This window comes from Lissotriton helveticus, chromosome 1_1, assembly GCF_964261635.1.
Source record: "Lissotriton helveticus chromosome 1_1, aLisHel1.1, whole genome shotgun sequence".
In the NCBI taxonomy this organism is placed as follows: domain Eukaryota; kingdom Metazoa; phylum Chordata; class Amphibia; order Caudata; family Salamandridae; genus Lissotriton; species Lissotriton helveticus.
Genome location: NC_136057.1, coordinates 1,685,598,895 through 1,685,887,252, shown reverse-complemented (window position 1 = coordinate 1,685,887,252; position 288,358 = coordinate 1,685,598,895). Strand labels below are relative to the sequence as shown.

Genomic DNA, 288,358 nt, shown 5'->3' with positions numbered 1-288,358 from the left:
CAATATTAAATCGAAAGCCATCCTGAAGGACTATTTGTGACCATCCAAGTGGTGATTATGCAGATATGTCACAGATAACAGTAGCCCTAGTCATCTCTGCAGCATTCAAACATCATTAACCATCAAGTTCTGCTTGACACATCTAGCGTCAGAGTTGCTTCCCAAAGCTTATTCTACAGTGGGTCATGTCATACCTGAAGAAAAAGAAAAAAAAACAGGCCCAGAGTTTGATTCCATCCCAGCAATCTGTGGTGACCCTCAAGGATCTATCTCCAGGTTAATGGATAGCTAGAAAACCTGGAGGCCTAGTGACTGACAAAGACATCAACACTCATCAATATGAAGAAGAGACCCAGTTCTACCTAAAGCCAGAACACTACCTGGTTCACCAATTATGGATGTCCAACACCTACCTCAACCCAACAGAGTCCAATTTGTTCTCATTGAAACATCAGCAAACAATACATACTAGGTGTAGAACCAGACCCACAAAATGAATATGGGTGGCTTCCTCCCACAACTGCCAACAGCAACCAAGTCCCTGTGCACCACTTGAATTCTAACTAGCACTTCCAGAGACATTACAAGTGCATAACTAAAATTGCCTCTCACTATACAGTGAGATATGTAGAGGGGGTAAGAGAGCTCAGAGGAATTTAGGCACAGGAGAAGAGCTAAGTCTTAAGGTCTTGGTGGAAAATCGATTCTGAATTAGACAGTCGCAATGGCAGAGGCAAACTGTTCCAAGTTTTAGCACAATTACCGCAAATGCTCTACCGCCCATTCTGGCGAGATGAAAGCGGGGGGATGCGAGGAGGGGTGGTTGGATCTAAGATTGCGGCTAGACTGGACAAGTTTGAGCCGGGCTCTCAGGTAGGTTGGGCCCGTATTCCATAGTGATCTGAAGAACAAAACCATTGATTTGAACTTGATGCGTTTGGTCACTGGAAGTCAATGAAGCTTCATAAGGTAGGGGGAGATTGCGTGGCGGTAAGGGATGTTGTATATCAGCCTAGCCGTCACATTCTGGACCCTCTGTAGACGTATTATTGGGTATGCGGGAGCCCCTGCGTACAGATTATTAGCGTAGTCTAGGTGAGAGGTGCTGAGTGCGTGGACAACAGTCCGGCAAGAGTCTTGAGGGAGGAAGGGGAACATTTTTCGGATCATGTGGAGTTTCCAAAAGCAGGCTGCAGAACCTTGGTCGATTTGACTCTTGCAAGAGAGATCGCTATTGAAACGGACACCTAGGTTCCTGGCTGATGACACGGGCTCGGGGGGGGGGGGGGGGGGGGGAGGGAGTTCTGATGGCCACCAGAGGGAAGATGGGGGGGGCTGGGTTGATTGTAGAACATGACTTCCGTTTTATCCTAATTTAGTTTGAGGGTGTTTAGGGCCATCCAGGAGGAGTTGTTAAGTAAACAGTGCCTAAAGTTGGAGTAGGTAGCTTCGGAGTGGTCTCGGAATGAGAACACCAGTTAGGTGTCGTCAGCATAGGAGATTACTCGAACTCCACAAGATTCAACTACTTTAGCCAGGGGGGATAGCTAAACATTAAAAAGTAAAGGGCTAAGTGCAGAGCCCGGGGGGACGCCGCAGTTAAGGGGTTTCTCGCTGGAGACAAAAGGCTGCAGGAAAACCATTTAAGAGTGGTTGGTTAAAAAGATCTAATCCACGATAAGGGGGGGGGGCTTGTATTCCGAGGCTGAGGAGTCTCTCTACCAAGATGTCATGGGAGACCATATCGAACGCCGCGGACAAGTCGAGGAGCACTAACATGGATTTGCGGATATTTTCCGACACCTCCAGCAGAGCGGTCTCGGTGCTGAAACCGGGTCTGAAGCCGGATAGAGAGTCGTGAATAAGGTGCCGGATTCAAGATAGGAGGCTAGTTGCTCTTGGACAATTTTTTCGAGGACCATGGCCGGTTTGGGAAGAAGGGAGATGGGGCGGTAGTTTGAGACCGCAGGGTCGGCATCCGGTTTTTTCAGAATAGAAATTAGCATGGCCTATTTCCATGCAGAGGGCAAGACACCAGCCTGTAGAGAGGAATTCCAAATGGTGTTAAGGGGGGAGATGATTAGGGTGGCAATGGAACTGAAAAGGGAGGCTGGGCAAAGATCTTGCGGAGAGCCTGATTTACAGTTCAGCCATTTTTGGAGAGAAACTTCCAGGGGGATGGGGCGAAGGAGGTGAGTGATAGGGCTTTACCCATGGTCTGTGTCAAGGGTAGCTGTGAAGGGTTAAAGGTAGAATAGATATTCTCAATTTCATCATAGAAAAAATTAGAGAGGTCATGGCAGAGTTCCTGGGTAGGGGGAATCCTGCTAGACAGGGCAGCCAGCTTAGTGAAACCTTTAACGATTTAAAGAGAGATTTAGAAGAGTTACTGGCGGAGTTAATTTTATTAGCAAAATAAACTTTAATTTCAGCACGCTTTTGTCTATGAAAGTTCTTGTTAGCTGCTCTATATGAAGCTTTAGCCTCGTTGTTATACGAGAGTCTCCAGCGACGTTCTAGTTTTTGGCACAGACTTTAAGCAGTGTGTAGTGTGGGAGTGAACCACGGGGAGGAAGGTTTTAGTCTAGAGGATACAAGGAGAAGGATAGGGGCAACCTTATCAAGTGCGGAGGAGAGCCAGTTGTTGAAGCTGGTTACATCACGATCCAGATCACTAACCCGTGGCAAGAGATAATTCTTTTAAAAACATCAATTCTAAATTAAATCTCATAGTCCATCTGACGCCCCAGAGAAGCAATCGCCATGCTGTAGCACAACAGTCCAAAGGCCTTCGGAAGTCTGAAGAGATTAAGTCTAATCATCAGATCTCCAAACTTTACGTCTGCCCACCTTCATTATGGTTCCACGCCAATAGCATCACCTGCAAGACAGTCAACAACAGCACCCAATCGGCCGTACCATACTTGAAACCAAGATCAAGAATTCCAAGGGACTTCATGAGAGTTTTATCAGCAGCCAACCAGGGATTAAGAAAGTCGTTTCAGAAAATTAACTCAAGACTTTAGCAACAACTTGTTACTGGATAAACTGTTAGCTAGCAATTCATCTGAAAGAAAACCCTGAATACCTCCTACTTAAATCTCCAGATCAACTTCCGCATTGCCCAAAAGTGTCCTATACATGCACACCCATATACTAATCTTACGCCCTAGCCACCAGCCTACCCCCTACCTGTTGCTCATAATTCAGTGTCCTACCCACTAAGTCTCCCTTCTGTACATGTTCCCTACTTACTGTATCCTGCCTCCTACCAGACAACCTCTCCTTACCCAAAGCAAGCCCTCCATATCTGCCTGCAGCCGTTCAATAATATTGCCTGATTCAAGTCACCCCATGCCCTCACCCCTGCCCCCTTTCTCAAACACCCACCAGTATTCCCTCCCTCTCATCACTCCATTTGTGCAAGGCACTCCATTGCTTGGTAGCTCGGTTTGCCCTTTACAAGTCCATATAGGTATAAACATACTCCAATACTGCTGCTCAGCTTCGTAGGAGCATTTATCTTTACCTTACAGTATGGCATGGTTGAAGTGTGCCATCTTCTCTCCAATAAGGATTAAAGATCAAGATTGTTCCCCGTCAAAGAAATGTACATGGGACTACTTGGGGGCAGGGGGGGAGACTGGAAATAACTTAGTGAGTGGTGAGAATGAAAAGGGATGAGGGACGGCTTGAGAGACGTGCAGGAGCATAGAAAAAGGATCAGATCCCAGGCCATATGCATTACCAATGATTTACCCGCAGCTAAACAGAAAAACCAAAATACGAAAATTCCGCCCTCTAATTCTTGAAGGAAAGGTACCAAAAAATATATTACATAAAAAAAAAATGTATTCCGTGCATGGCGTACCACTGGCAAGTAATACATTAAAACAAATTAACACCAGTCCATAAAAAGACAAGTCAAAACACTGGTTCTCTATGCCAGGAGCAGCTATTTGAGGAAACATGAAATAATGATACAAAAATTCATGGCAATGTGCACATCTTTTCAATTGGCTCCCGTTACTGTCCTTTGTAAATGGTGGCTTTTGATTTGGCAATAGCCTTAGTAGTCCTTCCTTAGTACCTCCTTTTCTCCTGTTGCAACCTCCCAGGAGGACTGCCCCTGTTACATGTGTTGCTACTCGGTATGTTTTATTTACAATCCGTGAGCATTATTTTCTTAAAGGACTTTTCCTACCTGCTGTTGCAGGCAGGACACACTCTCTTGCAACAGCTTGTTTTACAGTTGTAGCGGGAACCCTAATAGAAGGTGTTGGAGTGCTTCACCACCATCAGTTCTTCAGTTCCAAAGCTCGCCGTATTAGCATTTTCCAGCAAGAACATCACTTCGGCTTACTTGGTAAAAACCATGACTTCTACAAACGGCTCTTACCCTCCCTTTCCTCAATTTGTTCTTCTGTGAAATGGATCCAAAAAAAGAAAAACACTCAAATGCCGTGTTCTTCTGACATTTTTCTATTCCAAAGTGCACCCTTTAAACAGACAAAAAAATGTTCAAAATATGAAAAGTGCCCAGATTGGTTTTATTCACAAAAAAAATTTTTTTAGCGCCACTTTGCCAGTGAAGCGCTGCTTTAGTTTTAACACCTTTCTTTCAACAACAGAGTTCCCTTCTCCTGATCTGCCGCTGCCCCTCTCTTAGTCTCAGTCTCGCTCCTCCTCACTTGCTGAAAACCATTTCTTCAACCAACTGCACTTACCCCGATTTCCTCTCCTTGATTTGTTCCCCTGTGAAATGGAGCCACAAAACTACACTTGGCCTTGCCTGCTGCTCCATGTGTCGGGCCGGGGCAGAAGGGAGCTTTCAGCGCTCTCCTACAAGTATATTTACATATTCAGTAGCCGGTTACGTAGCCTCAGGCGTGAATCTCTCGTAAGTCACAATTATTGTGAACGTCATCTGTCCAACACCAGGAGCCTTGGGGAATAAAGAAGCAGTGAGCGTGGTAAATGCATTTTTGTTCACACCACACTGACCAAGCGCACAACAGTGCTTCAGTGAGTACACAGGCCTAGAAGGCGACAGGGTCCCTGGTTTGCATTACTGAGGTGACTGCTGTTTCACGTTTATTTTGTTATGTGGCATCTATTTGCCCCCTCAGAGTTGTGTCAACTGCTCAGGGGTATGAGGGCGCTGATATCTTGCAGCCCCCAGTTTCTAAAAGGATAGTAAGCGTAAAACCAGGACCTACCCAGTACCACAACATGTGTACACATGTTCCAAATAACCAATATCATTGGGCCACATTTATTTTCATCAACATTGCCTAAACCTACTCAGTTTAGGTACAGCCTGCCATGAAATGCAGAGTACAATAGATATCTCTGAAGATATATCTCTTCAATCCTGCAAAGAGTATGTCGTTTTTAATATACCGAATTGAGGATGCAACAAAGATGCTGCTATAAGCCTGAAAGCAGACATTTTGGCATTTAGCAGGTTTGCTTTTATTGCCTATGTGAGAACAGTGGAGAATATTGGCGTGCCTGTATATAAGCAATGCGCTCTGGAATGCACAGTAAATATTTTAATGTGTCCATTGTAAAGTCACTGGTGTTAATGTACACTGCATTGGTGATATTTCGTGTTCGGTTTTCTGCTCTTTTTGGGAATAAGCAAGAGATTTATCAGCAGTTTTCCTTATTTTACTTTATAAGATGTGTACTGCGGCTCTCTGTTCAGGGATGTGTTTTTTTTAAACCATACTGCTTACGTTTTGTAAGGATATAAGCAATGGACATTGAATAGATCCCTTCCATAACTGTAGTCCTATTCTGAACTTTTCAAGCAAAAACACTCAATCATTTCTCAATAATAAGTGTAAAAGCTTTAACATAACTATGTTGTTTCTGCTTACATTTCACATGCTTTACTTAATCTTCCATTCCCTGGGAGCGTTTGCTATTTCCAGGATGTTGTTACTTTTTTTCCTGCCAGCTTATTACTCTTATCTCCCCTCCTTCATAACCTATTTCCCATTTTGTGGTTCTCCAGCGCCGCAAGGTCATAGGAATGGCAATAGGGCTATGCAAATATCATCGCTCCACTGTGTACAAAAAAAACAAAAGTAAAAAGCAGTCATTTTCAACACCATGAGCTCTAGCTTTTACAAACGCAAAACACTATTGCATTGCAAATGCTTGTTTTACTTTGTGCACAAGGTGAAATGTAACCAAGCATAAAGCTCTTTTTAGACTCTGCCACATGTATTTTGTCTAAAAATTCAAAACTTGAGATTTTGGCAACACGACAAGCAGGTTTTAACCGGCATCACTCCCTCTCCTCGGCCATACCCTAACTATTGGCAATAAAGCACACCGTTATATTATTTAAAGTCAAGGGTACACAATGAGATTGGTCAGGGACCATGGGTATCAGTTTGCTATGAACACAACTGACCCGCACAGAAACAATGAGAAAGAAATAATAAATATAGAAATACAATTAGATCTATATAGGGCTTTCCAGCCGGACAGGAATCCTTTAATGTAACAAAAAAAAAATGTAGGGTCAAACAATAAAGTGGGAACAAAGTATTGCGTAGAGTGAGACACGCACAAAACAAACAAGCATTTGCAATGCAATAGGTCTCGCATTTGCGAAATGTTAAGCTAATGGCACTGTAAATGACAATGCCTTTTATTTATCTGTTTTTAAAATCAACACATAGATAAAAGGTTGGTCATTTACAATGCCAGTAGCTCAAAGTCTCGCAAATGAGAGACCTATTGCATTGCAAATATTTGTTTGAGCAGCTAGGTTGGTTCATAAGTTTCACCCCAGAGCTGCCGTCCCTTGTTGCTGCAGACACGCTCTCTGCAGTGCACACTGATACAGCATGCCCTAATCCTGCAGGTCCGACAGCACTCCGCCCCTTCTGTTTCCGCCTTCCTGCCTAGCCCGATCTCCTGTGACCCGGAGTGGGAGCTCGAACGGATGATCTTCATTGTTTTGAGAATCTGAGAGGTCTTTGTGGAGTGGGGGTGAGGGGGTCGGTGGAGAACTAGAATAGATTGCGACGTTTCTGCGGATCCCAGAAATGTTACTCAGAAATCCCATAACCATTGTAATGAGGCCCTCAGCATCCGTACCCCCTAATTACAGTTCTCCAATGCACTCCAACCGGATGCCAATATGTTATTTTCCCTTTGCAGTGCCAAAGCTCCATTTCAGCAAAACCTAAGCAAAACTTGTTAGCAAAGTCTCTGAAATAGAGTGCAAAAAATTGCTTTTACAACTGCAAAAAAAAAAAAAGTTGTTACCACCAAAAAGCCTGTTAAATGTACATAAAGACGAAGCTGTTTCTCGTTTACTTATAGAACAACTCTTTTAACAAGACATAATTATGGTAAAGGAAGACACACTTGGGATGTCGGCTGGGGGGAAACAGTTTGGAACTTCCACTTCAGACATCACTGAAACCCGCGACTTGAAGAAATGGTTCACAACCTCTTTCATTTAGCTGCTTCCCTGTGAAATAGATAAAAAAAAAAAAAACGAACAAGCCCGCGAGTGGTGCGTGTGCACGCGCCACAGCGAGGCGTGGTTTCAATTACCGCGCCCGTGTCTGGGCACAATAACTGAAACCACATGGCAGCCGTGCGGGTACCCGACACCAATAGGCCATGGGCAGAGCAATGCGCTGGCCTTTGGCCAGTTGCGTGCTGTCTTTGTTAAAAAGACGCACGCAAAGGCCAATTGCCTGGGGCTAAAGTAAAAGCAGACACGCAGCGTGTGCGAGTATCTGAAGCGATTTATGAAAGCCCCTACATGAAATCTTCGCCAGAACAGCGCATGCGCGCTGTTACAGGTGGACCTAAAAAGGCTCAGGCAAAGCTTGGTGTCTGCAATAATTTCAACAATTCAAATAGCACAAATGAAGAAAGACACCATTACACATTGGTTCCCCAGCGGTATACAGCGCCAGGACACCACGTAACGAGGTAACAGTGCGCTTTACAAGTATACATACATTACATTACACATTGGGAAATAATAAACATCGTGTTAGGGTGTCAAGGAGTCAACGACGTTTCGGGCCATACATAGAATTGGGTGATCATCATTAGGACATTAAGTTACATGCCTGAGTGATTGCCCACTGCAAGGTAGGGATGTTTTGTAGTGCGGTGAAATTGGATGTCCAATTGTGTAAATATACTTGTACGCCAGATTTAAATGGGAGATCTGCATCGTTATGCAGGGATCCAGGAGGAGTGGTGGAATCTGGTCACTCGTGCAGGCCTTCGAGGGAATGGCAGGGCTCTCATTGTGCATGCTTCTATGGTAGCCGCTCAATGGTGGCGTATTAGTGTGTATTTTTTTTTACATTAAAGGATTCCTGCCTGGCTGGACAGCACAATATAGATCTAATTGTATTTCAGGGACAGTTGTATTATTAGCAATATGACACCGTCAGACACATTCCTCCCACAAACAAGGGGAACAGTAATTCTGAATGCATGTGTTAAGGCAGGGTGGCCACTTTAGTTGTACTGCCACCAAAACTCTGGTTACAGGGCTGCACTCTGGCATATCGAGTGCAATAATATCACGGCATACTAATATTGTTGACAAAATATGGAAGGACAAAAAAATTGAAAGGTAAGTGTTTCTGCTTCCCAACGGCATATCATGTACTTATTGTTGTATTCACTGTGTAAAAGGTATTGTTGTTTTTATATGCATCTTTTATGGCCAGAATGCGCCGAAATAAAAGATAAAATGATGATGAAAGGTAAGTGCATATAAACAAACATCTATGTACCTTGACGATTTACATATCAAGGTACATAGATGTGAAGTTATGTATAGAAAATCCATACATACCTAACTTTCCATATGTGGTCTCTCAATATTCTTTCTACAGTATTAGTGTTCTGTGATATTCTGTAGTCCAAATTCAGGCTCCACACCTGGTTTCGGCCCTCCGTACCAGAGAACTGTTTTTTGTTTTCCTTTTTCAGATTAACGGGATTTTCTTTTAAAACGCTTTATTTCACAGCACACTCGAACGTTTCAGGTTTGCCTTAGACTCCTCTTTGCTTTTGCAACACTACCTACGTTAACGTTTCACGCAAATGTTAATACTTTTAACAAATTGCACACCTTACGGAGCAGGCAGGCATTTGGAACAGATGGTCAACCCATCTTGGTCTCGGGGTCGGCTTTCTGTCGGCAGCACGACCGTGGGAGGCTGACATCTAAGTTATGGCTCTTTACAACAAACGGTCTGGACTTTAAACACCTGTGCAGTTAAACAGCTGTGCCTGCAGAAATCTGCCTTCCCTTTTGCACTTCTCTTTATACCTTGCACATCGTTGAATGTGAAAATTTTTAACGATCCAAGGGTTACTACAGTTCGCGGGAGCCTCTGCAAACCTTGCCCTGGCGAGCAGCACCAAGGGTTTACAAAAGGCAACGTGTTATGTTTGCCAAACCAACCAGGCGCGAGGAGTATCCCAGGCATGACGACACCAGGTCAGGCAGGTTGCATCATCGATGTGAGAGACAGGACCAGGCACTGTCAGGGCACTTTCACACGAGATGTTTGGTTGCATTGTGTTTGGATAGGCGTTGTTCACGGGCACGCTACCATTCTACACGTAATTGTGCCGTGAAACACCCACAACAGCGTGTTTTACAAGTGCAGCTCGGATTTTAATGCAGATTTTAACTTTCGTAATTAAATAAATTATGACAGAAAAAAAGAGGGGAATTTAACCGGGAAAAATGCAAACTGAGGTCTAGTAATTTTCCCCAGAGCAAACTGCGCCTGGTAAAAGACACCCACTTAGCCTTAATACTCATTTCGAGTTTCTCCGTAAATATGGGATCGGGGAGAATTCTCCGCAAAGAGCTCCGAATTGGCCCACTGGGTTATGCACCCCCCACCCAACGAGGAGCAAGACCGAGCATGCCACTTCAGTGAATAAGAGTCCCTGTATCCTACTAAGCAATGCCCTAAAGCGAGGGCCATTGGAATTATGCAGCAACGGAGGGGCCAAATTATGCGGCTAGTTTGGGTGAATTATTATGTGGCAAGAAATGCCAAATTGTTCTTAATAAAATCTGCAGATTATGCAGCTTATGATTGAATATGTGGCAAATCCATAATTATGTGGAAACCGCTCAGGCCGCACAATCGCATAATTCCAGTGGCCCTGCATAAAGTCTGGGATTATACCCTAAATAGCCTCTTTAGGTCAGTTTATAACAAAGTTCTTGATGAATAACATTGCAGAACATCATGCTTTTGTTTTAAGATTTGAGGCTGTATGACGGACGCCAAACCCCTGCCCCACCTATACAGAAAGAAAGCTGATTGGGACTAGTCTGAATACTTTTTAGGTCTTGCCTAGGCAGCGCTTACACGGTCTCTTCGAGACATTCCATATTCAGGAGATGGACAACAAGCTCCGCCCACCTTTTTAATTGGCTCCTGCTCCTGTCAATAGGATTATTAGTCCCTCCTTAGTACCGCCTTTTCTCTTCTTGTAACCTCCCATGAGGACTGCCCCGTCTTGAATGTGTTGTTGCTCTGTATGTTTTTATTACAGCCTCCAAGCACCATTTTCTTAAACTGCTTTCTCCCGCCTGCTGTTGCAGGCAGGACACTTCTCCCTTAAGCTTTTATTTTTTTTTTCATGCACGGCACACTCAGCTGAAATAATGGCGGCAGCGCCTTCGGGTTTTTTTATTGGTGACTCGCTGAAATCAGCCACATGTCTTTATTTTTTCATATGTCTTTACTTTCAGCAGTAACAATGGTGGCTGCGCAGCGTGCCAAACTCTTTGTCGCTCCCTCACGTGAAGCCTGCTTTAAGCATGTAGCGATACAACTTTTTAATATGCTCAGTTCCTTCCTATCACCCCTCCCCCATCGTCCACGCTTCATAGTTCGTGAAGCACGGCCAAGCAGCCCGGCACCCCACTTTTCAGCAGTGGTGACCGCACACATCACTCATGGGACCATGCCATTGTTTTTATTCTCAGTGCGCCATTCACGCTTTCACTTTCATTTTTCATTTTCTGGTATTCATACGGTTTACGAATCAGCGCATTGTTCGTTCTTTCCTACAATTAAAAGGAAATGGACCGTTCTTGTCCTTTGGTCACGCTCTGCCCAATGCCCCGGCTTCGCTTTAGCTCCATTGTATTCTTCCGCACTTTCGTCGCCTTAGCCCGAGAGATGTCCTGAAAAGTTTGTACTGTTCACTTTCCCAGCTTTTTTTCTCCATTAACCACATCTTTGCTTCATACCTCCGCTTTCTTTTTTCTTCCACGCCCTTTCTACCTTACAAGTCTCTCTCCTCGCTTTACAGTGCCTTATTCCAATTAGGCTAGTCACATTTCATAGATCCCGCCTCTCCCTACTCCCTCTCCCTAGCCTTATATTTGGCCTCCCCTTTTTGGTTAGCTCCACCTAACAACCCTCTGCTTCTTTCCTTCTGTAGCTCTGCCCACAGCCCTTAAACTACCTCTCTGTAGTACTTCAAGTACTTAACCTCTTTTCCTCCTTTCACCTCCTGTTTGCCTTAATCCTTCCTGGTTCCTCCCTCCTCTCCCACCCTTACCGCCTCATCAGCTGCTGCAGCGCACTGTGTCAGAGGACAACATGGGGGACGCATTTTCCTGGCACTGTATGTGTGCAGCAAGGACCCTGGGAGTTTGGGAATTGCAACCCAACTGTAAAGGCCAGCGTCGGAGTTGACAGGCATGCTGCAGGTTGTGGCAGCAGAAAACGGCGGAGAGCATTCCTGAGCGGTAAGAAACGGAAAACCAGATCCAAATTTTATTGCAGGGTGGCGGGGTGGAGAGCAACGGGGTGGGCGGAGCCCATTTTTCAGCCCGGGCATTACACCGAGTGAGAAAGAGAGGTCAGTAAGCATGGGAGTTGAGTACATGTTGACAATTTTTTTTGCAAGTTACTTTTGACACGTCATTGCAAAGTAAGGGACCTACATATGTCACAAAGAGTACTTATTATTGCAACTGCTGTCAGCCCTTGCACTACTCACCCGGGTGAGTTTTCTCATTTACCATCGACATGCCCATAATAGGACTTTATAGCATGCACATCACCTGGCTCACATTGTATTCATGTCAGTCATCTAAACTCATAAGTATCCTCATAAAGATACCCCGAACCCCCATTTGCCACATACACATTGGCTTGCATGAGTAGCAGACTCTGGTGGCGTAAGATGATCACTACTTGACCTAAAGTCTGTAAGGTGTTCTTTAAGGAGGTTTTTGTATAGGTGGTGGGAATCTGAGGGTCGTCATCCAATGTTGTATTGAGGCCCTCATGCTCTTAGTCACACTGGTGACTTTCCCCATTCGACTTCCCAAGTATGTTTGTTCCCTGGAAGTGAGCAGACAGCAGCAGAACCATTCGTACAAACTGAACTTTGTTTGCATAAGAGTCTTAAGCTATTGTTTTCAATGAATTTCTTTAAAATTTAAAAACACAGCACGTTACACTACCTATTGCCATTGTAAATAACAATGCCTTTTATTTATGTTTTTTAAAAAACCTGCAAGCGGTGCGTAAACACGCACTTTGTACTTATAGTCATTGCTTATGAGAAGCAAGGCTGGCAGTAACTGCGCTTATTTCTCTGGCAGCCTCGCTTCTCATAAACAAGGAATATAAGTACAATGTGTATGTTTACACACTGCTTGCAGGTTTACAAAACACATAAATAAAAGGCATTGCCAGTTACAATGCCATTACTTCTAACTCTTGCAAATGCAAGCCCTGTTGCATTTCAAATGTTTGTTGTTTGTTTTTTCTTTGAGGATGCTGAATACCAGCAGGACATAGCTACTGAAAGCACTGGGGTTAAGGTTCCTGCTGCAGGGATCTAGCTTTTTATTTTGTAGTTTCAGGCAGCGGCAAGTTAATGGAGGGTTATTGACAGAGGTCGAAGTGGGCGGGATTGAAGGGTTACAACTTGCCTATACTCTTAATTGAGGAAATTTTTTTCTATGTTTTGTGAAGGAAGACCGCCCCAGGATGGTTAATTCTGATACTTCCGCTGAATTCAGGGAGTCTCTTCTGCTGTGAAATGAACGTCGGTCAGACAGCTACACAATAAACAAACATTGGCATAGCCAATAGGTCTCGCCTTTGGGACCTTATAAGTGTTTAGCCATGCAACAGTTGATGCTGTTGCACCAAGGATAGTGTACTGCATAACTAAATACTTATAAGGTTCCAAAGGCGAGACCTATTGGCTAGGTCAATGCTTGTTTTTGCACTTCTGGGTATCATTGGTATTTCAGAAGGAGTCACAGATGCATGTGTGACCTCACCCCTCTTTTTCTAATGCGCATTGTGTGGGTGCAAAGCTAGTACCCGCACAATGAAAAGGGGTTTCTCCCTCATTCAATGGGTGTTGTAGAGTACTGCAAGTGGGTAACTCCCATGGCCATGTATCTACACTATATAATAGGCACAGGTGCACATGTGAAAAACTCTTGATTTAGGATGTAACTGTGCACAGTCCAAGAGTTGGTGCGCTGTTTGAGTGCCCCCTACGACGAGGACACTCTGGCAGCAGGCAACCCCATACAGCAGTATAGTCGATGATCTTCCTTGCTCCGTATCCAGTCCAGCAAAGCACCGGCCAAGACATGGACAGTATGGCAGGAGCCTCGCTGTCCCTACATGTGCACCATCCAAAACTCAGCTTCCTCTCCTATCACTTATTGACTTTAAGCTGGTCTTTGACCATGTGCAGTGCTCTGTCGCTTTTTGACTAGCTTTGTGCTATGGAAATACCACATACATACATATGTACATAAATTGCACCTGCCCCATGGGTGCCTAATGGCTCCACTCAATGACCCGCAGCGGCTTCACAGATAAGCATGTTTTGGGGGGCCTCTCTGTGCTGTCCGGCTGTGAACTCTCGCACTGGACCTCAAGAGTTAGCACATGTGCTAAAGAGAGCCCTCTTTCTTGGTAATGGGGGGTACACTGCCCCGTCCGAGTCCCACAGGTAATTCAGCAACTATTCTTTTCATTCAAACATTGCCACCTTGCTAGGTTTGCTTCCAAGAGCAGAGTTCCGGTTCTCTAAATATAGGTCGGGGACTCGTATGGATGCATGCTTCACATGGATTGAAGCACTAGGAAAATGTACAGAATCTGAAAACCTCCCCTTGACAACGTTTGTCACCATTCTGCCACTCTGCCTGGTTGGCATCTGTGGCAGCATGTTGGCAGAATGTACACATGGCCTTTTGCCTTTTAAAAATGCCCATATCTTTAGGTTCAGAAATTTATGCAAATATTATTCTACCCCCACAGAGCTGTGCACTCTAAAAAAATTGCAAAAGCTAGGCAGATCGGAACACTGGTACTACAATATTCTCATGAGGAGAAACCAATTTAGTAGCATCCGGGTAGGAGGTAATTTATCCTAGATAACTGGTGGCTGCAAGCTAATCGTGGTCAAAATAGCCGCGAGGACGTCATCATCCGGAAGCACGTGCCTCACTGCTGCTTCCAAGGGTTCTCTGGACTTCCATGCCTGTGGATGCAATCAAGGCCCACGTGTGATGTTAACAGCTGCACAACAAACAGAATGAAGGTACGCAGACCTGATACCACCAGACTACCCACCCCGACTCCCAGCAGGCTCTGGACATGACATCTGTCAGGTATGTGTGAAGCTGCCTCCCTGGCACTCAGCTACACAAAGGGAGGCTGTCCGTTTGTACACATTATGCGAAGTGGTGCCTCCCGCTGATGGGCCATTAACACAGATTCATGGCAGCAGCTGGGGGGGGGAAGCAAGTGGGTGAACGGAGACACCAACGGGATGTGCAGAAGTGTGGCACTAAAACACATTTTTACATTCAAACTTTTCTTTATCTCTTCCCAAATGTAGAAACAACTCCACCTAAACCCACCGATTTTTTTTGTAGGTGCTTCCTATGCACTTCCACCCTCAAAATATGTTTGCTCCTGCCAATACCAGGAGTAAATGTGCAAGCTTTCCCAGGATGCGAAACTGCAAGAAAATGGTTGGTGAATACACACACAAACACAAGCGCTGAAAGACAAGCGCAGCCCCACAGCCGCAAAAGTTAAAGTCCATCTACAGCTTTATCCTTACAGGAGCGGTCAGCGGCAGGCGTGATAATTGCAAACAGATTGCACCACTGCTCGCTCCCACAAGGTAAATGCCGTACATGCACAAGGGCCCATTAGAAACAGTGCAATACATGCACGAGTTTCCAAAAAAGTGCGGAGTGATTCCAAAAGGTCACTCCAAAGCAACACCTGAGCGCTGAGTAGGTGAGACTTAAAAAGTCTTCTTTCCAGGCTGTGTGCTTGCCTGAAAGAAATGCAAATGTGCGCAACTGGTTTATTTGCAAATGTAAAGGGTGCTTGGGAGCTGATACTTGTTTAATTGATCAAATCACTTGGAGCTTGGTGATGATAAAATGTATCCTTTTTGAGTGGTAGTGCAAGTGAGTTACTAGGTGAGCTGTGAAGTATGTGCTTTTAAGGGACAGTTACATAAAAAAAAATACTCTTTATGTACAGTCTGGATATTAGTAAAATCTATGTTTTGGAAGCACCATTTTATCAAACTTTTCTGCACATTTTATAGCAGTCTACTTTATACTGTGTGTAATGAAAGTTTAAAATAATGACTTACATATTCACAGTGCTGTCATAGGTTGGCCTTGTAGCACTACACAAGTAACTATTCTCCACTGCACCAGGCAAGAGTTAATTCAGTGGCTCTCTGGTTACCCACAGACCTCTGCGTTGCATTAATAGTTTCATAATTTACTATAGCACATTTCCCACTGATTAACATAACCTTTTTTTTATATGCAGTATACAATCACAAGTACTGTTACAGGGTTAGCCACGAATGGCAGAAGTCGTTCATACAATTATGCAAATGTAGCTACCCCTTACTGCTTACATTCTGACAGTGAGAGATGTAAGGAGGAAAGGACAGAAAGGTAAGAGGTGAAACAAAGAGGGATAGGACAGGCTTATAGAAAGGTACAGTTGCTTGGCATTACATTGACAACAGCTGTACAAACTGCATTACGTCTTTCAGGCATTCAGGGTGCCTGAGATCTCCTGCGAGCCCACCCGGGCTCTGTTGTGCACAGTACTTTTGGTTCGGGGTCGGTGTACTAACTGTGCGTGCTAATTGTTTATGGAGGTTCATAAGGGTCTAGGTATATGTCCAGCGCTTCCCACAGCCCCAAATAAGAACAGCCTTATCAAAGAGGAAACTAACTAGCGCCCAACCCTCAATCTTCCGATATGCATCAAACATTACCAAACCAGGACACCAAGTCTCACAGCTCTACCAGCTATTACGCCCCAAAGCCAGCAAACTTAATGCAAAAACAATAGCATACTGGGACTCAGGGAACAAGAATGGGCAACTCTGTAAGCCTAGCGTAATAAGATTACCCCAGCTCTAGCACAAACTAAACTCTGGCTGCTCCATAAAGCATTCTGGACCCCAGCCCGACTTCATACACTAGCGGCCACATGCATCATTGTTGCCGTTTGCGATTTTTTAATTGCCAAAATTAAGGAATCGCAAAAGGCTATGCATCAAGAAATCGCAATTTCTTTTGCGATTTCTTAAAATTCCTTAATTGCGATTCACAATTTGCGAATCGCAATTAAGGAATCCCTTCCCATTGATTCCTATGGGCCTAGAGGCCCATAGGAATGAATGGGAAGTCATTCTCAATTTGAGATTAGCAATTTGCGAATAGCAAATTGAGAATGCAATTTCAAGGGTGCAGGGGGGTCCAAAGGACCCCCTGCACCCCTGAAATATAACTTTAAGTGCATTTTTCACACACACATGCCCCAAGGGCATGTGTGTGTGTAAAATGAAACTTTCAAAAATTCACTTTTATGCATTTTTAAAAGTTTTCGCAAATTACCATGAAGGTCAACTTCATGGTAATTTACCTATCCCTATTTGCGAATTAGCAAATTTAAAATGTTCATGCATTGCATTTAAGAAATCTCAAATTGCGATTTCTTAAATGCAATCGCAATTTTAGAAATCGCAACATGATTGTTTAACTGCAAACTAGAGATGGAATTCTTCACCCTCACTACATCATTTATGCGCACAAACTTGAGCTCTGAGAAGGATAAAGCCCTAATAGACCTTTTACTGACAGAAGCTATTAAATTGGTACTAACCAACTGGAAAGACACAAGCAAAACTAGCTACAAAGGATGGAGCAACTGGGTCACACATCTGAGAGGAGCGGACAGCATTGCGCTACAGCACTCACCCTGGAAAGATTAACATAACCTTTTACATGTATTTTTAATTTAAGCGGAGCATCATTTTATATATAGCTACCTGAAGGTGAAAGACCCAAAAAAATATATATATATTTTTGGGGATTTTGGCCAAAACTTTGACCCTGCCCCCTCCCCATTGCATGCAGCATCACAGTTCACATTCTGTTTTTAATGCACTTCGACCGCTGATTAATGCAAATGCTTGAGAGACAGGCATGCAATTTCTAGTCAGTTTAAAAGCAACATAAAATAAGGCAGATAGTTAAGGTGTCACTTTCAAAGCATAACATGTAGGCCACAGATTTCTATTTTATGTATTCTTGCGCAGTGGTTCCATGCTTTGGGACATAGATCTTTTAGTTACATGCATAGTATGAGGTGTGGTAAATCCTGTTACTGTTGTTCAGTGAGATGTGCTCCCGCAAAGAGTGGTGTGAAGCTTGTAATGTAAAAAGTTAGAACTTTGCAGGTTTTCTACTCAATCTGCAGTTATTGTTAGATGTTAAAGTGATTTCATGAAGATACTTATAAACACTACAAGACGCTAAATAATTGAATATTAATTTAATTACAGAGACAGCTACATCTTACATTCATACTTACATGGAATGCAAATACCACCACCTCTTAAAGACTTAAAGAGCTTGTTATAAATATTTTAATACCTTAGTTTGTCTCTGAGTAACTTGTGAGCTGACATGCCATGTGTCTGTCTGCTCTGGCTATCATGGGCGTCTTTTTAGCCTCAAGGTTTTAGGTTGTAGCTGTGATCCCGTGACATACTACTTCTCCCATCCTCGTCAGACAAAGGAAACTGGTGATTTCCTTTTCAGTATCCCTGATCTAGCTGTAAAGGATATTTGGGAGAGTTTTCTCTGAGCCATGCAAGTACCACAGCAGGCGTCTCGATGCATGTACGCTGCATTGAAGCATAGTAAACACTCGGAGCATAGTAAGACCCGCTGGGGACCAGTCCCAGATACGGCTCAGTAATAGCTGCAGGATCAAATATCTTGCTAGACCCCCCACCTAAATTTCAGCACTGGCTTGCACACTGAAAAAAGTCTACAGGTACTTCAACAAATGCATATCAATCTTAACAAGCAGAAAAACTCTCCTCTTGGATGTAATATAAACAGCAGGGGGAAGAAAATGTATGCCACTTCCCCAAATAAAGCTCTTCCAAGTAGCTCCTGCTCCCCTACCATAAACTCAACCTCTAAACAGCGGGCGAGCCTTGGGCTACCTGTGGCCCGAGATAAACGAGCAGTAGCACTAGTGCAACTGATACAGGTCTGCATCACCGGGTCCAAAGTGCACAGCTCCAGGACACCCAATAACAGACTCCTGTGACATCGATCTCTGTCCCCTAAGTGACGTAGAACTTTAGAGTGCCCATATGGTCCTTTTAGGAAAGTAGGATCTGCTTTTATGGTTACCACCACTTTTTGCCTGGTGTTATGCCGTTTCTGACTAGTCTGACTGGGATCCTGCTAATCAGGACCCCAGTCTCAGGGTGCTCGTTCCAAGTGTGAGGATGCCCCTCCATGAGCAGGACAACCTACAACCTTCGAGTCCATTCTCTTGGGTTGTAAGTGCATCGACCATTAGGATACATAGACTGGCCATGCATCATTACATGATGACCATCTCTAAACTGGCTCTAAGGAACAATGTCATGTTTGGTATCAAACATGCTGGAATCATATTACGGTGTGGAAGGTATGATTCCATGCACTGTAAAGCTCCTCCAAGAGGCCCTCAATGCTCCCGGTACCTATCTTCTAGACCTGGACAGCACAACATGGCTGCTGCCTACCAGAGACACGATTCTGCCCTCCTGCTGCTGAGCCAAGCTCGAGCAGGGGAAGGCAGAACAATAGGTATTCTGTCACAGGGAGGTATGACCACCTCCCAGACAGGGTTTAGTGTATTGGGGCAGACTAGGAGAGCTTGCCAGTGCCACTCAGTCTGCTTGAAATGACATTTGCTTCAGTAAGAACCATAGCACTGAAACCACCCTTCAACGCGACATACAACATCCTCTCCCTCCTCGACAGAGGAGAGACTTTGGCCCTCATCCTCCTGGACCTCTTTGCGACCTTCGATACAGTCACTCATAGCACCCTAGCTCGTAGACTTCACGATGCGGGAATCCGGAACAAGGCCCTCGACTAGATCAGCTCTTTCCTCTATGACAGAACGCAATGGGACAAATTCCCTTCTTTCCTCTTGGAACCCACACCAACCACCTGCTGAGTCCCTCGCGGTTCCTCCATCAGCCCGACCCTGTTCAACGTCTACATGGCCCGCTCGCATCCATCGTCGGATCGCACGGACTCAACATTGTATCGTACGCAGACGACACCCAACTCATCTGCTCCCTGTCCAACAAACCAAATCTCTCCAACCATAACTTTCAAGACGGAATAGAAGCGGTCACCAGGAGGACGAAGAACAGCTGCCTAAAACTCAACACGGACAAAACCGAGGTGCTCATCATGGGCCCACTCCATGACACCTGGTGGCCCCCCGCCCTCGGCAACCCTCCCTCCCCACAGACCACGCACAGAACCTCTGACTCATCCTGGACTCCCAACTCAAAATGGACCGCCAGATCAACGCCGCCACCTCTTCCTGCCATCACACCCTCCGCCTACTACGAAAGACCTTCAACTGGATTCCCCTCGAACACAGGAAAAACGTTACCCACGCCTTTAACAGCAGCAGACTAGACTACGGCAACGCACTCTATGCCGGTATCAACAAGAACCTCACCCACAAACTCCAGAACGTCCAAAATGCTGCTGCCAGACTAGCCTTCAACCTACTGCGCCACTGCCACATCAGCCAACTCCTACTGACACTACACTTGCTCCACGTCAAGAAGAGAATCACCTTCAAGCTTCTCACCCACGCCCACAAAGCTCTCCACAACACTGGACCCGCTTACATGAACCACCACTTCTCGCTCCATGCACCCCAAAGATCTCTCCGCTCGGCACAGCTCTCCCTTGTGAGGTGCCACGCATCAAGAAGACCAGATCAGGAGGATGCACCTTCCCCCTCCTCACAGCCAAGGAATGGAACTCCCTCCCTCTCCAACTCCGACAGACACTATCACACCCAAGTTCTTAAAGGACCTCAAGACCTGGCTCTTCGATGGAGCTCCGTGATCTCCCGGGAGATGGCGCCCCATCCCCCCCATAGCACCTTGAGACCCCGTTGGGCGAGTAGCTGCGCTTTACAAACCCTGATTGATTTGGTGCCTCCTTGCATAGTCCAGTTCAAACCAGCTCAGGAAGCAGTTGTCTCCAGCTCTGGTGCAAATTTGGACAAAGGACATGGGAGTATCCTCCCCACTGTCCAACCCATCCCCTGAAAGAAACCCTGAATCGTCCCAACCCTTTCCTTAGGGTACATAATGGCCTACCTGTAGGTGTGTCCCTAGATTCGTCGTGGGATAAGATACATCTCAAGACACCACTTCTTCTTCGATCGTCTGGGCATACTGGACTTCACTCTGGGTACCAAGACTGCAACTGGGAAGACTCCTGCTGCTCCTGGTCTCGTCGACCTGCTATTCTGATGCAACGTCCATGTTTGTGCTCTATACAGGAACCTTCCAAGCCTGTGGACATCCTAGACACCTGACAGAATCTCCCTTGAAGTGAAGGAGCCACTTCCCTGCATCTGCAGGGGACTCAACAAAGCTGACCTGCCTGCTGATCCTGAGCTCCCACGGACTCAGGGAGGCTCAGCAGCACAGGTGGTGGTTCTTCACATCCCTCGAGGCCTCCCATGTCCTCTTCCCAAGTTTGAGGCCAGTATCCCTCATCGGAGCAGCAAGAACTGAACCCCTGTGCAGCGCGCCGACTTGCCGTTGCAAAGGCTTATTAGCTTCCTTCCACCAAGATCTTCAGGCTTCATGTCTCACAACATCCTTCTCAGCCGCTTGCAGGGAGTGGGAATTGGAGGCTTAGCTCTATCTTGGCTGGAGAGCTTTCTCTCAGGGAGATCACAATCTGTCAGCCTGGGCCCCTATCGTTCCACCTCGAAGGCGCTCACGAAGGGGGTGCCACAAGGCTCATGCCTTAGTCCTACATTATTTAATGTATATGTGGCCCCCCTTGCTGAGATTGTGCGGAAGTATGGGTTCATACCAGTCTCCTACGCTGATGACACCCAGCTCCTCTACCCTTTCAGCTCCCTTGGCCCTACAGTCAAGGAAAATTTTGCTGAGGGTATGAGGGCAGTGTCACATTGGATGGCCGCCAACTGCCTCCAATGTAACGTTGCAAAAACCGAGGTTATGCTCTTTGGCAGGGCGAGTCTTCTATGGTCTCCTGAATGGTGGCCGCTGGACCTTGGCCCAGTTCCCACTTCAAAGCCCCATGTAAAAAATCTAGGGGTCAAGATTGACCAAAAGCTGACCCTCAAGGAGCATGTCAATCATATTGCAGGAATGTGCTTCTTTACCATTGGTCTTCTACGGCGAGTGTTTCCGTATCTTCCTGACACCTATAGGAAGACACTCGTGCAGACTTTGGTTACTAGCCGCCTAGACTACTGCAACGGCCTGCTGACGCTAGCAAACGCTGATGCAGTAGGTCGTTTGCAGGTGGTCCAGAATACGGCGGCTAGATTGGTCATGGGTGTGCAGGCCAGGACCCCCTCTAAGCCTTTGTTGATGGAGTTACACTGGCTCCCGATACGACAGCGTATCAATTTTAAAATATGCTGCACGGTTCACAAATGTTTATATGGGAACAGCCCCAAATATCTGTCCCAATCTGTTGAACTGTACCAACCAAGCCGCTCGCTTCGATCAAGCAACCAAGCTCTTTTGAAACCTCCTGCAACAAAAAGAGCTAGGCAGGGAGACCGAGCTTTTTCATCAGTTGGTCCTGCCATGTGGAATAAACTCCCCACTGAACTGAGGATGAACACCAATTATCTGGCCTTCAGAAAGGCGCTGAAAACACTCCTCTTTCAGGAAGCATTTCAGTCCCTTTAAAGCATCTCAGTCCCCCTAACACATGCTGGCAGACAAAGCGCGGAGATACCCCATGGGATTGATTCCAGCGCGATATAAGAAATTAAAATAAATAAATAAATAAATGTAGCCCCAACCTCAAGCATATCCTCTGACCAAGATCTACATCCTCACCACATCATTTGCATCATGGGCCTGCATCTTTGGTGCGCTGCTCGAGGTCCTCTTGTGACTCCAGTGCCTCCGCCCTGTGGGTCCTCGTGAGGGTCTTCCTTGATTTCAGCGGGCTCCCCTGATTGCTCTGGGCCTGCTCTGACTCCCCTGCTTGTGGTGAGTCACCTGGACATTGCAGGTCCCGACACTATACCTTTTTCGCGTTCCACATTGGTTGCAGTTACCAAGGCTTGTTGGTGCTCTCAACGGACACTGACCCCTCAAATCCCAACATTCGACATGGGACAGCTCTTGAACAGCTCCTGGTTTTCCACAGCATTGCCTGGTCTGCATAGCTGCAGCTCCAAGGTCACCGTCAGGTCTCCTGCAACACCCAACATCGGTTTGCATACGTCTTCCATGCCTCCTGGTCACTCGAGTGGCAAAGACTCTGTCCCCTCTGCTTACAGGTGCTTCACATCTTGAATCCACCTTTGGGTTCCACAGTACACTTTCACCTTCTCCAGCATCTGCACCTTCCAGAAGTCCACCATTGAGCTCGACAGTGGTTTCTAATGCCACTTCACACCTATGCACCCGGCTTCCCTGGTGTAGGTATCCTGGTTACCAGGGTATCGACGGGTGGGGTGGCTCTCCAACCTTCTGTCTTCCATGAGGTTTCTTCAGGGACCACTGGGAAGGATCCTGCTTTAAAATGTCAACCCAGACTTACCCACTGACTTGTATTGGCCCTGCTGTTGTGTTCCCAATCTGCACACGGCCTCCGTGGGGTCCCTGGATACTTACCCTCAGGTGGTTCCTTCTGCCCCGGGCACTTCTACGTCTTCTGGGTATAGTCTTGACTTGAGTTGTGGTTTGCATACCACTGTTTTAGTATATGGTTTGGTCTCCCCCTGGCGACCACTGTGTAATTGTGCTTCTTACCTGTTTTTATTGCAAAGTATTGTGTGCATTGTGTATATCTCCGGGTAGGGGATACCTGTATTTGTTAGTGAGTGTCTTATAATGAAAACATATTTTTATAAATACACTGGGTTGTTCTTTTTCACTTAATATTTACCAATAAGATTATGCTCTGGTAAAACAAGCTGCTTTACACTCATTCTGGACTAAGCCTGAAAACTGCTCTCCACATCTACCATTAATTACACATTAACACTTTGGACAGTGGACCTGTCCGCGAAAGAGAAGGCACCAACCCTATATTTTTACCAACCAAAGTATTCCCAACATTGAGCGTGATATTTCCAAATGCCCTCTGTCCTAAGGGCACCACCCCAAATCTAGGGTGAAATGTCAATTTTTTGTGTCCAGATTGAAAAAGCACCTCTTAGTAAGTCAATCCAATCAAATGAGAGCGATGAATAACTCTAGTGTCTTTGTATATAGACGCTGAGTCTTCATGTATTTTTTCAATGCTTGTTTAATATTCCATTTAGACAAAAGCCAGCCAACGCGTTTCGTTCTGAAAGCAGAACTTCTTCAGGGCGAAAGAACTGTTCCAAAGCGCAGTGTTATCTGACAAAAGAAGATGAAAATCCTTTAAATCCAACTCCCCAAGGCAAACTCCATGTTAAAAGTAATATATATATTTGTCGTGAAGTTGTCCCTCATTAAATCCAATGTGGGCTTCGTCAATGTTAACTCGAAAGCAATTACTTCTATTAAGTTAGAGGTCTTAAGTTACGAGTTTCGAATATTTGAAAAGTATAGGTGTATCATATTCCACAATCCCAAGCAACGAATATTTCACCAGTAATCACCTCATTTGTTGATCACGATGAACCAACAACGCGACGTTCTACTAGTTCGAAAACCCGCCGCCTCTCCACATCTACCACTTAGCTTTCTAAGGTGGTCTAAGACCACTAAACTCACCATAAGGGTTGTCTGGATTGGTGCAGGGTTCCCACTTACATAATTGTGAGCCGTGTACCAAGCCAGCTTCTCACAGTCCTGCACATAAACAACATTTTTCAGACTCCCTTCATTGGCATACTCATACTTTATTTAGTTTTTTCCCAAGCTTGTTGTCAATCAACAAAATGTTCTTTTTATGGCATTTGCTGAATAAAAGTTTTGACCGACTGAATGCATACTCATCTTGTGTGCTCCCACTATCCCTCCTCCACATTTCTCCTGCTCGCTCCAATTTCTCTGATGTTGGCTTTCTTTTAATCTCAACAATTCCTCAATACAACTCTTTCTTACCTGCCTCCTAACACTGCCTTTAGATCTAGTCTCTTTCTTTTTTAGGTTTCTGTTCTCTCTTCAGCTTTCTCATTCTAGCCCCCTCCTGCCATTTGGATTATTTCATTTTAGTCTCCTCAATCATTCTACTATACATTTGTCGTCTTTTGTCTTCCCTTCTAATCAGCAAGTTTGTTTCTGCCCAATCTTCTTTCCCTGTCTTTCATTCCTTATCATCCCATTTTGGTTACTCACACAAACTATTTCCTCACATGCATTCCCTCTTCTTCTTTTAAACACTATTCCCTCACATTAGGTAAATCCTTCTCCCTTCCAGTGTGGATCATATTCCCTGTTACCGAATGTATCAAAGTTTTCCCTCCCTGCAGTTTAATCTCTCCCCCTCCCCCCTCCCCCAGTTTCACCTAGAATGTTTCTTCGGCACCTCCTCTAATTTGTATTGCTCTTCCACTCATTCTCTTAATTATCTCCTATTTGCCTTGTTTCTATTTCCATTAAGTTGTTTTTTTCCTGAGTTTTCAGGGCTGGACCTTCCCTTCCTATAGTATTTCATTCTTCACCTCTCCAACCAGTTTATTTCCTCATTGTTGACATTCCTTACCACTCCACCAGTTTATCTTTCCCCTTACTCTGGTCTCAGGTTTGTTCTGTCCACCGCTTTATACTTTCTCACATCCTCCCCTTCTTATACTGAAGTTTAACACATTGTCTCCCATCTTCATTCTCCCATTTCATTTGTTATTCGCTCCTCTTTCACCGTTGATCTCACCCCACCTCAGAATCCTTCTTCTACCCTTTCTCGTTCTACTCCCTTTCATAGTTGATCGTATTTCTCTGCCTCTTTCTTCACTTTCTCATTCCTTTTTGCCCCTCTCTGCAGAGGACCATTACTTCTACCCTCATTTCCCCAATTTATCATTCATTCTCCCCAGTATCTCATGTATTTCATTATTTTCCAGTTTATCATCTCGCCCCTCATTAAATTCTTCCTTTACTACCACCATTTGCCACTCTTCCTTCAATTTCATTTCAGCTCCTCTTTCCTCGCATCCTGTCCCTCCATCTCTCAGTGTTCTGCCCTCTCTCTGCTGTGTTTCCTCGGATGCTGCAGTGTCCTCTACAGTCGCAGCTGTTGGAAAAGCTGCAGATGAAGCCCCATAAAGTTCAGTAGAGCGTGGCAAGCTCCTGCATCCTGAGCCCCCACCCCCTCCAGCCTGGCAGTGGCACTGCAGCAGACTGCAGGCTTCTATCAGGAAGCAGGGGCATCGGTCAAGCTGGAGGGCATTTAGCAAGCTGTAGCAGCAAGCTGGAGGGCATTTAGCAAGCTGTAGCAGCCAGGCGGGCGAAAGTAAAAGCACGGTGTGTGTGTGTGGGGGGGGGGGGGTCATTATGGCTAGAGCAGAGTCAGCCAGACAGCTCACAGAGGGGCAACCAGGAATAGCGTCTGTGAGCAAGATCAAAACAGAAGATCTAACACAGGCCACCTCAGTGGGCATCAAGTTAATGAAGGGGCGCAAGCTACCCCCGCTCACCTTATTTACATGTAAACTCAGAAAACCGGCCTAAAAGGGACATAAGCTCCCACTGCTCTTGCAGTTGCAGCAGAATCCGCCGTTCATGCTGAGGAGGCCGTGACAGGTCGCAGACAAAGATTTTTACCTCAACAGCAATCTGACACGTCACTAGACTGGGGGTAGCTCATGGATAGACTTCCCCGAAGTTAATGTGGTGAACTCCATCACTACAACAGGACGTGTATGCCTTTGCAGGTGTGATTTGCTAGCAGAGGTTGGACAACACAATGTATGAACATCAACCTCAAGAAGGTACAAGGTCTGCAATGCACTACCCCGCAACAAGACAACACTAATAAAAGGGCTGGCCCAAAACAGCATTATGGACAGTTTTTGTGCCAATATGGTGGTTGTGCGCCCAAGGTGAGCTGCTTTCTTAACGGATGGGTACATTGCCCAAGGCGAGCTGCTTTCTTAATGGATTGTACATTTGTACAGTACAGGCAAAACCAAAAGTACAAAGCAGAACCCAAGGCAAAAATGCAAAATAGCCTTCATCTAGGCTAGCAGGTTGGTGGGAAGCGAGATGCACATTTTGTGATGGGCAAGTTTTTTGCTCTTCCTGAAAATGCCCCATGTGCCACTGGTTTACCCCCAAATGCTTATTAGTTGACAATCACACAAACGTTTTTTTAAAACCCTTCAAAGTTCTGCATAACGTTGTTGGCCCAATGTGCGTTTAAGCGCACAACTTTATACACATTTTCTCAAACCTGAACCAACCACGGAAGCACTACACAACACAGACCGACAAAAAGTACTAAACTGAAATCTGTGAACGTGGGAAGGTTCTCTTCTGCCCAAGTACGTTTATGTCCCAGTTCGATACAGTTGGGCATGTGCTTGGCAGAGCTGGAGAGGGAACAACAGCCCCCAGGCTGTCTTGAGACTGCACGAACTGTGACTCCAGTGAGAAGAGGTCGGGATGCCCCGGCATAAAATGCTCATGCCCAGCTGACTTCGAAGCCACGGGAGTGAGGACACATGCCTCGCTCACTTCCCGTGCACTCTCAAGACACGTGTACATCCCTACCCCCATAACCTCTCCACTTGTCCAAGAACCTTTATAAACAACACTGCAAATACCATTACTCCCTACGGCCCCTCACCACACCACCTCCAACTTAAATGCCAACTTACTATTACGTAATTTGTTCTCGTGTATCATTACTGTTCCTAATGTGAAGCGCTCTGACACCTTCGGGTAAAGTCCGCGCTATACAAAAACGCATAAAATAAAAATAAAATAAACATTTCATTTTTATGTTTAACTGTGACAACAAATGCGTTACTCACATTTACTACCCATCAATGTATTAAAACCCATGCCACCCTCTCACATACCATGCGGACTTCCCCTAGCTCCCAGGTGGCACACAATAGTTTTTTGATCGCCTGCGAGGTGCATTAAGAGACTTGCAATAACGCTTAGAACATTCTACGTTTACTCGAACACGTCAGCATGCAAAGCAGCGGTAACTAAAGTTTCCAGCCATGACGTTTGTGCCACTTGACAACCTTAGTGCCGAGCCCACTTACTCTTTACCTCTGACCTCTTCGTCACTACCTTGGGCGCTCTTTACTGCACGTGCCTAGCATCTTCTCGTTGCACGCGCTTTGCAAACTCACCCTGCCAAGCCTCCTGAGGACGCACACGGACAACTGCATGGCTCTCCGGTGTATTGGGTGCTGCGCCGCGTTCCAGAAGTACGGTCAAGCCTGTGTACACTACTGTACTGCCAACATGAACCTTTTCATAACCTGCCAGTGTGGAAAAGGGCTCTGCGCAGGCGCGTCGTGTCCTGCCACGCTGCTGTCTGAAGCCAGCATCTGTGCGCCTGCGTGCTGAAGCACGGCACGCCGGGAGATGTAGTTTTTCGATCGGATTGCAACATTCTATTAGTTCATTTGTTTTAGAGTCAGCTAGTTCCATAGATACATGCTTCTCCCGAAACTCTGTTAGGCCTCTCGCCACTCACACAATTCACACGTAGGTTGGACAACCGTCCTGCATGTCACAGATTACATTTCGAAAGAGGCAAGACAAATAGTGAAAATGAAAACTGGAGGAATTTATTTTCCCTGTTGACTAACATTGAAACGGGCAATGCTAGGCGGAAGGCAGCACAAATAAAGGCATTTTTGGCTTTAAAAATCAGGGGTCTCGCATCTAAATCGGATCAATTAGCAAGTACGGGTTTGTCCTGCCACCAGGGCTCCTGTCTGGCTACCTCCTGGCACTGAGGGACGCCCAGTACGCCTATTGTCCTCATTTCGGCAGTGAAAGACAATCAGCTCTCATTCTTTAGGCCCTAAGAAGCTGTAAAACAGGTAGTGGTACTTGTAGTATGCATGCTCCATCATAGGTTAGGCCATGAGGGAGTGGGAAGGGGGTCAGCTGGGACCGCTTAGATCATGGTATGTTGATTTTTTCCCAATAAGGTGGGCGAGTCAATAAATATGACCCATGCCCTGCGAACGGGGTTCAGTCCTGGCAAGTTGGATTCCGTGTTTGGTGTCCCATTAATTGCTGCATGGTTTCTGTGACACAACAAATTAACGACAGGAGGGCAACCCACAACCCCATCGCAGCTGCAACAATCCATAGGTATCAGAGCACTGCCGCCCCACTGCAGTTGCTGCATGTGCCTGTCAGGGCCATTGGTGAACACGTGCAGGAGACACTGGGCAAATGCAGGAGTTGCTTCCGTGTGACCTCAGAGGAGGTGGGGCAGAGCGAGACAGGCCGCAGTTGAATGGACATGTTAAGCTGAGCGGCACCATCCCATCAGGAGGCAGTTTGGGTCCTGGAGGCAGACGAACCGCCACCTTATTCCTCAGGTGGGTGCTCCATGGTGGATCTACAAAACACAGATCCTCAGTGAGAGGAGGCCTGAGAGCGGTGGCCAACCACATGCAATGTCAGCAGCATCTACCCGCTCGAGGAGTACTGTCAATCCGGGGTAGAAGCCAGTGTGGAGATAAAATTGCACCAGTCCTCTAGCAATGCAGAGCATGAAAGGCTCATCAGTGACCAGAAGACTTACCTCACTCCGATACTTGGAAGGGATTACATGTGGCGTGGTGCCACGAGCAGTCACACAGCCTGAAGAGTGGGATGCTGATATGGCCCGACTAGAATGTGAGTTTCAATGAGGTCCACAACAGCATCAGGCAGCAACCATATCACTTTACAGACAGTCATCAACAGACACCACCAAAATGAATACCGTCCCGCCATTGAACCCTTCGCCATCTCGGGATGCCATTGGCGCAGGTCCCCACATGGAAGTTGTGGGTTGAGCGGCTGGACATATACTATGCCACTGCACCTGTAGAGGATAACCGGAAGCATCTTTTGCTACTGCACCTTGCAAGGGAAGACATTTACAAGTTATCACACAACCTTTTTGAGGCTGGTCCTTCGTTTATCTATGCCACCATTGTTGCAGTGCTCAAAGTCTATTTTGAAGCCCTGGTGAGCTCCAAATTTTAGGGGTTCCTGCTGCAACAAGTTCAACAGGGCCTGGAGCAGCCGGCTGATGATTTTTACTCCTGGCTCAAGCCAGTACATGCACCTTCCTGGGTGAAACAGAAGAGATCATTGCACAATTCAACCAGGAGTGTGCCTTTACAAAGTTGAGAGAGTAGATGCTGCAGGAGCCGGGCACGTCCTTACAAGAAGTTCTCACACTGGGGTGCTCCAAGGAACTGTCGAAAGCAAGAGCCTCACACATGGAGGCTGCCCTTCACAAACCGATCGAAAGGGAGCCAATACACTAGCTCAATAAGCGAGAACCTCAAGAGCAGAAAACTAAACGGTGTGCAAAGTAGTACCGCTCCTTTGGAGTTTGTGAAGATCCATTTACCCACCAGAGTTGACTGCTCAACAAGGGCAAACAGTGGTGTATATGCAGCAAGTTGAACCATTTCGCAAAGGTCCGACAATCCACCCGTCTACAAAAGGAAGTTACCAAGAAGGCAGTGTGTACTGTCACGCTTCTTACAATCATCACATGGATGGAGACAAAGGGAAAGAGACAGTGCACATCATATATGCCATAAACCAATGCCCCACAAGGTCACTCTGCCCCCCCATAATTGCCAGATACTGATTGACAGCTGGCCTCTGACGGCTCTCATCGACACGGGTGCCTCCATCAATGTGATGGCAAAGTAGTTACACAGCACTCTGAAGAATCAATCACTATTGAGGCCCATGAAAGAGAGGGTGTGTGCCTGTGGACACACCATGCCATTACACCTAGCAAGCATGTTTACTACTGCCATTGCTTATTATACCACCATCACCCAGACCAAAGTGTATGTCACACAAGAAACTACAGACATGCTGCTAAGATGTGACACTGCAGAGGCGCTTCAACTCAGTTAGCTTGCATTCTGAGTGTACTTCACTGAACTAGATCAGGGGTCTCCAACATTTCCTAAAATTATATACATTTCTGATCAATGAAAATTGTTGTGAGAAACTGCCCAATAAAGGATTCGATAAATGTATACAAAGGTCAATTAATTTAAACATTGCCCCTACAGAGAACATACAGCATTAATGGCACAAGATCTGTACCGCAAAAGGTGTACAATCGGGGTCTCTATGTATCCGTTTTCTACCTTTGCTCTCGAGGCAGCAGAATGGAAAAGAGAGAGAATGTGAAAGAAAGAAGAGAGGAACAGAGAGGAAGAAGCGAGAAAGAGAAAACTAAGAATAACAGAATGAGAGAAAAAGGCAAGAGAGAAAGACAGGAAAATAAAGAAAGAAGTAGAGAAGGACTGGAAAAGACAGAACAAAAGAAAGAAGAGAAAGAATGAGGAAAAACAAAGAGATAAGGGAGTAACATAAAGGAATATAAAAGAAGAGCGAAATTAAAAAGAAGACGAAAGGAAGAATAAAAGAAAGTGAGGGGGGCTGAATGAAAAGAGAGGAAGAAAACAAGAATGACAAATGAAGAAGTAGAAAAAAGAAAGAAGAGCACAACAGAGAAAGAGAAAAGAAAGAGAGCAAAAAAAAGCAAAAGAGAACAAGAAAATGATGGCGAGTAGAGACAGGAAAGAATGAGAGAAACCAAGAGAAAGAAGGAGTAGAAGAGAAAAGAAAAAAACCCAGAAAGAAGCCGAAACATTGGGAAAAGGACAGCAGTGGAGGAAGAAAGGATAGAAAGTGCAATAAGTAAATTCAACATGAAAAAGATAGAAATAATAGCAGAGAGGAGGAAAGATGGAGACAGAGAAAGAAGATAAGTCTGAAAGAAAGGAGGGAAAGACAAAGAGAAAAAAGCAGAGAAAAAAGAAATAGAGAAAGAATGATAAGACAAAAGAAAGGAAGTAGAGAAAGCAAGAAATCAAGAAATACCGGAGGAAAGAAAAATAAATGGAGTAAGAAGAGACAGAAACAGAAGAGCAATTAAAAGAAAGAAAGAATGAAAGGACAAAGGAGTTATTGAGAAAAAAGAAAGGCAAAGAAGAAAGACTTACAGAGAAAAAAAGAATCAGATGAAAATGGATGAAATAAAGATAATGAAGGATGAGTAGAACCCAAAATGTAAGAAACAATAAAAAGGGGAGCATGGAGGGAAATGAGAAAAGTAGAGGTAGAAATGAGAAAAATATGAAAAAAGTAGGTACAAGAAATGACCATCTTTTGCATGGTATTCCCCTAGATTGTTGCCCTCTTTTAATTAACCTCTATTTGTTGGCCATTAGGACTCTGCACACTTTACCCCTTCTAACCAGTAGTAAAGTTCCTGTGCTCTCCCTTTCAAACATTGTAAAATTGGCATACACCTCATTGGCACATTTAATCTACTCGAAGTTCCTAGCATATCGTACTATATGTACCTGGGGCCTGTAAATTAAATGCTGCTAGTGAGCTGCTTCAGAATAGGGGGTGGTGATGAACAGAGTGTCTGAATTAAGCAGACCACTCTTACCCAGTCCAAAGATCAGGGCTTGATCCATCACCGTTTTTTAGCTCACTGCACCATCCCAGCTCAGAACCTGGCTACATGCAAATTAGTCTGTTCCTGTCCCAGTGCATGATGGGAACAGGGCAAACCAAACTACCAAGCCAATTCTTATACTGGGAAGGAAACAAGCTTCCGGGGACCGGTTTCTGGCATTTCAGCCGTCGACGGCCCGGCTTGCTTGAATCCTGATGGTGCAATGAGCAAGGGACTCACATCTGAGTATACCCTTCCACGCTTATGGTGGACAAAATGATTCAGAAAAGGGGGTGGTGATGAACAGAGTGTCTGAATTAAGCAGACCACTCTTACCCAGTCCAAAGATCAGGGCTTGATCCATCACCGTTTTTTAGCTCACTGCACCATCCCAGCTCAGAACCTGGCTACATGAAAATTAGTCTGTTCCTGTCCCAGTGCATGATGGGAACAGGGCAAACCAAACTACCAAGCCAATTCTTATACTGGGAAGGAAACAAGCTTCCGGGGACCGGTTTCTGGCATTTCAGCCGTCGACGGCCCGGCTTGCTTGAATCCTGATGGTGCAATGAGCAAGGGACTCACATCTGAGTATACCCTTCCACGCTTATGGTGGACAAAATGATTCAGAAAAGGGGGTGGTGATGAACAGAGTGTCTGAATTAAGCAGACCACTCTTACCCAGTCCAAAGATCAGGGCTTGATCCATCACCGTTTTTTAGCTCACTGCACCATCCCAGCTCAGAACCTGGCTACATGCAAATTAGTCTGTTCCTGTCCCAGTGCATGATGGGAACAGGGCAAACCAAACTTCCAAGCCAATTCTTATACTGGGAAGGAAACAAGCTTCCGGGGACCGGTTTCTGGCATTTCAGCCGTCGACGGCCCGGCTTGCTTGAATCCTGATGGTGCAATGAGCAAGGGACTCACATCTGAGTATACCCTTCCACGCTTATGGTGGACAAAATGATTCAGATTAAGACTAATTTGCATATAGCCAGGTTCTGAGCTGGGATGGGGCAGTGAGCTAAATAATGGTGATGGATCAAGCCCTGATCTTTGGACTGGGTAAGAGTGGTCTGCTTAATTCAGACACTCTGTTCATCACCACCCCCTTTTCTGAATCGCTAGTGAGCTGCAACACTAATTGTGCCTTCCACTAAAGTAGCACTGTACAACATGTCTCCAGGCCTGCCACTACAACCTGGGTTTGAAGTTTTAAACTGACATTTTGATCCAGCAAAATAAATATTTTGCTGGGCCTAAACATTCCTTTTTAATACCTATAAGTGAAGGGAAAGAGGGGTACTGTGGAACAGTTTACAGTAAAACACACAAGAAGTGCTGAAAAAAATGTGTAAGATCAAGCCAGGGTTTTTTAGGCCAATTGGTTAGGGAGTGGCCAGGAGTCTCTCCTACAAATAGACTGGCACTTGTCATAAATGTGGCATCCCCAGTATCTCCTCAGAACAGTCATGGACTTGTGAAGAATCAGAAGAACGACTGCCCTGCTGTCTGAATCCAGAAGGAAGACGAGTCCGGCTTGCTCTGAACCCAGGTCCTCAGAAGTGGCTCAAGGGTCAGTTTACTGATCTCCTGTGTAAGCTCTAAGGAAACACAAACTTCCAAAGGCCTTTTTGCTTGCAACTGCCCAGCTGACCAGTTCAAACTGAACCTGTCCTGAAACCAGCTACTGACCTCTGTTGGAAAGAGTCCTAACCCCCAAGTGGTGCCCCACAGGTCCTGGACCCTTGGCTGGTGCTAGAGTGTACTCCTCCAGTTCCCCAAACTACAAGAAGTAGAACTTAGAAACGTTTTGCCAACTTTCTGCCTGGAGGACCAACGGAGACCAAGGTCACAATAGAAGCTGCAGCTAACGCTATAACCATCTAATCTCCTGTTTGCCTCAACTTGTCAGCTTGCCCTGCAGAATGAAATCTGACTTCCAGAAAAGTACAGATTTTTTAAATGGCTACCATTTCAGGTGGACAGTTGTATTGTTTCAAGCCTGCTCACAGGCAATTATCATGTGCAGGCTACTCAGTGACAGCCTGCAAACATTGGTAGCTTGCGATTGACCTGTTGGAAACCCCTGGACTAGAAGAACTCCTAGATAAATTCCAGGGGGTTGTACCTGAGCATTGGGTGTCCAGAAAAAAAAGGTATGACTGCACATCAATCCTGCTGTGTAACCTGTGGCCTTGCGACATTTAAAGGCGGGGGTCTCATCTTCAGCCCAAAGTCGAAAACTAGAAGAGGAGGGCATAATTGAGACAGGGGAAGGACACACTCCACTAACAGTCGTGACTCAAAATCCAAGTAATTGGAGGAGGTTAGGATACGTGTGGACATGCACCTCCAAATCTTGCCACTAAGCAGGAGAGACACCATTCCCCATTGTGAGTGTTAAGTGGGGCCAGCTGGTTTTCAAAGATGGACTTGAGAGCTGGTTACCATCGGACGCTGCTAGCTCTGGAATCCCAGTAAATCACCACTTTTCCCACACACTTGGATCCTGATGCCAAAAAAGACTGAATTTTGGGATCTCAAGTGCGGTAGATGTGGTCCAGGTGTTGGCTGGGATTAGTGGCGCCAAAAACCTGAGTGGTGACATTTTTGTGTATGCGTTGACATTAAAGGAAGTGTCTCCGTAAAGTGTTACAAAGGCTCCAAGAGAGCAGCATGATGCCACTCAACAAAAAGTAGTAAATGTTGCTGTCGACGATCAGCTTCTTTGGGTATCACTTTCCAGCAGAAGGGTTGGTAACTGACCTCGCTAAAGTGTGAAATATTAAGGGTCTAACTCCTCCCTCTGCAGTGACTGAGGAGGGAAGCTTTCGAGGGAGGGTAAATTACTGTGGGCGTTTTGTTAAGAATTTGACTTTCCTCCCAGCTCCCCTCCAACACATCAAGAAGGCAACAACTCTGTGGTCCTGGGATGAGGTTCATGAGGCAGCATTCCAGTGCGTCCAGGAAGCGCTATCTGCTGACACCCCGCTGATGTATTTTGACCCAACTAAAGTGACTGAGCTGTATGTTGATGCTAACCCCATTGGTTTGAGGGCTGTCCTGTCCCAATGATGAGAATGCAGGGAATGGGCCCCAGTGGCATATGCCAACCATGCAGTCACCCCCATCAGAACAACAATATTCCCAAATAGAAAGCAAGGCTATCACCATCCATTGGAGATGCCAATATTTCCTTTAAGAGTTATATGGCCATGCTTTCATCATCCGTACAGACCACAAACCTCTCACCCTGCTATTCAGTGGATTAGCTTCAAAACCCCTCACCTCCACCCCAAGGATCGAAACATGGGTCCCATAGTTACAAGGCTACTCTTTTGTGGGGGAGTAGAACCTGACAGACTTCCTGTCCCGCCACCCTCACTCTGCCATGCCTGAAGGAGACAACATGGCTTACGGGGTGAGAGTGTATGTGAGGTTCATGGTGGAGCTGTTTCAATGGTTTCCCATGGCAATTGTTACTTCCACAGAACAGGATGGGAGCCTACAGCTGGCCCTGGAGTCTGTGAAGACAGGCAATTAGGCAAAACTCAAACACAATTTACCACTTCAGACCTCTGAGGGACAACAAGCCTTAACTTTTCTCCACCATGTGCGTTCAGACCTAGCCACAGAACCCAGGGTGCTGATCTACTCCATCATCTCCGCCACTGATGACATCAGTTTCATCATGGATCAAAGCTGGCAGTGCGGACATCATCATCCTCAACCTCGCCACAGTGTTGGATACTGTATCCCACCAGATCCTCATCCAATACCTCAACAAGTCACGACCTCCCAGAACAGCTCTTAAATGGAACATCTCTTTCCTCACTGGCTGCCTGCAGAAGGTCGGTCTAACCCCTAACACCTCCAGATCCTCCAGCCTTATCTGAGGCGTACCACAAGGATCTTTTCTCAGCCCAACGCTCTTCAGCAAATACATGCTCCACGCTGCCAACATGGTCCCAACATCAACTCATTCCCTGACGACACACAGCTCATCCTCTCCCTCTCCAGGGAAACTCCAGCACCCAAACAATGTTCATGAACTGTATGTCATAAGTCACCCTCTGGGTGAAATCAAACTGCCTGAAGCTGAACTCGGACAAATCAAAATTGATACTCTTTGGAAGAGACCCCAGTCTCTGATCCTCATCTTGGTGGCCCTCTAAAGTAGCATCTACATTCACCCCATCCAGCCAAGCTAATAACCTAGGGGTCATGATTGACAACCATGCATCTGTGCAAACAGGTTAACTAGATCGCCTCCTCCTGCTTTGACACCTTCAGGATCCTCAGGAGAGTCTTCAGGTAGCTATCTCTTCACACTTGTGGAACCATCACCCAAGCACAAATCAACAGCAAGCTAGACTACGGGAATGCATCCTAAATATAAATATCTGCCTATTTCACTAAAAGACTCCAGGTCATACAGAACACAGTATCCAGCCCAGGCCAGTACTTAATTTGTAAAATATTAAGTGCTAGGGCTCTGACCAGGAGGCCACTGCAGCTTGCACCACCCATCGCCCTTGTCATCGCTGCCAAAACACCTACTAACCATCTCTCTCGCACGTAAATGCAACAATTCAGATTATTCCAGGTCCCCAAAGATAAAGGAATGGCTGGGGAGGTAGGTCTTAGCAATTCTTTAATGTATATTGTATTCCTAAACAACCTTTGTTCTGTTCATCTCTAAATTAGATGAGCAACGCCACCATGTGTTAGACTGTTCTAAGTATGGTGTTGACAATTAGGTGCCTTTGCGGGGCACTAGAAACCAATTAAGTGCCGGGGCGGAGTACCGGAAAGCACCGGCTCAAATTAGGCATTGATCCAGGCTCACACTCAACCTCACACTCCACACCCACACATCCACTCACCTTTAAAACCTCCACTGGCTCCCCAGCCACAAGTTCACCCTTCTCAGACTACACTCACACACACAAAGCACTGCACAACCATGCACCACTTATCCAAGCAACCGCTTCAGCTTTGGCACTGTTAACAGACACCTGTGCTCCATCAGCCTATTGCTCACCTCCATTCTTGGCATCTCAAGCGTCCAAACCACTGGCTGCGCCTTCTCATATCTGGCTTCTAAAGCCTGGAACAAACCCGCCTTTCACATTAGCACTGCCAGCCCACTCCTAGAACTCTGGAGAAAGCTGAAAGTGGGGCTTTTCCAATAGGCCTCAGTGAAGGCGCCACCTCTTTCTCAAAATCGTCTGCATACCCACTCTGTTGAGTTGCACGCTCTACAAATATACGTAACAAAACATAAGATAACATAACACATGTCGCATGAACTGGTTGTCACAGAGAAAGGGTGACTAGAGGACATCGATCAGTAATTCCTCAAAGTATGATGCTGAGAATGATCCAGTTAGCCCATGTCAGTCATGAGGGGATAATGAAGACTAAAAGCTGGCTACGTAGCAAGGTCTGGTTTCCACAATTGGATGACGGGGGTTAAGAAAAACATCAAATCATCTCCACTGTACCAAGCTGTGGAAGCCCCTGATTCCCCAGCCCCTGTTATCACTGAAGACATTCCTCAGAGGCCGTGGATTCGAGCAGGCCCGGACTGGCCGTTGCGGGCACCGGGCAATCCCCCGGTGCACCGCAAGGGTGGGGGCCGGTTTTGGGCCCTGGGGGCGGTTTTTGTTACAGGGCCGTTTTTGTAGCATAGCTGCAAAATCGGCCCTGTAACAAAATCAGGCGAAAACCGGCCCCGGCAAAGAGCTCGGTCGCACCCCCAGGGGGACGGCCGAGCACTTTGCCAGGGCCGGTTTTGGCTCTCAGTCCGGCCCTAGATTCGAGCTATTGCTGATTTTGGTAGCCTCCTATGGATGATATATGCTTGGGGCCATCAATTAGTATTTCAAGAATCCAGAGGTAAATGTGATAAACAGGACTGCTGTGTGGGAGGTGATTCCAAAGCTCAATAAAACAAGGGAGGCAGGAGATGTGCACAGCGCATCATGTGGTGAATGCGCTGGGCCCCAGTCCAGCCTGCAGCATGCGCATGCCCATCTCCTGTCTCCTTGAAAGCAGACTCTACGACTATAGGTCTCGCGGCGACATCGCTTCACGATGCGTCGCAGGTGCAAGACCTAAAAATGGCCATCCATATTTTACTACAGGACTTGAGAAGAGACAATGGGCCTCTGTTTCAGGGGCAGGATATAATTGACTATCTCCATTCTTTGTACGTCAGATACATGAAGATTACTCCCCATGGCCAAATTCCAACAAGGAGGTTGTACATTTTATGCGCACAAGGTGATCCGAATCGGTTATGCCAGTCATCTTCATTTGGAACGGACATTTCATTCTTTTGTTCGAGAGCATCGACAGATGCCTCACGTAAATATGGGGCAGTGCCCTAGTCATCCTTGTATGGGTGTCCCTGTTCAGGATGCCACCCTTCACCGCCCGAGTTGGGCAGCGGTGGGCCTGGATACTGAGCTAGAGCTCGAGAGATGAAGAAAACAGAATGTTGATGCTTGTCACTATCACTGAGCGAAGGGCGGTCCACTTGAATGTGGGGGAGTTGGTATTGGCCTAGGATCGTTATCCTTGCTGCAAGTTCTCCTTGCTTTTGAACCGCTCTCTTGCAGGATTGTGCAAGTTCAAGGCACAATGGTGACAGCATGCCGAGGTGAAGGGAAATACACACAAAACAGATCAACTTCAATAGCTTCATGGAGACAGATGGTAGTGCACGAATGTCTGAATATTCTTGGACAGGTTACTAAATCACACCTGGCTAGTGCACCCAGCATCCTGTGATTTGGGGCAAATCACTTATTCGCACTCCTACTTTGACTCCTCCTGTGGGAGAAAATATGGCAAGTTCCCAAGTGACGCTTGAGCCTGTGCAAGACCTAGAGAGGAGTCTGAGGTATTGTGAGCCTCCCAAGCCCTTGGTGGGGAGAGAGCATCCTAAGTATCATCTCCAAACTCACACTGCTCTTTGCACCAGATACCGTGACTATGAACAATAGGAATAATGTAGGAACGTGTTTAGTTTGTTGTGAATTCTGCAGGAAAGTAGCATGCCTGGTCAGGGTTTGAGGCCATGAGGGAGTGGGGAGAGGTTAGTTGGGACCCTAGTTGAGCATATATTGGTTTAGTCCCAATGACAAAGGGCTGTGAATAAATGGGACTTGCATCCCGTGCACAGGTTCAGTCTTGGCCGGACCTGCCTACCTCAACCACCGCCTCTCCTTCTACAATCCCACCAGACATATCCGCTCTGCCCAACCGGCCCTGGCCACCATCCCATGGATCCGCACCACGGTTGGAGGAAGATGCTTATCCTACTTTGCCGCGAAGACCAAGAACCCCCTGCCTCAGCGCCACAGGCAAGAACCATTGCTGCCGCGATTCAGGAAGGACCTCAAGACATGGCTCTTTGACTGAACCGCAGATTCCCCCCTCCCTCAGCGCCTTGACACTCTCACGGGTGAGTAGTCGTGCTATGCAAGAAACCTCATTAATTGATTGATTGATTGATCTTGGCAAGTTGCTCTGTGTCTGGTGTACCGTTTATTGCTGTGTTGTGCCCACGGCATTCCATTGGGCAGTTCCCAGGTGGGCTGATATTATTTGAGGCTGGTTTTGAAGGCAGAGGGCCATTGCTGGTGCCTCTGTCACTTTCCCCAGCTCCCTGGAGTTATTTGCACCAGGCACAGAGAGGCTCGAGGGAGAGAGAGAAGAGGGACGTATAGCAAGAGAGAGACAGATCAGAGAGGGAGAAGACCAGAAGAAGAAAAGGATAGAAAGAGAATGAATGGAAAGAGAGGTACAGCCAGAGAAGAAAGGGAATGGGGTTTGGCACACACTTTTTCCAAAGCTGTTTTTGATTCCCCAGTCCTTCCCCGGTTATACCTATCCATGACTGGTAGGGAGAAACTATAGCATAGGAGAGGTTCTGCACAATGCAGCTTCAGGAGTACATCCTCATGTTGCGATGCAAATCCAGCCACATGCTGACAAACGTTTTGGTGACCTATCCTGGGAGTAGGCCTGTTTCAGATTGCTGACTTTTTGTCAGATCAGTGGAGAGAGGCAAAGAGGGGGTCTGAGTCGCCCAAATTCAAACAGTTTGTTTAAGTAGTAGACCAGAGATTGCAGCACACTGCTACATCTTTCACAATTATTTCAAATACTCTCAGGCTTGTCAAAATAGGAGCAGACAAATAAGTCCAAAATGTGATTGATTGGCCAAAAACCCACAATTTGGCCAAATGGGAGGCCGGGAATAGAAACCGTGTCTCCTAGTTCCAGTTTCTAACTTGTCCACTAGACCACAACTGGGGTGACAGTGATTGTGTTGGTAAGGCCTAGGGGCTTCCCTTTCTTCTGGGAAATGTCATAATGTTGTGAGTTCCGCCTAGCTTTAGAACATAGGGCCTGGCTCACATACTGCACTTTGAAGTATGTTTGAAGTACTACAGTAGCGCTACTACAAATCTTACTACAAAGTGTTATTCACAAACTTCACTTTTGTAGTAACATACACTTTTGTAGTAAGTCTCTACCTCCATTATTGTCTATGGAAAAGTAGTGGAGTACAGAGGTTGGCCACATGTATGGTTGGACTTACCTCAAATTGTAAGAACTACAAAAGTGCAAGTTACAACAACGATCATTTTGTGAAGACCGAAAAGTAGTAAACTTACCTACAAGTATAAACCTACTCAAAAGTGTTTTACCTTTGTGAAATGGGCCCACTGTGTTTATTTTCAGCATATTTAGCTGAAGTCGTAAAGCTGAGATTAGATGGCTAAAACGTACCCACTCAACCAGATCCTGTGGCAGTAGGTGGTTATTGGGCTTTATTTGCTTTCGGTTTTTCACAGTTTAAGACTATTTTATTCCATTTCGATATACAGTCCTTCATTTTCTAATCTTGTCTCTTAAAACTTGGAGTAGCGAGCAGTCAATCTTACTCCAGAAGACGATTAAGAGATTAGCACTCAAAGACAGTTTGAGTAGTAATCATGTTCAATAAATTCAATCTCCGGCTGAGTTACGTCTTTAAAAATTATACGATTTAGAGGAAGGGATTTAAAATAAAACCCGAAAATGTGTTAAATGACTGATAGTACTCGGGCCTCTCAGCAAATGTTTTCTGATGTTGCCGCACGTGCAAAGTGTCGCCATACACAAGCAGAGCATCCTGCAAAGCGATGATGGAAAGCTGGCCACCCTATCCACTCAACACACTTGCATTTTGACGACAATGACCAATGACAAAACCAACCGGTTTACTATAATACTAATAGAAAAGAACATATTAGAAACAAAATGATACTGCGCCATCTTGTGTAACTGTTACTCCATTAGGCGAGCATCTATATTGCCCTTTGGTTTCCCTCTGTCAGTCTTCTTCACCTTCCTCCCCTCAGCTATTCTCCCTCTCCAATTTCAATGCTGGACGTTGCTCTGAGCAGGCCTGCTACAGTGTGGCAGATTTTATGGCAGCCATGCTGTATCAGGGCAGAGCCTACAGGAAAACGTTACATTTGTTAAGTTCTCTGTGGACAAACACAGTAAGAATCAGCGTTTGACCCTTAGGAGGTAGGCTTCTGTTACATTGTTCACATGTGTTTATTTTCAATCTTGTTTGATTCCATGGTTACTGTACTAATTGTGGAATGTGGCTGTTAAGGACAAGAGTTTCTGCAGCACTGGCATTGAGCAGTTGATATGTACTGTGCTGCTGACTATAAACCTATTTTGATAATAAACTCTGCATTTGGATTTCTACAATGGAGATGAGCTATGAAGATGTACCAGCTACTCTATTTCAGGCAGCACAGGTGCAGTATCGTCTTCAGTGAACCCAGATGTTTTTTCCCTGCATCTCAAGCAGACTACGTTTCATAATTTAAAACCTCTGTGTACTGGTGGTATCACCGTGAAATTCCGGTGGATCACTGACTTATGGGAATTTTTCTACAGCTTTTTGAGTTTTTTAGTGGATTTTTGGGATTCAACTGCTGATAATTGCTCAAGAGCTTCATTGCCATTTTGTGCATTCTTTCCGCTGCTGGGCTGCAGCCGGGTAACATTATTTTTCAGTGTCAACGGATTCTTTTCTGCTGATTGGTGCTACATATTCCAAGTGGATTGGTTCTGTGAACGGCAGTGCATCCCACAAGCTCTCGACGGAGAACCGTTATATGGATACAGAGAAGCATTACCAGGCTACAGCTGTATTGACGTGGCCGGGCCTCCCAGTTGCACGTCTCCACGTTGCTCACTGATCTTAGAGTTGTTTTTTTTCCAATTGTTTGCCTTCGCATTTGGCTTTATCGGAGTTGCAACAAAGTTCTCCTTGTAATCTTTGGATGGTTGTGTGAATAATGCTCCATATATGAGTATGACTTTAACTATACCTGTGGCTGCCATTTTTTTAAGCGCTCCTTATAATACGGATGTTATTTTGGTACTCTCCAGTCTACCATCTAATGGCCCCATCATATATCTGGGGCCATTAGAAAACTTTATTGATCTGAATTCAAGGTGCTTTGATTGGTTCATAAAACCTTACATGGTGGAGGACCAACAAAATATCTCAAATTATTCCAATGGTACACTCTGGGTCGCTCCCCGAGGTCAGCAAACCAAGCATTGGTTAAGGTACCAAGAAGACAAAATGGGGTGGCAGAAGTCTCTCTCATTTAGGTCCCAAACTATGGAACAAGTTGTCATCTAACATCAGATCTCTATCGATCCACACACACTTTCAAGCCTGTCTTTCCTATATCTTTGCTATCTTAGCGCCAGGACTCCTCGGCAATCGAGTGCTTTAAAAACTTGTACTTACTTACTTACTTACTTACCATTAGCTATTCTCCATGCTGTCAACATTCCTTTAATTTACTCAGCCATCAAGTATGCTACATAGTAATTATTTTGGAGGATTACTGTTATTCTTTGCAGATTATTGACACTACTGTGTTTGTATTGCATAGTTGCCAAAATGCTATTTGATCCACCAACTAAATTTCTACAAAATAAAGGGGAAGCACCCATTCCATGGATTAGATGGAAAGAGGAATTCATTACATACTTAAAGGCTATTGATGTGGAAAGGATGTCATCAGAGAGGAAGAAGAACATTAGTTTACATTGTTTAGGTTCTGAAGGGCAAAAGGTTTTTAGAATACTACAGCAAGTTGAAGGTGGTGGTGATCGTAATGTATATGATGAAGCGATGCTACGGATGGAAAATCGCTTCAAACCTACAACAACGGTTGCCCCCAACAGATTTAAATTCTGTACCTGAGCACAAGAAGAAAGTGAAACTTTTGAATTATTTTTTCACTGGGTTGTGAGCTTTATCCACAAACAGCTACTTTGGACCGATCACTGATGAGATGATTAGGGACCAGATTATTGTATATGTCAAGAGCAAGAAGGTTCAAGAACAATTGTGGATAATGGGTGATCCAAATATGCTGGTGGTTATTAGTACTACCAACGCATTAGAAAAGTCTGAAAGGTGAATTAAATCTTTGTGTAAGGACAGTAAGATGTCTGAAGGTGTGTGCAGTGTGATGCATAGTCATTTGCGGGAAACTCAAAATTATAAGAATGGTGACAAAGTGTTTCATTGTTGCAGGCGTGGAAGCACCGTTCACATTGCCTCTTTGTCCTTCTGTCCTGCCGTGGGGAAAGAATGTAGTAAATGTGGTCATATTTGGCATTTCTCGTGGGTATATAGAGGTTTAAAAAAAATAACTTTAACAATGCTAAAGGGAAAGTCTTGTGTGTGAATGAGGATACCAACCATGGCACAGAGAGTGAAGGAGAAGCCAATGCCATGAATCTACTGCCCAAGTTGTAAGTATTGGGGATACTGTATACAACGTGAGTACTAAATGCGCTGTTATGTCACAGCTTGTTCACACCAGAAACCTTAGAGTGCATCATTACGGAAAAAGGGCAAAGCTGGGTGGGGGAGGGGGTTCTGAGACCCTCCAAATACATGCAATCATGGCTTGTTATTTGAGTCTGGGGGCACTGGGTCAGATCTCCTACTTCTGTGTCTGTTTTTTCTCGTCCTAAACCAAGAATGAAAAATAAAACAGTAATCTTTGATGTAAAAATAGAGAAACCAAATAATCTGAAGTTAGTACCAGCATTCCTGCTTGTACAAACTGTGTAAACGTAGGCAACTATTTTCAGTGGCAGCCGGCATGGATCTGGGGTGGGGGGGGGGGGCAGGGAGGTGTAAAAAAAGAAAAATACACCTACCTTATCGCCACATCTCTCCCACGCCATCTCTCCTTCGTGTCAGGGTGAACAGGAAGCACACATGCTCCCATAAGCCGATCACAATGCTGCAACGCAGCATTGTGATTGGTCCGAGCACCGTGGCTTGTCACTCAGACGAGTATAAGGAGCCTGAGCACGTTCTCCCCCCAGATTGTAATGCAGCCTGGGTGTAGAACATGCACAGTGCGCATGACTGTTTGGCCGTCCGAGACAGCTGACCGAACATTCATGCACACTTGCAAAGTGCACACCACTCCTTCTTCTCCAGCCCTATGAGCAGAGCAGCCCACCCTGCCAAGCTGCAGCAGCAGGGAAAAATATAATGATAACAACAATGAGTAATTATCATTTTATTTTTCCTTTATTCACATGCTGAAAAGAAGTGGGGCAACTCTCCTCCGCCTTAGCGGAGGAGCCGTCACTAACTATAATATTTCACAGAGCCCCCTTTTACTCACATGATCACATGTGAGCACACTTGTAATACTTGTGTTCAGGATGTGTACTGTGCAAGCACCTCTTATGCTTGATTTGATAGTCTATAATGTTGTACCATCTGTAATAAGCATCTAGGTCATGCTTAGGGTTTACACGACCCCTGACTTGCCTCTTAGTTCATTAATGGCATTGTTCTTCAGTGGTTGAGTCATGAATGTTTTTTTAAATTATTGCTTTTAATAAATGTCTGTCTAACTTTCTGTCTATGCAATTATATAATCTGATGTACTAAAGTGAGGTGCTTCTGCATGTTAAATAAATATGCTTTTTTTATTTTGAATTATATTGTTGCATGATATACATGCCAAAAGATTTCATGGCTCGGCTCCTGCATGGGCTCTCGGAGACAAACCAGGCCCATGGCTTGTCTTTGGCTTGTCTTTGGCTCGGCTCGTCCTCTTAATTTGCCTGTGTGTCCTCCTCTATTTCCGACTCAGTCTTAGTGCATTGGTCACATTTGCCCACTGTGCCACTCTAGGCAGAGGTCCTCCTAATGCAAATCAGTACACCCTCCGAATCACACTGGCTAAGCTTCCCCGCTGATGGAACTAATTCGAAGATGGATGGGATGTTTGGTTTCATCTTGACTACTGGACAGTGGGGAAGCCTGGGCAGGGCCAGCTTTAGGGTGGTGCGACCAGTGCAGTTGCACCTTGCACTGACCACGGGAGGTGCTCGTGTGTTTAGTGTTTAGAAATAACCTATGGGTTTAAACACATCTGCTGCAGGGTTCCTTTTATGTCCAGCAGTTTTTAGGCAACAAGAAAAATTTCGAGATAACTCTAGGGATTAAAATTCCTGCTGGAGAGAGACTGAAGTTTTGTCCAGTGGCAGTTTTGCCATCATAAAGTAGAGCAGAAAGTTAATACGCATGCTGCAAACAATGTAACATGCAGATCACAGAAGTGTATTTTATGTGGATAGCTCAGTTGGTTACTGATTTTGTCACAGAGATCCTTTTGTTTCTGTGCAGTTCATAAATTACAGTCTTAATACTGCGCAGTGACCTGTGAACAGTCATCAAACCAGGGCGGGTTTCAACTTGTAGAGACCTGCTGTATGGGTGTTGTGCAAGGTATGGGAGACTACATGCATTTCATCTTCCTGCTGGCAATGTTTCAGTTAACCCCTTGTATGCTGCATCACGATGGGCGTGTGCGGAGGATGGCCGGGGGCCGTCCACACCCCGCCCACTCTTCATTTCGCCAGCACAGCGTGAAAATTCGCGCAGCATGCAAGGGGTTAATATCTGAGACATCAACAGTAAAAAAAAACAGCCAGCCTGCCCATAAAATAGGCCCACAAAAAGCCAAAATAGCGGCTTACACACTGACCTGTCAAATTGGGTATTCAGGCACTGCCTGATTAGGTTATAGGCTAGTCCGATCTAGGGCATAGCAAGGAAACCAGGAGCCCTAATGCAAGCAGGGTTTTTGGCCCTCCATCTCCTGGTTTGGTAGTAACTGGACTGAAATGGACCCCTCAGACACCTGGGCTGATTGCCCCTGCATCTGCTGCACTATTGATTACTAGGCCCCAGCTAACAGGCACATGCTCCAGACACAAGGTCTGTCTGGCCTGTAGTTGGCCTGTAAGGCACTCTGGCAGTGTTCGAAAAGCTGGTATGACAGGTCAGAATGTGAGCCGTTTTTATGGCTGTTTGAAGGCCTTTTTTATGGTTTGGCATGTTGTTTTTGTTTTTACTGGTAATTTATCTGATATTAGGACAAACATTGCCTCCAGCATGCACAAATACATGCAATCTCCCTTTCTTTGTAAAATACCTATACACTTGTCTTTGACAAGTTTGAAACTGCCCCGATTTGTCAATGTGGACAACCTTTTTAGCTATTTAATTCGCTAACTGGGGCCACGTTAGAGTTGGTGCATAGGCCAATTTTCTGTCCTAGTCCTGTACTGTTCATGCAAAATTCCTTCATTTATTCCCACTGTTTCATAACAGAATGGGACCGACCATAGAAAACACAAGGAGATGATGGACGGAGTGCTGAAACTTTTCAGATGTTAAAGAAAGAAAACACTGCAACTAATATGTGTTAACTTATACATACGAAAAACCCATTGGTAACGTATTATCTGTAGGATAAAAAAGAAGAACAGTGTTATGGTAACAGCAGCCCCCCAGTGGAGGTTGGTAAGTATATTCAATATGAACGTCGGTTTCTCACACATAATGCTCTTCTATGGTGTGTGAAACTAGCAGTAATCCCGTGTTTCGTCGTGCGAGGTAGAAGGAAAAAACAGACATTGCTGCTTGCTCGAGTGGCGATAGTGAGTGATATTATTAAAACATAAACCATGTGATTAAAACATTGTGGTTGTGTGAATTCTGAACCCGTTTTATAAATAGCATGGTTTCGTTACGAATTTGATAGTAGCAAACCATAACTAGTGAGTTCGGCAAGTACGAGTGATCTTGTCATGCTAGACCTACAGAATCATCCTGTATGTGGAGATTTCGTTCTGAACCCTGGGTTCCATTTTGTACGTGGCAGCCATTTTCTGGTTGCCCTCACATAGGCCGACGACTGTGGCCGAGCGAGTCCTTGGTACACGTACACATTGGCTCGAGGTCACGCTGACTTTTGGATGAACCAAGCGAACTGACCTCGTTGCCTGAAGCTGACCTGGTTGAACTAGTTCCTTGCCCTAGAGCTGATCAAGATTAAGGATCAGAGCACAGGACATTGTAAAGTTTGATATGCACACACACCTTACTTATCCTGCTCTATATCTGTTCTTCCTTTATGGCATCTTTTATGACATGGGTTGTGGTCCTTTTATCATGGGTGTCGTTTGACTTATGTAAGAAGGAATGTTGGGCTTTCCTGTATAATTAATGGTGGGCCGGGCAACTGAAAAGTGGGTTTGCCGTTTTGTGATATCTTCTGTAGTGATGCTTACGATTGGACAAAATGTAAATAATGGGTGTTTGTTCGGAATGTGGTTTTTGGCATAAAAGAGATGACTGGTTTTTACAAATTTGAGCAGTCTCCTACGAATATACGCTGTGTTGTACTTCGTGGAGCTCTGTTTCTGGTTGCAGCCAATAAATTCGATCTTTGACGCCACCAAGAAGTTTCCCGTGTCTCTGTATACTAAGACAGGTGAACCCGAAGACTTTGGGCGTGCCCCTGGCGCCGCTGGGTATTAAATAACCCGGTTCTTCAGTTGGCGCCCAACTTGGGGCGACTTCAGCGGTACCGGTCCAAGCCTAAGGTTCGTGAGGAGCCACGTGAGAAAATTCTGGAGGAAGGCCGCCACTTCATCGACCACTGTATGTCGACATGGACTGAAGGTGTTTTCTGCGAAGCTTCCCGCTTCCCAACGGCTACGAAGGACTGCTGCCCTGACTGTCGCCCTGCCTTGGACCCTCGATAGATGATTTGTAGAGTGAGACGATAGACGGTCTTCTGGTGGCATGACAGATATTTGGTAAAGTATAAGTGGGTCGCTCCCACGAATTTCTTTGGTTCTTGGTTTGGTTCTTTGTTTGGTTCTTGGTCTCGATTTAATTCAGCTGCTGCAGCAATCGAAGCCGAGGGGCTCGTATATTTGTGAGTATATCGATAGTCGATAACCCCTTGAAGTTTGAAGCTAGATTAGTGAGCTATAAGATGCCTGGTTTTAGCAAAATTAGGAAATGGTTTAGTTGTAACAGGGATTCCCGATTGGAGGACTCGTGTCCGATACCTCCGGTTGGAACTCCGACTTATGAGCTCTATTCAAAACATGGAGTGGGTCCTATTACTTATAACGAAGTCTGGATCCACTATACTCGGAAGGACGGTGTCTTACGATGGCCCTAATACGGTAGTTTCGAATTAAATATTCTAGATAATCTGGAAGTAGCGCTATTTAAGAAGAAAGCCCGGCCGGCAATGTTTGACTCTTTCCGCCTTTGGCGAAAGGAATCAGAAAAGGGGGTGGTGATGAACAGAGTGCCTGAATTAAGCAGACCACTCTTACCCAGTCCAAAGATCAGGGATTGATCCATCACCGTTTTTTAGCTCACTGCACCATCCCAGCTCAGAACTTGGCTATATGCAAATTAGTCTGTTCCTGTCCCAGTGCATGATGGGAACAGGGCAAACCAAACTACCAAGCCAATTCTTATACTGGGAAGGAAACAAGCTTCCGGGGACCGGTTTCTGCCATTCCAGGCGTCGTCGGCCCGGCTTGCTTGAATCCTGATGGTGCAATGAGCAAGGGACTCACATCTGAGTATACCCTTCCACGCTTATGGTGGACAAAATGATTCAGAAAAGGGGGTGGTGATGAACAGAGTGTCTTAATTAAGCAGACCACTCTTACCCAGTCCAAAGATCAGGGCTTGATCCATCACCGTTTTTTAGCTCACTGCACCATCCCAGCTCAGAACCTGGCTACATGCAAATTAGTCTGTTCCTGTCCCAGTGCATGATGGGAACAGGGCAAACCAAACTACCAAGCCAATTCTTATACTGGGAAGGAAACAAGCTTCTGAGCTGGGATGGGGCAGTGAGCTAAATAACGGTGATGGATCAAGCCCTGATCTTTGGACTGAGTAAGAGTGGTCTGCTTAATTCAGACACTCTGTTCATCACCACCCCCTTTTCTGAATCGTTTTTGGCCACTATAGGTGTGGCAGGGTATACTCAGACATGAGTCCCTTGCTCACTGCTCCATCAGGATTCAAGCAAGCCGGGCCGACGAGGCTGAAATACCAGAAACCGGTAGCTTGTATCCTTTCTGGTGAAGAATTGGCTTGGTAGTTTGGTCTGCCCTGTTCCCATGATGCACTGGGCCAGGGACAGACTAATTTGCATATAGCCAGGTTCTGAGCTGGGATGGGGCAGTGAGCTAAAATAACGGTGATGGATCAAGCCCTGATCTTTGGACTGGGTAAGAGTGGTCTGCTTAATTCAGACACTCTGTTCATCACCACCCCCTTTTCTGAATCGTTTTTGGCCACTATAGGTGTGGCAGGGTATACTCAGACATGAGTCCCTTGCTCACTGCTCCATCAGTATTCAAGCAAGCCGGGCCGACAAGGATGAAATGCCAGAAACCGGTCCCCGTTAGCTTGTATCCTTTCTGGTGAAGAATTGGCTTGGTAGTTTGGTCTGCCCTGTTCCCATGATGCACTGGGCCAGGGACAGACTAATTTGCATATAGCCAGGTTCTGAGCTGGGATGGGGCAGTGAGCTAAATAACGGTGATGGATCAAGCCCTGATCTTTGGACTGGGTAAGAGTGGTCTGCTTAATTCAGACACTCTGTTCATCACCACCCCCTTTTCTGAATCGTTTTTGGCCACTATAGGTGTGGCAGGGTATACTCAGACATGAGTCCCTTGCTCACTGCTCCATCAGGATTCAAGCAAGCCGGGCCAATGAGGCTGAAATGCCAGAAACCGGTCCCCGGTACCTTGTATCCTTTCTGGTGAAGAATTGGCTTGGTAGTTTGGTCTGCCCTGTTCCCATGATGCACTGGGCCAGGGACAGACTAATTTGCATATAGCCAGGTTCTGAGCTGGGATGGGGCAGTGAGCTAAATAACGGTGATGGATCAAGCCCTGATCTTTGGACTGGGTAAGAGTGGTCTGCTTAATTTAGACACTCTGTTCATCACCACCCCCTTTTCTGAATCGTTTTTGGCGAAAGGAAGCCAAACAGAGAGAAATTAAGCAAGCGAAAAGAGATAGGAAAGAGAAGAATATGTCAGTATTACAAGCTGCTAGACAGTATAGGGATGATGGGGAGGAGCGAGCTAACGAAGTTCTAGATAGACAGCGTTGCATGGCAATAGATAAATGTTTCCGGCCTTGCCGTCTTCTCCTCCGAAAGTGATTGAAGATCTTGAGAAAGATTCTTTGATCTCTCATTTACTGAGATTGCCACCTCCTTATGTGCAGGGTGGTACTGCACCTCCATTACCACCGGTTGTTCCACCCTTTGTTGTTCAATCTCCTGCTGTTGTTCAGCCACCCGGTACTCCACAGATGGTTTTGCCTCCTCCTGTGCAACCCGCTCTAGGGTCGCCATCTTTGCTACTCGCTTTGCCTCAAACTCCTTTGCCTTCTACTTCTGCTTCTTAGACTCCGACTGTTCTTATGCCTACACCTTCTTATGTCTACTTCTTCTCCTTCTGCTCTAAAACGAATGACCGAGACTGTTGTTAATCTGTTGTCTCCATTGTTTGGGTCCCTGAATATGACCCATGTTTCGGAACGTAAGCAGAGTCGGAGTCAGCTTCCTAGTTCCGAGGAACGGACAATGTTGGATTTGTTGGATCGTAGGTGGATTTTGAATGCCTCAAGGTATAATTTTCCAGCAGTTATGGATGTTTTCTTTCAGTGGGAACCGCCTAAACAAAGGTATGTTTTCGATGTGATGTGTACTTTCCTGCGTCAGGAATGGGAAGATAATTAGTTGGGTCCGATTCCGCAGGATGTGTTTGATGTTCAGTCACATTTTGCTAAAGGGATGATAGTGGACACTGATGTTACAGATGCCGTAGAGACGATACTGGCTTTGAGATCTAGACTTCCGCCTCGGACGTTGTACGAATCCGATTCCTCTGTTAGGAGGAAAGTGAGACAGTATCCAATGAGAGAGGTTCCTCCACTTTGGAAAGAAGGAAACGCAAATGCTAATCCGCCTGTTCTGCCACATTTTCAGCGAATATGGGTACATGTCCCTTGGAAGAGAGCAGAGGTCTTGGCTCTAAAGCAGACCTTACCTGATCCTCGTAAGAATCCTGCTGGTTACTACAAAGAGTTGTCTCAGACAGTAGATGCGTGTATAATTAATTTAGCCGACGTTGACATGTTGATGGGTAATGTCGTTCCGCAACCTTTGTGGGCGAAGATTCGTCATGAGAATCATGCAGCGGAGTTAGGAGATAATTGGGCGAATATTGTTGCTGCAGATGGTCGACAAGTAGGAGGTGCTAAACCTGAACCCTTAGTTGCAGAATTACCTGGTAGAATTATTACTCTGATGAAGACTATGATGCCTGCTTTACGAGTGAATTGGGATAAGTTAGCAGCATGCAAGCAGAAGAAAGACGAGAGTGTGTCTGACTTCTTCAATATCAATCACAGTGGTCAGGATATGAGTACAGAAGGTGGTCAAAGGTTGTTCGTGGATAAATTTGTTTTTAATTTGCTTCCCGAACTTTCTAACAAGTTGAAGGACTCTGAGAGTTCATGGGCTGTTTCTTCGTCGGCCCAGATATTGGCTACTGCCCAATATTACGAGAATAGGGATAAAGATGAGAAGGATAAAGTAGAGAAGAAAACGAAAGATTTAAAGATGAAAGTTCTTTTGCAGCAAGCTTATCCGCCTCGTCAGATTCAGCCTCAGTTTCAGCAACCTCCGCAATTTCAGAGATTGTTACAGAAGCCTGAGCCATATGTTCAGCGATTCTTTCCTGGCCCTAATCAGTGTGCTTATTGTAGAGAGGAAGGTCATTTCAAGAATAATTGTCCGACTTTGTTACTGCGTGCGAATGGTGCACCTGGTCAGAGAGGTCGTGGTGGTTTTCAGCAAGTGCCTAGAGGTAGAGGTCGTGGTGTGATCCCTCAGAACGAGCATTCCTCTTCCCTACAGAATTCTGCAAATTATTTTGACAGGCAGAATGTTCCGAGTGGTCAGTCTCCTCAGTATTATGTTGAGGATTACTATGTTGAAGGTGAGAGTGTTGGTTATAATGATAACTAGGACAGCCATGGACAAAGTAAGGGAGTGGTGTCAGTTCCAGTAGATCAGAGTGGACGGTATATTGAAGTGATTACATCAGGTGTAGTAGAACCTTTTCTTTTGGATACTGGTGCGACAAAGAGTTCTATTATGCATTCTAAACTCCCTGGCGCACCTTTGTCTGGCTTGACCAATGTTTCTGTAGGATTTTCAGGCGCCCCAGTTCGTAATCCGGTTTCTAGTCCTTTGTCCCTTTCTATTGTCCCTTGTGAATTGGAAGCTCCACTTATTCTAACGACTGGTTGTGGTGAGAATCTGTTGGGTTTGGATTTGCTGAAAAGATTATATGCAACATTACATTGTTCTCCTTCGGGAGTACAACTTACTCTTGGTAAGAAAGTGATTTCTCCAATGTATTTGTCTAAAGATTGTTTGCCACTGGAATTGAGTTCGCTTCCTGAAATGCTTTGGGCTACAGCTCCAAATGATGTTGGTCTTTTGCAGATTCCACCGTATGTCGTTACGCTAAAATCGAATGCTAAGTTGCCTCATATTCCACAATACAAGATCTCGAGTGATGGTGAGAGAGCTCTTTTAACGATTGTTTATGATCTGGTTGAGAAGAGTGTGGTTGAGGAAACGAGAGGTAACGTGTGCAATAGTCCGGTTTTGCCTGTTCTTAAACGTACTGATGTTTCTCAGCCACCTGTGTACCGGTTTGTGATCGACCTTTGAGAGATCAACAAGATTGTCGTGCCACAGTTTCCTGTGGTCCCGGATATCACTGCATTGTTGACTTTGGTTCCTGCTTCGGCAGCCTGGTTTTCTGTTATCGATTTGAAGAATGCTTTCTTCAGTATTCCTATTGCTGAGGAGAGTAGGGATATTTTTGGCTTCTAATTAGGAGGACGAAGCTTCCGCTTTAAGAGAGCTCCCCAAGGTTATTGTGAAAGTCCTTCAATTTATAGTCAAGCATTGAAAACTCAGCTTGACGGGTTTGTGTTACCAGTTGGTTCTACTCTTATTCAGTATGTTGATGATTTGTTGATTACTGCTGATGACGAAAAGATTTGTAAAGAGGCTACTCTTTCGGTGTTGCGGTATTTGTCTGACCTTCATCATAAAGTGTCGCCTTCGAAGTTGCAATATTGCCGCCAAGAGATAACCTACTTAGGTCATCTCTTGTCGAAGGAGGGAAGGAAATTGACCCCAGAAAGAATTCAAGCGATTGCGCAAATGAGTGTGCCATCGACACAGAGAGAAGTTCGTGCTTTTTTGGATATTATGTCGTATTGTAGACAATGGATCCCCAATTTTTCATTGTTAGCGAAACCTCTGTTAGCATTGACTCTGAAAGATACTCCGTATCCTCTTCCTTGGTCTGATGAATGCCAGAAACGTTTTTCTGAATTACGTGATGCATTGTGTTCGGCTCCTGTGTTGGGTACTCCAGACTATAGCAAGCCTTTTACGTTGTATGTGCACCTGAGAGAAGAGAACCAACTGCCGCGAACAGCACGGTTAGAGGATGGAGTTTTTTGATGCTGCCCAGAGTGTTAGGAAAGTGGACTCCAAAGTCCGAATATGTATATTGGTCCGTAGCAAATGTTTTTTAATAATGTGTTCTCTAATGCTTTTAAATATTGTGTTAGCTTGTGTGGGTTTGGTTTTCTATGCCACACAACAGCCGTTTGCACTTACCTCCCAACCTATGTCTTTTCCTACTACTATTTCTTTACATTCGTTTCAGACTTTACCTGAACATGAATTGATTAGAAGGTCAGAGTTCATTAATAATTCCTTTGTGCAACTTCTCTATCAACACCAGTTAGTAGTGAACACCACTAATTGTTGGGTGTGTGGTCTTATGCCACAAACTACGGATAGAGGTATTCCTTATCTGGTTCTGCCATTAAGTTACAATGGGTCTGTATGGGCATATCAGACGATGTTTATTTATGCCAACGAAGTCTATCCCCTGCGTTCCATGAGAGACAACTCGAGTAATAGTGCCTTAGTGAGGGGAATAACAGATATGATCAGAGATATCGATACATATGAGACCATTCCCAAGGATGAGGCATTAGCTTATATCGGATGGAACGTGACTGGATATAGTGGTAGTCTGAATGAAAAACAGAGACGAAAAAGCTCACCTCCGATTTGGATTGTACCCCATCGTGGTCATTTTTGTCTACAAGGTAAAGGCAAGAATCCGAGAGCTCAGTTAAGGAAGAGTGTTTGTACTCAGACGTATGTTTTTGCGTCCCAAACTTCCCCACCGTTTTTAGCAGCTAAGGGCACGTATTTTGTCTGCTATGATAGAGCATATACATGGTTGCCCCCTGATTTTTCGGGAACATGTTATGTTGCATATTTGTTGCCTCCTACGTACACTGCTGCTGTAGATTACCACAGAACGAGAGTTGTTAGGGGTGTCTTCAGTAAGGAAGATACCACGGGACAAGAAGTGGGAGACTTTTTCAAGGGTTTCCTACCGTTTTGGGGACCTATGGCAAACAGTAGAAACCTACAGCAATTAACGAGAGTGGTTGAATCCACCATAAATGAAACTGCTGGTGCTCTTAGTAATCTGACCGCTGAGCTTCAAGCGGATCGCCTTATGACATTACAGAATCAAATGGTTTTGGACGTCATACTTGCAGATCGAGGTGGGGTATGTAAAGTGATCCAATCGAGTTGCTGCGTTTTCATACCAGATAATGCTCCTACAGTATACCAGGCCATTTCTAAGTTACACAAGATCTCTGAGTCTATATATATGGATAAAGGAGATTGGTCGTTGATTGGATGGTTGTGGGGACTGTTATCGACCTGGGGATGGACGACTCTCATGATAATCGGGATGGTTTTAGCGATTCCCTTCTCATGTTGTCTTTGCGTACAGTGTGGTCCTGCCATATGTGGCCTTTGTGCTACCACGTGTGTGAGAGGATCTGTCTCGAGAGAAGTCCTGAGTAATAGGATGATGCTCCAGCAGCATCTTGATGATCTGATGAATATTGACATCGACTCAGACACAGACTGAGTGATTGCCTATGTAAGGGCAAAAGGAGGGTTTGTGGTTCTGTGAATTCTGAACCAGTTTTATAAATAGCATGGTTTCGTTACGAATTTGATAGTAGCAAACCGTAACTAGTGAGTTCGGCAAGTACAAGTGATCTTGTCATGCTAGACCTATAGAATCATCCTGTATGTGGAGATTTCGTTCTGAACCCTGGGTTCCATTTTGTACATGGCAGCCATTTTCTGGTTGCCCTCACATAGGCCGACGACTGTGGCCGAGCGAGTCCTTGGTACACGTACACATTGGCTCGAGGTCATGCTGACTTTTGGATGAACCGAGCAAACTGACCGCGTTGCCTGAAGCTGACCTGGTTGAACTAGTTCCTTGCCCTAGAGCTGATCAAGATTGGGGATCAGAGCACAGGACATTGTAAAGTTTGATATGCACACACACCTTCCTTATCCTGCTCTATATCTGTTTCTGTTCTTCCTTTATGGCCTCTTTTATGACATGGGTTGTGGTCCTTTTGTTATGGGTGTCGTTTGACTTATGTAAGAAGGAATGTTGGGCTTTCCTGTATATAATTAATGGTGGGCCGGGCAACTGAAAAGTGGGTTTGCCGTTATGTGATACCTTCTGTAGTGATGCCTACAATTGGACAAAATGTAAATAATGGGTGTTTGTTCGGAATGTGGTTTTTGGCATAAAAGAGATGACTGGTTTTTACAAATTTGAGCAGTCTCCTACGAATGTACGCTGTGTTGTACTTCGTGGACCTCTGTTTCTGGTTGCAGCCAATAAATTCGATCTTTGACGCCACCAAGAAGTTTCTCATGTCTCTGTATACTAAAACAGGTGAACCTGAAGACTTTGGGCGTGCCCCTGGCGCCGCTGGGTATTAAATAACCCGGTACTTCAACATGACACACAAACATCAAGTATGCACAAAAACACTTAATTACATATTTATTAAGAGGCAACATTGTGCCCCATGAGCTTGAGGGGATGAGGGGGCTCTTTTTCGAATTCTGTAAGTAAGGACAAAGCGTAATTAATGTACTCTCTCTAGAAAAACACAGTGAAAAAATGTGGCGACTGCCGTGGTGGATTCCGCAGTTGCCCGGTTTTCTTTTTCGCCTGCAAAGGAAAGGACTTACTTAATCTGAGCTCTCCTCTTATTCGCACTAATGAATATTTAGAACTGATTGGTGCTACCTGCATAGCACACTTGACATCCGTTTCATCAGTTTCATTTATTGTTACCGACCAGTGTATTCAATAGCACCTGGGCATTTATATTTTACACCAACAGTTTGATGCCGGCCTGTATGTATACAGGTGTTTAAAAACAACCAAGTTAATTTGGGCACCACCACCATATCCACTGGGATTATGAAACTGTTCCCTCCTTTAATTATGAACTTCGTGCACCCACATAAAAGTGATGAAAACCATTAATCACACTTAACATCAGGTCCCCACAACTATGATGGCCCCCAGGGGCATGGCCTGACAACGTAGCCGGCTGTACGTGTCTCCGCGCTGCTCCTGCCCCAACGGACGAAATCCTGTGTAATCCTTGCGTGATGGTGACCTTTAATACCATAGATTGATAACGGAACACCCACTGAGTCCATGGATCCTGGTGGTGCTTTGGGACATCGGCCTGCAACATCGCGCCGGGAGGCCGGAGACCCGCTGGAATCTTGCTCCCAGTGCATCGCGGCTGCCATGCTGCTGTAAAAGTGGGGGGCTGCCGTGGATGGCCACCGCGCTTGCTGACGGGCGGTGGAGGTCCCCGTGGATCCAGGCAAGTCCTTTCAGCATTATTTGACTGATGTGAAGCACCAGACGGGGTGAAGACGAAGAGGGAGGCCGTGTATGGACGCTAGATGGGTCGCGGGCTGCCGAGAACAAGGACAAGGCGAGATCGGTGCGGTGGGGCCTGATTGCCTCTGCCCAGAAGTGGCGGAATTCTGGACACTTCTGGGCAGAGGCAAGCAGGCCCCACTGCACCGGTCTCGCCTTAAAGCTGATGGAAGTATACCATATCCTCAGCCATTTTCACTTCTTGGACCCTTTACCGCCCAATTAAGTGTACAGATTTATCTCACCCTGAAGAAGTCCTTTTGTAAGGACGAAACGCGTTGGCTGTTTTTTGATAGTCCTGATCGTGTTTTAAACCTGTATTAAAATAAAGGAAGAATTTGGAATAATATATTTGTGGACACAGATTTAAAGATTCATTTTTCCATGTCTGGGTTTCTTGGTGGTGCACCCTTGCTTTTGTTTAAACTGTGATATTCCTGTATTGGAATTACATTGTGACAGTGGGTGTTTTACGGTGTGCAAACGGATTTCTGGGTAGTTCCAGATTATACACATATGACATAGGGATAGCGGGTCAGGTGCTGTGGCCTATAGGGTTCCACTGTCCAGCTTCATTGTACTTATAAAGCCTCTATCAATTCCGCAAAAAAGAATTGGGATGATAAAGTCTGGAATTACATGTTGTCTGCTGTCCAGAACAGACAAAGTGGAAAGTGATCATCAATATATTTCTGCTTATGAATGGGTGTCTCATTTTTCTGATCTCTATGAGGCAAAAGCCCATAATAACATGTGGTCGTGTAGTGATCAGATGACCACCTTAGAAGTATCCCGTCCAAATGCTAAAGGAGCAGTCGATCCAGCTGTTGTTTTTAGCCTTGCAGACACAGCCACAGCTATTGCCTGGTTAAAATCTGCCATGGCGCGGGGACAGGATAAAATCCCTGGAGACTTATATAAATCAGAGCCCCAGATTTGGACTGTTTACTTAAATGTACTTTTTAATGATATAGCACAAGGGGGTAAGATACCAGACTCCTGGAGAGGAGCAGAGATTATTAGAATATACAAAAACGGTGACGCATGTGCCCCCTCAAACTATAGACCAAACTGTCTGATCGACAATGCACAAAAGATCTTTCAAAATTGTTAAACTTGGTGGATTCTAATAATCTCGCATCTCCCCTTTGAGTTGGGTTTCGATCAAAAATATGTACCACTGACCAAATTTTTAGATTCACCACACTTTATTGGAAATAGGTTTTACTGCAGCATCAAAAGCTTTACGTGGCGTTTATAGACCTCAGAGGCGCTTTCGATCTCATTCCATTTACCAATCTGTGGCAGGCTTTAAACAATATTGGGGTTCCTGGGAATTTGATTCACATTATGTCTCAACTATATAGTAACAACTTTGCCCAGGTTTGTTGTGGACATATGGGAGAATTAACTGAATGCATTCCTATTCAGCATGATGTGCGTCAATGGTGCGTTCTTGCACCCACGCTTTTCTCCCTTTATATGAATGATGTAGTAGACACCCCAATGAACTGACTCCCCTGCTCAGAGTAACAATAAGGTTCAGATTCTTTTATTTGCAGATGATTCCCTCCTTATCTCCAAGACACCTATGGGGCTCCAGCTCTTGGTTGACAAATGTTTAGGTTTTTGTGGGTCAAGGGGCTTGGAGCTAAATGTAAACAAGTCTAAATACATGGTACTCTGGATGGAGTGGTTAAAACCTCAAGTATTAAAGTATGGGCAGAACCCCTAGATTGAGTGAGGAGTTCGACTATTTGGGGGTAAAAGTAATGGAGAGTTTTAACTGGAAAGGTCAACTTAGCAAAAAGCTCACTATTAATTTAGCACAGATCAAATGCTATCATTCGATTGTACAGGCAAACGAGCACACATGCGGGCTCACCTGCCCTTGAAGGATATCGTGCTAAGGCACAAGGAGCCACTCTTTATGGGGCTGATATCTGGGGCTGTACTGATTTTTCCACACTCTCTATCAGAGAAAATAAATTTGTGAGACAGTTGGTCTCTGTTCCAATTAGTTCACCGTTAACTCCTTTATATATCGACCTAGGACTAAAAAGAATTGCATATCTGGCCTCACTCAGACCCCTCGTCTATTGGGTCCACTTATGGATTACACCTGAGTTAGGTGTGTTTAGAGATTCCCTTGTAGACTTACTGAATGTAGGAGGTGCCAAATCAGTTCCTTGGGTTAAGTTTGTTTCAGACTGGTTGAGGAGGTTGGGTTTGCAGAGGCTATGGGCTGATCTGATAAACATACATAAAGGTGACGTTAATGTCTTGAAATTCTGCTTTTGGTCTTATATCCAGGAGGGTTATATTGACAATCAGTCAAATGGTTCACTGACAACGAAATTTTTAGATGTTAAACTATTCTCTTGTTTTGAGGAATTTTTTGACCTTGTTTGTTCTCCCTTAGCAAAAAGTCTTTAGATCTGTTTTGGATTCAGCATTTTGCCCTTGAGATCTCTCACTACTAAATGGAATAAGGGTTTAGCCCCTAGCATTTGCCTGGCTTGTGGTCTGGAAAATGAAGAAGAGATGAATATATTGGTTTTCTGTCCTGGGTATCTTCGGCCGCGCCAGAAATGGGTCGCCCCAATATGTTGTAATCTGGGTGTGACTAGATACTTTGTGGTTTACAGAACTTTAAAAAGTGACACCTCCCCTGCAGTTGTTATTGCTATCAGGGCCGGACTGGGAACCGAAACCGGCCCTGGCAAAGTGCACGGGGGTCCCCCCCTCTCCCCGGGGGGGGGGTTGGGGGGTGCGACCGCGCTCTTTGCTAGGGCCGGTTTTCGGCCGATTTTGTTACAGTGCCGTGTTTGCAGCTATGCTGCAAAAAACGACCCTGTAACAAAACCGGCCCCCACCCTCGCGGCCGACCGGGGGATTGCCCGGTGCCTGCAACGGCCAGTCCGGGCCTGATTGCTATTAGTAAATTCCTACAGGTGGTTTGGTTCAAACATGGTAGATTGCAGTCAGGGAATGCTAGGGAACACAATGCACTGCGAATATTATTGATTTTAACTTATATATATTTTTTTTCTTTGCTATAAGTTTTAAATGCGATTTGTGGAGAAAAAAAACCTTTGTACCTTTTCTATAGCTTTTTTGCACACTGTCCTAGCCCATTATTGCACTATTTTGTATATATGAAAGAATTTGCAGGAAGGAATTTAAAGTAGGATTCATTCTTATTACAAGTCTGAATTACGTGTTGTTGTAATCTGAATTTTAATGTTATTGTTGTATCACACTGTGAATGTATACTTTGCTGGTGCATGGAAGCCGAATAAAGTATTCTTACTACTATAGGAACCACTTTATATGACAGCAATATAAATGTTACATATATATTTATATATATATATGTATACATATATATATATATATATATATATATATATATATATATACAAACACACACACACTAAAAAAACAAAGGTTACAGAGACTTTACAGTTAGGTTCAGATTTAACACATGCAAAACCATAGACATTCAGCTTTTATAGTTAGAATTAGGTCAAGTAACTATAACTCGTGCCCTAAGGTATCTATAACTCGCACCCACGCCTTGCACATTTTTCTCATCAATTTTACTGCGAATGTTACAGAGATATTATCAATGATGTTATAGCAGATGTAAGGAATGATGTAATATCCTGGGTAATTAGCAGTGCAATCTACACTGTTGATGGTTGTGGGTTCTTTACTACCTGCTTTGTTTTCTATAATGATCTAGGGTTATTTGGGTAATTTAAGGTGCAGGAGCTTGGATGATGTCATCAGTGAAGTCATCCATGATGACATCAATGATGTCACTTGAGATATCATCAGCGATGAAATTAATGATGTCATTTAACAAAGCATGATAGATGTAATAAGTGAGATCCTAAGGAGTGCATGGCAGGGGTACAATTTATAGTTAGTTGACTGAACTATAACTGAAACATTTTAGTGTTTTTGTGGATTTGCAAACATTATTTTTTAACCCATTTCAACACCTAACTACATCATCACTTTAACATTTGTGTTTTTCAGTGAATATATATATTCATATATCTTTTTTGGGAGACTTGATTGCATGTTTGCAGGTCAAAGGTCGTAAATAACACTGGGGAGGTGGGCGTGGCTAAGATGGCAGCCGCATCAGACGCTTATTAAGGAGCTCCGTGTACAGGCCAATATATTTCCTGATTAATCCTGCCCATTCGGTCATACCTGTGCCCTGCGATCACAGGATTTGGGCTGCAAAATTGGTGTCAGATGGTTGAGCGACACCAGGTTCCACCTGTATGCGGATCTTACTGAGTTGGCTGACAGTGGTGCCTACCACAAGGCTTCTTGGGATCTGACTGGTGCCACACATGGAAAGTGTTGAGTTCCTCAAACAGCTGGAGGTGGGGAGACGCCCCCTGTGCTGCCACGGTTTGTGCCCCCCTCGGAGTCAGCATATGCCTTTTGCTGATGTTTAAGGCAGCCGGGACCTTGAAGGGCATTGCTCTGCCGTGAGGAACTGTTGTAGTTCTATCTAGGACCCTAAATTCGATAGTCCTGATTTATGCCCTTATGTGGTTATAATAAATAATATCCCTATAAAGGCATAAGAATCATATCCATATTTAGTCATAGTCCATGCTGTCCAAATTAAGCAAGGCTACTTCCCCAGGCTCCTAGAAAGTACAACGAGTTCTGTAAACAAACCAAACCTCCAGCAACCTGGGATTTCCCCATTGCTTTTGTTTTGATTTCGTCTTAGAACTCCTGTGAGCACTCTAAGAACGGCCAGTTCTTAGTGACATCTTTATTGATGTCTTATGTCCAACCTTACGTCAAAACCCGGCACCTTTCAGGTATAAATATACCAACGTTGCCTTAAGCAAACACACGGTGGTGGTTTTGGAGCAGAGCGGCTATCTACTTGCCCGAGAGCCCAGCTGATGCGAGAGCCTAAGGACGCCGCCCCTCCTCTTTGACGCACTGAGAGAGACGCTGTCTTTTCTCCTGCCGAGAAATCCAGCTCCGGTGTTTCCAGATACCCTCGAGGGTTACTGGGATATCGAGTCCTGAGAGAGAGATACCAGACCTCCTGCTTTCTAACACCCAGGTACGAAGCTGACTAAACCCTTGAGAGAATTCTTGATTCAGATTCCTTGGCAAAACCAACTTAACCTAAACTGCTACTTACTTACTCCTTCCCACGTATTAGGCTTAGGTCAGGTACACCGGGGTAGGCGTATTTAGAAGCACCAGTTGAGTACGTTAGTCAATGTATATTTGTATGTATATATTTTATCTATTTTAAAGTATCATATGGCTAAGAAACCATATCAATGCTTTTACAGTATAATTTTATAATCCTCCTTTTACTGTACGCACTTTACTTTACTATGAGTATTGCAATTGTGGCAATTCATTTCTCTTGTATGAGAAAGAAGACTGCTCAATAAATAACATCTTTTATTGAAAACGCCCGTCTCTCTTTTCTCTGCACTCTGGTGAAACTAAGTATGCACACTTGACTGAGTGAAATAGCAGTCTATTGTTTTCACACGACTCTAGAGATACACTCTTATTCTGAGGGAGCAAAGTTGTCATGTTATATGGTTGTCAGAAGCAAATCCCTTCTTGTCTATCCAGGGAGGTTGAACTCCTCCTCGTTTATTCGAGAAAGTTTCTAGTGACCTCTGAGCTAGCTGGCAAAACTTAAGTCTAATATAATCAGTAGAGACCTAGTCGACTTCAGTCCTACGTCTACACTGCTGAATATATTATTCCAATGCGCAGAGCCTATTGGGAATATAGGAACTACACTACAGAACTGTGTGGTCATCTGGCAGTGCGGGTATGGGTATTGTTCCACGTGCTACTCCGAGGCCCCCTGCAAGTCTCCCACCCCCCCTGGCTGCTGCCTCCTACATTGCCTCGAACTGTGGCTAACTCATCGGCGGGTGGGAGTGCCCCGGCTGCTCGCGGCCCAACGCCTGCTGTGCACCGTCCTGGCCTTTGCGCTGCAGGACTTGGAGGCCTTGTTAATCTGCCCCTGCTTCCGGCGTGACACCTTTTGAAGACTGCCATTCACTCAGCACTGTCGGTGTGGGGCACTTACAGTGGCCATACCACAGGGGCCATTTTCATCGTATCTGCCGTCTCACTTCATCCCTACTGCCTTACGGCTGGGCAAGCACTGTGGGGACTCGCCCTGAACGCTCCTTGTTCTGCCACTGGTAAGCCTTTGCTTTGCCCTCTGCCGCCTTGGCAGTCATCTCTAGACATCACTACAGCAGTTCTCCAGGATCAGTGTGGGTGTCCGCGGGACCATTGTCATGTGGCCCTCTCATTGTGTTAGCATACGAGGCCACGCATCAGTCGGTGGCCCTACAAGATCGAGGGGTCTCTCTTCCTGCCCATTGTGTCTCCGCTGTCGCGGATGGTTTTGGGGCGCCTGGATAGACCCTAACACTGAGCATCCTGCTTTTAGCTTGTGCTCTGCATTTCCTGCCCGCAACTACAAGAGCCCTCCTGCAAGAGCACACAAACTCACCTGATTTGACCCTGTTCTCCTCTGGGGGCATATGCCGAATCTGGAAACAGGGAGGGAGCACTCTGGTAAATGCAGTTCACATGATTCAGGACAAAGTTCGTAAGTATTACACCAAGGTTGGTGCAAGCAGGTGCTTTGTAAAAGGTGTCTCTAGACACGAGACATGGCTCGCGTTTCTGGATAGTATCCTTCATCAGTAGAGATCAGTTTGGGGTGGCTGAGAGGCTGCCAAACAATCCAGGCTTCGTTGCCTCTCGGGCACGGAGGTGCTTCGCCTATAGCTCGTCAGCTATGGAGGCTCACGGGAGCCCTAAACAGGAAACAGGGAGGGAGCACACTCCTGACCTCTCAGCCGGGTCGCCCCTTCGCATTCTGGTAAATGCAGTTCACACGATTCAGGACAAAGTTTGTAAGTATTACACCAAGGTTGGTGCAAGCAGGTGCTTAGTAAAAGGTGTCTCGAGACACAAGACATGGCTCGTGTTTCTGGATAGTATCCTTCATACGCCGGATCTGCCCTGTGGTGCGCCAGTACCTCTGCCCTGCACAGTGAGTGGGCTAGAGGCTGTATATACTTGGTGCGACCATGGGATGTTTGCTGCACTTGTTGCCCGTCAGCCGCCTCCAGGATCACCCGGATTAGCTTACAATGACGGGGAAGCCCAAGACCGCTGAATCACTGCCCACTGCTCCTGGGGAGGCGACAACAGTCTTCATACCTGCTGACAGGACCCTTGACAGCCTCCAACACCTCATAGCGACCCTTCAAACTCACCCTACTCAGTTTGCTGAACACTAAAACCTGCCTGGAGTCCCAAATTGACACTTTCTCACTGGATGTGAATTTGTTACGGGTGACTCTCTGCAAGTTAGCGAACAGAGTGAAAGATGCAGAGACAACCCGAGCTACAGCGAGGCTGACGGTGCAGAACCTGTTGGAACACATGGAGGAGGAGGTTGCCGACCTACATCGCAGAGCAGAAGATGTTCAGGGGCAGCCTAGATGTAATAACATCTGCCTTCTGCGCTTCCCCAAATGTTCAGACGGTCCTACACTGAAATTATTCCTTGAAGAATGGCTGGTGAAGACAGTTCTAAAAGATATAATACCAAAATTAATTTCCATTGAATGAGCACATCAGGCACCAGGCCGCCCCACCCTCCCAGGCACCCTCCGTGTCCCATCATGGCTTGTTTCCTCAACTACCAAGACCACAACCTGCTGCAACAGTTTCACACCAATGGCTCCTAGCAATATGAAAACGCAACTATCACAGCATATCCTAACTTCACGATGGAGGTGCAGCGCTGCCAGAGTTCTTATTCCAAAATCAAGCAGCATCTCCAGGAGTTGGAATTGAAGTATGCACTTTTGTTTCCAGCAAAATTCAGAGTAGTCAATAGCAACACGACCCACATATTCTTCCTACTGGAAGATGTATGGCCCTGCCTCCGTGCTAAGGATCTGGTACATAATCCACCCAAGGACTTGAGCAGTGAAGACTGGCTGGTGCCTAAATCTTGACAGCGCAAATGCAGATCCATCAATGAGAAACCAACCAAGGATCAAGTAGAGGCAGAGCAGGCCCGGGCGATGTCTGAGGCCTCACTGCACAGCATGAACTCTTTCGCCCGTCTACGCTCTGAACACCTATCGGACTCAGGGTTGGACTCGGATTGCTCCCTCTCATCGACTGCTGGGGTCCTTCGGGATCTGAAGGTTGCTCCACGATCAGTGGATGACTTGTAAGGTAGATCCTCCTGCATGCGGGGTGGATGAGCTGGAGAGGTTGGATTACTAGTGGGTTTGATACCCCCTGAAGGTAAGCCGCATTGACTGGGGGGGGGGCTGGATGCTATACCATCTGACATGGGCCTACCATGTGGAACAATAGAACATTGACACTTCCGTGCTCCACATAGTTACACTTGGAACTCCCCTGACAGACTCTACCGCATGGGCATGATTGTGTTTCAGGCATATGTTACGTGCAAGTTGAACTGTTTGGGAGGTTGTGGCATGGGGCCAAAAGGCTCTCAGGCCAGAGGTAGAGCAGTTGTTTATCCGAATTTTTGTCTTGTTCTTTATTTTCTGGCTGGTTGGATGGGTGACCGGACCAATTGGTGGCTTGCAAGAGGACAGCGGGATGGCATGGGTTCCGAGGGTCTCAGGACACATAATTTGCAATCATGGCTACTACCTGTAATGCCAGGAGACATAGGATATATGCCTAACTTCGGCAAAGGCACATCCATTTTGCTTGTCCTCAAGAGACACACCTTACCACGGGGGAGCTTGACAAAGTTAATAGGTGATGGAGTGGGTAGGTATATGGTACCTGATATTCAGCTTATGCCCAGGGGCTCCTTATTTGGGTTGCACCAGAGGTTACTTTCATGAAGACTAAAGTCCTTGCTGACAGGAAGAAACGTTATGTGAGCTAGGAGGGATTCCTGGATGGGCACCCTTTCTCCATGGTATCCCTTTATGCACCCTACACCTCTCATGGTGTATTTTTGGACACTCTTCCCCCAACCATGTTTCTGGATCCCCAGGCCCCGGGATTATGGGGAGGAAAATGTAATTGCATACATGACACAGATGTGTACTGCTCGATACCCCCACTCGAAGGCACGCCGTGTACATTGGCAACGAAGCACTCCCAGAACTGGTCTAGGTTGTCCAATTTTCATGATGTCTGGCACTTGGGGCACCCTGGGGAGGCGGAGTACTCTTACTATGCAACAAGATATCAGATCCACACTAGGCTAGATCACCTCTTCTGTAATATAGACTGCTGGGCCCTCATACATAGTTCTGATTACTTGGGCAGGAACCTCTCAGATCATAATCAGCTTCGAGTCATCTTCCAGTGGGGGAAAGCGGGGGCAAGGGCTCCTATCCCAACATGGTGGCTTTGGACGGAAGCCTTGCAGGACACAGTATACAAAGACACTATAGCTGCATATCTTTCAGGGTACTTTGAGGAGAGCATAGAGTCAGTGGGTTCCTGTGGGTTGGCGTGGGACACCATGAAGGTGGTCATGAGGGGGCACTGCATCAACACAATATGGGGAGTTAAGCCATCTCTCACTCGTATTGTGATGACTTTAAAGACAGACCTGCGGACCACGGAGTTCAGGGCAGTGTCGACCCAGTATGCACGCCCCCATCTGGCGACCGTGCATTGCCAATACCAGGAGGAGATGAAGCGACTCTGCAATCTTGAATATAAATCATTCCTAGCCCGCCAGAACACTGATGGCGATAAGCTGGGGTAAACATTGGCATAGATGCTGCGAACAGGAACCCCCGGGACCCTGATGGGCATAATACGTGATAGCGCAGGCCGCTTGAAAATCACTCAGGCTGAGATTAATGAAGTGTTCGCTCAGTACTACAAGCAGCTCTATTCTTTCCCCCAGGAACCGTTCTCAGTGAAAGTGCAGGACAACTTCCTAATGGTGGTACTTCCCAGCTTGATCCCACTATAGCTGCTAGAGTTGGAGCAACTTCTCCAGATAGAGGAGACCAACCGGGCACCAGATGGTGCGTGGCAGGACGAGTTCCTTGTGGAGCATTATGCAGCTTTTGAAGCCACCTTTGCTCCTCACTTGGTGGAGGTCTACCAAGAAGCGCATCACCAGGATGTTCTACCAAGGTCTTTCTGTGTGGCCCTCATAGTGGTGCTTCCGAAGCAGGGTAGAGACCCCCTAGATGTGAGCTCTTACTGCCCGTTGTCAATGTTGAACATTGACTACAAAATCTTGAGTAACGTCCTTGCCAATAAGCTGCTTCCGATGCTTAGCTCCTTTGTTCATTTGAACCAATGTGGGTTTGTGCCTCAAAGGGCCACACACTCCAACATTCAGCGCTTGTGCCACATCATGGATACAATGTTCGGGGGGGCTGACCTTCCGGTGGCGGTCCTCATGGATTTCGAAAAAGCATTGATACTTTGAATTGGTCCTATTTGCTACAGGTGCTGGAGGTGATTGGGATGGGCCCTAACTTTCTTGGTTGGGTCAACCTCATATTTTGCCCCACAGCCGAGGGTCCACACTGACCGTCATGTCTCGCGATCTTTTCCCATAGGTAGAGAGACCTGCAGAGGGTGCTCTTTCTCTCCAGTAATTTGAACACTAGCTATGGAGCTGCTTGCGGCCATGCTGCATGCTAGCGGCCCTGTCTGGGGTATGAAGGTGGGGCCAGACTGGCAAACCGTGTCCTTATATGCAGATAATGTGTTAGTATACATAAGAGACTATACCTGCACACTGCTGGCCTTCTATGTACTGCTTGATCTCTTCGGAGAGATGGCAAGCCTCAAGGTGAACTGGGGTATGTCCTGTGTCTTCCCTTTGCACTGGATTGATTGAGCTGGAAGTTGGGCGCCTCTCTTGGCATTTTGAAACCTTTCGTTACCTCAGTGTTAACATTTAGCACAGAGACAGGGACTTGCTAGATGGTAAGCGTGGTAAGGCACTGACCTCGATTTACCAATCCATGCACTTCTGGACTCAACTACCCCTCTCGCCTAAGGGCAGGGTATCAGTAGCAAAGATGCTGTTTGTTTGGAGGCTCTTATATTTCTTTGTAGAACTGCCACTGATACCCACAAGATCCTTTTTTAGGACCCTGAGGAGTCTAGAGTCTAAGCTCATTTGGGGACCTGCTTGGAAACGGGTTTCAATTCCCATGCTTCAGCACCCCATTCTCAAAGGGAGGACTGGGGGTCCCAGGAGCTGTATTTTGCAGCGGTTCAACTGCAGTGGCCTATGCACTGGTTAGCTTGAGATGAAACAGCGGAGGGTGGCCTGGTTCGAGCAGAGCTGAGGGGCATGGACGTGCTGAAATGGCTGGTCTCAACCGAAGGACTGGCTAGAGGTCTGGGCAGGCTCACGCGCGTTGGAAATCTCATCTGGACTAGGAATATACATCCCAGACACACACCAACCCCTTATGCATCACAGCTGCTCCTTTGGAGCACCGGCCATGAAAATTTTGCTGGGGGCCCATGATCCTTCTCCACAGCAAGAAGCTGGGATCGTCCAACTGGTGACCTAAACAGCTACAGTGCACCACTCTCCCTCCAGAGCCTGCTAGAACTCTATGAGGTGGGGGCTGGTCTTTTTCTTGCATACAATGTATATATGGCAACAGTTGGGGAAACATGGGCACCAGGGTAGGCTGAGCCGCCACTGATAATAATGATAATAAATGTTTATTGTTTAGTTAATTAAAACCTTAACAATATTTCGCATAGATAAAACAGTAAATGTCTACAGATTGTGAAAACAATGTGGGCTTCACATTTTCCATTGTTATGAGTAATGATGACACAATGCCTCCAATGAAATTCATTACCTGTACAATAAAATACTTACTAAATCATAACATTTCCACATTCTATAGTACAGTTGAGAGGTCAGTTTCCAGGCCTGATCATAAGGTTGAGAGATTTAAACCACTTACATATCCTGTACAATAAAATGTATTGATAATTCAACGTTTTCACATTCTACTTTAGAGTTAGAGTTTCAGTTTTCAAAGCCTGGCCCTGAAGGTTGAGAAATGTAATCAATTTACAGTTCATTTGAGGATCTGACGGATCTAGTCCTGTTATTATGGCAGCTCTGCATGTCCTTATTTATTTGATGTTTAGAGCTTTCCTTAATAAAGTGACTCGTGCTGTGTAAAGTTTGGGGCATGTGCCGATTAGATGGATAAAATCCTCTTTATTGCTACTGCAGAGTCGGCATGTTGTAGGCCCTTTGTGGACCCAGTTTGGCTGGTCTACAATAAACAGTAATTTTCCAAAGCGTAGGACCATCAGTTGTCATTTTTAGGTAGATCAAAAATGTAATACTTAAATAAGGTGCCAGTTCAAGGGCCTTGTTGTTTTTTTTTTATTTCAAATGCTTTTATTAGGTTTCCAAAATAAACAAAATCAGATATACTTTGTAAACATTCACAAAACTACACTCTTGACACGATGCTATAACTGGGCATGGCATAGGACTTAGCAATAATACACAAAAATATTAACTCAATCAAAATATAAACAAAAAACCATTTGAACATTGAGTACCAATAAAAAATTGAAACTTTTGCACATACAGATGTACATAGTACATAATGATAATAAGAAAAAGAAGGAAAGAAAGAGAAACAAAAGAAAGAGAAGAAAGAGAGAAAGAAAAATAGACATCAGGGTTTATAGAAAAGCAATAGGGAAGTCTACTGTTTCAGCTGGCTCTTATGACCAAATCCATATATAAGAAAAAAGATTTCTACAACAACAACATATAATGAGCGTAACATGATTTTGAGCCAAATAAAATTATGCATCAATAAGAAAGACTTATACTGTGGATGAAAGAATAACTTCAATAAAACCTTATAGAGAAGTTACCCCCAAACGATCACGGTGGTTTATGTGTGGCGAAGTAAAGATCTAACGAATTCCACATGACTCTAGTCGAGGGTTTCCATGGATAATTCTGCAGAGCAATATTATCTGCGCCCCTGATATGAATATAATCCAGTTCAACCACCCTTTATATAAGGTCGTATGCGTATCCTTCCAATTATTTAATACCATTTTTATTGCTGACGTGAATAAAAGGTCTAATAGGGCTTTATCTGTGTCATTGAATGTACCAACCATTAGAAATCCAGTTGTTAAAGTGGAGAATTCTCTTTTGAACTCACAGTTGAATAACTTTGAAAGAAAATCAAAGACTTTGTCCCAAAAGGTCAACACAGCCTTACAATGTAATATAAGATGGGCTAAATCACCAGTTTCTTGATTACAATTCCAGCAAAGCGGATCATCGCGAAAATGCTGTGTGTACAACCGAGCTGGCGTCCAAAATGCCTTATACAGAAGCCAGAGTTTTGTATGAGACAGTACTGGGGATATCTTGTTACGGGTTGTGGAACTCCACACTTAAGGCCAAATAGATTCGGGCAATGGGCTAGAGTGCAACTTCCAGAAAGTTACAAGGTTTTTGTTGAGATTCGAATTTTTGGGGCAAAGGAGTTTGTAAATGTGTGATACTTGGTGACCCAGTTTATTAATCTGTGACACAGAAATTGGTAGAGAAGGTGGCAAGTCATGAAGTTTGGCTTTGGTTAGCACCATTCTAATTTTTAAAAAAGTTGTAAAATTCAATGTTGTCTACATTGTATCTGGATTGAAGTTCCGCAAACGTAATGGGATATGATGAGTGTTCTAGCTGATATTGGAAGAATATGCCCTCATTGATCCAATTATCAATGTTTAAACATTTTCCTTTATATAAAATATTTTGATTATGCCATATAGATTCCATCTTGGATCGGTTAATACTTGATTCAAGTTTCTTATCTACCTTAAGTGGGCCATTTTCGTATTTTTGAAAATAAATGTGGAACTTATTGGATACAATAGATTAGAAGTGAGCAGGACAAGGGGATTAAGATTCTCAAGAATAGATATTTCAACTACTAACCACACTGGGGTATAGTTATCAGGAGGTGAAATCCAATGGGAACCCTACTTGGCCAAAAATGCAGATTGATACATTTTAAAATCGGCTAGGTTAACTCTACCTAAGGATTTATCTAACCTCAGTTTCTTAAGACCAATACGAGCTTTCTTGCCTTGCCATAGAAATTTTGAAAGGAGGAAACCTAGTTTATGCTGAAAGTCTGCTGTCAGGGTAAGTGGGAGCATGTTGATAAGAAAATTAATTAATTAGGGGCGTAATCATCATCTTTATCGTTTCCATTCCCCCCACCAAGTGATGAATTTTGAGGACCATGAATCAAGTAGTTTCATAACATTTTCCAATGTTATTTTTTCATTGTGATGGAGTGTATCAATTAAATTACTACCAAATTCAATACCTAAATATTTTATATAACCGGATTGCCACGCCCCCGCAAGTACAAATAACACAAACAAATAAAAAGGAAAAATGCCAAACTGAAACTTACAATTCCCAGGAATACCCCCACAACACACCTGACAGCACAATCCCATGTGGACACACCCACACAGCTGTGTATAAAACCAGCCCCTTCACTGACCACAATCCTTTGCAACACTCCAGAAGAGAAGGGCATACACCAGATCTGATAGGAGAGGGGAGAGAACACAGCACACCCACCACCACCATCACACCAGCACCAACAATCCCCCAGCACATAACACACCTCACACAAAAACACCACACCCACCCCCCACACCCCTGCACCCACAAACACTTCAAACACCACACACCATGGCATCACAGAAAATACCTACATTCACAGAGAGTGAGTTGACAGTCATGGTAAATGAGATAGTCAGAGTGGAACCACAACTGTTTGGTAGCCTGGTCCAACAGACACCTTTAGCCACAAGGACACAAATGTGGGAAAGGATAGTGCAAAGGGTCAAAGCAGTAGGGTCCAACCCGCGATCCAAGAAGGAGATCATGAAGCGGTGGCATGATCTCAAGAGGGTTGTCAAAGAGAGGAGGAGCAAGAACTGGGAGCTGGCTAACCGAACTGGCAGTGCCCCCCCCCCCCATCCCACAGAAAACATTCACACCATGGGAGGAGAAGGTGCTTGCTATACTGCAACCTGAGAGTCTCACAGGAGTATCCAGGGGAGTGGGGGGCTGGTAAGTACAAACAAATGTCAACCAATACACTGATATGTACTGTTTTGTACATCCAAAAACACACACCACACCAGACAAAATCACATCCATCTTCACCACACACCCACAAAAACCTGTCTCACAAATCCAACAGACACCCGCTCCCATGTACCCTAAATGTTGCTAGCAATATTACCATGGGAGCATGGGCACAGTCAGCCTGCACTACTACTCCCACCATGCCCCCTGTCCCACACCTCAGCGAAATGGAGCCCTCCCCCATACCACCCAGGAGCACATGGAAGCCATTGCATTCTATACCAAGCAAACTTACAGGTAGGTAGTCATCTTGCTTGTGAGGCCTGTATGTGGGAGGGAGGCCTGCACTACTACTCCCACCATGCCATTTGTCTCACACCCCAGCAAGATGGAGCCTTCCCCCCATACCACCCAGGAGCACATGGAAGCCATTGCATTCTACACCAAACAAACTTACAGGTAGGTAGCCATCTTGCTTGTGAGGCCTGTATGTGGGAGGGAGGCATGTACTACTACTCCCACCATGCCCCCTGTCCTACACCCCAGCAAGATGGAGCTCTCCCGCATACCACCCAGGAGCACATGGAATCCATTGTATTCTACACCAAACAAACCTACAGGTAGGTAGCCATCTTGCTTTTGAGGCCTGTATGAGGGAGGGAGGTCTGTAATACTACTCCCACCATGCCCCCTATCCCACACCCCAGCAAGATGGAGCCCTCCCCCCACACCACCCAGGAGCACATGGAAACCATTGCATTCTAAACCAAACAAATTACAGGTAGGTAGCCATCTTCTCTGGAAGGCCTGTATGTGGGAGGTAGGCCTGCATCACTACACACATCACCAATTGCATTCAATGCATCGATACCTGAGATGTACGAGTAATTTATGTACCTCTGCATCATGTAATGAGGCACAGTATTGCACTTACTAAAAATTGTGATGAACTGTCAATTGTGTAGTGTACAGACAGTGGATGACACACAGCTAACAGATTTCTTGCACAGTGCACAACACTGACCATTCCCCATCTAATCCACAGGTGACCAAGAACTCACTGCTGAGGACGACAACAACGACCAGCAGAGCCAGTCTCCACCACCGGTACATGGACTCTCGGATGTTGACTCCCAGGATTCTCTGGACGAAGAACTCCAGGCCGGCCCATCTGGTGTGCCAGGGAGCACCAGGTCCCAGGCCCCCATCCTCCCCACCACCACGTCTGCTGCAACAACAACTGTACAGCAGACCCTTGCAGTTACAGCCTGTGCCTCCACTGCCGCCACCACCACCACCACCACCGCCACCACCACCAGTGCCACCCGCAGCACCCTCCCTGTCCCAGTGGCTGACCAGCCCACACCAACAACTGTGGACAACAGGGAGAGTGTGCGTGGACACACAGTGGTGAGGCAACAGGTCCGTGGCAGCAGGGCAGGTGGGAGGGCCAGGGTCACCCCCAGACCTCAGCAGGTTGGTACACCATCCCTGGACCACTTCACCAGAGTCATTGGTGCCTACGAACAGGTCCAGGGACAAAGTGACCGGTCTGAAGAACTATTACGAGAGCTCATCCTGCTGATGAGGTCCATCGACACACGCATGGGACAAATGGTGGACCTCATGGGCCAACAAGTAGTGTTACTGAGGGACAGGCCTGCGTCCCAAACAACACATCCGCCCCCTCTGTAATGCTGCAGGATGACAGTGCACCAACCTTCCCTGTGGCCACAGAGAGGGGTGAGTCCTCAGACGCCGCTGGCCATGCAGCAGGGCCCCCCCGCCCAAGCGATCAAAGGGGCGTCCAAAGAAGAGCCTGGGAGTCTCTGGTGGCAAAGCACCAGCTAAACGCCAGTCACGGAGCCAGCCCTGATGGCAACCCTCTTCCCCACTGCATTGACTGTTTGGACTGTCCTTCCCCACACTACCTTGTGAATGGCACCTGTCTGTTGGACTGGGTCACAACATCGATCTGGTGTCTACTCTCTTACATCTCATTTACCATGACTGTCAACTCACTACTACATCACCACCTTCATGTAAATCTGCCCGCACCCCTCATATGTCAATTATGTAAATAAAATACCTTACACACTTAAATTGGTTCAGCTTCGTCTTTAGTTCAATATTTACAGTGTTCAAAATGTCCATAATGTATCCAAAAGATGTACAGTATGTAGGCATGGATAATTTCAAGGCAGTACAGACAGTACACTACACCAACCATCTACATGAGTCAACCGGCAGACAACACAATGTGCAACAAGTGTCAACAAACTGAGTTCCGTATATGGTCACAGATGACATGTCACTGCCATATTTCCACACACAGGTGACTTTACATGTGCCTGTCTGTACCATCCGCACATAGCCCTTCACAACCACAGCAATCACACCATACATAGTACAAGTTGTACCTTGTCACCCACCTTCAAGTGAAGTAGCGGGTGATGAGCTGTTGACGCATGTCAACTCCTTCCTCCTCTCCACTGTCCTCATCACTGGACACAGGTCCTTGGGCAGGCGGGGGCCTTGGGTCCTCATCATTATCCAGGAGCAGGGGAATCCCCTTGTGAATGACCATGTTTTGGAGAATACAACATGCCACAACGATCTTACAGACCTTCCCGGGCGAGTATGACAGTGCACCTCCAGCCCTGTCAAGGCAGCGGAATCTTGACTTTAGCAGGCCAAAAGTCCGCTCAATGACACAACAGGTTCTGCCATGGGCCTCATTGTACCTCATATCAGCCGGGGTCCTGGGATTACGTAGTGGACTCAGCAGCCATGGACAGCTGGGATATGCAGAGTCACCTAGGAATGATAAACACACATTGCAATGTTGCACAGGCAGAGGGCAGCAGGTTACACACACAGCACACCATATAATTAGGCATACTCACCAACAATCCAAGCACGCTTTGGAAGCAGATTTGCCATCATCTGGGGCACAATGCTGTTCCTCAGGATGTACGAGTCATGGGCCGAGCCGGGGAATCTGGCACACACATGCGAGATGGTCATGTCTGCCAGGCACACCACCTGCACATTGATCGAGTGATAATGTTTTCGATTGCGGAAAATGTGCTTACTCGCCTGTGGTGGCACTAGACCGACATGTGTGCAATCAGTGGCACCAACAACATGGGGGATATTTCCAAGCGGATAGAAGTCTCCCTTCACAATGGCCAATTCTGCTCCCCTGGGGAAATGTATGTATCTGTCCTTATAGATCATCATGGCTGCAAGTTCATCCCTCAGCACCAGGCTGAACATGGGTTGAGACATCCCTGCAGCGCTGGCCACGGTCTCCTGGAAGGAACCAGTTGCAAAAAAATGGAGGGCTGCCATCACTTTGTACGTTGGTGTAAAAGCTGTTGGGTAGTGGCGACGAGGCTGCAGGTGGGGCTCCAACAGATCACAAAGGGTCTTCAGGGTGGGTCTGTTGAGGTAGAATTTGCGAATTATTGCAACATCCTCCATGTCCTCCAGCAGTGTCAAGTGACATAGGAGATTAGGCATCCTCCTTGTTGAGATGAAAATGGACCCATGTCAATGACAACTATCATGAGATGGCCATAGCACATCCCGTTAAGGATGTCACAGAAAACTAACACTGCCCTGAGAAATGCGTGACACACCAGGTTACATAGGTGGACGTTTGAGCCACACAGAGGGCACACCTCTCCATTTACCATACACAAGTGACTCAAACAACACATAGGTCAATGTGAATGCACACATACTAAACACCACATTTCACATATGCACGCCTTGCAGCGTACCATCCAGCCAATGTCTGTAAAATGAACATGACTGTCTCATACTCATCTGCTGTACCTGTCACACCTCAATGCATCATGTAAACCTGGCACACATCCACAACACAATGAACGCAGTAGTCCGCAAACTATCAATTGTGTGTATGAGCAGATATAAAATCACAAGTAAGTAACAACATCATACAGTGAGACAAGCCTTGTCACGGTCATCACTGACCCACAACACATTGATTGGTGCACACATTGTTGAGATCACTTCAACACTGTCACGCACCATCAACCATCAAATGCACAATTGACATGGCAGGGACTACAGACCAATGTACGTCACACATGCCCACCCATGGCACGTGCGGGCACCTATGGAATCAATGGAATAATGGCATTGTGTGGATGATGATATGCCCTTCACCATGTTGCCACTGTGTAGGTTTTCAACAGTTCCTGATGGACATTACCATTGCATACCACCCTATTCTCGATACCTACCGCCTGGCCCGGCGGTGCGTCACCAGCACAACCCCATACACAACTGCGGTGGTCATTGGCATGGAGACATGGGAAGATGGCGGTGGGCATGCTCTGCCACCCTACTCGCGGTAGCTACCGCCTGGCCCCGGTGTTGTGTCCCTAGCACCACCCCTTACACAAGTGCGGTAGTCATTTGCATGGAGACATGCCCAAATGGCGGTGGACATGCTCTGCCACCCTACTCGCGGTAGCTACCTCCTGGCCCCGGCGAAGTGTCACCAGCACCACCCCTTACACAAGTACGGTAGTCATTGGCATGGAGACATGGGAAGATGGCAGTGGGCATGCTCCACCACCCTACTCTCGGTAGCTACCGCCTGGCCCCGGCGGTGCATCACCACCATGAAGCATTGTCCACAGCCAATGGGAGCGATGATTGCGGTGGCATGATGCATTTTTGAAAATCGCAGAAGGTGTGCTTTGCCACCACGGAGGCGGTCATTGAATGCTTTTGAACGATGCACCATCTCCGTAGCGCACCCTGGGCCCCTGCGGTGCATCACCGCCATGGAACATTGCCTACAGCCAATGGGAGCGGTGATTGCGGTGGCATGATGCACTTTTTAAAATCGCGGAAGGCATGCTCCGCCACCGCGGAGGCGGTCATTGGATGCTTTTGAACGATGCACCATCGCGGTAGCTCACCCTTGGCCCCTGCGGTGCATCACCGCCATGGAACATTGCCTACAGCCAATGGGAGCGATGATTGCGGTGGCATGATGCAGTTTTGAAAATTGCAGAAGGCATGCTCCGCCACCGCGGAGGCGGTCATTGGATGTTTTTGAACGATGCCTCATCGCGGTAGGGCACCCCAGGCCCCTGCGGTGCATCACCACCAAGGAACATTGCCTACAGCCAATGGGAGCGATGATTTCGGTGGCATGATGCAGTTTTGAAAATCGCGGAAGGCGTGCTCCACCAACGCGGAGGCGGTCATTGGATGATTTTGAAAGAGGCAGACCTGGACAACCAATTGTTGCAGCTTGGCACCTACGAAACGACTCCAGGGGGCTATAAATCTGTGGGAGTGAGCCTAACATTTCCACTGCTCACAGAGCCTGCTGCCTGGGACTCTCTCCTGCTGCTGCCTACAGAGCCTGCTGCCTGGTACCCTCTCCTGCTGCTGCCTACAGAACCTGCTGCCTGGGACCCCTCACCACCCACTTCCACCACAGGTGTTCCATGTCCTCAGGGATGGCAAGGACAGAGAAGATCCGTGCCAGTCCATTCACAAGCAAGGAGTTGGAGGTCCTGGTGGACGAGGTCTCGCACAATACCCAAGGCTGTATGGTGCCCCCAATGTTGTGGTATGTCATCGTAAAGGGAGGTGTAGGGCAGGGGGGTCAGACATGTAGTTGTACTGATGCAGTATATGCCTGAGGGTGTGGTGTTGTATCATACACTGACAAATATGCTGTCTCCAGGGCGTAGGAGTGTGTGTCACAATGTCACGGTTTTCCCTGCCTGCCTTTGTATGTCTGAGTGGAGTGTGTTACATTGTCAGCCATACCGAGCCACAGGCTGTTGAACATGCAGGCGCCAGGACAATAATTGCTCGGCTGATTGTGTCTGTGTGTCCCTGTTGTCTGACTCAGTGTGAACGCAGAAGCTATGCCCAGTGCCCGCACACCAAGACGAGATCACATCACTGCACTTACTATGCCCTTACTCTTGTTCATTCACACTGAAATAGCAATATGCACCATCTCAGCCCTGTATGATTGCACACGACCACACTTGTGTAGATGGATATTTTGTTGGTGAGTCTATGTACCCCAATGCCACACACATGACATACACATATGTACACAGGACAGGCTCATTGAATGCTGCCCAGTCATGCAAACAGTCATTCTACGCACAGACACAGCTCGAAATGTGATGTATGTTGTGGCCAGACATGCATAGGACTGGAGATGTGTGCAAGCCACAGAGGGGGTTCAGTACAGTCATCTTGCATGTGTGTGAGATTATCAGGGATCCTGTACGCCCTCATAAATGCATGCAATTACATATGCTTGGCCCATGCAGAGTGCCTTTGTGAAGTGTACCCCAGTTTGGGATGGAGGGAGATTACATTTGGTAATTAACCTGTGTCTTGCAACTGTACTGATAGATGTTGGTACATGACACTGTGTCACTGATCATTTCCCCTTCTCTTCTCCCATGCCTGCAGCTCAAGGTACACCAGCGTAAGGCCGTATGGAGGGCCATTGCAGCCAAGGTGCGAGCCCTGGGGGTATCTAACCGACAACGCACCCACTGCCACAAGAGGTGGGACGACATCAGCTGGCTAGCAAAGTACGTGGCAGAGATGACCTTGGGGCTGCTACCACACACTAAGCGTTTGGCACATGACACCACTGATGGGCCGCATCTTGGCTGTGACTCATCCTGAGCTGGATGCACGTCTGAAGGAGCATTGGCAGCAAGGCAGGGGTGAGTATTTGGGGAGGGTGACTTTGGCTGGGAGCAGATGCATGTGTATAGGGCCTGCGGCTGTGGTGGCCTATCTGATGTTCGTGGGGTGGAGCAGTGCTGTGTCATGTGAGTGGCTGCTGGGATGGGTGCCAGTGTAATGCATTGGGCCAAACTGGCCTTACAAAGCTGATCCTACCGGCTGTGCATTCCCATAGCCAGATGTGTTAGTATCTACATGGTCATTCAGCATTGGGATAGTGTGGGCAATACATTAGGGGGTGAACAGCAGTATCCACTATCTGAGTGTGACTTCATGTATGCCTACTTTGCATGCACCATGATCGTTGAGGCCCACACATCTGACAACAATGTGCCCCAGAGTACCACATGGTGTTTATTAGGGCTACTTGCCATTGTGGACTGTCAGGTCCTAATAGGTGTGTGTGTTGTCCCCTCCTGTTCCCTCAAGGTCTGTCAGTGGTAATAAGTGGTGTCCCCACATCATGTCCCTAGGCGTGGGCATAGCAAGTTGTGTGTCTGGTAGACTTCATCCACAGGCAGGGTGTTGTGCGGCCTTAACATGGCTCAGTCATGGCAGGTATTCAGGGTTACAGGCACTGTTGTGGTCTATGTAGTATGTTGCTGCAATGTGAATACAGGGTGTGGTGGTCACCATGTTGATTTGGGCATCTCCTGTACTGCATTGATTGAATTGCTTTGTCCTGCTGATGACACTAACACAACCCTGTATCTCTCTCTCTCATGCAGAATCGCCAGTGGACACGGAGGAGCAGGAATCAGAAACCAGTGGTGGCGAGAGTAGCACTACAGCTGCACCAGAGCCCAGTGACATAGAGCTCACCAGTGCATCTGAGGGGGATCGTATTATGCAGGAGGAATCCCTACCTGAGACACAGAGTACAACATCATCTAATTCCAGCGGGGATGCATCCATGTTGGAAGGCACAGGGAATGGGGACTCTGCATCATCTACTACCACACAACGACCAGTGCCCTCCCTCCCATCCACTTCCTCTGGTGCTGCCTGTGTCCGTGTCAGTAAGAGGGGACAAATTAGATTCACACCTGGCACCGTTGAGCTTGCACCTGTACCCCCTGCTGCCCTCAGTGCTGAGTCTGTAGAGCTCCTGCACCATCTTTGTGTGGGCCAGACAGCCCTGCTTAAAACCTTCAGTGACCATGGCAAAAAATTAGGCCAGGTGGTTGCCTACATGGAGGGCATACACTCTGACGTTGGTGGGCTGCACCGTACATTCCAGGCTTTGTCGTCCACAGTGACATCTGCCCTTCAACGGGCACATACTTCCATTCCTGCTCCAGTGCCTTTGTCCACCACCCAGTCAGTGGCCACATCGGACGATAGTGACCATGGTTCCCATGCGTCACAGTCACGATACAGCACAAGAAGCACCCATCAGAAACAACCCAAGCGGGCCCGCTCACAGACACCATCCCCACAGAAGAGCAGAGCCACCCCAGAATGCAAAGACAAGAGCCCGTGAGGGAAGATCAAGGCCGAAAAAGCAATGTAGCATACATCAGGCTCACGTGCCTCAGAGGCATTACCAGCGCAGGACACTCCTGTCCCTGAGACTTCACGCAGAGCTAGGCGTGCAGTGTCTATGCCCACTGAGGAGGTGTTGTATGGCAAGGGTCACCTAGGAAGGGCTCAGAGCCACATTCCCCCGCCACATCAACTCCAATTCCAAGCCAGGTGAAGCAGGTGAAGGAGTGCACTGTAGGGGCAACCCCTGGTAAACAAGAAAAGGAGGGCACTGTAGGGGGTACACCTGGCAAACCGGGGAAGGATGGCACTGTAGGGGGTACACCTGGAAAACAGGGGAAGGTGGTGCAGAGGCTTAGCCATATAAAGCGTTCCGCAGGATCCAGCACATCACCAGAGGGAGTGCCAGTGTCTGAAGCGGCTCTGTTGGTGTGTGTGCCTGTTATGTCCACACCAGTTCCCATTAACCCCAGTACAGGAAAGCCATTTCGAATTCCCAAGAAGTAGAAAGGCTCCCCTCAAACCTCTCCCACCCACACTGTCACAGGTCTGCATGACTCCGCCTCCACTTGCCACTACACCACCTGGTCCAAACAGCCCTCCAGCTTGCCAAGCCACTGATAGCCCTACATCACCTGTGCCTCTGTCTCCCCAGTCAAGTGGTCCTGCTGTCCCCGACACACAGCCAGCTCCAAGTCTGCCTGACAGCCAAGAGTGAGTTGTAGTCCCCCTTATACATCTGTCTCTCATACAGGTGTGCTAGCCCTGCGCATTGTTTACCACCTGGGTGTATTGCTGGCCATGGTAGGATACAGTCAAACACACTCACTGTGCAGCTTCTCAAGTCCTGACTCTGCAATTTGCCATGCCCACTGGCCTTGTCATTCACTGCTGTTGTGGCCTTGCCTGTGCAGCTTCTCATGTCTTGACTCTGCACTTTGCCATGCCGACTGGCCCTGTTGCTTTGCTGTGTTGTACTCCCACCTGTGCCATGGACGTTGGCCCTGTTGTTCTGCTGTGTTGGAGTCTCCCCTGTGCAACCTCTCATGTACTTGCTGGGCCACCTCGCATGGACACTGGCCCTGTTGCTCTGCTGTGTTGTACTCTCACCTGTGCCATGGACACTGGCCTTCCTGTTTGGAGTTTGCCTGTGCAGATTATCATGCATATGATCAGCATTTTGTGCCTTGCTCTTGTCTACCGTTGTTCTACTGTCACATCTATGCAATAAGTGAATAAAGACAGATACTCCTGTTGTCAGTTTTGTCAGTGTCCTTGCTGATTAAAGTTCTTTTGGTGTGTCCATTTGGTTGCCTGTGCCCCATGCTCTATGTGTCACGTAGACATTGCCAAGCTCTTTGGCAGCATCACATTTTTAAACAGGGGGACAGGGTCTTCAGTCCATTCAGACACTGATACTAGTGTTATCTGTGATGGCTATTTTACCTGTCATGCACTTCTCTTTTTAGTGGTTTGCTATTGTTGGCTACATTGCTCACACATCAGGTTGTGGGACACTGCCAGCACAGGGTGTGATGCTGTGCACAGGTTTGCATGCAGGCTGAGCAATGTCATGATGTATGTGTGTTGTTCCTTTATGTGTTCCCAGCTATGTATGTGTATGGTCATCTTGTGTTGGCCCTTAGTCCTGGTCCCATGGCCTACATGAGATGTGTGCTCTTGGGTAGTCAAGAGTTGTGCAGTGTGAAGGGGTGACTTTGTAGAGGATGTGGATGTGTGTGTCCCTGGATTGTGTAAGACACACATGTGTGACCCAGGAGTTGTGTGCCTGTTGTTTGGATTGTTCAGCCCTGTGGATGTGGTTGTATGCACATGTGTGAGTTGTAGTCACTTATGTGTGTGCAAGGTGTGTGACTTGCACATCAGTGTTGTGTTTGTTTGATCATACATGTGTCTTGAGTGTGTTTGTGTAGACTGGTAGACTGTGTAGCCCTGCTGCTCTACACTGCCATTGTGGTTGTGTTTCTAATGCATTGCAGGCACATATGCCTTTATCCTCCTGTATGGCATGGTGTGTGTGGTGTAATGCCATCCCCTATGTGTGCCACTTATGCCTACCCATTGTGGGTCTGCACTCCCTCTATTTGTGTATGGTACACCCCTTCCATGTCTACTACTGACATGCAAATCAGTTAACTTTGATGTCAGCTGTCCCCTGGGTTTACATGTGTGTGTGCCTTCCCATCACTTCATTTGTGACACTGTGCATTGTGGTGCTTGTTGCTGTGCATGGGGTGCACAGGATGGGCACCTGGCCTGTGACTTGATGGGGTGTGTTGATGTGTGGTTGGGGGAGGTGTGTCCCTGTGATCTTTGTGCCCTGCCCATGCCTTGGACGGGCCCTGCCTTCTGCATTGTGCACATGTGTTGACCGCTGCGGTGATGTGACCGGGACGTTGCTGCAAGTTCATGGTCGATGTGTGTCCAGAATGCAGTGGGGTGACATGGTGGCAGGTGGGTCATGCGTGAGTGCCCTTGTGGATGTGTTGTTGCCCCCAACAGGGTCTCTGTTGTGGAATTGTACCCTGTGTCAGCCCATGTGTTGTGTGTTGTATTTATGTAGTTGCGTACCTGTGGCGGCGTGACCGGATGGTGTGGTCCGGCTCTCTGCTTTCCTGCTCCGCTGTCGGGTTTCTGCCGTCTCTGGTTGGGCGGTGTCTCCGCTGAGGTGCGTCTGCTTGTTTGGGCCATCCTAATTTGTGGAGCGGGGCGGACGTCATTCTGCACGGCGGTGAGTCTCCATTGGCTCCCACCGCCGCAGTGGTGGGCGCACTTTGATGGAGGTGCGCATCGCTCCGCGGCGGACGGTATTAGACCTATGTTTTACTATACTAATATGGCGGCCGTGTTTCCGGCAGCTCGCGGGCGTAAAAAGGCATTTTTCCGCCCCTCCAGCACCGCGGTGGTGCCACCGCCCAACATCCTAATGGACCCCTTAATTTCATGTTCTAGCCTAACTAATTCAAAATTTAGTTTTTTAATTGATTTTTGTTTTGATTTCAATAATTGTCCCCCTGTCCCAAAGGGTGTGAACTTTGGTTTCCGGGAGATCATTATATTTAAGATAGTCTGTAATTGCCTCTTCAATTTTCTGTTTGTCTTCAGGGTCTGATAGAACATCCTTATTAATACACCATCATTTGGGTGAGGGTTCATTATGACTGCCAGCCAATTTAACGCTGATGCATGAATGATCAGACATGAACTTGGGCGATATATCTGAGTGTTCAATTAAATGTGTAAAAGGACCGGATACAAGAATGTAATCTATTCTAGTATATCAGTTATGAGGGGCAGAATAGAAAGTATAGTCTCTGGAGTCAGGGTGTGGAAGGCGCCAGCTATCTGTGAGGTTCAATTTAGAACATAGTTTATGAACTATACTGTGCGATCTTGTGGCGTGATATTTACATGAAGATTGTCTATCAATTATCGAATCTAATGGGATATTGAAGTCGCCCCCAACTATGATGAGATCGTTCTGGGGGAGGCCCTCTACAGTGTTCGAAATTCCCTCTCAAAAGTTTGGGTCATCTGTGTTAGGACCGTATATGTTTACGACATGTATAAGATCCTCTCCTTTCTTTAGATGATTGACCAATAATCTACCATCACTATCACGTGTTTGTGATTTCTGTGAAACATTGGCTTTCCTCGCTATTAAAGTAATCACACCCTTTTTTTAATCATTCGCTGGTGAACATGCAACTTGTGAAATCCAATTATGCTTAATAAAAGCAACATCTTCCTCAGATAGCTTTGTTACTTGCAATAATATTATGTCCCCTTTAGTTTTGGCTAAATAATCAAATATTTCCGGCGTTTAATTGGATAATTAAGTCCCTTGACATTTAGAGAGACAATGTGAAAATCCTCTGCAATAATCTGTGACCTAGTGTGAGCCATCACATTTACAGTTGAGTGCAAAATGTACTAAACACATGTGTTGTATATAGTATGTTGAAATCAGCATATCAAATAAACTGTTTACCAAATACCCATTAGATGCATACAGATACATTGTGTTGTATCCCAACATTATAAAGACACCAACAGTATACATGAAGTAAGCAGCACCTATGCGCTCTTGTTTAAACACATTGAAATATGTCCAAAACAATAATGAGAAAAAAATAGAAGTCAGAAATAAAGAAAAAAGAAAGAAATTAAAGATAAAAAGATAATAACTAAGAATGCCCAAGGAACAAATCACAGCACCCCCAATAATATCCCACACTCCCTGGGAATCCCCAATCACTCACCCCACTGAGCCATCCCTCCCCACCCTTCCTTGCATACCTCGAATGAAGGAGGTGCGACGGCAGGAGAAGCAAACTGTCGAACGGAGAATTACATATCCTAAAATGATTAAACCGTATATCATACGAGAAAACAGATTATATGTTAAAGGCATACTAAAACTTGAGGATGATTAGATCCAAGGGAAAACTATAATCCCAACCTTTTAAACACATTAGAAAGAAATGTATATATCAGCAACAGGCAATCTCTATAGTAAAGAAACCAATCAGTGTTTTAAATGCAGACCTTCTTAGCACCTTCTAATCCCTGCTTAAGTTTATGATTACTCACAGAGTAGTACCCCCACAGGCTAAAGAAAAAAAAGAATCATCAGATACAACAGAATTTGGTATAGCACCCTGTGCACAAATATCATAAAACACAAGTCCTATGAACAGAGGTAGGTAGTGACATGTGCATAATATATGATCCAGCATTCTTGACATAAAAAGGTCTAAACAGAATGTGGGAGTGACTTCCTTTTATTGGAAGAGGACTTAGGGCCATATGTATCATACTACCGTTTTGCGAATTCCAAATAGCGAATTTTAAGGAATCGCTATTTGGAATTCGCAAAACGGTATGTATGTACAAAATTGCTATTAAATAGCGATTCTTTACCATTCCTAATTTGCGATTAGCAAATTGCTAATCGCAAATTACCCATTCATTTCTATGGGCCAGGAGGCCCATAGGAATGAAGGTGCAATTTGCGATTAGCAATTAGCTAATCTCAAATTAGGAATTTCTTCAAGGGTGCAGGGGTGTCTCAAGAACACCCTGCTGCACCCCTGAAAAAGACATTTGGGGGCATATGGCGCACATACATGCCTTAAGGGCATGTATGGGCGTCATATGGCACCTTTTGTTTTTTGGAAAAAAGCTTTTTGAAAAGAATTCGCAAATTACCACCAACTAGAAGTTGGTGGTAATTTGCGAATCCTTAATGGCATTTTTTGAATATTTTTTGTTTGATACATTGCATTTAAGGAATCGCAAAATTTGCGATTCCTTAAGTGCAATCGCAAAATAAGGAATTGCAAATTTTGCTGTTCCTTATTTTGCATCAAACATGTTTGATACATACCATTTGTCAGAATTTCGGCCTTTGTGAATGCTAATTAGCTTGATACATATGGCCCTTAGTGAATTCCATGTCCCAAGTGGGTGGGTCTTCTACAAAATTCAATAAGTCTTTAGGGTCTGTAAAATAATGATGTCTACCATTGTCATTGATTCTGAATTTGGCCGGACCAACAAAGGAAAAGTTAATGTTTTTGTCTCTAAGCTTGTCCCATAAGATGAGGAATCCCTTCCTAGTGTCAACTGTAGGTTTAGAGTAGTCCTGTGTTAAAATTATTTTGTGGCCGTTCCAAATAAGCTGAAGAGTTTTACAGGCAAAGCTGAGGATGGCTTCAGAGTGTTGAAATCTCAGCGGTCTACAAATGATAGGCCGGTTTGTTTGCCTTGAAGAAGAATTAAAAGTGGAATTCTATGTGCCCGGTCCAACTCCAGTGGATTTAAGAATTTTATACCAGTGAACTGGGGAATCCATTCCTCCAGAAAGACAATGCATGAACCCACAGAGTCCTCTGAACCTTCCGGAACACCTAGAATTCTAATGTTGCCTCTCCTATTTCTATCTTTAAATTCAGCTGTTTGCTTTTTTAGATTGGCTGTCAAATCCCTAAGAGACTTCAACTCTTTGCTAAACTGAAAAGAAACGTCTTCAACATCACTGATTCTTTGTTCTGCGGGTGCTATCTTAGAATTGATTGTATTCATGTCTGCTCGAATGGCCGTTAGTTCTAGTTGCATAGCTTCCGTATTTTGTATGGTGGATTTTGCTTCATCATGAACATCCGCTAATTTTTTGAGAATCATGTCCATTGTACTGTTAATGTCCGCTTAGGCCTTGATGGGAGAATTAGACGGTGAGGGATGACCTTTGTATCTTTTGAACTGGGTTTGGAGTCCTTTTCTGCCATTGTAACGGACTTGTAAGGAAAGGATGTAGACCTACATGTGCTTACACGACCAACAATAATGATGGAGTAGGCGTTATCCTTTAATGAAGCACCAACTTTTTTATTAAAACCAGTACACTTGGACCAAATCAAGAAGTGAATGGCGAAAAATGGGCTGGAGAAATTACCCGCACTGATAAAATTATATGATACTGAAAGTGCACTTTCAGAACACAGAACCTTGAGTGCGTAATTTGGCTCCAGCTAATGAACAAAGGGAAATGACCAGTTCTGCACCAACTGGTAGAACCAGCAAATTTGGCTGATGAAATGCTTACTGACAGAGTAATGGTGAAATATACAGAATTATCCAAGTTCCTTGCAATATAATGAAGACCCACACACTAATGGCCGACCAGTATAAGTGAACTGATGTCTCAATGACCGGAAATTACATCTCCAAACAACTGTACACTACACTGGTATTAGATGACTCCTCCATATTGCAGGATGAAAGATGGAAGTTTGGTAAAGGAAAGAAACAAGGCACCCCACAGCTTGAGTTGACAAAGGGAAAGAAAATCTATCACATCCAAACTGCAGGGCTACACTAGGACAATAATCTTCCCAGGTGCTGAACATCAAATGTTACTGGTTCTCACTTAGACACACAGGGCCCAATTCACAGAACTAACTTAAGACAAAATCCTAAACTTACTATCATGTTGGTATTCACAGAAGGCACTAAGGGGCAGATGTATCAACATCCTAAATGCCTTCTGTGAATACCGAAAGTCTTACAATTAGGATTTTTCTCAGTTTAGGAGTCCTAAAATTAGGAGACCTAACTTTACTACTACTAAACTGAGAAAAATCCTAATTTTAAGACTTTTGGAATTTACAGAAGGCATTTAGGAGTCCTAAAGTTAGGAGTCCTAATTTTACTACTACTAAACTGAGAAAAATCCTAATTTTAAATCTTTCGATATTCACAAAAGGCATTTAGGAGTCCTAAAGTTAGAAGTCCTAACTTCTGTGAATACCGAAATAAGTAAGTGCCTTCTGTGAATACCAAAATTAGTAAGTGCCTTCTGTGAATACCAAAATGGAAGTAAGTTTAGGATTTTGTCTTAAATAAATTCTGTGAATCGGGCCCAGAGTACTTTGGCAAAAGCTATACTTGCTCACGAGATCAACGTGCTGTAAAGCACTAGTTAGAAAGAGCAGGACCGGGAGTCCAAGCACTGATCACATGCCGGAGAAACAGTGCTCAAATCAACCTCTCCTGGCAGCCATAACAAGGTCAGGCAACGATCAGCTGAAGGGCAACATAGAGCTAGGAGTGGTCCCGCTCCATATTGCTTCACACATTCGCCCGCACTGCTTCCATAACAATTGAATTATTTCCTCGCCTGCACGCACCGCACAGCTCAACTCCCTCGACATTGGCACAATGGTCTCAGCATTTATTAATTTGTAGCCCCCATTTTAGGGTCAGGCCGCAGCAATATAATGTTCGCCAAACATAGGAGATCTTGGCTAATTTGGTAAAAATACCTCAGCGAGGATGTGATCGGTTAGCAGTTGCATAAATCCAATGCTTGGTACAGAACCCGGTACTTAGATGGGCTTTTAATGATCTCCGAGTGCATGACGCACAAGATCCACCATTTTGAGCCCATGGGACTCTGATCTTTCTTCAAAGTTTCTGACGGTGATTTCTTTATGATCTGCAGACCATTCTCAACGAAGACGACATCCACAGGAGCAGTGCTCCACCAGGAATCGAAGCCGGGTACACTAAAGCACCGCCGCTTCCATTAACTCCGGAATACGCTTCCTCCCCGCAAGCAACAGAGTGACGAGATCAGGCAGCCATTGGCTCTGCCATCCAAGCCACGTCCCCAGATCTTGTTGTTTTTAATCACCCTACTGGCATGCAATCTCAAGCTGAAGGTATTTTTACCAAGTAGCAGGGAATGGAATTTTACTGTTTTGTTTATTGCTTGCTTAAAGGACGAATAAGGCAGATTATTGTTCCATAGCTCGCCCGTACACTTAGTTGTTAAAGATTTATGAAGGTATTGATTGTATGGCGATTTGTGTCCTTTTCAAGTTCTGTCCAGATGGCCTTATTGAGTTAGGGAGCTAGCTGTATTCTGTTTCAGTCGATTCAAAAGCTTTATTGTGGTATAAATTCTCCCTATTGTGTCATTGATAAGACTGAATTCAAGTTTCACTTGTGCTGGTGAAGCTGACTGATGTATCTGAAAAATGTTTTTATGAGTTGAGACTAGAAGTTTGTTCCGAAGTTCACAGTCTTTGCCAAGCATTTTAGCCGATATCACTGCAAGCAAAGGTTTATATGACGGCCCCTTCATTTTTTTTGCCAGAGTTCTAAAAGTGGATGTTAATGCACTAGTTCTCTGTGACATACGTTTTCTGCTCTTGATGGTTTGGTCAATTTTCCATATAAAAACCCCAGGTATATGTAACTAGTCACTTCCTCTAACGGATTATGATCGAGCAATATGTTATGCTTGGTGGTTGGCTGATTACTGGTGAGCATTGTTTTGCTTTTTAATGTGTTCATTTTTAGTTTGTTGGTTGATATATATTCCATCATTTCCTTACGAGACCATCGGAGACCGATCTCGATTAGGCTCATTAAAAACCACTTTGTCCGCATAAGAGAGATGCAATAATGATAACTTTCCCAATTGCAGTGGATGAGAGTTGGTCTTATCAAGCCTTTGTGCCAGTTCAGACATAAATAGATTAAAGAGGTGTGGTGCCAACACGCATCCTTGTTTTAAGCCTTTATTTGTGTTCAGCTTTCTTGCTAATCTAGAACAGACACCCAATTTTTTTCTTACCCATGTTTGGAAGTAGAACAGCAGTATTCCTCTTAATATTCTCTCTGGAATGTTCCAAGCTCTCAGTTTTTCCCAAAGGAGGTGACGGTCCACACTATCAAATGCTGCCGATTGATCTATAAAACATAGGTGAAGTTGTTGTTTCCTCCGCTTGCAATTGTCAGCTATTAATGAGGGAGTTAGAATATTTGTGATCGTCCTGACCCCTTTTCTAAAACCTGTCCGATTGACCGGAATCAGGTTAAATTTGTCTGACCACTCAATCAGATCTTCCAGGATCAGAGAGGCATAGTACTTTGCTTCTACGTCTAATAGGGCAATTAAACTGTAATTTGACGGACATATTCTATCTCCTCCTTTGTAGATCGGTGTGATTATTGAGCCTTGCCAACTAGATGGAATATGATTTAGTAGCTCAGTTTCTTTAAATAGTATGAATAGATGCTCGCTCCAGAAAGATAGATCGTTTTTGAAAATTGTTTGAGAAATACCAGTGGGCCCTGGTGCACCATCCCCTCAGCCTTTCTGTATTATGCTTGTAATTTCATCTGCTGAATAAAAGGACACATCTGTTACCTTTAGATAATACATGTAGTGTGTACCGTGATTCCTTGCTGTTTCTGCTGCTGAGTAAGATGACAGATCTGATTTTACGTTTAGTTTCCAAGTACCACCTATTCCATATGTGGAATTTTCTGCTCTTCCTTTTGTCGCCGCTAGATCTTGTTGATGAAAGCCATCTCGGTGCTTCCGAGATAAGTGTCCAGGGGATGTTGTTTCCGTAAATCTTGTTGTTAAAAAATTGACCCACTTGTATTCTAGTACATTTGAAGTTAAGTTGTTCACCGGCCTGTTCAAGTTATTTATTATTTCCCAAAAGGTGCTAGAATTAGTTTTCATAGCAATATACAGCAATTTTGACCAGAAGTTATCATTGCTGTTTCTCTTATCTTCTCATAGCTTCTTTTTGTACATGTTCCTCAGCTGATGTACATTGTCCCATGCTGTTTGATCCAGGTCCGTTGTTTTTAGTCTCCTGATGGCTTTCTTTTGTTCACGTTTCAGGATGTAAACCTCTATCGTTAGTTCCTTGTAGTTTTTATTTCTTGGTGCCTGAGTTTATTTTCCAGACATTAGTGTTGTTAATTTTGCTGTGAAGTTTACCCAAGCTTCTATTTTGTTTGGGCCCTCGTTTCCACTTGCTGTTATTAACGTCTTAACCCCTTCACTGCGGCGGCTATTCCGCCGCAGTGCTAAGGGGGCGGGGCGGAAGAGCGGCGGGCGCATGCTGGTGACGGAACCGCTCCGTCATTAGCCGCGGTTGCGCTGTGCTGATGACGGAGCGGTCCCGTCATGGCCCGCCCCGCTCAATAGAACGCGCAGACGCGGAATCCGCGCCGCGCAGGCGTGCCGAGCGGGCCATGACGGAACCGCTCCGTCATCAGCACAGCGCGGCCGCGGCTAATGACGGAGCGGTTCCGTCATCAGCAGGGGAGGGGTTAAATTGTTTTGAAGCTCCTGTATGGTTTATTTTGTCCATATGAGACGTTTTAAATTAATTGAGTGAATGCTTCCCTTCTGTTGCAGTACTAACCTGATGGTTAGGTAAGTTTAAATTAAGATGAATGTGTTGATAAGAGTGGTCACTTCTAGTTGTATATTCAATAGAAAATTGGTAGAGGAAAGGCATCAGTGGTAATGAGATTACCGTTTAATCAAGTCTGGTTTGCGTCTTCCCTTCATGAAATGGAGTTATACACTTTTTCCCAGTACAAAGAAGTGGAAGAAAGAACATGTGGTAGAAACACAGACAGGTACTAAAGAGCAGGTTTTCCTGCGGTCATACCGACGAGGGCGGGGTAGGTGACGAGAAGCCTGTGCCAGAGGCTAGTCAGGTGCTAGCTAACCAGCACTGACCCCTCCAGGTCTGCCGGGGTGATCACCGACCACGGACTGCGGTCCCAGGGAGGGTTTCAATGAAGGGTTGATCCTGCGACACAAGCCAGGTCGTATACCCGGTTCCTTAATTATTGAGGAATCCTATAGCAATTTTATGAGCACTTTTGGTCCTGATGAATTGCCCTTTTGGGCATGAAACATGTCGACCACACTTGGACTGAGGGTTGAATGAGGCTTGATTACCCTAATCGTCACGCCTTAGTACCCCTCACCTTTCACACATTTTAATGAGGCAGTGAGCCATGTTATTAAAAGTTCCCCTATTGGACTCTACTGACCTGTTTTAACCTCACTCACGCTCACCATTGCACTTCTTAGGTCCCTCACACACATGCACCCGTTGGCAAAAGGAATAAAAGATCTCCGCGAAAGTGCAGCACTCTGTGCTGCCCGACGGGCATTGCACCGCCAGCCTGCCGTTGGAGCAGGGTGCCAATGATGATACTGGACATTCATCGGGTGGGATGACAACAGCCATTCAACCTTTGGTATGTGTGAGGCACCCTAAATTCCGAAAAGGGATTACTTCATTCCCTGTTTTGTCACACCCTATAAGAGAGAGGTTCTATTGAGTTACTTTAGTTAATCACGTTGGGGAACCTTGTACTATCAATTGTTGTTTTTTACTAAAGAGCAGGTGCCAGGCTCTTCTTGTGAGAAAAACTTGAAAAGACCTTGAGGACGTGATACAGAAAGCTAGGGTAAATGTATGCGTGGTAAAGGAATATTCGAGGTAAAGGTTATGCGTGGAAAACGAATTCCGTTGTAACCCATTCGTGGTAAAGGCATGCGTTGCAACGGAATTCGTTGTAACGTCATACAATCGGGTAAAACAGCTGACTTCACTAATTTCACACAGTTGCTGTGCTTAGCAGAACAGTTAGGCTAACTTTGCAGAGTACAACATGGAATAATAAAATTCCAGTACATTTAAAATATGTGTGGCTGTGCAATAATCCTGAGGCTATAGTGTGCTTGTAGTAGGTACAAAAGCTAAATTGCGCACGTTAATACAAACAGAAGGGTATATCACATGTTACGCCCTCAATACATACGTGGGTAGAGGATTATTATGTGGGTGGATGAATGGGTGAAAGAAAAGGTGCGTTTATAGATGGGAGGATGTAAGAATGACAGGAACTCTACTAGGCTGGTCCGGCTTTACTCGCACGGTGCCTTTAAAGGTATAGCTCAGAGCAGGGGGTGTTATCATTTTTTCACACCTCCCTTGTGTGTGAAAAAGTGTTTTGTTTATGCCCTTTGGCATGAATATTCACCTATTATCAATCCTGGTCTCTTTTGAGACTTTGTCTGTATTGCCCACATAGAATGTGCTCAGGACCTGAATCCAGCAGGTTGAGGAGTGAGTTATCAGCTGTTACAAAGGTCAAACGTGACTATAAATCAGTGTCTTATGATAATGTGTAGCACAGTAGATACAGCTGAATGAAGAAAAACACTCTCAGAGGTTCAAAGAATTTAGATAAGGTTTAATTTGATCGACACAGCTGTATAGGAAGCATTAAAGCTAACTTCCTTTGTGCATACACAACAGTTTATATGCATGTGAAGGACTACCCCTTAGCAATCCCAAGCCTCTGTAAGAGTCAGTCTGGATTTGCAGGCTATGTGGAGCAGAAATTGCAACCATAATAGGTAAAATGAGTAATCTGCAAACGTTGCAGGAGTTTATTCTAAACGTCTCATAATTGTCTCTGTTTTGTCTTTTCATGTCTAAGAGACGTTGCTGTCCATTCAGTCAGGTGTATATGTTGCAGCCAACTCCGTGTTCCTATCAGATTTATAGCTACAGGTTGGAGAGGGTGATTTTATTTACAAACTGAGTGGGTTTTAACCAGGCGTAGCTGACGGTTGACCTGATGACATTTGCTTGGACAGAGGTACATTGTGTGAATTTGCTGTAATAGCAGTTGAGACTCAGAAATGACATACAAACTACAGTGAAAGTAGAACATGATATGATAAACATGGAGTGGGTGCCAGCAGGTTTGTTTGTAGGGCACCTTCACACATTGCCTTGACACATGCTGGAGCCTGTTTGACGTGGGTCTTTCTGCAGGGCCATCCCCAGAATTTTTGCCTTCCTCCTCCCAATTTTTGGGTGAATTTGTTTCTGTTGGCCATAGAGCTCTGTGCACTTTCCCACTGCTAACTAGTCTTAAACTGTTTATGCTCTCTCCTCTAAACATGGTAACGCCAACTAATACCCAAATGGCATATTTAATTTACTTCTAAGTCCCTGGTAAAGTGGCACTATCTGTGCCCAGGGCCTGCAAATTAACTGCTACTAGTGGGTCTGCAGTACTGATTGCGCCACCCACTTAAGTAGCCCTTTAAACATGTATCTGGCATGCCAGGGTGCAATGTATTTAAAATGTAGGAAATCTGCTTTTAAGTTTTACATGTCCGGGTAGTGAAAAACGTTTAATTCATTTTTCACTACTGCAACCTACATCTCCCGGGTAACACTGAGGTTACCTTATTATATTTTATAAGCGTAATTTCCCAATGGGAACAGGTAACCAGTTCATGTTTGATGTCTCTGGAATTGTATTGAAAAATCCTAATTTATGGTGAAGGTGGATTTTAAATTACAATTCTAAAAATGCTGTTTTTAGAAAGATGGTATTTTCTTGCCTTTGCCATTTGGTACTTGCAGCCTGTCTCTGGGTCACATGACTGGGTGCAGTTGACAGTTGGGCTTTGTGTATTCTTCCTAGACAGCCACACACAATGGGGAACTTAGGTGTGACTGAGTGGCCTATCAATGGCAGGATGGGAGGGTGGAGCTGGGTCCACCCCCACTTACACTTGAATAAGCTATGTCTCGTCTCAACAAAAAGGGCTGCATATCCCCTGTAGTTAGTCTGGAGCCAGGGCCAAGAAGGCAGGGTACCTGTGCCCTTTCAAGGTATTCCCCTAGAAGCTTCTCCACGCTTTAAAGGTGCAGCTGGGTATAAATACTGGACCGCAGACACCCCCACTTCAGTACACGTTTGGCCCTGGGGATGCTCTGCCAGGAAGAAGGACTGCTGTGCTGCTAAAAGGACTGCCACACTGCTGGACAGCTCCTCTGAAGGAACTGCTGTCCTACTGTGATGCCTTGCTGCCATCTTGCCTGGGTAAGAAGGACCTACATCTGTTGACCGTAAAACCCAGAGTGACTCCAATGGCTAGTTGTCTGGCCTCCTGATCTGAAGCCTCATGAACACAACAGGCTTCCAACAACCTTGCTCCTGCATCCAGACTCTGGCATCTGTGAGTCTAACCTGCCAAGTGGTGCCACCCCAGTTCTGGCCCTTTGGAAGTGCGCTTACGTTGCCCTGCCGGCCTCTGTGGCTCCTGCGTAACTGACGCATCTACTCTACTGTACAGCACAAACCCGAGCAGAACCGACACATTTCTACTGTTATGTGGATTGGACCCATCACAAAGACCTGCATCGCCTCCACAGCCCGCAACGCCTTCAGAACCACCACTGCACAACACATCCTTAGCGCAGGGCCTCGCATCCCTTGTTGATGTCAGCCTTAATGCCGGTCTCCACATTGCAGCCTCATAGCTCTTGGTAACTTTTGCACTGCCCTGACTGCACGCTGCATTGTCAATGCCAGGCTTCGCTTCGCAAGTCCCATTATCAGGATCCTCAACAACACTGCAGTCCCATGCATAACAGCCTTGCCACATCTCGGAACTGGCTCATCACTTTGGCTGTGCGACATATCTTCAACGCGAATTATCACAATGCTCCTCAAACCAAGATTTAAGGTACTTTGCTCAAAGGGCCTAGCTGGGTTCCAGTAGATGGCCTGTGCTCCATCGTGGTCTGTCTGAACTTTGACTTTGTTCTGGTCCAGCACTACCAGATATCCGCAGTTGGCGCTTTTAACTTTTTGGTGGTATTTTCACTAACACCTTCAAAATTGCATATCTTCTTTTCTACTGATTGGATTTTTATCATTTTGGTCTTATTTTATTTATTACAGAAATGTCCTACTTGTTTAAATTGGATTGGGATCCTTTCTATGTGGTGTTTTCACTTTATTACTGTTGGAAGTGTTGCACAATTACTTTACACATTGCCTTTAAGTTAAGCCTGACTGCTCTCTGCCAAGGTACCAGAGGTTTGAGCACAGGTTAATTTAGGGTTGGCTTGTGCCTCACCCTGACTAGGATTGTGGTTGTTCCTTGACCAGGGCTCACACCCAGTCAACCGACAACCCAATTTCTCACATAGCCCATTTTCTAATTTCATCCACATATGTGACTATAACAATTCCCATGAGATTCTTCACATGCTGCATCACAGATCATGAGGACACCTTCTCACGGTCTTACTGCAAAACAGTACTAATAGGACATCTTGAGCTGAGAAAGGCATATGTGCTTCCATACATGCAGTTTGTCTCTCCAAGGACACTGGCTGATTAGACTCCCACAATCTGGACCGTCTCAGCTCGGGAGAGCCTGCCATTATCAGACAGAGATGTAATGGTGTATTCCACCTCTCATGATGGCAGACTTGTTAGATGTCAGTTCTTAATAGCTGAGAGTCATTCGGAAAGGGTGTTAATGAAAATGTGTTATATATTTTCATAATATTTATGTGGTGTATATACTGTATTACCACAGTAACTATGATACTTACTACTGTTATTATGTATATTTCTTGCACTATTTTGGCTTCTAATAAAAGGCTCTGAAAATAAAATTCAAAATGTCTTGTTTGGGACAGCTCTTGAAAAGCGGGAAAAGAACCCAGAAAAATGGACCTGTTATCTAAGACATGTTTGTCTGTTCCTTGTGTGGCTATTTGGAGAGGTTCAAGGACACATGCCCATTTTCACTGCTGCATATGCTAAGTTGGTATACCAGCACTGCTGGGCATATGGGGACCAAGGCAAATTTTCTGGAAGTGGCTAAGATTAGTTTGGCAACAAGACTGTGTCCCTGTGAAAATGGCATTCTATACTACTACAACTTGTATCAAAATTGCACCCAAATATTCAACACAGCATAACTCCCTTTCACCATGGCCATGGGTAAATGGAGGTTGAGAAGAATCCTGAAGCAGCTTTGATCTGCTTTGCTGCCATCTCCACATTTTGGAAGAAGGTACTGGTGCAGGAGTGTTCTTGCCAGTCCCTGAATCTTGCAGCATTGTGCTGGACAATGCGGGCCACTCCAGCACACTTCTGCCCCAGTGCCATCTTTATAGCTGAGTGACTCCGGTCCTTTCTTTCTGGAAGTAACCCCTAAAATAATTTTTGTTATCCTAAGGAACCTCTACCTATGAGAAAGTTTATAGACCAGAAAACATTGATAGTGATTGCGGTACTGTTAAAATATTGTCAAGAAGCTGTTCCTGGAATAAGTAGCTACTAAATAGCAAATGAGTGTAACATGCCCTAAACACCCCTTGTGAGATCACTGCAGAAAATAACTTACTCCGAGTCATACTATTGCTGAGATATGTGGAACCACACAGTCTAGACAAGACTGCTTTGGTTGCCAGATCATCTTTTTTACACAAAGAAAAAGAACCTTCTTGAACAATTTGATAACAGAAAGATCAACAAAAGCCTAGAGATGTTGAGAATTCTCAGAAGGAGGAACAGGCGAGAGTGATTCTAGAATCTTGAACCACAGACATGGACATTGATTTGAGGAAGAAAGTTGAACTTGTTACTCTGTTTTTTCGTGAAGGAACAGGCTTGCCTTTCTATAGTCACTAGTGTAGCTCCACCATAACAATACAAAATGAACAAAGACACAATACATCTAACTATGACCTCAAATACCAACTGACCAAAAAACAAAAAAGAATGTGGCAATTGGCAGATACTTCTTTGCAGTATTCTAAAAAATGCTCATAGCTTATTATTTATTTAGTTATTATTCAGCGATTTATAATTATTCCATGATTTCTCAAGGACCTTTTGTAGTTGGTCAGTGGAACCCTGACGGGAGACACTGTTTTGTAAGATGGTCCCAGAGCAGCAGTGTGCTGGCCAGCGTTCATGTTTTTGGTTTTGTTTCCCTACATTGGGCTAGGCAAGGGGGGTGGGCAACATCCCCCCCCATGTGGAATGGGGCCAATAATGGTTATTCACACTACTCACCTTTGGCTCACGAACATCAAGATATATTTGAAAACACCCTTTTCCTTGGGCAAGATTGTGCTGCCACTAACCCCCACCAACACCTTGCCTTTGGCCTTCTCTACCATTATCATTAGCACCGTCACCACCGCCGCAGCCATTGAAACCAATGGCTGTGGTTCTGCTCAATACAAAAGATTCAAATTTTAGTCCAAAAGGTTTCTCTATAACTTCCATTTTATATGCTACAATTTAAATGTATAGTTTGATAATGTAAATGAAGGATACTTTTTCACACTGTAGACCACAAGTATTTTTATATATTATATGGGCTTTTAGTAAATATATTAGCCATTTTAAAAGTTTTTTGTCATCATCACTGTTCAATTACTCAGATACATCAATTTGGGTGTGTCTGAAATTTAAAAAAATTTATTGCAACCATCTTCACCACTACCCCCACCACTACATCATCACTGTTGCTATCACAACTACTATTGCTACCACCAGTACCTCTAGCATCATTAGTATCACCACCATTTCCATCAACACCGTTGCCACCACCAACACTAATACCAACATTACTATCACCTCCACTGTTACCACCACCATCAACACCATTACAACCACCACGACCCTTGTCACTGCACTACCTTTACCACATTGCTACCCCCACCATTAACACCCACCATCACCACCACCACCCCCATTACAAACACCAAGTCCACCACAATTACTACCACCACCACCCTTCTCCTCCACCTATACGCAATGTCGGACCACATGGCTTTCCGGAAGCAACTTAAGACCTTGCTCTTTCCCTAGTCGCCTGGCTCCCTGTGTCGGTGACCTAGCGCTGAGAGGCCTCCAGGTAGCCATGCGCTCTTTAAATGCCCTTCCATTCCATCCCATTCCACTGTTCCTACCATCAAATCCACCAGTACTAATCCTTCCTCCACCACCATTAAGATCACCCCCACCATTGCTACCAACATTAACATCCCCTTCTATCATCATCTTTACTGCCACCATCACCATCACTATTTCTACCATTGTTACAACTAAACAATACTACAATGGCCACCACCACCGTGATTACCACCGCCATTAAATTACCACAGTCATCCCAATTGCCATCACCACACTAAACCACAATTGACACCACCATTATCATCACCACATTTACCATGAACATTGTCATTACCACACCCACTTTCATATGTCCAAATAACCAGCATCATACGTCAACCCTCCCACCATCATAAGCAAAAATACCCATGTTATATCTCTCCACAGATAGCATAATAGGCCAACACACCCACCATCGTTAGCCCCACATCCACCTTCATATGTCAACAGAGCCACTAGCATATGTCTACACAATCAACATCACGCATCAATGCACAAAAGAAAGAAAACACCCAACAACTCAATTAAATTATCAAAATAAACTGAAAATGAAATGAGATAAAAGTGAACCGATAAGTTAGCAGTGGCATCACCATTAAAACTAACAGGTCCTGAAATTAAAAAGTTAAGATGCCACCTTTATCTTGTCTACCAAGCCCAAGGTTTTCACCCAACCTTAACTCACACCCCTCTGCATAAACTCTTCAAAATGTCAGCATATGACAGCATCACACCTGCTTTCATATGTGCATCCACCATAATAATGACACTCACCCAAAATCTTAAATGACCTCACACTTGCTATCATATCTGTGCACAATCACAAGTTAGCCCACTCACACCCACACACACCAACACACATCTAAACATGCACCATCAGATGGCCACAAAGCCACCATCATATGGCCATAAAGCCACCTTCATTTGACACCACACCCACCATATACACCGACAAAGCCACCATTCCTCAGTGTCGTACATATTCATCCAAGAGGGGAATGTCGGAAGGCCCTGCCCTAAAGTCAGAAACCATATTCTCACTTTAGCTGTGTGTTTCTTTAATTGTTTTCCTGAGGTTCTTACAAACAAATGTTTGCGCGCAGTTAACCAAATGTTACCTTTAACAACTGTTTCCTTTTTTAATGCTATACCATATTAAATGTCAATATTTTTATATTCCGCTATTCCCAACCTTCAATGCAGTGAACCCCAGTGTGCATGTCTTTGAGCTGTGCTCAGAGAGGTTGGCCACCAGGCGTGACCTTAGGCCAGGCCCTCCACACAATTTTCCATTCAGTTTATCTCCTGCTGTGCATGGCCACTGACTGGGAGCAGCAGGGGTTGAGAGCTATGCTTGACTTGCAGCCAGGCCTGCACTTAACCTTCAATGCTGCCAATTCCTTATGTGTGTGGTCTTTGGCTGTGCTTAGTTATGTTATACTACATTTCTAAAGCGCTCAGCTAATCTGAGTATCCCGGCGCTGCTACCCTAAACCCCCCACCACCAGCTGCACAGGATGAGCCTCGGAAAAAAAAAAACAGATGGGCTTAGAATAGTAGTGTTTTTAGGTTCTTTTTGAAAACAGCCGGATCCGCAATCCTCCTGAGAGCAAGAGGAAGCTCATTCCAGGCTAAACCAGCCTTACGGGTGAAAGAACAGCCCCCTAGCCTCTGGCATGAAAAGCGCGGGTTCTGAATAAGAAGTTGGTCCGAGAACCGCAAAGTCCTGGAAGGAATATAGAAAGAAAAGCGCTTCTGTAGATATAGTGGGCCCAATCCATACATGGCCCGATGGACAATCACCAGCATTTTAAATTTCAAACGGGCCTCAACAGGGAGCCAATGAAGGTGGCGGAGAAGGACACGCACGCTCTGCCTGGAAGAAAGACCCCGAAGGAGACGCGCAGCCGCATTTTGAACTACCTGTAATTTTTTATCAGATAGCCTGGACATCCCACTAAAAGCGCGTTGGAGTAATCCAGCCGGGAGAGGATCAATGCCCGGACTACAGTTTCTTTAGCCTCATCCGGCAGAAGGGGGAGGAATTTGCGCAGGGTTTTAAGTATGCCAAAACAGGTCCCTGTAAGTTTTTGACATGTGTCGCAAAATTCAAATTTTCCTCGAACCAGACACCCAAGTTTTTTGCAAGGCCCTTGTCTGATTGGGGAGGTGGAAAGTCAGTGGGCCACAGTCTGGTTCGGAAACCCGCAGGAAAAGCTCCAAACAGGAGCACCTCCGACTTTTCCTCATTGCACTTAAGTTGTGCATTGGCCAACCAGCGAAACACCGCGGAGAGACAACGCTGAGCCGTGTTGACCGAGTCCTCGCCCTTTCTCCAGGAAAACAATAACTGCGTGTCATCCGCATAGGCCATCACCCTAGCCCCCAGTGACTCCTCCAGATAGACCAGGGGAGTCACAAAGATGTTAAACAAAAGGGGGCTAAGGGAGGAGCCCTGCGGGACACCAGTGGAGAGAAGGGAAGGGGACCAGGCAAACGGAGGGAGCCAGACTTGCTGTGACCTATCCTCCAAAAAGGATTGCAGCAGCTCCACGCCGAACCCGCAATGCCGATGTCAGTAAGTCGATCCAGGAGGAGGGAGTGGGGAACCGTGTCGAATGCCGCCGAGAGATCCAGCATCACAAGAGCTGCTCTCCCGCCGGCATCCAAACAGTCCCTGATAGACTCAGCCACCTCCAACAGTGCCGACTCTGTGCTATGGGTGGCCCGGAACCCCGATTGCGCAGGATGTAGCGCGCCCGACATCGTCACAAAGTTGGTTAGCTGCAAGGTGACCGCCTTTTCACAGACCATGGCCAAACTAGGCAAAAGCGAAATGGGTCTGTAATTACCGGGAAAAGATGGGTCAAGAGTGGGCTTCTTAAGTAATGGAAGTAAGAGGGCCTGCTTCCAAGCAAGCGGGACGTGAGCCTCGCGAAGCGACTGGTTGATCAGCATGTTAACTTCCAGATTAACCGTATCGGCTAAGTCAGCCAACAGCCGAGCCGCGCAAGGATTGTTGGGGGAACCAGATTTCAACGCCCCAAGGATTTTGCGAGAGGCCAAGAGGTCAATGGGGCAAAAGGCCGAGAAGGAATGATCTGGGTCCTTCGCAGCACTAAGCCGCCGCTGGGGCCAGGGAGGCGTCAGGTTTTTTGGAAAAGAGTCTTGGATATCCCTGATTTTCTCCCTGAAATGATTGGACAGAGTATTTGTCCAGAAGACTGAGGGCGTGGCCACTATCTCCTGTGCACGCGGCGCCACAAAGCTCTGCACAATAGCAAAGATTTCCTTCGCATTATTGTTAGCCCTATCAATGCGCACGGCAAAATAGGTGCTTTTTGCCACGGAGATGGCTGAATAATACAGTTTCTGTTTGTCCCTAAGAGCCTGTTTGGCCATAGGACAATAGCCGCTGGCCCTCCATATTCTCTCCAAGACCTTACATGAGTGTTTGAGATCCCTCAACTCTGCGTTGAACCAAGGCTTGGAGGGGGTTTCTCTCCCCAGCTTACGGGGGCCAGAGGCCGAAAGGCCCATGACAGAGTCACTAATCCAATTCGAGAACCTAGTAACGTTCTCCGGAAGGGTGCTCCTAAGTGTCGGGCGCGAAGCCACCAACTTAGCACTCAAAAGCGCCGTATCAATCTTTCTGACCTTCAGGGCGCGGTGGCGGGATAGTACATGGCGACCTTGCAAGGCCGTCCATGAAAAAAATACTGGAAAGTGGTCTGACCATGTAACCGGGAGAGGATTTTGGACCAAAACCGGAAAGTTGGAGCAAATAAGGTCCAGCGTATGGCCCCCCTTATGGGTTGGAGCACTCACCCACTGGGAGAGCATGGCTAACTGGAGAATATCCCGGAAGTCAGCGGCGTCCGACGACTCTGCCGAGTCCAGATGTAAATTAAGGTTGCCCAACAAAAGGAAATTAGAAAACCTTAGGACTCTCTCTCCTATGGTGTCACCGCAGGAGTCCAAAAAGGCGCCCGCAGGACCTGATGGGCAATAGAGTAGAGAGCCGCCCAAGGTGAAATGGGGCGACAATTGCAGGCTAAAATCCAAAGCCTCACAACCCACCCAATTAGTGGGAACTTCCCCCTGGAAGACCCAGCAATCTCTATATAATATGGCAACACCACCCCCTCTCCCTAGTGGGCGGTCAAACCGATGTATTTTATACCCAGGGGGGGGTGGCCAGAGTAACTATAGGGTTGGAAAAAGCATCCAACCAGGTCTCCGTAACAAATAGGAGATCAAGATCCGAGTCCAAGATCAAATCGGAGATGTCAGTATGGTGCCGTTTGAGAGATCTGGAGTTAATGAGGCAAGCTTTAAAGCTGGCCGGAGGGCGAGAATTTATGCACCGAGCCTCCGACCGGAGCTGAATGGTAGGCAGAAAGCCACAATCTGGACAAGCCAGAGTACTCACCGGGTCAGCGGAAGACATGAGATCGATAGCACAGCGTGGGCTTTGCAGGGACCTGAATGCCGAGCTGGAGTACTGAATACGCGATTCAATGTAGTGAATGGAATTCAAACCGGCAGCATGGCTCGCCTTGAGCCCTGCTTTAGCGCTGACGGGCGCAGACGGGCTTGCCTTAGGCGCGTGCGGCCAAGGCACATTGAAATAGGGAGCGGCCAGAGCAGATGGAATCGAACAACAACTGGACCGCTGACCGCGAATAGTGCGAGTCAGGTCCAAGATGGCCGCTACCCAGCCGGGATTGGTGTCCGGAGTAGAGCGAGGGAGGCAAAAGGGAGACGAGCCCCTAGCAGGAACACTACAGCGCAAGGTAAATGCAGTATAAAATATTAATAATAACCCTCACAGAGCCGCCGAAAAAGTAACAACAAAATTCAGGCACTCCCCCCCCCAAATTCCCTTCCAAGCGCTCCCCCCCCAAATTCCCTCAAGCACACAGAAAACGAAAATAAAACACGAAGGGCAAGTTTAAAATAAATCAAGGCTCTAGCACTAGAAGTAGGAGCTTACAGTAGTTCCTTATGTGTGTGGTCTTTGGCTGTGCTTAGTGGGTGCTAGTCACATGCCTTGACCTGCAGCCAGCCTCTTGCACAACCCACCATATGGTCATCCTCCACCCCTTGTTGTGCATTACTTAATATGGCCAGGCCTTGTGGTCAAACCCCAGTGTTCAATGCATTTGGCCACTTGAAGGTTGTTTTGGTTGTTGGGCTGGGCCCACGGATAAGTCCTGAACTCAACCATCCATGTGTCAAGCCCCCTGCTGTACACACAGGAAGTTAAGCACAGTTCAGGTTTATCAACTTTCATGCAGATACATCAACAGCAGAATTGTGTGATAAATCTCTTCAATTATTCCATGCCTGTTCATTTGGTGATGACTGATTTACTGGCTGCTTAGTACTGGTAATGGACAACCCATGTAGCAGATACATCTACTGTGAATGTTAGAAGTGCAAGTCACAGTTGGCTGCTGACCACTTGGTGTTACTGTGTTAGTGTGGGACAGAAATGCCATAAGTGAAATAAATGTATAATGCCCGAAGAACCATAGGTCAGCCCTTCTTATCTTACCTGGATATTGAAAGTAGTTTGCTGGTTGGGTTGTTTCCAATCTGTGAATTGTAAGCTGAAGATTGAGGCCCTGATTTACAAAGAGCCTCCGCGATCAGGGTGGAGGCTATGCAGTTGCAGTGGGATCTCCTCACTTCTAGCGGTATCTCCGCTTTGGGAAACTGCAGTGCCGAGATCCCGCTATGAGTTCAGAGATCCCGCTATGACTGCAGAGTCTCCATCTCGAGTGCACAGGCTCTTTGTGAATGAGTGCCCAAGTTTGAGGGTGCAACTATCTTTATGGGTTCTGCTGTTGGCATGTGGGTTGGGGTAGTTATCTTGGAACTAGCCTTCAGCTATCTTGTGAAGTGTATATGCTCCTGGCTGCTCGAATGCTGACTGGTAGTGAATACCAGAGCTTGGAGGCTTGTACTGAGGAAGGCAGTGCCTACTTCGGATTTCTTCTGGTAAGGTGGTATGGGGTGTAAGCCTTGAGCGCAATGCCTTCATTTGTTTTATTGCTTGAATTTAACTTGAGAAGTTCCGTGAACAATGCAAAGCACCTTGAGTATTGCTCTTCTAACTATCGGTAGCCAGTTGAGTAATTGCAAGACTGGAGTCATATATTCTCTTGGGTGAAGACAGCGAAGAAGTCTTACAGCAACTTTTTGGATGAGTTGTATTTTGCATATGATGAAGGCAGATGAGTCAAGGTATAGACTGTTGACATAGTCAAGCTAGGAGATTCTGACTGTGAGGATTGCTAGCAGCATTTGTTGGCATCCAAGGTATGGGAAGATGTGAAATATAGTGGGGGGTTTTATTAAATAGAAGGTGTTGACACAGTATATGCCAGAGTTCTAGACAGCCCAAAATGTTATCTCAACAAAAAAGGGCACATTTACTGGATCAGAGACCGTGTTAAACATTAATTTCATAAGGCAATATGTTCCTGCTTGAAGGCACTCTTAATGCTTCAAAAATAGGAAATACAATTTAAAAAGTAAAGGGGACAGCTCAGTAACTTAGTTCTACTTCAAATAAACATTAAAGGGTTTTATTACAAAATCCATAGGTAAAGCTGCACGGAGTCAATGCCATGAAGGCTATCAATGAAAGGTCAATACATAGAAATGATAAATTAGAAATTATTCTGAGTCCCAAGTGGGCAGCCTTATTGGGAGAATAATGGACAGCATCCTTAGTAGAATAGGAAATTCTTCTTGCTCACCACTAAAATTGTGGATTTTTATATATTATTTTTGCATATGAAATTACAGAAGCTGCAGAACCACTATGGTATGAGCAAGTGTGTCTTTTCTTCAGCAAATCAGAGCACATGAAAAAAATAAAAGGTTATATTGCATTAACATCAATGTGTTATCCCACTACATGAATACTTATTCAGCAACCTCACTGCTAACATTGTCCAGAGATGCTAGAACAAACTAGATACATTAACAATAAGGTGTTATGTGAATGAATAGGGTAGAGTCAACCAGCGGAAGTACCTTGGAGTGAAAGTTGCAGCTTCGGACTGAGCTGGACAAAGTTAATCGAGAGCAGAATAAACAATGACAGTGGAAATAAACCAGTACACCTCAACTTGTATGCGTGTTGCAGAATTTGTGCTGAGAGACATTGACGAGATGCGGGGGCCAAATGAGTGACAAATGAGTGACAAGGTGTCTTACATCTTGGAAAAGATGGTGTTTATATCTAAAATGAGGCCTAGTTAACACATATTAGATAAGCATTTTTCTACAGATTGTAGAGAATTTGTTTCAAAAGCAATAGTGCTATATCAGTACACATGTATTCAAGTGAAAAAATACATTCACCATGTTGTTAATGATGCACCGAAATATAAACCCATAACAATCTTTCACAAAACCACTGTTTGTAATGTTAGCATTTGGTGTAGGAAGATGGCTTTCTATACACTATACCAAAAAGAAGTATAGTGTGCAGAGTGTCCAGTGGATCCACAGAGGCTTTACAGAGTCTAAAGTAGATAACACTAATGCTCCCTTTTGTGGTAGTGTGGTCAAGCAGTTAGGCTTTTTAGAGGGTAGTGTTAAGCATTTGTTGTTTACGCAGTGGCAATAAATGAGACACACACTCAATGAATAAATCCCAGACCAATTTATTAAAATAATACTTGGTTATATTTATTTTGCAAAGCCACAGAACTTCGTCATAGGTAAATACGTTTGTCAATAAGAACAATTTTCAGTTTCAAAAATGGACACAGTGCAATTTTCAGACTTTGCAATGTTAAGCTGTAGGAGGCAGAAAACATTCAGCATACATAGGGTTAACATCGACATACACGACCAATCTTCAGAAGTTACAGTCAATATTGGGCAAGGTTCAGTCCAGCACCAGCGGCGCACCATGAGCAGCACAGGGGCGGCCAGGTGCAGGGTGCAAGTTTGCGATCGGGTGCTCAATACAAATCAATGGGGATTGGGGTCAATCGGTCAGAGGCTGCTTTCAGGTGAGCAGTAGCGTCTTGGGGGCCAGTTACCATGGGTTGAAGCAAGCACTGGACGAAGCCCAAGGCAGCACCAACACTACACCACAAGTGGCACAGGGACGACCGGGTGCTGGGTGCCAACACAACGTCGGGGGCCCAATGCAAAGCAATTGAGGCTGTCAGAATCGGAAACAGGCTGCAGGCTCAGGCCAGGAGGCCTATCGCAGAAAGCCAACAGCTGTAGAGGTAAGTTGCGATGCTCCAGGATGTAGGAACAACTTTTGTCCTCTTCACCTAGGCCCAGGATGGACGGGTGCAGGGGTGCCTTTTAGTGTCGGAAACGATTTACCGGAGCAGGTCGCAGATGAGGGGGGGGGGTCTCTGTGCAGAGGATGCAGGTGACGTCAAGGAGTCCAGGAAAGATCAGCTCAAGGTGGACTCAGGCTCTGGAGCGCTGGGGACATTGCTGGAATGGGTGGGTCACTTGGCCTCAGGCTGGAGGCTTCGGGTGCAGAGATGGAACTGGGGGCAGGTTTAATGGTTCTTCAGGTCACAAAGTCTTTAGTTTGAAGATGGTTGCTTGGTGAACACGTCTGCTGTTCTCTGAAGTCTTGATCTTTGATGAAGGCAGGCAGTCCTCCCAAGGCTTTGCAGTTCATTGGATGCAGGATGAGTCATCTTTTTGTGCAGGATCATCAAGGGCTGCAGGCAGGTTGGTAGGGCTGGGGCCAAATCAGTTGGTGTCTGAAGTCTTTTTTTGCTGGTGCAGCTGTTGTGTCCGGCTCTTCTTAGGACACGAGGAACTGAAGTAAAGGGTCTGGGGATGCCACCTAAATACAAGATTTAGGGGTGTAACAGGGTAGTGGCCAATGGCTCCCTTACCTGGGGTGTCTACAGCCTCTATTATGCCCACCTCCCGTGGGAGGGGGCATAGTCCTAGCCCTGAAAGGATAAGTCCCACCATCTTCAAGATGGTGGGCACTGAAAAGTGTACTTCACCTCACCTCCAGCATCTGAGAGGTGGTGGTGGCAGAGGGGGGTACACCTCTTATTCTTTCTAAGTTTTTCCTGTCTGTTCTCTCACCAAAAAGGGGTGAGGACAGAAAGGGGGCCTGCTCCTTCTAGGGGGAGAGGCTGGGGTCACATTACAAAGGTGGCAAGGCCTTTGAAGATCCCAGCCACGGATGGCTCTTCTTGACCAGGGGGGAGGTGTAAACACCTCTACGCAGGAAAGGCATTGTTCTCAGCCTCAGTGTGCGCAGGCACTCTCCCCATGAGGTCAGAACACTGTCTGGGGGGCAGCAGGTTGGCGCAGGCAAGGCAGTGCCCAAAGTAAGGACTGGTAGGTTTCAGGGTACCACTCTAAGGGTTCCTCTGTGTGTACCTTTTAATACATCTGACACTGGAATCAGTGTACGTCTATTAAGCTGAGATGTTTGATACCAAACATCCCCTATTTCAGTGAAGCCATCATGGAGCTGGGGAACTCGTAATGATGAGTGTTCAGCCCATGCACTTACTATGGCTTCCCTGATTACTTACTATATCCCTGAATCGTCAAAGATATTGCAGGGGAATATCAGCTCATGCAGATTTACCCTCCCTGGACACATAGTGCACCCTGCTATAGGGCTGAGGCCTGCTAGAGGGGTGTCTTACCTATATCCTGTGCAGTGACTATGGACGTGGCACATTGAGATGTGTGCCATGTCGACTCTTCAGTTTTGTCTGTATGAAAACAAGCAGGCTGCAGTCTCGCCTTGTACAGTAACCCCCCTAGACATTGTTTAAATGTTACTTCCACCTTTTGTTTGGAAGATTGCCTGTTGCACACTCGCCCTCTTGGTATTCTTGACTTTAGTTTATATTTGTTATGCCGTCTTTTACATGCTGGGACACGACACTATAGGTAATAGCTCGCTGGGGACATGAAAGCAGAAGTCTTCCTTGCCCACTGTGCATCAGATCTACATGGCTGTTGACTAGCCACAGCTTCACACCCAAATTAACTACTTATTATGGCGCCCATTAAAATAGGTATCTGGAATGTGAGAGGCATTCGCAGCCCGTCCTGAAGGTATCTTGTTTACTCATATCTTAAAAGGCATCACATTCAAATAGCCCTTCTCCAGGATACCCATTTGTCTACGTCAGAGGTGACACAAGCACGAAGGAGATGGAGGGGACAATTACACGCAACAGGTTACTAGGTATATGCCAGAGGGGCCTTGATCTGGGTGCAGCCAGGGACCCCTTTTTGAATCAGAGATACATTAATAGACACTGAGGGTTGATATGTCATAGTGAAAGGCACATTGGATGGCAGGCCAGTGGTCATTGCATCTCTATATGTGCCAAATTCCGATCAAGCTGCCTTTTTAGAAATTCTGACACAGAAGTTGGCTGTCTGGCATGAGGTCCCTATGATATTGGGAGGTGAATACAATAGTGTCCTAGATGTCTCATTGGAGCGCTCCTTCCCTCCCCTCCCCAGTACATCCACACAAGCTGCAATGAAGGCATTAAACAACTGGGCAACACAATGGCACCTGGCAGACGTATGGAGGCATAGAAGACAACATGATAGGGTGTACTTCTTCTAGTCGGGGGCACATGGCCTCCATGTACGTCTAGCTCACTTTATGATCTCAAATGACCTAATAACTAGTGTCACTGCATCACACTACTTGGGAAGGATGCACACAGATCACAATCCCCATGTGCTAGAATTGGAATGGGTAAGCGGTAAACTGCCGATCCCGACCTGGCGCCTACAACGCGCCATTCCGAGACCTACTGGCTACAAACATAATATAATCTTTTGATGACAACACGGGCACTGCCTCGACACCATTGATTTAATGGGATGCCTTCGAGGTAGTCACCAGGGGACATTGCCTGGGCACACAAGGCGGAATGCGTGTTCAACTGGAAAAGGACGTCACCATTTTAGAAAGGAAACTGGCATCTCTTGAACAAGTAGCGGTTGAGGGCTCCAACAGGTGGCTAACGCGTGACAGGGAGGAACATGCACGATTATTAGAATGACTGCGATGCCTTAATTATTCGGTACATTTAGCACGGACACACCACATGGGTGATAAGGCTGGCAGGCTGCTAACCTGGCTGATATGCCAAGACAAGCATACATCACCAGTGGTATCGATATTAACCACGCAGGGCACCACAGTATATTCACAACAGGACATACACTGTGAATTCACAACGTACTATACTTCACTATACAAATTCCACACGTTGGCTACCCCAGCAGACATATGCAGATACCTAGAAGACATTACCCTGCCTCACCCTACCCAAGAACAGATATTGGAACTGAATAGCCCTATCCTCCTGGAGGAAGTTAGGGTGAGCTTATCTTGGAAAGGAATGTATGACATAATACCGACAGACAGAATATCTACATACAAAAATATTGACACAAAAATATCGAAATCAAAAATATCGAAATTATATCTACATAATGGTAAGTACAAAAATATCGAAAAAATAATATCGTTGTACAAAAATATCGAAAATAAAAATATCGTTTTTTTAAATGTATTAATAATAATTTAAAATTAATTTAAAAATACATATAATTTTACAAATATTAACGCATGTTTTTACAACGCAGATACTTTTACAACGCATACCATTACAACGTAAGTATATAATAATTTTTATGTACATTATTTAAAATTAATATAATATAATTTAATTTAATTTAATTTAATTTAATTAATTTAATTTAAATTTAATTTTACTTTAATTTTTACACTGTACCCCTGTACCCCAAAAACCCAAAACTGACCCTGAACCCTAAAAATACCCCTTTACCAAAAAACTAAAAACTGACCCTGAACCCTAAAAATACCCCTTTACCCAAAAACTAAAAACTGACCCTGAACCCTAAAAATACCCCTTTACCCAAAAACCAAAAACTGACCCTGAACCCTAAAAATACCCCTTTACCCAAAAACTAAAAACTGACCCTGTGCCCTAAAAATACCCCTTTACCCAAAAACTAAAAACTGACCCTGAACCCTAAAAATACCCCTTTACCCAAAAACTAAAAACTGACCCTGAACCCTAAAAATACCCCTTTACCCAAAAACTAAAAACTGACCATGAACCCTAAAAATACCCTTTACCCAAAAATTAAAAACTGACCCTGAACCCTAAAAATACCCCTTGACCCAAAAACCCAAAACTATAACATTTTAAATATAATTATATACTTACCAATACTTACGTTGTAATGGTATGCGTTGTAAAGGTATCTGCGTTGTAAAAACATGCGTTGTAAATGCATGCGTTGTAATAGTTTTTGCGTTGTAAAAGTTTCGTTGTAATGGTAGTGCGTTGTAAAAGTTGCGTTGTAATGGTTGTTTCCCTATAAACACACAACCCACTACACATAAATAAATGGAATCATTTAATCACTTAATAATTATTAATTACCAATTAATTAATAAATAACAATATCAAAAATTAATAAATTAAAAATATTAACACATTAACTCTAATTAATTTAATTTACTACTTAATATTATTTCATTACAAATTAATTATTAATTAACAATAACACTAAATTAAATATATTAGCACAATAAATCTAATTAATGTAATTAACTAATTAACATCAATTAATTACCAATTAATTATTAATTAACAATAACAATAAATTATATATCTTAGCACATTAAATCTAATTCATTTAATTAACTAATTAATATTAATTAATTACCAATTAATTATTAATTAACAATAACACTAAATTAAATATATTACCACATTAAATCTAATTAATGTAATTAACTAATTAGTTTCAATTAATTACAAATTAATTATTAATAAAAAAATATTTAAAAATATATATTAATTATTTAATTATTATTAAATTACTTCCCACCCTATTCCCCTATAAACCCACAACCCGCTCTAATACTAAAACGCAAAATGTTAACATAATTACTAATTTTCAAACATACATTTCTAAACATATTTAGCAAACATATAAACAACATAATAAAATACATAACACTAAACAACAAAATTTCGATATTACTAACATACATACCTTAATCTCGATATTCTGTCTGTCGATATTATGGCACATCGATATACTATACCATTGATATTAAAACATCAATATTATTGTATATCGATATTTTAATTTCGATATTTTGTCTGACTACCCTTGGAAAGACACGGGTGCCAGATGGCCTACTGGCAGAATTTTACAACGCTTACGCACAGACACTAGTGCCCCAGTTGCTAAAGGTATATGAGGTCGCTATAGACGACTCAACCCTCTCTGACACACAAAACGAGGCATTGCTGATATCTCTTCCCAAACCTGGTAGAGACACGGAATCTGTAGGCTCCTACTGCCCACTAGCCCTTTTATACACCGACTACAAAATATTTGCATCCGTGGTGGCGGCACGCCTCACACCCATTAGTAAAATAATTTGTACACCCAGACCAGAATGGTTTTGGCCCCACCAGAGATACTTTGCTCAATATATACGCAGATTCTTTAAAGTGCAGCATTATGCACTAGACAGGTGGCTGCGATCTGGCTGCCAGGTACTAGATTTAGAAAAAGCTTTTGACTCCCTGAAATGGCCATACCTATCTGAGGTCTCACGAAATTATGAATTGGGAGACCAATACTTATGAATGATCCAATTACTTTATCAACACCCCTCTGTCAGACTCCGGACAGGCAGGCTCATATCGGAAGCCATTGAGCTGAAAAGAGGTACTGGACAGGGATGTCCTCTGTCCCCGCTACTTTTTTCCCTCGCCATGGAACCACTAGCGATGTTACTCCGTAGAGGCGGAGACGACTGGGGTATCCGACTGGGGGATGGAGTATACACCTGTTTCCTTATATGCTGAGGACCTACTGCTGTACATACGAAACCTGCACAATATCCCTGCCACAATAACAGACACACTCAGAGACTTTGAGAAGGTGTCGGGACTCCAGGTGAACTGGGCAAAGTCGGGGACTACCCCTTTAGTGACAACACTGTGGAAACAGACATGCTCATAAATGGCTCCACCCTCAAATGGTATCCAACGTCATTTCTCTACCTTGGTATTTTCATATATCGGACCCCCATAGAGATATTAGAAGGAAATCTAATCAGGGCCATTTCTGCCGTGAGAGCTCAAACGCACTTTTGGAAGACACTTCCATTAAGTTTCATGGGCCGAAATACACTAACAGAAATAAACTAAACAGTCAAGCGCACACAACAATATTAATGATATGAGTAATCAAATTGAAGTCATTCATAGGATAAGATCACACACGAATGTTCTTTTTATTCCTGTTTTAATGAGTCTGTGAAAATTTCTCCTATCTAGGAGATCCATACAAAAGGAAACCAGCCGACACGTGTTTCGTCAATTGGGGTAATAACCCCTGACTCTTCAGGGCTGAAAATATGTGGAGTTTTGTAGTATCAGCAGAACGGTGATAATTCCAACCCGCTCCTGTTCGGGTTTTTTTGTAATAATAAGGTGCAACGGGTCTGCACATAAAAAAGGGTAATGTCTTCAAAGCGTATAACTCTGACAATGGCGGGTGCGGAGAAGACCCTACACGCTACACTGATGGCTTACCGCCGATCATGAATTGACAGTTGGCAAAACCCGCCATTGTCAGAGTTATACGCTTTGAAGACATTACCCTTTTTTATGTGCAGACCCGTTGCACCTTATTATTACAAAAAAAAACGAACAGGAGCGGGTTGGAATTATCACCGTTCTGCCGATACTACAAAACTCCACATATTTTCAGCCCTGAAGAGTCAGGGGTTATTACCCCAATTGACGAAACACGTGTCGGCTGGTTTCCTTTTGTATGGATCTCCTAGATAGGAGAAATTTTCACAGACTCATTAAAACAGGAATAAAAAGAACATTCGTGTGTGATCTTATCCTATGAATGACTTCAATTTGATTACTCATATCATTAATATTGTTGTGTGCGCTTGACTGTTTAGTTTATTCATCATAAGGGTTAGCCTTCTCACCCTTTGGTTTCAAAGTTTGGGGTTTTCTTTGAACAAGCTGCACCAAACAAATCTACACTATCGTGACTACTCAACCACTACATGTTGTGCGCCATCCATTTCTGAACACTGATAAACCCTTCGCAGAACTGTACACTAACAGAAATGGTTATACTGCCAAAACTGCTATATTATTTCTTGAACCTTCCTCTCGAAGACCCGGCCAAAATATTTCGCAAACTGGAACAATTGTTCCAAGACCTAATTTGAATAAAGGCAGACCCCGAGTTGCGCTGTGGAAATTATATGCCCATACCAATAAAGGAGGGCTGGCTGTCCCCAACATGGAGTTATACTATCTGGCGGCGCAGTTACAGTGGGTGACGAGATGGCTAAGTGGCATAGGATAAGAAGACACAGCAGCTATGCAGCAGAACTAACATTTATTTCGTCCGATTGCCCGGCTTCCACGTCCCTCCCAGATACGTCTGGGACTAGCATACAAATGCTATAAGAGAAGTTTATACCTTACCAGGGGTGTGACCCCTTATGGCCCGTCCCTACTGCTTATGGGAACACCTAGAGGGGGACAGGCACTTCAAATGGGGTGCTCGCACGCTGGCACGAGGCAGGATTAGATACACTGCGCGACCTCTATGCTGATGGCTCCCTGCTATCTTTTGAGACACTAACAGCAGAATATGAATTACCGGTAGGACAATTTCTCGTACATAATTCTATTACGAGGTCCCTGACATCAGCATGGGGAGATCTATCGGCAGAACAAACACACATCTTCTGTTACAATACCTACATATTATGAGACAAGGATCGGACATAGTGCAATGGCTAGTAGAGGCGCTACTCACTCACACACTAAAACCCATGCCGGCCCTCTGCGAACGGTGGGAAATGGACAGAGGGCAACCATGGACAGAGAAAGAATGGGACGCAGTTTTAGCTAGCTCCACATACATACCGAGAATTTCGAAATTCAAACTCATACAAACATACATTATACAGAGGGCATACCTCTCACCTGACAAAACAAAAAGATACTTTAACATTACCACCTCAGCATGTCCGCGATGCCTACAAGCACACGTAGATCTTCTATGTATGCTTTGGTCCTGCACTTCCCTTAACGCCTATTGGCACGCAGTTAACACAGCACTTACAACCTGTCCCGATGAGCTGCTACCGTACACGTGGGAGGTATGTATTCTAAGCCTTTATCCCAGAATGAAGAAAAACAAAGTCATCTCTAGATTTAGAGACCTAGGATTGATTGTAGAAAATAGACTAATAACTAAGAGATGGAAGCACATCACTCCCCACAGTGGACAGTTGGAGAAAGTCTCTCGCGGTGTGGGCGCAAGCAGAGAGCACAACATTACATAAGGTGGAAACAGCCGGGCTACACAATTACCCAATAGCACAATACTGGGAAATGATCCTTACTGTATTCATACATGGGAATAGGGAAGATAGCAACATCTCCTCACATAATGTGAATGATGCTGCCATGAATGTATAGGTGCACCACACCTCCAAATCCAAGACCAAGACTGGACCCCCGCTGGTATACGACCTGTGTCCATGGACTGCGCACAACATCTACGATAGCAACCTAATATCTATTGAACCAGATTCCTAGTTGCGCAGGCGAGCCCACAAACTATCTCAAGAGAGCCACCAGATTAAACACACACGTCACAAATACCCTGAGCCAGCTGTAATAAGTTATAGAAGGCACTTTCAGTTAGTTAATTTATTTTTAAATCAAAAGTAGATATGTCTTACTTGCATCCCCAATTGTCTACATGACTATGTATGGAGGTGACCTCTCGTGGGCCATTTCTACAGGACGCAGGCTCAAGTATAATATATTGCAACCGGGAACACACATATGCACTGAGTGACTGTGAGCCGCAATGGCGCCACTACTCAGGACAAACGAAGTGGCATGGAGCATAATGGACATTGTATACAACTGCTCACCTTACTATGATATATGAACAATGGTTTTACCATGCTTTGTACCATATTTACACCGTGAATCCAAAATAGGTCCCTTAGGATAGCCCAATTCGTGCTGCAGCCCTTAGGGACCCTCTTTAACCACAAGGCCCTTGGTATCAGGGGTACCTTTTACTAGGGACATGTGAGCTAAAGGGGTGCCAATTGTGTGAACAAAAGGTATAGTTTAGGAATGAAGATCTGACACAGGGGACCTGGTTGATAGGACCCTGTGCACTTCCAGTCAAAACATCATCATTTTCCAGGCACAAAGTGGGGGCTAACCATATCCAAAAGAGGCACTTTCCTACATTTGGTATCAAGTATAGGTCTATTTTTCTGGTTAATTCTAAGTTTCTTACTCTTCTTGATATTGTTGGAAAGGCCTCATGTTCCTTGAGCCGTGCGGTGTAGGCTGGTATTCTTGCCATTGCCTGTAGGTCATAATCTCTGGCTCTGCGGTATCTGGCTTAGGTGGTTATTCACTATCCATGTGTTTATTGCCCGAAGATAGTCCTCAAGTTTTGAATTGGAGCGGGTTTCTAGACCATCGGGTTTTAAAATGATATTGGTGACATTTCCATAGTTGTAACAGATGAGGTTGAATGTTTTACCCAGGTTTGGTAAGGAGGTTTGGTAGATGTTGAATAATAGAGGGAATCTGATGGACCCTTGAGGGATGCAGCACTATTGTGTGTGAGGAGCTGATGTGAAAGGTGGCACCAATACTAGTTTGCTGTCACCACTGAGAGCCCAAGAGTTCAATTGGCATTAGCTGAATTCCCTTCTCACTTTTCACATATGGTACGTTAAACAAGAATTTGCTGGGTGGAAAGATTGCACAGCTGTTTAGCACATTGAGTCATGTTGTTCTTAAGTCAACAACTTTCATATTCCGGGTACAAAAGTGCTTGGCACTATCTAAACTAACCAGCCATTCAGAAGCTATGTCCAATCAGGTAATCTCCAGATTCCAATATGACATAACGCTTTTATTAGCATATATTTGCTAGGGCTGAGTCATCACAAGAGAGGTATGACGTATATTAGACTAACATTGCTCCAGCCTACTGCCTTTCTAGGAGCATTAGCATGCTTTGAAATATAGCTCAGTGAGATAATGTATCTGTTCTACAGATCTTTATTTTATTTGCAGGAGCCAGATAGTTTTTTGGGTGTATGTGTCTGCTGCAGGGAGCTGCAAATACCCTAACTAGCAGTAGTGTGAATCTGAAATTACCAGATGTAACCTGCCATATCACAAACAGCAGCTATAACTGACTATCTATCTTTAAAAAATGTTTTAATATCTAGATAACTTTCCCAGGGTTAATACTCTGTGGATTTATTTTCTTGAAACAAATACGGTGGAAACAATAATCAGGGCATCTGAGGCTGAAAGGGTTTGAATTATAATGGACCTCTCTAGATATTTCCGCAAAACAACCACCAACGTTTTCTGATTTTTATATATTGTAATCTCAGATCTGTATAGTATAAATCTGTCTTTTTAATGTATTGACTCCATTAAAATTCTGCTTTTTCTTTATCGAATTCATGGCCATCACAAATACATTGCTGTTATGAGATTTTAAGTAGTTAATGTACTAAATGCATAATACTTGGTGAACGTTTGGGTTACCATTTTTATTGGGAGGAGTGTAGGAAGGCAGGGTGGTGGGAATTTTATGGATCCTCACAGATTCCGGAACTGCCTTTCATAGATATATGAGGACAATTTTTGATTTAGCCAAAGTTTTGGTATTTCCGGGGCTGAAAATGTATGGTGATCCATGCAAGCCTCACCACCCTGAACTACCCTGGGTGTCTTGTTTTCTGAAATGTCTGTGCCTGTTAGGTATCCCTGGATGCTGACCAAGTCCTGGTCTAAATACCAAAGTTACCCACATGGCCAGAATGGGTCAGTTTGCAAGACAAATTCTTTATGTTTCATTGTTAATTTTGGGGCCTTTCCATTCACTGGTGATAGCCCAGCCACACAAGTGGGATACTGTGGTTATTGAGGGAAATGTAGGAATGCTGTGGGTAGGACATTTGTGGATCCACGCGATTCCATTATTGTGGTCTGCTTTCACTTTTGTTTTGCTGTGACATCAACACACACAGCATACTACACAATACAACAAAACAAAAAAAATCGAACTTGGGACTCAATGGAAGCACTTCCCGACTTTGATTTTGGAAAATAAATTGTTTATGGTGTTTTTACCAGAAACATTATCTTTTCTGGTACTGTAGACAACCGTTGACGTCCACTGCACTGTGAAGGTGGCGCAGTGTAGGTCAATGGGTTGTTCTCTGCCCCAAAGCAGTTAAAAGCTTCCAAATCTATTTAGCCTGCTGTTATTGTCCAATAACCATTATTACTTGATCTACATTGCTTTTTACAAATGCCTTTACAATGGCACCCCCTTGTTATTTGTTATTACCTACTCTTAATGAGAAGGGCGGGTGCTTACTCTTTTGATATCTCAGACATGCATGCATTAAATGTCTAGACGCTGGAAAGTCCAAGTTCTATTATGGAGATGATTTAGCTTTCTAGTGTAAATACATTTAAACAAGGCAGTCTGTTTCATAACATGGAGATTGACAGGTGCTGTTGATCAAATGTCATTGAACTATCCATCTTTTGTCACAGCCTTGTAGTGAAATTCATTGTGGGACCTTCTGACAACCCCCGTAAAATTACATTTAAATTCTATTTAGTCTTCACCAGTGTTGTAGCCCTAAACTGTTTAAAAACATTGTTCGCCATTAATTTCCCAAAATGTCCTTGATGGGTATGTTCTCTGTAAAGTCATTTTAAATTAGTGATGAGCTACATAAAAACTTAAAACCCAATTTAGGATATCCTGGCAACCCCTATAAAACATGCGGGTATAGTAAAGTGGGGTCAGTTGATACAAGCAGGATCGTTGATAAGCTGGGACGCTAATATGCACTGGTGGAAAACTGTCCAGATTTAAATTCTACCAAATTGATAAGCTGGGCAAAAGACATGGAGAAAGACTATGTGGAGAACATGGAACTAGAGAAAGAACTCCAGTGACCTAATGCGAAAGAAAGTATCAAAATGGTATTGGCTTATGATTCAAGCGGGAGATGAAGACCTCACATTGCCATAGAGTTATGGGAGGGAGACTTGCCGGCGCAGGATGTACAACTTATGGGAAGTATCTATGAGCACATTATGGTGTGTAATAATATCTGCACCGCTTAGGAAAAACCATCCTTTTAAATTACACAGAGCAGACTGCTGCCCGTAAAGCCTAACAAAGATAAACAAGCAAGTGGTGAAAAGATATCCAAAATGAGGAGAAGAAAGGGCAAACGACATACACATGTTTCGGCAGTGTCCTCAACTTTAACTGTTCTGGTCCAGTGTGGGTAACGTTATAAATGAAGTACTTGAACAAGAAATAGAGGTAAGCTTAGACATAACTATTTTTGGAGTGGTGAGCGACAATGGGGGAGCATCCTTTTCAAATGATAAGCAAAACAGCTTGTTGTTTGTACTAATCTTACTCGCCAGGTGAGAGATTGGCATAAAATGGATACTCTCAAACCCCCCGATACTAAGAGAATGGTTAACATCAGTGTGTAAGATTAAAAAGATAGACCTAGGTAGAGAGGAAAACAGGCGGATGAAATTCTGGGAGATATGGGATAGGAACAGACACTAGGACAAAGTGAAAAGGTAAGGTAGGAAGGGAAGTCCAATGATTACCTATAATGCAATAAACAAATTCTGGGACTTTTACCGTGGTGGAGGCATGTGTGAATCTCCCTTTGAATTTGTAGATTATGAAACAGAATCCCATCTCAAAATAAGAAGGCTTGACACTTTACTGATTAGTTGAGAAAGACCCTGGCTGGTAAAGTTCTGAAAAAAGGGACCTTTGTCTTGCCATATCTCACTATTTGCACAAATAAGAGGAAAAAAAGAAAACACACTTTACAAAGGAGATTACGTTTCCTAACTTTAGTTGAGGTATGGTTTATCCCTTTGGGCCTTCCGGGTGTGACGATTTCCTGCTGCATAATGTACCAGGTAGGACATCCTCCAGCAAAAACAATGTTGAGTGTGGAAGCTGGACATCCACCACCTCATGTAAAAGATGTTGGAGGGAGGGCTCTGAGATGAGGACAGCTTATTTAAAAAAACACTTCATAAGCTTTGCATTTCACAAAGAATGAACAGATTTGAAAATGCACAAAGTTGTGAGTTAGCCAATTTCACAACTTTACACCCCTCTACTTTAAATCCCTTCTAATTGATAGGATTTAAAATTAAATTGTATTGTGGAATGTTAATCGAGTGTGCTTTAATATGTACTTCAAAAAATCCACATATTCCTTCACATAGAATTACAAGGTTTACAACCTGACTATTGAAATCAGAAAATCAATAGCATAGAATATTGAGGACAGAATATTGAATCCAAAATATCTGCAGGTAAGTAAGTATACATTTTCTAAACCTTACTCCACATTTATCCACCTACATTATACAGGTACCTTCAATGTACGTAGATGTGGAGTTAGGAACAATAAATCCATACTTTCCTATATGCACTTATCTTTCGATATTCTGTCTTCTATATTTTTGTACCACAATATAATAGAGGTTGTAATTTAGGGCCTGTTCACGTTACCAGTCCGCACCATGGCGAAAGCAGGACCGCCCAACTAAAAGTCGGCTGTCCTGATGCCTGCATTACGATGCGACTACCTTCAAGGCGGTCGCAATGTGTATACTTTGCATAGCGGCATGTGCTGCGATCTGCAGCACAAGCCGCAGTACTAAATACATACATTTTATATGCTGCCTGCCACATGGTGCAGGGAGGTTTATTGGGGCACCATAGGTGCCCCCCAGGGCCCATAGTGGATGGCCTAGGAGAAGGGGGCCCTACCAGGGGCCCCCAAATTCACTGTCCACCTGCCCTATCATGGCGGAATAACCGCCATGAAAGGGACGTCAGAAAGGGACATCCTAATCCCTACGGCGGTGCATGAGCAGGCACTGCCACATTGTAGGGAATAGGGATACGACCGCCGCACCAACGGGATCCTAGATTCTGTCGGCCGCAGTGGTGTTTCCCCCGTCAGCCGATATTTGACCACCTTCATCCTAATGCGCCAGTTGGATCCAATGGGCTGGATGGCGGGGCCGCCACCGACGGCCTGATTTTGGCGGTCCAACCGCAATCATAATCAGGCCCTTATTGTGCAACCAATCACACCAATAGCAAACAAGCATTGGAAAAGCCAATAGGTTTCATCTTTGCAAGAGTGACTGGCTTTGCCAATGTCTTTTAACCATGTTGTACAGTAGCATGGAGTGATGTAGAGTAGGTGTGGAGTGGAGTGCCATGGCATAGAGTGCTGTGAAGTGGCATAGAGTGGAGTGGCGTAAAGTGGAGTAGAGTGGCTTTGAGTGGCGTAGAGTATAGTAAAGTGGCAGAGAGTGGAGTGGTGTAGAGTAGAGTGGAATAGCATAGAGTGGCATGCAGTGCAGTGGCATATAGTGGAGTGGCACAGAGTAGAGCAGAGTGGCGTAGAGTACAGTGCAGTGGACTGGCATAGACTAGAGTACATCAGAATGGTGTTGAGTGGAGTTGGATAGACTAGAGTGGCGTAGAGTGGAGGGGCATGGGGTGTTGTAGAGTGGAGTGACATGGAGTTGAGTGCCATGGAATGGAACAAAGTGGAGTATAGTAGAGTGAAGTAGATTGGCGTTGAGTGGAGTGGAGTAGAGTGGCTTGTAATGGCATAGAGTAGAGTGGCATTGTAGGGTGTAGAGTTGGGTAGAGTGGCCCTGTGTGGCATAGAGTAAAGTGGCATAGAGTAAATGGCATGGCATAGAGCAGAGTGGACCGAAGTAGAGTAGAGTGCAGTGGCATAGATTGCACATATGTAGAGCAGAGCAGTGCAGATTAGAGTAGAGTGGTGTATAATGCACTGGTGTATAGTCCTGCAGAGTAGAGTGACAAAGAGTACAGTGGCTTGCAATAGTGTACTGTACAGTGCAATGGCGTAGAGTGCAGTGGAAGAGAGTAGAGTGGCGCAAAGTAGAGTAGAGTGGTGTAGACTGCAGTGGGGTAGACTAGAGTGCAATGGCATAAAGTGCAGTGGTGTAGAGTAGAGTGGTGCAGGATAGAGTGGTGTAGAGTACAGTGTAGTAGACTGGAGTGGAAAAGAGTAGAATAGAGTGGCATAGAGTGCAGTAGCATAGAGTAGAGTGGTGTAGAGTAGAGTGGTGTAGACTGCAGTGGTGGAGAGTGCAGAGGCATAAAGTAGAATGGTGTACAGTGCAATGGCGTAGAGTGCAGTCGTGTAGAGCAGAGCACAGTGGGGTAGAGTGCAGTGGCATCTAGTAGAGTGGTGCAGAGTAGAGTTGCGTAGAGTGCAGTGGCATAGAGTAGAGTGTAGTAGGTTAGAGTATAGTGGTGCAGAGTAGAGTGGTGAAGAGTGCAGCAGCATAGATTGCTGTGGTATAGAATAGAGTACAGTGGCATAGAGTTCAGTGGCATAGGGTGCAGTGGCATAAAGTGTAGTGGCACAGAGAGAGTGGTGCAGAGTAGAGTGCAGTGGCGTAGAGTAGAGTGGTGCAGAGTAAAGTGCAGTGGCATAGAACGGTGCAGAGTTGAGTGCAGAGGCATAGAGTACAGGGGTGTAGAGTAGAGTGGTGCAGAGTAGAGTACAGTGGTGCAGAGTAACGTGCAGTTGTGAAGAGTAGAGTGATGTAGAGTCCAGTGGCATAGAGTAGTGCAGAATAGAGTGGAGTGGCATAGGGTGAAGTGGTGTACAGTGGTGCAGTGGCATAGAGTGCAGTGGTATAGAATAGAGTGCAGTGGTATAGAGTTCAGTGGCATAGGGTGCAGTGGCATAAAGTGTAGTGGCACAGAGAGAGTGGTGCAGAGTAGAGTGCAGTGGCGTATAGCAGAGTGGTGCAGAGTAGAGTGCAATGGCATAGAGCGGTGCAGAGCAGAGTGCAGTGGCATAGAGTGCAGTGGTGTAGAGTAGAGTGGTACAGAGTAGACTACAGTGGTGCAGAGTAGAGTGCAGTTGTGAAGAGTAGAGTAGAGTAGAGTGATGTAGAGTCCAGTGGTATAGAGTAGTGCAGAATAGAGTGGAGTGCCATAGGGTGCAGTGGCGTACAGTGGTGCAGAGCAGAGTGCAGTGGCATAAAGTGTAGTGGCGTAGACTGCAATGGGGTAGAGTGCTGTTGAGTAGAGTGCAGTGGTGCAGAGTAGAGTATAGTGGCATAGAGTGCAGTGGCATAGAGTTGAAAGGTATGGAGTAGATTAGAGTGGCGTAGAATGCAGTGGGGTAGAGTGCAGTTGGTGCTGAGTATAGCAGCATAGAGTGTAGTGGCGTAGAGTGCAGTGGGGCAGAGCAGAGTGACTTATAGTGCAGTGGCATAGAGTGCAGTGGTGTAGAGTAGAGATGTACAGAGTAGGGCAGGGTGGCATAAAGTGAGATATCGTAGAGTGGCACAGAGTACAGTGGCATAGAGTGAGGTAGGAAAGAGTTGCGCAGAGAAGAGCAGAGCATTGTAGAATGCAGTGGCATAGAGTGCAGTGGTGTAGAGTCAGGGTAGGGGTGGGAGGGAAAAGAAGCAGCATGGATGGGGGATAGGTGGGAGGGAATAGAAACTACATGGACGGCGTATGAGAGACTGCCTGAAAACCCAAACACTCATATAAGGTGCTTGAACCCAAAGTCAAAAGTCTCTCCAAAAACGGGACCAGTGGGTGGGCACAAGTGCTTTGTCCATGCTCCAGAGAGGGCCAGACACAAGAAGAAGAAATGACACCCACATGCCGTGACAAACGAGGACGAAGGAAATTAGAGAGATGGTAAAGCTAACAAATGGTAAGCTATGAGCGGGCTGTAAGCCCACTGCATGTAAACAACATGTCTCACAAAGACCACACATCTGCTGTCTAGGCAAAACCTAAAAAGCACCAAAAAAGCACTGTGGGATTCAAACCCTTGCATACTGAACCTTTTTCCCCACAAGTATTTGAGAAAGAATTTGCCAGCTTTACTGTTTGGTCATAGTTAAGGGTCATGTCCCTCTAAAAATATACTCCTGGCTACGGCCTGCCTTGAGACTGCTTCTGCTTTTCCTTGTCCCAGCTGGACTTTAATTATTCCCCAGGCCGGTAATCTGTGGCACCACTATTCAGGCCTTTTGGCTTCCCCATCTTCCCATCACTTCTGATGGGTGCAATCGTTACACAGCAACCAATTATGGACCCGCTGATTTATTACCACAGATGAATTAAAGTCATTCTGATCTCCCAATTATCAGAGTCCTGATGATGATTCAGTGCCCGACAGAGGATCGACCTTTATGACAGAACAGTGTTTTTCACCTCATTTCGAATATAGAGCCATGTCCTTTTAACACCGTGTGTGGTAGGCTCATATTGCCATAATCTCAACTGTGTGTCACGTTTGTTTGAGCACCGGGCACTTTCTTACCACATTGGCACTATTTCTGAAACATATCTGTGATTTATACCAGTTCTTGAGTAGCTAATTGCTGCTGAACATTTATTATTATAATTATAATAATAATAATAATAATAATAATTATTATTATTATTATTATTAATAATAATAATAATAATAATAATAATAATAATAATAATAATAATAATACTATTATGCTTGTAATTATTATTATTATTACTATTGTTATTGGTATTATTCTCATTTTATTGTTGTTGGTAATATTATTATTGTTGGTATTATTATTATCATTATCAATATTATAATCAAGATTATCACCTTATCCTTCTTCTAATAGGGACCACTTTGTCTTTTTCCTTCTGCATCACCCCAGGCCAGGGGCAGCCAGCCAGAGTATGAATGACCCTGGTGTCCTAACCTCTGTTAATGGTCATCTGATTCTCAGCTACATGTGCTCGCTCTGTAGTGTCCACAATGAGACTTGTGTCGCTACACTCAAATTCCAATGTAATAAATATAATACAGAGTCCTTATATTTAGAGCCTTGGATTGACTTGCAATACACTTTACATGTGCTAGGTAAGGACTATTTTAGTTTTGGAGGCAGTTATTCATCTGAGAGATTATGAATTAGTGAAAGCCTCAAGCTTTATATGCAATGTTTATATGCCTGGTTCGCGGAACATTCTAGAATAAAAACCTGGCTCTAGAAAAATAACGTGGCTCTAAGCAAAAAAGTAACTGGCTGGTGAATATGCACCAAAGGACTTGAATATCGATTGTTTGAATGAATCTACTTTCACTGAGCATCATCCGCCTTGCCCATCTTTCTTTTAATGTGAGCAATTGCTAGCCAGTGCTTAATTTGAGCCGGTGGTTTCTGGTGCTTAGCACCAGCACATAATTGTCAACACCAGCGCTTGTGACAGTCTGCCACAAGGTGACGCTGTCTGCCTGATTTGGAGGTGACCACAACAAAAGTCAATTATTAATTCAATGTACATAAAAAAAATACTTTTACTTGCTGCCCTTACCATTCTTTTAGCTTTAGGGGCCTGGAATAGTCTGAATTGTCACACCTGTAGGAGTGTGATGGTTAGTATATGTGCTGTTACTATCATTGGCAGCATGGCAGGGGCAATGCGTGGTACAACCTACAGTGGTCTTCTAACGAGAGCCCTGGAACTTTTATTTTTTATTTTATTTGTTTTACAAACTAAGCACTGTTGCTGGCATACGGCCCTTTAAACGCTACCCGGAATCAGAGCCGATTGAAGCGGCTTGAAAGTTCAAGCAGTCCCGAAGCGCTTTCCGTAGGGGCACGTGGTGACAAGCACTCTGTTGTGAGAACATTGGTGACGGTGTGACAGTTCGGTGAGCATACCTCCCCACTTCACGCGCATGCCTGGGAAGAAAACATCTTTAAAAGGAGTGCCACTAATTATACAGATGTTTATCTTAAACGGCAACCTGTTCAGTTAAAGTAATTTTGAAAAGCATTACTGCAGAGCCAAATACACTTGACTGCCACCTATGTGTTGTCTAAGCACAACTTTGTGGAGGTGTTGAAAAGGAGAGCGTTCTGCAGCTGCAACGGCGAGAATATTTGCAAAACAGACTGGGGCCTGTCAAAGGGTTTTAAATAAACCATTCACAGCTTGTCGAAGCAGCACTCAAATTATAATTTTTCAGTACAAACTGAAAGAAAAGCAGTAGCTACAGAACCTTTTATTTAACCTCTAAAAAGTTTCATTTGCACGCAACCCAGTGTCCAGAAAACACCTGTCTCCTCGCGGTTCCTTCGAGAAGCTCAGATTGCTGATTACCACAGGACAGCCGCAGCTGTGCCGCAACCAGTGCCACTGTGGAAGGATTCAGCTGCGTGGTGAAATATTTACACTGAAACTTGAATGTCAAGTTGTCTGGTGATTCCCGCACTTGGTAAATATTGCAACCCCGTGATTTTCTGCACACAAAAACATAGCGAAGTTTCCCAGGCAAAATGGGCAGAAAGACATATGGTAGTCAGTGAACAAAACGGCACGTTATGCCTCATCCCTGCTTACCGCCTAAACCGCTGCGGTGCGGGCGTTCTAAAGGGTGGGCGGGGCTCCGTCGGCCGTTGGCAGCACTGGGGAGGTAGTGCTCACTTCTATCAAAATTGAGGGAAGAGGATTTCCGGTCCATTCAGTTCCCCTGGTTAAATCCGGAGTTAATCAAAAGGGAATGGACACTAGTATCTACTGAACCATTGGTTCAAACTTGACAACCTTCATAGGCAACCTGATTGTATCGATGCGGTGTATCTTTTATCCGCCCCGTCAGGTGTCATGGCATATTCATAGGGTAGTCAAGGAGCGTGTGGTATGCCTGCCTCACCCGAGGCTACCTCTGGTCCAGGTAGAAGTGTCCAGGAATAACAGGGAGGGTAAATTATTATAAAAGGCAGTGTATCTCCAAATATTTTTTAATGGAGAGGGGACAGTGTTATCCCCTCTCCATTAAAAAATATTTGGAGATACACTGCCTTTTATAATAATTTACCCTCCCTGTTATTCAATCAGGTTGAGCTCCACATAAGAGCTCCACATAAAATACAATACAAATGTTTTAAAAGGCAATACAACATACAGCACATGGAGCTCTACATACAAGAAAAAAAATAATCAACTTACAACTATACTCTAAGGTCCCGTACACAGAAAAAATGCAAATACGCAGGCAATTCATTTGCATTATGACATAATACGAGGCTGACCTAAAAAGTAATGCACAATGTTTTAAAGTGCAACACTAATGCAGTACTTCTAATTTGCTCATTACGTTCAACATTATAAACAGAAAGTTAATACAATAAATCTATTTTAGGCTGTGCAAAATTTTTTGAAACCTAAAGTATCAAATTCCTCGAGTGAGTACATTTACTATAAAAATGTACAAAAATTCAAATAATTCTAAAAAACATCCAACAATTGTGTAAAAAATGTAAAACATTTTGCACAAATTATTTCTGATTGTGGTACGTATAAACAATTCTATGGCAGGACAGGAGGCTCAGATTATGCTTTCTCGATTTCTTTACTACAAACAGCAGCCAATAGGAACACAGTAAAGAAACGAAAAACTACAACTCCCATGAGCACTTAGACAACCATAGAGAGCATAACCCTATATAAGGAACCATAGAGGGCAAGACTTCCTCTTTCTTTGCTGCTTCGCAGCCAGTTAAGTCATTTATCCTTCTTTATTGCTCTCTTGTGCTTCTTGCATTGTTTTGCATTGTGTCTGCTTTGTGCGCGCTTATTGCGTTTGCCTCTTTGCAGCGAGCGTCTGTTGCAGTCTCCTGCTGCTACGCTCCGTGTCTTTCGGCTTGTTTCTTCGCCGTTTATTGTTAGAGCACGGTGTCGCCTCTCTTTTGGCTCGGGCGCTTTCTGTGCCCTTGTCTTTGGTGGAGTGGGACTGGGGACAGGAGCGGTCGCGCGTTTCAGTCGCGCGCCGCTCCCCTTCCGCATTCACTGGCAGGCGGGCGTCTGCGCATGCGCGACGACCCATTGTTTACATTTCCGTGTACCTCACGGATTATTTGACACGCTGACGGCGGCGTTTCTTCGAGCCTGTGCCCACGGCCTGCCGAGTGCTCCCCTTTTGACACCCTTCCTTCGTGAGAGTTGGGGTTGGATAATTTGTAGAGGCTTTTGCCTAGAGTGGCTTTTTGCAAGCCTGTCCCTCCACGTTGTATTTCGTTTCTTGCGTGGGGAGTGTGTTGCTCTCCATTGTTGAGGCTTGCTGAGGGGTTTGTCACTCCCCCTGACTGGGTCACTTCGGTGTCCTCTTTATATATTTTCAGTGTGGGCTATTGTCTGTCTGTCCTTCTCAACCTTGCTATTGCTATGGATGGTTATGAGGAAGAAGACGCCTATTATTATGACGAGGAGCCTGAAGACTCCTTTGAGTACAATTTAGTTGACGCACTTGATCAAGGGGTGCAGCATTCTGTGAATTCTGGGCTAGTCCGTGCCATTGGGCCACTGAAGCGTCATCTGACGGACTATGCTCATCAACAAGGCTGGATTCCTTCTGCTTCTACCAAGCGCTCTTCTCAGTCACCAGGGAATCCCCACAGGTCGGACTTTGTCAAATTGGCCAAAACTTTATCCAGTTCCAAGGGTTCTAAGGTGGCTGTGTCTTCTACCCCGGATACTGAGGATACCTCATCCTCTTCGTCCTCTTCTGGTCCATCTGCTCCTCCTGCTAAGAGGTCGAGGAAGGAGCATTTTGTTGACGCATCGGCGCGTCCCCCGGTGCTTACCTTTGAACCTGCCGATATCGTCCATCCCAGTTCAAAGTCCTGGCTTCCAGCTCCTGAGGTCGCAGAGTACGTCCAGGACCATATTCGGCACTCCTTTGACCAGGAGGTGCGTTCTCGCCTGTGTTCCGAGTGTCCTCGCCCGGATTTGGCGGATAAACTCGCAGACACTCCAGAGGTAGATCCCACGATCCTTACTTACCTTCGGAAGTTCACGCAGGATCCCAAAAAGGGCATTGATCGATCCTGGCGCCTGTGCCAGGATAAATTATTGGATCTCCTTGGTCCGCTCACTAAGATCCTGGACTTGGGGTACCAGGCTCAAGGGTCTGCTTCTGGTATCGACCCGGACGAAGTGATTGGTTGGGCCCAACGGGCTATTTGTCAGTTAGGCAATGCGAATTGTGCTCTTTCTACGGAGCGTCGCCGTTCCATCCTTCTTAAGATGGACCCACGTTTGACGGAATTAGCCTCTTCGGAATCGGGGCCCCTGGCTCAGGGTCTCTTGTTCGGCCAGCCGTTCCTCAAGGAACTGACGAAATTTGTTTCAACGTTTAGTGGCCTGGACAAAGCACAATCTCAGCTACGCAGGGCGTTCCGCCCGGTTTTTGGCAGGGCCGGACGTTCACAGGGACGTTCGTTCGGCCGTGGTTCTGGCCAACAACGTGGCAATCAGTCCCAGCAGGGTGGAGGTCAACAGTCCGCCTATTCCGGTTCCAAATCCAAGTTCTACCCCTCCCGCAAAGGCCGTGGGCAGGCCTCTAAAGGCGGTTATGGCGGACAGCAAGGTGGACGACAAGATTTCGCACACTCAGGTGAGCCTAATTCCTTACGATTCAGTTGTTCTGGGGGGCAGAGTGCAATATTTCCTCCCCAATTGGCGTACAATCTCCAGCGATGCTTGGGTGTTACAGACGGTTCAAGGTTACCGCATCGAGTTTTATCATCCTCCCTTTCAAACTCTCGCCCCTTCTCCCCTTGTTTTTTCCCAACGAGATCAGGCCGTCATCTCGGAGGAACTCGAGTCCCTTCTGGACAAGGGAGCCATTGTTCGGACGTCTCGGCATCCCCAGGGGTTCGTCAGCAATGTGTTCCTGGTGGAGAAGAAGGGGGGAGGTTCTCGCCTAGTGCGCAATCTAAAGGAGTTCAACAATGGTGTGGTTTATCGCCACTTCAAAATGGAGGGCATCCATCTTCTCAGGGATCTCCTTCGCAAGGGCGACTGGATGGTTCGTCTGGATTTGAAGGACGCTTACTTGTCCATTCCCATCTTTCCGCCTCATCGCCGTTTCCTTCAATTCCAATGGTCGGGGAGGTGGTTCGAATACACGGTTCTCCCGTTCGGTCTCTCGTCCGCTCCGTGGTGCTTCACGAAGCTCCTACGACCGGTCATGGAATCGCTGAGGGCACGCGGGGTACGTCTGATAGTGTATCTGGACGACATTTTGTTGATGGCTCAGTTTCCTGTACTTCTGCAGTCCCATTTGGCATGGACGGTCGACCTGTTGCAGTCTCTAGGATTTCTAGTGAATCCTCAAAAATCTCATTTAAATCCCACTCAGTCAATCGAATTCCTGGGTTTCCTAGTCGATTCAGTCTCTTGCCAACTGCTCTTACCCTCCCAGAAAATCAGGTCTATCAAGAGGGAGTTGAAATTACTGTTGTCCACACAGAGTGTGTCCTTACGATCGATCGCTCGGATTGTCGGGCTGTTGGCCTCCTCCATTCAAGCGATCTTTCCGGGCCCCTTGCATTATCGGGCCCTGCAACGTCTCAAGATCAGACATTTGCAGAAGGGTCTTCGCTATTCCGATCTGGTTCCACTGTCACCAGAAGCGAGGTCGGAGATGAGGTGGTGGCTCAAACACATGGAGGCATGGAACGGGAAAGCCCTGTTCGGCTCCACTCCGGATATGGTGCTGGAATTGGATGCGAGTCTTTGGGGCTGGGCAGCCCGGTGCGTGGATGTGACGACGGGCGGCCGTTGGTCGCAAGCCGAACTGAGTCTTCACATCAATTGTCTGGAGCTCCTGGCGGGATCGTTTGCGATCCGCAGCCTTGCTCCTCAGGCTACCAGTTGTTGCATACTGCTCCGCATGGACAACATTTCTGCGGTGAGGTATGTGAACAAACTGGGGGGTACGAGATCGAAGCTTTTGGCCGAGATTGCGAAGGACTTCTGGCACTTCTGCCTTCAGAAGAAGATCACTCTTATTGCAGAGTATCTTCTGGGTCGCCAGAACCAGGTGGCCGACTGGAACTCTCGCCATCTGCTGGACTTCAGCAATTGGCGACTTCACCCCCGGGTTTTTCGGAACCTGTCTCGCCTTTGGGGTCGGCCTTGGATCGATCTGTTTGCATCTCGCCTCAATGCCCAGTTGCCCAGGTTTTACAGCTGGCGTCCGGATCCGGAGGCTCTGGCCACGGATGCTTTTCTTCAAACTTGGCCCCCTCATCTTTGCTATGCGTTTCCCCCGTTCGCGATGATTCCGCGACTCCTGGCACGAGCAAAGCACTTCCAGTCAGAAATGGTTCTCATTGCTCCTCTTTGGAGGGCTCAGGCATGGTTTCCGGATCTTCTGGAGATGAGTCCCTCGACGCCGTTCCTGCTTCCACAGAGGTGGAACTTGTTGTTGGACCCTCTACTCCGCCCGCATCCTCTGGTACTGTCCAGTCAGCTCCGACTGGTTGCGTGGTGCCTTTCGGGGAACGCTGGCAAATCCCTGGGTTATCTGGGGACGCTTCGCGATTTATCGCTGAGGCTTGGGCCCCCAACACGCGCAAGCGTTATGCATCAGCTTGGCGGCGATGGTGTGGTTGGTGTTCTGAACGACACTTGGATCCCGCTTCAGCGGATGTTACTTTAGTGGCTAATTTTCTTGCTTCCATAGCTTCTTCTGGTTCTGCCTACCGGACGGTCAATTCCTTTCGCTCCGCTATATCTGCCGGCCATGATTTTGTTGACGGGAAACCTATTGGGGAGCATCCAATGGTTTCTAAATTGCTTCGTGGTATTCGGCTACTTAAACCGCCTTGTCCGAAGTATGTGGCACTTTGGGATGTCTCCATTGTCTTACGTTTTTTGGAGGCTTGGCCTCCCAACTCTTCCTTGTCTCGCAAGCAACTTTCGGCGAAGTTGACTATGCTTCTTTGTTTAGTGTCTTGTAAACGCATTTCGGATGTCCGAGCATTAGACCTCGCAGGGCGTTCATTTTCTCCGGAAGGAGTCACTTTTACAATTTCCCGACGCACCAAAACTAATATGTCGTCTGTTTCTTATCCGGCCTTTCCTCAGAACCCACAATTATGTGTAGTACAATGTGTAAAGGATTATGAGGTAAGTACTGCTCCTTTTCGACAGGATTTGTCTGGACAGTTGTTGATTGCTTTGCAAAAACCCTTTCGGCCTGTAACGCCTGCTACCCTGGCCCGTTGGGTACATTGGCTCATGTCTGAGGCTGGTATTGATGTCTCTATTTTCGGAGCGCATTCCACTCGGGGTGCCATGGCCTCTAAGGCTTTTACTGTTGGTGTGAGTTTGTTGGACATTATGAAGACCGCAGATTGGTCTTCTGATACTGTGTTTAAAACCTTCTATTTCAAACCTGTTGTGGATATTGCTTCTGTGGTGGTGAACCAGCTTTGAACAAGCATAATCTGAGCCTCCTGTCCTGCCATAGAATTAAAAATTTGCAAACATTTGTGACAAGAATTGTCAATTCTATTAAGGACACGGAGGCGAGGATTATCCTACCCAAATGTGATTTACTGCATGTATCATGTATTTTCTCATCGTTATGACTTCATGACATGTTTCTTGCACTATTTCCCTACCCTTTTTGTATTTTGCCTTCTGGTACTGGGAAAGTGTATTACGGCTCTGGTTTTCTTTTAGGTTCTGACCAGAAGTGAGCTTCAGTGGTGTTCTCCTGCATCGGTCCCGGTCTTTCGGCTTCTGGACCTGTGGAATTCTGCTTTTCCAGTATCCTGTTCCTTGTTTTCCTCTGGATTGTCGTTGGATGCTCCTTCTCCTGCTGCCTACGGATGTTTTCTCCAGGCTGTTCTGCGGTTCCACGTGAATTGACTTTTTTTCCATTGACTTATTTATTTACTGACCGAAGAAAGAGGAAGTCTTGCCCTCTATGGTTCCTTATATAGGGTTATGCTCTCTATGGTTGTCTAAGTGTTCATGGGAGTTGTAGTTTTTCGTTTCTTTACTGTGTTCCTATTGGCTGCTGTTTGTAGTAAAGAAATCGAGAAAGCATAATCCTCGCCTCCGTGTCCTTAATAGAATTGAAAATTCTTGTCACGAATGTTTGCACATTTTTAATTACTGTCCTCTGCTACTGTAGTTACTGTAGTTATATTGTACTTTAAAAACATGGGTCTTACAATTGGCGCAGCAATGAGTAAAGACAAGGACATACAAAACGCACGTGATCTCAATCTTGAACCAACTTCCCACTGAGGTAACAGAGCCTCTCCTCCTTTGCTAATCCTTGCCATGATCCCGTAATAATTTGTAATGGGAGAAGATTTAGCCTTAGTAATAAAATAGTTCTACGCACACCATGGGAAAGGTTCCATAGTACAAAAGGAAGTGTTTTTTTACAAATAAAACTCTCCAATATTATCTAATTCCTGGCATACTACGCACACAATGCAATATCCCTTTTCTGGCTTACTTCATAGATTGATTTTTTTAAATTAAGGTAGCCAAACTTTTAGTAGGAGCAGCTGGGCCAGCTTTAGCCCTGGTGGTGCCTAGCCCGGCAATCTTTGTCGGTGCAGACAACCACCCGTTTCTCCACTGATTCCCTCACTACCATCCTTCAGCGGTGCCCCTGATCTCTCCATAGCCCCTCTCTCATGTGCATTTCATTTGTTTATAGCGCTACTCAAACCAGCGTAGTGTGTCAGAGCACTTTACTTGACAAACACTGAATCATACGTGTGTAAATCAGTCTATAAGAAATATTACATACAACACTGAGAATTCCAAGGTGTAGGAATTAACATATCCATACTAATAGTCAGTATATGTTGAGTGTTTTGTTTGAGGAAGCACAAACTCAGGATTTAAAACGTAACAGTGGTTGACTTTACTAATAAGAGTTTATTTATACCCAAACAATCCCTTTTTTACAACATTACGATAATGAAAGACTGTTAAAAACATCAAATTCAGACCTATACTTTGCAGTTTGCATGCAGGTCTTTGATGGCAGTTGATAGGTCACTGTGCTATACTAGGTTGTGATTTATGAACTGCAAGTAACAAGATAATTTCTATCACAAAAGCAGTAACCCATTGAGCTATCTACAAAAATACAATTCTGTGATCTGCCTGGTACATGTGCTTTTCAGCAGGCTTATTAACCCTCTGCGCTACCTTAGATGAGTCAAAACGGCCACTAGACGAAACTCCACCTCTCTCCAGCTGGTACATTAATCACCAGAGTTATTGTGACATTTTCATTGTTGCCTGAAAATTACTGAACACACAAGGAGCTGTACAGGAGGTGCTTTTTTTTAAAACATCTTTTTTGTTGAAAAAGAAAAAAAACAAAAGGACACATGACAGCAGTAGTTGTCTCAGCCAACGTCAGATCACATTTGCATATTTCATACATGGCAGGACATTTATCGCTAGTTTCTGCTGCATTGTTCACCAGTCCCCCCTTTTTCAGATCTTCAAAGTATTGTCAGGTTCTCTAGAGCTGGGAGCAGATGCTTTTAAACCCATGAGATAATTAAAAAAACAGCCCCCCCCCCTCAATCTCAGCAGTGGCACTAGACGCCCTATCTTAAATCCAGCCCTGAGTACAAGGCTGGCCGTTCCAACAGCTATGTGTATTGTCCACTTAACACACCCGCACACAATGTATGGTGTAACTCCAAGGTTAACCTTCACCTGCTGTTATTTGTGCAGTTCATCCTTTGCCTTACCAGCTCATCACCTCCTCGCACTTCTCCCCTCTCTCCTCCTCTTGCTGCACTTTCCGTCTCGTGTCCATTCTGCAAATTTATTGCTTTTGTCTTTCTCTCCATAGATCAGTGGTTCTTAACCTATGGTCAGGGCAGGACTGGCTGTAGCGGGCACCGGACGTTTCTACAGTGCGCGGCCAGGGTGCGGGCGGTTCTGGGCCCCTGGGGGGCGTTTTTGTTACCAGGGGCCGCAATATCGACCCCTGTAATAAAATCGTCCGAAACCAGCACTGGCAAACAACTCGGCCGCCCCCCCCGGGAGCCGGGCGAGCAGTTTGCCAGGGGCTGTTTCGGTTCTCAGTCCAGCCCTGCCTATGGTCCGGGGGCATCTTGTGTAAATGTGAAGGAATTTGAAATTGGCGGGTAAAAATTAAGGCGCCTATTAGGATGACCGGCGGACTTTGTCCGCCCGTCAGCCTACCGGGGTTTGGGACCGCCCGCCATAAGGGCGGGGGTCCCGTGGGGGTTATTAGGATGTGCCCGCCACAGTGGCGGGCACATCCTGCATTTTTAGCATTGTGGCGGGCGGTGCTCTCTGCACCGCCCGCCACAATGCTAAAAATGCATTAATGCATTTGCATAGACAAAGTGGCAGGCACTGCGCAGTGCCTGCCGCTTTAATTATCCAAATGCACCCCCCCCCGGGGGCCCTCCAGAGTGAAGACTGCATACCTTTCCGTGGCGGCATCTAAACAAGCCCATCATAATATGGCTGGCAGTGTCTATTAGAAACCGCCACCATATTAAACCTTTTCCGCCCCGGTCGCAAGGCGACCGGGGCGGAAAAGCGTCGGACGGTCTTTCCGTCCGTCGCGGTCCCCCCCGCCATCCTAATATGGCGGGGGGAATTCAGGTGCGGATGGCGGGCGGATTGCCCCCACCAGGCTGGCGGTGGGTACCGCCAGCCTGGCAGGGGCAATCCGCCCACCATCCTAATGGGCCCCTAAATTTGTGTCCTCAGATGGATTTGCAGGAGCAGTGCAAATACATCAAACTGAATATTGTATGGAGTTTGAGTGACCTCAGTTGAATGTAGAAAAGCCCCAACTATCCTATTAAAAAACTTTAGGACACGGGGAAAGCCACTTTCAAACGTTGGTTTAACTGGGTAACCTTCCTGAGAGCGGCAGACAACATAACAGCAAACTACCAACCAGTCAACCACACAGCAAGAAGGGGGATGTGGTCGGCCCTAGATGCCCACCTGGAACAATAACCCCCCCCCCCCACTTCTTTTCTTCTTCTCTTTTCTTTCCTTAGTATCCACGGTCACCAAGCCAAGCAAACGGATCAACTGCATTATTTTGTATATGCAAATTATATTTTCAATAAAAACACTTTGAATTTAAAAAAAAAAAAATTGATTCTTTTTACATTTGTGTGTGAATTAAATGATTCATGTCCTTCATTTGTTTGATAAATGCTCATTTCTTTGTTTTTTGTGATTCAAATCAAGCTTAGGCTGGGGGCTCTGGTTTCCAGTAAGGACTTAGTGAGAGGTCAAAATGTTAAGAACCAATGCCATAGATCATCGCCACCTACCTTCGTTGTCCTCCTACACCTTCTCCCGTCTGCTCAGCCTCCGAGGTTAACACCCTGTAAAACAGAGTTCGAAAAGGGAGTAGACAGTCAAGGGACAGAAAGGGAAGAGCCAGCTTAATAAACTGCTCTTTGATGTACTCAGGGCACTACTGAACTAGTTCCTATTACCAGCCTAAAATTAATGTAAATCAGTGCAAATTGTTCAGCAGCAGAGTACAAAGAAAGGAAGATGTGACCGGCATGCAGATGTGGTGGGCATGTACTACAGAAGGCTCCAAATGGTGGAACGACAATAACTGTATATAATATGTGTGAATGATATGAAGTATCCTACTGATCAGACAAAGCCATTCAGACTCCATGTATGTTGCAGCTCAAGAATCCTGCACATAAAGTCCAAAGTACATGGATGATGTGTGCATGCGGAAATCAGCTGTGCTGAGCTAAGAAGGTTCCTGTCAGTTTTTACTTTCCTTTTTAGGTCGCGCCTGGGCAGCGCATGTGCTGCTTTGCGAGCCATGCTGTAGTCGAGTATGGACTTGAAGTCCCGCCCACTCTCCACCCATATTTTTTATTGGCTTGTGTCATTGTCCTTTGTAAATGCTGATTAGTTAATAGACTTGTTAGCCCCTCCTTAGAACCGCCTTGTCTTCATTTCTAACCTCCCATGAGGACTGGCCCTTTTACTTCATTTGTTACACGGTAAGTCTTATTTAGTCTGTGAGCACTATTTTCTTTAGTGAGTTTCTCCTACTGCAGGCACGACATGCTTTCCTGCAACATTCAGCGCGCCATGCGCGCTTTCACTTTTCAAGCAGCCCTGGCGGCCCGTGGAGGGAGTTACGGTGGGGCAGGGAGGCGGGGAGGGGGAGGGGCAGGGTGGAGGGTTCTAAAAACCGGCATATGGATAATTGCAGGTAAGTGCACAATTTAATTAATAAAACGAAATTCGTAGCGCGCACAGTATGGCAAAATGCGATGCTGTGCGCGCTACGAATTTCGTTTTATTAATTAAATTGTGTACTTACCTGCAATTATCCATATGCTGGTTTTTAGAACCCTCCACCCTGCCCCTCTCCCTCCCCGCCTCCCTGCCCCACCGTAACTCCCTCCACGGGCCGCAGCTGAGCCCTGGACAATGGCGGCCGCTTCATTGAAACAAAACAGGTCTAGCATTTACAAGAGTTTGAGCTATTGGCATTGTAAATGACAATGCCTTTTATTTATGTGTTAATTATCAAAACAAATCAATAAAAGGCATTGTCTTTTACAATGCCAATAGCTTAAATTCTCACAAATGCGAGACCTATTGCATTGATTGTTTTTGTTGCATACCTGTCCACCTCCAAGGGTTTGAACAATTTCTGTAGACTGTTGTCTCTAATATACATGCCTGTGTCTTCTTTGACCGTGTTTTTTTTTGTAGATATAGGCTTCTCTCTACCTCTTTTTTTGCAACTCTGTCCGTCTGTGTCCAAATTTCCATACAGAACTTCTGCCTGTTTTCCTCTCTCCCTGTCTCCTAATTCTTTCTGCCGCTATTTCTTTTACCCTGTCCCTTCCTGCATGTGCTCATTCTGTTGCAGTCATAGCAGTCTCTCTCCTTATTCAGCTAACCCCTAACTGCCTCTCCATGTTTTTTTTTTGTGTTTTTTTTTTACATAGCATGAACTTGACTGAGGTATTGGAGCCCTTTACATGAGCACTAGATTACCTTACACAAGTTTAGATTCATTTTGTTTTTTTCAGATACGTGAAAATTAAGTGATTTGCCCTGATTGAGTCGGACTCAAACCTTGTTCCCCAGTTCCAAAGTCAGCAGCTCTGGCCATTAGTCTACATTTTCTCCCTGGGTCTTTTTATTTCCTTAGCTCTCTTTATTTGCTATGTTTCATGTTCTTTTCTTTCACTTTCTCTAAAACTTTTGATCATATTCATGCAGACCTGCCAACTCACACGGTGCCACGATGTGTCACATGGCCCCCTACACCTGGTGACTTGGTGAGAAGCTCATATCACATGGTGGCAGGGAAAGCAAGCTGGAAACAATTGGAAAAAGTGGATTTCCAGCTCACCTTTTGAAGCTTAAAATGACAGATGATGTATATGGGCATCCTTTAGGGGTTGCAGCTGTGACCCCTGGCTTGCCTCGTGCAACCCATGACACTGCTTTACGACCCCAGGCCCCAGAGCTGGTAAAATCGGTGCCAAAAACACAATGGCAGCTCCACATTCGTTATTTTCTGCTCTTTTTACATTACACTAATAGTGAATTCAATTCTATTATTTACTTTTAGAGTAATAAAAAATGGAGCACACTTAGCTGGAACGTGACCTTCAATGGCAGCGGTGGTAAGTAAAAATGGGTGCTTGCGGGTGAGAGTGTTTTTAAATGAGAGAGAGCATGTTTATGTGTGAGAGTGCAAGTGAGTACACGTGAGTGAGTCAGTGACAGATATTGAGTGAGACTGAGGCCCAGATTTAAAACTCTTGGACGCAACACAATGCTACATTAAGGATGCTGTGCTGTCTTGCATCAAAGGGAGATAGAAAAAATGTGACATGTTCATTAAGATTTGGTGCTTTTTTTCTCCCGGTGCACTGGCACACTTTTGGAAGCCATGCGCATTACCACATGAACCATTGGCTGGTGGGTACATAGTGGGAGGCAAGTAATGCCTTTCCTTAAGAGTGTGTAAGATGCAAGCTGAGGAGATTTTGCTGCTATGGATGGACAGAGAAAGAGCTCAATTCAGATGAACACCCAGATACCCCACTGATGCTGCGGGGATCAGGTTGGGGTACAGCTCTGATGGCCACCAGCCTTTCGCCCACGAAGAGGCACTCAGTCCCACTGGTAGGATTTCAGGTTTATCATTAGTTAACTTTAAAAAGTTGCCACACGTAAGAGGGACTTAAACTGGAACTGAAGACTTATGCAGACAAGATGGATTATAGCATATAGTGTTTGCCAACTAGTTTACATTGTACTACGGTTGCAACTGGTAAAGTTTTTGCAATGTTTGAAGTGTATATTGATGGATGTTACAGATATATTGGCTATAAGATGGAATACGTAAAGTGCTAAACAATCAAAAATCAATAAAGACACACTTTAAAAAAAATCAAAAAATCTGTCAGGAGTTTTCACCCATCTAGGAAATAATAGTGGTGATGCATAGGTGAAAACATACTTGGTATCATCTAAGGGGTTCAGAATCTGTACGTCGTCAGCGTAGGACATTAGTGAATAGCCGAATGACCGGGCCAGATGAAACAAGGGCAGGATGTCGAAATTTCAAATTCAAACCTAAGGGATGGGCCCTGGGGCACACCAGGGGGGCAAGGATTATTATAGTCTAATTAAAAGGGTGAACGATGGACAGCAAGTGATGGATCAGAGATCTAATGGAAATTCCAGAGGAGATTCTAATTGCAGATGCTCGCTTCTGAAAGTCATTCAAGAAAATGTCCTAGGCTATCATGTCGAAGGGCATAGAGAAGTCAAAGAGAACCAGCAGGACACACCAACCATGGTCCACCAACTGCTTATGATTGTTATGAATAGAAGTGAAAGTTGGTTTGGTGCTGCTCAGTGAGTAAAATAATTATTGAACGGGGTCAAGTATGTGGTTTTTAACCAGAACGGAGTTGGGTGTTGAGCTCCCCCAGAATCTTAAGTGGAAGTGGGTAAAAGAGAAATGGGGTGGTCATTGCCCTCCATGAAAGGGTCCGCTGAGTGTTTCTTCAGGAGCGGGAAAAACTCTGCTTGCTTCCAAAGCATTCTCTACAGAAGCACTGCAGATCCCATTAAGTGAGATGGCAATTGTGCTGGTGACCGTGAAAGATATGAGACATTGAAGAGCAGAGGTTAAGGGATGAGCCTTGTGGGGACTCCGCAGATCAGGTTGGAGGCTGAGAAAGTTTAATGAGGCAGGCAGACGGCCTGCATGCCGCCTGTGAAGAAAGAGCTGATTCACTGAAGTGTAGTTCCACGTATTTCTGTGTCATGGAGGCGACAGACAGGAATTGGGGGAGATGGTGTTGAATGCCGATGAAAGGTCTAGAAGGATGAGAATCACGGTGTCGCCTTTGTCCATGATGAGATGGATGTCGTCAGTGGTGGTGACGATGGCAGTGTTGGTCTTGTATGTAGGTCTGAATCTGGATTGGGATGGGTCCAAGAAGCAGTAGTCATTGAGATACTCAGCAAGTCAACAAATGACTTGCTGATGAGTTTTTCGAGGATTTTCGCTAGGTAGGGTAGCAGGGTCTATAGTTCGACTGAGCCTCGTGATCTGCTGAATATGTTTTAGTCGTGGCAGGATGGTGGCGTGTTTCCAGGTGTCCGGGAAGGTAGTGGTGGTTAGAGAGTCATTGAGAGTCAGTATAAGGGTGGTGCAGATCAGATTTGGTCTTTTGGTTAACTCAAAGGTCAGACAAGGGTCCGAGGGTGCCCAGAAGTGGATAGTGTGCATGGCAGCAACGTTTTCCTGGGGTAATGGTTGAGCAGCAGGTCAGGACAGCCGCGGTCGGTAGGGGAGTACCTGCCGGGGCAATGACGTGGGGAGGGGGAGGGTGGGGGTTAGTAATGTATGGATAATGGAGGTTTGCAGGTAAGTAAACATTTAAATAAATCAAACGAATTTCGTTGCGCGCACTGCATCCCCAAATGCGATGCAGTGCGCGCACCGAAATTCGTTTGATTTATTTAAATGTTTGCTTACCTGCAAACCTCCATTATCCATACATTACTAACCCCCACCCTGCCCCACCCCCTCCCCACGTCACCGCCCCTGCAGGTACTCCCCTACCGACCGCGGCTGGGTCAGGATGGTTTTTGGTGTGGTATCCTCGTTGTGTTGGAGGGCTGTGAGAGTGGAGTGGTTGGTTTGAGATGCAATGTTGTTGTGTATTACACTGATCTTGTTGCTGAAGTAGTGAGCCAGCTGGTTGCAGATTTCCTGTTAGGAGACGATTGTCGTGGAGCTGGTGGTCGGGCTGGTGAATTCCTTCACTATGGGGAAGGCTTATTTCAAGTTGTTGGTACTGTTGCCAATCTGTGAAATCAGGGCTGAGTGCTTGTTAGATCTGAACTGCTGGTGGTTGGTAGACTTGTAGGACCAAGATGCTAAAGCATGACCAGCAGGTCCAGGAAGTGAAGGAGGCCAAAATGACCCAGGAGATGCAAAGTCATAATGGCAGCAGCTGGAAGTGAAACAGAAAAGGTAGGTCCAGGATAAAGAAGGACCGAACTTGGACCCGTCAACCCAAATGGGAAGTAAAAATTAGGGTATTTGCAAGGTACAGGGTGTTTTATGTATTCGTATGTGATTTACTGTGGCTTTGTATAGAAATATAGCCAGCTGCAGAATAGTTTGTTAGTGTCTACCTGCCACATTGAAACAGCCTGTTACACAGAACCCCTGTGTCTGTCATCAGATGTGCCATTTCATACAATGGCTTCTCAATGGGCAAGATGATCTCTGTCCCCTCCTCTTGCATGGATTACTCCATCTTGTTTGGTTGCTCCTTGCTTGCTGTGCTCTGGAAAAAGGAGGCATTTAAGGCTCGCATTAATTTAGAAATGATGTTTTGCATTGTTTTCTTTCAGCTTTGAGGACATGGTTTGCTCCTTAGCTTTTTACTGCCTTTTATAAGTGTCTCGCCTATCCATCGCTGGATTTTCCATCGATTGACGGGGTTCCGCTGTGCTGCTATTAGTCATTCTGAGGCAGGGAGGTTGTCTAAAACAATAGGCTGTGGACTGAAAAACCATGAATCACCCCACCTCCCCCCCTCCCCCCCAAAAAAAAATACACAACGCAAATAATCAGCATGGGTCCCATTTATTTAAATAACATTGGTTAACCTTCACAACTGCATTATACCTCTGACTGTTTGACATAAAACTTGACAAATCCGCTTACATTATTTTCTCCAAAAATATATTTACATCATGTAGAAAAAATATGGTCAGAATTGCCCCAGCCCAGGACACATTTCAGTTTCTGGCCAAGCAGAAGTGCTTGACAGGTGCATCCCACTGGCATTAAGCCATTCTGTCTCGACTGTATTTCCCCAGAGCCGGTCTTTCAGCCTCGGTGGCTGGAGGTTTGTCCTCTGTTGCAGTTTGTGCCGCCTTCAGGGATCTTATGTGTACCCGATTGACAAGATCCCCTGCAGAGAAAGCATGTATTCTGGAAGCAGTCTGTAGTCCTCCGAGCCCTGAGGCATTTGGTGCTGTTTTCATGTTGCATGATTTGCTTAAATGCTTCCTCAGAGGGATTTGTAGCTGGAATCCACTCACATGAATGGTTTTGGCTCCCGCGGTGTGCTAGGCAGGGAAATCATATTAAGATAGAGGTAGCATTTGCACAATTTTATAGAGCTTACAGATAATGTGAATCCTGCCGTAGAGACTGAGGGGCATATTACCAAGGGCCTTATCGCCGCTTTAGCGGGTATTTTTCCCGCTAAAGCGGCGATAATTTTATCGCCCTATTACCTAGCTGTCACTAACACCAGTTACGACAGCTAGTAGGAGATAGCGATAGCGATCATCTTGGGGCCCACTTTGCATGTCAGCAATATTTATCACTAATGATATGCAAAGTGGGCGTGCCAAGATGTTAGGGACTGTAAACAGTCGCTAACATCGCTATCTCCTATTACCTACAAAGGCGTACTTTTGGAAATATTCGCGCTAAGCCCGAATATCTCCAAAAGCTAACGCCTGCCCAGAGTAGTTCTTAGCCATGTTATCCAATGGGAGGTGGATAACATGGCTAAGAGCATTAGCTCGGTAATGCATGAATATCGCTGACTTTTCAGCGATATTCATGCATTACGGACGATTTTTATCGCTTTTGAGATAAACCTTGATAATAGCAAGGTTTATCTGCGATAAAAATCGGCGGAGCTAGGCGATAATAATATTGCCGCTAAGCCAACACAGCGATAATTATCGCTGGTTGTTGGTAATATGCCCCTATGTGGCATCGCTGTGAACATACAGTAGCAGTAGGCCCTGGCAAAATGTAAATTACGCGGGGTAATTTGGGGGATTTAACGTTATGCCCCTAAATTAAGCCACTGCACCATGTTGCGTAATTTTGCCTCCATTCATTTCAAAATTATGCTGCGGGGCAGCGAGACCCGCGTCAACAGGCAGAACAGAGAGATTACTGTTTGTAGCAGTTGTGTTTTACGCGCCAATTTTTAGAGTAAACCTCATCCTTGCATCAAAAATTGATGGGAAGGCACATTTTGTCCCAAAATATAGACCTAAATAAGTTTAGTTATGCGTAATTTCGCGTAGCCCCCCCCTCCCCCCAATTCACATAATTAAGCAAAAGTAAATTATGGGATTTCCCACACTCCTAAAGCAGTGAACAGATTGTCTCTTGGACGCTCCTAACTACATGCATATTCTCACACTCGCGGATGTTGTTTGGTTATTAGTTACTACCGGTTCGGTTATATTTAATAATATTGATGTCCATTGAAATGGGAGTGATTTGGGGCAGTACGTCAATAACGAATTATGAGATTATGCCAGTCTCATTCTACAACAGTGACGTAACCGAATGCATATTTTAAAAATCAGTAAAAAAAATTGAAATAAAAAAGATACAGGTAGCATTTACAGTTTATTATCTGCATACTTACTCCAATGAAAAGACTCAGAACTGCGGATGAGCGGTTGTGTTTCATGGGCCTTGTTCTGATGCCATGTATGGAGTAATGTGTAGCTTAGTTTTGTTTCTGTTTTCAGGGTATTGTGTTTCCAGGTTTCTGTTTCCACATGATTTACTTTCGTCTAATGGGACTGACCAGGCTGGTGGAGGCCTGGCGGATAGCAGCCAAAAGATGTCAGGCTATATCCTCTTGTCACAGTGCTCGCATGGCTTTGTATTTGTCTACACTGATTCTGTTGTTGTTGGCAGGTACATCTATACACGCCATAGTACTTGAAGTTGGCATCTGTAATGGTTTGAGGAATGGTAGAAGTGCACCCGGATCTAGTGCAGAGGCCAACACCAACCCCACAAGCCCCACAGACCACCAGCAAGGAACCCCGGGGTAGGGGAAGCCAAGGAGGAGAGGAAGAGGAAGACGGGGTGTAGTCCGCAGCAAAACCACATCAGTGTCACGGAGGTGACAGTACACTACCATCAACTAACCCACAATGAGACTAACGTGAATGCAGTCTGAGTGTCGAGGAGGTCAAGAGACGCTGGCATGACGTGAAAAGCCACACCAAGCACAAACCCGCTGCCAACAGGAAGGCAGCAACGCCGACAGGAAGTGGGAGACCTGCGCCACAGGAGCAGCTGGAGGGAATGGAGGCCACAGTCAACAGTGTGGAGACGTTGCAAGGAGGTGAAAGTACGGACACAGCTCGTTAGGAAATGACACAACATCAACAGGGTGAGTAACGACCAGGGGCTGGAAGGGCAGGGGGAGAGGGGCAAAATGACACACATGCCCAACGATATGTAGCACACTGCACACCCACAATTATCTTGCATCATGTCCCTGATCCCTGTGGCATACTGCAGCACACACACATAGCAATCACAGCACATCTCACGACAATGTGTTGCAAAGTGCAACACCGACACAGCAGAACAGGAGACACAACTGGGTCCGCTCATGTGCAGAAACAGGCCAATCACATCGAACAGAGCAGGAAATTGCCAGCACCGCCCAAACAGTCACAATGTACATTGTCATACAGTCTGCATGTCAACAAGAATGATGCGCCAACATACATGTCAACACAATGTCAACATGCATCTCCCTTTCACATTGCAGAGGGACAAACAACACCTCCAGCAGAGCAGAGCAGACAACTCATCAGTGATGCTGGAGACGACCACTACACCTTCGACACCGATGCACCACAACAGCTCATGGTCAGCCCAGGCAACACTCCTCAGGAGCAGGGCAGCCAAGCTACATAGAGGAGACCCCAACCCCTGCACAGACCACACAGCAGGAAGCACCTGCCACCACGGCTGGCTCCCAACATGCCAACGAGGCACACATCGCATTCAAATGCCAGGTTTCATAATGAACAGGTGCGGGTGTGGTCAGAGCTCATTGAAGCCGAACTACATTACATATGGGGTGTCGAAATCCCATCAGGAACCACCTACACCCCACAAAGGAGACCCACACTGTGACAGAGACACATACATTTGCACATTTCCTGTATTGAACCACGCCCAGAGCCCCGGAATAACCATTCACACACCCACGCTGGACCACCGTATGACGGCCCAGTCAACTCCTCTTACGTATTGGGTGGCTGTCGACAAGCCTACATGTCCAAGCTCTAACCCAATGACAGCACAATGTTATGTCGTAGGGCCCATGGCCCTCATGCACACACCATGACCACACGGACATACGCAGATAGTCTGTGGAACTGGCTACGGGCACGTGCGCCCGGCCCCTTTATTTGCAGGGTCACATGTACAGTGACGCCTGTGCTGGATGTGTGTGGGGTGAGTGTAAGCCAGCCGCCAGGGAGTTGTTGGTGCTGGCAACAAATACAACAGTGAACACTAAATAAGACGGAAACAGAATACACCAGCATTACAGAGACAACAGCGGAGCATTATGGTGGTAGGCGGAGCAAGTACAGAGGTCACCCAATGAGCAAACAGAAGTGTCCATGAATTGCAGTGCACTGAGGTTGGGGAACTACATTTGAGCGCCCTCATGTGAAGTAAATGTCTAGGAGTGGGTCCCTTCGGGATATTCCTGATGCAGCTGCAGTGGGGTGTGTCACACGTGCATCATCTTCCTCATCATCGTCCCAGGTCTCCCACGCTGCTTGAGGTGACATTGCTGCATGAACTCCCCGTAGCACATAACCAAAACAGAAATAGACGATGACTTGTGGTGCACTGAGTCAGTGGCACCTGGAGTGCTGAGCAGGGGATCAGGCAGAAGATGGCATCCACAACAGGTGTGAGCAACACCTTTAGTCTGCCAGTGCGACCATTTTGATACTGGCAGTTGGCGGTTGGAGGTGGTCCTGGCGGTGGTGGTGTGTCCCCCTAGCTGTGATGAGACTTCCAGGCCGGTCAGGACTCGATTTGATGTGTGAGCTCTGGTGGACCCCAGTTGAGGCCGGCGGCAGCGGACAGCGCAGGGCCACAGACACATGGTGTTGATGACCCAAGGCTCAGAGGCCATCCAATATCTCAGAAGACAGGGCCCCAGACTTTAGCTGCACAGAGTTAGTGACCCTGGATGCACAGCGGCCGGCACAGGCACCCCGCCATGGGATTGTGCCTTGCTGTGCACTGAGGCTTGGCCACGCTGACTGAGCGGGTCCTCAACGATGTCCAAGGGGAATGTGGCAGAGTGCTGTGGGGGACAGTGGAGGGTGTCCTCCAGGGCATGATGCAGAGAGCATAAGCCGTCCAGAAGCAGCAAATGGAGGAGTGGAATGCTACAGCCTCGTTTTCACCACCATTTCAGCTACATGAGGATGAAGACAGCCCTCAGTCCATAGACTCAGATGCCACTGAAGTTCTACCAGAGAGTGTCCATGAATGGGGCTGAGAGGGGATGCAGTCTGCGATGATGCCGGTACAATGATATGAACTCGGCCATTGCTAAATCAAAAGACTCACTCCCAAATGTGTGACCTACTTGACCGCAGTGTAGGCTGGAGGCAGCGGTCAGCAGTGGCCCACAGCCACGTGTCGTTGGCTTGCAATGCACAGAGTTAGTGACTTCAGGGCTGTTGTCGGTAGTGTTCGATCACCTCCGTAACGACGATCCATTTTTCCTCTGGACTGAAATGCGTCATCCTCTTACACCTTTGCTTGCGTGCAATGATATGTACTCTTCCATTTCAAAATCAAGGCTCCGTTCAACATGTGAGTCCTACCCGAGCGCTGTGTGGCCGAGGGAAGTAGTCTGCGTGGGCCCACAGACAAGTGTTGTTGGAATGCTGTACACAACTTGGTGGCACCACATCAAAGGGAGTATAGTGCCTTCAACTCAGCCATAAACATCCTTCTCTGCCATAGAGTAATTAAGACTCAGTTCCAAATGTGTGACCTACTAGTCCGCTGTGTATGCCGGTAGAGTACATCCACGAGAAAGGAGTACTGTGGGCCTGTGTCGCGGAGGCCGTGATGGTCTGAGGAGGCTGCCAGGGTCACCGCCCTCGGGCTTGGAGTTTGCTCTGGCTCGTGGTGGGCCCTCTTTGACACACACCGGTGTCGGCAGGTGGGCATTGAGGCCTGGGTGCGCAGGGGCGGGCAAGACTCGTTCAGGGACCAGGGGTGCAGCAGGTGCACAGGATCGCAGGCAACACCGCTCACGGCGTCGGCCTTGTGGCGCGGTGAGAGGCGCCACCCTGGCAGACACGTTGGGCATTCCGGAAGAGAACCACATCCAGAGTTATGTGCCTTTTATTCACACCCCTATGCTGGCCTGGCGTACACCGGGCCAGCCCACTCCACTCACACCTATGGGGGGGACGTAACAAGCTACATTTCCGCGCTCTTCCCCACTGGCTGGGGTGACATGGTTGCATCCACTGTCCACTACACTTCAAAAACCAGCAGTGTATGTCGACATGGATATGTGTGTGGTCTGCATACTGCAGCCTGGCCATCACATCCATGCCACACTTGGCATTGTGTACATTCTCATTCATCAGTCACTTGCCTCCTTCGCACATGCCTGGTCCCCACCTCTCCCCACAATCTGCTATTGTGTGGCTGAGGTGCCATGCCGTTGATAGCTTATGTGCATGGCTGGCCCAGGGTTCCCACAGTGAGTTGTGCTGTCATGTCTGGTGGGTGGGCATGTTGTTTGGCATGTTGTATGTGAGTTGGTAACATGTGCATTCCCAGTGTTGTACGTTGCATGATTGTGGAGTTGAGGTGTGTGGTGTGTACATTTGGTACTTGCCAACAAGCAGTGCTGTTCCGTAGGTGCCATCCTGGTAGCGCTGGTTGATGATGGAATGTCGGAAGATGTGGGAATCATGTACACTGCCTAGGTGGTTGGCGTCGACGTTGGTGGAGATTCCCGGGTGGTCCACTATTGCTTGCACATTGAAGAAATACATGTGCTTTCTGTTGGGGTTATTGTGTGCAGTGTTGCCAAGGGGCACAAGTAGGACATGTATGCAGTCAATTGCCCCCTCACATGTGCGGGAAGCCAGCTATGGCGTAGACGGCTTGCTTGGTCTTCAACTGTTTCTGCGCAGTGTGGGGGAGGTGTAGATAGTGGGGTACCAGGCTGATGATGTCACCCACGACCATTGTGTGGAACTTGTATTGGGCTGGCTGTGAAACTCCTCCGACTCTGGCAGATGTTGGATGGAGGGTACTAGTGGCCCACACGTGCAGCATGTATAGCAGCTTTGTCTGATGTGGGATCTTGGTTTTCCGCTGTGTTGATACCATCAGCCTGTGGGCAATGGTGGTCCGGATGCGGAGGATGGTTGTCCTTTTGAGCCTGTAGTCGGCAATGGCATTCTCTGGTGTTGGGTCTGTGAAGTTGGTGCGTTGTCTGAGGGTCGCTGTCTTTGTCTGCGCTGCCTCAGTGTTGGTCCGGGGGGGTGGTGGGGGTCCAGAGAGGGGTGGGTGTGGTCCTGGGGGTGGTGGCGGTGGGTGTTTTTGCCCTCTTGGGTGTCTGGCCTGCATGACCAGTGGCTACATGGCATCTGTTGTTCTTCATGTGTGGCTCTGGCCTTGGTTCCATTTTCTGGTGCAGGCTGTGGTCCGAATTTACGCCAGGTCAGAGCAGGTTTTAATTTCATGCAGCTAACGTGCCTTATCGCCTGCTTTGGGTTCTCATCGCCGATCTGGCTGGTCATCGAGAATGTTGCGGAGTGGTGTTGCCCGGGAACGCCTACTCTGCATCTCATTAGTGATAGTTGCGTGGGTCATCTGTGGCAATGTTTTTTGCGGCTGCTATCTCAGGTAAACTGGTGATATGGGCTGTTAGCACCAGCTTGTGAATGGGGAGATACATTTATCAGGACTTTGGCTGCGATAAAGTGCCGATAACTCTGCGATAGCTCCTTGAGAATATGCCCCTCAAAGCGGTTGGGAAGACACTTTCTTTATTCCCTATTCCATACACACTAAGGCTCCCCCTTCTTATTCCCTCTTCTTCCTGTAAGATATCATCCCATCTTGCCCCCCCTAGTCCTCCAACTGGGTCCTAGTGCGCAACTCTAGACACCACCCCCCTGTTTAAACATATTAACAGAGTTTTAACATGAGCGTATAGCTCCTCTATGAGGCATCAAGGGTGATTCACTTGCCTCCCTGATCGAGGCTGAGGCGTGCCAACAAGAGTCCATTCACTCATGAGACTGTGGTCTTGTGAAGGTCCAGGCTCTTCAGTTGTTTTCTTGGGACTACTGATAAGTCGTGGTACCGGTTTGAAATGTGACACATTTAGTGTGACAGACTTTCCCGGCAGGAAAGCAGTGGTCATGCTTCCTTTTCACCTAGTCTCTTGCAAAGGCTCTGTGTCATATGAAGTGTCTGCTTTCTTTTGTTGTCTCTTTCTCATCATCTCCCAGTCTCCTTTTCCATGGCAATTTCCAACATTCCCTGGTTGAAATTAGCAGACGTCTTCATTTCCTCTTTCTTAGCTGTGTCAGTGTTCCTGATTCTGACAGGGTCAAATGATACGGGTGACAGTCCATTGAGGAAGTTTAGTTCTAACAGCCCTTCCAAACATGAAAGTGGCTGGGCTCTCACCTGTCGTCGAGCGTGAGGTTTTTCTATACATTATCAGGATTTGACATAGTGCTTCATCAATGACAATATCTTCTTTCTTGGCTCTCTGTACAGTTCTTTTGCAGAGCCCATGAACCTTTCGGCTATCCCATTGGCTTGAGTCCACAGTGATGTTATTTGGCGCTGTTCAATTGCCAAGTGTGTTAGAAAATCTCTTAATTCTCTGCTTGTAAAAGGTGGCCATTGTGGGGTTGAGGGAAGTCCCCAGGTGGCAAAGATGTCTTCTAGTACTTGAGGGAATTTCTCAGCCCCAATTGGGGAGATCATTTTGAACAAAGGAAACCGAGAGTACTCATACACAAGAACCAGGAGATGCTTGCCGTCGTATAGGTGGCCCAAAAAATGGATTGTCACATGCACCCACACATGCATTGGTAACTGTGACATTTGTAGTGGCTGTTACTTTGTTGATTAGGACAGACACGCACACATATGACATGCCTGCAGTTCTTTGCAACCAGATTGTCAAGTCTTAACAACCACAGCCTTTCACGTAATGCTCGCTTGGTACCCACATTTCCTCAGTGTCCTTATGACCATCACTCTTAGAGCCTTGGGGATCACAATCCGTGACCCTCTCAGTATTATCCCTTCATGGGTCACTGCCAACTACTCCTAAATGTTTTGAAGAGCTTTCATTTCTTTGTGATCAGCACCACTCCTTTTGCAATGCTTCCACCTTTACACTTCAATTAGATGCTTGACCACTTGTAGGTCATCATCTTCCTTTGTAGCATCAGCTACTTGAGCAATTGATAATGCCGGGGGTATGCTGAGGTGGGCAATGAATTGCAGATATTCCTCTGCAATAAACATCTTGATTTTTGTGACATGCAAAGGTTGTATCGACAAATCAACAGCGAGATTTTGCTCTTCCGAGTATGTGAACTATTGCATAGTCATATTCCTGAAGGTTGATGCCCCAGCGCTCAATCCGATGGAGCATTTTAGCTCTCTTATTGCTAAAAATTGTAAATAACGCCTGATGGTCCATTATGATGGTCAAACGCTTTCCATAAAGAAAAATGTGAAAATGTTCATGGGCCCAAACAACTCCCAAGTTCTCTTTTTCGGGCTGTGAGTACACCTTCTCTGTTGTTGAAAGGCTCCTGCTGGTATATGCCACAATGTGTCATCTCAACTCAGTGTTGCCTGTATGTTGAACTAGTATGGCCCAAAGACCTACAGGACTGGGATCTAGAATCACCTCTTGGTGCAACTTTGGGTCAAAGTAGGCCATGAAGCCGCCGGCTTTATGTCCCTCTTGATATTTTGAAAACCTTTCTTGCACTCAAGTGACCATTGAAAATTCAAATTTTTTTGTCAACTCCCAGATGGGTACACTAAGCATGGCAAAGTCTCTGATTTATCAAGCACAGTAGCTTGTCATGCCTAGAAACGATAATACCATGTCTACATCCTGAGGTGGGCTGGTGTTGGTGAGAGTTGTAAACATGTCTGGATCTGTCGTTATGCCCTGCTCTGAGAAGATGTGCCCAAAGAATTTTAGTTTCGTCTGGTGGAATTCACACTTGTCCACGTTGAGTGTAAGTCCTGCCTCCATGAGTATTTGACACACCTTGTGAAGTGCCTTGTCATGTGCCTCATAACTGGTTCCAAATATGAAGATGTCATCACTGTAAATGGAAAGCATTTGTCATCGGCTGGATGTTTCAGCAAATGGAATATTGACATATCTCTGCCGCCGAAGAGATGCCAAAGCTTAGCCGTTTATACCTGAAGATGCCTAGATGCGTGGTAAACATTGTTATGTTTCTGCATCACTCATCCAGTTCTATTTGATGATATCCTTTATTTTGATCAAGCTTGTAGAAGACCTTGGCTCCATTTAACTGTTTGCTATCTATGGGGTGCTTTGCACATGGTAGTTTATTGATATCAGTCCTATTTACACATCTGTTGCGAAACAGAGGCACGCATTGGAAGTATTCCCTTGTAGGACATGTATAATTGCTTCAGCACCTGTTATTTTATGTCTCAGTGATAGAGCGCAGGCTCACCTGCTCAATTTTCACCATACTCACCTGGGCCCATAAAACTATATACACAGATAAACCTACACTCAATCAATTTTGATTTAACCATTCAGGACCTATACCATTTTGACTTACCAATCTAAGTCACCGATAGCTAAAGTCCTAGAGGATCAAGGGAGTTAGCAAGAAAATAGGTAGTTGAATAACATTAGCGTTTCATAAATAACCACAAACTCGGGAAAGGTTTAAGTTCTTTTATCTAAGTTAAATTCTTAAAGAGTTGAAAACCATAATAAAACAATAATTTCTTGTTCTATTAAAATGATGAAGATTGAAACGAAATGTGCAATAATTTGGAAAAATGTTGTTAAGCATTAAACACAGTGTGGGTAAAAAAGGGAAACAATACAATGACAAACCCATACTTTATAGTTACCTAGAATGGTGTGTAGACCAACCCTGGCCACGGGCTGGGATAAAGTGTAGGAACCCCAAAGTGCAGGTGCTAGCGAGAGAGAACAGGTGCAGACCAAAATCAGGACAGATTACGGACCAAATTAGATCAGGACTGGACCACCATAGGCTAAGATCGGCACCACAGCTAAAGTTCAGAACACCAGCGTTGTAAACCCTCTCTGCAGCTAACAGTTGAACCCCGATTGGGTTATCGAACTCCTTCCCAAAACCCCGATTGGGTTATCGAATCTTCTGACAGAGTGCTCCGCCAGCACCTCTGCTCTCGATCACCTATTGAGTGCGTTGGGTCAGTGACAGGTCAGCTATTCAGACAAGTCAGACAATCTAACTAGCTAAGCCTACCCTAGTTATATTATTTTCCAGGTCAGTGTACCACCCACCAATAATGCAAATGTGTGAATCCCACAATTTTATTGGTCAAAAGACGAAGAGAGGTCATCACACCATTTTAATATGAGGTAACTGTCATTCGGTCCCTCCCATAACTTTATCTTCCCATGCACTTTTATTCCACCCGGCAGTGAATGTATCAATAACATACAATGTTTTAACAAATTATACAATTCAGCTTCCTCTGGCAGGGTTAGAAGTTCATGTTCTCATAGTTTCACAGTTCATGTCTGATGCTGGCAATGGTTCAATGCCATGGCTTCAATAGCTTGAGTTTTCTTTGCGCAGGCGCAGTTCCTCCAAAGATTGAGTTCAGAAGTACATTTCAGGCCCAAATACGATACATGCAAAAATAGAAGAGAAACAGTTTTAGAAACACAGAATAAATGAATGCACTGTATACCACTTATCTCTATTCTATTCCCATTATTTTATTTAACCCCTTTGATGCTTATGACGGAACGGTTCCGTCATCAGCGTCGGTTGAGCTGTGCTGATGACGGAACCGTTCCGTCATGACCACACCTGTTTTTTAGAACCGTGAGCACAACGCGAAAATTCGCGCCGCGCTGAAGGTGTTAAACTATTGCATTAAGGTTTAGGCAGAACAAACAGCTTAGCAAAAGCAGCGATGCAAGCTTCTTGCACGTTAGGACACAGAACATCCATCTTAGTTCTAGTGTGCAGAAGCAAATGTTTCCCACCAAGCGAAGTAATACGTCATGTCACGTGAGTGTGACAGACGCATGTGCAGTAGAAAATCCAGCGTAGCAGCAGCGATTTTAAATGCAAACAGATTACAGTTAGTAAAAGCACATTGCCGAGCTTCCCCTGGATGCTAGAAATGTCGTGTAATGCAATTTTAATATGACGAATCATATACAATATTATTTTCGAGAGGGCTGAATACAAGCAAGTCACTTTACATGTGCAACCTTGCTCCATCAATCCCCTCTTTGATGATATTTTATATCATCACCAATTAATGAAACAGATACCAACTTTCACATTTCACCCAACTCAATTTTTTCAAACTTTCTGTTAAGTTTCTTTTCATTATTCATGTGACAGTTTTTCACTTTCTTGTACAAATGTCCATTCAACTCTTCTAATTCAATTTCATTAATATTTGTTTTCTTTCCTTTCTTATTCACTGTATATGTCTTTTTATGCTTGCGACATTTGCAACAAATTATTATCCCTAAAATCAGTAGGGCTATTCCCACCATTGGCATCAGTATTCTACCTACAAAACTTTTTCCTACGTTAATAAACCAACTACCTATGGAAGAGAGACCATCTATAAGTCTCTTCCATGTACTATCAACCTCCAGTGGTTTGAGTTCTCTTTCTAAACTTGTAATATTCCTTACATACCCCTTACTTTCGAAACTTCTGTCAGGTATGTAAGTGCAACAATGTTGCGCTTTCAACATTCTGCAGACTCCGCCCTCTTTTGCCAACAATGTATCAAGAGCAAGTCGATTTTGTAAAACCATTGACCTTATCGCAACCAATTCGATATTGATCATTAAGAATCCTCCAGCAGTGTCAGTCGATAAACGATCCACCACTGTTGACAATTTGCAAATTCTTTGTGTATTCAGAACCACTCCCACTGAAGGTATCAATGCACTAAATATATCACCTACAATTTCTGAAAAACTAGCTATTTTGCTACGCATTAGTCCATTCGTTTCTTCATTGCTTCCAGTGATTTTGTTTACATGATATACCTTTGGGAATACTATTCCAAAATAGCAACTCCCATACCAATGATCAGGCAATTTATATTATGCTTTGTTCCCACATATGTAATAAATTCCAGGAAACAGTGGCTCAGTTCCATCTTTGAAACCCCAACCCCCAATTACTGTATAATTGTGTTCACATTCAATAGAACCAATACATATATTGTTATAGTAACTCGTTCTCTGCCTGTGGAGACAGAGTTTCCCTTTCTTTTCAAAGTCCAACAACATAGCAGCGCGAGTTTTGCCATTCAAGGTGTACTCTTTATTTTCTGCCCATTTTGGAATTTTTCGTTTCTGTTCAGTAACTTTTCTCTGGATATCTTCTCTCCTTTTCTCAACTAAGTTCAAAAATATTTTTTCTTTTTCATGTAAATTGCATGTTAAATTGTTCTTGTGTGCTTCAGCTATATCTATTGTACCTATTGTTAGAAAATATTCACCCATATAACGAATTATGTCATTTTTAGTATGTACAGGATTCAGGTTACTATGTATAGGAAGTTCAGAGAAAATCACGTCTGAGTTTGAATAATAATATTGTAACGGTCCTTTTTTATAAAATAAACTAGCTAAAATACTACATGACATACCATAAGTCAGGGGCAAATGGTGATAAGTAACACCTTTGGCTACAGATGTAGGTAAATTTATACAAGCATAGCAATCACTTATTTCCATTGCTTCTACATAATGTACTAACAAATTTGCAAATACGTTCAAGAGTGTTCTATTTCAGACTCTATTATAATGCAATCCTTCCTCATCTGATGCTTCTATTTCTACCTTTTGCTGTCTAAAACTATCTATTTTTCCATGTATATTTAACTTTTCAGGTGCATCTACTTTCACATGAATATTAGTGTTATTCTTCTCACTTTTACTCATTAGATAAGGAATAGCTACTATCAGTCCTAACCATACAATGAGTACTATTACTATACTACATGTGCATAACCTACAGCATGTTTTTAAGCAGTTTCTTTTCGGTTTACCATTAACAGTATGATCAGCCATTTTTCGACTAAGGAGACTTAGCCCCTCTTTTGAGACTTTTCACAGAATTTTAACCTGTGACATTTTCAAGTTGGTCTCACTTCTTCATCTGTTGAATCATCAATTAGTTTGTCATCACTTTTATCACTCAGTTCTAAATTTTCAAAATCTTCAAGGATGACATAGGTCCATTCAGGGCCTCTGAACTTATTATTCAGTCTTTTCAGTCGTGGACTCCTCCTTCTTGGTTGTTCTGTGGAAAGCCCAGTTTGACTTGATCTTTCATTTACATGGTTCTTCATTTATTGTTTTAAGACGAAATTTCAATCTTTTGACAAAACCAGGCCACTTATCTTCCTTTCTGAGTCGTTTAGCTGGCACTGTGCTTTGATTGTCTTCAATTGCTCTTTTATTCTCGTTCAGTTGTGGCACAATCTGTACATCTTTGTTGTCTGTATCCCTCTCTATCTGACTTGGTCCAGGTCTTATTTCTGTTTCTTCTGCCTGGATACTAATCTGGCCTTGTTCAGGAGTGTGCTGTAATTGACTTTGATTTGGTTCACTTTCTTCTTCCTGAACACGTTTTTCTACATTTATCTGATCCTGCTCAGGTATCTCGATCTTTGGTTTTCTTCTTCCTGAGTCTTTGCCCTATTACCTATCTGTCCCTCCTCAGACTCTGGAACTGTGACAAGTATCTGGAATATCTGAGTATATTGATCTCTCCTTAACTGTTCCTCCTCAGAATTACTATTGGCTTTGATTTATGTAATCTGAGTAAATTCTTCTATCCCTGACTCATCCTCACTATCACTCTGTCTATCTAAATAGGTCTGACTTCTGGTTCTCACAACACCTGCAGTAATGTCAATCACTGGAATCCATTCATCCTGCCTGGTGCTCGGTTGTTCTTCATCAACTACTTCGGAATCACCTTCCTGGGACTCCTCAGCTGCACAACCTTTAGCTTCAGTTCCGTCACTCTTTTAGTGTGACTTGCATGGATCCAATTTAGAATTCCCTTGCACTTTACAGCTGTAGTGGTGAACAATATCACTTGTCTAGGTCTTCCCCACCTCGGAGCTAGGCAAGATTTTAGAGTATGTTCCTTTATCACAACCTAGTCATCTGGAATCAGATCATGTGCTGGAGTTGATTGTCTGGCGACAGCGTCTTCTCCAACCTGGTGAGAGATAGAACGCACTTGGTCAGCCAGTTCTTTTCAGTACTCTAGTACTAAGTCATCAGATATATTTATCAGCTTGTGTCCTGGCACCCATGCCTGCCTCGTTGCTCTTTCCATGAGTATCTCATGAGGACTCAAGCCTGTGTTTCTGTCTGGAATGCTTTTGAGTCCCATCAGAACAAGAGGTAAAGCATCAGGCCAATCTAATCGAGTAGATTCATATATCTTTCCCAATCTTGATTTGATTGTGCCATTCAGTTGTTCCACTACTCCAGAAGCCTCTGGGCGGTATGCACAGTGCAGCCTTTGCTCAATTTTAAATGCTTAACAGATTAGACCAATTATTTCATTATTAAAATGACTTCCTCGGTCTGATTCAATTGTTACTAGAAAACCGAAACGTGGAATGAGCTCTCTGAGTAGTAATTTCGCTACAGTAATGCTATCATTTCTGCAAGAAGGGTAAGCTTCCTCCCATTTTGAAAATAGGCAGACAATTACAAGGACATACTTCATTCCTCTGCAAGGGGGTAACTGAATAAAATCAATCTGAAGACGAATAAAAGGGCCTTCTGCTTTCCCAATCTTTCCTGGTAACACTACAGTTTTCTTCCTAGGATTCATTTGCTGACAAATTAAGCACCTATGGCAAAGACTCTCTGCTACATTCCTGAACTTTGCATTGAACCAAGTGTGTCTGAACAATCTAATCATGGCGTCCCACCCTAGATGAGAATCACCATGGTATATCCTAGCCATAGGAACAAGCATCCAGTCTGGTAACACAGGCCTTCTATGAAGGTAAACAATGACACCATCTTCAGCCCTTCTCTGACAACCTATTTTTGCCCACTCTTCCTTTTCTTTTTGTTCTGCATCATTGTGCAAGTCTTTCACTGGGTTCAGAATATTACACCTAGCAATAGTCACGTTTTCTGCACCTACAAGAATTCATTCATACTTAGTCAGCCGACTAGGAGTTAGGTACTGAGTTTTAGTTCTGGTCAACAAAATCACAACTGCATGTGAGACATATACGGTTACTGGATGTCCCATAAAAATTGACTCACTTTGCTCAAGACTCATGCAAGTTGCTGCTACTGCTTTTAGACATCCTGGCAATGCAGCTGCCACTGGATCCAATGTAGAAGAAAAATATACAACAGGACGTCTCATCAGACCATGGGTCTGAGTCAGAACTAAAAGTGCACAATTGTCTTGTGTATCATAAAACAATGCAAAATCTTTTGAATAGTCAGGTATCACTAATGCTGGAGCTGAACACAGACAATCTCGTAATTTTATGGAAGATGACATGCTTTCACATGCCTGACCCCAGGTCACTCCCCACGCCGCACGGCCCTTCCTGAGTGATCGAGCCTTCCCCACTGTGCCACCGCTGCTGAGGGTTCACCGCTGGTGTGCCCTGGTAACTGTTTCTGTCCCCTCTGCTGTGCCAACCTTTTTCCTTCCCCAACTGTGTTATTGTTTTAGTATTTGTAGCTTGTTTACTGTCTCTATTGTATTTTGAGGCGCTCCTTTTTTGCGTACCTGCCCTCTGTGCCACCCCCGCTCCCCGCTTCCCGCCGCTGCTCCCCCATGGACCGCCCCCTTTTCTCTTCTGTACCCCTTGCCCTCGCCCATTGGCCGCCCCGCTCCCGCCTCCCAGCTGCTCCTCCCTCCCACTTGGCTTTTTATAGAGACCACGCAGCGGCCGCGCAGCGGCCGCGCAGCGGGCGCGCCAAAGGCAAGCCCGTCTGCGCCCGTCCGCACCCGGACCACAGTTCAGCAACACCATCGCCGACCTCGCCAGCGCCCACGCCCTCGCCTCCATGGACTACATCCTCCTCGGGGACCTGAACTTCTACCTCGAGAACAACAACGACGCCAACTCCACTGCCCTGATCGACAATCTCGCCAACCTCGGACTCAAACAGTTCGTGACAACACCCACCCACGCAGCTGGACACACGCTGGACCCCATCTCCACAAGCCCCCACGTCTCCTTCAACCACACCACCGAACCCCACTGGACCGACCACAGATGCGTCCACTGCACCTTCAGGAAACCCACCACACACCACCGCACCCAACAGCTGCCACGCCGCTGCTGGGGCAAGGTCACCAAGGACCAACTGACTACCACCCTTGCCCTGAAACCACCCGCTGACCTCACCGACCCAGACACCGCTGTGACCAACCTCAATCAATGGATCAACGACTGCGCCAACACCCTCGCCCCTCTCAAGACCTCCACGACCAACCACACCAACAAAAAAGCCACCTGGTTCACCGAAGACCTCCGGACCTCCAAGCGCACATGTCGGAAGCTGGAGAAGAAATGGCTCCACGACCAAACACCTTACAGCCACACAGCCCACAAGAGCGCCACCCGCAGACACCACCAACTCATCAGGGCCGCCAAGAGGACCGCCTTCAAGGACCGCCTAGACAACAATGCACACAACACCAAAGAGCTCTTCAGCATCGTGAAAGAACTCTCCAACCCCAGCTCCAACACCAACGACATCCCACCATCACAAGACCTGTGCGACTCTTTGGCCGCCTTCTTTCACCGCAAGATCTCCGACATCCACGACATCTTCAACTCCGACACCCCCGCAGCCACCACCGAATCCACCACCCCTGCGACCACCACCCGCCTGACCGCCTGGTCCAAAGTCAGTGACGAAGACACCATCAAAACCATGAACTCCATCCACTCCGGATCCCCATCTGACCCCTGCCCTCACCACATCTTCAACAATGCCAGCACAACCATTGCACCCCACCTCCAGAAAACAATCAACAGTTCCTTCGAGACAGCAACCTTCCCGGAAGGCTGGAAGCACGCCGAGATCAACGCCCTGCTGAAGAAACCCAAGGCGGACCCCAAGGACCTCAAGAACTTCCGGCCCATCTCCCTGCTCCCGTTCCCAGCAAAAGTGACAGAGAAGATTGTCAACAAACAGCTAACCCACTACTTCGAAGACAAAAACATCCTGGACCCTTCCCAATCCGGCTTTCGTAGCAACCACAGCACCGAGACCGCCCTCCTCGCCACCACTGACGACATCAGGATCCTGATGGACAAAGGAGAAACAGCCATCCTCATCCTCCTGGACCTATCAGCAGCCTTTGACACAGTCTGTCACCGCACCCTAGCACGCCTCCATGACGCCGGAATTCAAGAGAAGGCCCGGGCCTGCACCACATCCTTCCTCTCTGGCAGAACCCAGAGCATCCCCCTCCCACCCTTCCGCTCAAAATCCACCGAGATCATCTGCGACGTCCCACAGGGATCCTCCCTCAGCCCGACGCTGTTCAATATCTACATGGCACCGCTCGCCCATGTCGCACGACAACATAACCTCAACATCATCTCCTACGCCGATGACACCCAGCTGATCATATCTCTCACCGAAGACCCCCACACCGCCAAAGCCAACCTCCACAGAGGAATGAAGGCCGTAGCCGACTGGATGAAGGACAGCAGACTTAAGCTGAACTCAGACAACACGGAGGTCTTCATTCTCGGACCCGCCCCATCAGCCTGGGATGACTCTTGGTGGCCCACCTCGTTAGGCACAGCCCCGGAAACCCACAGACCACGCACGCAACCTGGGGGGCAACCTCGATTCCACCCTCTCCATGACCAGGCAAGTCAACGCTGCCTCCGCATCCTGCTTCAACACCCTCCGCATGCTCCGCAGGATCTTCAAATGGATCCCTCCCGACACAAGAAAAACCATCACCCAGGCCCTCATCACCAGCAGACTCGACTACGGCAACACCCTCTACTCAGGAACAACAACCAAGCTCCTGAGACGACTACAATGAATCCAGAACGCCTCAGCTCGACTGATCCTCGACGTTTCCCGATGCAGCCACATCACACCCCACCTGAGAGGCCTGCACTGGCTCCCCATCAACAAGAGGATCACCTTCAAACTCCTCATCCACGCACACAAAGCCCCACACAACGCCGGACCCACATACCTCAACGACCGACTCAGCTTCCACACCCCCACTCGAAGCCTCCGCTCAGCCAACCTCGCCCTCGCCACAGTTCCTCATATCTGGAAAACCACCGCCGGCGGCAGATCCTTCTCCTACCTCGCCGCCGAGACCTGGAACGCTCTTCCCACCAGCTTACGACAGACTCAGGACCTGCTGGCCTTCAGAAGACTCCTCAAAACCTGGCTCTTCGATCAGTAGCGGACCCTCCTTTCCCCCAGTGCCTTGAGACCCTCCGGGTGTGTAGCACGCTTTACAAATGGAGTGATTGATTGATTGATTGATTGATTCATCATCCCGTTATACTGGGTCTTTTGCTCTTTTTTTGTCATTTGTATCAATGGTTTTGCTAGAACTGCAAATCCCACAATCCATTGCCTGCAGTTACCTACAACTCCAAGAAACATTCTGATTTCTTTCTGTTTTTGGGGTAGATCCATGTTTTGAATTATTATGATTCTTTCAGATGTAACTCTTCTGACACCTCTCTCTATCTGGTGCCCCAGATATTTCACTGATGTATTTAAAAATTGCAGTTTCACAGGTGATACTTTGTGTCCTCCTTTACCTAAATGATTCAGTAGAGCAATGGTGTCAATAACACAGTCATTTCGATTTCTAGACGCCACCACTAGGTCGTCTATATACTGCACCAGGAATGATTGTCCGGGCAATATCAGGCATTCAAGGCACTTTTTCAAGATCTGATTTAAAATCGATGAGCTTTATGTGTACCCCTGAGGAACACGATTCCAAATGTAGATATGGTCGTCGAACTTGAATGAGAAAAGATATTAGCTATCTGGATGTAATGGTATGGAGGAAAAGGCATGGCACAAATATATTATAGTAAACCAGCCTGCTGCCCACGATATTTGATTCAGAATTACAGCAGGGTTTGGTACAACTGGACAACATGGGACAACAATTTTAATAATTTTGCGGCGGTCAAGTACGACCCTGTACTTTCCGCTCGGTTTCTTTATACCAATTATGGGTGAATTACATGGACTGCTCATTATCTCTTGCAAAATACCTGCTTCAACTAGACGTTTTATTTCTAGTGCAACTCCTGCTTTTATTTCTGGGCTCATTTTTTACTGTTGAATATTTGGATAAACTGCACCTTTTCTTTTACTGTCACTTTTACTGGATCGACATTTGCCATTAATCCTACATCTTTTCCTGTGAAATCCCACACTTTAGGATTTACCGTATGTTGTAAGTCTTTTGGCAAATCTTCTAAGGCAAACTTTTTATTTTCAGTTCCTTGTTTCGCTAACATTAATTTATAAATTCCACCTTCATCTGGGGTCTGAATTTCAACACCATTTGGTGTGCAAAAGTTGGTGTAATTCATTTTGCACAGTAAATCTCTACCTAACAGGTTTACTGGACTGGAGTCACATACAACAAACTTGTGCATTTCTTTAAAATTGCCTCTTCTGACTTCCATTGGTTCTGTAACTGGGGTACTAATTTGTTTATTAGAAACGCCCGCTACTTGGATCGCTTCTCCCGAGAGGGGTATGTTTGGAACGTCTGCTGTTCTCATAGTAGAACAGGTAGTGCCAGTGTCCAACAGAAAGGTAACATCATTTCCTTCAACCTTTCCCTCAATGTATGGACCTGACTGATCTACCTGCAAGGATGCGCCAAGTACGCACTCCTCGTCCTCCCCTCTCAGGCACCGTTAGAAACTATCTTCATCAAAATATGTGTTACTCAAAAGAAATTGGGACGTCACTGTGTCCGTTTTACCTTTTATTATTTCCCTCCCAATTTGTGACTCCCAGGATTTGGCATAGGCGCCAATGGTAACTGGTTTTGTATTACCTGTTGCTGCTGTTTTTTCGATACCTCATTCTGCGCCTGTGAATTCAAATTGTTAGTTTGCATGTTATTATTTAATACAGCCTTACACTTGTTTTTCCAATGCCCCAATTTTCCGCACCCAGGACAAGGAAATTTCTTTTTAGCTTCATCTTGATAAAGCTTTCCCCTAGGTTTACCCCCATTTCCATCTCCTTGGGTCTGAATATTTTTCATTTGGAGTTCTTGATGCTCTGCTAGTTTTACTTGTGCCCACATTACATTTTCTTCTAAATTCTTTTGTTTGGATCACTGACAGAATATCGACTGTCAAAATATCGACAGTCAAAAATCGAGGTAAAAATATAGAATGCCAGAATATCGACCTCCTATCTACAAACAGGTAAGTACAAAAATATCGACTCCAAAATATCGATAGGAAAAAATATAGACAGTCAAAATATCGATTTTTTAAAATATCGTAAAAGTAATTTTAAAGTACTATAATAATAAATATAACTATTTTAAACATACTTAAAATACTTAAATAAACTTAAAATTAATAAATAATTATTGTAACTTAAAAAAATATATATAAAAAAAAAAAAAATATATATATATATATATATATATATATATATATATATATATATATATATATACATATTATTAACAAAACATATACAATATTTTTTCCATAAGATAGCAAGAGTTTTAAATGTACTATTCCAACTCCAGTGAGTGCAACAGTAGGGAAAGCGTTGGATAGCGTAGGGGTAAAAATTACTATTCCCACTCCAAAGAGTGCAACAGTAGGGAAAGCGTTCGATAGCGTAGGGGTAAAAATTACTATTCCAACTCCAGCGAGTGCAACAGTAGAGAAAGCGTTGGATAGCGTAGGGGTAAAAATTACTATTCCCACTCCAGCGAGTGCAACAGTAGGGAAAGCGTTGGATAGCGTAGGGGTAAAAATTACTATTTCCACTCCAGAGAGTGCAACAGTAGGGAAAGCATTGGATGGCGTAGGGGTAAAAATAACTATTCCAACTCCAGCAAGTGCAACATTAGGGAAAGCGTAGGATAGCGTAGGGGTAAAAATTACTATTCCCACTCCAGAGAGTGCAACAGTAGGGAAAGCGTTGGATAGCGTAGGGGTAAAAATTACTATTCCCACTCCAGAGAGTGCAACAATGGGGGAGACGTTGGATAGCGTAGGGGTAAAAATTACTAGTCCAACTCCAGCGAGTGCAACAGTAGGGAAAGCGTTGGATAGCATAGGGGTAAACATTACTATTCCCACTCCAGAGAGTGCAACAGTAGGGAAGACATTGGATAGCATAGGGGTAAAAATTACTATTCCCACTCCAGTAAGTGCAACAGTAGGGAAAGCGTTGGATAGCGTAGGGGTAAAAATTACTATTCCCACTTCAGAGAGTGCAACAGTAGAGAAAGCGTTAGATAGTGTAGGGGTAAATATTACTATTTCCACTCGAGAGAGTGCAACAGTAGGAAAAGCGTTGGATAGCGTAGGGGTAAAAATTACTATTCCCACTCCAGAGAGTGCAACAGTAGGGAAAGCGTTGGATGGCATAGGGGTAAAAATTACTATTCCAACTCCAGCGAGTGCAACAGTAGGGAAAGCGTTGGATAGCGTAGGAGTAAAAATTACTATTCCCACTCCAAAGAGTGAAACAGTAGGGAAAGCGTTGGATAGCGTAGGGGTAAAAATTACTATTCCAACTCCAGCGAGTGCAACAGTAGGGAAAGCGTTGGAAAGAGTAGGGGTACAAATTACTATTCCCACTCCAGAGAGTGCAACAGTAGGGAAATCGTTGGATAGCGTAGGGGTAAAAATTACTATTCCCACTCCAGAGAGTGCAATAGTAGGGAAAGCGTTGGATAGCGTAGGGGTAAAAATTACTATTCCCACTCCAGAGAGTGCAACAGTAGGGAAGACGTTGGATAGCGTAGGGGTAAAAATTACTATTCCAACTCCAGCGAGTGCAACAGTAGGGAAATCGTTGGATAGCGTAGGGGTAAAAATTACTATTCCCACTCCAGCGTGTGCAAAAGTAGGGAAAGCGTTGGATAGCGTAGGGGTAAAAATTACTATTCCCACTCCAGAGAGTACAACAGTAGAGAAAGCGTTGGATGGCGTAGGGGTAAATATAACTATTCCAACTCCAGCGAGTGCAACAGTAGGGAAAGCGTTGGATAGCGTAGGGGTAAAAATTACTATTCCCACTCCAGAGAGTGCAACAGTAGGGAAAGCGTTGGATAGCGTAGGGATAAAAATGACTATTCCCACTCCAGAGAGTGCAACAGTAGGGAAGACGTTGGATAGCGTAGGGGTAAAAATTACTATTCCCACTCCAGAGAGTGCAACAGTAAGGAAAGCGTTGGATAGCATAGGGGTACATTTTAATATCCCCACTCTAGTGAAAATAAATTAATCTAAGTCACATAATTATAAATTAATAAATTAATACATTTTAATTACCAATTAAGAATTAATTAATTACCAATTAAACATTAATTAACAATTTATTTAAAATAAATACCAATTAATTAATTATCATGTTTAATTAATTATATTAAATTACTTCCCACCCTATTCTCCTATAAACCCACAACCCGCTACTACAAATGAAATAATATTATTCACATAATTATTAATTAAAAATTAATTAAAATTTATTATCAATTAAGAATTAATTATTTATCAATTAAAAATTAATTAACAATTAATTCAAAATAAATACCAATTAATTAATTAACATATTTAATTAATTATAATTAAATTACTTCCCACCCTATTCCCCTGTAAACCCACAACCCGCTACAGAAAATAAATTACTAAAATTAAAATAATTATCAAATAATCAATTAAAATTAATTACCAATTATATTTTAATTAATTACCAATTAATAATTAATTAACAATTAATTCTAAATAAATAACAAAAAATAAATTAACATATATAATTAATTATAATCAAATTACTTCCCACCCTATTCCCCTATAAACCCACAACCCGCTACAGATTTATATTACACAAAAAGAAAAATTAATATTACCTTACCTAAATTTCGATATTTTTGTTGTCTATATTATGTCTAGTCGATATTATGTCCATTCTATATTTTTGATTCGATATTATGTCCATTTTATTCGATATTAAACATTTTCTAGTCGATATTTTGGTAGTCTATATTATGTCTAGTCGATATTATGTCCATTCTATATTTTTTACTCGATATTATATCTAGTCGATATTAAAAATTGTCTATCTCATCTCCACAGTATTTTGCATATTTTAATATTTCGTCAGTGGGGTTGTGCTGCCAGCAAATCTTATGATCTTTAATCATTTGCGAGATTTCTGGTTTTAACCCTAACACAAAACGATATATAAAATGGGTCATGTCTTGTGTATCAATAGTTTCCAATTCACTATACTGTTTGAATACCTGCAAAAGGCGTTCATAATATGCATGTACAGATTCATCCTTGTTCATAATGGTTCTGTCTATTCTAGTCCAATCAGTTTCCTTAGGGGGTACTTTTCCTTTCAAGTACAGTATTACTTTATTATATTTTTTCATTACTTCATCTGATGGGGCTCCTGTTTTCGGATCTCTAGGGTACTCATCATTAGGCCTATCAATTGCTATTTTGCACTCTGTTCATAAATCTAAAGGAACAACAATGTCAAATAACCCATCCAAATCCTTTAGCAACACTTTCAAGACCTTTACAAATCTTTCGACCTGCCTGTACCACTCTACAGGTTTCTCTTTGAGTTTTGGGACATCATTTGTAAATGATAGAATATCCTGTCAGAACCATGGGACATGCACATAACCTCCTCCTGGCACTTCTCTCATCGGGCACAATTTCTCTACTTTATCTGATTCTTTCAATACATATTCAGATACAGTGCTTTTTGCTTGAGCTTCTTCCTTTTTCTTTATCCATCTAGTTTTCCATCTGTCTAAATCACCCCACTTTTGCAATAGTGATAACAACTCTTTAATCTGTAATTTTCGTCCTGACACATTTATGTTTTCTAAATCTTTGTCAGAAAATTCAGCTCAATATGGTTTCTGTAACACTTTAGATTTACCAATATCAATTTCCATTTCATTTGCCAAACTCGTTAACTTTTAGTGAAATGTTTTTGTGTTTTGAGTGATACTTCGGCATATAAACAACAATTCATCTTCATTTAATGTATTTAATCGGTCTAACCCCACATTTCCATCAAGCAATTATTCCAATTCAACTCTTAATTTAAAAATATCCAATGTTTTTGGCTGTGATTTTGGTTTTTCTATTTCTCGAGACCATCTTTCAATTTCCTCTGGGGTAACTACAGTAGTACTTCTTGTACCTGAGGAGGTTTCTATTTGTACCTCTCTAGAATTTACAGGAGTAGTTTTCCTAGCTGTGCTATTTACTGGTTCTCTTATAGGTAAATCCATCAGAGAAATTTCTGACTCACATTCACTTGTTTGATCATCCACTAATAATGTTTCTTTTCTTGGCTGCACTACTGGTGTAGTTAGAAGAAGAGGTCTAGGACTGGGTTGCTTATCTCCATATAAAGGAAGAACAGGAACTATAGTCACTGGAATCTTTGATGCTTCAGGATTTGTATTTAACTGTGTAATTTTCTGATTTAATTCATTTCTTTGTTTATTTATTGCTTGACGTTCCTTTTCCTGTAACACTTTTTCTAATGATGCCTCATGTATTACTTGCGGAACTAAAGGTGGCTTTAAGAACGGAGCCCTAGGATTAACTTGATTTTGCTCCTCATTATAAGGTGGCGGATTTTTCATTAGTAAATCCTCTAGGTAATCATCTTCTGGATCAACACTTGTCTATAAATTTTTAGTTTTCTCAGTACTTTTACTTCCTGTTTGTTCTTCTAAAGCTCGGACAGGGTATAACCCTTCCACTAACATGGACTGCCTCCATTGTTTCATTTGTTTATCTCTTGTCTCTTTAGGAAATCTGGGATAGAATTTACTCCAATTTCTGTCACTTCTAGATCTATCTCGCTCAAAAGCCTCTGTTTCCCATTCTTCTTATGCTTCATATTGGGTTAATTTAGGTCTAGGATCTAATTCATTCATGCGTGCTCTTAAATTATACAAAACTCTACCATTGAAGGTACCATTTTCTGGAAATGCCAAAACTCCATCATCTTTTGTATATTCTATCCAGTTTTCTAACCATACGCAAGTGTAATAGCCCCTTTCAACCATCAAGTATAATGCGGGCGTATTCGGTGGTGGAATAATAATCCCTTCTCTGGTTTTTATCGGTTCATCCTTTTTAAAGACATTTTTTACTTTCTTGACAAATGACACTTTTCTTTTATCTCCGTACATGATATAAGGTCTCCCTCTAATCATCTGTTCCTTTGCAAAACCTAGATATTTTCTATCTGGTCTATTTCCTATGAATCCTGGATCTAAATGCCACATATATTTTATGGCCGTTTTGCTTTTGTGATGACACTCAGCTGTTTACGAAACACCCCTAATACCAATGTGTTTCTTATTTACAATGACCAATCAACAATTAGAATTCAAATATATCCAACCAATTATTGCGAGGCTTTCCTCGTGATTCAAGTTCTCACGCTCCTGTACTCACCCCACCTTTACAATATTACCTCAGCTGAAGACCCGCTATCTCAACCAATACCAGCGCGGATCTAAGTGACCTCAGCGCAGCTCCGCAACTGACTCCCTCCTTTGCAAGGTAATACGAGAACTTATTTCTATTCACTTTAAATGTTCATTTCATTAATTAACGACATAAAACATTCGCCACTGTGCCTGAGTGACTAATTCAAAGAAAATAATGATTTTTATTCACTGCGAGTAACTCCCTTCCGTTTACTCTTCATACACTACAAGTAGATCTCTTCCGTCTACCTTTCACGCAAGCATTGGAGAACCTGTTACTCCCTCGGGCTTACCCTTTCTAGGTGATATGAGGCCAAAGTTTCACCAGCGAACCCCTTTGCTGTCAATCCAGCTCAGAAGAACCTGTTACTCCTTCAGTGTGACCCTTTCTAGGTGATATCATTCCAAAGTTTTACTAGTAAACTCTTTGCTATCAATTATTCACACATTTATACAGAAAGTCCCTAAAATAGTGCTTCCGGTTTTACCTAACCATGCACTTACTTCCACAGGCAAGTGACCTCACTACAGAGTGGATTCCACTTACCACCTGTTATTCTGCCCCCGGGGATTCCAAAACAGACATATAACAGGTACAAACAAGTTTGGTTAATACATAAAAATCAATATAATTTTAAGTACACAATGTAATTCAATTAACCAACTAACTACAACTAACTACCTATCGTGACTAAACCCTAACCATACTGCTGCTACCAAATTAACTGATAGAGCGCAGGCTCACCTGCTCAATTTTTACCATACTCACCTGGGCCCATAAAACTATATACACATTGGACAGGTAAACCTACACTCAATCAATTTTGATTTAACCATTCAGGACCTATACCATTTTGACTTACCAATCCAAGTCACCGATACCTAAAGTCCCAGAGGATCAAGGGAGTTAGCAAGAAAATAGGTAGTTGAATAACATTAGCGTTTCATAAATAACCACAAACTCGGGAAAGGTTTAAATTCTTTTATCTAAGTTAAATTCTTAAAGAGTTGAAAACCATAATAACTCAATAATTTTTGTTCTATTAGAATGATGAAGATTGAAACGAAATGTGCAATAATTTGGAAAAATATTGTTAAGCATTAAACACAGGGTGGGTAAAAAAGGGAAACAATACAATGACAAACCCACACTTTATAGTTACCTAGAATGGTGTGTAGACCAACCCTGGCCACGGGCTGGGATAAAGGATAGGAACCCCAAAGTGCAGGTGCCAGCGAGAAAGAACAGGTGCAGACCAGAATCAGGACAGGTTACGGACCAAATTGGATCACGACTGGACCACCATAGGCTAAGATCGGTTGTAAACCCTCTCTGCAGCTAACAGTCGAACCCCGATTGGGTTATCGAACTCCTTCCCAGAACCCCGATTGGGTTATCGAATCTTCTGACAGAGTGCTCCGCCAGCACCTCTGCTCTCGATCACCTATTGAGTGCGTTGGGTCAGTGACAGGTCAGCTATTCGGACAAGTCGGACAATCTAACTAGCTAAGCCTACCCTACTTATACTATTTTCCCGGTCAGTGTACCACTCTCCAATGTTGCAAATGTGTGAATCCCACAATTTTATTGGTCAAAAGACAAGGAGAGGTCATCACATCATATTAATATGAGGTAACTGTCATTCGGTCCCTCCCATAAGTTTATCTTCCATGCACTTTTATTCCTGCCGGGAGTGAATGTATCAATAACATACAATGTTTTAACAAATTATACAATTCAGCTTCCCCTGGCAGGGTTAGGAGTTCATGTTCTCATAGTTTCACAGTTCATGTCTGATGCTGGCAATGGTTCAATACCATGGCTTCAATAGCTTGAGTTTTCTTTGCGCAGGCGCAGTTCCTCCAAAGATGGAGTTCAGAAGTGCATTTCAGGCCCAAATACGATACATGCAAAAATAGAAGAGAAACTGTTTTAGAAACACTGAATAAATGAATGCACTGTATACCACTTATCTCTATTCTATTCCCATTATTTTATTTAAACTACTGCATTAAGGTTTAGGCAGAACGAACAGCTTAGCAAAAGCAGCGATGCAAGCTTCTTGCACGATAGGACACAGAACAGCCATCTTAGTTCTATTGCGCAGAAGCAAAAGTTTCCCACCAAGCGAAGTAATACGTCATGTCATGTGAGTGTGACAGACGCATGCGCAGTAGAAAATCCCGCGTAGCAGCAGCATTTTAATGCAAGCGGATTAAGGTTAGCTTCCCCTGGAAACTAGAAATGTTGTGTAATGCAATTTTAATATGACGAAACATGTTAGTTAGTACATTAATATTATTTTCGAGAGTGCTGAATACAAGCAAGTCGCTTTACATGTGCAACCTTGCCCCATCATCAGTGTTGCTTTAAATGACCCTCTGCTGCATAGAAGTTTGGAAGTCACCCAGGTGTATACTTGGATATCTGACTGATTGCGCTTGTGAGTTGGCTTAGGGTTCTTGAACTTATCAATTGTTATCACATTGATCGATACTCCACTATCGATGATAATTGGTATCATATGACCACTGAGTTGGAGGTGTACTACCAGACATTTGCTTGCCCATCTCTGTGACTTTAGTTGCTGTATTTCTGCTTCCTCACTGCAGGTATCGGCCACCCCTACGCTTTCTGCCGTTTCACGGAATGGGATGTTTGGTGCTGAGAATCGGCCTTCCAAAACATAAACAATGGCAGCAACTTACCGTCCTTAATACACTAACATCAGCACATTTTCCACTGCACTCCAGGGGTATCCTATCAGCCCATGTGTATATGCTCTATCGGGTCTTCGTCACTGTTGGTTTGTGAATTAAACATGCTAATTCTTTTGTGTTCAGTGCATTAACCGACGTGCCACTGTCCACCACAATTTCCTTTTTTTTAAAAACTTTTTTCTTCAGATTTTATCAAGATCATAGGCCTGGCACAGACATGATGTATGATACAGTTAAGCTGATGCAGTTATAATACAAGGCCACATAATGTTTCATGCAGATTCACTATAGAACAAACCAAAAGCATTAAACATTTCAACATTCCCCCTTGGGACTCATGGTGGTATGGCCTTAAAGGAGCGTAAGTCAGAGTCCATGGCCTAGACGGACACGTTTTAGTATGTTTTTCTGGGCACTGCCTGGCCTGGTATACAGGGTACTCCATGGCCATGCAGTAGTCAATACCTTTTGCCCATCCATCCAGAGAGGGGGACTCCATGACATCCATGTTTTTGCAATTTGCGTTTAACTATTAGTAGGCCCCACCAGAGCGTTGCCCTTTGGCACCTGACACTCACCACATCATTCGCTATGTGCAGTAAAATCAGTTTCGGCTCCCTGGGGATCCTCCAATCCATTACCATTCTCAGATCACAAATACTCCCTCCCAGAAATGCTATAGTGCTGGGCAGCTAGAGAAGTGTGTAGTAAGTCTCCTGTGGCATCGGTACATCACATGCGATACCCAGAACCAATCAACCCCATTCTGAACAGCCGTGGCCTAGTGAAATGCACGTGATACAGTAGTTTCCATTGTTTGGGGCGGAACTGAGAGGCCACCAATGCTTCCCTTGGAGCGGCTATGGCAGCCCTCCAGTCATCACCCTCTAGCTGCCCAAGGACCCAGGACCACGCCCCCCTCACTTTTACCAATGGATCTGGGTGCTGATGTAGCAGGTTTGGTAGAGAACAGACAATTTAAGGGCTTTAATATCTGTGAGTAAGAAAGGCCGGAATTACAAGGTGCGATTGCAAGTATGGTGTGAGTGCATGCCGAAGCTGGAGGTAGCGGAAGAACTGTGTGTGGTGCATTTGGTACTCTTCTTGCAGCTCTGCAAAGGACTCAAGAGACCCATTTTTCTGGTCTCCTTCCATAGAGGGGTCTCCAATGTGAATCTGTTTGCCCATCCTGTGGCTTTCATAGTTGCTCTCTAAACGGTCAGCACCACTCAAGTAGAAGCGGGTAGAGACTGTGGTAGATCGCCGCCATGTAGCATGTGTGGCACGTAGTCTTGACCCATTATCCACCCCTTCACTGCATAGGGTAGGTTCCCAAACCCCTCAAACCACCAGTCATTGAGCACTAGGAGGTGTCCTGCTCTATAGTATGACATTTGATCTGTGGTGGTTGTGCCTCCCTCAAAGGTGGGCCTACAGCATTTTTGTAGTGTGATTCAGGCACTTCTTCATTCCACTGGAGCTTACCTATAAGTTTTTGGCCTTGGCAGAGAAGTGTCTCCCCATTGCAAAAGGGACATTTTGAAGTTGGTATAAGAGTCTCAGTAGTGATTAGAAGATGGCTGAGCGGCCAAGAAGAGATAGTGGGAACAGGTTCCAAAATGTAATGTCTCCTGGCCAATCTCATCAGTTGAGATTCGATGTTAGCCTCATGCACCTGGGCTCTGTTCTCCCTGATATACACCCCCAGATATTTGAACCCTGTCAGAAGCACCCACAGCTCTGGATCCCACAGAATAACCGCTGGGCACGGGCCAATGGGGTATATGGAGGCTGTATCCTTATTCATACAAAGACCTGAGTAGATCCTAAATGTGCTAAAGCCTTTGCAGGGCTTGGGGGCCCGATTTATTAGGATCAGCAAGGAATAGTGAGACGTTGCCTGCGTACAGGGAAATTCTTTCACTGACTGCCGGAGACCACGGATGGGTCTATCGCCAAGGCAAAGAGTAGTGGAGAGAGCGGGCACCCCTGCTGGGTGCCCCTCCCTAATGTGAAAACATTGAGACACAATGCTACCGAACTGTACTCTGGCCTGGAGGTGGGTATATAGCAGTCTGATGCAGCCAATACATTTGGGCCCAAATTAGGTGAGTAAGTAATGTGAAGAGCTAGTCCCAGTCTCCTGAGTGAAATGCGTTTTGAAAATCAACCATAAGCAAAGCTTGATGGCCCAGTAAAGTAGCACTCATCTCGCTGGCATTGTTGATATTTCTAATATTATGTTGAGTGGTCCATTGGGACATAAATCCAGATTGATTGAGAAGAATAAGTTTCCCAATCACCCTAGATAACCTATTGGCCAGCACTTTGGCTCACACCTTAACCTCTATATTCAGCAGTGATATCCACCACAAATGTTACACCTTGTTGTCCTATTTTTAGGTGTACTAGTATGACTACTGGTTGGCTTTCAGGTTCGTGCCAACATCGTAATGAGGTAGCCATTGTCGTCACTGTCAGTGGATGGTGACTCATGAGAGTGAGTGGAAGGTTATGTGGATGCCTTCGTCTGGATTTGGAGTCTATGTTCCTCATGTGATGTCTCACTCTGTCTTTTGAGCTGAGACAAGGTTGGCATGTTACTTTTGATCTATGCATTGTGGGGACGGTCACGTTTTCCTTTCTTGTTTTGTGCCCAGCAGACAGCTTTGAAATTATTTTCTCTTCTGCACCCTTTGCACATTTTCACACTTGCCTGCTAAACCGTTGTCTTCTCCCCCCCTCCCCTGTTCTCTGTAGGTCACGATTATACTAGCGCTTGGACGCCTTCGGGCAACAACTGCGCTCTATAAATCCCCAAGTTTACAAGTTTACATTGACCAAGCACAGGGCATTTCCCTTCATATGGAAATGACAACCCACAACGACAGCATTCACGCGTTGATTCATTGGACGAGGATTGGTGTCTGCCCTTACTTGTTTTTGGTCATCTTCTCAAGGCATATACGGTGTCCTTCTGCAGGGTCCCCACTTTCAGCCTCTCATTCTGCTCGCTCCTCTGCTCTTGTAACTGCCTCATCTTGTCAAGGGTGTGTGTCTCCCTGAGCATTCGTCTTCTGAACAAGTAAGATCGTCACCCTTCTATAATCCTTAGCCTCATGACCTCCTCATCATTAAAATCAGTGAATCTGCAATGTTTGGGAAGGATTATGAGCTGTTCATGAATGCGTTCCATTGATTCACCCGGGTGTTGCCTCGCCTTGTTGACAGTGCATCTCTCATAGTCTACATTTGGTGTTGGATCAAATTTCTTGGCTAGTACATCTTTGACCTTTTTCTGTGAAGTTATGTCTTCTTTTGTAAGCTTCTTCAGAGCCTCTTTGACTCCTTCTCCTGCATGTTTCTTGAGGTATTTTATGAAATGTACATCATCAGGTTCTTCCAAAGCATTAATGAAGTCATCAAATCTCTCAATCGATTCAGCCCATCAAGCTCCAATGTTCTGTTTTTTCATAGGGTCAAAGGGTGGAGGACATTTTTAGGAAGGCAACTGTGTCATATGTGGTCTTTCTCTTCCTGACACACTGTTGACTTCCCAGCCTGAAATGTGTGTTATCCCAATCTAAAATGGCCACCTTTATCTAGATTGCCTATTAAGCTGTTCACGTGTTCAGTGAAAGCATAGGCACCCGACCACTTGCTCCTTGCTCTCATGAGACAACAAGCATTTACAATGCAATGGTCTCGTCTTTGTTAAAGTTGGAGCTATTGGCATTGCAAATGTTATTGTTTTCATTTTTTTAAACCAATAAATATATGGTATTGTCATTTACAATGGCAATAGCTTAATCTCTCGCAAATGCGAGACCGATTGCATTTGCACCCACACACACAGAGCCACACACACACACAGAGCCACACACACAGAGCCACACACACACACACACACACACACACACATAGATGTGGTGGTGGTGGATTAGGTGGATGTGGTTGTGGTGGTGGATGTGGTGGTGGTGGTGGATGTGGTGGTGTATGTGGTGGTGGTGAATGTGGTGGTGGATGTGGTGGATGTGGTGGTGGTGGATGCGGTGCTGGTGGATGTGGTGTTGGTGGATGTGGTGTTGGATGTGGTGTTGGATGTGGTGGTGGTGGATGTGGTGGTGGATGTTGTGGTGGTGGTGGTGGATGTGGTGGATGTGGTGGTGGATGTGGAGGTGATGGTGGATGTGGTGGTGGTGGTGGATGTGGTGGTGTTGGGGGATGTGGTGGTGGATGTGGTGGATGTGGTCGTGGATGTTGTGGTGGATGTTGTGGTTGTGGTGGTGGTGGATGTTGTGGTTGTGGTGGATATGGTGGTGGTGGATGTGGTGGTGATGGTGGATGTGGTGGTGATGGTGGATGTGGTGGTGATGGATGTGGTGGTGATGGTGGATGTGGTGGTGATGGATGTGGTGGTGATGGTGGATGTGGTGGTGATGGATGTGGTGGTGTTGGTGGATGTGGTGGTGGATGTGGTGGTAGATGTGGTGGTGGGGGCGGTGGATGTGGCGGTGGATGTGGTGGCGATGGATGTGGTGGTGGTGGATGTGGTGGTGGATGTGGTGGCGGATGTGGTGGCGGATGTGGTGTTGGATGTGGTGGTGAATGTTGTGGTGGTGGTGGTGGTGGATGTGGTGGTGGTGGATGTGGTGGTGGATGTGGTGGTGGATGTGGTAGATGTGGTGGTGGATGTGGTGGTGGATGCGGTGGTGGTGGTGGATGTGGTGGTGGATGTGGTGGTGGATATGGTGGATGTGGTGGTGGATGTGTTGGTGGTGGATGTGGTGGTGGATGTGGTGGAGGATGTGGTGGTTGATGTGGTGGTGATGGCGGATGTGGTGGTGGTGGTGGATGTGGTGGTGTTGCTGGATGTGGTGGTGGATGTGGTGGTGGATGTGGTTGGAGCTATTGGCATTGCGAATGTTATTGTTTTCATTTTTTTTAAACCAATAAATATATGGTATTGTCATTTACAATGGCAATAGCTTAATCTCTCGCAAATGCGAGACCTATTGCATTTGCACCCACACACACAGAGCCACACACACACAGAGCCACACACACACACACACATAGATGTGGTGGTGGTGGATTAGGTGGATGTGGTTGTGGTGGTGGATGTGGTGGTGGTGGTGGATGTGGTGGTGTATGTGGTGTTGGTGAATGTGGTGGTGGATGTGGTGGATGTGGTGGTGGTGGATGCGGTGCTGGTGGATGTGGTGTTGGTGGATGTGGTGTTGGATGTGGTATTGGATGCGGTGTGAGTGGATGTGGTGGTGGATGTTGTGGTGGTGGTGTTGGATGTGGTGGTGGATGTGGAGGTGATGGTGGATGTGGTGGTGGATGTGGTGGTGTTGGTGGATGTGGTGGTGGATGTTGGGGTGGTGGTGGTGGTTGTGGTTGTGGTGGATGTGGTGGTGGTGGTGATGGTGGATGTGGTGGTGGTGATGGTGGATGTGGTGGTGATGGCTGTGGTGGTGATGGTGGATGTGGTGGTGATGGATGTGGTGGTGTTGGTGGATGTGGTGGTGGATGTGGTGGTGGATGTGGTGGTGGGGGTGGTGGATGTGGTGGTGGATGTGGTGGCAGTGGATGTGGTGGTGGATGTGGTAGTGGATGTGGTGGTGGGGGTGGTGGATGTGGTGGTGGATGTGGTGGTGGATGTGGTGGCAGTGGATGTGGTGGCGGTGGATGTGGTGGTGGTGTTGGATGTGGCGGCGAATGTTGTGGTAGTGGTGGTGGATGTGGTGGTGGTGGATGTGGTAGATGTGGTAGATGTGGTGGTGGATGTGGTGGTGGATGTGGTGGTGGATGTGGTGGTGGATGTGGTGGTGGATATGGTGGATGTGGTGGTGGATGTGTTGGTGGTGGATGTGGTGGAGGATGTGGTGGTTGATTTGGTGGTGATGGTGGATGTGGTGGTGGTGTGGCTGGATGTGGTGGTGGATGTGGTGGTGGATGTGGTGGTGGATGTGGTAGATGTGGTGGTGGATGTGGTGGTGGATGCGGTGGTGGTGGTGGATGTGGTGGTGGATGTGGTGGTGGATGTGGTGGTGGATGTGTTGGTGGTGGATGTGGTGGTGGATGTGGTGGAGGATGTGGTGGTTGATGTGGTGGTGATGGCGGATGTGGTGGTGGTGGTGGATGTGGTGGTGTTGCTGGATGTGGTGGTGGATGTGGTGGTGGATGTGGTTGGAGCTATTGGCATTGCGAATGTTATTGTTTTCATTTTTTTTAAACCAATAAATATATGGTATTGTCATTTACAATGGCAATAGCTTAATCTCTCGCAAATGCGAGACCTATTGCATTTGCACCCACACACACAGAGCCACACACACACAGAGCCACACACACACACACACATAGATGTGGTGGTGGTGGATTAGGTGGATGTGGTTGTGGTGGTGGATGTGGTGGTGGTGGTGGATGTGGTGGTGTATGTGGTGTTGGTGAATGTGGTGGTGGATGTGGTGGTGGTGGATGCGGTGCTGGTGGATGTGGTGTTGGTGGATGTGGTGTTGGATGTGGTATTGGATGCGGTGGTGGTGGATGTTGTGGTGGTGGTGTTGGATGAGGTGGATGTGGTGGTGGATGTGGAGGGGATGGTGGATGTGGTGGTGGATGTGGTGGTGTTGGTGGATGTGGTGGTGGATGTGGTGGTGGATGTTGGGGTGGTGGTGGTGGTTGTGGTTGTGGTGGATGTGGTGGTGGTGGTGATGGTGGATGTGGTGGTGATGGATGTGGTGGTGATGGTGGATGTGGTGGTGATGGCTGTGGTGGTGATGGTGGATGTGGTGGTGATGGATGTGGTGGTGTTGGTGGATGTGGTGGTGGATGTGGTGGTGGGGGTGGTGGATGTGGTGGTGGATGTGGTGGCAGTGGATGTGGTGGTGGATGTGGTAGTGGATGTGGTGGTGGGGGTGGTGGATGTGGTGGTGGATGTGGTGGTGGATGTGGTGGCAGTGGATGTGGTGGTGGTGGATGTGGTGGTGGTGTTGGATGTGGCGGGAATGTTGTGGTAGTGGTGGTGGATGTGGTGGTGGTGGATGTGGTGGATGTGGTAGATGTGGTGGTGGATGTGGTGGTGGATGTGGTGGTGGATGTGGTGGTGGATATGGTGGATGTGGTGGTGGATGTGTTGGTGGTGGATGTGGTGGAGGATGTGGTGGTTGATTTGGTGGTGATGGTGGATGTGGTGGTGGTGGTGGTGTGGCTGGATGTGGTGGTGGATGTGGTGGTGGATGTGGTGGTGGATGTGGTGGTGCTGGATGTGGTGGATGTGCTGGATGTGGTGGGTGGTGTGATGGTCTTGCGCCAATAGCAAAGGAGAGTGGACGGACGAGGTCACGCCCCACTTCAGTGGCCACCCACTTTCCGGTTCCCTAAGCAGGGTCTCTGAAGTACGGTTGAGGAAATTCATCTCACTAAATCAAGTGACGCACCTTTTTCAAAGCGAGGTACTAATCAGATCTACCTGATCGCCATCCTAACTTGTTACTGGGTCATGCTGATATTCGCTCAGGAAGAACTAGGAAGAGAGGCGGGAAGAAGCTGCAGCGCGAAGAGCCAGTGACGTATCTGAAAATAACACCCCTTGGCAGTACACACATGAACACTGACACGGGGAGCGAGCTCAACCCCTCCCCCCACCGACAGGAACGTGACGCGCTAAAAATATCAGGCACGGGGTGGTTCGCTCATACACAGAGGGGGAGTGGCCTATAAGCAGCGCGAGACACCGCACCTCACCCCCTTAGAACCTGTGACGCTGTAGCACAACAACGAAGGTGGAGGAGGGATACACACAAGCTTAAGTTCATAAGCGCAGAGACAACCCCTTTAGGCCGCCTTTCGCAAACCAGTGACACAGCTCAATTCATATAACACTGACTATTCATGCAATCACAAGGTGATTGCACAGATTAAAAAAAAAAATTCAACGCGACAAAATGCTAAGGAGTCGACCGGAAATAGCAGGTACACCCCTCGGGAAGGATCCCGTAGAGGCAGTCGAATGCATTTGGGGCTCCACTCGTCCACCGCGTGCATTGGTTGCACCAACATGCCCAGGCATTTTTAACACAAAGAGATAGCGGCAATGGCATGGTTTCTCACAGCACACCCAGCAGTGTGGAGAGGAGGCGGCGGGCGCCTTTCCCAGGCTCACCGGCAGCCTCGGATTGGTAACGCGGGCATTCGGGCAATGCCCGAGGGGCCGGTGTCTGAGTTCCTGCTGTGGGCTGCTTTTTTGAGCAGTCTGGGGCCGATTTGTACGCTGTCTCTATTTTCGGAATACAGCCAGCGGCCCAGTGGGTGGCTGAGTGGCCTTTATGCAGGTAGATGGGCGCTCTTTACCACCCCTGCCATCAACACCGCCGGTCCCCCACCCCCGTTTAGCAACAGGCAGAGGTATCACTCCCTTTGTCTCGCTGGCCGGCCCCTTAATGTATGCACATACGGAGCGGGGCAGGGGGCCCCAGTAGAAGTGGCCTCACTTGTTTTCAGGTGTGTTTCACTAGTGTAAACTAATGCGTGCATTTTTTAAGCCCCCCCTCCTTTTTTATGCAATTACACTGAAGCAGTGATTTGAGGAAAGGCATTATGCAAATGGGGGCCGATTTTTTTTTTGTGTGCCCGGGCCGATTTTCAATCCCAATCCGACCCTGCTCACCGGGCTGCAGAGTGCATACCCGGGCAGGGTGAAACACAGCGAGTCTACAGCGTGGGGGCAGCTCACGGGTCTCCTTCCAACAGAGACGGTGGCAATGACGTGGCTCCTCACCGCACCTCCATCCAGCATTTCATAAGGGGCTCCACTCTGCCATAGCTAAGAATGCACAAGCATTCAAGCATTTAGTCCGCTCGGCAACCCACATGAAACAGTTAAACTCCGATCATCGCGCCACCAAAATCGCCGCCATTTTTTAGTCAGGCCTCACTTAATGACTAACACCGCAACTGCAAAGGATTGATCAATGGTCTAAATACCGTTAGCAGAGGTGAAATAATTCTTGTTGATTTTAGTAAGACTGTTATGTATGTTTTTATCATGTAATGATTTTAAGTAATTGAACATGATTAAAACTAATCGTAGTAAAGAATGAAGGCGTAACGCCCTGTCGGCATCTTTAAATGGTTGTGGGTTTGTTGATCTCTGGGGGTGTACTCTCCATTACGTCCCCCGTAATACTGCTGATTTTCCACAAAATTAGGCTTTTCATGGGAAAATCAATTGGTAGTGCCCACCCCCTTAACATTTAATGTGCATTCTAGGAGTAATGGATTCTCAGTTCTGAATGTTAGTGCTCCTTTACCTCTTTCGTGCTTAATGGGGATTTTCCAAACTTAAGTGCAGAGAAAATCAGAGAGTTAATGAAAGACAAGGAGGCGGATATTCTATCAAAACAGTGGCGTCAAGTCCCAGTTGGTTTTATACTGAGGTGGGCAAACTATCTAAGAAAGTGCGGTTGTTCGGAACTGGACTATGTACTGCAGTAACTCCCTAAGTCTCAGCTGATCGGAGAGGCTGGGATCGTTAGTGCGAAACTCTTACGAGGACCGCAACAACAGAGCCCTCGATCTGCCATTTATAGAACCGCCGTTGTTCTTCGCCGTGTGCGGAGCGGTATTGCTTTTGCTTCCTTGAAAGGAACCGCCGCCTTAGCCGCTTTGACTGCCGCTCGCGGTAGAGCCTACATTCATGCTTGGGCCGCCGGTGATTTTTACCGTTCAGGGTCGAGGGGTCGTAGTGTAGACAGCCCCCTAGTGCCTCGCTGTAACCGTGACCAGCCTTCCGTGTATTCCCCATGAGTCACTATCGCTCGCTGTTTTTCGGGCAGACTGACCTTGGCTTATTTGTGCTTACGCTGGTGTTGGTTACCGGTATGCCTCCTCTGCATCGCGTTATCAGTTTCGATTTCCCCGGGTCGCCATCTTGCTAGCGCTTCAAGGGCTTCTCTCATCCGGACTCATCTCGGTTTCCTCCCGACAGTTGCCACGGTGGGTCCTTGTGCCGGTACCATGGGGTGCAGCTACCATTCCGAATCCCAAAAACTCTCTTTAGTGCATCTCTTCCTCGCGTAGGACTCCCGGGAGGGGCTCCAGGCAGGCACCGGCACAGTACTCAATGCAGTCACCAAAATCGACACTGGACACTGTGAGCTGGAGAGACCTTCATGAGAGCCGCTGCCACCATAAAAAAAAAATAAAGCAGTGTGGAGAGGAGGCAGAGTCTGCTCACGCTGCCTGCACGCGCCAGTCGGCCCTCTGATTGGTTAATAAGGAACACCAATGGTAGTGTTTATTTGGTAGTTGTCAACGAATCAGAGAGCCGACTTGGGCGTGCAGGCAGCGTGATGGGGGGCATGTTTTGGACTGAGGACGTCACGGAAAGAACCGAAAAAACACGCCCCCCAATCCGAAACGGACGGGGCTTAAATTGACAGACAAACCTCTTCTCCAATGGCTGGCCGCCGTTTAGGAAGCCAGCCAATGGAGAAGAGCTGGCGGGTTTAAGCTCCATACTAGAAAACATAAAATCTCGCCAGCGAGACTGCGCAAGCGCAGCCTACGCTAGCCAAGACCTAAAAAGGGCTCTCTTTCTGTTGCTTAGTCAGTCTCTCCGGCACACAATTGTTCTAGAGTTCACGGAACTATCTCTGCGGTACTCCCGGCCCTCCGGTGGCAACACAGTGAGTTCTAGGGCGCTCTCACCTGGTGTCTATGCAGCCCCACTGCTCCGCCGCAAACCCTGTCTAAGCAGTAGCACACACTGTAGGCGCTTGGAAGGATCTGCTATACGTTTTCTTGCTAGTCTTCCACTGGTTGTGGATATTGAAACTGTATGGCTCCTTGGTGCCATCTGTCATGGAGGCTCATCGCCAGCTGTGATGTCCTGGTTGGTCATTTGGCTGACCCCCACAGATCACACACACTCAGAGTGGTTGAGGAACACACTTTCTGTATTCACTGTACACTAAAACTCCCCTTGCTTATTTCCTCTGCTTCCTCTGCGATGACGTCCTGTCTTATCTGCCCCTTGGTCCTCTGACTGGGTCCTAGTGCATAACTCTACAGGTGCCTGTTCTGGGTTGTCTTTTGCTACCATTACCAAACCTCAAACAGGGGTCAAGATGGACGGGGAGAAACAGAAAGTAGGCAGAGATGTAAGAGCCATGATTACTTTCTGTAATTTCCACTCTCTGTTTTTACTGTAGAATCAGAAGCAAATAAAAGGCTTTTAAGGGACCGTGGGACTAAGTAGTTTTCTCTTAAATATCTTCATGGGCCAAAGAGTGGATTGGTGAAGAGGTGGTGAATATACATACATGGTTGGGGACCGGTTGAGTATCAAAATCTTTCTGCGGATGGGGTTTGGAATGCTGGGCACCCTCTGGTACGGTTTCATGATATTGTGGGGCATATGTACAAGCTCCTATCGCCACCACAATGTCACTTTTACAGACGCTGTGGTGGCGATAGGGGCTTAGCCTTATTTACAAGGCAGCATTAAAGTGACTTAAGGCTGCCTTGTAAATAAGGCCCCCTTTCACACTATGGTTAGCGGGAAAGGGATGAGCAGTGGGTGTTGTGGTGGGTGTTCCACCGCAATACCCATTCATGTTGACACTGCCCCCTATGTACAAGGGTGGCGTACATAGGAGGCAGCACCAAAATTAAGACCAGGTAAAACCTGGTCTTAAGTTGGTGAAATGAGGAGAAATGCATTATTTCTCCTCGTTTTTGCTTTTTCCATGTGTGCTGACTTGTGCAGCACACATGGAAAAAGCAAAATGCCATGGTTTGTTTATGTACAGGAAGGTGTCCCTTCCTGTAGATAAACAATCCTTTAAAACAATGCAATTTTGTGACTTTCAGTTGTGCTGCACGAAGCAGCGCACATGACAGTGACAGAATGGCATTTTAGGTTTGTTTATGTGCAGGAAGGGACACCTTCCTACACATAAACCATCCTCCCCTGCACGCAGACACCCTTGCACTATGGTGCCTGCATTGGCGCATGTTGCTAAACTTAGCGCCATCGCAGGCAGAAACGCAAGACTGCACTTCATTCTTGTAAATATGGTGCAGCCTTGCGTTTCAGAAGTGGAGGAGAGAGGTGTTAATCCAGGAAGGCTAACGCCTCTTTCCGCCACTTCCTTGTACATATTTCCCTGTGAATGTTGGTTCATTTATTTATTCAGAATATTTGTATAGTCTGTGTGTGTATGTATGTATGTATGTATGTATATATATATATATATATATTACCTACTGGCGGTCGCCAGTAGGTAGTTATAGTTAGGATCGTTTTCCATAGTAAATCCGCAACATTCTATTGGGAATAACTTTGGCGCCGAATGAGGGATCTGCCTGTAATTTTCCTTAACTTTGCCTCGCTGCGCTCCGCTCCTTCCCTGAAAGTTTCGGGGGGATCCGTCAAGCGGGGGCCGAGATAAAAGGGGGGTCCCAAAACGTGTTTTCCCCATGTTAATTTCCATAGGGCGGTTGGACTCACTTTTAGCCCGAACGGCTGAATGGATTTCCACCAAACTTGGCAAAATTGTAGGGACTGGTACCCCGATGTGCCTTTGCTATGTCTCAAGATATATGCTCCAGTGGTTTTTACGAAAATTAACTTTGAAAAAATATATATTGGGCTACATTGGGCTATATATATGTTAGAGCCCAAATGTAGCCCAATGTAGCCCAATGTAGCCCAAAGATGGCCACCAAAGACAAAAAAAAACAAATGTAGCCCAAATATCAGCCAGATGTAGCCCAACTATAGCCCAATGACAGAATGTCCCAGAGTGTTCTAAAGAACAACTAGAGCGCTAACAGTCTTACTTATGACAAAAGTATGGCACACCTGAAGTCATCTTGATTGGAATAAAGTGTTAACACTTAAAACATTTAATTTGCAAAGGAACAAAATGAGGGGGTTCATTTTGCCATAGAAATTATGATTAGTGCTGAAGAAAGAAAAATTAGGGCACATTTTGAGTGACTTCTCAAATCCTCTTATATTTCATTAAAAAAATTCTGATATGCAGTCTCCCAAGATGGCCACCAGAGACAAAAGAGCCCAAATGTAGCCCAAATATCAGCCAGATGTAGCCCAACTATAGCCCAATGACAGAATGTCCCAGAGTGTTCTAAAGAACAACTAGAACGCTAACAGTCTTACCTATGACAAAAGTATGGCACACCTGAAGTCCTCTTGATTGGAATAAAGTGGTAACACTTAATACATTTAATTTGAAAAGGAACAAAATGAGGGGTTTCATTTTGCCATAGAAATGTTATATATACATATATATATATATATATATATATATATATATATATATATATATATATATATATATATATATATATATATATATATATATATATATATATATATATATATATATATATATTCACTGAAAAAACCATAGGTTTCACACCAGTTATAGTTAGGAATTAGCATTTAAAAAACCTATAAAATTCACTGAAAAAACCATAGGTTTCACACCAGTTATAGTTAAGTGGAATTTTACTCATATAAAACCATTGAAATTCCCATGTTATAGTTAGTTGGACTCACTATAACTTGCGCGTGCAATGCACTGCTGATGACGTCACATATTACATCACTCACGACATGGTCAGTGACATCACTCATGACATCACTGATGACATCTCAAATGACATCACTGATGACATCATCCAGTGAATGTGTATCTTTCTGAAAAATAAATATTTTTTATATATGTATATCTAAAGGTTGATGGAAGAATATATGGGTAAATAAATGTCTAAATGGATGTTTTTTTTGTTTAAAATTGATTGGTTAACTTACTTATTAAATGTATCTTAGTGAATACATATATTAGCGAGTAATGTTTAAATATTTAAATATCTGTATCTGTGTCTCACTTTGTGTATAAGTGGCTGCATGGGTTGGTGAGTAGCTACATGAGTGTGTATATGAGTTATTAGTTGTTTTTTGAGTATCAGTATCAGTGTCTGTATGGTTCGGTGGGGGATATTACTTAGAGCACAGATGCATGAATGAGTGACTCACTATTTGTATGTATTTTGAAGACAGCATGTGTGCAAGACTGTATGGGTGGATGATTGTGTGTATGGGTGGGTTAGTGAGTATGTGTTTTTATAATTGATTGTTTAAGAGATTAAATATGTTTCCGTTTCTGTAGAAGTATGTGTAGTGGTGTGTATATAGCAGTATAATCAAGTAAATGTTTTTTGATAGTTTATTTGCATGTGTGAATTTGTGTGTGAGTAACTATATGGATGAGTATTAGTGTGTAACAGGATGTATAGGTGTATGAGTACATATGATGAGTAAGTACATGCATGAGTGACTATATAGAACTGTTGGTGAATGAGTGGATGTGTATGTAGATGTTGGAATTACCTAATAAGTTGTTGTAATTGGTATTGGTTTCTCCTTTTTTAAGAAAATGTTAGTTTCTATTTTTGAATGTGTGTGTCAAAGGTTATTTTATGCTGATAGGAGGTCTGCCACTTTGTCACAAGGATGTTGTCATCAGTGATGTCATTTGAGATGTCATCAGTGATGTCATGAGTGATGTCACTGACCATGTCATGAGTGATGTAATATGTGACGTCATCAGCAGTGCATTGCACGCGCAAGTTATAGTGAGTCCAACTAACTATAACTTGGGAATTTCAATGGTTTTATGCGAGTAAAATTTCCACCTAACTATAACTGGTGTGAAACCTATGGTTTTTTCAGTGAAAAAATAAAAATAAAAATATATATATATATATATATATATATATATATATATATATATATATATATATATATATATATATATATATATATATATATATATATATATATATATATTACCTACTGGCGGTCGCCAGTAGGTATATATAGTTAGGATTTTTTCTCTATGGGATTTTTGAAAATTCTATGTCTAATAACTTTAGCGTTTGAGGACGGAATTGGCTGAAATTTTCAGGAAAATGGAACATTTTGTTTCTGAGCAGCCCCTGAAAATTTGGGGGGGGTTCGTCAAGGGGGGGCCGAGAAAAAAGGGGGGTCCCAAAACGTGTTTTTAACATTGAGTTTTCCATAGGGCGGTTGGCCTCACTTTTAGCCCGAACGGCTGAATGGATTTGCACGAAACTTGGCAAAATTGTAGGGACTGGTAGCCCGATGTGCCTTTTGTAGGTCTCAATATATGTGCTCCAGTGGATTTTGAGAAATTAACATTCAAAAAAAGATATATATCTGTAACAGCGGACCGGGCAGCGCTCCAGTTCGCGTACTTTTCGCGTTTCGGAGCTTTGTGAAGCGAAGCTGATTGGTTCTCCGGCGTCTGTCAACATTCTAAACAGTCCGTAGCGGCCGCCATCTTGTCTCTCGGTAGGATCGAGAGACAAGAGGAGGCCAAAGCGAAGGGGCAAATGACCATAAGGGGGCAAAGTAGATCCTCCCTGACCCCCTAGGTTTGATGTGGAGGTTTTAAAAGGGCCCCGCGGGGCAAAAAAAAAAAAAATAATAATAATCAAACGGCTGAATGGATTTGCACGAAACTTGGGAAAATTGTAGGTACTGGTAGCCCGATGTGCCTTTGCTAGGTCTCAATATATGTGCTCCAGTGGATTTTGAGAAATTAACGTTCAAAAAAAGATATATATCTGTAACAGCGCTCCGCTTCGCGTACTTTTTGCGTTACGGAGCTTTGCGAAGCTGATTGGTTCTTCGGCGTCTGTAAACATTCCAAACAGTCCGTAGCGGCCGCCATCTTGTCTCTCGGTAGGATCGAGAGAGAAGAGGAGGCCAAAGCGAAGGGGCAAATGACCATAAAGGGGCATAGTAGATCCTCCCTGACCCCCTAGGTTTGATGTGGAGGCTTTAAAAGGGCCTCGCAGGGCAAAAAAAATAAATATCGTTTTTTTAGTTCTTTTGCGTGGAGTGCGCCCGGTTCGCGAACCGGGAAGCGTTCTGGGGAGCGTACTTTCTTGAAAATAAGTGAAAAAAGTTAGAGTAAAATAATAATTGTGAGTGATCAGATGTAGGGTAGCTCTGAGAAGAGCTTTTGGGTTTATGGTACATTTAGGTACTTATAAGTAGGTACCAATGCACAGTCTTAAATTCAGAATGAAAATTCTGTTGCCCTCATCTGAGAAGTGAACTCCATCTCCTCTGTAGATATCTTGCATGTAGTAACGCAAGTTATTGTTGTACAAGGAGCCCATTCCATGGTCTCTCATGTAAGCTGAAACAGATTTGTTTACATGCTTCCTCGACTTCTCAATTTGTGGACAAAATTGGTTTGACCACCTCCATTTCTGTCTTTGGCATATATTTGAATATACCAAGGCAGTCTGAGGAAAAAGTGCCATCAATTGCTCAAAGGTGTCCTTTAAAAGCATTTCCAGACCTACCCCAGTCAAAGTGCCCAAGTCATTACCTCCACAGTGCACAATTAACAGGTCAGGTTTTGGCAAATGCATAAAGGTTTTCACCAATGGTATCAATTGGTGACATTTTAATCCTCTGTGGCCAAACCACTTAATTTCCACATCTTGTAAATTGAGGTTAGGTAAATTCCTGTTTTCAGCGTACCTCTGAGCCCAATAGATGTAACTATGTCCAACAATCCAGACAGAAAACATGGCGAGAGAAGGTTCTCCTGCAGTCAGATGAAGTGTGGCAATGAAATGGCAGTTGAAAAAATAAGAGTTTAAAATGAAAAAAACTGTGGAGTTTCTGTGTTAATGAAGCAGTAACAGTGATTGGTGGATTTTGATTGCTGAAAACAGAAAGTTAGGATGCATGGATGAGTTCGTTGAAAGATGTATTTTGAGTGGCGAAGAAAAAATCATTCAATGGAAGAATGCACTGGATATGCAGGTGCACTGAGAGTTCAGAGTTCAATTGCAACATTGTTGTGTGAACTTGCAAACACCAGAGGTCTTGCAAGAGGTGGTTGCTATGCAAAAAAGCAGAGAGGGCAGAGGGGGGAAGGGTTTTGATTTGAAAAAAAGTGAGGGAAGAGTTTTGATTGGGTGACATGAGAGATATGTGTGAAGAATTACAGCATTTCTGTGCTTTTGATAGCTGCAGACTCTGGAGTGCATACCTTTTGCTCTGCTGAAGACAAATTGGTGTGTTTCTGAGACTGTTTTGAAACTCAAAGTATTTGCTAAGGTGAGAAAAGATTTCTTTAATTTAGATAGAAAATAGTGTGCTTTAAGGAGAAAATTATGAAGAAAGTTGTGTTTTTCAAATGTTGCTTTGTCTCAAGTGTTTTACAAATAGATTTTGTTTCTTTGAGAAATTGTAATTGGAGAAAATGTGAAGTATTAGTACTGACAGGGTTTTTATGTGCATAGGAGCTGTGGAGTGTTTTCAAATTATGACTTGTAAATCGTTTTTGAGGAAAAGGAATGGTTGTAATATTTATGACAAGGACATAATGGTGTATGCTTCTTTATAAGGCAATTGAGTGTCTCTGATGTTATTTTTCCCATTTTAATGTAAGACGTTTCCCTGTGGAGCAAATTGCTTGTAAATATGCTCCCACCTGTGCATGGCAAATTTAGATTTTGAATGTTTGCGTTACATAGGCATATTAAAGGTGACCGAAACATGCTGCAAAGGCAATCAAAAAACGCTTTCATGTGTCTTAAGGACATTTTAAGTCATTTCCCCATGTGGAGTGTTTTTAAATTATGACTTGAAAATCGTTTTTGGGGAAAATGAATGCTTTTAAAATTTATGACAAGGACATAATGGTGTATGCTTCTTTATAAGGCATTTCAGTGTCTCTGATGTTATTTTTCAAATATTAAATTAAAAGACCTTTCTCCGTGGAGCAAATTCCTTGTAAATATGCTCCCACCTGTGCATGGTAAATTTAGATTTTGACTGTTTGAGTTACATAGCCATGTTAAAAGTGACCCAAAAAAGTTGCAAAGGCTTTAAAAAAACACTTTCATGTGTCTTGAGGACATTTTAAGTCATTTCCCAGTGGGCAGTGTTTTCAAATTATGAGTTGAAAATCGTTTTTGAGGTAAAGGAATGTTTTCAAAATTTATGTGCGCCATATGCCCCCAAATTTCTTTTTCAGGATTCAGCATTTTGCGATGCAGTGCGCGCTACGAAATTCGTTTGAATAATTAAATTGTGTACTTACCTGCAATTATCCATATGCCAGTTTTTAGGTCCCTCCACCCTGCCCCTCCCCCTTCCCGCCTCCCTGCCCCACCGTAACTTCCTCCACGGCCCGCGGCTGCAGTCATCCTGTGCCGCTGTTCCGCCACCCATGGTGTGCTGCATTTACAATGCGGCGCATCATGGGGCAAAAACAGCATAGATGCGTGACGCATCTGTGCCGTAAAGGTGGCGCATTGCTGGAGTTGTATCGCAAGTGTGATGAAGCTCCAGCAAGGCTCAGGGGTGCCCCTGTCGCAGGGTTTCTGTTCTCACACAGAACTGTGCACAGAGGATTGGAACCTCGGCGAATTAGGGTGCCCCAAAACTCACCTTAGTACCCAAAAACCCCTTAGCAAGCTAGCTACAGTGTCACATTGGATATAACAAACTCTCAATGTTTAGAGAATCCAGAATATGAACTTACAGTACCTCAGGATACGTGGAACTCATGAACACTCGGTCGTTATATATTCATTACAAACCAGAACATGGGGTTAAGAAGAACACATGTGTATTTGAAATGTTTATTTACTAATGCCGTCTTCTCAGGCGTAGTATCTTAGATAATACAAGTACACATCTTCGTCGCCATTGTAATAATGTGAGAACGTACGTCTTTAAATGCTTTTTAGTTATCTTTATTCCGGAGCGCCGGGGCTAAGCTGTTGCTCAACGGTCGGCGCCAAGCAAACAATATGGCCGCCTTCCGCTTTCTGTTTCCCCACATCCTGTTCCTGTGCAGGAACACTAGAACGCTACCACAATTATCAGTAGCAAAATTACCAGCATAGTTACTAGTACATAAAAAGCGAATGGTGACAGTATGTTAACATGCTGTAAATGAATAAGAGTTAGCAACACTTATATCTCACCCTCCCTAATACAGATATTATATTATTTGCTAAGAAGGTCTCTTTGGGTTAGTTTAGGGCGTGCCTATACTTTAGTGTCCTAGATTTGAAGGAATCACATCAGCATACACCAGCTCTCTCTTCATGTGAACCGCATCAAGTGTTGTGTATGTGTGTGTTCGGCAAAGCAATATAAAACCCTCCTCATGCCGAGAATTGGCAGAAGCTGCACTTATGTTATGACTATGAAGTCGTGGAGATCAGACCTCATAACAATTCTGTATCGTGTTGTTCTTGAAACTTCAGCACTCGCTGTACAGATATAGTTTAACAAGCAAAGCAGATAGTAGAGCAATAACATATTATTCTCATGTAAACCATGATGAACTACTAGGTTGAAAGCTAAAGCAACAACTAAGTGTCGTGTGCAGAAGTTGCAAAAAAGGAAAAATGGCGTTTAAACCGGTAATGAGCCCATGCTAACTTAACACGGTGTAAAGATATCCAGGATCTACATGACACCCCTCCATGATCCGGAAACAAACAAAATAAGGTAATAGAAGTGCCATCTCATGAGAGCAGATTACAACTTTATATGTGCACGGTCCGCAAGGTAAAACATTAAAAACTAGCAAAATTTAATGCTAAGAAAAAATAAAACAGTCAACTAGTTTATCGAGGCTTAAGCCAATAGGCAAGCTAAATAATAAAAACTTGACAAATAAGTCAATGAATTGTCAATGAAATGCTAGTACTCAGCATATCAAACATGAAAAAGGTCTATGACATAATTGTGTATGCAAAATAAGCTGCAACAGCCTCCAATAGGAAGTCACCGTCTTCATCCGAAAAGAGTTCAGCCATCCAATTTAAAAGCGGAAAAGAACATACGTGCTCTCCCAGCACCGGATCCTCTATCACCATCAGAGGACAGCTCGGTGGGTTTTCAAGAAAGCTCTGTTCCAAGAAAGACTGTGTTGCCGCCAGTAAATTCCAGGGACCAATTAGTCCATGCATCAATGCCACAGCCATAATCCTTTCGCCAGGACAAACCAACTCGTGAGTAATGATAGGACTCATCAGCTGAATAAAGTCGACGTCAGGAGAAACCGGTCCGCAGAGACACAAATCAATGGCCCAATCGAAATCACAGGTCAGGCAGTGAAATACAGGCTGGACACAGGTGAAGTAGGAGAATCGAAAAGATAATCCATATGCCGTGCTTAATATCGCCAACGGCATTGTGCCATAATATTTAAGCATGCGATTGCGGAACAGCGTCAGCAGCTGCAGGGCGGGACCTTGCACAGGAGGGACATCCATATTTAAAAATGTAAAAAAGCACAAGAGCGTCCGGTGCTAATGCAAGTAAAACTGGGAATCCACCAAACAAAGTGGAAAAAATAGAATGAAAGAAAGCAGGGATGACTCCAAAGATTTTCTCAAATGAAGTCACAAGACCACTGCTAACAACTTTAAAAAAATGCGCCAGGCCCTTTGTGGAGGACGCGTTAAAGATAGTCCGAACCATCTCGCTGAAATGCAAAGGCGAATCAGTATTTAAAAGAGTCTGCACCTCTGTACGTGTGTTCGCTATGTGAAGCACGAAAGTTTCACGGGCCGAACTCAAGGCCACCTCTCTCTGAGACAAAAGAGCCCTTATTCTTGCCATGCCGTTGAAATCTGCTCCCAAGGTTGGTATTTGTGGCCAGATTGAAAACTCCCTATGTTCATGTGTGGGAGGAAATAGAACATTTCTGCAGCAAATAACCCGTTCACTTACTGTTACGATAAAAGGAATACTTTTAATTAACCCAGAACAATCTTCATTATTGAGCATCAAATAACTACCATTTTCCAACAACTTGAACGTGGGGATGATAGCAGGAACTGGCGTGCCTTGCAACACGCAAGCCATATTTGGTCGGTCTTTGTTGCATGAACCGTGTAACTGTATGTGCCTACACATTAGTGAATGATCTGGCGTCTCAGTGCATTCCTCTCCATTCAGATAAACTTCTTGATCATCTTTGAAACATCTGTATGTGTATGGAAGCGACCAGACCTCATGAAGAAAACCACTACCTAAAGGTTCATAACGACCTATTGGTATATATTTCATACAATTTGAAAACTTATATAAAGCAAAAGGCAGCGTTATTAAACCGTGGATAAGGCACGTTGCCAAAGCAGCCAACCTTTTGGATTTATACTGGAAATGTTAAAGGAAGAATTACGGAGTAGGGCCTGTAAATCACTAATGGACAACCGAGTAAAATGACTCCAACCATCATATTCCTCTAACTCCGGGATAGTAGGGGTGTTTAATTTTTTATAAGTAGCCAATCCAAAGCATTTGGTCTGGGAAATTGTTTCATTCACAAACAACATATGATTTGGGATGAGACATGCACGGTGCAAAGCCTCAGTGCCTTGTACCTGCCAGGTTCGTGAACCCCAAACTGATGTAGATCCTGGATATCTTTACACTGTGTTAAGTTAGCATGGGCTCATTACCGGTTTAAACGCCATTTTTCCTTTTTTGCAACTTCTGCACACGACACTTAGTTGTTGCTTTAGCTTTCAGCCTACCTGCGTCAAGATCTATGCCTGCTTCAAGCAGGCGCAGGGTTTTGACGCAGCTTTGTCCTATCTGATTGCAGCCGCGGGCCGTGGAGGAAGTTACGGTGGGGCAGGGAGGCGTGAAGGGGGAGGGGCAGGGTGGAGGGACCTAAAAACTGGTATATGGATAATTGCAGGTAAGTACACAATTTAATTATTCAAACGAATTTCGTAGCGCGCACTGCATCGCAAAATGCGATGCTGTGCGCGCTACGAATTTCGTTTGAATAATTAAATTGTGTACTTACCTGCAATTATCCATATGCCAGTTTTTAGGTCCCTCCACCCTGCCCCTCCCCCTCCCCGCCTCCCTGCCCCACCGTAACTCCCTCCACGGCCCGCGGCTGTCTGATTGTAAATGCGGCACACCATGGGTGGCAGAGCAGCGGTGCACGTTAACTGGTGCATCCCTGGGGATGTGCTAGTTAACATAAATCTGCCCCTTTACATTTAATTATGTGCAGGGGACACAGAGTCGGTGAGGTTTATCCAAGGTTAAGAAGAGATGAGTCCTGTTCACTGAAAAATTGGACATAGGCTTCACCTCCTCAGCATCGCTGGACATGGTTAAATAATAGCTGCAAAATGTTACTCTTGTTAAACAATTTTACTATTATAATCTCTGAGATTTGTCTCTTACTCTGCAACATCTCATTGTTGTTATCTTTCTTTAAAGATAAAGACAACATCAACATGAGCGACAATCAGCAATCAGTTGATTTCGACCTCATCATTGAACTCGTAATTGAAACATCAGTGGATGTTGATCCTTTGGATGATTTAAATCCTGAGGATGAAGAAGAACGTGATGAGGATGCAGATTTGTCAGAATTGTATGACATAGGATGGGAAGCTGACGTGCTTGAGCCTATGGAACTATAAAGATTTATTTTATAAATTTATAATAAATAAAAAGTAAAAATGTAAACCGTTTAATTTAAAAATAAAGACACCTTCAAAAACAGGTTATGTGTAGTGTCTTCAATAAAATATTAAAATATGCTCATAAAATTAGATCAGATTCACATATAAAACAGCACAGGTAAAATGAATATAAATTCCATTTCTTTTCTGCTATTTCTGTATTCTAAATTTGCCATGCACAAAAAAATCTTCTATGTAAAAATGATAAGTAGTGTGTTAAGTTTTTGATGACTGTTATTGATTTACTGTTGGGTAATAGTGGTTAATAACATTTTTTATTATATTTTACCACAGATTCAACTGCAGATCATTTCAAGATTTCAGCATGCCAACCAAAGAAAGAGTGAGAAAGGCTGCAAAACGTCAAAGACAGCAGGTGAATGAAAAAAAGCAGCAGTCCTCTAACAAAAAGATTTGTCAAGTCACCAAGAAAGCACCGGGTAAGAGTACAAAAACATTCATAAGAAATATCTGTAGTAAAAAAAATATTACTACAGAAAATGTTTCAGTCCAGAAAAGGAGAAGCAATTCAAACGGAAAGGAAAGGCCAATGAAAAATGTTACTGCTAGAGTAAGAGATAACTCTATGCATGAAAGTAGAAGGAAACAACAGTTTAGGGACATTCGTAAACGAATGTTCCGCAACAGGATAATTGGCAATTTGTTAAAAAATATTAAGAAAGGTCAACAGAAAGTGGTTTTTTATAAGAGAAAAAAAATAGTTGAGAAAGTTATTGATCAGGCATTTGAAATTAAACGTAAGTTATTTATTTTGACAATCAATAGAATTAGGAAGCTAAACAAGGCAATTTATGATTTCAAAAGAAATAGTAGATGGAAGAGAATAGTTAATCGTAGTAATTTTTGTGAAGTTTTTTCTGGAGAATGGATGCATAGTTCAAGCTCTGAGGCATTTTTTAATGAGGAGAGTTATTTCCAGGATAATGATTTGGTGCATGCAGTTGACACCAGTGGTCGAGCTTATGAAGTGAAAGATGGTTGTCCAGTTGAAAAAGAAAAACTTGTGACAACAGAGATAGAAGAGGTGTTAGGTAATGAGGTTTTAGGGAGACGTCCTAAGGGTCCTGTGTACACCTGGAAGTGTAGTAGTATTTGCAGTGTACGACAGGATTCCATCAATTTGCTTTGTGATTTTATACGGTCATTTAATAAGAAAAGTTTGAAGCAGAAAATGAAGTTGTTGCAAGAATTAGATCCTTGCAGAGTGAGAGAAGTGATAGGTTTGCATGGTCATTCACTGGCTTGTCTTTCCAGGAGAGTATGCCAGAGTGTTTTTCATCATTTCAGGATGCTAGCAGTGCATCATAATAAAGTGAGGAAATTAGTTAGAATGTTGTATTATGCTAAGAGTCCAGCAATTATGCTTAAACAATTATGCGCTGCTCTTTTGCATGGTTCTGAAATAGATGTGAAGAATATATGTGAAGAAATTGAGTTTTGTTACTTTGGAAGTAAAGAGGAGAATGTTGAAATTGACCAAGAAGAAGAGAGTAATGTGGAAGATAGTGTACAGGTTTCCAGTACAGATAATTTCCAGAGGGAAATTGCGACGTTTGAGGTGAAATCAAGTGAGAGGCCAAATTTCACTTGTGTGTGTTGTCGACGCACTTATTATAAGAATCAGACTAAGTTAGTGGATTTATATGCAAAAAGTGAAAGGGAAAATAATAGTGAATGGAAGGATTTTACAACATACTTGATGGTAGAAAATTGTTTTGATTTGGGATTGGATCAACGTGTGTGTACTTATTGTTGTAACAAATTAAATCAAAACCAGATGCCTGCTAGAGCAGTTCATAATAATCTGGAATTGGCTGAGATTCCTTCTGAATTGAAGGATTTAAATACTTATGAATCTATTTTGATTCAAAGTATCCATCCCTTTCAGGCTATTGTAAGAATGGAGCCAAAGACAGGGAAATTGTCTCCATCAGATTTACAGAGAGGATTAAAGGGAAGAGTTGTTTATTTGCCTCTAGATTTGAAGAAAAACATTAACACAATTGGAGTAGAAAAAGTGGAAGAGGAACCTCTGGTTATCTTAGTTAATGGGGTTCCGACAAAGAATAAGAAAATATGGCAAGATTTAGTAGATGTTAGGAAAGTCAAAAGGGCAACATTGTATTTGAAAAAAAAAAATAAATACTATAAAAATGTATATGTTGCAGAAGAGGAAGTAAGTGAGGAAGAGGATAGCGATTTGTGTGCTGGTCAAATTGAGAAAGTAGAACCCTGTACTAGTGAAGAAATATATGAACATTATAGTGTTCATCCTTTGCATTCCAAGGAAGTCATGGGGAATGCTATTGAGTTGTTTCAAATGAAACAAGCCAAAGGGAGTCCCATTAGTGTTTGGGAGGAAAGTTTGGAAGCTCGGTGTTTCCCACAGCTTTTTCCAACAGGTCAGGGAGGAAGATATGATGAGCGACCTCATCAAATTCCTGCTTCTGAATACCGGACTTTGCAATTGTATGCAGGAGATGCTAGGTTTCGACAATGCATTCCTTATTTGTTTCATCTCCTGTTTGAAAGCGATCTGTCTGGACTGTCATATGCAGTGAACCACATCTTGAAAAGTGGTATACACATGCAAAACGTCTCGGCAAGTGACTTTATGGATAAAGTCAATGTCCAAGACAGTATTTTGGATTCTCACCTGATTAATCTCATGGCGTGTCAGCGTGGTACTAATGAGTACTGGTACCGTCGTCATGGTGATTTAAAATGTATGCTGAGGAACTTAGGAACTCCCACATGGTTCCTCACTCTGAGATGTGCTGAGTATGGCTGGGAAGACTTACTTGAATTTCTACGAGAGGCAAATGCTAACGTAGAAAACATCGAATTCAAGACACCCGGAGAACTGTGCTCTTTGGATCCAGTCAATGTATGTAGGTACTTCAATCATAGATTTGAAGGTATGATGTCTTTCATCATGAATAAGAAGAATCCACCTCTTGGAGAGGTGTTGGATTTCTTCTGGAGAAAGGAGTACCAAGCAAGAGGTGCTCCTCATATACATATGTTGCTGTGGATCAAGGATGCGCCTAAATTTGGAACGGATCCAGAAGACTCAGTGATGAGTTTCATAGAACAGTATTCTACGTGTGCTGTTCCAAACGCAAAGGAGAAAAAAAGCCTAAGAGAAAAAGTTCTACGTTTCCAAAGCCATCGATGTGGAAAGTACTGTCGTCGTAAATTCCGAAACAAAGACAAGTTCTACACCAAATGTCGTTTCGGCTTTCCACGACCGGTGATTTCTAAAGGAAGAGTGAACAGTTTGATGTCTTCGCTGCGACATAATGTGATGAAGAAATCACCTAAAAACACATACAATTTGAAGAGGAACGAAGAGTCTAAGTACATCAACGACTACAACCCGGTGATTTTGTCCATGTGGAATGCTAACATGGATATACAGTTTGTGGCTGATAACTGTATGGCTGTGGCTCGGTATGTGACATCTTACATCACCAAAAAAGAGAAGACAGAATTGAAGGATATGTGGAAGGACATTTCCCATGAAAAGAGCCTCAGCAAGAAGTTGTACAGTTTCAGTCTGAAGATGTTGTCGCATCGAGAAATCGGAGCTTACTAATGTTCTGACCGGTTGTCTTCAGCAAGTCTCTATGCCAAGTCCAGGAGTATCGTTTGGGCGAGTCTTGGTCTTGCTGCAAAGCGTAATCGAGTTCTCAAACCTGTGCGGGAAATTGAGTATTTGGCAGAAAAGGAGCCAAACAGTACCGACATTTTGAAGACCAACATGTTGGATACATATTATCCAAATCGAAGCAGTCACCTCGAGAATGTTTGTCTGTATGAGGTTCTGCAAAATTACATATTCAAGAGGAACATCAAAGAAGATACTGAGAAAGGAGTGTATGCTGTAATAGGAAGTGAGGGATGTCTGGTCAAGCAAAGAAAATGCCACTTGATAAACCATTGAAAATTGAGTGGCGAATCTCCTGAAAAAAAGGAGTTTTTCTATTTAGCACTTTTGCAACTTTTTAAGCCTTGGCGTGCAGAAGAGGAACTGCTTGGAGATTTCCTCTGTTATGAAGACTCTTTCAATGCTGCCAAGGAGACCATAGAATGTCCTGCTTTTCCCAAATATGTAGAAATGTTGAATGTGGAAATTGAGCAGGAAGCAACGATTGCAGCGGAGATTGCCAGAGACAGTTCTCAGGACAGTCAGAGTTCTGCTTCATTGAGTCAGGATCCACTAGGAGGACCTGTTATCGAAAATGAAGCTGCCACTGCTATGAATGAAGTGGAAAGAGCCATGGCACATGCTCAGGAGGATGCGGTTAACTTAGAAGAGTTGGAAAGACAACTCAACGTTGAGAAGAGGAAAATATATGACGAAGTTACCATGCAAATTGATCATGGATTAAGTCATGACAAGAAAGAGTGCTCATGTACGTCGTTGAAGCCTGTTCGACTGTACATGAGTGGAGAAGCGGGAACTGGAAAAAGTTTCCTTATTAAAGCAATTTCATGTTATTTGCAGGAAAGGACAGAGTCATCGCTGTCTTGTGTTGTCACCGCTCCAACTGGACTGGCAGCACATAACATTAAAGGGATTACTTTACATCGTTTACTGATGCTTCCAGTGGAGCATGACAACAAATTACAATATCACAAGCTATCGGGAGATGCTTGTTTTGAAGTTTCAAGAGTCTTGAGGAAAATGAAACTTCTTATCATTGACGAAGTAAGCATGGTTTCCAATGTCATGCTTGCCTTTGTGCATTTGAGAATGCAAGAAGTTCTCAAAACAGAGTATGATGTGTTATTTGGTGGCAAACACATCATTGTTTTCGGAGATCTTCTGCAGCTGATACCAGTGAAAGGGCAACCTGTGTTCAAAATGCTCACGCATGAAGATACCAGGAAGTGCCTAGGGAGCATTGGCAACGTCAATATATGGTTAAACTTCAATTATGCTGAACTGCATGAAAATATGCGTCAGGCGAAGGATGAAGTTTACAAGACTATTCTACAAGATGTTAGAATTGGAAAAGTGACCGAGCATGGGAAAGAAGCTTTACATGCATGATTACTGACAAATTTATATCCAGACCAAGATGTTGTGCCTGAGAATATTTTTCAGAAAATTACTGAGAAGAAATCTGGAATATGTTTGATGCCAACTCTTGCAGAATGTGCCAAATTCAACAACAAAATGTTGCATTTAGAAAAGCAAGAGATTGTGAAACTGGAAGCTATTGACAGAGTAGAGCATATGGGATCAACAATTATTTTGTCTGAGAATCTGAAAACAAAATTGGATTCATTAGAGAAGAGTATATCTAAAACTGCAGGTTTTGAAAAGACTCTGAATGTGTGCTTGAACTGCCGTATAATTTTAAGAAGGAATTTACATGTTGAAAGAGGTCTGGTAAATGGATCAATGGGTAATGTTGTTGATTTTGTGAAATACAGAAATAGAGATGGAATTGAATTTTTAAAAATTAAATTTGATGGCATTGAGGAAGTACAGCTAATTGGTCGTTGTTCTGCTAGATTTTTGCTTGTAAAAGACTTATATGTTCGTCGTAAGCAGTTTCCTGTTTGCTTGGCATATGCGGTGACAATCCATAAATCGCAAGGTTTAAGTGTAGACAGTGCATTGGTGAATATTGGCAGTTCTGTGTTCAAGGAGGGTATGGCATATGTGGCATTGTCACGAGTTAGAACTTTATCGGGATTGTACTTGATTGAGTGTGATGTCACAAATATTTGTGCGGATCTAGATTGTGTTAAGGAATACAATAGGTTAAGAAGAGAGTATGCGCCACATTTGCCTCAGTATCCTTTGTTTGAGAAACGTGTGGTAGGCCGGAAACGAAGAAATGTGACCAATATTGGGGAGGTTGTAGCAAAAAGACGAAAAGTCGATGAACCTGAAATTATAAGCAGAAACAAAAAGGATTCTGTTGAAGATGTTGTTGGTTTTCAATTTGAAAACAGTTCTGGTGTCAACTGCTATGCTAATGTAGTGGTTAATGTTTTGTTTTCTCTAGAAAATGTAAAAGAAGAGATTGTGGTCAATTCTGATCAAAGATTTTGCAGTTTGTTAAATTCTGTGTTAGAGAAATGTAGCACTGATAGAACAAACATAGAAAGTGTGTCTGAAATTCGAAATCTGTTAGACAGATGTTCAGGCCAAACACAATTCTCTCAAAATAGTCAGCAAGATTGTCAGGAGTTTTTAATGTATATGCTTGATGTATTGCATGATGAAGGTGTAGATGTAGATCACCTGTTTGGGCTTTCTTATCAATGGCAGCATGACTGCGAGAACTGTAGGGTATCAAGTACTACTAGTGTAGACTCAGAAAGATTTATATATTTAACTTTGCCAGACAGTAAATCAGTCTCTTTTAATAAGCTAGTAAAAGGAGCTGATCACAACATGGAGTGTAGCCAATGTAAATCTGAAATGATGTCCACATTATTTATACGAACATATGGCCAGTATGTCATTTTAATGTTCCAACGATGTAGGCCTGATGGAACAAAATTGACAACTTTAATTAAAAATGTTGTGGCTTCACAGTTGTCAATATCAGGAAGGACTTTTGTAACTGTAGCAATTATATATCATGACGGTCCTACAATAACATCAGGACATTACACAGCTTATTTAAAGTCTAGAAATGGCTGGTCATTCTGCAATGATTCTGTTTTAATTTTCAAAAAAAAATTGCTGTATGACCTTAAAAACTCTTACCTGGTGTTTTTAAAACCAACATTTTAGGGAAAGAATTTCGGGATGTGCTCTGAGGAATTTCAAGAAGTTCTAATGGCTCCTACACGATTTGGCCTTGAGGATAAGTGTAGTACAGAGACATAACTTCTTACCATAACACTGGACGTCATGGAGAAATACGTGCACTTTGAATGAGTTCAGAAAAACTGTTTCTTTTAATAAGCTAATTGAAGCAGCCAATCAAAACATGGAGTAGAGGGAATGTAAGTCTGCAATGCTGTCTACTGTTTTACATTGCTTTGTGATTAAAAGTGATGTAGAGAATTAAATAATTGTAGTAGTCATAAAGGTAGTGTAAGTCTGCTTCATAGTAAGCAGTATCAGTGTCATAGGAAATGTAGAACATGATTGAGCAAGAAGGGGAAGATATTACTAGTCCAGGATTGTGAAAATGATCTTCAACATTTTAATTGTGAAAGTTGCGGAAATACAACATGACGGGATTGGCTTACAAGAATTATAAGAGTTATAAATGGCTCAGACACGATTTGGCCTTGTGGAAACGTGTGGTATTGAGCGAGAAGTGATTTATTGTATGTAACATGTTTTTGAAAACAATGGAGGTTTTCTTTCAGAAAGTGGCGGGTTGAAAGTAATAATAGCACAACAGAGTGTAAGCTGTTCATAGGACATCCTTCGCCGTCATGGAAAGTAAGTTAACTTTAAGGAGTTCTGAATTCTGATTTGTTATGTTGTATGGGTTTTTTAAACACAATCATTTTGATTGTGTTTTTTTTCCCCCGCTGTTATATGATGAATACCTTCAAGTCACTGTTTTTAGTGAAATTTGATACATTCTGAGAACAGCAAAAATAAACCATTTAACATGTATAATTAATTCTGTTCTGTTTGCATTTATGATGTACATGTAGAACTGTGTAGGAGGCATGGAGAAAGTGAGGCTTCTGTAAGTGTCAAAGTTGTTGCATACAGTGCTCATATTCTACGTAGTCTTTCATTTGATAGACTACATTTCCACAATGAGATACCTAAGCAAAGGAAACACAGGTGATATGATTGTGGAATGAGGAAAAAAAATTGCACGTTTTTCAATTATATTACCTGTGTTTCTTAACATTACACATCACATTGTGTAGATGAGGTTTAGGCCTGTTCCTGGAGACAGAGGAGGTCTAACATTTGTCCAAGAGTGCAGTCGACATGACACACTTGGTTGGTAGGCCTGCACATGTATTTTCTTCTCTGTATTCTTCAACAAACCTAAATTTCATCTGCAACTCTGAGTAGGACTTACCTGAAACAAATCTGTGAATAGGTTACACCTTATCGGCATCTTGAAACAATGATTTAAAATGTTAGGCTGAGATTTATGATGACTGTGCGCCTCATTTGCTCCGCTGTGGGTCACTTTTGTGTAAAACATGCACCATGTTGCAAGATAGGTTTCAGTTCATCTCCAGCAAGATACCATCACTTTGAAATGTATATAATTAGCACTGTGTAGGGGACATGCAGAAGCTGAAGGTTTTCTAAATGTGAAAATTGTTGTATACACTGCTCAACTTCTGTGTACTGTTTGATATGCTAGACTCCATCTGCACTATGAGATACCTAAGCAAAGGCAACACAGGTGATGTGATTGTGAAATGAGGAAAATAAACTCCACATTTTTCAATTACATCACCTGTGTTTCCTAAGTTTACGAATGACATTGTGCAGATGAAGTTTAGGTCTGTCCACGGACACAGAAGAGGTCTAGCCTTTGTTCAAGAGTGAAGTGGACATGCCTTACTTCATTAGTAGGCGTTCACATGTATTATCTCCTCTGTATTCTTCAATAAGTGTAAATTTGATCTGCAACCCTGAGTAGGCCTCACCTTAAACAAACCTCTGGATAGGCCACACCTTATTGTCATCCTGAATCAATTATTTAACATGTTAGGGACAGATTTATGATAGGTGTATGCCTCTTTTGCGCCACTGTGCGTCACTTTTGTGACGCAGTCGCGGTTGAAAAGATTTGGTATGAGGCGACAAAATTATAAAATGATGAATCTAGGCAGATGTGTCATGCTGTAAAAAAACAATGCCACATGAAACCGATGCAGCAGTCATGCAAAAGATGCACAATGTTGCAAGATAGGACTCACTTCATCTGCATCAAGATACTATTAGTTTAAAATGTATATTTTTAGGACTGTGTAGGGGCATGGAGAAGCAGAGGCTTCTGTAAGTGTCAAAGTTCTTGAAAAACTATTTGTCCTTCAATCTTTTCCCTTGTTTTTTCTAATTTATTAAAAATATGTTTTAATATTTTTCAAATGTTTGTTCTCTCTTTCACAGATTTTTTAGTATAAAAAGAACAAATGACTAACTTAACGACAATTATAAGGTAAATGTTTTGTACTCTTTTTGTTATATTTCTATCACATTTAACTTCTATTAGTTCCACTGCTTTATTTCGTTAAGAATCACTTTCCTGCCTTTGCTACTTCCCTCATTCCTTTGTCTATTACTTAATTACTCTACTCCTTCACTATTTTTCTTAGTCCCTCTCTTCTCATACTTCTTCACTCTTGGTCACTCACTCTGTCTCTATTACTTTCACTGTTTCTGACTGATCTAAATTTTTTTTTTAAAAAGAACAGTAAGTATAAGGGAAGGAATCAGACAGTTATGTTAAAAGAAAGACAGCTATAGGGAGTAAACTAGGGATACTGTTACCCGCAATCCTCTGCTGATGATGTCACTGACCATGTCATGAATGATGTAATATGTGACATCATCAGCAGTGGATTACGGGTAATAGTATCTCTAGTTTACTCCCCTATAGCTGTCTTTCTTTTAACATAACTGTCTGTTTCCTTCCCTTATACTTACTGTTCTTTTTTTTTTTTTTTTTATTTTGGGTTCGCTCCCGGTTCGCGTACCGGCGAGCGAACTGGGAAGCGAACTAAGAGAAATAGAGGTTGGCAGAGTTCCAAATATTCTACCAATTTTTTAATAACGGGGAGGTAGTTCTGAAAAGAACTTTTTTTTAAATTGTTTTTGTTGTTTTATATTTTTTTTATTTTTTTTCTGAACATTTTTTTACTTTTTTTGAATTTTTCTGAACGGTTTTATATTTTTTTGGGTTTTTTTGGGGGGGGGAACGAAAACGATTCATTGTAAAGGGCTCAACAGGAGCAACAAAAAAAAATGAATTTATTGTTTGTGGCGTTTCGGACAAATTGGAAGATGATTGTCAATAGCTCTGTTGATCAGAGTGATGCTACTTTCTCTGTAGCAAATGAATCCATTGCAAAGTACGCAGACTTGTTTTACTTCCCCAAATCTCAGTTGTATATTTGGCACCATCTCCCTGCCCTCTGGTCCCGTCACTTCCGGTACAACAGATCTTCTGGCCATAATAGGGGGATTATCTAGTTCGTTACGAAACTGTGCAGCACTGTAGTTGTTAGGATGCCACCTAGTCATATGGCGATGCATTGTGTAGTTTCCGTAACTGTATTTCTTCTCGGTCCCTCTGGACAGTCTATCTTGACATATAAGGCAAGTTATGTATCTTGCATTTACTTTTTTCTGGCCTTTGGGAAATTTAAAAAATTGCCAAATGAAGTTTTCTTTCCGGTGAGACCTCCTGGGCTCCTCAGGCAAAAACTGCCTCTCTTCCTGCTCTTCCTCCTCTTCCTCTTCTTCCTCTTCTTGCTGAATTATAACTTCAGCAGGTGGTCCTCTCTTCCTTGGATGTGCTGGAGGTGGTGGGGAAGCACCAGCTGAAGCTACTAAAGAAGCCATTGCTCACTGGTAACAAAGGGTCTTTCTCTCACAAAGATGAAAGTCAGAGTGAGGAAAGAAGGAGGGGTTTTCATCATTTGGGAAAAACAATAGTTCTCAACCAATGAAAAGTGTTAATTTTAGATTACATGACCTAGTGTTACATCATTAGGAAACCAAAAGTGAAATGAACCAATGAAAAGTGTTATTACCAAGTCACATGACCTGCTGTGTTTACGTTACGCGCTTTGCGCCGCCTCCCGGTTTGCTTCCGGGAACCTGCGCTTCGCGCCTCGCTTCGCGTACCAGTTCGCTAACGTAGCACGTCATATGACGTATCACGCGACAACGTGAAACGTCATGCGGACGCGAGGCGTCACGATGTTTTCTAACGCGGCAGTTGCGTTAAAGGAACGTTTACTGGTTCGCGGACTATTTCGCGGCATCAAGGTCAGCTAACGGGAAGCTTCCCGATTCGCGAAGCGGGAGGGAAGAAAAAAAAATATTTAAAAAAAAAATGATTAATAAACATATAAAATATATTTTTGGATTTAAAGAAGAATACATTTTACAGCTACAGATATTAGCTTTTAAAAAACCAATGAAATTCACTGAAAAAACCATAGGTTATAGACCATATTTAGTTAGGAATTAGCATTTACAAAACCTTGAAAATTCACTGAAAAAACCATAGGTTATAGACCATATATAGTTAGGAATTAGCATTTAAAAAACCTTATTTTACTCACACAAAACCATTGAAATTCCATATATAGTTAGTTGCACTAACTATATATCGCGCACCCGCAATCCACTGCTGATGATGTCACATATTACATCATTCATGACATGGTCAGTGACATCACTGATGACATCACTGATGACATCTCAAATGACATCACTGATGACATCACTGATGACATCTCATTTGACATCATTCTTGTGCTAATACGATAAACCTCTTCAGACTCTAATATAACCTTAGATACACTCAGTGTATACAGACACTCACACACTGTCACTCATCCATGGAGTTACTCACACACCTAGTCAGTCATGCAAAGAATCAATCACACCTCCATTTCCTCAACTATACAGTTATACACACCTTACTTATTCAAACATATACTAACACATATTTACTCTCTTATACAATCCCTGATACAAGTTCACAATGATCCATACAGCCACTCACACATTCAGTGGCTCTCATGCACAGTTATTTATATATGCCAACTCTCACATGTACTGTGTTTTACATATGTACTTACTATGACATGTAGCATTGAGATATCCATTCACTCATCAATACACTCATGCACACAGTCAACCGCCCATGTAGCTGTTTCCACATGCACTCTTGAACTCATACACCTAGTGAATCAACTGCTCACACATCTATGCACAGAGTCACACACCTCCCAGCCACCCCCACACAAACTCAATCTCCCATACAAATACTTGGGCAACCAATCAATAACATATATAGCCTCTCGTATAGCTAATGATCCACACATGCAGCAGTTTACATCACAACAGACATACTGAAGCACACATTCAGACAGTTTAGTCACTAACCCATGCATTTAGTACGACACATTTATTCACTCACTCATACAGTCAGTCACGCACCTACTAAATCCTTCATCCAGACACTTATACATCCACTCATTCTTCAATATATCAAACATATTTAAACTTTACAGAAACACACAGTCACTGGATGATGTCATCAGTGATGTCATCAGTGATGTCACTGACCATGTCATGAATGATGTAATATGTGACATCATCAGCAGTGGATTGCGGGTGCGCGATATATAGTTAGTGCAACTAACTATATATGGAATTTCAATGGTTTTGTGTGAGTAAAATAAGGTTTTTTAAATGCTAATTCCTAACTATATATGGTCTATAACCTATGGTTTTTTCAGTGAATATATATATATATATATATATATACACATATATATTTTTTTATTTTATAAAGTTTTATATAGCCCACATACGTATATAAATATACGAATATATATACATACATGTGTGTGTGTGTGTGCGTGTGTGTGTGTGTGTGTGTGTGTGCGTGCGTGCGTGCGTGCGTCTGTGTGTGTGTGTGTGTGTGTGTGTGTGTGTGTGTGTGTGCACGCCACCTCCTGGTTTTGCAGAGTGCTGAAGTGTTCCCCAAATTCAAGGCCTTCAGTGCAAAGCACATAATAGCCAGTGACAGAGAGACCAGGATTGTGCTTCTTTGGGTATTCTGCAACCCTTGATATAAAGCAACCGGTGTAATAAATGCTGATACTCGAGGTTTGGTGGGGTGGGGGCTTCAGAAATCGTTTATGGAAAAATTGCATGTAGCAGACGATGCCTCCTGGAGGGAAAGAAGATCTTGCAGACAATCTCATTGCTGGGCAATTCCTTCTTCTGGACTCCAGATCATTAGCGGCTAGGCCGTAAACTTGAAAAACGGCTTCTGTTTCACCTGGTGGCTGTTGCAGTGGCGACGAGGATGTCGAAAAAACCTAATAGAACAGATTTCAATTACACGGCGGAGAGAAAGATTGGGGAGGAGGGAGAAGAAATAAAAGAAAATAGAAGCTCAACATCTGGCTCCAAGAAAATAGGAAAACGAGAGAGGAGTTAGCGTCACATTCCGGCGCACAATGGGAACCCATCTTCCAACGGGGCCAAGGAAAGGCCAAAAACATTACTCGAATCCATTCGCTTTGCCTACCATTGGGGGGTGAATGCCTGCGGACGCTTTCCATTAACGCTCCGCGGGGGAGCGGTGAGTTTATCGTCATCGCGCCTTTTTTACATCTACATTTCTGCGCGGTGTATTAAAGCCTCATAGAATTAACTTGGATAAAAAAAAGAAATAGAAAAAAAATAGAAAATTAAAATACGATGAACATGAATCAGCCTTACGGTAATAGCCGTGTTTGCTTAGAAAGTTAATTTCATTTCAACACGAGATCATTTTAAGTTGGAAACTAACTGCGGAAGCTCAGTCTGTGTTCTTGCTGCCTCTGCGTTAGTTGTGAAGGGTTTCTTCCTGCGAGGACAGGCCCAGTAAAATGACAGCTGGGGGCTTCTTACACTGTTAATGTTTGCCCTCAGTGGCTCCTGCACAGGTATAATGACTACTAAGGCACACGATTGTTCTGTCTTTCTGAAAAAAACAGGAAACGGAGGGAGACAAACAAGCAGTGGTCGAGGTGAGTAAAGAAAAGTGTAGGGGCCTCATTTATGAGGCTGTGCATCACTTTTATGCCGCCGGTGCGTCACTTTTTGTGACGCACCAGTGGCGTAAAAAATGCGCCTTGTTGCGCCATATTTACAAAGTAACGTATCTAGGTAGATGCGTCACTTTGTAAACCCCTGCGTCACATTATACCTGCGCCAGGTATAATGTATGCAAGGGGGGCGTATTGAGGAAAGAAAGGGTCATGGAAGTGACGCAGTGAAATCTATGAGATTTCACTGCGCCACTTCTAGGACTCAAATGCGTCAAAATCTTGCGCCTGCCTCACAGCAGGAGTAAGACTGACGCAAGCCCTTTCACATTGCTGGAGTTGTGTCATTTTTGTGACACACTCCAGCAATGCGTCACTTTTGCGACATGATGCGTCATACTGTAAATATGACGCATCATTGATGTCGCAAGGAGGGCGTAATGAAAAGTGACGCATCGCTGTTTTCACGCAGCGATGCGTCACTTTTCATAAATGAGGGCCTAGGAACCTAAATGCTGCACGCACTGGGGACGGGGGGAGTACGCGTGGGGGCGTGCCCAAATGCATAGCTCCATAACAAAATATTCTGTAACTTTTTTTGGTCTGTCACCTTCAGATAACTACATATGAATAACGCACAGCTTAAAATAAATTAAATGCAAACTATGTTAATCGGTGGAAAATGGACTATTCAGTGGCGGCTCCTCCGCTGAGGTGGAGGAGCGTCGCCCCACTGCTCTCTGAGCAGTGCAAAGGAAAAATAAAATGATAATAAGAGAACGTTATTATGATCTTATTTTTAGTATGGAGCTTGCAGCCAGGTAAGGGCGTGCTGGGCTCGCCGACGTCAGAGGGGAGAGGAGTGCTTGGTGCACCATAAGTGCCTATGACGGTTTGGCTGGCCGTCTTGGGCCAGTCAAACTGCCATGCGCACTTAGCATGGTCTCCACTGGGCTGTATTGCACAGCCTGTGAGAAGAACATTGCAGAGACTCCCCCAGGTTGGACTGGGATTAAAAATCGGCCCGGGCATTCTAAAAAGTGGCCCACATTTGCATATTGCCTTTCCAAAACACTGCTTCTGCGAAGTTTTATAAAAAAGATGGGGGGGGGCTCTGACAGTGGCATGTATTCTTAACTTTACTTAGATTTTTTTTTTTAAATGCACGGATTAGTTCACACTGGTGAAACACACCTGAAAACAAGTGAGGCCACTTCTGCTCAGGCTCCCTGCGCCCATTCAATATGCGTACATTAATGAGCCAGCCCAGCGAGAGAAAGGGAGACACCTCTGCCCTTTGATAAAAGGGTGGTACTGCGCCACTGCCAGGGATCTCTGATCCCTGGCGGTTGCGGTGGTGCAATGGCGATCCGACCGCCCAAATTGAAATAGGACGGTCAGACCCCTGGTGCAGCAGTGCCCGCACCGCCACCTCGACTACCACCATATTCGTAATCAGACCCTAAATGTGGGTCATCAAGAAGCTTCAAGTGATTTAATCAGTCAAAGACAATACCAGCTTCCAAGCACCATTTACATTCACAGATTAACCAGTTGCACACATTTACATTTATTTCTGGCAAACCTGCACGTACATTGACTAACACTATGTCATCAAAGTCATCCCATATATGGAAGTATAGATTTACTATCCTAATTCCACGCCTACTTGACAATATAGTGCAAATCAATTTCAGATTCAATATTGTGACTGCTCACAGTTTAAGTCTACAATTAAATGTAAGGTTTTATGTTGCGTTTTGTTAGTTATTTTGTGAAGGATATTTATTACCCATGGCACTTACATTCAGAACAGATAATACAAATGAACACCGTCCCTAGAGCTGATTCTGAGACCCACACCATGTAACTACGAGACAAAACACTCAGAAGAAAGGGCCATATTCTAATTTTTTCCAGAAAGAAGCCATTATCTTTAACTGCACAAACAAGAGATCAGCAGGGGGTTCCAGAACTCTGGGGCAAACACGAGAAAGAACTGTTCTCACAGACAGCTTTTTAGTACAAGTAATTTAGGAGTTAGGCGATTTAATTTACATCATGGGAGTGGAGTGCTCCAGCCCATGTAGAAGGAAAGTGGAGTTTCCATATTAAAGGCTTGACGCGGTATACAGAGAATATTGAACTTGATTTAGCTGGATACACTAGCTGGTGAAGCAAGGAAATCATTGGTGACATAAGATGTATTCTCCTGTACTTTGTTTGTGCTTCCTGAAGTTTGCTGCATCCCCGGACGTTCCTGTGGGGCTGCCCGCTGTGTCTTCATTCCATTGCTCGCGGAACCCGCTTCGCGGGTCCCGCTTCGTGAGGAGGTGTGTCCCAGGAATCAGCTGTTGTTACCGGTGAGCCATGGGGCTGGGCATGGCTGCGAGCGCGAGTGCGGGGACTCCATTTCCCAGGAGTCCCTGCTCGGCCAACTTGGAACACCTGGCCCGCTCTCCCTGCTAGCCGCGCCCCCTGTGCTCTTCACATCCCATAAGAACAGGATTATCTCCCGCTGCGCGGGAGTGCGCCGGGAGAAGCCCGGGACAAGGGCGGGACAGTCTGTGGCCGTCAGTGGCTGAAGGCGGCTGGGCTGGGCCCACTCTCTGACATTGTGTTACTGCTCTGGGGACACTGATTTCATTTGTAAGCCATTCTGTTATTTATACCCGCTTAACTTTCAATTCACTGCCACAGTCTGTTACTGTGACCTGAGAAATTGTGTTTTTGGCTATTATTGTTCTTCCCTTACTAAGTATACTGCCTGCTAAGTATGCCTTCTCCTCTGACTACCCCTGTCCAAAGCTCCCCCCAGCCCGAGATGGGGCTAACAATCTTGGGTCCCCTAGATAAATATTTTAGTCGGGCAACTCAAGATATTGATAAGGAAATTGCTTTGGCGGAGCGACGCGCAGAGCGTAGGCTATCTATTGAACTCCTTAAAATTCCCTTGGAGAAACGGCCATCTCTGGTTTTCCCGGCATTGGTTCCTCCTTTATCATCCCTAACCCTGCCAGCGGTATTAGAAACGCCCTATGCATTTTCCCAGTCACCTGGCCCATCCATCAACTTTTCTGCGGGTGATGATAGGACCATCCTGGTCCCTACCTCGCCTATTATATTAACTGACTTATCTATTAGTGAGGTAAATACTGCCCAATCGAGTGTGCCACTCCACGTGGTTACAAACAAACCGTGCACCAAAAGGAAAAGATGCACTGCCCTGAAGAAGTGCTATCTTCTCAAACATCCCAAAAAAATAAGGAAAATTGGAATAGGCTTGTGTACACCTTGTGAGCCCAATGGGGTTGGCTCCGATGGGGTCAAGTCTATTAAGGATGGAGTCACCTCGGCTAGCTCTGCATCTAACCCTAGTGACCCTTCAACGGTGGGATCGGCCGAGACCCTATCTCCTGCTCCACCCCTGCTTGTCCAGTTGGAGAGGCTGATGAGGTCTCTCCTGACTCCTATCGAAGAACGAGTCAAAAGACTAGCTGATCGCCTAGACCACTTCGAGCAGGCTACCCTTGATAATTTCTTTTCCACCAAATCCCTAATCAAGTCCTATCCCAGGGTGGGGGATAGTAATAATCCTCCAAAATCAAGTAGGTTGGCAAACAGTGCTTCCGCTGTTGAGCCTCTCCCCCCTGTAGTCACTATTACAAATAGGCCTTGGTCAACGGGACAAATCCCAAAGACCAACTTACACTTACCGGATAACCTGAGTAGCAATACTCTCCAACCCAAAATATGCCCTGACATTGTAGCCACGGGTACCAAAGACAGTTCCAAAAACTGGTAACCCTGTATTGAACAATTTCCAACCCCCACCAAGCATTCCAACATCCCGCCCTGTTGATCCTGCCCCTGGTCTGCCTGTTACACTTCCTATCAGGGCCCCTCGCAGGACACCACCTATGAATCTCCCTCCAGACTCTTATCCCTTCGTTGCTACCCTCACCAATGTACCACCTTTGCAGGCTGGGCAAAGAGAATCCTTCCAGATGCTGAAAAACAAGGCAATGCACTGGCTAAGGACCAATAGACCATTGCCCAGGGAAGTGGACGGGTTGATCATTGGAGTAAGAAGGACAGACTGGATAGGTTGCACTCCTAAGCGCTTGGAGGGGGATTGTATAGTTGTCAATTTCCAGGATTCCGGGGTGGTACGCTTGATCACGAGGCAAAATTGGGGCACAAGCAGTGCTGGAATTGGTGTTGTCGACCTTACATTCTTCTATCCAAGACCACCAGGCATTCAATTTGGCATAGTTCCTGAAGCAGGTTGCTACAACAATCTCCCCCTCTGTATCTTGGGATACAGGTAGCAAACGACTCAAGATGGTCCCAACACATAGCTAAGGCGGTTCTGAGGCATGAACAGATCTCGGGGGCACTTCGGGCGGAACATAAAAAGTCTAAGACTAGGCCAATAAAACCCGTCTTGGCTGTATATGACGCCAAGGCTCTTGGGTCTGCCCTCTATGGGGCAGAGTTGTGGGGATTTGGGAAGCTCCTCCCTTTGTAGTTATCCGAGAATAGGTTTCTTAGGGGAATCACAGGACTCCCGCAGAGTACACCACTAATCCCACTTGGTCTCAATTTAGGGAGAAGATCAGTTAGCGACCAAGCGAGGTTACGCCCGATTCTCTATTGGAGACGCCTCTGGACTATCCCGGAGATCCGGCACTATGCAGATGGGTTCTCGGCCATAATTAAAGCTGATACTTTCCATAAGATAGTTTGGCTAAAAAATCTCAGGACTGCCTTAGGCAATCTTGGCCTCTCAAATCTATGGGACAATCCATCTGTGGAACCCTTACCAAGTAAAAATACGATTAAAAGCCTATATTGGGACTGGGTAGCTGGAAGACTCTGGAATAAAACGAGATCTGATACCATGACGGGGCGCTTTCTCGAAGTTAAACAATATCCTGCATTGGAACCATATTGGGACAGTATTACCAGCCCAGGGGATAGGAAGCTTTTCTTCTAGCTAAGATCAGGTGCCCTTCCTCTGATATCTTTGACCGGAAGGTGGAGGAGCTCCACCACCTCCTGCTGCCCAGTTTGTGGTGCAGCAGACGAAAGCATAGGCCATTTTTTATTTATGTGCATAGCTTATACCACCCCGAGAAAAGTCTGGTTAGCCCCTGTCTGCAGAAATTTAGGGACACTTAGGGGTGTTGAGGCACTACGAATACTTTGTACCTCCACCAACATGCCTGTTGTCCTAGCAACAGCAAAGTACTTGGGGTGGGCATGGTCCATTAGACGGAGGGCAATTCTTACTAATGCAAATTGATCGGGGTACTTTTAGTGGGTTCTGTGAAATTATACATCAAAGTTTCTTATTGATTATGTCTGCACAATTGTTTTAAAATGTTGTATAAATTCGAATTTAATCTTTTAAATGATGTATTTTAAATGTATGTTTGTGCTTTTACGAGTATAATCCTCAAATAAAGCTTTGATGATGATGATGTATTCTCGCTACCAGTCATGTTCTATGGTCATTGTAGATGCCTAACGAGACATTGAGGAAGACCCGGATAGATCATATTAGAAAAATCAAAACCCAACACCACCCTTGTCATCACTGCACTGATCTTTTCAGGTTATGTCGATCAGGTAAGTAGTGTATCAAGCATTGACATATGGGGAAAAACAACTTCAACATGGCTGTCACCAGGGCCTCCACCAAGACTCAAAGAAAATTATCATAATGCAGGCTTCAGGCATTTGATCACAAAGAAGATGTGTTAAAATGTGATTGAAGGACTAAAACCTCAATTATTCTGGGGCTCAACTTAAGACAATTTTCGCTCAAGCAGGTGTTAATGGATTGCATGCAGCAAAGCAGCCTGGCTGAGATACACGGAGGGGAAGGCGTAAGGCTTGCCAATAACTGAGTAACATCAGCGTAACTTTATGATGGAAAGCCAAATGTTTCAATCAAGGCAAACAAAAAGCACATATATGCAACAAAATGGAGCAAACATTCAGAACCTTGACGAACTCCACTTTCCACCATCCACAATTCTGATGTAAAAGGTGTCAGTACAACAGCTGATGTACAAGCTGCCCTAAAGAAATCCCCTGGATCTCTATAATGATACAGAACTCTGCACCACATGTGTTTCAGAACAGTCACTGCTGGTTACTCACGGCCTGATTTAGTGATGTGACACTCAGATATCTTGTCCACATTATTACAAGTACCATAGGATATAATTGGCTTGTAATAATGCGGACAGGTTATCTGTCTCGTTTGTGACAGAGTATCCCATCCACCAAACTGTAAATCAGACCCCTAGACTGGTTGTGTCCTACTTTAAGTCTGAAAACTGCAAGGAGAGGGATCAGTAAGTTGTTTTTTCCAAAGAAACGTTGCATTTGAGTCATAACTACTGTTGGAATGGCAATATCCCCTACCTGGGGCTCCATACATGTGGTATCCAGACTTTTTATTTTTAAACCTGGTGTCACGCTAACCTATCATGTTCACAGAAGCCTAGACTTGTCCCTGACTATGGGAGGTCCTGAACTTCTCCTGCGACCCGGAGGGGCATACCAAGCATATCCTCATTTAACATAGAGGACCACTGTCTCCGTCAGTGGGTTTAGTACATGTACTGGTGGTGGCAGCGTAACATGTTTTGAGGCTCAATAGTGTGACCAGAACCTTTTATCTGGATCACTGGAGTGGATATTGACCCACCTGTGTAAAGTTCCACTTCCTTGCACCCGCCCAGCGCCTTGCACTAATATCTCGAGCACATTTAGAGGATTGGTGTTTGTGACCTGTGTGCTACATAAATGGTGTGTGTGAGTTAGCTAGAATAATCGAGGCCGGTGCGATCCCTTTTAAAGGACCTGTTAGGTTTCTACCCTCTGGTCATTAGATGATGCTCACTAGGCCGGGAAACATCCTTTACAATGCAACTTTTACCACGCTGTGCCTTTACGACGCAACTATTACAACGCATGTCATTACAACGCATTGCGCTGGGGGGCGCTCTAGGATAGGGAATGGATTTAATTTACTATCCAACACCTTCCCTACTATCCACGGGGACTGGAGTTGGAATAGTAAATTAAACTATTCACTATCCAGCACCCCTAAGCGCTATGCGTTGTAACAGCATGCGTTGTAAAAACTGCGATGTAAAGGCATGCCTGGTAAAAGCATGCGTTGTAATTTCATACATCCCACTAGGCCCCTTTGGTGTACTGCCTATGTCCCTGAAAAGGACAATATACACTTCTACACCCTGCATTTCCAGCTCCACATCAGATCCTAGGCCATGCTTCTAAGGCAACATTCTGATGCATAATGGTCTCTGTGGTCCTTTTTGTCTCAATACCCTGGCTAAGTCATGCCCTGGTGGTTATGCTCTACTCTCTCTGTTGATTCCTGGACCCCACAGCCTTTTTGTCCTTTTATATCTGCATTCAGGACCTTTTTCTTTCTGGGCTCAGATCCATACTTCACTCCTGGCCTTGTTTCCTTTCTGACGGATTCCCTGGTCTTCCCCTTTCCAACTCCCAGTTCAGCCTTCCCTTCATTGATGGTTCCCTGATTCCTTACATCTGGCTCTCTCCCTGCACATGTGATCCTCCTGCTATTCCTGCAGGCTGAGCCCAGAGTGCAGTGGCTCGCCAGTTACCTTGCTCCTGAGTTTCCCTGTACTTTGTTTTATCCTGATACTGTATTCCAGGCTTGCCTTTTGATTTCATTGCTGTCTGATTCTATGTTCCTGTTCTGATTAGTAGTTTGTGTATGTTGCCTGTATCTTATTTATCCTGCCTCTTTGTTCCAGTGTTTGCCTTGTTCTGACTGCATATATCCACACCTGTCTTGCATATTCCGATTCATAGCCTTGTGTTCCATCTTCCTGTTCTGACTGCATGCCCCTGTCCTGCCATGGCTAGTGTGCAGATCTCCAGTATTCACAGTTCTGTGTATTCCAGTTCTGACCTTGACCCTTATTCCAGTCCAACATTTCCATGAGCCCAGTTCCTGTTTTTCTGTACCTTTCCCTATTTCCCTTTGTTTTCTTGTGGGTTATATTAGTAACCTGACTTTTATTGCTGCCAAGAATGCCAGTTATACTCAGATTCAGAAAAGAGGGTGGTGATGGACAGAGCATCTGAGTTAAACAGAACACTCATACCCAGTCAAAAGATCAGGGCTTGATCCATCACCATTTTTTAGCTCACTGCACCATCCCAGTTCAGAACCTGGCTACATGCAAATTAGTCTGTCCCTGGCCCAGTGCATCATGGGAACAGGGCAGACCAAACTACCAAGCCAATTCTTTACTGGAAAGGAAACAAGCTTCCGGGGACCGGTTTCTGGCATCGCAGCCGTCTTCGGCCCGGCTTGCTTGAATCCTGATGGTGCAGTGAGCAAGGGACTCACATCTGAGCATACCCTGCCACTCCTATAGTGGCCAAAACGATTCAGAAAAGGGGGTGGTGATGGTGGATTATACTCAGAGGCAAACTTTAGCACAGAGAACAACCCAGCTGTTCTTCTCCGGCGGAGATGCTGCTTGTCTCCCCAAACTCTCTGAGCTAAATCTGTTCCTTGCCTTTTTGTAAGATCTTTTTCACCTCACAGAGAAATCCCTCCCATGGAGCAGGCAAACTTTCATTTCTGATAGTTTTTCTATTGTTTCCCTGCGTCCACCTTTCTGTTATTTGTATTCATGTTATCGTCATAGTTTCCACTGCAGTCTTCCCAGTTCCCTATTTGCTGCCTGTTTGAACCTACATCAGTCCTCTGCTTTTGTCCTGCTTTTCTCCCACCAGTCAGGTACTCTCTTGTTTCTCTTGTTCTCTGGAAATCTTTGTCCCTGCATAAAGCAAGCACTGCCCGGTTACCTTGCCTTGGCCTGAACTCCATTACTTTTAAGTTCTAAATTGGTTTGCTTGTATTATAACTTATATGCAGCTCATAGCCTTAATGGATATGACATTGATTGTCTTCTTACTGATTTGGCTCTACCATCTGAGAAAAGGTATTCTTCGACATTCTGATGTACTGTTCAGTATGAATGACGCTTTCATGTTTTTGTCTGTTCACTTTATGTAAACAGAAATTTGTTGGCTGTAACAATGTATTTACATCAATTTCGCCTTACTTGATTTTTAAAATTAGATTATATGGCAATATGAGTGTTTATTTAACAGTCTACTAGAGCCATTGCCCACTTAAAATGAATAACTAATCCATACTGATATGTGGCTTTGTCAGTTACTCTTTTAAGAAGGCATTCCAAATCCAATCCAATCCAATCGAAAAATTCTTTATTTCGGTCTTTTAGACCATAAAAGATACATTGCATATTACATTTAAACGATTGTGTTAAAAAGAGATTGCGATTATAAAAACACATTTACATAAAAGTTAAATACCAGGTTGTTCCAGACATGATAAAGATAGAAAAACAATTCATAGTTGGGAAAAACATTTCATGGCATGATTGGAAGGCACAATCCATAGTGTAAAAACAATTTCATATTTACGGCATGTGTGCATTTAACAGTTTTTTCCTAATCTGCATTCCAAATCACTAAGCCCTTTAATAGACTCTTTTCAATATGGCCTCTGTCCTCACCGCTGTAATGTTTTTGCTTACTTCTATTATCTACACAACATTTTATGAGCAACATACTCTTACTGTTTTGGTATCATCTGAGTTAGTTACCTTTTCCTTGGGTTTTCTGATATACCACTGTACTATTACTTTTTTAAGATGACTGCCAATTATACTAAACCCCTTACTAATTTCTTTACAATGGGCATTGTACTCACCAGTCTAGTGTTTGTGATTGGTTGAGGAAACCTGCTCCTTTTTGTCGGCTTCATTTATGAGGAAGCGCATCAAGCTCCTTCCATTGTTTCCATTCACAAGCATATCTGCTGATTTGCTCTCTACTGTTTCAGTCCATGGAGGTGAGTTTGTCAATGGGAACTGCTTACCCCTCCACTTTGATTCATTGTCTTATCCCTGCAGATTCATATGTTGCCTGTTCTTAGCCTATTTAAGTGACTGTAATACAGCTATTTGAGCAGTTCATATACTTAGAACCATATATGCGGGTATTGGTTTTAATCAAGGTTTTTGTTGGCTTCATGTTACCCTGACTGATATTTACTCTCAACAGTAAATGGTGCACCACCTATCTCTGACAGCTGAGCTGCACCAATGGTTTTGTGTCTGAGTTTGGTATGTGTATATATGCCTATTTTAATTAGATGTTGTTATCTCACATTGCTGTACTGTTTCTACACATCACTATGAGTGTGCAGTGGAACACGCCTGGGCTTCACAGTTGCTGTGCCACGGTCACTTAATCATATATAAAGGCATACTGTTTAAACAGTATATTCTTCTTACCATTCTTTATTAGTTATTCGTCATTAGGTGTTGACACACATATCTTCTTTAGTCAAAACCGTCCTGAGGATAGTCTTGTGTACTGCTGCCAATAGAGACAGAAACGTCAACAGTGTTTCCATTTCTTCCCTGTAAATGAATGCTGGTCTCTACATCCATGAATCACCTGCTCTACATATTGGACTGATTCTATAATAAAGTGGAATTGTCATACATTGAACTATAGTTCAAATACTACCTTTAATATGTTTTTTACAAACATGATTGATGTATGATTTTTTTTCCTGTTATTTACCCAATGTCTTTCCTTCAATCATTACTTGCATCACAAAGGATTTTTCTCAAGAAAACTTAATATTAGTCCTATTGATGTGGTTCTATTGAGTGAATCCAAATGTCAACATTTGGGACATTACATTTATTTAGGAAGTTACCAATCTTATTGTAAATGATCCCCTTGTTGTCTATTTACTTTTACTCTATTAGATTTCGAAGCTCACAGGGGGTTCTTGGGCTGTCTTTCTTCTTGATGAATTTGTCCTAAACTCTGCTAGTGTCAATGACAGATTGTCCTGAACTTGATAGATCAGTGACAGGGCCCTAGCCTTGCCCAAGATGGAGGGTGAGGTCTGGGCTCCCAGACCTTGCAATTTTCCTGCTCACATTCCTGTATGTGGAGGAAGGAGACCTAGACACTGAAGTGAGGGAAGTGGGGATGTTGTAGATATTCTATGAGGTCCTTTGGTTAGCAAGGAGATGCTGATTAGTCTTCCCAAGCATTGCCATTTGGTGGGTGGTAGTAGTGATGGGTGGGGACTCTCCAGACTGTGGTGAAAGGTGAGGAATCTTTTAGGTGAAGCCCGCCCTTTTGTCAAGTTCAAGAAGTCTTTATTCGATTAGTTCATCATAAAAGACATAAAATACAATATATACATATGAACAGTTAAAACAGGTATTAAATCATTTATGACTAATCAGCTTCTTATACAAATATGTAAAATTTTACAAAGGGACTCTAATACAACCATAAAACAGCAGGTTACCGAAGACTAGGAGGTCACCATTTGGGTACTTTTAATAAGCCTGCTTCTAAGCACCCAGGCCCACCCAAGGAATTTAGCAACCCCAACAACAATAAGGGAATCCAGGTTGGTTTTTAACAATCTAGTTGCTTCCACAGCCGATCTGGTACCTAAATGGCTACAAACCGGTCTTAGCCATTTGGCTCTGGGGGCAGAATATAGAGGGCACACATACAAAAAGTGATTCAGGCTTTCCCCAATACCTTGACACTTGGGACAAAACCCCGTCCTTTCTGTTCCCCACTTTTTAGTAAACTCCCCAATGGGAAGCGAACCGCATCTAAATTGAAAAAATAGTTTGCGTTCCAGGGGTTTAGTTATAGTATCCCAAAACCATTCAAGCTTGGGCGCATCCTTATGTACAATGAACAGTCCAGTGAGGCTGCTTGAGCTCGATTTCAAGTACATGTTGTGAATCACCCAGTCCCAATAAAAAAATTTTAGTACCTTTTTAGAGGGGAAAATGGCTGACTCAGGCGAGGACCACAAATTGCCATGACCCAAAGCTAATAAGGTAGCCTTGAGGTCTCTGAACCATCCAATGTTCATGGCACCAGGGCTATTTTTAACCTCCAAGCATGCTTCAGCATAATGATGGAGTTCTGGTGTTGTCCACAGACGGCGCCAGATTGATAATGGACGGAGTCTTGCTTGGTCCTCCACCGAGTGGCACCCAAGGTCATAAAGAAGGGGAATTAATGGAGTCGACTGTGGCAAACCTGTAGACATTCTTAAAAATTTATTTTGGGCATGTTTCAGTGGATCCAAATTGCTGCCACCCCATAGTTCCGCACCATACAGGACTGCTGATAGAACCTTACCACCATAGATCTTGATAAGCGGGGACATCGGCCTCGTAAATGACCCTTTATGTTCCTTGATCAGTGCCCCGCCCAGCTGTTGGTGTTTCAAGGTCATGAGCTCGATCTGATGGGACCAGCTCAAAGTGTCGCTGAAGGTAACTCCCAGGTAGGTGAAATGCTTTGTTTGCTCCAGGGGGATATCCCCCATGGAAACCCTGGCGTTTATTTGTTTGTGCCCCCTTAAAACCATAAACTTGGTTTTAGACACATTCACCTCCAGCTCATGTTCGCTGCAGAAACTCTCGAACCTTGACAGTGCCTTTTGCAGGCCCTGTCTGGTTCGTGAAATCAAGAGAGTGTCGTCAGCGAACATGAGCAGCGGGATTCGCATGCCCGCCAAGCTTGGGGCATCCGTGGAAAAGTTGTCGTAGTATTTAGTGACCCCGTTGATATATAGGGAAAACAAGGTAGGTGCCATGACACAGCCTTGCCTGACGCCTTTAGCCACTGGAAAATTCTCCGTCACCTCACCCGGTTTTCCCCAGCGCACATAAGCAAAGGTCTGAGCATGAAGGTTCACTATGAGGCGTACCAGTATAGGGGGCATACCCATTTCCAATAGGGAATTCCATAAGCCTGTCCTCGGGACCAGGTCAAACGCTGACCTAAGATCCACGAAGGCCACGTACAGGTTGCCTTTACCCAGGGTCACTGTCTTCCAATGCAAAAGCATAAATCGGAATGCCTGATCCAAGGTGCTCACATGGGATCGAAACCCAGCTTGAAGAGGGGTGAGGATATCGTACTCCTCTATCCATGCCTGGATCCTAGTGAGTACGAGACGGGTTATGATCTTCTGCACCGCGTCTATTAAGCTGATCGGCCGGTAGTTGGATGGGACCGACCGATCGCCCTTCTTATAGATAGGCAATATTTCCGCACCAGCCCAGGAATCGGGTACTCTGGTGTCCGCTGCCAATGCATTTACCAAACGCACCAGATATGGAACCCAGAGGTCATGGTCCTCCAGAAATATATCCGCTGGGATACAGTCTGGACCAGGCGCTTTTCCCCTAGGAATGGCTTTCAGAACTGCTTCGACTTCCTTAGCCGAAAACACAAGAGTGTCAAAAGATAATGGCCAGCTAATAGAAACATGCGCTGTGTTGCAACATCTAAATTGTTCCGCAAAGTAGGACACCCATTTTTGAGGTTCAACAGAAGCAGGGCTTGGACGATCATCCTGTGAGTTACCCCACCTAAGGAGGTGCCAGAACTGCTGTAAGTTCCTAGAACCACAGGCCTCGGCTAGACATGTCCATCGCTCATCATCCCAAGCGGCTTTGGCATGACGTTTTGCATCATTAAAAGCCTTCCTACTTGCTTTGATTAGGGCAGGGTTCTTTGATTTAAGAGCCTTAAACAGATCTGCGTGGGACTTTCTGCAGGCTTCATTGAACCAATTTAGTGGTTTCTTGCCCTTCCCTCTCCCTTTATTTGCAACATACTTAACGAACAAAGATTTTAGGGACAAAAACAGGCTGGCATGAATAGCTGTGATATCTAAGTTCTGTACATCACACTTTTCAGTTACTACCAGGGAGTTTGAGACCAGAGCTCTGATCTTTTTGCGTGCTTCCACGTCTACCGAAACCTTTGGCCAGCGCACCCTCCTCATATCGTTCGTGAGAACTACCGCCTCCTGAACAAAATTAGGCTGTCGTACAACCAACCCTACAAAACTGAAGTCCTTCAATTCTGCCACCAAGGGTTCATGGTCACTTTCTTGGCGCGGTTTAACAGTCATATCCACAACCTCCGGCCACATTTTCATATCTACTAAAATGTAGTCAATACGACTACTGTGTCTACCATTAAAAAAAGTGTGATTACCCAACCTGTCCGAGCTAGTACGACCATTGAGTGCTCGAAGCCCCCAGTTCAAACATAGACCTTTAATATATGTAGCTGCTTGGGACCATTTATTTATCGAGGGTATTTCAAGTTGTGGGATCCCCCAGGTCTGGTCCTCTGCTTCAGTTAATAGACCATCATCATTACTTAATGGTTCAAAACAGGTGTTAAGGTCACCCATCACCACTACATGTCCAGAATTTACATTGGAACTTAAAAAATCATCCAAACAAGTAAGGGTGTGTGAGACTCTGCCACCCGTCATTCCCCTAGCATAGACGTTAATCAACATTATATCCAGCCCACTGCATGTTCGAATGCTAACTATCAATAAGTCGGAACAATCGATAGAAATTTCATTGACAGTTACACCTGCAGTTTGGCGAACCCATGTTGTGAGGCCACCCATAGCTCGACCTCTTAAACCTTTGGTTGCGGGTTTGTAAAAATTCAAAAAACCTTGGAGATACACTGGAGAAATTGCCCAAGTCTCCTGAAAACACCAAATATCTCCTAGAGAGATGAACTCTACCCAGTCAGGAATACATATACGAGATTCTAAACCTGCGATGTTCCAGCAACCCATAACAGTACCCTTGTTGTACATTTGCTCACACAGGTTAGTAATCTCGATAGGGTGAGAATCATAAGACTGGGGAGGGGATGCTTCAGGCACAGAAGCAACCAAGCTCGTACCCAGCATCATCAAACCCGCAGGCCCGACCTGAGGACATGGTTCTGGGTTTGCACCCGCTAGAATAACACTCATTGAAGGCAAAAGGGTTGAAGCCATATCCAGTGTGCCTATCTCCACTCGGTTAGTCGTGCCCTCCTCCATACAATTACAGGGATGCTCAACAAAACTTCCAGTAATGCTTGATGAATTAAACAAATCAACCCCCCCGCTCATGAAAACCGGGTTAGATACATCGTCCCTTATCGACACTGGTGGTCAATCATTTGTCGATAACCCTGATAGGGGGTCATAAAGGTTCCTCAACGGTATGTTCCAGTGGTCTTTGGGATTAGAGCTAGTTGGATAATGATAAGCTGGGTGGAAGTTAAAGGGCTGTTGGACCTGAGGAAAGGCATGGGTGAAAGGAACTACGGGGTACAGAGGGTTATTTGGGACAGAATAGTTCGGTATGACTGGCGGGCCAGGAGGTTGAAGTTTAATTTTAGCCCAGCCTGGTGTTTGCGGGGGACAATTGTAGCTAGATTGGGTGTAGGAACAATACCGTTCCTCAGGGTTGATTTGGGGTCCATGAAAGCTAGATGTAAAATTGGACCATTTGAGGAGGCTTTTGGTGTTTTTACCATGAGGTTGTTCAGTTGGATTAATCAGGGTCTCAGGATAAAAATAACTAAGATTCCTGGTGGAAACCCCTCCCTCATGTTTCCCTACAAACCAATCTGAGATGTAAGATACTACTCTGTTGTCCCTAAAGTTGATGATAACTATATCTCCCTCTATATCCTTAGGGCGAACCCCCACCCATTGACATCTTCTGACCGAGACAATGTCCCCATTGAGATGTGCAGGAAGGGGTCTATTTGTCTTTAGCCAAAAGATGACTTTATTTTTTAGGCTTTCATTATTTTCCCAATCCCCTTCCGAGACTGGTGGCACACCCGTCATTACAATAACAAAATTCATGGAATCCGGTGGTAAGTCCACATTATGCCTCCTTAATGGGGGTTTGTGGGGATTACCAGTAGAGGGAGCCGATTTACCCTCCCCTTTCTTTGGTTGTTTCACAGTTCCTTGTAGGGGAGGTTTATTAACGACCACCCTAGGATTCGCGTTGGCCGTGCTAGCTGGTCTTGGGGGTTTAACAGCCACAGCCGTCGCTTTTTTTGGGATAGTGGCTGCAATGGTAACACTATTAGGATGTTGACTGATATTAGTATTTATATTATCTGCCAAGTGTTTAGTACTTTGTGGGTTAATGGAAACACCCTTGCCCTTAACTGAGGTGGAGGGTTGTATTGACCAGTAGGCGATCTAATTTGTCACTCATAATCCTCACACGCTCCAACAAAGGTAACATGTATGATTTGATGAGCTTCTCTATGATGGCACAAGACGACTCACTAAGCCCTTCAGTATCTAAGTCGGGAATAGGCAAGTTTTGTATATCTGGCGTCGGTAACTCTACATGAGGAGGGATTAGTTGGTCAGGGATAACAATTGGTGGGGGTGATAATACAATCTGGCGATTTTGGCCTTTCCTTTTTACCCCACCCTTTCTCCTTCTTTTTCTCGGTGGGGAACGCACCACCCTCTTTACATCATCAGACTTAGTAGCAACGTCACCCACACTCCTCAAGGGTATGCTCTCACCGGGTTCAATACAAACCAGTGAAGAGTTGGGCAACGTGGGACAAGGCCCAAGGTCCTTGGGTTGACTATCTGGAATATTAGCATCAGCGAAGCTCGAGTGATCAATGGGAATGCAAAGTAACTGATCACCACTAGTTGCACTAACACATGGCGGCGAAATAATAGGAAACCTAAATATGCTAGGAATTTGGTTAATATCTGTACCATCATCCTCAATCGAGCTCAGCCCTCGGACATCCGTAGCCTGAGTAAGATTTGAGTCTGAGGGGAAGGGCAATTGGCTTCTCTTCAGTTGTTCTATTGAGCGTCGTCGCACAGCTCTTCTCTCAGCAAGGAGGAGATCCCTGTCAACTTCCTTGATTGTTTTTTTAAAAAATTTATCAAGAGGACCAAGTGGGAAGGTGCCCACACCAGGGGGAGCTGAGTGACTCATATCGAAGGGGGAAAACAGGATATGTTGAATACCCGTTAAAATACCTTCTTACGATGTTAGCAGCGGCGAGGCAGTGAGCAGCCAACAACAGAATAAATAATTAAGATAATTAAAATAACATCAACATTACAGTGGAAATGACAATACCCTGGCCCAGCCCGGCCTCCTGCGGCCCCGGACGGCCACAGACGGTCCCGCCCTTGTCCCGGGCTTCTCCCGGCGCCCTCCCGCGCAGCGGGAGTGGTGGTACCTTAATATAGCTGATCAACTAGCTGCCAGGAGGGCGTCACCGGCAGGGAGAGCAGCCCAGCTGGAGTAAGGGCGCGCGGGGACTCCTGGTCCTCGGAGTCCACCGCTTTGCTCGCAGCCCTGCCGGTAGGTCTCAATCAATGCCCCTTAACTTTGACAGAAAAGTGCTGCAGCCGCGAAGCGGGACCCGCGCAGCGGGTCCGGCAAGGAGTGGCGGCTACAGCAGGCTCAAAAGGCTTCCTCCCTGAGGTCGGGGATGCTTGGCAAAAAGTCGGCGTTTACTGCAGAGTCCACTGAGGGCCAGGTGAGGGCGGTACTTTATCCGGTGAGAGGGTGAGGGCGTCACCGCCAGGGAGAGCAGCCCAGCTGGAGTAAGGGCGCGCGGGGACTCCTGGTCCTCGGAGTCCACCGCTTTGCTCGCAGCCCTGCCGGTAGGTCTCAATCAATGCCCCTTAACTTTGACAGAAAAGTGCTGCAGCCGCGAAGCGGGACCCGCGCAGCGGGTCCGGCGAGGAGTGGCGGCTACAGCAGGCTCAAAAGGCTTCCTCCCTGAGGTCGGGATGCTTGGCAAAAAGTCGGCGTTTACTGCAGAGTCCACTGAGGGCCAGGTGAGGGCGGTACTTTATCCGGTGAGAGGGTGAGGGCGTCACCGGCAGGGAGAGCAGCCCAGCTGGAGTAAGGGCGCGCGGGGACTCCTGGTCCTCGGAGTCCACCGCTTTGCTCGCAGCCCTGCCGGTAGGTCTCAATCAATGCCCCTTAACTTTGACAGAAAAGTGCTGCAGCCGCGAAGCGGGACCCGCGCAGCGGGTCCGGCGAGGAGTGGCGGCTACAGCAGGCTCAAAAGGCTTCCTCCCTGAGGTCGGGGATGCTTGGCAAAAAGTCGGCGTTTACTGCAGAGTCCACTGAGGGCCAGGTGAGGGCGGTACTTTATCCGGTGAGAGGGTGAGGGCGTCACCGGCAGGGAGAGCAGCCCAGCTGGAGTAAGGGCGCGCGGGGACTCCTGGTCCTCGGAGTCCACCGCTTTGCTCGCAGCCCTGCCGGTAGGTCTCAATCAATGCCCCTTAACTTTGACAGAAAAGTGCTGCAGCCGCGAAGCGGGACCCGCGCAGCGGTCCGGCGAGGAGTGGCGGCTACAGCAGGCTCAAAAGGCTTCCTCCCTGAGGTCGGGGATGCTTGGCAAAAAGTCGGCGTTTACTGCAGAGTCCACTGAGGGCCAGGTGAGGGCGGTACTTTATCCGGTGAGAGGGTGAGGGCGTCACCGGCAGGGAGAGCAGCCCAGCTGGAGTAAGGGCGCGCGGGGACTCCTGGTCCTCAGAGTCCACCGCTTTGCTCGCAGCCCTGCCGGTAGGTCTCAATCAATGCCCCTTAACTTTGACAGAAAAGTGCTGCAGCCGCGAAGCGGGACCCGCGCAGCGGGTCCGGCGAGGAGTGGCGGCTACAGCAGGCTCAAAAGGCTTCCTCCCTGAGGTCGGGGATGCTTGGCAAAAAGTCGGCGTTTACTGCAGAGTCCACTGAGGGCCAGGTGAGGGCGGTACTTTATCCGGTGAGAGGGTGAGGGCGTCACCGGCAGGGAGAGCAGCCCATCTGGAGTAAGGGCGCGCGGGGACTCCTGGTCCTCGGAGTCCACCGCTTTGCTCGCAGCCCTGCCGGTAGGTCTCAATCAATGCCCCTTAACTTTGACAGAAAAGTGCTGCAGCCGCGAAGCGGGACCCGCGCAGCGGGTCCGGCGAGGAGTGGCGGCTACAGCAGGCTCAAAAGGCTTCCTCCCTGAGGTCGGGGATGCTTGGCAAAAAGTCGGCGTTTACTGCAGAGCCCTTTTGTCTTTTCCTGTTTCCAATTTCACTTGAGCTAGTGACAGCCAAGTGCAGAAACCTTACATGTCTTTGTGCCCAAGTTGACCCAGCTGTTAGAAGCATAACTTTAGAAAGTCTGTGTCTGGAGAACAACATATAAATAAGAACTACTTCAAAACATTTCTACAATATGAGACAGGGGATCAATGTCTTCTGTCTGCTCGTTGCGTGTAAAAGTGGGATCCCAACCACCCCACCTTGTTTCAGTTCCAAGCCCTCTATGACCAAGTGAGGGATTGTTACACAGAGTATTCAGAGGGCTGAAAGCCTGAAAGACAGCATCCCAGAGGTGAGGGACATCACTTGAAGTCAGGGTCTCTTCCAGAAGAAGCGGTGTGCCTGTACTGAAGCACCTAGACTTCGGCCTGCTGAGAGAGGGAAGGAGCTGGTTCAGCTAGGACTGAAGTGCAGTGCATCCTCTGTAGATGTGAGGCGCCTAAAAGAAGCCTGTCTGCTGGAAAGCAATCCAGGAGGACCCAGGTGTTAGAGGCCTCCCAACCCAGACTATCTCAAAGGTTCCATGTAGCAACTGCAACTCCATACAATGTTATTACTGAGGCCTAGTAGGACTTTGATAGAGTGCTGCTAATTGTCCCATGCATGACTAAATGACTGGAATCCTGATCTAAATGTGTGGGACTGCAAATGCCAAAATTGTGACCTCACAGCACTGTAGTGCATGTGTTTAATCCACGACCTGCCCTTACAATGCTGCATCCACTCGTGTTGATGGCCTGTTGAGGGCTACACTTGTGGTCCAGCTGTTCCAAGTGTAGGCTACAACTGCAGACTGTGAGGACCCTGAGGGACTACCTTTGCTTACTGTCCAAGAGGGACCGCGATACCTTGAAACTCCTGATTTTCAGGCAACAAGGAAGAAGAAGACAAACACAACCATTCTCTGGTCGAAGGGACTCCTCAAATGCCTGCCAGTGCACCATCGATATAGTGAGTGTGCGGGCCCACTTCCGAGCACCGGGCAGCCTGAAAGCAACCCAGCGGTGACAAACACATCCCAAGATGGGGTAAGAGACTTGAGAATGAGCATACATATGCAGTGGATGTGAATAAACTGCATCTGTGCCATACACACACTATTCCTGTTCACCTTTAGAGAGATAATGGCAAACCTATAACTGCATAAGAGAACCTGTGGACAGTGGGGGCAAAGAGGGGGAGGGTGAGCGCAGCATCAGCCAGCTTAGTACCCAGCATTGAGTGCAACTATGAGATTAAAGTACCTTTTACTAGCAAAGATGAGCAGTGGGCTGGACGTTCACTTAATTGTGTCTGTTTATTGACTGCTGAACTCGGAGCTCAAGCACCCTTGCCACCCTGACAGTCAAGTGTGGAAAGCGTTGTACTTGGCCCAGCTTGCATAGATATTAAAGGATGGGCTGCATAATAAAAGAGGCACAAAGCCTTCACCCCCATGGTTGAGGCCAGGTAACCCCTGCTTGCCCACTGGCCCTTCAAAAGGGATCTGACCACTATTCATTCAATCGACTCACTAGTTGAAAGGTTTTTAGAGGTGTAAGCTGTGCTATGGTGGATTGGTGGGTGTTTGCTTGAGGATAGTTTACCTCTAAGATCTAAGAGGTTTTTGGAATAAAAAAATTCAAAACTATCGTATAACAGAAGAAACAACAAAGCGTCGGACTTGAAAGCTTCCAGAGAACAGAAGTCTTGTTGCCTCCAGAAGAATACATTTTGAGGACACCAAGCAACCGAGATGGGTTTGCTGTTTCCAGTTACAGTTTTGTAATGACATAAGTGGTCAAGATTTAACACTGTGCTAATCTGACTGTATCGTAATTTTCATTTTTAGGTTGCCGCCTACCAGAGAGTGCAGAATCTGGCTATGCGAAAGACATCTTGGGGACTTTCAGAAAGTTGACCAGGGAATGCCTACCACCAGGTGTTTGCTATTGGCTTTGTGACTCACAATTTCTGCCTGTTCATTTGCTGACTTTATTTCTTTAGTCTGTGCAGCTTGAGTTTGTACCTCCCCTTGCTAAAGCTGTGCTTACAGTATTCTTCCACAAACTTGTGTTCTGTAATAAACAGGCCTTTAAATCTTATCTCGTCACATTTACCAGGTATTCAAAGACCGAGGTCAAATGTCAGGCTGTGTTTTTGTGGGAGCCTGGTGTTTATTTTGCTCTTGGCTTACTTCAAAGTGAGAGTGTTTATAGAAAAGAGGAATACAGTGTACTTACTCAATGGATCCTGCTTGTGCCATTTTTAAAAATATATATATTTTAGATATAGCCATCTCAAAAGGTACTTCCTTCTTCAGTGGCACAAAACATTTGTACTGTTTTTGGCAAAATTCCTTTTCTTTGGTGAGCTGATTTAATTTGTAAAACTGCCAAACAAAGTACAAAACCCCATTTCATTCTCAGCAGCAGCCTAACATATGGTGATCTTGGGCAATTTACACTGTGTATGGCTCATTCACTGTCAAGCACAGGATACAATCTTTTCACAGGAAAAAGCCAGCCACATTGTAACATGATTTAACAATACTTGGTTTTCACTTTGATGTGTAAAGCATATAGTTTATTTATGAAATCTGTGGCAACTCGTTTTGGAGATTTGGATAAGTTTAAATGTACTTTTTATTAAAGCTTTTGTGTTGATGTTTAGCTACACAATAATTATGTTTTCTGTCTGCAACTGTACCTGTTTGGAACACATATATTACTGGAAATAAACAATTTCCTCATTTGTCCTTGCAGGCACTAGGGTCATGATTTGAATGGCTCAGTAGGTGTAGCGGGGCCAAAAAAGTTTAGTAAACCCACTAAGCACTGATTATTGCAATATTTTTCGACTAAACAAGCAGTCACAAGAGCAATTACCTTGCAGGCACTAGGGCCATGGTTTGAAGGGCATAGCAGGTGCAGTGGCACAGGGACCAAAAGGTGTAGGAAGCTCACTGAGCAACGATTATTGCAATATTTTACTACTAAACAAGTAGTTAGGAGTGCTTTTTTGGTTCTTTTGTAACCATTGCACCCAAAGTAACACATAGCCTAATACATCACTGTAATAAAAAGCTGTAACCTATGGGACTTTTCTGTCAACCTACAACTTATGATACATTCAGTGCATTTATATGGCACACTGTCACAGTTTTTGTATGGTCCTAAAATGCTTCTGAATCTGCACACACTAACACATTAGCAAGGCCATTCTCGGTTCTAAAACATTAGCACTTCAGCCATTGTACACACTATATAAATACTAATAACTTACCATATGGCATTCCATACCAAGCTTTGGCATACCCAATAGGTCTCGCCTATGCGAGATCTATTGACTTTGTCAATGTTCTGTTAGCCATATTGTACAGCAGCGCTAGCTTCAGTGTAGCATGAATGAAAATAAAAAAGCGCTATATAGAAGTCAATGTTTGCTGTGTCATACAGTTTTTTTACATTACTTTCAGCCATTTGCAACATAGCTAGAAAACATTAGCAAAGCCAATAAATCTCACTTAGACAAGATGTATTGGCTTTGCTAATGCTTGTTTTTTTTACTGTTGTGGCATTTAGCCTCGTGTTCCACCATTTTATGTCTGGAGGATGAGGGAAAGAAACCTTCTGCATTGCGGAAGTTTTGTTTCAAGCCTCTAAAATGGAGTGATGTAAGGCATCATGAGTCAAGAATCTGTTGGCAGGTGAATGAGTTCTCAGTACAGGAACCCCATGCCCTGCAGTCATACCCATGTGCATATTCTCAAGTGAAGGTCAACGCTGCAGCTGATGAGAAGACCATAGTGCACCTGCCCAGGTATTACCAACACATTGATGTGTCACAGATACAACAAAACATGGAATAAGACATCTGATAAGGACCTCCAGGGTCCATTCAAATTGCCAATGTCCTGGTTGTTACCACAGAGACTCTAGATGGTTTCTAGCTATATGCAATCTTTTCTCAATAATAATAATTCTCTGTTTCTGTTTGAGACTTAAGTTAATTAAATATTTTTCCTGTTTTAGTCATTTCTTCCTTTTCCAGCAGCTGTTCATTGTACTTGTTTGGACAGGAATGTCCGCTGCATGCAAAACGTGTGTATACTCCTGTCTTGAGATCTGGAATGCATGAATATCTGGTAATCTGTAAGGTAAGGTCTTCCTGTTATGCTAATCTACCAAGTGCATAGAGGTCCTGGCCAGTCACTGAAAATACGAGGTCGAAGACCTAAGAGATGGAGGAAGTCTGTCTTTCCAAGAAGGTAGAGGGCCTGTCTAAGAGGAAAGCCCAGCTGTTTCTGGTCTGATGATCACCCAGATTGCGGACTACCTGATACAGCAAAGCCAGGAGTAACCTGTGTTGCAGAAGTTCTTCAACTCTCTCTCCATGATTTCTTCTGAGAACTGCAAAAGCATACGTACATCTGCACATCAGCTTGAGGTGGGCATCATCTATTTTGCCCTGTGTATCGGCCCAGATGTGAGCTGCATACTCCTTGCTGTGTGTATTGGCCCATGTTGGTCTGTATCTACCTTATCGTGTTTACCAGTCCAAGTCAAGGCTACATCTACCTTGCTGTGTGTATTGGCATATGTCCAGGCTACATTTGCTGTGCTGTCTACTGGCCCGGGTTAGGCTATAACTGCCTTGAAGTGCGCCGTGGACCAGATGGATGATGCAACTTCTGTGAAGAGCCCTGGCACCAAAATAAAAGTGGCCTCCTTAAGTGAATTTGAATGCTAAAGAAGTGACACATGTTTGCAAATTGGGGCAGTTTTGAGATTGTAAAGACGCTGTGTAAGTGTTTTACAACATATGGGAGACTGCATGGATTTGAGCTTGCTGCAGGCAATGTTTGTTTCAATATCAGAGAAATCAACAGTAAAACCATCCCAGCAGACCATAAAACAGGCCATGGACAGCCAAAAAACACAGAACACACGCTGGGCTGTCAAACCAGCCCATCGGGCATTGCCTGATTGCCCCAGAGGCCCTGCAGATCATCTAGGGTGTCAACGCTCTGAGAAGACACATACTGCACCCGACATCCTTGTGGTTGATGTTCCAAATGATCACCAGAGGCCTCCACTTGCAGTGGGACTGAGCTTGCAATAAAGGAATCGCAAATGACTAAAGACTGATTTTAAGCCCACTAAGACACTGGGGGTAATTTCCTGAGTCAACAGTGACTGGTTGCATATTTGACTTGTGAGGAACCGTAACTTGCACTCAAGTCTTATTGAAGCTTCTACCATAGTTTTACTGGGACACCTCAGTAGAAGCGAGCACGGAGAAGGAATGTGAGGAGTGGCACCAAGAGAATTGTGAACAGAAGTAACACCTTCTTGTCGTATATCAGCCCGGCTGAGACAGCTTCCCGGGCATACACACAGCTGCCCGAGTACTTCACAGGTCTTTAACCCCTTCGCTGCGGAGCTAATTCCCCCACAACGCGGGGGGAGGAGAGCCGCGCGCGGCGCCGCTGTGCTTGTGACGAGCTCGGCTCGTCATGCATCACGGTGGCGCTGTGCTCATGACGAGCTAAGCTCGTCATACGCCTGCTTAATGGAACGCCCAGCACAGCAGGGGAATTATCCCCGCGTGGGCATTCCACAGCAGTTATGACGAGCTCAGCTCGTCATGAGCACAGCTCCACTGTGCCTCATGACGAGCTCAGCTCGTCTTGAGCGCGGAAGGTGTTTAAAAGACCATTTACATGCTAACGAGGCTTTGTTGTGTTATCACCCCTTCTTAGAGCCCCTGCATCTCCACTCTGCATATTGTTGGAATAATCAACCCCCCCCCCCCCCCGAAATTTTTTGTAGCACCCCTTCCCCCCCCCCCCCCCCCCGAAATTTGCCTCTAGTTGCGCCTGTGTCTGCACAGAGATGTGTATAGTCATTGCTGGAGACCCAGAGCGCCACAGACGAATTCCCTGGCGCTGCACGGTCAGCAGGGGCTTTCTGGTCGCATTAGCCTTCAATAACTGGCAGCCGAGGTCCATTTCCCTTGAGCCGGGGTGTCGCGAGCCTGTCCCTCGGGGACACCAATGATCCACAGGTCTCAGCGGGAGGCGCCGAGCCTGCGCGCGCCCGCTCACCTGGCTAAACTAGTTCTTCTGTTTTTGCAGTTTGATTGCTTCCTCGGCCACGATTGGAAGCCGCAGCCCCGAGGGCCCTCTCGCGCCGAGCCTGGCCGCGCGCGCACCGCCGAGGAAGGTTTAATAACGGAAGGGGCTCGCGGATGAAATTTCTCGAGCCCGATAGCAACCTGTGTCGAACCTTGTCCTTTGCAGCGGCGGCGAGATAAAACCTCAAATGCCAACCGGAGAGATGAATATCTGGGGGGGCGGGCGAGCGATGTCAGGTTGACTTGGAAAAAAAGGCCAAAGCGCAAGAAAATTGCAAACGGCCTCAGTCTGTGACGAGTTTCCCGCCAAAGCAGCACTGTGCGCCAGCGTGGGAAAGCAGCCAGTGAGATAGTGATGAAAGGTCTCAAACCTGTGGATGGTGCTTTTTTTTCTCAAGTACACTACGCTGTGATTTGAAAGACCTTGAGCCACCGATGGTGCAGGAACTAAGGTGCTCTTCGGAGACTCCTGACAACCTGTCCACCTGCTTTATGGTTACACACTTCGGCCCAGATGTACTAATATTTTATATAAGCCAGCACAGATCCCAAAGCTTTTGCGCTGCCTTGTGTCAAAAGGAGAGAGAACAAAAATTGCTGTATCTACTAAGATATGAAGCATTTCATTACCCCCCCCAGCACTGATAAACTATTGGCTAGCATGTGCGAAGGCATACACCCTTGCGCCATAGTGCAAGAGTGTGTTCGTTCTCTAAAACATAGGTGTTATACACTTAAGACGGTTCCAACTTTGTATGTGTGCTGTACAATGCAGTTCAAATAAAGTTGGAAAAATAAGGAGAAATTAAAATGTTTCTCCTTGTTATGCTTGCCTTAACCCGTTCCATGCTCGTGACAGAACCGCTCCGTCACGAGCCTCGGGTGGGCTGTGCTGGTGACGGAGCGGTTCCGTCACGCCCCGCTCGACGTGCCTGCGTGGCGCTGATTTTGCGCCTGCGCGGCGCGTTCTATAGAGCGTGCGGGGTCGTGACGGAACTGCTCCGTCACAAGCACATCCCACCCGAGGCTCGTGACAGAGTGGTTCCGTCATGAGTAAGGGAGCGCCGCGCGGCCCCCCTCCCCCCTAGAACTGTGGTGGAATAGCCGCTGCAGCTAAGGGGTTAAGAAGGCATACGGTTTCGGTGCAAATCTCTATCTATGAATGTTAGTAAATAGGAATTTGCATCAAAAGCCATGGATGTTTGCGTGGGATCACCCATGTATCACCTATTGAACACCCCCTTCAGGTCCGGACTGGGAACCCGAAGCAGCCCTGGCAAGTTATGTCAGACCAGCCCCGTACGGTGCGTAGCAAGCAAGCAAGCCTACCTACATGAGGGGCTTGGGTTGGGGGTCCACCCCCCCCCCCCCCAAGAAACTTTAGGGAAAAAAGGGCAACAACTGTGCATTCTATAAAACATTTAACATTATATATTCAATTGTATTAGCTTTTGAAGCATAGTAAATGATGACCTTGCAGTGCCTGCCTGACTTGAACTGGAACAAAAGGCCAATGGCCACTGAACCAGAAAGCCCGATCTGGACTTAGGTCCTACAAAGCCTGGAAGAAGGTGCAACAATAAGCCAGCACACAGACTGTTTTGAAGGCCAAAGGTAAATAAATGCAAGCACACCACTGTGAAGCACCCACAGGGAAGGACCAGCACAACCTGAGACCCGAGAAAAGAGACAAGGCCGCAGTAGAGGAGACTTTAAAAAAAACAGGAGGCCACCAGAGAGAAAATCACCAAATGGCAGCTGAACTGAAGGTGCCACCCACAAAGAAATAATCTTATTCCTGAGGAAAGCACACTCAAGAGATAATGGAGTTGTATGGTATAGTCAAGTCAAGAGTCTTCTTTCATTACCCCAGAAACATGACCAAAGAAGGGGACAATCCTCTGTTAAATAAGTTCTCTTTCCCATGGGCGTCAATTCACCAAAATTCCAAGGGACACGAAGGTGACATCACATACCCTCTGACCTTAATTGCATCATAGGAAACGACATGATGTGACCCTTGACCCTGATTTTTTTCCAGGAATGCATGTCACATGAACCTAACATCACAACAATAGACATCACTAAAGTTCCATAATAACAGTGTGATTAGTATAACAGCATAATACAGACAAATGTCTATTCTAGATAACACCTATGTTATGCCGCTGATTTGATCTTTTAAAGTTCTGAGGCATAATACTTGTCATGAATTGTAGTGGGCAAACAAAGCTAGTATGCCACACTCCAACTAGGGGGTTTCTTCCGGCAAGACACATTTGAAAAGAATGTAGTTAAATAGTTAATTTAACCTCATATTCCCCATAAATTGGCTACAATTCAATGAATACGTGCTGAGATTGCACTCATTAAATACTTAAATCTTTTCAAGGTGTGCCATGCCAATGAAACCTAATGTTCCCCAAGCATGGCCCCTATTTAAAAAAACATTTGTTATCGGTTCCCCCGTATGTCAAAAGCGACCTCCGTTGTGCCATGGCTAGCAATTTATCATGGCTAACCTTATATTCAATGGATGCCCGTGTGGGAAAAAATGACATAAAATATGCCAGCGCCACCTTTATGCCAAGGATTTCACCCTATGTGCAAATGCCAGTATTTTGTCACATATCTCTATCATGCTAAGATTTGCTGAAATGTGCCGGTATCTGTAATTTACCAGAGTGTCTCTATAAGACAATATTTACCTTCAGTATGCCAGGCCAACATCAAACTCACAAGCATCATATCACATTCTGGCTCATACTCACATTCCCGCCTCTCTCACATATGTGGAGCAAAACATTAGGGTGGGATTTACTATCCGATGCAAATCAGGAATTGCATGTATAGTATCCCAAAGTAACACAAAGTTATGCTATGCACTGCTTTGCTTTGCATCAATGGGGCGTTCCATGGACAGTGAATGGGCATTGCCATGCAACCAATCATGGGTTTTGATGCCAATGCTTATCTACAAACATTGGTAGACAGGAATATGCACCAAAATCGCATGCCTCCAGCTTAAGGCTGATGTAGCAAGGAGAAATATTTTCTTTACTTCCCATTTTTCCAAATGTGTTTGTGTGCTGCATGGTACAGCACATATGCAAACTGGGAAAACCCTTAAGGTATAGTTTGTGTTCTGGAAGGGACCCCTTCCAGCACAAAACCTATGCATCAGAGAACACACATGCTCACATTACACATACACACACAGGCTCACACTTACACGTGCACTGTCTCACATAAACACACTCATGTGTGCACAAAACGCACATACAGCGGGCTCCATATTATATTACACTAACAGTGAATATTATTCACTAATAGTGGAATAAAAAAAGGGTAGAAAATAAGGAATGCAAAGCTGTCCCTGTGTTCTTGACACTGATTTTGCAACCTCTGAGGCTAGGGGCAACATGGCATTCACTACAAGACTGGTTAGCCGTCTTAGTGAGATTGGGGTCACAGGAGCCGCTCTGATGCTTCTGTCCCCATTTCTTACGAACCGGTCACAAAAGTTAAAACTGGATCATTTCCTTTCTGATGCCACTCATACCTTCTGCAGAGTCCCTCAGGGTTAATCACTGAGTCCAATCCTATTTAACATATATGTCGCTCCGTTGGCCAAGGTTATTAGATCCATTGGGCTAGAGGCACTGTCCTATGCAGATGACATGCAAATTATTGTGTCAATTACCAACAGCGTTGAGGAGTCTGCTGCAAACTTCAAGAGCTAGCTGCACGCAAGCCGTGGCCTCCTGGATGGTAGACAACTGTCTACGATTCAATGGTGACAATACAGAAGTCTTGATATTTGGTGGCCAACAATTCATTTGGTCCCACTCCTGGTGGCCTGAAATGCTCGGCTCCTGTCCCAGCCCAGCTCCAAATGCAAAGAATCTTGGTGTTATAGTTGACAGCGCTCTCTCCTTTATTCCCCAGATCAACAGAACAGTCTCCACCTGTTTTGGCATTATCAGGATTCTTAGGAATATCTTTCTATGTCTCTCCCTCTCATTTCGGAAGCAGGCAGTGGTGGCCTTGGTCCTGTCTGGATTGGATTATTGTAATGAGCTCAATCTGGACAACAACAAGGGTTCCATGCACAAACAGCAGCTTGTACAGAATGCAGCAGTCAGACTTGTAATGGACCTTCCCAAATTCCAGTCTGTTGCGGCATCCATTTGTAAGTTACACTGGCTTCCATTGGGAAAGAGAATTCTGTTTAAGGCCCTCTGTCTTGTCCATAAGGTTCTTCACAACTCTGGCCCGAAGGCATTAAACGGCTCTTTCTACAGCATGTCCCGGCCAAACATCTGCGGTCGGCCAGCAAAAACTGGCTTGTAGTTCCCAGGTTCAGGAGAGCTAGATGGGGGGGCAAGACTCTTACCTTTTGTTTCGTAAGGCATTAAAAATATGGATTTTCACACTTAATCGTTGGGCCCTTCTGTGCTCCTCTAACCTTTGGACCTATCCGTAACGCCTTGACGCCCTTGGGCAAAGTTTGCGCTTTACAAGACTAATATTCCTTCAAAGGCTCACAAGGAGTAAACCAGGGACCAACGCTGTGACCTCTGGCGACTCCTAAATGAAGGCCATGCTCTTTCCTCTGTATCTTTCCAGGGAACTATTCCAGCTTACAAAAGAGGCAAAAGAAAAAAAAAGTAAAACCTCTGTCTAATCTTAGCAGCCGCGGCAACCTTTCCCTGCCTGCTTTGGCCGCAAGCCCCCATCATTGCAAGGAAATAAAATGTCCCTTGAGCATGGAGATGAATATAAAGTCTTTTAAGCGTGCAGGGAAGTGCATCAAAGGCTGGGTAGAGCATTATGGATAGAGGTGGGAAAGCCAACAAATTAACATGGAGAGCTAAGCCTAGGATCTGGCATGGCTCTTAGATTCCACTCACGAGCTGAGCCCAGAAAATGTTTGCTGTGTAAACCATACACCAATCATCGTGTAAAATATGACAAAGACTCGTCAAAATTGAAAAAAGTGTATTTTTTTAACATGTGGAAGCTCTGATTTGATTTGGTATTTCTAAAGTGCATGAATGCCCTGGGGTGTCTTGGCGCTATGTCCGATACTTAACAAGGAGTTATGCTTACATATTTAGTCTTAGCAGGTAAAAAGCCATGATTTTGCGGCTTTTCTGAAATGCAGGAGCGACGGGCTGCATTTTATCGTAATGGGGAGTAAGTTCCAGTCCTTGACAGTACGTAACAAGAAACTTCTCCCTCCCCACCTCATCTGCTTGAATTTAGGAACTTGCACAGTTTTTGAGTGGGCTGACCTTAAACTTCTAGCCAGCATATACCACTTCAAATGGATGCTCAGGAATTGTGGTCCCATTCCATGCAAGGCTTTGTAAGCCAGACAAAATGATTTAAACCTAATCCTCTTCCCCATAGGAAGCCAGTGGAGGCTACTCAATCTGTGGCCTACTGGTTCCGATCTTGTTATTTTGAGCACCATCCTTTCGGCGGCGTTCTGCAAACGCTGGAGTTTTGCTAGGTGTTGGACTTGCTATCCTGAATATAAGGCATTTCCATAATCTAGTCTGTCCAAGGCCAGTGCCGTCACCAGTGTTTTGCATGAATCTTGAGGTATATATGGTCAGACTCTTCTAATCATTTTCAATATATACCAAATGATTGATGCAAGGTTATTTATCTGGTCATTAAAAGTCAGTCGATTATCAAAAATGACTCCCAGATTTTTAACCTTATTCACTGGTTTTGGGCAATTACCCAGACTATCCGGCCACCATCTGGGTGACCAAAAATCTGCCCTTGCTCCCAGTAGCATCACCTGTGTTTTCTTTCCATTTAGCTTCAAGCAGTTTGACTGCATCCAGTGACCAACCTGTGCCATACATTCATTAAAACGGCTTGCTGTTTCTTCAACATTCCCTGTGACTGACACCACTATTTGGGTGTCATCGGCATATGACACTGGTGTGAAGCCGTACTGCCTTATGATATCCGCCAGGGAAGCTACATACACATTAAAAAGTGTGGGGTTCAAGGATGATCCTTAAGGCACCCCACATGGTGATTTAAAAGAGACAGATTTAAAAGAGGCAGACCTATCTCTAAGGAAAGAGGCCATCAGCATGAAGGCCGATTCCCGAAATCCTAGTTCTGCTAAATGTAAAAGTAATATCTCATGGTTCACGGTATCGAAGGCCGTCGAAAGATCCAGTAGAATCAGGGCGGCCTTCCCTCCAGCATCTAAAATCATCCCCAATTCCTCAGCTGCCAGAACTAATGCAGTTTCTGTTCCGTGCTTCTCTCTGAATCCATATTGCAAATGGTCCAGAAGTTCATTTGCAGCAATATGTTCTGATAGTTGAGTATTGAGTAGCTTTTCAATAACCTTAGCCGGGAATGGAATTTTTGATATAGGACGGTAGCTGCTAGGTTGTTTAGGGTCCAAGTTGTCTTTTTTTAAGAGTGGCAGTCCTTAAGCTATCTTCCACATATCTGGAAAGTAGCTTGACCAAATTATTTCTATGAACACAATTTTTAATTGTTCACTTAACAATTCCGAAAATATATGCATCACCTTGGGTGGACAAGGGTCCATTGGTCCCCGGGATTTAACCTTCTTTACTACCCGGTTGATTTGTTCAGATGAGGGAGGTAAGAAACAAATCCCAGATTTAGGACTTGAAATGTCCAGATCTTGTGTATCTTGTTTAACTGAGTCCATAAGTTTATTAGTATTCTTAAAAGATTCATACACTGAGGTGACTTTGTCAACAAAGAACTGCCCAAGTGTGTTGCAGAACTCTATGCTGCTTTCCATTTGTATGGCCGCCGGTAGGTTCGCTAGTTTTTTGACAGTGGTGAAAAGCTCCTTACTGGAATTCTTAGTCTCTTTAATTTTGTTAGTATAATACTTGCTTTTTCCCTCATAATTTTTGTAGTCTGCCAATGATTGTACGTAAAGCCTTTTCTGACATTGGTCATAGATGGTTCTCCATTTCCTTTTGGCCCTTCAGCATGTTTGTTTTTGTGCCCTTAATGAATCTGTGAACCATGGTTCTGACGGATTTTTCCTCCTGGAAGTGAACCTTTTTTGGGGGCTGCAATATTTACCGCTGATTCAATCCAGGCCCCGACTCTATCTATAGCTACATTACTACTGGATATTGGTTCAGGTTTGTTCCTTGCTAATATGTCTTGTAACAACAGGGCGTCTATATTAGCCCAATCCTGATAAGTAATCAGCTTATGTTCTTTCCTGTGCGTTGTCTGCCCCTGATCTATGTTTACCGAGAACAGAATAGCTTTGTGATCTGACTACGGAACAGGCATTATTGTGTCAACCTTAAGGTTAAGATTGGAAGTAAATATCCCGTCCAACGTATGACCAGATGCGTGTGTATCTTGTTTAACTATTTGAGTTAAGGCAACATTGGTCATCGCATCGACCAGTGCAGCTGTGTTGTTGTTTTCAAGTTTTTCTAAATGATAGTTGAAATCACCAAGGATTGTAAAATCCGGGCAATCAAAATTAGATTCTAAAATTGGACTAAGAGTATCCAGCAAAGGAGTTTGCGCCCTGGATGGCCTAAAAAGAGCAAGAGATCTCTTAGTGTTTTATTGTTATTGAGTGCCACCTGAAATGGTAATAATTCACAGTACTGGAAACTTCCCACTGCTGACCCTCTTGCTTGCACTGCTTCTCTAAAGATAATTGCCAACCCTCCACCCCTCTTCCAATTTCTGTCTGCTCTAATGACCGCATAACCCACTGGGAGCGCTAGAGAGATATCTACCTCTGAGGCTCTGTCAACCCAGGTCTCAGTTATAAATGCTATGTCTATTTTGTGTGACTCAATTAGTTCAGCCACTTCAGTATTATGCTTCACTAGTGATCTTGTGTTAAGTACCATTGCCTTTAAAACACTAGTAGCCTTCTTAATCGGGGTGGTATAATCTGGTGTGAGTGCCCTGGTCTTTGAATATGGTAGCAGCAGTTTGCAGTGCTCACACTGATTGGTTTCCTTCTGTAGGTCTAAGCGCGGACACTTTTTGTGAACCATATATTTGTAAAGCTCCTCTTGTGAATACGATTTACCTGGTACAACGCGGGAAGAAAGTGCAGGGATTGTGGCATCAGGCCCGGAACAGGCGCGGACGGGCGCAGACGGGCTTGCCTTTGGCGTGCCGAAGGTGTAAGTGTGTCACAATGTGACGGGCCCGATTCACCCTCTGTTCAAGCAGTACTTGCCGTGACGGACCGGGGTGCGGGCAAAATCGATAACAAAGTGCAGTGTGCAGGTACGGCAATTTAAAAACACAGTATAGACCTTAAAAAGCTCGTAAGTTTAAATAAAACAGTTCCCAGTTCCAAATGCCAAGCCCAGCAGCAGTCTCACCACTCTGGCATTAATACGTCACACTATAGCACTGCACTGAGAAGTACTTATTAAAAGTGATAGTTTTTAAACATGAGCCATTAGTGAACTAACAAGGCAAGAAAGTTAACATGTAAACCATGTAGTGGCCCAGATTATTGTAAAGCCACATCATTAGCTATTAAATCAAACACAAACAATTTTTGTACAATGGGTATTCTGATCGCACATATTTGAAAGTGCTTTCATACATAATAATGAAGAAAAAAGAGTTTGGGTGAAATAAAATCTTTGCCTAGGATCACACTATTTAAGTGGGGAAGTCGGAATTTACCCAGTTTTTCTGGTTTCACTTTGTACAAACAAGTCACTTATTTCTCTCTCCTTTTTAGGTCGAAGCACGACCTGCTTCAATGCGTAAGCATTGAAGCAGTGTGCTTCGACAACTATTGCTACCCGTTTTTGGGAATGTGGACAGGAGAGGGTGCACGAGCGCAGATCTGCTCAGTTTTGACCTCGTGAGCGCGCACGGCGCCGTGCCCCTCTCCTGCCTCATTCCCTTGCGCAAACACTCTACACTCACGCATGCGCACATACACACACTGCATAAACACACGCACCCTCCCTTAAACAGACACACGCGCACACAGACAGACAGACACACGCACAGACACACTCAAACAGACACACACGCGTACACCCCACCCCCACTCACCCCTCCTCTCCCTCAACACACTCACCTGTTCTGGCGGTGCTCGGCGGCGGTTCTGCCTCTCGGGCGGCGGTAGCGCTTTGCGGGGCTCTCTCACCACATGAGAGCCCCGCCTTCCCCATGCACCCGGCCGCTCTTCACCCGGTCCCCCATCTCGGGACCGGGACTGAATCCGGAGACTTCGTGGCTCTCTCTCGCTCTCTCCGCGATGGGGCGGGACTTCCGGTTGGGGCCGCGATGGGATTCGCCGGCTGCCCAACCGCTTCGGGGTCGTCGCAGGCAGCGCGGCGGCCCGGCGGGGACTTGTTAGGTTTTTGTTTCTCCCTATTGCTCAATCATGGAAACTCCCTCTCTCCGCTGCCAGGTCCCACCGCCTCTCCCCCTTCTGCCTGCACTGCTCCGGCCAGCGGAAGGGGGCGCCCCTGCTTCTGTCCTCGGCTGCTGTGCACAGCTGTGCTCCCAGATGTGGCCAGCGCTGGACGAACCAGCAGGGAGACGGGACCCCGCCAGACCCGAAGGCCCCAGGGGCAGAGAGACAGCGCCTCGAAGACCCTGCAGAAGAGCAGGTGAAAGGGGCCAAACTAGCATGGGGGCAGCGGGTGGGAGGTAGCAAGGCGAGCAGGGTCTGCTAGTAAAACCAACTAGTAAAATAGCTTTAATCTGAGGTAATCCTACATATTGTTAGAGTGAACTCAGTTTGGGGTAATGTTTACTTTACTTTTACGGCATGTCTGTGTTTTTAGCCAGCGCGCAACTGGTCCCATGCCCTGCAAATAGACAATAATGTTGATTTTTTGTTAATAGCGCTTCGTGACGCACTTTACCAATTTAAGTGCTGCACACAGCAGGTGTCAATAATGTCCAGTCGGTCCTCTCCATCAGGAACGTGGCTGCTGGTAGAGATGCTTCGTGTAACTTGTAGGCGGCTATTTCAACGCCTAATAGGAAAGCGCTGATGCATAGAGCGCTACACAGATGTTTGTGTGAACCGTGGTCCTTTTCTCGAGAGTAGCTCAGTGGGTTGATACCTCCACGCAAAGATCAGTGAGTGACCTGCGGATAACAGGTTCCAATTATGCTCAATAGCCCAGTGGGCTGTCACAGCGGCTGCAACATTCTGCACTGAACCTGCAGACCACACGGAGAGGCCTACTCAGTAATTCATCTTTCCAAGGCCAATAAAATACCTTTGAGGTGGATAGTAACAGAGCAGGTTAATTTAGTGCCAATGGACACCAGTTTGTCCGTGCACTTTAAGAATCTATATGTCTGTATTAGCAAAGGCTCCTTACGTCATTAACGACGTGTTGTTTTTTGCTAATAATAATGTGTGCAATCATATTTAAGTGGCGTTTTTGCGTGGCCTCTGGAAAGCAGGTGTTTGGTTTATTTTCTTGCTGCAGCGTTTTCTATTTTGCATAGTCTCCTTTCTCTGATGTCATTATGCTGCAGTGACGTCAGTTCCACTTGCCGTTGCAGTCTGTAACATCTGAGGGAACCTGAAGTCACACTGTGAGACTGCTGCTGGCTCATGACGTCACACTGTGAAATGCCCTACAAAAACTTAGTACTAGACTATCCTACCACTGCGATGACATGACGTCAGTCTGTCCATCACTTCAGCAACCCGACGTCAGGCTGTGACATCACTGCAGACAATGGCAATAATTCTAGAATTTGCATCAGACTCAGATATTACTTCGATTATCACTTCAGGAACATACTTCTGGGCTGTGACATAACTGTAGGAACCGTGCGTTAAACTCAGATATTTTTACACAATTTTGCAACAGACTGTGACATCCCAGCTGCAGGAGCCCATTCTTACTCTGTATTTTCAGTCTAGCTGCAACATGGCGCCCGGTTGACATCACTGCAGACAATGGCAATAATTCTAGAATTTGCATCAGACTCAGATATTACTTCGATTATCACTTCAGGAATATACTTCTGGGCTGTGACATAACTGTAGGAACCGTGCGTTAAACTCAGATATTTTTACACAATTTTGCAACAGACTGTGACATCCCAGCTGCAGGAGCCCATTCTTACTCTGTATTTTCAGTCTAGCTGCAACATGGCGCCCGGTTGTAGCCCACCACCCAAAAGTGCTCCCCTTCAAACAGCACCTTGCGATTAGCAGGTGCTTCCTATAGTTCTGAGAGGATTTTCAGTAGTAATCTGTACTACACCTGCACACCTGTGTTTAGTTCAAAATTATTATCTCATTGATTAAAAACGTTTTATACGTTTTAGTTCATTCTTGCATAAATCTCAATATTTAACATGATCTCACATCCAGTTCATATTTTGAGATACCCCAAAGCACACTTCATAAAAACATCACAATAATAACACACGATATTTAAAACAACTAAGCATTCATGAATATATGTAACTGTTAAATATATTCATGATTGGTTTTTATTGTTAGTTTTTTAAAAAAAATAAGTGAGATCATATTTTTTAACTAATTACAGGTAGGTCTTGGACCTGCCCGAATGCAGGTCCACAATATTGCGACTCCTTTAAGGGGAGGAGCGCGTAGCTTTTAAGACTGCGTGCTCCCAACCTATTGTCTATTTTTTACTAATAAAGTTAAAGCAGCAATAATAATGCTGGACGCGGAAAAGGCTCTCGATAGAGTCCCATGGAATGTCCGCTTCACAGTCCTGAAAAAATTTGCAGTGCCATCTAAATCATGCCAGGTAGTGAAAAATGTATATTGTAATGCCAAGGAATCTATAATAATAAATGTGAATGTAGCTGGCTCAATCTTAACCTCTTCTATGCTCATGACGAGCTGAGCTCATCTGCACTCGTTGTGGCGGTTCGTCCATTGGGGGCGTTGGGGCGTTGCCCCACTAGCCATGGACGACCGTCACTGACACTGCGCAGCGCATACCAAAAATAACAAGCATTTGCAATGCAATAGGTCTCGCAGTTGTGAGAGTTTGAGTTATTGGCATTGTAAATGGCAACGCCTTTTATTTACGTGTTGGTTTTTAAAACATAAATGAAAGGCATTGTCATTTACAATGCCAATAGCTTAAACTCTCGCAAATGCGAGACCTATTGCATTGCAAATGCTTGTTATGTTTACACTTTGTTTTTACTTCTTTGTGCATTTTTTCGACAGTTTTTACACAGTGCGAACATGACTCCAAGTTATTGGAGCACTTTATATGAGCACCAGTTGCATTACACAACGTTATATTTGTTTTTAGAGGCAAAGGATATGAAGAGATTTGCCTTGTCTGCTCTGCTAAAGAGTGGTTCAATATATAGTTTCATTAGGTCTGTGGTGATTCCTGTTTAGAATTTTTATGCATAGTGTGTAGCAGGCCTTATTAACACTTTCTTCCCCTTGACCGTGCCTGATTAACACCACGCACTGCTACAAAACTGACTTGCACCCTTACAAAACCGGTCCTCACCCATCCAGCCTCCCGGGGAAACGCCTGACGCTCTGTACGGCCAGTCTGGCCTTGGACTCTTTGACGCAAATGAGCATATAGAGCAACTTTGCCTACTTTAGGGAACTTTCTAAAGCACATCCTGGTTTGTGTTGGACAGTAAATTCCACCCCAGCGGTGTACAGTAGAGTGGCATGGAGTAGTGTGGCATAGAGTAGAGTAGCATAGAGTGGTGTAGAGTGGCACCGAGTAGAGTGGCATTGGCTGGAGTGCCGTGGAGTAGTGTGGCATAGAGTAGAGTGCCATAGAGTGGAGTGGCGAGCAGAGTGGTGTAGAGTGGGTGTAGAATCCCGTAGAGTGACATAGTGATGGGTGGAGTGGTATAGAGTAGAGTGAAGTAGAATTCAGTGGCATGGAGTAGAGTGGCATAGAGTATTGGGCAGTGGTGTAGAGTAGAGTGGCGTAGAGTAGAGTGGCATAGAGTGGGTGGGGTGGAGTAGAGTGGCGTGAAGTAGAGTGGCGTGGAGGGGAGTGATGTAGTGTGGCATGGAGTGGCATAGATTAGAGTGGAGTGGTGTAAAGTAGAGTGAAGCGGAATAGAGTAATGGGCATAGAGTAGAGGGATAAAGAGCAGAGTCACATAGAGTAAAGTGGCATAGAGTGCTCTTGCGAGGAGCGCAGTGGATTGGAGTGGAGTGGCGTAGGATGGATTGGAGTGGCATAAAGTAGAGTGGCGTGGAGGGAGTGGCCTGACATAGAGTGGTCCAAACTCTCTTCTACCAAATGGGAATCTGCACTCATTGACCTTAAACCTCTGAAGGCTCCCAATCCTGACACGGCCAGTAGTAATTTTGATAACTGGATCCAAAACTCCTTTGACTCAGTCCTCCCGAAGGAACCCATGCATTGCATAAAGAGACAACAAGTAGCCCCTTGGTATACTCCTAGACTAAGGGATATGAAACAATCATGTCGTAAACTAGAAAGAATCTGGAGACAAGATCGCTCACAGCACAGGAAGGCAGATTATAGAACCGCAATTAGGCTCTACAAAACCGAAATTAAGGCGGTTCAAGCCCGGTTCTATGAAACAAAAATAAACTTAGCTGCCAACGCCCCAAAGGAAATTTTCTTGATAGCCAAATCACTGATCTCTCCTCCCCCAGAGTTAGTACCATCAGACGGGGCACTTGCACGTTGTAACAATCTAGCAACCTTCTTCTATCAGAAGATTCAGACTATCTACGCATCCTTTGCCTCTGATAACATCGAACTAGACGCTGCTACAACAGCGAGCTTCAGCACCCCGGCTACCTGTACACTGGAAAAATTCACTCTCTTAGACTCTGTTTCCCTAGATAAAATAATTCCCAAGGTCACCTCAGGATCCCCTAGGGACCCAGCACCTCCTCAATTTCTTACCTCGGTCATTGACCTAATTTGTCCAGTCATTCTTGATGTTCTTAACACCTCAATCATCTCGGGCATAGTTCCTACATCATGGAAATGTGCAATGTTTAGGGCTCTTTTAAAGAAGCCCAATTTGGACCAAAGTAATTTATCCAACTTTCGCCCTATTTCCCTGTTGCCCTGGATGAGTAATCTGGTTGAGAAGCACATTAATAACATCTTAGTGGAATACCTAGAATCTAATGATCTGTTGTGTGCCTCCCAGACGGGGTTTCGTCCCCAACATGGGACCGAGACAGCCTTGCTGGCAGTGACCGAGGAAACAAGAATGGTGCTGGACCAGGGAGGAAAGGCAGCCATTATACTGTTAGATCTCAGTGCCGCGTTCGACACGGTTAACCATGCCATTTTATTACATCGACTCAATGGCATGGGAGTGTCGGGCGCGGCCCTGACATGGCTGACCTCCTTCCTGGATGAGCGCTTTTTCCAGGTCTTTGAGGGAGAGGCTGTATCCATCAAGCAGCCACTTAGTTGTGGGGTCCCCCAGGGCTCTGCCCTGAGCCCCACACTTTTCAACGTTTATATGAGGCCCTTGGCGGAGATAGTCCATCCATTTGGCGTTCGAATTGTCACCTATACAGACGACACCCAGCTTGTGGTCTCACTGAATCATGCTGAGGGGTCGTCTAGCACCCTGAGTCCCTGCTTAGAGGCAGTGGCCAGATGGATGGAACTCTCCTGCCTCAGACTAAATGGGGGAAAAAACAGAAATCATGTTATTAGGCAATCCTTCACCTACCATCCTTGCCCCCATCTGGCCTACGTGCCTAGGACCCCTCCCCCCCCCTCTCCCAAACCTCAGATAAAGAGCTTAGGAGTTTGGCTGGACAGCTCACTCGATTTTACGTTCCAGGCCACCAAAACCTCATCCACCTGTTAGGGTCTGATGCGAATGCTCCGGAAGGTTCTCCCTTTGCGTCCGTTCCAGGCGAGAAGAATCATGGTCCAGGCTCTGATACTTTCTCGCCTAGATTACGGTAATGCCCTTTACCTGGGAGCTCCGGTGGCTGCGATCAACAAGCTTCAGGTCACCCAAAACTGTGCTGCCCGACTGCTCTTTCAAATCCCACGTTGGCAGTCCGCCAAACCAGCTCTGAGGAAACTGCACTGGCTTCCCGTTGTAGCTAGGATACAGTTTAAAGCAATGTGTCTGACCCAGAAAGTTATATGGAGAACTGGTCCAGCTTTAATGCATCCTTTAGTCACTCCCTACCTTCCCCACAGAGCTCTACGCACCAGTTTATTACGCCTGGCCACCGCCACTAATATAAACAGGACCCGTTGGGGTGGCCGTTCATTCTCACACAATGCTGCGAGAATGTGGAATTCCCTCCCTCTTACCCTCAGAAAGAACAACAATCTGCTGGCATTTAGAAAGCTTTTAACAACTCATTTGTTTGGAACAACCTGTTAGCTCTCTGTCCTGTCGCTTCTCTGATTCTAGCCAACAGCACTGCGAGGCCTCAGGGTAGATTATGCGCTATATAAATATAATTTTCATTTCATTTCATAGAGTAGAGTGGAGTGGGATAGAGAAAAGTGGCATAGATTAGAGTGGGATAGAGTGGAGCAATGTAGATTGGAAGTCTGTACAGTAGAGTGGATTGGCTTGGAGTGGAGTGGCGTAGAGTAGAGTGGAGTAGAGTGCCGTAGAGGTGCATTGTGTGGAGTGGGGTATAGTGGAGTGGCATGGAGTGGCATGCAGCAGAGCGGAGTGGCTTAGAGTGCAGTGGACTAGAGTAGAGTGGAGTGACATCGAGTGAAGTAGTGTAGAGTGGCATAGATTAGAGTGGAGTGGTGTAAGTGGAGAGGTGTAGAGTGGAGTGCAGTAAGGTATAGTGGCGTAGAATTGAGTAGTACAGTTGTGGGTGTAAGTAACTAAAGTGTCAATAGAGAATGACAGAGAGGGTGAAAGTAACATAAATAAGAAGCTGTATGCCTGTGTCAAAAATAGGAAAGCACAGTGCACGTCCAGGAATACTACCAAAACACTTATAAAATATGAAAAAGTGTGCTACAAAAAGATGAGGAAGAACAAAGACAAAGAAGAACACATGTATTTGGTCCATGCTCCATGAAAGAGCTAACACAAAAAAGGAAGGGAAGTATATGGGAGCTAAGCAATCTAAAGACTGAAAATGATTGTTATAAGTGATTGTACTCTCCCCACAAGGAGAGACTAACGGAAACCATGTTACTCACCCAGGACCAGGAGAGGGTAACAATATCTTTCCGGATTTGGCCTTTCATAGGTGAAAACACTAGAAACCATCTTACATCCCTAGATCTATGAGCAGTCAACCTTCTCTCCCATGCTCAGAATGGAGCATTGAAAGCAAACCTGCTAACTTGTGAAACTTTTTCACCATGTGAGAAGGGAGCAGGGCCTTTAAGGGGTGGGCTTAGTGTTGAGCCCAGCAAATGGCATCTTTAAATTCACTGCCTCAGACCCTTCATTCCCCTGCACAAACACCCGAGCTAATGCCCAAAACAATAACAACGCTTTTGAGGCTATTACCAATGTCCTGGGGAGGTTTCACACCACATAATGGACATTGGCTGAGCAGAACCTCCAAACAGTTAGCTAGAAACCTGCTGTCTGCAGGGGTTTAAAGCTAATTATGTGCACACTGTTTAACATCGACTCCTCACCAGGTGACCCAGTGATGTAAACAGATATCATGTGAAACACGATGGCACCATGTGAGATGGAAGGTCAATGAAAGCCATCCAAAACCCTCAACATCTAGAAGAGATTGACCGATGACCTACTTTTTCATGCACAGGAGGGTGAAGGAGAAACCATTACAACTCTTCAAGACTAGTAAAGAGATCATTGAAAGCGGTCATTCTGTCTCATACAATGAGCAAACTTTGTTTCATAATTTTCTTTTGGACCATTACGCTTTCAACAGAGATGTCTGTGTTGGGCTAGCAGGTTTCTACTGACTGGTGTGTAGATTCTTGTGAACACATTCATGCTTACTTAAGTGGTCTGTCTGATTCACAAGGGGTCTGGTTGTAGCTACGTGAGATTTGCAAGCAGTGTGGCAGAGAGACTGGGTGGTCTATAAATGGCCTATTCATATTTGGGCAGTAACTATTACTTTTTTACTCTGATGTGTGTGAACACTAGTTTCAGTGTGCTACTTTTTGTATATGTGTGTTGGCAGCTGGTCTTACTAGCGGCCTTACCAGTGGCAGCTCGCACAGGGCGTGCTGTGGGGCAGCGGGGTGGGGCAGGGTGGGGGGGGGGGGTAATAAACTTGGACATACGATGGAACGGAGGAAAGTAATTATTACGTTCCTCCGTTCCGTCGTATGTCCAAGTTTACTACCCTCCCACCCTGTCCCTCCCGTGCCCGCCCCACCGCCCCGCAGCATGCCCTATGCGAGCCACCACTGGGCCATACCTTTGTCTTCTGAAAGAAGATAGGAAGGGTGATCAAGGAGACCGGCAAAGCCATCTTGCTAACCCACAATTAATGCAGCGTTCTCAAAGAAGACCAGATAAGGTGCCAGCAAATGCTAGTCTCCAACTGGGAAGAATCTTAGCAGGCCTGCACCAAACAAAAAGGTACCTAAGATGAGGTTAGCTCAATAAGCTTAAAATAGCTCTCGACCATTGAAGTTGTAACAGGTAGAGAAAGAGAGGCACAAAAGCAAAGTGTTCAATAAAAGAACTTGGGCAATACATATTAAAGGGTATGACATAACACCACCTGAAGCACTGCTCAGCAATGCAGGAAGGACACACTGGGCTTTGGGTACTGATGCTGAAGAAAAAGTTACTTACCGTTGGTCATGCCTTCTATGATAGAGACTCTATCAAGCCTCAGATTCCTTACCTTAGAATTATCCCTAGGTGTCAGATTGGACACAGAAATATTTCGTGAGCAGTACCCCAGAGTGCTGGTTGGTGGCGTTGTTTGGCACTGTTTTGCATCATTGGTGTCGTCCGTGCTGGAAGTGATTTGCGCAATGCTTATTAAGATGCCACCCCAGCATGCTGACGTCAGTTTCTTTTCACAACTTTCCTCGTCAGGAGCGCAGGTCCACAAAGAACACTAACCACTGGTGGGTAAAGCTAGGACCCTTATTGGGGAAAAGCCCTGTCCCTAGAAATCAGTTTGCAGAGCAGGGAGAATGGGTAAGTTACTTGTTCATCTGATAGTGACTTCTAGCCACAGATTCCTTACCTTAGAATAAATGCCTAAGCAATTATTTCCGGGAGCTAGGTCTGCGGAACAATTTCACACAAAAAAGTCCTGCAGGACGGAACAAGCAAAGTGCCTGTCCCGACAGACCTGACTGTTCAGGCAGAAGTGCATTGTGAACGTGTGCAGAGACGTCCATGTTGGTGTCTGATGGCAGATATCCAGGACTGGGACTCTTTGTGCTAACACAGTAGTTGCAGCCTTTGCTCTGGTGGAACGAGCATGAAAATGCTCTAGGGAATGCTTCTTGGCCAACATGCAGCAGATTTTAATTCAGAGTATGATCCATTGGGAGATCGTGTTTTTCTGCATGGCCTTCCCTTTCCTGGCTCCGACATACCCCATGAAGAGTTGTTTTTTGTGCAGTGAAGGTAGAACGACAATGCTCTTTTTGGTTTCAGTCAGTGGAGCTGCTCTTCTTCCCTAGAGGGATGCAGCCAATGTAGACAGGGTGATTGATTGGCCTAAATGAAAGGGTGTGACCAGCTTCGGAAGGAAGGAAGGTCTGCTGCAAAGGACCTGCTTGTTTGGGAAGGGCCTGAGGCACGGAGGTTTAGATGACACAGCCTATAATCACTGACCCTCTGGGCGGATGTTATGGCCACTAGAAAGGCCGTTTTGATTGTAAAGATCCTGATAGGAGAGTTGTGCAGCAGCTCGAAGGGAGCACACATTAGAAAGGTGAGTACTAAATTTAGGTCCCACTGAGGCATGATAAAGGGTGAAGGAGGAAACAGGTGTTGGAAGCCTTTCAAAAACCTATGTACAATAGGGGATTTAAAAAGGGATGGCTGATCTGGCAACCAGAAAAATGTTGAGATGGCAGAAAGATAGTACCTGAGAAAGAGGAGCAGAAAGGGGATCAACCTGTTGTTCTGCCCACCATGCCACAAACTTGCCCCAACAGGGGGCATATACTGTCTTGGTGGAGGGAAGCCTGGCTGCCAAGATGACATTACAGACTTCGGATGGACAGCTGTCGCTGCTCAATCTCCATGCATGAAGGCAGAGTGTTGACATGTTCAGGTGGGGAACCCTCCCCTGTTGTTGCTACAGAAGATCCTCCCAAAGGGGCAGCCAGAGCGGAGGATTGATGGCCATGCTCAACAGCTACCAAACTCTCCGAGCCCAGTCCTGAGCTACAAGGATGACCTGGGCCAAGTTGTTCCTGATCTTCTTGAGCACTCTGGGCAGGAGTGGTAAGGGCAGAAAGACACACAGGAAGCCTTACCTCCTCTCAAGATGAAAAGCGTCTCAGAGCGAGAGTCACATTGGAAACTCCAGCATACAAAACTGCTAATATTGCACGTTCTCGGTGGTGGCAAACAGATCTAATCAAGGCTCTCCCCATGGCTGAAAGAGACCTTGCACTACCTCCGGATGGAGACGCTATTTGTGATCCACCAGGCATCTTTAGCTGAGTTCATCCGCCCTGGCATTCAGAGAGCCCGCCAGGTGTTGAACCACCAGGGATATGCCCTGCTGTACCAGCCCTGTCCCCAGAGGTAAGGGGCCTCCTGACAAAGGGTTAATGACCCAACTCTGCCCTGCTTGTTGCAGTAACACATGGTGGTGGTGTTGTCTGTGAACACCTAAACAAGGCTACCCTTGATGGAAGGAATATCAATGCCAGGCCTCTGATCTCCGCTTATCCCAGATAGCTGCCCCATCCCATAAGTGACGCATATGTCACTACTGTCAGATATGGTTGGGAAAGGGAGAGGGGTCTGCCACTGACCCAATCGCGGTTTGCTAACCCCCACTGCAGATCTTTTGCAGGACCCTCTGAGATCTAGACCATGTTGAAGAGATTCCCTTGATGCTGGGCCCACTGGAAATGCAGGTCCCACTGCAGAGCCAGCACATGCCAGTGGTTATGTGTCATAAGCAGTATCAGCCGGCATGGCTCACAGGGAAGGGGGGGCAGGCACGGGGGGCGTACGAGGAGGGGGGGTCGCGGAGAGTTTAATTAAAAAAAATAATAATAAATTAAAAATGACCTTACCTTGAGGCCCGGTCCCGCATTTTCGCGGCTCCTGCTCTCCTGCCTCCGACAAAAACAGGAAGCAGGCAGTCAGGCTCCTTCCCCAAAGCCAATCACAATGCTGCAAGCAGTCTTGTGATTGCTCGGGATGGCACCCAGCCAGGGGCTTATGGGGTGGGCATGTTGCAGCCTCCATGGAGAAGGGCAGAGTGCACATGGCTGGTTTCCACCAAACAGTCTTTGCGCACTCCGGAGCAGAGCACAGCCCCGCCCACCCGCCCGCAAAGCAAACATAAAATGGTAATAACATAAAGTTATTACCATTTTATGTTTCTGCTTCTCGCACTGCGAGAAAGCAGTGGGGCAATGCACCTTTGCCGTAGCAGAGGAGCCGCCCCTGGTCACAAGCAGTATACACGAGGCCATGAGGCCCAGCAGCCTCAGAGTCAGTCTCACTAAAACCCAGGATAGAGGCTGGAACATGGGTATCATAGCCTGAATATCCTGGACTCACAACCCGGGAGGATAAGACCAAAACTGCACAGTGTCCAGAACAGCTCCTATGAAAGGAAGTGTCTGAGAGGGAGTCAGGTATAACTTCAGGCATGTTGATAGTGAACCCCAGCGAGTGCAGGAGGTCCGCTGTAGTCTGGAGGTGGGAGACAACCGCTCGGGACAAGACCGCCATCAACAGCAGTTTTCAAGAAAGGAGAACACTGGTACCCCTGATCTCTGCAGATGAGCTGCAACCACCACGATCACCTTGGTAAACACCAGAGGGGCACTGGTAAGGCCAAACAGGAGCAAAGAAAACTGAAAGTGCTTGTGGCCTAGCGTGAACTACAGGTACCGCCTGTTGGCATGCAGGACAGGAATGTGAAAGTATCGTCCTGCAAGTCCAACGCTACCATCCAGTCTCCAGGATCGAGGGCAGACAGAAGTTGAGCAAATGTGAGCATTTGAATATCTCCTTATTAATTAATAAATTGAGCGGGCACAGGTCTAGGATAGGATGAAGGTCTTCATCCTTCTTGGGCATCAGAAAGTAGCAGGAATGACAACCTTGGCCTACTTCTGGCCTAGGTATCCTCTCTATGGCTCCCTTGGCCAAGACAGCCACCACTTTCCGGTGGAGTAGAGAGAGATGGGTCTCCATTAGCCTGTTGCAAGTGGGTGGCCTGGGTGGAGGGGTAGTCATGAAGGCGAGGTAGTAGTCCCTCTTTAAGATACTTGGAGGCTGTGGCTGCCGGAGAGGGGTGGTGGTAGACTGGCCCAACCGCTGGCTGTCCGACCCCCGAAGTTTTTGGGTACCGCATCCTCGGCTACATAGAGGCTGGGGAGCTTGAGAGCCATGGTGGCTGGGCAGGTAAGGCCGTGTCTAGAAACCCCTTCCGTGGCCACGAAAAGAGCAGAAAGAGGACTGGGTTTGACGGGTGGCCTTGGAAAAGGCCCAAGGACCTGGCCGTGGCTCTGCTGTCCTTGAAGTGTTCCAGCTGTGATTTTGCCTTGTCTCCAAAGAGATGGGAGCCATCAAGGGGCATGTCCATAAGTGAAGCTTGGATGTCCCCTGAAAAGTCAGTTGCCCTCAGCCAGGCATATCGGTGTAAGGGCACCAGTAAAGCAACCGCTCTGCCTAGCAAGGTCATGTCCAGCCCACATCGAATTGTGAAATTAGCTGCATCCCTCCCATCAGCCATGGCTTGGGCGAGTATGGCCCTGGCCTCTTCCTGGGCCATGGGCAGAACCTGCCCAACCAAATCCCAAAGGAAATGGGAGTAACGGTCTAAAAGGCAGGCAGTATTCACAGATCGCAATGCTAGACTGGCAGAAGAAAACATTTTCTCACCCAAGGTGTCCAGCCTTTTGGATTCCCTATCTGGTTGGATGATCAGGATTGCACCATGATTTACTCAGCAAGTGAAGGCTTGGAGCACCAAGCTGTCTGGGGTAGGGTGTTGGGTGAGGAACGAGGGGTCCCCTGGGGGGAAGCAATCGTAGCGGGCAATTGTCCATTTCACAGGAGCTCCTGTGCAGGGCTTGGACCAAGCCACAAGCAAGACATCTGTGAGGACTTCATTAAATGGGAGAAGCGCTTCTGAAGGGGTGACTCCCGGCTTAAGCACCTCTGTCAAGACATTAGTCTTGGCCTCCACTGAAAGCAGCTGAAGGTCCAGGATCTCAGCCTGCCTTTTCATCATCATAGTGTGAGAAGCTGGTCTGGTATATGATGTACACTTATGTAAGAGGACACCTTGCACCAGTCCAGTCAACCCTTATGGTGATTTAAGAGGTCATAGACAACCTTAGAAAGCTCTCTAAGTGGTAGCTGTGGAGAGCAGCCTTCAGGTTCAGTGCAGAAGGAGTGTAAAGCAGCTTGTTTCACCAGAATGCAATCTTATAGTATAGATTAAGTGAAAAAGAAACACACCAAGTATTTATAAAAATATGTATTTATTATGTAATACTCTCTAACACATAGAAATATCTCCTACCCGGAGATATACAATACGCACACAATACTTTAGCAAAGAAACATAATAAATAGCACGAATTACACAGTGGGCCCCAGGGAAAGACCAACCACATACTAAGAAAGGGGTATAAGAACCATGACTCGGGTCAAGACAAGGTTGAGAGGATGCAGAAGTGCTGGGGAACCAAGTAACCACCCAAGGTGAGTAGATAGGTACCCCACGGACAGTGGGTGCAGTGTAGGAACACGACTGCGTGCTCCGTACAACTCTGTATGTAAGTCGTGGTTGGATTTTTAATGGTTAAGGACCCTTCCAAGTGGACCCTGAAGAATCCCCATGGAAGACAGAAGGTTGGTAAGCCACCCCACCCGTGGATACCCTAGTACCCACGTTACCTACACCACGGTGGCCGGGTGCATATGTTTGAAGTGGTGTTGTAATTCGCCGTCGAACCCAGTGGCGGACCCCAGTAAAGTGCTGCTATTGATGAAGGAGAAAGTTTGCAGTGGAATCTGATGGTGGATTCTAGATGAGAGGTACCTGCAAGCAGAAGGGACAGAGTCTATGTCACTCACGAGTGATCAAGAGACTTGGAAGATAAATGCCCTCCGATGCCTGGCTTTGCAGGATGGGTGACGATGACCTTGACTCTGCAGCTGTTAGGACCAGGTGACGCTGAGGAGGACCAGAAGCCATGCACGAGCTGTCCCTTGAAGTATGTCGAGTGCTGAGGGGTCAGTGTCCAGCGGGAGCACCAACAAACCTTGGCAAATGCAACCAACGCAGGAATTGAAGAAGGAGCAATGTCGGGACCAGCAAGGTCCAGGGAACTCACCAAAAGCAGGGAGTCAGGGCAAGCCCCAAGCAATCAGGGGAGCCCAAAAGATGCAAGTGTGACCCTCAAGTGGACCCACAGGCCAGAATCACTGGAGTCGCAATAGGACCTCAAGCAGTTCACCAAAAGATTCAGGCCAAAATACACACAATGTGGTGTGGCCCATAGTTCTGGTGACAGGATATGTTCGAGGTTGGGGCTACTTGGAGCCCGGAGATATTCTTGGAAAGAAGTCTACAAGCCTTTGAAACTGCAAGTTGACGCGGTGCACAGATGTTTGGTTATTGCAACCCCCACGAGGGATACTGGCCTCAAACTCGGTGAGAGGGCTGGGCAGGCCTTGGGAGCTGTGGAAAACCACCACCTGTGTTACAGAGCCTTTGGAGTCCGGAGGAACTCAGGATCAGCAGAAAGGTCGACTTAGTTGCGGGGCCTGCGGATGCAGGGAAGTGACTCCTTCACTTCAAAGGAGAGTCCTTCAGGTGTCTTTGATGCCCACAGGCCTTTGAAGGTTCCTGTATGGTGCACAAACACAGACGATGCAGCAGACTGAAAGGGGGACGAAGTCGAGCCCAAACAAAGTCCAGATTGCACAGACGGTAGAAGAAGAAGTGGTGTCTGATCTGAATCTTATCCCACGATGAATCTAGGTGCCTACACCAAGGTAAGCCCATAAGTACCCTAGGAAAAGGGTTGGGAAGAATCATGGGACCCTCCCAGGGGAGGGTCTGGACAGGGAGGAAGTTACTTGTCCAGTTTCGCACCAGAATGGGAGCCAATGGCTCCCAGGACTGGTTTGAACTGAGACGATGCACAAGGACAACAAATGTGTCCCTCATGCAGACTGAGTTGGCACTGGCAAGCGCACCCACTCCACCCCAATACACTAAACCTTGTCTGGCAGGTGGTCACACCTCCCTGTGATAGGATGCCTATTGTTCTGCCTTCCCCTGCTTGAGCTTGGCTCAGCAGCAGGAGGACAGAATCGTGTTTCTGGACGGCAGCGGCCATTTTGTGGTGTCCAGGTCAAGAAGGCTGGTATCGGGAACACTGAGAGCCTAACTGAGGGCTCTTCCAGGGCTTGAAATCATACCGCCCACACCGTTTACGGTGTGGGGGTATGATTCCAACATGTTTGATACCAAACATGATAGGATTCTTTGCAGCTGTTTTCGAGATGGTCATCGCATAATTATGCGGTGCCCCTCTATATAGTGAATGGACTCCGTAAGCTACAGGGGTCTCCTGCTCATGCAGGGGCACCCTCTCACTTAGAACAAAGCCCCCTGCCTTCAGGATTGCAAAGGCCTGCTATAAGGGTAACTTATAAGTTTTAAGGGCAGTGACCCTAGCTATAGGAAACCTATATCTTTAGTGAGTGGTGTTAGCACCAGCTCACACAGGCTGCAATGGCAGGCCTGTAGTTCCATTTTGAATGGTCTCTCATGGGTGGTATCATACATGCTTCAGCCCATGGGAGACCTCTGGAGTACCTATGCCCTGGGTACCTTAGTACCATATACTAGGGACTTATAAGTGTACCCCAGTATCCAATCTGGGATGTACCTAAGCACTGAACATGACAATTTACGGGAGAAAGAAGAGAGACTGGGGTCCTGATTAGCAGGATCCCAGACGGACTAGTCCAAAAAGGCAAAAAGTGGGTGTAACCATGCAGAAGGATCCTACCTTCCTACACATAGCAAATGATGCACCCTCCCCCATAGTCACAGTCAGGGGAGACCCCAAGCCAGTATCTGGAGAGGTGTCCAGTCCACTGGCATCCACTAGTTCCTCACACCAGTCCATGTGGGGTCTAGTGGCTGGTATTCTTCTGGGTCCAATGGACCCTCCCAATCTACCTCGACTCCTAACCCCTAGAAATAGGACTCAGGCTCTGGCCTGTAGGGAATCGCTCCAGTCGGGACAAGAGTTAGCGTTTGGTGATGCCCCTCTGGCTCTGTGTTCGAGTCAGGGATTAGAATGGGGACATGCCGCTGGAGGGCACTAGGGTCACTGGGGATGTTGACAGCGGGACCGGCGCCAAGAAATATCGAGGTAGCTCGACCGACGGCGGTCTGGATCCTTCTGTGGATCCATGGGCTTGACTGGCACTGAGGTGCTCCAGTGGTAACAGGTTGCCCAACTATGATGTGCAAGGCCTCATACGATTCTTCTAGTTGGGTGGGGAACACTCCTTCTCCAGGAAACTTGGGGAGGCTCAGAGATGGCCCAGGAGCAGACTCAACCGAGGAGCCAGGCCTCGAGTGACAACACTACCTCGTCTCATCAGATGACTTTGACGGGGTGAAGTCGAAGCTCTCTTTGACTTCTTACTCTTCTTCTTTTTGTGGGACTTACCGGAGTGGGATAACTTAAACTGCGGCAAAGATCAATGGCTCCGCAACTAATCCAGGGACCGGCCTCTCGGCTGGGATCAAGACGGTTGCTGCGTCACACGTCGAGTGGCATGGGGATCGCTCACTCAAGGCCTTGGGGTGCATGGCACAACAATCAATGTAGGTCTTGGCGTTATTGTCAAACTCAAGACACCAGAGACAGACAAGGTATGGGTCCATCCTTCCTCATAGATATTCCTGCCACACCAGGAGACAAGTCCCAAAAAACTTTGAGAAACAGTAAAAAAAGAACAGTCAAAATCCGACTGCGGATAGCTCTCTTTAGATCAGCGCTAACTGGCATGGAAAGAAAAGAACAAATTTCAGCGCACCGGGTTGGCACCTATATAGTCACAGCGCAAGTGACTTCCACTGTGGATGATGCCACATGGAGCCGAACAGCGCCACCTACCGGCACTCAGGGGTACTATAGATGAAAAATTGGAGGATCCAGTCTGATGCCTGGGGTTAATTCTAAGGTAAAGAATCTGCTGCTAGAAGTCTCTATCAGATCAGCGTTGTCTGCTCATTATCTGGAAGAGGTGTGGAGCCATCCTGAAATGGAAAAACATGTGTTTGCAATGGCCGGAATACCATTTTCCTTCGTCCAGGCAACGTGCCCCTTCCAGCAATGCAGCAAACATAGAATGTCTTCTCTGGTGAAGCTGAACCTGTCACTCCTTGTGGCAGTGAGCTATCCAATTACCACCCTATTAACCTGTCTTGGTGGCCCTAACTATGTAGAAACACAAGCAATGGCAACATGGAGCGACCTTGTAAGCAAGCGCTGCAACAACAAGGCCAAAGGGCCCAAAGAGGAGTAGGTGGAAGCAATGAGGGATTCGACAGTTGTAACCGCCTAAAACGGCATGCATGGGGCTGTTGCATCCGTGGTTGAACTCCCGAAGTTAAAGTCCTTTAGTAGTTCTAAAGCTGGTCTACTCTTGTGCTCGTAGTCTCCTGTCCATTTGTCAAAGCCTCCTTGTCATTGAATTATCTGAGCACAGGCTGAACTCTATAGTCACAGATTGGGTTTCCTTCAGAAAGAAGTCACTTTATCCTGAGGAGCAGTAGATAGCTACCATTATGGCAAAGGATGTTTTTTAAGTTATGGCCAAATTGTGACAGGACCCACTCGAATGAGGTATTATCTATGTTCCTTTACTCTATGCATGTTAGGTGATTAGTTTATACTACCATTCTAAGCTCCGGATTGTTTATATGCTCAGTTTGCTCCTCTCTGCGAATTAGACATCTGGTGCATAAGCACACAACAAACCCTTTACAGATTGCAGGTGTGGTGAAAAAGGCAGAAGTTTTGCAGAAGAGATTGAGATTAAGTGGGAGCAAAGAGATCTGATGGTAGATGGGCAACTGGCACAGAGATAGTGGGGTTGGAGAAGGAACACAGGAAACAGAAGAAAAAATGGGACACACAGACAGGAAGTGGGTGCCAAGGAGAGGAGTAACAAGTATATGGGTTGTAGACCCAAGGACAGAGAAGGCAGTTGGAGAAGGAAGCCAGAAAACAAAAAGACAACAGACAAGGCAGACTCTACATAAAAGGTGGGCAGGGGCAGCGATGGGACAGAGGATCAAGAGACAGAGAGGAATGACCATGACTGTTGGGAAGAAAGCATAGTTAGAGAAGTGGGAGAGAGACAAGATTCCAGAAAGGAGAAAGCGAAGGACATCAGAGTGGGTTGAGATGGACAGTATCGACAGGGAGCTCACAGGGTGTCAATTAGAACAACATGAAAGGGCAGTTCCCAATAATGTAAAGAACTAGATAGTTCCAAGAATATAAAATGCCCACAGAACAGCTAATAGAATGTAAATTATTTTATTGTCATTTCTGTTTTTAGAAAGATCTGTCAAAGGTGCAAAGTACAAAAATACATAATTCATTGAATGAGGACTGCATATAATTCATGTATCATCAGCCCAGGAACGAGACGAACAATAAAATAAGGCACATACATCACTCACTCATACTACCAAACACATACTCACTCACAGACCAATCATATAAACTCAACCAACTAAACCCGCTCATCAAACAGACAGAAGAGGCGCCGACGCGCGTTTCGGAATAGTGCCACAATAGGGAATTCCTTCATCAGGGCGCAATTAATCTCAGTAATTTAGGAAGGGCACTGAGTTCCAAGTATCCAGGTCAGTCAGGTAAGTTCACGTTCGAAATTTCTGGGCAGGCATAAGCATATCAGACAGAAAGGTCCCCAGAAGGCTGGAACGAAGGAATAATGAACGGACCGCCTTGCCAGATGAAGTGTTCAATATCGAATATACGAGGGACTTTCAAGGAAGTCTGAAAAGTCAAAGAACAATCAGACAGCCAGAGGATATTTAATTAATTAGACCAGGGAGTGTAGGGACGGATGTTCGGCGACCCAGAAAAGCTGAATGTGCAAAATAGATGCTTAAATCCGGCAATGGGCGCGTTTTAGAATCGCGTTGGAGCCTCACAACTCTAAACCCCCAATGTAGAAGAGGCCGCTGGGGTCGGGGGATCTCCACATCCACACCGCACAGGTCTGTCCCCAGCGCGGGGGACAGACCTGTGCGGTGTGGATGTGGAGATCCCCCTGTTTTTATTGGCAAGGATCATGTTATCGTACTATCCTTACCCGACCCCAGCGGCCTCTTCTACATTGGGGGTTTAGAGTTGTGAGGCTCCAAAGCGATTCTAAAACACGCCCATTGCCGGATTTAAGCATCTATTTTGCACATTCTGCTTTTCTGGGTCGCCGAACATCCGTCCCTACACTCCCTGGTCTAATTAATTAAATATCCTCTGGCTGTCTGATTGTTCTTTGACTATTCAGACTTCCTTGAAAGTCCCTCGTATTATATTCGATATTGAACACTTCATCTGGCAAGGCGGTCCGTTCATTATTCCTTCGTTCCAGCCTTCTGGGGACCTTTCTGTCTGATATGCTTATGCCTGCCCAGAAATTTCAAACGTGAACTTACCTGACTGATCTGGATACTTGGAACTCAGTGCCCTTCCTAAATTACTGAGATGAATTGCTCCTTGATGAAGGAATTCCCTATTCTGGCACTATTCCGAAACGCGCGTCGGCGCCTCTTCTGTCTGTTTGATGAGCGGGTAGTTGGTTGAGTTTATATGATTGGTCTGTGAGTGAGTATGTGTTTGGTAGTATGAGTGAGTGATGTATGTGCCTTATTTTATTGTTCGTCTCGTTCCTGGGCCGATGATACATGAATTATATGCAGTCCTCATTCAATGAATTATGTATTTTTGTACTTTGCACCTTTGACAGATCTTTCTAAAAACATAAATGACAATAAAATAATTTAAATTCTATTAGCTGTTCTGTGGGCATTTTATATTCTTGGAACTATCTAGTTCTTTACATTATTGGGAACTGCCCTTTCATGTTGTTATAATTAATTACTTCCCTGGTGGGTTGTTCCCCTTTATCCTTTTTAGGTTCAGGGTCCCTCTTATGTTCTTTATACAGCTCACAGGGTGTCCCCACTGTGGGTGTTGCAGAAGTGTAAAAAAAAAAAACACAGAGGACCAGCCACCCACCAGACACCGAAATGAATTTGACACTTGACAAGTGAAAACTACTTTCATTTTCCCTCCTGTAGGATTGTGTATCCTGGCACGGAGACCGAACAAGATGTAAGCTCACCTAGAGTCGTGTAGGCATGGCTCCCCCAGGGCCAAGATAAACCTCCACCTGCTGGATTACATGAGCGCTTCTTGCCTTCAGCAGTGACCACCTTGTGGGACGGGTGACGCAACGTATCTCTCTGTGAAGACATGTGCGCGCATGTACATCTGATGAAGGCGGGAGGTGGCTCCAACTTTGCAGCTTGCCACGCGCTTTGATTGGTTAGAAGGGTTATTAATACCTCGTTATTCTCATTTGGCACTGTTCACATCCAAGTTCTGAGGTTCTGTAATTCTCGAGCCTGACTCCATTTTGTGTTGCCCTCACGTAGGCCTGTGAAAGAGGCCCGGCGAACAAGTGGCCTGGCCTTCTGAGTTCATGTATACATTAACTAGGTTTCTTTCGACTCTGTATGAACTGCAGAGAAACTGACCTCTTCACCTGAAACTGACCTCGCAAAGCCAATTTCCCTTGGTTTGATCCTTGTCTAAGATTGCCACTTAATGTTCAGGACCTCGTTACTTTTAGTTTCCTTGCACATATTTTATCTTTTTCAGCATCTATTAATGTTTCCTTTATGTTCTGACATTACATGGGTTGTGCTTTTCAATTATAAATTTGTCTGGCTTGCAAAGATTGGATTTGGGACATTCCTAATAATTAACTTTTGGGTTGGGTTACTGTAAATTGAGTTTTTGTTAATGTGATACTCAGTTAGAAAATTTGCCCTATTGGTTAGAATTTTGCGCAGTGGGTGTACATTTATAATGAGAATATGGTGTATAAAAGGAGATGTCTTGCCTAAGTAATTTGAACAGTCTCCTAGGAATATACATTGTGATGTATTGTTGGGATTTCTGTTACTAGCTGCAGCTAGGAAACTTGGTCTCTGATTCCACCCAGAAGTATTCCGTGTCTCTGTATACCAAGACAGGTGGAACTCGAAGATTTCAGGTGTGTCCCTGGCACCGCTGAGTTCTGACCCGGTTCTTCAACTGGCGCGGCCAACGTGGGGCGACTTCAGCGGTACCGGTCCAAGCCCGAAGATTGTGAGGAGCCCCGTGAGGAAACTCTGGAGGAGGGCCCCCACTCTATCGACCTCTGCATGTCGAAAAGTGGACCGAAGATCTTTTCTGAGAGGCTTCCCCTTTCCGACGGCTACGAAGGACTGCTGCCCTGACTGTCGCCCTGTCTTAGATCCTCGTGTGACGATTTGTAAGGCGAGACGTTAGACGGTCTTCTAGTGGCGTGACAGACATTTTGGTTAAGTATAAGTCGGTCGCTCCCACGACTTTGTTTTGTTTCTTGGGTCTTGCTTCGACCATTGCAATGGTCGAAGCTGAGGGGTTCGTATATTTACGAGTGTATCATTTTTTTGATACCCTTTGAAGTTTGAAACCAGACTAGTGAGCAAGATGCCTGGTCTTGGTAAACTTGGTAAATGGTTTGTTTGTGGTCTTAATAGGGATTCCAGATTGGAGGATTCGTGTCCGATACCTCCGGTTGGAACTCCAACTTATGAGCTTTATTCGAAACATGGCGTGGGTCCCATTACCTTTAATGAGGTTGGGGTCCGCTACACTAGGAAGGACGGTGTTTTACGATGGCCCCCACATGGTAGTTTTGAAACAGATATTTTAGATAACTTAGAAGTTGCGCTATTTAGGAAGAAAGCCCGGCCGGCGATGTTTGACTCTTTCCGCCTTTGGCGTAAGGAAGCCAAACAGCGAGAAATTAAGCAAGCAAAAAGAGATAGGAAAGAAAGGAATATGTCAGTAATGCAAACCGCTACGCAGTTTAAGGACGATGAAGAAGATCGTGCGATTGAAGTGTCAGATAGACAGCATTGCATGGCCATTGATAAATGTTATCCGGCTTTGCCACCTCCCCTTTCAACTGTGACTGAAGACCCTGAAAAGGATCCTTTGATGTCGCATCTACTGAGATTACCACCCCCTTATGCGCAGAGAGCCCCCTCTAGGGCCGCCAGCTTTGTTACCAGCCTTGTCTCAAACTCCTTTGACTTACACTGCCTTATCTTCGTCTTCTCTTACTTCTGTCCCTATGACTCCTATTCCTCAGACTACTTTGTCTCCTGTCCTTATGTCAGCTTCTTCTCCTTTTGCTCGCCAAAGAATGACTGAAACTGTCACTAGTCTTTTGTCTCCTCTCTTTGGGTCACTGAATAGGACCCCTGTTTCTAAGCGTAAGCAGAGACGCAGTCAGCTTCCTGGTCCCGAAGAGCGGGCAGTGTTAGATCTCCTTGCTCGTAGATGGGTTTCGAATGCTTCCGGGTACAGTTTACAAGCGGTTATGGATGTTTTTCTACAGTGGGAAGCACCAAAGCAAAGCTATGTTTTTGATGTCATGTGTACCTTTCTTCGTCAGGAGTGGGAAGATAATGAGTTGGGTCCAATCCCGTTGGACTTGATTAATGTTCAGTCCAAATTTGCTAAGGCAACGATAGGGGGTTCAGATGTTGAGGTAGCGGTAGAGACAATACCTACTTTCAGGTCTAGACTTCCACCTCAGTCATTGTTCGAACCTGATCCTTCTGTTAGGAGAAAAGTGAAGCAGTATCCTATGCGAGAGATTCCTCCAGTATGGAGAGAGGCAGTTGAGGCTGACGTTCCTAATGGTGTTTTGGCTGCACCAGCACATTTTCAGCGAGTATGGGTACATGTCCCTTGGAAGAGAGCAGAGGTTTTGGCATTTAAGCACATATTGCCTGACCCTCGTAAAAATCCTGCTGGTTATTACAAGGAGTTGTCTCAGACAGTTGATGCGTGTGTTATGAATTTAGCTGACATCGATATGTTGATGGGTAATGTAGTTCCTCAACCTTTGTGGGCGAAGATCCGTCATGAGGATCATGTGCAAGAGTTAGGAGAAACATGGGTTAATATTACTGCTGCAGATGGTAGACAGGTAGGAGGTGCTAAACCTCCTACCTGTCTAAGTTGCAGAACTACCTGGTAGGATTGTTAATTTAATGAAAACTTTGATGCCTCCTTTGCGAGTGAATTGGGACAAGTTAGCAGCATGCAAACAAAAGAAAGATGAGAGTGTGTCCGATTTCTTCACTAGGTTTGAAGAAGCATTCATTGATCATAGTGGTCAGGACATGAGTACAGAAGGTGGTCAGAGGTTGTTCGTAGATACATTTGTTTTTAATTTACTCCCCGAACTTTGTAATAAGTTAAAGGACTCTGAGAGTTCATGGGCAGTTTCTTCTTCGGCCCAGATATTGGCTACTGCACAATACTATGAGAATAGAGATAAAGATGAGAAGGATAAAGTAGAGAAGAAGACTAAAGAATTAAAAACGAAAGTTCTTTTGCAACAGGCTTATCCGCCTCGCCCTAATCAGCGTCAGTTTCAGCAACCCCCACAGTTTCAGAAACCATTGCAGACGCCTGAGTCTTTTGTTCCGCGATTTCCGCTAGGCCCTAATCAGTGCGCTTATTGTAAAGAGGAAGGTAATTTCAAGAGTAGTTGCTACAACGTGTGAATGGTATGTCTGGTCTGAGAGGTCGTGGTGGTTACCAACAAGTACCTTGGGGTAGGTGACGTGGTACGTTTCCTCAGAATGAACGTTCCTTTCCCCCCCAGAATTCTGCAAATTATTTTGACTGACAGAATGTTCCGAACGTCCAGTCTGCTCAGTACTACGTTGATGATTATTATGTTGGAAGCGAGAGTGCTGGTTTTAATGATAGCTAGGACAGCCATGGACAAAGAGAGGGAGTAGTGTCCGTTCCAGTAGACCAGAGTGGGCCTTATGTTGAAGTGATTACATCAGGTGTGGCAGAACCTTTTCTTTTGGATACTGGTGCAACAAAGAGTTCTATCATGCACTCTAAACTCCCTGACGCACCTTTGTCTGGCTTGACGAATGTTTCGGTAGGAGTGTCTGGCGCCCCAGTTAGTAACCCGGTTTCTAGTCCTTTGCCCCTTTCTAGTGGTCCTTGTGAATTGGAGGCTCCCCTTATTCTAACGACTGGTTGTGGTGAGAATGTGTTGGGTTTGGACTTGTTGAAAAGATTGCATGCGACATTATATTGTTCTCCGTTGGGAGTACATCTTACCTTGGGTAAGAAAGTGATCTCCCCGATGTATTTGTCTTTGCCTGCCGCTGGAATTGCGTTCTCTCCCTGATACACTTTGGGCTACGGGTCCTAATGATGTTGGTCTTTTGCAGATTCCACCCTCCGTTGTTACGCTTAAATCAAATGCTAAATTGCCACGCATTCCTCAGTACAAAATTTCCAGCGATGGTGAAAGAGCTCTTTTAGCGATTATTTATGATTTGGTTGAGAAAGGTGTGGTTGAAGAAACGAGAGGTAATGTGTTTAACAGTCCTGTTCTGCCTATTCTTAAGCGTACTGACTCTTCTCAGCCACCTGTGTATCGATTTGTGATCGAACTTCGAGAGGTCAATAAGATTGTTGTGCCACAGTTTCCTGTTGTTCCGGACATTACTGCTTTATTGACTATGGTCCCTGCCTCAGCTGCTTGGTTTTCTGTGATTGATCTGAAGAATGCTTTCTTCAGTATTCCGATTGCTGAGGAAAGTAGGGATATTTTCGGCTTCTCTTTAGGAGGCCGCAGCATCCGGTTTAAGCGAGCTCCTCAAGGTTATTGTGAGAGTCCCTCCATTTATAGTCAGGCTTTGAAAACTCAACTCGATACTCTTGTGTTGCCTTCTGGTGTTACTCTTATCCAGTACGTTGATGATCTGCTAGTGGCTGCTGATAGTGAGGAGATTTGTAAAGAGGTTACTCTTTCTTTGCTACGACATTTGTCTGACCTTCATCATAAAGTTTCCCCTTCCAAGTTGCAGTATTGTCAACAAGAAATGACCTACTTAGGTCATCTCTTATCGAAGGAGGGAAGACGATTGACCCCAGAGCGTATTCAAGCGATTGCCCAAATGACTGTACCATCCACACAGAGAGAAGTGCATGCTTTCTTGGGTATCACCTTGTATTGTCGGCAGTGGATCCCGAACTTTTCTTTGCTAGCGAAACCTTTGTTGGCACTTACTCTCAATGATACACCACACCCTCTTCCTTGGTCTGATGAATGTCAGAAGAGTTTTTCTGAATTGCGTGATGCATTGTGTTCTGCTCCGGTGTTGGGTACCCCTGATCATAGTAAACCTTTTACACTTTATGTGCACGAGAGAGAAGGTTGTGCGTTGTCAGTGTTGACACAACAGTTTGGAGACAAGCAGCGCCCATGTGCATATTTTTCGGCTACTTTAGATCCGGTAGCTAGGGCGTTGCCTGGTTGCCTAAAAGCTACGGCAGCAGCAGCTGTTTTTATCCGACAGTCTGCTGGTTTGGTATTGGATAATACATTGATTGTGATGGTCCCACATGCAGTGGATACCTTATTAAACAGGACGAAGGCTCAGCACCTTACTAGTGCACGTCTGTCAGGTTACGAGTTGACGCTTTTGGCTAGTCATGTGCACATTAAGAGGTGCAACACATTGAATCCAGCTACATTGTTGCCGATTTGTGTAGAGACAGATGATCAAGAACAGCATGATTGTGTTCTTAGGACAGAGGAGGAAACAAAGGGTAGAATTGATTTGAAAGATACTCCTCTTTCAAACCCTGATGGTACCCTATGGGTAGATGGTTCATGCTTTAGGCTTCCGAATGGAGAGACGACTGCAGCATATGCTGTCACAACTTTGCACACGATTGTTGAAACAGCGCGTATTGCACAGAATTCAGCTCAGGCAGCTGAATTGATAGCCTTGACTAGAGCGTGTGTGTTGTCAAAAGGAAAGAGAGTGAATGTTTTTACTGATAGCCAGTATGCGTTTGGCGTTGCTCATAGCTTTGGACGGTTGTGGAAAGAAAGAGGATTTCTTACTTCTCATGGTACGAAAATCCAGCATGGCCAATTAGTGAGTGAGCTTCTTGAATCGCTTACTTTGCCAACACAAATCGCCATTGTAAAGTGTAGTACGCATAAAAAGGTTACAGATGATGTGGGTCGAGGGAATGCGTTTGCGGGTGAAGTAGCGAGAGAAACAGCGAGAGATTTGACGAGTCGAATGTATGTTGCAGGTCCTGCAAGACGGGTTGTGGCAAGAGGAATGTGTGAAGATACAATAGTAAGTGTGAAGATGATTCAGGCAGAAGCTACTGAGAAAGAATTGAGTACGTGGAGAGAGAGTACGGGAATGTTGGATTCAACAGGTTGTTGGGTTGAGTTGTCAGAGCATCGGCAATGGTTGTTGCCAGATGCGTATGTGCTTCCAGTGGTTACTATGGCTCATGGGATGGCTCACATCAGCTCAAAAGGGACATGCAAGTTGTTGGCTCCGGTATGGCAGAATAGTGGAATTTCCAAATGTGCTGAGAATTTGGTTAAACACTGCATGATTTGCTTGATGCATAATCCTGGCAAGGGAACCCCAACTCCAGCTGGTCATTTTGCTCCTCCAACGTATCCGTTCGAGGTGTTGCAGATAGACTATATTCATATGGAAAGATGCAATAATTTGAAGTATGGCCTTGTGGTTGTTTGTGCCTTTTCCAGATGGATAAAGGCCTACCCCCTGAAGGATAATACTGCCTTGTCTACAGCCAAGGTTTTGCTCAAAGAGTTTTTCCCGAGGTATGGATTGCCGAGGATAGTCTGGAGTGATAACGGAAGTGAATTCGTGGGCCAGATTATGCAGAAAGTGTGTGCGGGTTTGGGAATTAGACAGAAATTCCAACCAGTGAATCACCCCCAGTCAGCAGGCCTGGTCGAGTGCTATAACGGCACGTTAAAGCTGAAGTTGGCCAAGGTGCAAGCGAGCTCTGGTCTCACATGGCCCGATGCTCTACCATTGGCACTTTTGTCCACAAGAACGACAATACATTCACGCGTGGGACTTAGCCCATACGAGATTGTTTTTTGACGCCCAGCGAATGTTTGGGGTGTGCCGAGGCCAAGAGAAAACAGCAATATTGAGTACCCTATGTTGGTTGACTATTTACATGATTTGACTGCTAAATTGCGTGTTCTTCACCAACAGGTTCATGATACCTTACCTTCAGCTTCTGTTGACGCGGGACATGCGATCCAACCCGGCGAATGGATTCTGTTCAGGAACTTCCAGAGGTCCAAGAACCTACAGCCAATGTGGACTGGTCCTTATCAAGTGCTGCTAGCAACGAGGACCGCTGTGAAAGTCTTCGGGAAAAAGAGTTGGGTGCATGCCACCCACACAAAAAGGATACCTCTGCCCTTACTGTATGATCAGTGGGTCCAGGAAGGTGTTGCCGATTCTGAGACTGAAAATGTCCCGAGATTTGTGCCTTTTAGTGATGCTCGTTTGAAATGGACTCAGTCGGAACGTGCGGATGATGAAATTTTGCAAGAAGCTGTGCCGCCGCATTTGAGACTGGACACTACGCATCCGGAGATTCTTTTTCAGGATCAAACTGTGCCGAATAAAGAACATTATAGTTTAAGGCCGAGGTCTAAAAAAGGACAAATAAAGTAATATTTTTTTGTGTATTGTGCTCTCTCAGACAAGAGACTATTTTTCTTTTTGCTTTTTCGAACCACCATCCGTGTTCAGCTTCAGGGTCATGGTATAAGACTTAAGGAGTGAACCGCGAATTTTTGAAAGGTCTGTGGTTCTAGGTTGTCTAGGACGCCTGGACGCACACTTGAGTGAAGAAGGAAAATTGCCGCGAGCAGCACGTTAGAGGATGGAGTCTTTTGTACCTGAGAGAGATGTTGAGAAAATAGACCTTAAAATGAAATTCTGTACATTGATACGTAGCAAATGTTTTATAATATCATGTTTTTTAATGTTTTTAAGTATTACAATAGCTTATGTGGGATGGATTGTCTATGCTACACAACAGACGTTTGCACCCACTTCCCAACCTATGCTTTCTTACACTTCTGTTTCTTTGCATCAGTTCTATACGTTGCCTGAACATGAACAGACAAGGAGGTCAGAATTTGTCAACAACTCGTTCATACAGTTGTTGCATCAGCATCAGTTAGTAGTGAATACCACTAACTGTTGGGTTTGTGGTCTTATGCCGCATACGACCGATAAGGGTATGCCATATTTGGTTTTGCCTTTTTCTTTTAATGGGTCTGTGTGGGCTTTATAGACTATGTTTATCTATGCAAATAAGATACGCCCTTCACGTTCCCTTAAGGATAACTCCAGCAATAGTGCCTTGATAAAGGGAATAGTAGATATGATCCGAGATATCGATGCATATAATGCTATCCCTAAGGATGAGATGCAGGCTTATGTTGGTTGGAATTTGACCGGATATAGTACCAGCTTGACTGAGAAGGAGAGACGAAAAAGGTCTCCCCCGATTTGGATTGTGCCCCATCAAGGTTATTTTTGTTTGCAAGGCACTGGTCAAAATCCGAAAGCTCAGCTAGGTAAAAATGTGTGTGTTCACACCTATGTCTATTCGTCCCAGACTTCTCCACCGTTCGTACCAGCTAAAGGCACATATTTTGTTTGTCACGACAGAGCCTATACATGGTTGCCACCTGATTTCTCAGGTACATGTTATGTGGCGTATTTGCTTCCCCCTACATATACTACGGCTCCGGACTATCATAGAACGAGATATGGTAGAGGGGTCTTCGATAAGGAAGATACTTCAGGACAAGAAGCAGGAGATTTCTTCAAGGGGTTCCTGCCCTTTTGGGGTCCTATGATCAATAGTGGGCATATTCAACAGCTTGTTCGCGTTGTTGAAGCTACTATTAACGAGACAGCAGGTGCTCTTAGTAATGTTACAGCTGAGCTTCAAGCGGACCACCTTATGAAGTTGCAGAATCGTATGGTTTTAGACGTCATACTTGCAGATCGAGGTGGAGTATGCAAATTGATCGGATCTAGTTGTTGCATTTACGTACCAGATAATGCTCCTACAGTGTACCAAGCCATCTCTAGGTTACATAAGATCTCTGAGTCTATCCATGTAGACAAAGGAGACTGGTCATTGATGGGATGGTTTTGGGAATTGCTGTCTAAATGGGGATGGAAGATTTTGACATTCCTTGGTATGGTTTTGGCCATCCTTTTCTCTTGTTGTGTTTGCATCCAGTGTGGTCCCGCCATTTGTAGTCTTTGTGCTACTATGTGCGTTAGGAGACCTGTCCCGAGAGAAGTAGAGAATAATAGGATGATGCTACAGCAACACTTAGATGACCTAATGAAGATTGATGTGGACCTAGATTCAGATTAACATGAGTTTAGGTTATTGCCTACGTAACGGCAAAAGGAGGGACTGAGGTTCTGTAATTCTCGAGCCTGACTCCATTTTGTGTTGCTCTCACGTAGGCCTGTGAAAGAGACCCGGCGAACAAGTGGCCTGGCCTTCTGAGTTCATTTATACATTAACTAGGTTTCTTTGCCACTTAATGTTCAGGACCTCGTTAACCTTTAGTTTCCTTGCACATGTTTTATCTTGTTCAGCATCTATTACTGTTTCCTTTATGTTCTGACATTACATGGGTTGTGCTTTTCAATTATAAATTTGTCCGGCTTGCAAAGATTGAATTTGGGACATTCCTAATAATTAACTTTTGGGTTGGGTTACTGTAAATTGGGTTTTTGTTAATGTGATACTCAGTTAGAAAATGTGCCCTATTGGTTAGAATTTTGCGCAGTGGGTGTACATTTATAATGAGAATATGGTGTATAAAAGGAGATGTCTTGCCTTAGTAATTTGAACAGTCTCCTAGAAATATACATTGTGATGTATTGTTGGGATTTCTGTTACTAGCTGCAGCTAATAAACTTGGTCTCTGACGCCACCCAGAAGTATTCCGTGTCTCTGTATACCAAAACAGGTGGAACTCGAAGATTTCAGGTGTGTCCCTGGCACCGCCGGGTTCTGACCCGGTTCTTCAGTTCCTTCTTTCTCTAATCACCCATTTAGACCATGCGACAGCCACTGAGCACTGTCGCCAGTGCTGTGATGTCGCTTGTTGGTGTACCCAAGCACTAGATATAGTCATAGGGTTCACAAAGTACCAGACAGCCTTATTGGTGTTTTGGTGCCCTATGAGGTATTCCAAAATCTGCAGAAAAATACATGAAAACCTGTGGAAATATTTTCAAATGTAAGTGTCAATAAAAGGTGAAATCTGAAGGGGAAAACCAAAGAGACCTCTAACAGCAATGATAGTTATGTTTATCAATTGTGTCCCTGCAAGGACTGTCAGCACCAGTTGTGCGTCCCTGCATGGACACTGTACTGTCCGTGCCCTCACCAGCTGTCAGTTGTGTTTGACAGTTGACAGCTGATGACCCGACTGCAGGATTCCATACGCTCCATCTCCAGAGCCCGTGTTGGTGAATTGAATAAAGAACCCGTTCTACTTAACTCTATTGCGTGTTGAGTTATTAACAAAGTGGCGACGATCACCAACACCGGAATAAACCTACATCGAAAAAAAACTGAATTCATGAGGTGAAGTATAATTTATGGATGGTGAAAATATACTGGGAAACAGGAGAAGGCTATATATTAATATAGTTCATGTGCATGAGGACAGCCAAGGGATCATTGTTGACAGGTTCGTGGAATTTGCAAAAAGAAGAAAAATTCTAGTGATGCAAATGGTGAAGAAGACGTTCGTGAGAGATTTTTATGGAAAGTAAATTGAAAAAGAAGAAAGTAAAGAGACATAGTTGTTGTGCGAACTGGACTGCAGAAGTGATTGAAAGCTGGAAATATTGTGAGACAGAGCGTAATGTACATGAGAAGTGAGGGCTCTACATTCAGTGGGTGACAGTTGAGTGAAACACAGCGGAAAAAACGGCTTGCAACTGTCATCTGGAATGTAACATCACGAACAGATGGTGTCAACGACGTGACGCAGGACGCATGAAAAGGAAGCCATTTTGTGGAAGGAAAAGTTAGCGGTCTAGTTGCTGAGGTGAGGCACAGGCACGTGTACGGCGCGCCATCTTAGTTCAAAAGGATAAACAGAAATTGAATAGAAATACTTCAAAAATGACATTGTAAACGTGATTTTGTAAGAGGAAACCCTTCAAATAACAAGCACAAAGCAACCACAAACTTGGAATTAAAAGGTACGGTGCAGGGCAAGCGGGCTAATAAAGTGCACATGTAAAAGAATAATACTTAGAGACTGCGCCTCAGATGTAAACAAAATCGTTTTAGTGCACAATAAGAATAAAAAGGTAACAAGTAATTTCCCCTTGTGCTGTGCACTGCATAATAAACGATCTTATAAGTGAAAGAAGGAATATTCTAAAAGATAAAACTCACTGTGAATCCCAGAAATAGCAACAGTAACCTAGTATGGCATCAAGATATTTATGGAATCTATCTCCTCCACAGGCATTCCTACCTGGCGTGGGTGAACCTTTGATCAAGTGGGAGGAATGGAGAGAATATTTCGAAAATTACATATCACAATTTGAGTATGTGGATGAGTTTTCACCTAAAAAGAAACTCAAACTGTTGTTGCATTGTTTAGGGGCTGGGGGTATCAAGGTGTACAACAAAATAAACAAAAAAAACGGGGGAATGTGAGGATAATGTCTATGCTAATACTATTGATGACCTCAATACATACTATAAGCCCACCGTGTGCGTAGGTGTAGACAGACACAAAATCTTCCACAGAAAGCAGGGCAAGGAAGAGTCTGTCGAGGACTACGTGTCCGCACTTAAGGATTTGGCTTTGAACTGTCGATTTGGCGATTTGCTTGACGAATTTATAAGTGACCAGATCGTCATGCAGGGGTCAAATTCAGACATACAGTACAATTTATGGGCAAAGGGAGAGTACCCTCTCCAAAACATAATCTATATTGCTAGGGAAGCTGAATTAACTGGACGCTGCGCCAAAGCGGTCATATCAGAATGCAAAGAAAAGGAGGAAGAAGGAACCGTAAGCAGGGTGACACAATCAAAGCAGAACCCTAAAGAAAAATGGAGCAACACAGCATCCAAAACAACGTACAGCAGACAGCAGGGAAATGACAAGAGGTGTTGCTACAGGTGCGGAAACAACTCGCACTGGGCAGATGACAAGAAATGTCCGGCAAGATGGGTAAAATGCACATATTGTGGCGTAATAGGCCATTTCCAAAAGGTGAGTCACAGGAGAAATACACGTTAAGTTCAACTTGTGTACGATGAAGAAGCAACCAATCTAGAGCCATCAGATAAAGAGGATATCAGCATGTGCGTCCTCAGCATAGAAGATGAACAGGTTAATGAGGTTAGTGCGAGTACGGTTGTCAAAACCAAGAAACCCGTCTGTGACATGAATATAGGCGGGGTTAAAATCAGCATTGTTGCTGATTCAGGATCCCCGTATACTTTTGTTAACAGGTAGATCTGGGAAGACAAATGTACGCTTAGCATTGAAGAACATCTAGATAAAGCAGACATCAATATTAAATTGTTCACGGGTGAGCCAATAAATGTATGTGGCTTCAGGAGGCTCAAATTTGCATACAAGGGAAGGGAGTCCGATGGTAAACTATTTGTTGGTCCGTCTGTATTGGGATGGATGGATCAAGAACATTTAGGAATCATACTTGACCCAAGCAAAGAGGAACCTGTCCATGTTGTCCAAGGAGATGACGACTATGGTAAATCTCTAGTGAGCAAATACACAAGTGTGTTTAATGGCAAGATTGGTGCCTTGAAGGGATACCAACATAAGATCCAAGTCAAAGCACATGCAAGCCCTGTGGTACATGAGGCCAAAAATCTTCCATTTTCAATAAGGGAAGAAGTGAAAGCGCAATCGGAGAAATTACTTGAGGAAGGCATCATTGAACAGGTGGAGGCCTCGGAGTGGGTGGTGCCTTTAGTTGTGGCAAAAACGCCCCACTGGAAACGTGAGGACGTGTATAGACATGCGCGATCCCAACAATAATATAGTGGTTGAACAATTTCCCCTCACAAAAATAAACAAAATGTTGGCAACTACTAAAGGGGTAAAATAGTTTGTTTTCTACGATCTACCTAAAGGCAGCGCATCACAAGGTCCCCCTTCATCGTGACAGTAAGAAACAGTAAGAAACTCACAACCTTCATCACACCCTTTGGGTGTTTCCAGTTCACAAGTGTGCCATTCGGACTGGCTTTCACAGCCGCAATGTTTCAGAGACTGATGAGCAACATTTTCAAGGGAGTGTCAGGAATACTGTTGTTCCAAGACGACATCCTCGTGATGGGAAAGTCAAGAGAAGAACACGACAAAAATGTTGAACAAGTACTAATAATTTTAGATTCAAAGGGTCTGACAGCAGAACACAAAAAAAGCAAATTCGCATGTGAATCTGTAAACTACCTGGGACATGAAATTAATGGCAATGGAATCAGCCCGAAGCAGGATCTCCTGAACGCCATCAAGGACTCGCCTGTGATAGAGCGCGGGCTCACCTGCTCAGTTTACCATACTCACCTGGGCCCATAAACTATATATACTTTAAACAGGTAAACCTACACTCAATCAATGTAGAATTTACCATTCAGGATCTATACCATTTGTCTTACCAATCCAAGTCATCGATACCTATAGTCCTAAAGGATCAAGGGAGTTAGCAAGAAAATAGGCAGTAAACAACATTTAGCATATTATAAAAAACCACAAACTCGGGAAATGTTTAAATTCTTTATCTAAGAAAAATCTTTTGAATGTTTGAAACCATGAAATTAATAATTTCTTATTCTATTTAGAACGATGAAGATCAAAACAACATATGCAATAATTTTGAGAGAAATATCACTAAGTATTTCGACAAAGGGTGGGTAAAGAGAAAAAGGAAAAACAGTACAATGACAAACCCACAGTTTATAGTTACCTAGAATGGTGTGGTGACCAATCCTGGCCACGGGCTGAGTCAAAGAATAAGAATCCCAACATACAGGTGCCAGCAGAAAAGAACAGGTGCAGATCAGAATTAGGACAGGTTTCGGACCAAATCGGATCAGGACAGGACCACCACAGGCTAAGACCAGCACCACAGCTAAAGTTTAAACGCCAGCGTTGTAAACCCTCTCTGCAGCTAACAGTCGAACCCCGATTAGGTCATCAAACTCCTTCCCAGAACCCCGATGGGGTTATCGAATCTTCTGACAGAGTGCTCCGCCAGCAACTCTGCTCTCGATCACCTATTGAGTGCGTTGGGTCAGTGACAGGTCAGCTATTCGGACAAGTCGGACAGTCTAACTAGCTACGCCTACCCTAGTTATACTATTTTCCAGGTCAGTGTACTACCCCCAAATGTTGCAAATGTGTGAATCCCACAATTTTATAGGACAAAGGACGAGGAATAGTCATCACACCATATTAATATGAGGTACCATGTCAATCATGTATTCAAATGTTCCCTCCCATAATTTTATCTCCCCATGTACTTTTATTCCGCCCAGTAGTGAAATGTAACAATAAGACATTCAAACAAATTGTTCAATTTCAGCTTCCTCTGGCAGGGTGAGGAGTTCACTCTTCTCATAGTTCTTGCCATCCATGTCAGATTGGCCTGGGTTCAATGCCACAGCTTCCGCAGCTTGGGGTTTCTTTCGCACAGGCGCAGTCTCTCTAAAGATGGAGTTCAGCAGTACATTTAGGCCCAAATACGATACATGCAAGAATAGAAAAGAAACAGTTTTAGAGACACAGAATAAAATGAATGCACTGTATACCACTTCTTTCTACTCTATTCCCATTTTTTATTTTAACTATTGCATTAGATGTTGGCAAAACAAACAGCATAGCAAAGCAGCGATGCAAGCTTCTTGCACGTTAGTACACAGAACAGCCATCTTAGTTCTAGTGTGCAGAAGCAAAAGTTTTCCCACCAGGCATGTCACGTGAGTGTGACAGACGCATGCGCAGTAGAAAATCCTGCATAGCAGCAGCCATTTTAATGCAAACAGATTATAGTTAGTAAAAGCACGTTGTCGAGCTTCCCCTGGATACTTAATATGTCGTGTAATGCAATATTAATATGACAAAACATGTTAGTTAGTACATTAATATTATTTTCAAGAGGGTTGAATACAAGCAAATCACTTTACGTGTGCGACCTTGCTCCATCACCTGTACCAAGCAACAAAGATGAGTTGAGATCCTTTTTGGGTCTGGTAGAGTTTTATGCAAAGTTTATCAAAAAACTTTTCAAGTAAGACTTACGAAATGAGACCACTACTGAAAATGAAGAGCAAATTCGAGTGGAGCGATGCACTCAAAGCTCATTCAATTCACTAAAAAACAGTCCTTGCCCTTGCAAGGTTTCACCCTTTGCTCAAAAGTACAATCACCACCGACACCAGTTCCAAGGGCCTTGGGGCAGTTTTAACCCAGAAAGACTGTAAAGGAGTGGAAAGCACCATCGCATTTGCATCACGTTCTCTGACGCCAACAGAAGAAAGATTTTCAATAATGAAACGTGAGTCACTGGCATGTGTATGGGCATTAGAGCACTTTCACCAATTTGTTTGGGGAAATAATGTCACTCTATGCACAGACCACAAGCCACTTACTAAAGTGCCAGAAACCGGTCCTTGGATGCTTGATTCCGGTCTGGGAAAGACATGGCTTGGTAGTTCGGACTGGACTGTTCCCATGAGGCACAGGGTCAGAGCTGATTTGCATATAGCCAGTGTCTAACCCAGGGTGGTGTGGAGTGCAAAAAAACGATGGATTTAGGCCCAGATCCTTGTACTGGGGTGAATGTATGACATTGTTCTACATTCTGTCCATCAACTGTGTTTTTTGCAATTTTCACCCCGAGTGGGCTGGGTATGCTCAGACGTGAGTCCCAGGCTCTCCACACCACTGGAGTCAAGCTATCCAGGCTGATGAAGGCTGATAGCCAGAAACCGGTCCTTGGATGCTTGATTCCGGTCTGGGAAAGACATGGCTTGGTAGCTCGGACTGGACTGTTCCCATGAGGCACAGGGTCAGAGCTGATTTGCATATAGCCAGTGTCTAACGCAAGGTGATGTGGAGTGCAAAAAAACGATGGATTTAGGCCCAGATCCTTGTACTGGGGTGAATGTATGACATTGTTCTACATTCTGTCCATCAACTGTGTTTTTTGCAATTTTCACCCCGAGTGGGCTGGGTATGCTCAGACGTGAGTCCCAGGCTCTCCACACCACTGGAGTCAAGCTATCCAGGCTGATGAAGGCTGATAGCCAGAAACCGGTCCTTGGATGCTTGATTCCGGTCTGGGAAAGACATGGCTTGGTAGTTCGGACTGGACTGTTCCCATGAGGCACAGGGTCAGAGCTGATTTGCATATAGCCAGTGTCTAACCCAGGGTGGTGTGGAGTGCAAAAAAACGATGGATTTAGGCCCAGATCCTTGTACTGGGGTGAATGTATGACATTGTTCTACATTCTGTCCATCAACTGTGTTTTTTGCAATTTTCACCCCGAGTGGGCTGGGTATGCTCAGACGTGAGTCCCAGGCTCTCCACACCACTGGAGTCAAGCTATCCAGGCTGATGAAGGCTGATAGCCAGAAACCGGTCCTTGGATGCTTGATTCCGGTATGGGAAAGACATGGCTTGGTAGTTCGGACTGGACTGTTCCCATGAGGCACAGGGTCAGAGCTGATTTGCATATAGCCAGTGTCTAACCCAGGGTGGTGTGGAGTGCAAAAAAACGATGGATTTAGGCCCAGATCCTTGTACTGGGGTGAATGTATGACATTGTTCTACATTCTGTCCATCAACTGTGTTTTTTGCAATTTTCACCCAGAGTGGGCTGGGTATGCTCAGACGTGAGTCCCAGGCTCTCCTCACCACTGGAGTCAAGCTATCCAGGCTGATGAAGGCTGATAGCCAGAAACCGGTCCTTGGATGCTTGATTCCGGTCTGGGAAAGACATGGCTTGGTAGTTCGGACTGGACTGTTCCCATGAGGCACAGGGTCAGAGCTGATTTGCATATAGCCAGTGACTAACCCAGGGTGGTGTGGAGTGCAAAAAAACGATGGATTTAGGCCCAGATCCTTGTACTGGGATGAATGTATGACATTGTTCTACATTCTGTCCATCAACTGTGTTTTTTGCAATTTTCACCCCGAGTGGGCTGGGTATGCTCAGACGTGAGTCCCAGGCTCTCCACACCACTGGAGTCAAGCTATCCAGGCTGATGAAGGCTGATAGCCAGAAACCGGTCCTTGGATGCTTGATTCCGGTCTGGGAAAGACATGGCTTGGTAGTTCGGACTGGACTGTTCCCATGAGGCACAGGGTCAGAGCTGATTTGCATATAGCCAGTGTCTAACCCAGGGTGGTGTGGAGTGCAAAAAAACGGTGGATTTAGGCCCAGATCCTTGTACTGGGGTGAATGTATGACATTGTTCTACATTCTGTCCATCAACTGTGTTTTTTGCAATTTTCACCCCGAGTGGGCTGGGTATGCTCAGACGTGAGTCCCAGGCTCTCCACACCACTGGAGTCAAGCTATCCAGGCTGATGAAGGCTGATAGCCAGAAACCGGTCCTTGGATGCTTGATTCCGGTCTGGGAAAGACATGGCTTGGTAGTTCGGACTGGACTGTTCCCATGAGGCACAGGGTCAGAGCTGATTTGCATATAGCCAGTGTCTAACCCAGGGTGGTGTGGAGTGCAAAAAAACGATGGATTAAGGCCCAGATGCATGTACTGGGGTGAATGTATGACATTGTTCTACATTCTGTCCATCAACTGTGTTTTTTGCAATTTTCACCCCGAGTGGGCTGGGTATGCTCAGACGTGAGTCCCAGGCTCTCCACACCACTGGAGTCAAGCTATCCAGGCTGATGAAGGCTGATAGCCAGAAACCGGTCCTTGGATGCTTGATTCCGGTATGGGAAAGACATGGCTTGGTAGTTCGGACTGGACTGTTCCCATGAGGCACAGGGTCAGAGCTGATTTGCATATAGCCAGTGTCTAACCCAGGGTGGTGTGGAGTGCAAAAAAACGATGGATTTAGGCCCAGATCCTTGTACTGGGGTGAATGTATGACATTGTTCTACATTCTGTCCATCAACTGTGTTTTTTGCAATTTTCACCCAGAGTGGGCTGGGTATGCTCAGACGTGAGTCCCAGGCTCTCCTCACCACTGGAGTCAAGCTATCCAGGCTGATGAAGGCTGATAGCCAGAAACCGGTCCTTGGATGCTTGATTCCGGTCTGGGAAAGACATGGCTTGGTAGTTCGGACTGGACTGTTCCCATGAGGCACAGGGTCAGAGCTGATTTGCATATAGCCAGTGTCTAACCCAGGGTGGTGTGGAGTGCAAAAAAACGATGGATTTAGGCCCAGATCCTTGTACTGGGATGAATGTATGACATTGTTCTACATTCTGTCCATCAACTGTGTTTTTTGCAATTTTCACCCCGAGTGGGCTGGGTATGCTCAGACGTGAGTCCCAGGCTCTCCACACCACTGGAGTCAAGCTATCCAGGCTGATGAAGGCTGATAGCCAGAAACCGGTCCTTGGATGCTTGATTCCGGTCTGGGAAAGACATGGCTTGGTAGTTCGGACTGGACTGTTCCCATGAGGCAGAGGGTCAGAGCTGATTTGCATATAGCCAGTGTCTAACCCAGGGTGGTGTGGAGTGCAAAAAAACGATGGATTTAGGCCCAGATCCTTGTACTGGGGTGAATGTATGACATTGTTCTACATTCTGTCCATCAACTGTGTTTTTTGCAATCATCTCCAAGGTTAGCATGCCTATCAGTACGCATTTTTTATTACAACTAGACCATACAGCAGGTCCCTGGTGTAAAAATGTGGTGGCAGATGTCCCCAGTAGGATGCCAGTAGGAACTTCAAAGCAGGATTATTCTACAGAAACAGAAGAAACATGCATTGCCAGTCTTAGCGAGAACTTTCAGGGAATCTCTAGTAACGCATTGCTCACTGAGCTACAAAAGGATACTGACCTTTGCCAGGTAATAAACATGTTGGAGAAAGGGTGGGAATGCAAGGGCAGACTCACTGATTCATTGAAACATTCATAAAGAATGAACTATCATTTGAAAAGGGATTGTTTTCAGGGCGATTCCCCCTATCACTCTAAGAAAGAGAATAATGGACTTGTGCCATGAAGGACACTTGGGGATTGTAAAGACTAAAAACAGAGTAAAATAAAGCTACTGGTGGCCAGGGGTCAGAATTGCAGTAGAAAGATTGGTCAGAGACTGTAACATGTGCCATAACTCCAACAAAACACAAGTCACACTCAGACCACCCCTTCATCCCATCCTCTGCCCCTCCATGCCTTGGGAAAGGGTAGAGGTGGACATAATGGGACCAGTCCGGGAAAGTGATGAACAGTGGTACATTGCTGTCATCATTGATTATTTTACCAAGTGGCCCGAACTCGAGTTTCTCACAAGACCAGATTCCAAGAGCATAGTGGAATTCTTAGATGGGGTATTTATAAGACAACGACTACCAAAACAAATTATCAGTGACAATGGTCCGCAGTTCATGTCTGACGCTTTTAGAGCATACACAGAAAGAAACCAGATTGAACACAAAACCACCTCCGTTTACCACCCAGCTGGAAACTGAGCTGTGGAAGGGTTTGATAGAGTCCTAAAGGGCGTAATTCAGCTAGCTTACGGCAACAGACTATGCTGGAGGCAAGAAATACTCAAGACCTCGTGGGCCTACCATATCACCCCGAGTGACACCACAGGTCATAGTCCATTTGTACTCATGCGGGTCAGGACCCCCTTACAAAGGACAATGTGGGTTGGTCCAAAGCTGCAAAGACAGTGCACTGGTCAGCCGACCAAGTAAGAAAGAAAGTAGAGCAGGCACAACTCAACTACAAAACCCGGTTCAACTTAAAGCATGGGTGTAAACCTGTGCCGCTCACGGCTGGGGACACAGTAAAGGTTAAGAGAAATGGGTACATGAGCAAGGGGCAGGACAAGTTCTCCACACCCTTGTCTGTAGGGGAAGTGTACTGCAACTCTGCCCTAGTGAGCGATGGCAGAGAGTGGCACTTCTCTGCCCTCTCCGTGTGCAAACACAAACCAGGGAACCCGGCTAACATCTCACAGGGGCCATCCGGTAGCGAACAACCCGGAGTGAGTAAAAACAGCAGCCCATTATCTGACTGTGAGTCTGAACACTAGCCCATCACATCTGATGCTGCATCACATGGCACAGCCTCACTACAGCCAGCTGCTCGTGTACAGGCCTGCATCACACAGCACAGCCTCACTACAGCCAGCTGCTCGTGTACAGGCCTGCATCACACGGCACAGCCTCACTACAGCCAGCTCCTCGTGTACAGGCCTGCATCACACAGCACAGCCTCACTACAGCCAGCTCCTCGTGTACAGGCCTGCATCACACAGCACAGCCTCACTACAGCCAGCTCCTCGTGTACAGGCCTGCATCACACAGCACAGCCTCACTACAGCCAGCTCCTCGTGTACAGGCCTGCATCACACAGCACAGCCTCACTACAGCCAGCTCCTCGTGTACAGGCCTGCATCACACGGCACAGCCTCACTACAGCCAGCTGCTCGTGTACAGGCCTGCATCACACAGCACAGCCTCACTACAGCCAGCTCCTCGTGTACAGGCCTGCATCACACGGCACAGCCTCACTACAGCCAGCTCCTCGTGTACAGGCCTGCATCACACGGCACAGCCTCACTACAGCCAGCTCCTCGTGTACAGGCCTGCATCACACGGCACAGCCTCACTACAGCCAGCTCCTCGTGTACAGGCCTGCATCACACGGCACAGCCTCACTACAGCCAGCTCCTCGTGTACAGGCCTGCATCACACGGCACAGCCTCACTACAGCCAGCTGCTCGTGTACAGGCCACTCACCAGGGCATCAACACTGGTAGGGTCAGCAGACAGCTATCTCCATTCCAGAGGGGTATGAAGCGCCCCCTGTCCATACTCGCAGAGTTGGAAGAAGAGTGTGAGACTCTCTGACTATATTTGTTATTAACCTCCCGCATTTTTAATTGGGTACCGTAACTTATGTACTTTTCTCTCTCTCTCTCTCTCTCTCTCTCTCTCTCTCTCTCCTCATTCTCCCAGTTTCCCCTTCCTGTTTCCTTCGGGAGAAGATGGGTTATGTCTATCAGTGGTGTCCCTGCGAGTACTCAGGACACTGTATGTCAGCACCAGTTGTGTGTTCCTTCGTGGACACCGTACTGCCCGTGCCCTCAGCAGTTGACAGTTGACACCTGATGACCCGAGGTGCACGATTCCAAACGCTCCGTCTACGGAGCCCGTGTTGGTGAATTGAATAAAGAACTCGTTCTACTTAACTCTATTGAGTGTTGAGTTCTTCACAACGATGAAAAATACTTTTACTCAATTTCTTAAATCAAGGTATTTATTTTCATCATTCATGATCGTTTAGCTTGTTTTACAAAGCAAGCTAATTGAAATGTATTGCCCTCGGCACGTCTCTCAGTCTCACCAGCTTTGCGAGTTCTGATGTTAAGATCTCCACCTCTCTCAGATCCCGAGCACACACCTTTGATCGGTCTCTCGGTGTCCTAATGCACCCCCTCGCCTTCCCTTTGGCCCCCCTTTGCACATTGAGCACTCGACAGCATCCACAGCTTGCTTCCCTGCATATTCTTAATGCTGTCTCACAGGCAGCGCGCCATTTGTCAATGTCAAACCTAGCCACTGTACCCTCTGGGTACTATACCGAGGAAGTATTTCTTAAATTTCGAAAACCTGCAGGAAATTTAGAAAGCATCTAAAATTTAAGGAGAACTAATACGTTTGTGTTTTTTCCGAGAAAAATGGGATCCCTGGGTTTGGACTGTTGCTACACAGTCAGTTAATGTCGGGGGTAGTATAAAACAGCAAGGGCATGCGCTCTACATGGAAACCACAGGCAGTCATGTTAAAATCACAGATTGCTAATCTTCTCTCCTATTTCCCGCTTTTTTCATCAGTGCTTTAGGGTATTTGTTTCAGCAAGCGGTGGGCACCCAATTAAAAGAAGTGCTTCTTTGCGCTTCCAGTATTTTTTTTTTAAGCTTTTATGTTTCAAGATTACAGGTTGCCCGTGTAGGAGACAAAACCCTTCAAAAGGCAAAACTAATCCAATCTCCGATATACACTGGTGACATCGACTTCCTCGTCAAGGACTGGAGGCGGGCACAGCTTGGATCTAAAATGGCACCGGGCCTAAGGCATGCACATTTGAACACATCATCAGTAGTCTGCTTGCAATATTTATTTATTTACAGTATTTTGCCATACTGAATAAAGTTTTTGTTGTGGATGCCTACAAACTACTTCAAATGTGCTTCTCCTGTCCAAGGACATGTATATTTATTTATTTACAATATCTTGCCGTACTAAATACAGTTTTTGTTGTGGGTACCTGCTTTCGACGAGTGAAGTTTGAGGACGAGTGACTCATTCCTGATCAAAATTTGTGAGGGCGAATTTATACGCTTCTGTGTTTACGTCAAAACCTGTTATTCATTAAAAAAGAGGCAGAAGGATCAGACGAGTGGAAATATTAGTTGTTATTCATGATGCAACACTTGTCCTGATGATGGTCTCGATGAATTGCAATATGTGAGACCGAAACGTCGACGATATGACACTTTTTTGTAAATAATATCATCGATTACTGTATTTTGAATTGTATATAGAAATGCTGAATTTTGTATATATGGAAGATTTGTAAATATGTTCATATATTGAGTACAAAAGTGTCAGATTATACTGCACATGGTAAAAACTGAGTAGCAGTACTTATTCAGGTTGCCATACATGAATTGACATATGATTTACACTTACGCAAATGAAATAGGATATGATTACTATATATCCTATGAAAAACTTAAATGAAAATAAATACACTATATATATTTTTTGAAAAATAGTCTCTTGAGTACTGTGAAATTAATGCTAATTTTTTGTGACATTTAAAAAATATATAAAATAAGGGTGAACGATTCCTTCAGGAACATTTGTTCTATGATGTTATTACCTGCAAACTACTTCAAATTTGCTGCTCCTGTCCAAGGGCGTGGCTTCGGGGGTGTTTGAGGGGTGACATAGCACATATAAATGCATTCTTGGCTTGGTAGTCACGTCTGCTATTCTGTGTCGGTTTTTCACATCGGGAGTCAAGAATGAAACACAAAACAGTATCTGTTGATGTAAAAGGGAGACAGAGATACCCAGCAATTGGCTACATTTCAAAATGTGAAATCAGGTAACCTGGAATTGATACTGGCTTCCCTGCTTGTCCAAATTGTGTGATCCTAGGCACATATTTTATTTTACAGGCTTCTTCATCTTTATTATCACTTTTGAATACTTTAGTTCAGGATGTCTGCTGTACAAACACCTCTTATATTTACTTTTATAGACTATAATGTTGCTCCATCTGTAATAAGCATCTAGGACATGTTAAGGGTTTACATTACTGTTGACCTACCTCTTATTTCACTAATGGCATTGTAGTTGGAATGTTTCTAAAAACGATCACGTTTAATACATGTCTGTCTATACAGTGATATAATCTGATATACTAAGGTGAAACGCTTGGAATGTTAATGAAATACACCTTCAAAATTGAAGAAATTGTATTATATTTTTACATTATGTTTATTGAATGACATACATGGCAAACATTTTATGGCTTGACTCCGGCACAGACTCTTACAGCCAAGCCAGACCCATGGCTCGACTGGGCTCTGGCTCGGTTCGCCCTATTCATTTGCTAATGATTCGTAAAAGGCAAACAATAGAAACATGGAGCCCTGCCCGCACTAAGCTATTTGACACCTCTACCGTCAAGGTTTCTCGTAGCAGTGAGAAGAAGAGACAGTGCAGTTTAAAATGAGTGATCCAAGGCCAGTGACTTCAGGCGGTTGTGTTGTAAGTGACTGTAGTCATGAGTTCCCAGGGTGAACTACCAGACTCAAGTGGGACGAGCTGGGGTGTAGCTTCAGCAGGGGTCTTTGATGTGGTTTGTTAGTTGGTTCTGGGGACCCAAAGTCAGGTCTGCTATGTCTGTATCAGTTTTTCTCATCATTATCATTTCATTTTATTTTATGGATCGGTATCTCCAACATCTATCTATCTATCTATCTATCTATCTATCTATCTATCTATCTATCTATCTATCTATCTATCTATCTATCTATCTATCTATCTATCTATCTATCTATCTATCTATCTATCGTGAATCCTCTGGTGTACCGCATCCTTTATTTCTCAAATGGATTTGGGCTTCATATTGGACGGCAGCTACCGCCGTTGCTGGAACCGGCACCATTAAGTTCCAGCAATGGCTGGTCGAACCGCCTCCGGAGCAGCAACATCACGCAAATATTTATACATAAATAAAAATAAAAAAAAATATATATATATATATATATATATATATATATATATATATTCAACGATAATTCCTGCAGTTTGTGCAGAAAATATATATATAATGACTGGTTTAACAAAAAAGTAGTAAATCACCCATAGAAGTGCTCACTGAATGGGTGAAAATGTACAACTTTTTGGACTTCACAAACATTGGCATTAACAGGTTTGGAAATCTGCGCTAGTTTCCATTTTTGATGCATACCACAGGGAATCGAATACCCAAAAAATGATGGACTCCAATGCTTAAAACTAGTCTAACCAATGGCAATCGCTCGGGGTACTGTTACAGTGCCTTGATTTTCACCCACTGTGCCACTCTGGCCTGAGGGCAATCTAATGCAAATCACACTGACCCCGTTCGTCATGGAAACAGTCCATCCCTAACCTTGGTCATCTCACCCACCCACCCTGCAGCACACTACTTTTTAAGTTGTGAAATTAGAGATTCACCCTCCCCCAAATCTCATTGACTAAGCCACGCCCCTGCTCCTTTCTTCTTGGTTACTGCTGCCACAGTATTTGTGGTTTCTCTTTGCCTGTCACACCCTGCTGCAGCCAGCTTCTCCACAGGTACGGAGAGTAGAATACACTGGGCTAAGCTGCACACACATTTAGCCAAGTGCTTTCAACTTACAACAGAACACCATAGAGAGGCAGGCTGAGCTAGGGCAGAAGTGAATCACTACCACTAGACACTATGTGTAGATGGGCTCCGTAATCAAGCCGCTTTGAGCACACAACACAGTACGGTCCATTCCTAAATATGTGCATGAATGGTGCTTGAGTGGGCTGTTGCTGGTCTAAACCTAATATCACTTCTGAAATAGTTGACAACTTAAGGGTCGTAATAAAATCTAGTAAAGGATCTCAGATGTACGCTGTAGCATCGTGCTGCTAAATTATAATAGACACAGGATGTATTTTATTTGGAGCCTTTATTCATACATCCTACCTCGACCCTGTCCCTGCTCTAACCGCCCCTAGACCGTCCCCCAGCTCCTTCTGTTCCTGTTCCTTCCCTGGCTCCACCCCCCAAACACTAGACTGCATCACACAATCTTACATCTCCCCCCTTGTTAACAAAATAAGCTTAGTGTCCAGCATGTTTATGGTTCCTCAGTCAGCCACACGGGTCCGCGGGCCGCCCGTTCAAACCATGGAGACGCATCTCCATTTCCGGTGTGTGGCTTTCTGTTACTTTGACGAGAACATCTTTTATTACAGGAATGTATCTTTGAAAT

At 45.0% G+C, this 288,358-nt stretch overlaps 2 protein-coding genes across 2 annotated transcripts in view; one reads left to right on the top strand and one right to left on the bottom strand.

The window, feature by feature from the left end:
- SHMT2 (serine hydroxymethyltransferase 2) overlaps positions 1-28,128 on the bottom strand; it is a 197,778-nt gene extending 169,650 nt beyond the window's left edge. Inside the window, exon 1 of the mRNA XM_078688975.1 lies at positions 27,939-28,128. Within this exon, the coding sequence (XP_078545101.1) occupies positions 27,939-27,977 (39 nt within the window). The 5' untranslated portion in view covers positions 27,978-28,128. The remainder of the gene's footprint in view (positions 1-27,938) is intronic.
- A 100,657-nt stretch (positions 28,129-128,785) lies between these two features.
- Positions 128,786-275,093, top strand: LOC144764962 (uncharacterized). Its single transcript, XM_078650306.1, has 2 exons — positions 128,786-130,016; positions 274,897-275,093. The coding sequence occupies exons 1-2, from the start codon at positions 128,786-128,788 to the stop codon at positions 275,091-275,093; spliced, it is 1,428 nt and encodes a 475-aa protein (XP_078506432.1).
- Positions 275,094-288,358: the final 13,265 nt, after the last annotated feature.

What these genes read in the sequence shown, in the direction of transcription:
- LOC144764962 (XM_078650306.1), top strand. Translation starts at nt 128,786, where the DNA reads ATGGATGGTTATGAGGAAGAAGACGCCTATTATTATGACGAGGAGCCT. An exon ending in ACAAGATTTCGCACACTCAG is followed by an intron (nt 130,017 to 274,896) that starts GTGAGCCTAATT and finishes TGTACGATGAAG; the next exon opens with AAGCAACCAATCTAGAGCCA.